At 52.6% G+C, this 288,358-nt stretch overlaps 6 protein-coding genes across 12 annotated transcripts in view; 2 read left to right on the forward strand and 4 right to left on the reverse strand.

The window, feature by feature from the left end:
* The first annotated feature begins 6,558 nt into the window (after nucleotides 1-6,558).
* LOC116953196 (DENN domain-containing protein 1B-like) lies at nucleotides 6,559-120,137 on the forward strand. Of its 4 annotated transcripts, XM_076074797.1 has the most exons (29): nucleotides 6,559-6,701; nucleotides 10,047-10,165; nucleotides 21,932-22,007; nucleotides 23,151-23,236; nucleotides 30,556-31,015; nucleotides 31,080-32,293; nucleotides 34,663-34,727; nucleotides 60,717-60,760; nucleotides 66,675-66,724; nucleotides 68,556-68,675; nucleotides 76,237-76,306; nucleotides 76,474-76,554; nucleotides 78,110-78,163; nucleotides 78,493-78,603; nucleotides 86,967-87,067; nucleotides 87,611-87,656; nucleotides 88,381-88,482; nucleotides 91,331-91,456; nucleotides 91,883-91,984; nucleotides 96,339-96,429; nucleotides 97,074-97,114; nucleotides 97,515-97,583; nucleotides 102,184-102,237; nucleotides 104,426-104,533; nucleotides 110,062-110,135; nucleotides 112,017-112,218; nucleotides 114,440-114,584; nucleotides 114,998-115,088; nucleotides 116,565-120,137. In XM_076074797.1, the coding sequence occupies exons 6-29, from the start codon at nucleotides 32,277-32,279 to the stop codon at nucleotides 116,977-116,979; spliced, it is 2,379 nt and encodes a 792-aa protein (XP_075930912.1). In that variant the 5' UTR covers nucleotides 6,559-6,701; nucleotides 10,047-10,165; nucleotides 21,932-22,007; nucleotides 23,151-23,236; nucleotides 30,556-31,015; nucleotides 31,080-32,276; the 3' UTR covers nucleotides 116,980-120,137. The 4 variants fall into 4 exon arrangements, with proteins under 4 accessions (XP_075930912.1, XP_075930911.1, XP_032829043.2 ...); XM_076074796.1 differs by lacking the exons at nucleotides 6,559-6,701; nucleotides 10,047-10,165 and adding an exon at nucleotides 10,431-10,810 and having other exon boundaries at nucleotides 30,556-32,293; XM_032973152.2 differs by lacking the exons at nucleotides 6,559-6,701; nucleotides 10,047-10,165; nucleotides 21,932-22,007; nucleotides 23,151-23,236 and having other exon boundaries at nucleotides 28,247-32,293.
* A 151-nt stretch (nucleotides 120,138-120,288) lies between these two features.
* MRPL37 (mitochondrial ribosomal protein L37) lies at nucleotides 120,289-130,871 on the reverse strand. The gene is made up of 7 exons (XM_032973160.2): nucleotides 130,200-130,871; nucleotides 128,748-128,937; nucleotides 126,124-126,239; nucleotides 123,914-124,099; nucleotides 123,403-123,557; nucleotides 121,786-121,992; nucleotides 120,289-120,696 (listed from the first exon to the last, which is right to left on the reverse strand). The coding sequence occupies exons 1-7, from the start codon at nucleotides 130,576-130,578 to the stop codon at nucleotides 120,619-120,621; spliced, it is 1,311 nt and encodes a 436-aa protein (XP_032829051.2). The 5' UTR covers nucleotides 130,579-130,871; the 3' UTR covers nucleotides 120,289-120,618.
* Nucleotides 130,872-137,290: 6,419 nt separating this feature from the next.
* On the reverse strand, nucleotides 137,291-159,134 carry LOC116953211 (ankyrin repeat domain-containing protein 22-like). The gene is made up of 6 exons (XM_032973178.2): nucleotides 158,748-159,134; nucleotides 142,583-142,771; nucleotides 141,130-141,234; nucleotides 140,176-140,253; nucleotides 139,882-139,980; nucleotides 137,291-139,216 (listed from the first exon to the last, which is right to left on the reverse strand). The coding sequence occupies exons 1-6, from the start codon at nucleotides 158,766-158,768 to the stop codon at nucleotides 138,971-138,973; spliced, it is 738 nt and encodes a 245-aa protein (XP_032829069.2). The 5' UTR covers nucleotides 158,769-159,134; the 3' UTR covers nucleotides 137,291-138,970.
* A 3,100-nt stretch (nucleotides 159,135-162,234) lies between these two features.
* PPP6C (protein phosphatase 6 catalytic subunit) lies at nucleotides 162,235-173,161 on the reverse strand. Its single transcript, XM_032973172.2, has 7 exons — nucleotides 173,012-173,161; nucleotides 170,827-170,922; nucleotides 170,301-170,366; nucleotides 167,745-167,886; nucleotides 166,516-166,595; nucleotides 165,243-165,452; nucleotides 162,235-164,703 (listed from the first exon to the last, which is right to left on the reverse strand). Exons 1-7 carry the CDS (start codon nucleotides 173,084-173,086, stop codon nucleotides 164,455-164,457), a joined length of 918 nt encoding a protein of 305 aa, XP_032829063.1. The 5' UTR covers nucleotides 173,087-173,161; the 3' UTR covers nucleotides 162,235-164,454.
* Nucleotides 173,162-214,427: 41,266 nt separating this feature from the next.
* Nucleotides 214,428-252,199, forward strand: LOC116953205 (N-acetyllactosaminide alpha-1,3-galactosyltransferase-like). The gene is made up of 7 exons (XM_032973168.2): nucleotides 214,428-214,551; nucleotides 239,859-239,990; nucleotides 244,270-244,356; nucleotides 245,188-245,229; nucleotides 245,817-245,954; nucleotides 246,148-246,301; nucleotides 251,623-252,199. The coding sequence occupies exons 2-7, from the start codon at nucleotides 239,899-239,901 to the stop codon at nucleotides 252,166-252,168; spliced, it is 1,059 nt and encodes a 352-aa protein (XP_032829059.1). The 5' UTR covers nucleotides 214,428-214,551; nucleotides 239,859-239,898; the 3' UTR covers nucleotides 252,169-252,199.
* A 6,405-nt stretch (nucleotides 252,200-258,604) lies between these two features.
* LOC116953190 (rab GTPase-activating protein 1-like) overlaps nucleotides 258,605-288,358 on the reverse strand; it is a 182,053-nt gene continuing 152,299 nt past the window's right edge. For all 4 annotated transcript variants that reach the window (XM_076074800.1, XM_076074802.1, XM_076074801.1 and 1 more), the window contains exons 17-26: nucleotides 287,029-287,172; nucleotides 285,890-285,931; nucleotides 276,250-276,378; nucleotides 272,031-272,123; nucleotides 271,341-271,451; nucleotides 270,175-270,279; nucleotides 268,185-268,268; nucleotides 267,805-267,876; nucleotides 264,432-264,716; nucleotides 258,605-264,048 (exon numbers count right to left, since the gene is read on the reverse strand). In XM_076074800.1, the coding sequence (XP_075930915.1) occupies nucleotides 263,923-264,048; nucleotides 264,432-264,716; nucleotides 267,805-267,876; nucleotides 268,185-268,268; nucleotides 270,175-270,279; nucleotides 271,341-271,451; nucleotides 272,031-272,123; nucleotides 276,250-276,378; nucleotides 285,890-285,931; nucleotides 287,029-287,172 (1,191 nt within the window). In that variant the 3' untranslated portion in view covers nucleotides 258,605-263,922. The remainder of the gene's footprint in view (nucleotides 264,049-264,431; nucleotides 264,717-267,804; nucleotides 267,877-268,184; nucleotides 268,269-270,174; nucleotides 270,280-271,340; nucleotides 271,452-272,030; nucleotides 272,124-276,249; nucleotides 276,379-285,889; nucleotides 285,932-287,028; nucleotides 287,173-288,358) is intronic.

The raw sequence follows: 288,358 nt of genomic DNA on the forward strand, positions 1-288,358 counted from the left end.
CAGCTGGTTAATTTTAAATCGCTACAACATTAGAGCGTGGGCTCCTATCAATGCAATTCCTTCGCAAAAGTATCCTTAAAATTATATAGAGTATATATATATGTTAACCCTCACAATACGCACGCGTGTTGAACTTCTTTCGCACCGTACGTAGCCACTCGGCATTTCATATAGTACAGGGGCATCGTGAGTGCGCACACGATAACAGCCGTCTCTTTGTAGAGCGATCACCGTGTACATATATATGTGGGATGTGTAGTTGTTGTGAATAGATCATGTGCATGGTACACGTGTGTTATGTGTGTGCGTATGTATATATGGCGGGGAGCGGTGGTGTAGCAGCTAGTGCACCGCGCTACGAACCCGGCTACCCGAGTTCGATTCCCGCTCACGGCCACCAACAGTAACCATTATCTGAACCGGTCATGGGCCTCCCCTAGGTCGACTTAGCCTCGAATGTGTACCTGGTCCGGTGTGTAAACATCGCCACTGGGGAGACAAAGGCGGCCCCAACAGTCTGTTGAGGCTGTACGGGGCATTTTTGTCTTTTGTGTGTACACGTGCCTGTGTCTTTGTCAAATGCAATGCTGAATGAGAGTTTCCTCAACGCTTAATTGACCATACTTCACCACCCCGGGTCACTTGTATTGTACGGATTGTGTATAATATTCCTGCAATGTGCCTGTTAGACTAGCACGTGTGCTGTTGTTATTATTGTACGCATCATGTATCACACCGTAAAGCACTTATGACGATATATCAAAGGTAATATTTGTATTTAGCGCGTGTGTGTATATCTTTGTACTTTAATACACATACAGGGGGAGCAGTGGCGCTGGAGTTAGCGCCGCGGGGATGATGGTGGGGATGATGGTGGTGGTGATGTTGGTGGTAATGATGGTGGTGGTGATGATGGTGGTGATAATAGTGGTGATGGTGATAATTAATGGTGGTGATGGTGGTGACAATTAATGGTGATGATGGTGGTGATGGTGGTGATCGTGATGATGTCGCAGTGGTTGGTCTCCAGACTCAAACACGAACTCGCCCCATTGACCAGCGTGATGAAGTATGGTCAAACACCCCACACCCCCTACCGTTAATTCATCCAGCAGTGGATAATTGTGTAATAATGCATTCCAATTCTGATTAGCTTATCGGAATAATCCAATATGTAATATATAGTAAACAATTCTATCAGTTAATATACCGCACGTATAATATATTAGTTAATATGAACGAAATACCTACTGATCTCATATATACACTCGTACTAAATACACACACATATATATACACATACTAAATACACACACATATACACTCATACTAAATACACACATATATACACTCATACTAAATACACACACATATACACCACGTTCCGCGTTATATCTTACACAATGCACAGGCAATAACGAATAAAATATGATATTCGGGCTAATTGTGTTGTTCATTCGCTAATGTCGTGCGGTGCATAACGCCACAAATCATACATGCAATGAATTGTGTACAATACACAACACATATACGGCACCCATATAATCGTGTACATGTAACACAGATCATACAGTACATACAATACGCATCGGATATACTGTATATGTATATTACCTTTGTGTACATATCACACAAATAATACATAACGTATAACACGTGCACCATACAATATTGTGTATGGACGTAACATACGTTACATATCGCGTGAAATTAGATTCCACGTGCGCAATGTTGTACATATCAAGGCATTTTGGACAATACAATAAAATAAGTAACAACAATAATCGAATTAATGACACACAATTCACGACTACATATTTATAAAACAATGTATATCGACCATTAATTGCACGATGCATGCACGTGGCGCGACACATACAGCACAAAGCACGCACGCACGCACGCGTACACAAGACGGACGCACGTGTACACAAGACGGACGCACGTGTACACAAGACGGACGCACGTGTACACAAGACGGACGCACGTGTACACAAGACGAACGCACCACGACGACATAAACGCACCACAATCACACAAGGACACACAATGGATGGATGTCACACGCACGATACGGACAACGCACACGCGTACAGCGGATGAACAAGCGTCACGGAGTAAACACGCACAGCACCGAACACGAATGCACAACACGGAACTCGCACGGGACGCGTAAGAATTCGTTTGCGCACAATAAGAGCTAAGGGCAAAGGTCCCCCGTGTAGCCTCGACAGACTGTCGGGGCAAGTGCCGTGAGCGAGTAGCGGGAAACTGTGGCACGCCAGGGGGTGGGTTGGCAAGCAACCACCACGCCCGGCCGCCTTTGTCTTTCCAGTGGTGTTGTTGGTGGTGGTGATGTTGGTGGTGTTGATGGTGTTGTTTGTGTTGTTGTTCATGGTGTTGTTGGTGATGGTGTTGTTGATGTTGTTGGTGTTGTTGTTGGTGGTGGTGTTGATGGTGTTGTTGATGGTGTTGTTGTTGATGGTGTTGTTAGTTGGTGGTGTTGTGGCGTGGTGCTGACCACCCACCCCCTCGTGCACCCTGCCGGCCTTCATACAGCACTTGCCCCAACAGTCTGTCGAGGCTACACGGGGGGTCTGTGTCTGTGTTGTTGTTGACACGAAACGCGTTGGGCTGTGTTTATTGGTTGTGCTTTTGCACCGCTGCCACCAGCATACTGTACGTACAGTAATTCAAAACGTATCGTTGGGGGGGGGGGGGTGCTGAACCGGTAACCGTTTCCAGATTCGATTTGACGGTTCAGAAAGAGTCCCCGAATAACGGATTCCGTTGGGATTTGTCTCTGTTGAAGTCCAGCGCCCCGGGGTTGAACGCAACGTGCGTCAACCCTGCCGCTCCAACAGATCGAATCCGACTATGAAACCATCAATCGCTCCAGGCGCTTCCTTTATCAGTAAAAACAAAAATATTAATGTATATTTATTAATTGTAATCGCGCTATGGTTTGTGGTATTTCTCCCCGTTTCGAGAGACACGACTGTTTTAAGTTACGCCAAATAAAACAATCATTTGAGTAGTATCGTGATTGTTAACATACGCGGAAAAAACGGTTACTTAACCGGTTTTTTAAACTCCTTTTCGGTTATGGGGAACGCTAAATGAAATCGGTTTTAATCGCCCACATGTCTCTTACAAAGATCCCATCCCCGTCCCGTGTAGCCTTAACAGAGTGTTGGGGCAAGTGCTGTTAGCGAGAAGCAGCAGCGCCTGTGAAGGCCACCGGCACGGCACGCAAGGGTAGTGCGGTGGTCAGCACCACGCCCGGCCGCCTTTGTCTCCCCAGCGGTGATGTTCACACACAGACACCGCACCAGGTACTCGTTTGAGGCTGAGTCGACCTAGCGGAGCATTGGATGCAGACAATCACCTGTTCCAGGTGGCCGTGAGCGGGAAGCGAACTCGGGTCGCCGGGTTCGTAGCGCAGTGCAGCGCTAACCACCGCGCCACCGCTGCCCGCTCTACACAAAGACAAAGATCCCCCGTGTAGCCTTAACAGCCTTGTTGGGGAAAGGGCTGTTAGCGAGCGCCTATTAAGGCCGACGAGGCACACGCGGGGGGGGGGGGGGTGGCCAGCAACCATGCCAGACCGCCTTTGTCTCCATAACGTATAACACACACACAATACCAAATGCTTGGAATACATGAAGATGTATATATAAGATAGACGATACATCGCCTGTACCACACGTAACGTAGTAACTGTGTTAATAACACGAATAGGCCTCGATGTGTAATCCCGCTACGCTACACAATGTGAGACGCGATAGCGTTCCGTACCGTGTGAAAATGCGGGTGATCGTTAAACACCTACATGGCTCGTAAGGTAGAGAGGGTAAGTGCCCGAAACGTAGCCTGTTTATATATATGTTGCGTTGGCTGTGTCATTAACGAGCGGCGTATATTATTGATGCTTTTTCTTTTTGATCTTATATAGCAACCCGTGCATTAGGGACCACGGACTCAGAATAAACGCGTGTCCTGTCTCCCGGTTTGATGCGTTTACTGGTTTAGAGATAATCGCTCAAATAGGTACGGGGTGAGTGTGTGAGTGGGTGGGTAGGTGAGTGAGTGGGTGGGTAGGTGAGTGAGTGGATGGGTAGGTGCGTGGGTGGGTGAGTGAGTTGGTAGGTGAGTGAGTTGGTAGGTGAGTGGGTTGGTAGGTGAGTGGGTGGGTAGGTGAGTGAGTGGGTGGATAGGTGAGTGAGTGGGTGGGTAGGTGGGTGAGTGGGTGGGTAGGTGAGTGAGTGGATGGGTAGGTGAGTGAGTGAGTTGGTAGGTGAGTGAGTTGGTAGGTGAGTGAGTGCGTGGGTAGGTGAGTAAGTGAGTAGATGAGTGAGTGGGAGGGTGGGTAGGTAAGCGAGTGGGTGGGTAGGTGAGTGAGTGGGTAGGTGAGTGAATTGGTAGGTGAGTGAGTGGGTGGGTGGGTAGGTGAGTGAGTGGGTGGGTAGGTGAGTGAGTGGGTAGGTGAATGAGTGGGTTATGTGAGTAGATGGTGAGGTGAGCGAGTAGGGGGTGAGTATATGTGAGTTTCGACACAACCACTCAATATTCACTGTGTGAGTCGGTGAGTGAGTGGGCGGGTGAGTAAGTAGGTGAGTGAATGGATAGGTGACAAAGGTATAGGTGAGTGGATGAGGAGGTGAGTGAGTGGGTAGGTAGGTGAGTGAATGGGTAGGTGAGTGGTAGGGTGCCACAGTGCAGAGAGTCACAGTGCAGAGGCGTCGAGGCAAGGTTTCCCAAACGCCAATCCTCGCGACGCACCACACCCCACGCGCCCGATGATTGTTAAACACCATCCCGCGTGACGCGCTAAGCAATTCACGCTGTCAGCGTCACGTGGAACACGTGCATACGACAAACACGTGCACACAGAACAAACACGTGCACACACACGTGAACACACACACACACACGTGTGTGTACACACACACACGTGAACTCACACACACGTGTACACACACACGTGTACACACACACGTGTATACACACACGTGTATACACACGCGCGCGCATACTGAGACCTCAATCTTAATGCGAGTCGGTTCTCTAATAAGGCGGACAGCGTTAATTGCTTAGCGCGTCACGTGGGACGGTGTTGAACAATCATCGGGCGCGTGCAGCGCGGAACGAGTTAACGTGTATTTTGAATGGGGGGGGGAGGGTAGTAAATTGGTGTGAGGTCTGGAGTTGGGTTAACGCCGGGGTAGAGAACGTGATTCATGAATGCCAACCAGAAACAAATACAATATATGAATATATTCAGTATATATTCAGGATATACAAAAATGTATTAACTATATTTATACGATTAACTCGTACGATCTCGCAACCCACGTTCTTCACGGTGAAGGGTTTTTGTTGTTGATGATAGCCGTTAAAGATAGTGTCAATGTGAATGTGTCCCTACGCCTCTGCATCATTCAACACATCGTCACGTCGTGTTCACGTGACGAACATGACAACTCAGTCGCTGTATCGGGTGGAGGAAGGGTGTACGACACATTCACGCGATCTCTAACCCCCAACAGCAACACACGTTATGACTGCATATATATACTGTATGTCGCGTGTAATATATTAGGACACGTGCATATATATGTACACACACGCGCATTGTAATACATAAGAAAATAAGTAACACGTTGTAAGATAACGCGGTGATAACATCACACACTGTAACATCACACACTAATATAACGCGCAGCATATCACGCAAATACACCCCATATATACACACACACAATTCTGTATATATACACCCACACACAGAAACACAAGACAAAGCTCCTCCGTGTGGCTCACACAGACTGTAGGGGCAAGTGCTGCTAGCGAGCACCTATGAAGGCCGGCCACGGCACACGAGGGGGTGGGTGGCCAGCAACACGCTCGGCCGCCTTTGTCTCCCCAGTGGCGATGTTTATACACCCACCGCACCAGATACGGATTTGAGTCTGAGTCGACCTAGGGGAGGGGGGCCCAGGTACCGGTTCAGATAATCGTCAGCGGTGTTGGCCGTGAGCGGGAATCGAACTCGGGAAGCTTGGTTCGTAGCGCAGCGCGCTAACCGCTACACTACCGCTCCCTCACAATATACGCGCGTGTGTGTATGTATATACACACAATATATTATAAAGACAATACATATACGTACTATTTATATACACGTACAGCTCTAAAGCACGTAATACGGGTGAGGGGTGGCACACTGATTAGTGTACCTCCGCTGGGTACGTGGCTAGGCAAGGTTCGAATCCTAGCCACGGCTAACGCCAGTGACACGGAGTGATAAATGTGACACAACCATTGCGCCACCGCTCCCTCCCTACACGCATATAGAGTACGTGTAATAGGTGTGATGAAAAAAAATCATCGTCACTCATCGGCCGTGGTCTATCCACTGCTGGATGAAGACCCCCCCTCCTGGCATCCTGCCTCTGCAGAGCAAACTGACGAGGAGCCGCTGATTCCATTCCAGCTCTGTCTTGTCCCGTGTGAGACCAGACAAAGATCCCCCGTGTAGCCCTGACAGACTGTTGGGGCAAGTGCTGTTCGCGAGTAGCAGCAGCAGCAGCACCCTTTGAAGGCCGGCACGGAACACGAAGGGGGTGCGAGTGGGCCAGCACCGCGCCCGACCGCCTTTGTCTCCCTCGTGACGATGTTTACACACCCCGGGTCGCCAGGTTCGTAGCGCAGCGTAGCGCTAACCACCGCGCCACCGCTCCTCACACAATGCACGCGCGCGCGCGCTATCCGTGACACACGACATCGAGACACATGCGTACGACTGCATATAATAATAATAACAACACTCATAACCAACAACGTAATAATAACCACGACTACCCAGATCGCGGTTAAGCACAATCATATGTTCGATGGGTATATCGCCGTAGGATATTATGACTTATTAACCCCATAATTGTAAATGTTGCGGATTTACTCTTCAACACACCAGTGATCTGGAGCAGTAAACTAATTGGCGTTTTTTGGTTACGTGACAAATCCCTTCACTAATTGGCTGTGTCGGGTGGCGGAGGGTTACGACACATTCATACTTACGCGATCTAACGAAAGGCTACTGCGCGAGAGACACGATTAGCCCCCATCAACTTGTTAATAGTCTTCATCTGGAGTGCACAATCTCGACTAATATCATCCATAATACAGGTTGTTGTTATTGTTGTTTTTTGGGGGGGAGCGAGAAGGGGGGAGGTTTAGATCGCGTAAATATATAAAGCCCACAACATTTACAACATTTACAAATGTTGTGGCTTTGCTCTGCAACGCAAACGGTGTTGCTGTACTATAGTCACGAATTGGCCACGTTCTGTTTACGCGACAAACCCTCTTACTAATTGGCTGTGTCGGGTGGTGGCGGGTTTAACGACACAACAAAAAACAAACCACCTCGCCATCCCTGCTCGCACCCCGACAGTCACGCGCGGGCCACACCGTCCGCGTGACCGTCTGCGTCTTTGTGCGCGCGCGCGTGCGTGTCCGTGTCTGTGTCTTGCATGTTGATGTCTGTGTCTTTGTCCGATTGTGCCGCTTGGAGCGCGTCTCTTCACTCTGCGCGTGTACGCTTAATGAGAGCGGGGAGCGCTGCGCTTCGAAGCCAAGCGATCCGCGTTCGATTCCCGGCTCACGGCCAACACCGGTGACGAGTATCTGAACCGGTGCTGGGCCTCCCCCTAGGTCGACTCAGCCTCAAATGAGTACCTGGTGCGGTGTGTAAAAACATCGCCACTGGGGAGACGAAGGCGGCCGGGCGTGGTGCTGGCCACCCACCCCCCTCGTGCGCCGTGCCGGCCTTCATAGGTGCTCGCTAACAGCACTTGCCCCAACAGTCTGTTAAGGCTATACGGGGGATCTTTGTCTTTGACGTCTATCTCCAGTTTGGCTCTTGCAGTCTCACTGTGCAGTTTGTGAGTACGTCTCGTAAACAGAATGTTGAATTCGAGAAGAAAACTCATTAATATTATAACAACCACGTGCTACTACTATTACAATATAGTGATTATGCATTGCGAATAACTCGTACATCGCAAGCCTCACAGCAGCGCAGCCACTTAAAATACGACACCAAATCAGAATTCGGCTCTCCATCCCAGAGCACGCCAGGTCCACGCTCGTGTTGAATAGCAAAGATTAGAACATCTACAAGCATCCAATATTGCTACTGCCCCCCAATACCCCCAGTTCATATTGTGGGAGGCCACCGATGAATCTGTATGTTTGGTTTTCAGATTTTGAAAACAATTGCCATGGACTCAACCACGCGTTTGTAAAAACTCAGCTCTCTACCCCTTCTAGAACATCACTAGAATTCACATCACCCACTCAGCTCTCTACCCCTTCCAGAACATCACTAGAATTCACATCACTCACTCAGCTCTCTAGCCCTACCAGAACATCACTAGAATTCACATCACCCACTCAGCTCTCTACCCCTACCAGAACATCACTAGAATTCACATCACTCACTCAGCTCTCTACCCCCTCCAGAACATCACTAGAATTCACATCACTCACTCAGCTCTCTAGCCCTACCAGAACATCGCTAGAATTCACATCACTCACTCAGCTCTCTAGCCCTACCAGAACATCACTAGAATTCACATCACTCACTCAGCTCTCTATCCCTTCTAGAACATCACTAGAATTCACATCACCCACTCAGCTCTCTATCCCTTCTAGAACATCACCAGAATTAACATCACTCACTCAGCTCTCTATCCCTTCCAGAACATCACTAGAATTCACACTCGCCACTCAGTTATTACCATATATATGTTTGTATTACTGTACTATGTATTACTGTACTATGTATTACTGTACTATGTATGTGCGTCTCACTCTGTATATTGAGTATTACCCCGCTTTACGTCGGGGATGCGATCCTCAAAGGTGATGCGATGCGTCTCGAAACGACGTCAACCGAAGGAGCGATTTACAGGGTTGGTGGTGGGGGTCGTGTGTGGTGGGGGGTGGTGGTGTTGGTAGTGGGTGGTGGTGGTGATGGTAGTGGGAGTTGGTGGTGGGAGTGGGTGGTGGAGGTGGTAGTGGGTGGTGGTAGTGGGAGTTGGTGGTGGTAGTGGGTGGTGGTGGTGGTGATGGTAGTGGGAGTTGGTAGTGGGTGGTGGTGGTGGTGATGGTAGTAGGAGTTGGTGGTGGGAGTGGGTGGTGGAGGTGGTGGTGGTGATGGTAGTGGGTGGTGGAGGTGGTAGTGGGTGGTGGTGGTAGTGGGTGCTGGTGGTGGTAGTGGGTGGTGGAGGTGGTAGTGGGTGGTGGAGGTGGTAGTGAGTGGTGGTAGTGAGTTGTGGTGGTGATGGTAGTGGGAGTTGGTTGTGGTAGTGGGTGGTGGAGGTGGTAGTTGGTGGTGGGAGTGGGTGGTGGTGATGGTAGTGGGTGGTGGTCGTGATGGTAGTGGGAGTTGGTTGTGGTAGTGGGTGGTGGAGGTGGTAGTGGGTGGTGATGGTGGTGGTGATGGTAGTGGGAGTTGGTGGTGGTAGTGGGTGGTGGAGGTGGTGGTAGTGGGTGGTGGAGGTGGTAGTGGGTGGTGGTGGTGGTGGTGGTAGTAGTGGGTGGTGGTAGTGGGTGGTGGTAGTGGGTGGTGGTAGTGGGTGGTAGAGGTGGTAGTGGGTGGTGGTAGTGGGTGGTGGAGGTGGTAGTGGGTGGTGGTAGTGGGTGGTGGTAGTGGGTGGTGGTAGTGGGTGGTGGAGGTGGTAGTGGGTGGTGGAGGTGGTAGTGGGTGGTGGTAGTGGGTGGTGGTGGAGGTGGTAGTGGGTGGTGGTAGTGGGTGGTGGTGGAGGCGAAGCCTGAGAAGCGACGTATAACGAGAATGACAGCACGACGTTGCTGTTGCCAGCGACCTAAGTGTGGGTGGGTCTAGGCGACGCAAATCGGTTCTCGCGGTGTTAATAACAAAGTGACGACGTAATTTGCGAAACGACGTTAAACTGCGGTGACGTATATCGAGGTATACTGTACAATCAGCAAACCCAACTATTGTTTTTTTTTACCAGGTAAAACCGGAGCACCTGGAGAAAAATCTACGCGACCACGGAGAGAGAGAAAGAGACGCAAACTCCAAATATACAGCAGCAGGCTTCTCGAACCCACGACCTCCTGTATACCAGGCGAGGTAGTTAACATCTCCTAGCCACCGTGATGATGATGATGAGAGAGACACGCAAACTACAAATATACAGCAGCAGGCGTCAGGGTCGGGATCGAACCCACGACCTCCTGTATACCGGGCGAGGTAGTTAACATCTCCTAGCCACCGTGATGATGATGATGAGAGAGACACGCAAACTACGAATATACAGCAGCAGGCTTCAGGGTCGGGATCGAACCCACGACCTCCTGTATACCGAGCGAGGTAGTTAACATCTCCTAGCCACCGTGATGATGATGATGAGAGAGACACGCAAACTACAAATATAAAGCAGGTGTCAGGGTCGGGATTGAACCCACGACCTCCTGTATACCGGGCGAGGTAGTTAACATCTCCTAGCCACCGCGTACGCCAGGCGAGAGACATCATGGCAGATGAGTCGGGTCTGCGGGACAGGGAGCGTCGCGGGCCAAGGTGAAGGCGACGAGGGTCGAGGCTGCTTAAGGAGCGGCAGTCAAGGGGAGATGGAACGCGACCAGAGATAGAGAGAAAGAGGGAGTTGATGGAGCGATGGTGCAATTAGCTGGCGGGATCGTGTGGACGTGGCGGATTGAGGAAGACAAGGAGGAGGAGGAGATCATACAGCAGTAGATAGACCACGACTCCATCGTGAGCTGTCCCAGATATGTGATTCAATTGCAGGGATCAGGATGGTGTGATAATATCGTCATTATTATTATGGCTGTTGTGGTCTATAGTTTGTTGTGTAATCGCGTTGTTGTTTGGGCTTCGTGTTGTGTATTGTGTTGTGTATGGGTGTCGTGGTTGTGTGTGTGTGTGGTGTGTCGTGCGTGCTGTACAAGATGCGTCTTGTGTAACGCGATTTGTGTTGTATAATATGTGGGTTGTGCTCTTGCTGTGTTGTGTGTGTCGTGTAATTTGTTTGTTGGGCGGTGCGTTGTGCTGTTGTGTCTATTGTCATTTGTGATGCTATTGGTGTTCCCTATATATGTAGTTTTGGGTGTTGCTATAGGGTATACCTATGGGTGTAGCTATGGATTTAGTTTTGAGTGTTGCTACGTGTGTTGCTATAGTGTGTAGCTATGGGTGTTGCTATGAGTGTTGCTATGGGTGTAGCTATGGGTGGTGCTATGGGTGTTGTTTTGAGTATTGCTATAGGGTGTAGCTATGGGTGTTGCTACGTGTGTTGCTACAGGGTGTAGCTATGGGTGTTGCTATAGGGTGTAGCTATGGGTGGTGCTATGGGTGTTGCTATGGGTGTTGTTAAGAGTATTGCTATAGGGTGTAGCTATGGGTGTTGCTACGTGTGTTGCTATAGGGTGTAGCTATGGGTGTTGTTTGAGTGAAACGATGAATCTTGCTTTGGATGTATCTGTTGGTGTCGCGATAAGTGTAGCTATGGGTGTTGTCGTAGGAGTGTGGTTATGGGGGTAGCTATGAGTGTAGCTATGGGTGTTGTAGTTGGAGTGTGGCTATGGGGGTAACTATGAAGTGTTGTAGTATGAGCATGGCTATGGGTGTCGCTTTGGGTGTAGCTATGGGTGTTGTAGTAGGAGTGTGGCTATGGGTGTCGCTATGGGTGTAGCTATGGGTGTTGTAGTATGAGCATGGCTATGGGTGTCGCTTTGGGTGTAGCTATGGGTGTTGTAGTAGGAGTGTGGCTATGGGGGTAGCTATGAATTGTTGTAGTATGAGCGTGGCTATGGGTGTCGCTTGGGTGTAGCTATGGGTGTTGTAGTAGGAGTGTGGCTATGGGTGTCGCTTTGGGTGTAGCTATGGGTGTTGTAGTAGGAGTGTGGCTATGGGTGTAGCTATGGGTGTTGTAGTATGAGCGTGGCTATGGGTGTAGCTATGGGTGTTGTAGTAGGAGTGTGGCTATGGGTGTAGCTATGGGTGTTGTAGTATGAGCGTGGCTATGGGTGTAGCTATGGGTGTTGTAGTATGAGCGTGGCTATGGGTGTAGCTATGGGTGTTGTAGTAGGAGTGTGGCTATGGGTGTAGCTATGTGTGTTGTAGTATGAGCGTGGCTATGGGTGTAGCTATGGGTGTTGTAGTAGGAGTGTGGCTATGGGTGTAGCTATGGAGTCGGGGAGTGAAGAGAGAGAAAAGAGTGGCCGAGGAACGTGGAGAGAGTGCGAGAGGGGCGAATTCTTGTGAGAGAGGAGAGAGGAGAGGGAGTACGCGGGGAGAGAGAAGAGAGAGAGGGGTAAGGAAGGGTGAGTCGCGGGGGGAGTGGTGTGGTGAGTGGCGGGGTGAGTGGCGTGGCGAGTCGCGGGGTGAGTCGTGGGGTGAGTGACGTGGTGAGTGGCGTGGTGTGTCGCGGGGTGAGTGGCGGGGTGAGTGGCGGGGTGAGTGACGTGGTGAGTGGCGGGGTGAGTCGTGGGGTGAGTGACGTGGTGAGTGGCGTGGTGTGTCGCGGGGTGAGTGGCGGGGTGAGTGTCGTGGTCAGTGACGTGGTGAGTGGCGGGGTGAGTGGCGGGGTGAGTGGCGTGGTGAGTGACGTGGCGAGTGGCGTGGTGAGTGGCGTGGTGAGTCGTGGGGTGAGTGGCGTGGTGAGTGTCGTGGTGAGTGACGTGGTGAGTGACGTGGTACGTGTCGCGGGGCTACTCACTGCGTCCCCGTCGGGTTCGGGTTTGACTCCGCAGCCGGGCCCCGCGCGCCCCGAGGGCCCCGTCTCGATCCGGGGCACCAGCATCACGAACCCCGGGGCCCGGAATCGGGGGTTTAGGGGTCCCGGGGGGCGCGGAGGGCCCGGGAAGGGGGTCCGCGCGGGGCCCAGTCTCGCCAAGGCGGCGAGGGGGTCTACAGGGGTTGCTCCTGCGGGGGTCTCCTTCCTGTTCTTCTTGGGAGCGAACCCCCGTGGCGGGGTTGCGAACCGGGGCGGTGGTGGCTCGGGGGCGATGGTGGTTCCGATTGGTCCACACGCCACCGCACCTCACACCACACCACACACCCCACACCGCACCGCACACCACACACAGCACACCACACAGCACACCGCACCTCACACCACACCACACACCCCACACCGCACCGCTCCTCACACCGCACTTCACGCCACACCACACCACGCGCGCACACCTTTCGCAACTATGTACACTCGCACCCTTCCACAAACGCACATTCAGCCACAAACTCACCCCTCCTCAAACACACACACACACACGCGCACGCACACACGCACGCACACACACACACGCACACGTGCACACACACGCGCGCACACACACGCGCACACACACACGTACACGCAAACACGTACACGCGCACACACACACGTGCACACACACACGTGCACACACACACGTGCACACACACACACGTGCACACACACACGTGCACACACACACGCGCACACACGCACACGCACACGTGCACACACACGCGCGCACACACACGCGCACACACACACGTACACACACGTACACACACACACGTACACACACACGTACACACACACACGTACACACACACACGCACACCCACCACGCCTCGAGGTAGCGAACCGCCCCGCTCACACCAACCACAACCACCAACCACAGGCACACCCTCGGTCACCTCCCGCAGTCGCACACCACCACCAGAACCACCACCAGGACCACCACCACCAGCACCACAACAACCACCACCACCACCAGCACCACCACCACCACAACCACCACCACCACCACCACAACCACCACCACCACCACCACCTCCTCCACCTCCTCCCCGCTCGCACGCGGGGTTCGTGGCTGATGCCGTAGCCGTTCCCCCTCTGAGTCCCCGCGCTCTGCGCTCCCTCGCTATAACTCACGGGGGCGGGGCGGGTGGGGAGGGAGGGAGGAGGAGGGGGGGAGGAGAAGGGGGAGGAGGGGGGGGATCGGGGGGGGGTAGCGCAGACGCGGGGGGTTCGGGGTTGGCGCGGGCGTGGTGGTGGGGGGGGGGGCAGGCGGATGCGGGGCCCACCCTGGACCCCTGCGAGGGGATAAGGCGGTCACCCCCTAACCCCCAGTACGGGGCCTGTGGGCACGGGCGGTGGTGCCGCCTCGATGGGGTCTGGTTATTGTCTGGGTCTAGACTGGTCTGTTATAGACTTGTCTGTTATACCACTCTGGTATAGACTGGTCTGTTATACCACTCTGTTATAGACTGGTCTGTTATACCACTCTGGTATAGACTGGTCTCTTATACCACTCTGTTATAGACTGGTCTCTTATACCACTCTGTTATAGACTGGTCTGTTATACCACTCTGGTATAGACTGGTCTCTTATACCACTCTGTTATAGACTGGTCTGTTATACCACTCTGGTATAGACTGGTCTCTTATACCACTCTGTTATAGACTGGTCTCTTATACCACTCTGTTATAGACTGGTCTGTTATACCACTCTGGTATAGACTGGTCTCTTATACCACTCTGTTATAGACTGGTCTGTTATACCACTCTGGTATAGACTGGTCTCTTATACCACTCTGGTATAGACTGGTCTCTTATACCACTCTGTTATAGACTGGTCTCTTATACTACTCTGATATAGACTGGTCTCTTATACCACTCTGTTATAGACTGGTCTGTTATACCACTCTGGTATAGACTGGTCTCTTATACCACTCTGTTATAGACTGGTCTGTAATACCACTGTGGTATAGACTGATCTCTTATACCACTCTGTTATAGACTGGTCTCTTATACTACTCTGGTATAGACTGGTCTCTTATACCACTCTGTTATAGACTGGTCTGTTATACCACTCTGGTATAGACTGGTCTCTTATACCACTCTGTTATAGACTGGTCTGTAATACCACTGTGGTATAGACTGATCTCTTATACCACTCTGTTATAGACTGGTCTCTTATACTACTCTGGTATAGACTGGTCTCTTATACCACTCTGTTATAGACTGGTCTGTTATACCACTCTGGTATAGACTGGTCTCTTATACCACTCTGGTATAGACTGGTCTCTTATACCACTCTGTTATAGACTGGTCTCTTATACTACTCTGGTATAGACTGGTCTCTTATACCACTCTGTTATAGACTGGTCTGTTATACCACTCTGGTATAGACTGGTCTCTTATACCACTCTGTTATAGACTGGTCTGTAATACCACTGTGGTATAGACTGATCTCTTATACCACTCTGTTATAGACTGGTCTCTTATTCCACTCTGTTATAGACTGGTCTGTAATACCACTCTGTTATAGACTGGTCTCTTATACCACTCTGTTATAGACTGGTCTCTTATACCACTCTGTTATAGACTGGTCTCTTATATCACTCTGTCATAGACTGGTCTCTTATACCACTCTGTTATAGACTGGTCTGTTATACCACTCTGGTATAGACTGGTCTCTTATACCACTCTGGTATAGACTGGTCTCTTATACCACTCTGTTATAGACTGGTCTCTTATACCACTCTGTCATAGACTGGTCTCTTATACCATTCTGTTATAGACTGGTCTCTTATACCACTCTGGTATAGACTGGTCTCTTATACCACTCTGGTATAGACTGGTCTCTTATACCACTCTGGTATAGACTGGTCTGTTATACCACTCTGGTATAGACTGGTCTCTTATACCACTCTGGTATAGACTGGTCTCTTATACCACTCTGGTATAGACTGGTCTCTTATACCACTCTGTTTTAGACTGGTCTCTTATACTACTCTGTTATAGACTGGTCTCTTATACCACTCTGGTATAGACTGGTCTCTTATACCACTCTGGTATAGACTGGTCTGTTATACCACTCTGGTATAGACTGGTCTCTTATACCACTCTGTTATAGACTGGTCTCTTATACCACTCTGTTATAGACTGGTCTCTTATACCACTCTGGTATAGACTGGTCTGTTATACCACTCTGGTATAGACTGGTCTCTTATACCACTCTGGTATAGACTGATCTGTTATAGACTGGTCTGTTAGACTTGTCTGTTATAGACTGGTCAACTTGTACCACTCTGTTATAGACTGGTCTCTTATACCACTCTGTTATAGACTGGTCTTTTATACCACTCTGTTATAGACTGATCTCTTGTACCACTCTGGTATAGCCTGGTCTCTTAGACTGATGTGTTATAGACTGGTCTGTTATAGACTGGTCTGTTATAGACTGATCTGTTAGACTGGTCTGTTAGACTGATCTGTTATAGACTGGTCTGTTAGACTGATCTGGTATAGACTGGTCTGTTAGACTGGTCGGTTAGACTGGTTTCTTGTAGACTGGTCTCTTATAGACTGGTCTGTTAGACTGGTCCGTTATACCACTCTGTTATAGACTGGTCTGTTATAGACTGGTTTGTTATAGACTGGTCTGTTAGACTGGTCTGTTATAGACTGGTTTGTTATATTGTCCCTCTGCTATACCGGTGTGCTGTGTCTGTTATAACAGCATGTAATAACGGTGTGCTGTGTCTGTTATAACAGCATGTAGTAACGGTGTGCTGTGTCTGTTATAACAGCATGTAATAACGATCTGCTGTGTCTGTTATAACAGCATGTAATAACTGTGTGCTGTGTCTGTTATAACAGCATGTAATAACTGTGTGCTGTGTCTGTTATAACAGCATGTAGTAACGGTGTGCTGTGTCTGTTATAACAGCATGTAATAACGATGTGCTGTGTCTGTTATAACAGCATGTAGTAACGGTGTGCTGTGTCTGTTATAACAGCATGTAGTAACGGTGTGCTGTGTCTGTTATAACAGCATGTAATAACGGTGTGCTGTGTTTGTTATAACAGCATGTAGTAACGGTGTGCTGTGTCTGTTATAACAGCATGTAGTAACGGTGTGCTGTGTCTGTTATAACAGCATGTAGTAACGGTGTGCTGTGTCTGTTATAACAGCATGTAGTAACGATCTGCTGTGTCTGTTATAACAGCATGTAGTAACGGTGTGCTGTGTCTGTTATAACAGCATGTAGTAACGATCTGCTGTGTCTGTTATAACAGCATGTAGTAACGGTGTGCTGTGTCTGTTATAACAGCATGTAGTAACGGTGTGCTGTGTCTGTTATAACAGCATGTAGTAACGATCTGCTGTGTCTGTTATAACAGCATGTAATAACGATATGCTGTGTCTGTTATAACAGCATGTAATAACTGTGTACTGTGTCCGTTATAACAGCATGTAATAACGGTGTGCTGTGTCTGTTATAACAGCATGTAGTAACGATGTGCTGTGTCTGTTATAACAGCATGTAGTAACGGTGTGCTGTGTCTGTTATAACAGCATGTAGTAACGGTGTGCTGTGTTTGTTATAACAGCATGTAATAACGAGCTGCTGTGTCTGTTATAACAGCATGTAGTAACGGTGTGCTGTGTTTGTTATAACAGCATGCAATAACGGTGTGCTGTGTCTGTTATAACAGCATGTAGTAACGGTGTACTGTGTCCGTTATAACAGCATGTAATAACGGTGTGCTGTGTCTGTTATAACAGCATGTAGTAACGATGTGCTGTGTCTGTTATAACAGCATGTAGTAACGATGTGCTGTGTCTGTTATAACAGCATGTAGTAACTGTGTGCTGTGTCTGTTATAACAGCATGTAATAACGGTGTGCTGTGTCTGTTATAACAGCATGTAGTAACGGTGTGCTGTGTCTGTTATAACAGCATGTAGTAACGGTGTGCTGTGTCTGTTATAACAGCATGTAGTAACGGTGTGCTGTGTCTGTTATAACAGCATGTAATAACGGTGTGCTGTGTCTGTTATAACAGCATGTAGTAACGGTGTGCTGTGTCTGTTATAACAGCATGTAGTAACGGTGTGCTGTGTTTGTTATAACAGCATGTAGTAACGATGTGCTGTGTCTGTTATAACAGCATGTAGTAACGGTGTGCTGTGTCTGTTATAACAGCATGTAGTAACGGTGTGCTGTGTCTGTTATAACAGCATGTAGTAACGGTGTGCTGTGTCTGTTATAACAGCATGTAGTAACGGTGTGCTGTGTCTGTTATAACAGCATGTAGTAACGGTGTGCTGTGTCTGTTATAACAGCATGTAATAACGATCTGCTGTGTCTGTTATAACAGCATGTAATAACGGTGTACTGTGTCTGTTATAACAGCATGTAGTAACGATTTGCTGTCTGTTATAACAGCATGTAATAACGATCTGCTGTGTCTGTTATAACAGCATGTAATAACTGTGTGCTGTGTCTGTTATAACAGCATGTAGTAACGGTGTGCTGTGTCTGTTATAACAGCATGTAGTAACGGTGTGCTGTGTCTGTTATAACAGCATGTAGTAACGGTGTGCTGTGTTTGTTATAACAGCATGTAGTAACGATGTGCTGTGTCTGTTATAACAGCATGTAATAACGGTGTGCTGTGTTTGTTATAACAGCATGTAGTAACGGTGTGCTGTGTCTGTTATAACAGCATGTAGTAACGGTGTGCTGTGTCTGTTATGACAGCATGTAATAACGGTGTGCTGTGTCTGTTATAACAGCATGTAATAACGGTGTGCTGTGTCTGTTATAACAGCATGTAGTAACGGTGTGCTGTGTCTGTTATAACAGCATGTAGTAACGGTGTGCTGTGTCTGTTATAACAGCATGTAGTAACGGTGTGCTGTGTCTGTTATAACAGCATGTAGTAACGATGTGCTGTGTCTGTTATAACAGCATGTAGTAACTGTGTGCTGTGTCTGTTATAACAGCATGTAATAACGGTGTGCTGTGTCTGTTATAACAGCATGTAGTAACGGTGTGCTGTGTCTGTTATAACAGCATGTAGTAACGGTGTGCTGTGTCTGTTATAACAGCATGTAATAACTGTGTCCTGTGTCTGTTATAACAGCATGTAGTAACTGTGTGCTGTGTCTGTTGTAACAGCATGTAGTAACGGTGTGCTGTGTCTGTTATAACAGCATGTAGTAACGGTGTGCTGTGTCTGTTATAACAGCATGTAATAACTGTGTGCTGTGTCTGTTATAACAGCATGTAATAACGATCTGCTGTGTCTGTTATAACAGCATGTAATAACGGTGTGCTGTGTCTGTTATAACAGCATGTAATAACGATCTGCTGTGTCTGTTATAACAGCATGTAATAACGATCTGCTGTGTCTGTTATAACAGCATGTAATAACTGTGTGCTGTGTCTGTTATAACAGCATGTAGTAACGGTGTGCTGTGTCTGTTATAACATGAGTAGCCATCTCTCTGTCTCTCGAGATCCTCCGAGATGTCTGGCGACCATCTCCTCTGTCTCTCTCCCCCCCTACTCTGTCTCTAATCTCGACCATCAGTAGTCATCCTCCTCGCCGTTTTCTCTCCTCCTGGAGCCGCCCGTCACTCGCCCGGACCCAAATCCACGCGAAGTCGCGAGCGCCTTTCACTTGACACGCGTAGTAACATCATCTAATCCACGTGTTCCTCTCTCTGTCTATCCCTCTCTGTCTCTCTCCATCGGCCTCTCCCTCTCCACGTAAATCCTCTGGATGGTGATGCATGGGGGGGAGGAGGAGCGGTGGCGCAGCGGTTAGCGTCACCGCGCTACCGACAAACCCCGGCCACCACAGTTCGATTCGCGCTCACGGCCACCACCAACACCGGTGACGATGATCTGAACCGGTCCTGGGCCTCCTCCTCTAGGTCGGCTCAGCCTCAAATGAGTACAGCACCTGGTGCGGTTGTGTAAGCATCGTCACTGGGGAGACAAAGGCGGCCGGGCGTGGTGCTGGCCGCCCACCCCCTCGTGCGCCGTGCCTGCCGTCACAGGTGCCACTCGCTAACAGCACTTGCCCCTACAGTCTGTCAAGGCTACACGGGGGAGCTTTGTCTTGGAGCTCTGCACTCCCACGAACCCGGCCAGCTGAGTTTGATCCCCCGGCCAACATCAGTGGCGAAGCGGGGGGGAGGGGCGGGGGTGGGGGAGTCTTCACCAACCCGCATTGACCAGGGTGGTGAAGTATGGTCAAACAACCAAACCCCTCCTTGAACGAGACACGCCCTGTGTGGACGGAGGCAATCATCCAGCAGTGGATGTAACGAAGGTGTCACACGTCAATCATGTTTTATTAATTTATTTTTTTGCATCGCATATGAATCGCATAGCGTACAGATAGCACGCGTCATACACACAGCGTGCACATAACGCGTACACGTACGCACAACGTGTGTTGTGTGTGTTGTGTGTGTGGTACATAACAGGGACACACAGTGACGCCTCTTTGTGTTAAATCCCAGTGCACACGTTGAGATGATATGCACGCCGTGTGTGGGTGTGTGGGGGAGCGGTGGCGCGGTGGTTAGCGCGCTGCGCTTACGAACCCGGCGACCCAAACCCCGACATATATCTACACCGGCCCTGTGGCCCACCCTAGGTCGACTCAGCCTCAAATGAGTACCTGGTGCGGTGTGCAATGAACATCGCCACTAGAGAGACAAAGGCGGCCGGGCGTGGTGCTGACCACCCACCCCCTCGTGTGCCGTGCCGGCCTTCATAGGTTCTGCTCGCCGATAGCTCTTGCCCCAACACTCTGTGAAAGGCTACACGGGGGATCTTTGTCTTTGTACCTATTTGTATCAAAGCATATGTTTGTTCTGTCATTGTTTTGCGAATATTACATAGTAAACAGATGTTTGCATCTGTTTACTAGTGTACAGTTACATAAAACACACACACACACACGTGTGTCAAAATAAGTGTACACACACACGCGAAGTGTACAATAAAAAATACGTGACGTAACAAGGTTACACAATGCTCATAATGATTACAGACACGATGCATGTGCATGTGTGTGAGCAGTGTGTGTGTTGTTTGTGTATATCTCAGTGTGTGTGTTGTTTGTGTATATCTCAGTGTGTGTGTGTGTTGTTTGTGTATATCTCAGTGTGTGTGTGTTGTTTGTGTATATCTCAGTGTGTGTGTGTGTTGTTTGTGTATATCTCAGTGTGTGTGTTGTTTGTGTATATCTCAGTGTGTGTGTGTTGTGTATATCTCAGTGTGTGTTGTTTGTGTATATCTCAGTGTGTGTGTGTTGTTTGTGTATATCTCAGTGTGTGTGTGTGTTGTTTGTGTATATCTCAGTGTGTGTGTGTTGTTTGTGTATATCTCAGTGTGTGTGTGTGTTGTTTGTGTATATCTCAGTATGTGTGTGTTGTTTGTGTATATCTCAGTGTGTGTGTGTCTTGTTTGTGTATATCTCAGTGTGTGTGTGTGTTGTTTGTGTATATCTCAGTATGTGTGTTGTTTGTGTATATCTCAGTGTGTGTGTGTCTTGTTTGTGTATATCTCAGTGTGTGTGTGTCTTGTTTGTGTATATCTCAGTATGTGTGTTGTTTGTGTATATCTCAGTGTGTGTGTGTGTTGTTTGTGTATATCTCAGTGTGTGTGTGTGTTGTTTGTGTATATCTCAGTGTGTGTGTGTGTTGTTTGTGTATATCTCAGTGTGTGTGTGTGTTGTTTGTGTATATCTCAGTGTGTGTGTTGTTTGTGTATATCTCAGTGTGTGTGTTGTTTGTGTATATCTCAGTATGTGTCTTGTTTGTGTATATCTCAGTGTGTGTGTCTTGTTTGTGTATATCTCAGTATGTGTGTGTTGTTTGTGTATATCTCAGTGTGTGTGTTGTTTGTGTATATATCAGTGTGTGTGTGTTGTTTGTGTATATCTCAGTGTGTGTGTTGTTTGTGTATATCTCAGTGTGTGTGTGTGTTGTTTGTGTATATCTCAGTGTGTGTGTGTTGTTTGTGTATATCTCAGTGTGTGTGTGTGTTGTTTGTGTATATCTCAGTGTGTGTGTTGTTTGTGTATATCTCAGTCAGTCGACCCGTGGGACCTGGATCTGCCCCGTGACCTCCTGCCAGCGGGCGTTCGACACTTCACGTGGCCTCAAGGTGCACATGGCCTGGCACAAGCGTCGTGGTGACGTCACCGCCACTTAGTGGCGAATGGCGGTTGTTGTTGTATATGGACGTTGTTTTGCAGGTGTTAGACATATTTAGTTGGTTTTGTGGGTGTCCGTTGTGGTTGTGCTGTGTGTATACATATTGTGTGGTATGTTATGTGTATAGTGTGTGCATTCAGTGTGTTTGTGCGGTGTATGTATACATTGTGTTTGTGTATATCGTCTGTATATACATATTGTGTGTTGTGTTATTTGTGTATTGTATGTGTATACATTGTATACGTTGTGTATATTTGGTATGTATACATTGTGTTATGTGTATAGTGTGTATATTGTGTATACACAGTGTGTACATGATGTGTGTAGTGCATGTATAGACTGTTTGTATTATGCATATTGTGTGCATATGTTGTGTTTGAGATATTCATGTCTGTGTTGTGTATATATCGGTTGTATATCTGTTATTTGGCCTCTCACCCTTATTGTATTATAAATATAGTATATGAAACGCGTGTGTGTGTGTCTATGCGTATGAACTGTGTGTGTATGTGTTGTGGTGAGCGGTGGTAGCTGCACTAAGAACCCAGCGACCAGAGTTCGATTCTCGCTCACGGCCAACACCGGTGGCGATTATGTTTGAATCGGTCCTGGGCCTCGCCTAGGTCGACTCAGCCTCAAATAAGTGCGGTGTGTAAAGATCGCCACTGGCGAGACAAAGGCGGCCGGGCGTGCTTCCTGGCCACCCACCCCCTCGTGTGCCGTGCCGGCCTTCATAGGTGCTACTCGCTAACAGCACTTGCCCCAAACAACAGTATATTAAAGCTATCCGGGTGATCTCTCTCCTTGTATATATATAAAAGTGTATTGGGAGAGCGGTGATGCTCGCTAACAGCACTTGCCCTGGGACAGACTTCTAAGGCTATAGGGGTTACCTTTGTCTTTATTTTGGAGCGGTGACTCAGCGGTTAGCGCACTGCGCTACGAACCCGCCGATCTGACTTTCAATTCCCGGCCTATAAACGTCAGTGCGCGAGTGATGATTGTCGATCTGAACCGGTCCTGGGTCGCCTCTTGGTCGACGCAAACCTTAAATCAGTACACCTGGTACGCGCGTGTGTGTGTGTGCGCGTAGGCATCAGCAGTGGAGAGACAAAGGCGTCCGGGCGTTGTGTTTGCCACGCAACCTCGCTCATGGGTCCCCCGTGCCGGCCTTTATAGGTGCTCGCCAACAGCACTTGCCCCACCAGCCTGTGAGCCTACAAGGGGCATCTTTGTCTTTTTACATCTCTGTGTGAATGTGTGTGTGTGTGCGCGCATATATATGCGTGTATATGTATATAGGTGTGGAGCGGTGGCGCATTGGTTAGCGCACTGCGCTACGAACCCGACGACCCGAGTCCCGAAATGTGTGAACCATGACCTGGGTTTCCCTTCGGTCGACTCGGCCTCAAATGGGTCACCCGTCACTGGAGAGACAAAGGCGGCCGGGAATGGTTCTGGCTTACCCCACCCACGCCCCCTCCTCGTGCACCGTGGCGGCCTTCATGGGTGGTGCTTCTTGCGAACAGCACTTGCCCCTGCAGTCTGTTACGCCTATACGGGTGATCTTTGTATATGTGCACTGTGTGTATTGGGAGAGCGGTGATGCTCGCGAACAGCACTTGCCCCAACAGTCTGCCAAAGGCTACCCGGGGGGATCTTTACCTTTGTGTGCATATAATGTGTACCATGCGTGACAGTGCATGCCACATGCAAACATGCATCGCAGGACACAACAATATACACAACGCACATGTCACAAACAACATACACAACACAAACACACAATACAACACGTAAACATCATACAACACCTAAACAACATACACAACACACGCGCGCGTTAAGATCACCACGAACTGTGCTGTGAAGGCAAATACAAAGGTCCCCCGTGTAGTCTTAACAGACTGTTGGGGCAAGCAGCATCTATGAAGGCCAGCACGGCACACGAGGGGGTGGGTGGCCACAGCATCACGCCAGACCGCCTTTGTCTCCCCAGTGGCGATGTTGTTTACACACCGCACCAGGTACTCATTTGAGGCTGAGCCGAGCTAGAGGAGGCCCAGGACCACCACCGGTGTTGGTAGCCGTGGGCTGGAATCGAACTCGGGTAGCTGGGTTCGTAGCGCAGCTCGCTACCTGCTACACTACCGCTGTGCCAGGCTACAGCAGACTCACGGCCATTCTGTTCAACACGTGGACTTTCGCGACCCGGGGGGGGGGGGGTTATCTCGTTATCTCGCGTAAATATGAACGTCTCGTTAACCTACCAACAGGTATTTTTTTTTGTTCCACGTGAGATAATTGTGACAAAGCGCCTGATGAAGTTGGTTGTATGCACCAGAACGAAGCGTCGCGGTCCTCGACTTGTCAACGTTGTGGGTTCACTCTCCAGAAGACCGGTGGTGCTGAAGTAGCAACCACTTGGCACGTGTTGCTTACGCGACAACCGCTTTATAATTGGCTTGCGTCGGGCGCGCTTTAACGGCGCATTTATATCCAGGCGATCCAACACAACCAACCAACAATAACCCAAAAAAAATATTGATGATGAATCGCAGCGATTATATCGTCTTGCCCATGCACGATAGCAACAACAACAACAGCGGCAGTAGCAGCAGCAGTTGTTGTTATTGTCGTTCAGGAGATCAATGCGACTGTGGTGGTGCCGCCGCTTCTCGCCACGACGAGAAGGATTCAGCAGCGAGAGGGAGAGAGGGAGAGAGTTTGTGTCGCTGTCCCTTCCTCCTCCTCCTCCGTCGAAGGAGCGCAGACCGCACCGGTTGTTACATTTGCGGTCCATGGGATGGGTTTGTATGGCCGCAGTCGCATTGCTGTGGCTTGCATCTCTGTATTTCTATGAATGTCTGCATATCCCTGTGTGTCTGTGCATCTCTATGAGTCGCTTCTACGTATCGCTGTGGGTCTCTGTGTATCTCCGTGTGTCTCTATGGGTTTACTGTGTGGTCCATATAGTGTGGGCTTCATGGCCCACAGCCGCACGACTGCGGCTTGTCCTCAATGCATCTCCGTATCTCTATGGGTCTCTATCTCCCGTGGTTATCTGAGTCTCTGCGTATCCATGTGTGTTTGTTGTGCATCTTTATGAGTCGCTCTACGTATCGCTGTGGGTCTCTGTCTATCTCGGTGCGTCTCTATTTATTTCTACGTGTCTGTGTATATATGTGGGTCTTTATCGCTATGCATCTCCACGTGTCTGTTTATCTCTGTGTGTCTCTATGGGTGTGCTGTGTGGTCCATATAGTTTCAGCTGCGCCCATCATCGGTCTGGTATTGATGATGTTCCGATTCGGTTGATCGTTACACCACCAGTGTCTTCTAAGAGGAGGTGGTGGTTGAGGAGGAGGGGGTAGGTGGAGGGAGGTGTTAACTACCTCGTCCTGGTATGCAGGAGATTGTGGGTTCGAACCCGGCCCCTGACGCCTGCTGCTGTATATTCGGAGTTTGCGTCTCTCTCTCTCCGCGGTCGCGTGGATTTTTCTCCGGGTCCTCCCGTTTTCCCCCCCTCCACATTTAGACTCAAGGTCACGCGTTTAGAGTATTTGGCTCCTGCAAATGTCCACGCGATGATGATGATGATGATGAGCGAGTCCACTTCGTCGAGGCTCTAATTTGTGATGGCCAGGTCACTTCCGAAAAAGAACTGCGTAGCTCAGTGGGCCTTACCTGGCAGAATTCAAAGACATTTTTAAAAATAATTTATAAAGACAAAGCCGGGAGGAGGTGCGATGATCTTGTTGGGGTCTCGACTGAGGATGCGCTATTCTGGACGTCCGCTGTTGTTCAACTCTGTTCGCCACGCAGCGCTCTTCCGGATCTTCTGGGTTGAGAGTAGATGTCTCGAGGAGGATGGGTGACCACCAGCAGCAGCAGCAGCGCGATCCCAGAAGGAATGGGATGATCGGGGACTCGAGTGGGAGGTTATTAGGGGGTGGTCACATCGTGGAGGTACTGGTTGACAATCGGTGGTAGGTGGATGGGTTGGTGAGTGGGTGGGTGGGTTTATGGGTGGGTTGGTGGGTGGGTTGGTGAGTGGGTTGATGGGTGGGTTGGTGGGTGAGTTGGTGGGTGGGTTGGTGGGTGGGTGGATGGGTGGGTGGGTAGGTGGGTTGATGGGTGTGTAGGTGGGTGGGTTGGTAGGTGGGTTGATGGGTGGGTAGGTGGGTGGGTTGGTAAGTGGGTTGGTGGGTGGGTTGGTGGATGGGTTGGTGGGTGGGTGGGTAGGTGGGTTGATGGGTGGGTAGGTGGGTGGGTTGGTGGGTGGGTTGATGGGTGGGTTGGTGGATGGGTTGGTGGATGGGTTGGTGGGTGGGTGGGTAGGTGGGTTGATGGGTGGGTAGGTGGGTGGGTTGGTGGGTGGGTTGGTGGATGGGTTGGTGGGTGGTTAGGTGGGTGGGTTGGTGGGTGGTTGTCGTATGAAAATAGATCTCTCGAACTCTTCTGCAACCCGCGAAAGTTTGGATATCACAGAGCAGACCAACTCGCATGCCTTTCCCACAGCATCATCATCATCATCACGATCCATGTGGGCCGATAGCCCCGTTGGTGTCCCCAGCACATTCCATCGTTTGTTTCCACTTTCCTCTCTGTCTTGTCGTGCCAATTGGCTCAAGTAGTGGCAACATCATTCTGGCACCAAGCTCGTATGTCGTCAAGCCATTCTCTGTTATGCAAATGCATATACAAGTATTATATTGTTTTACACATCCCATCAGCGACGCAGCCTGCCTTCTGAGGATGCATGTCATCGGTAGTGTTGGCTCATCAGAAGCAAAACTCTGCACCGGTGTTTTGACTTTCAGTTTCTCATCAGCAGAGTCAGGCTCGCTTGAAGCGGTGCCGGTGACCTGCTCAGATGTTTATCATCAAGGGTTGGTTTCGACAGTCAGTGTCTCATCAGCAGAGTCGGGCTCGCTTGCTTGACCGAAACGCTAGTGAAACTCCAAGGTAATACAACAATACGGGGTCACGCATTCGTAATGTTAATGCAGCATCGTGTCGCGAATGAATAATTGAACGGCTGAATTAATAAATGAGTAATGGAAACATTGAATTATTATCGGAATGAGCGGACAGGCAGGACTTTTTCCCGTTTCACTGATGAAACGAATCGATTATTTGTTTCATCATTGAACGCTCACGCTTACAGAACGATGTATTGGCTCGAAGCCTAAACGAGTGGATGATTGTGATATCAAATGAGTGAGTCTATGGCGTATGTTTCTCTATGATATATGGGTGAATGAATGAGTTTAAGGTGTGTCTCTTTGGTGCATGGATGAATAAGTCTTGTGATGTATGTGTCTCTGTGGTGTACGAATGAATGCGTTAATCTATGGTGTATGTGTCTCTGTGGTGCATGGATGAATGAGTGAACGAGTGAGTGAATCTGTGGTGTATGTGTCTCTGTGGTGTATGAATGAAAGAATGCGTATATGGTGTATGTATCTGTAGTGTATGAAGGAATGAGTGAGTCTATGGCGTATGTTTCTCTGTGATATATGGGTGAATGAATGAGTTTATGGTGTGTCTCTTTGATGCATGGATGAATACGTCTTGTGATGTATGTGTCTCTGTGGTGTACGAATGAATGAGTTGATCTATGGTGTATGTGGCTCTGTGGTGCATGGATGAATGAGTGAACGAGTGAGTGAATCTGTGGTGTATGTGTCTCTGGTGTATTAATGAAAGAGTGAGTATATGGTGTATGTATCTGTAGTGTATGAAGGAATGAGTGAATCTATGGTGTATGTTTCTTTGTGATATATGGGTGAATGAATGAGTTTATGGTGTGTGTCTCTTTGGTGCCTGGATGAATAAGTCTTGTGATGTATGTGTCTCTGTGGTGTACGAATGAATGCGTTAATCTATGGTGTATGTGTCTCTGTAGTGCATGGATGAATGAGTGAATGAGTGAGTGAATCTGTGGTGTATGTATCTGTAGTGTATGAAGGAATGAGTTAATCTATAGTGTACGTGTCTCTGTGGTGTATGGATGAATGAGTCTATGGTGTACGTGTCTATGTGGTACGTAAATGAATGAGTGAGTGAATGAGTGAGTCTATGTCAGTGCATCTGGTCAGCGATGGGAGTTCATCATTGCGGGGGGGGGGGGGGGGGAGTGGATGGGGGAGGAGGAAAGGGGGATGAATTCTGATTTCAGGCAACATAGGGGATGTGTGTCTGTGTGTGTGTCTGTGTGTGTGTCTGTGTGGAGAGCGGTGGTGTAGCGGTTAGCGCTACGCTACACTACGAACCCAGCGACCCGAGTTCGATTACACGCTCACGGCCAACACCGGCGACGATTGCCAGAACCGATCCCTGGGCCTCCTCTAGGTCGACTCAGTCTCAAATGAGTACCTGGTGCTGTGTGCAAGCATCGCCACTGGGGAGACAAAGGCGGCCGGGCGAGGTGCTGGCCACCCACTCCCTCGTGTTCAGTGACGGCCTTCATTTGTGCTCGCGAACAGCACTTGCCCCAACAATCTGTTGAGGCTATACGGGGGATCTTTTTTGTTTGGTGTGTGTAAAGCATGGGTGTTTTGTGTGGTGTAGTGTGAGTGTGATGCGTGATGTGTGTGTGCTTCGATGTCTCCGTGTGGGGAGCGGTGGCGCAGTGGTGGGCGCACTGCTCACGGCCAACATCGGCGACGAACATTCTGAACCGGTCTTGGGCCTCTCCGAGGTCGACTCAACCTTAAGTGAGTAACCTCGTGCTGTGTAATAAACATGAGCACTGGGGGAGACAAAGGCGGCCGGGAATGGTGCTGGCCACCCACCCCCTCGTGTACCGTGCCGGGCTTCATAGGTGCTGCTCGCTAAAAGCACTTGCCCCAGCAGTCTATATGGGGGACCTTTGTCTTTGTCCACGTGTGTCGACACACGTGTGTACACACGTGTGTACAAACGTCCTCCCAGAGAGTTCACGCGCATTGATCCAACCCGGCCCACACAGAGACCAATTAGTCTTTGATTGACAGCCTGCCTGCTCACGTGATCGCGGTGATGTCGCGTAGTGATGGGTGTGGTGGATGATGATGTTGTTGGTTGGTGACGGTGGTGATGTTGGTGGTGATGTTGATGTTGGATGATGATAGTGATGTTGGTGATGGTGGTGATGTTGGTGGTGATGTTGGTGGTGATGTTGGGTGATGATAGTGATGTTGGGTGATGATGGTGATGGTGATGATAGTGATGTTGGGTGATGTTGGGTGATGATGGTGATGTTGGGTGATAATGGTGATGTTGGTGATGATGGTGATGTTGGTGATGTTGGTTATTGATGATGTTGCTTAATGATGATGTTGGTTGGTGACGGTGGTGATGTTGGTGGTGATGTTGGTGGTGATGTTGGTTGGTGACGGTGGTGATGTTGGTGGTGATGGTGATGTTGGTGATGGTGGTGATGTTGGTGATGATGGTGATGTTGGTGATGTTGGTTAATGATGATGTTGGTGGTGATGTTGGGTGATGATAGTGATGTTGGGTGATGATGGTGATGGTGATGTTGGTGATGTTGGGTGATGATGGTGATGTTGGTGATGTTGGTGATGTTGGTTATTGATGATGTTGCTTAATGATGTTGTTGGTTGGTGACGGTGGTGATGTTGGTGGTGATGTTGGGTGATGATAGTGATGTTGGGTGATGATGGTGATGTTGGTGATGATGGTGATGGTGATGTTGGTGATGTTGGGTGATGATGGTGATGTTGGTGATGGTGATGATGGTGATGTTGGGTGATGATGGTGATGTTGGTGATGGTGATGTTAGTGATGTTGGTGATGATGGTGATGTTGATGTTGGGTGATGATGGTGATGTTGGGTGATGATGGTGATGTTGGTGATGGTGGTGATGTCGGTGATGTTGGTTATTGATGATGTTGCTTAATGATGATGTTGGTTGGTGACGGTGATGTTGTGGGTGATGTTGGTTGGCTATGTCAGTAAGTGATGGTGATGATGATTATGCCGGTGACGTTCATTGATTTGTGATGGTGGCTGATGATGTTGGGGGAGCGGTAGTGTAGCGGTTAGCGCGCTGCGCTATGAACCTGGAGACCCGGGTTCTGATTCCCGCTCACGGCCAACACAAGTGACGATTATCTGAACCGGTCCTAGGTCACCCCTAGGTCGACTCAGCCTGAAATTAGTGCCTGGTGCGGTGTGTAAACATCGCCACTGGGGAGACAAAGGTGGCCGCGCGTGGTGCTGGCCCTGCTACCCCCTCATTTGACGTGCCGGCCTTCTTTAGTGCTACTTGCTAACAGCACTTGCCCCTATAGTCTGTTAAGACTATACGGGGGATCTTTGTCTGTGTTACAGTGTCTCTCCAAACATCGTACAGGCGTCAGCACCCCGCCCCTCACCTCTCTTTCTCCCTCCCTCCCATCCCCCTCACCTCGAACTACTCACCCCCCCCATCCCACACTCACCACCCACCACTCACCACCCACTCACCCCTCTCCTACACCCCCAGGCACCCAACATCACATCACATGCCAAGCTACAGTGTGCAGATGAGTGTACAGGTGAGTGAGTGTACAGGTGAGTGTGCCAGTGAGTGAGTGTAACGGTGAGTGTACCGGTGAGTGTACAGGTGCGTGAGTGTGCAGGTGAGTGTACAGGTGAGTGAGTGTACAGGTGAGTCTACAGGTGAGTCTACAGGTGAGTGTACAGGTGCGTGAGTGTGCAGGTGAGTCTACAGGCGAGTGAGTGTACAGGTGAGTGCACAGGTGAGTCTACAGGCGAGTGAGTCTGCAGGCGAGTGAGTGTACAGGTGAGTGCACAGGTGAGTCTACAGGCGAGTGAGTGTACAGGTGAGTGCACAGGTGAGTCTACAGGTGAGTGAGTGTACAGGTGAGTACACAGGTGAGTCTCCAGGCGAGTGAGTGTAACGGTGAGTGAGTGTAACGGTGAGTGCGCAGGTGAGTGTACAGGTGAGTGAGTGTACAGGTGAGTGAGTGTACAGGTGAGTGAGTGTACAGGTGAGTGAGTGTACAGGTGAGTGAGTGTACAGGTGAGTGCACAGGTGAGTCTACAGGTGAGTGGGCGTAGTCCTCCGTGACGTCACCCACGTACCGCCCACACTCGCGTCACTGCTTCCTGCCTGGGCCTCGCGCCTCGCTCGGGACCCGCGGGGTGCCTCTGAGACCCCTCACCTCGAGAACCAAGGACCCCTGGGACTCGGGACTTCAAGACCTTGGGACCTCAAGACCCCTACAACCTTGGACCCCCCCCCCCAGGACCTATGGACCTCAAGACCCCCTGAGACTCCGGGAACCCAAGACCCAGGGTCATCAAGACCCCCCCCCCCCCCCCCGAGACTCGGGACCCCAAGACTTAGGGACCTCCCCCCCCCGAGACTCGGGACCCCAAGACTTAGGGACCCCCCCGTCCCGAGACTCGGGACCCCAAGACTTAGGGACCCCCCCCCCCTCCGAGTCGCTCGAACCCCAGTGACCTCAAGAACCTAGAGAGAGAGAGGGGAGAGATCCTCTCATCATCATCAACAACAGCAGCAGTAGTCGCCGTCAGGATCGATCCACTGCTGAATGAGGCCCCGGTTCCCCAGCCGGACGTCGTCCCAGCGCTCCGTCTGATTGATCATTCCGTCGCTCCGTCTCCGCGTTAGGACGCCTCGCCCGCGGGGCCCCCTTACATCGGACTCGCTAGTTTAAGTCTCGGCCGCTGACGTCTCTAGAGACTTCACCTCGTCAAGGTATCCCCCAAGATAACTCCCAAGACCCCCGTGAGACCACCCCCGGTAGCTACGTGAGGCGTTGGCTAAATGCTTCCTGGACTCCGCACGCCGCCGCCGCCAAAGATGATTTAGATCCCTTGACTGTGGCACCCCTTGACACCCCCAACCCATCCACCCCCCCAAGCATCGGGAACCCCAGTTCAACCCCGAACCCCCTCGATAGAACCTTAGATTCGGACCTCCAACTCAACCCCTTGAACACCTCCCCACCACTCCACGCACCATCGATCCTTGACGGACAAACTTACTTTCACTCTGTGATACAAGCAGGGATCCCTCCATCCGAGGGGGTCTCAAACCCCCTTCGATCGGGGCAGTACACCCCGAAGCTACCGTGTTCACAAGGGGGGCTTACTGCCTCCACCACCCCCCCCCCAAACCCATCTCCTTAATTGAAGACCCCCAAAACTGGACCCCCCCCCACTTTGATCTCCGCGATGGATTCAAGGCTGAGGTGAGTCTATGGGGGGATCTTTAAGTTGTCTTCGGGGTGTGTTTAGGGGTTATTTAAGTTGGGGGTGGGGGGGGGGGGGGGTCTGTGTGTCCCTTGGGGGGGTGAGGGTGTTTACCGGGCAGGGTGTTCAGGCAAAGCCGAGGCTATACGGGACGCCAAAGGCCGCAACTGGCGGGGATTGTTAACGGGGTTAAAGGGGGATCAGAGGGGGTAGTTGGGGGGGTGTGGGGGATTTGAGACCCCTGAAGACCCCCCTAAGACCCCCCTCCCCTCTCCTCCCGTGGTTTATTGTTTGAACTGCGGTGCTCCAAAGTTTATCTGGGGGTTGGAGGGGCATGAAATAGTTGTACAGTACCTCTGGCTCCTTCCTATGCCTCCCGCCTATACTGCACGCCGACACCGCGCACCGATGACCAGCGTGGTGAAGTATGGTCAAACTCTTGACTCCCGTGTTTGATTTGAGGTCACTGCCCGCGTTGGCCTTTCGCTGTGGCAGTGCAGAAAGTGGGTTTTGCTGGTCTGCCTCGTGCGCAGAGGTTTCAAGTAGTTGGTTAGCCCCCCTCTCGTAATAATGCAGTGCGATTAGGGGGGGGCCCATCCTAACCCAAACAAACTGGATCATATGGAAAACCCATAGGCTCATAGAGATACACAGAGACCCGTGGATACACAGAGACCCGTGGATACACAGAGACGCATAGAGATACATAGAGACACAGAGTGATATCCCCTCGTAATAATGCAGTGCGATTAGGGGGGGCCCATCCTAACCCAAACAAACTGGATCATATGGAAAACCCATAGGCTCATAGAGATACACAGAGACCCGTGGATACACAGAGACCCATAGAGATACATAGAGACACACAGAGTAATATCCCCTCGTAATAATGCAGTGCGATTAGGGGGGGCCATCCCAACCCAAACAAACTGGATCATATGGAAAACCCATAGGCTCATAGAGATACACAGAGACCCGTGGATATACAGAGACCCATAGAGATACACAGAGACCCGTGGATATACAGAGACCCATAGAGATACATAGAGACACACAGAGTGATATCCCCTTCGTAATAATGCAGTGTGATTAGGGGGGGGGGCCCATCCTAACCCAAACAAACTGTGGATCATATGGAAAACCCATAGGCTCATAGAGATAGACAGAGACCCGTGGATACACAGAGACTCATAGAGATACATAGAGACACAGAGTAATATCCCCTCGTAATAATGCAGTGCGATTAGGGGGGGGCATCCCAACCCAAACAAACTGGATCATATGGAAAACCCATAGGCTCATAGAGATACACAGAGACCCGTGGATATACAGAGACCCACAGAGATACACAGAGACCCGTGGATATACAGAGACCCATAGAGATACATAGAGACACACAGAGTGATATCCCATTTCGTAATAATGCAGTGTGATTAGGGGGGGGCCCATCCTAACCCAAACAAACTGTGGATCATATGGAAAACCCATAGGCTCATAGAGATAGACAGAGACCCGTGGGATACACAGAGACTCATAGAGATACATAGAGACACAGAGTAATATCCCCTCGTAATAATGCAGTGCGATTAGGGGGGGCCATCCCAACCCAAACAAACTGGATCATATGGAAAACCCATAGGCTCATAGAGATACACAGAGACCCGTGGATATACAGAGACCCACAGAGATACACAGAGACCCGTGGATATACAGAGACCCATAGAGATACATAGAGACACACAGAGTGATATCCCCTTCGTAATAATGCAGTGTGATTAGGGGGGGGCCCATCCTAACCCAAACAAACTGGATCATATGGAAAACCCATAGGCTCATAGAGATAGACAGAGACCCGTGGATACACAGATACCCATAGAGATACATAGAGACACACAGAGTAATATCCCCTCGTAATAATGCAGTGCGATTAGGGGGGACCCATCCTAACCCAAACAAACTGGATCATATGGAAAACCCATAGGCTCATAGAGATACACAGAGACCCGTGGATATACAGAGACCCATAGAGATACATTGAGACCCGTGGATATACAGAGACCCATAGAGATACATAGAGACACACAGAGTGATATCCCCTTCGTAATAATGCAGTGTGATTAGGGGGGGGCCCATCCTAACCCAAACAAACTGTGGATCATATGGAAAACCCATAGGCTCATAGAGATAGACAGAGACCCGTGGATACACAGAGACCCATAGAGATACATAGAGACACACAGAGTGATATCCCCTCGTAACAATGCAGTGTGTTTAGGGGGGGCCATCCCAACCCAAACAAACTGTAGATCATATGGACCCGCATGTTGCCTACCCGTGCTATAGGGGAATTTCTTTGTCTTTGGTGAAGGTCCAATCCGGAGAGGCTGATGGAAGTGTTTGTGGAGGTGGCCAGTCCCAAGGGGAACACGGCCGGTGAGTTACCGCACCGCTCACCCTCACCTCTCCTCCTCACCCTCACCTCCTCACCCTCACCTCTCCTCCTCACCCTCACCTCTCCTCCTCACCCTCACCTCTCCTCCTCACCCTCACCTCTCCTCCTCACCCTCACCTCTCCTCCTCACCCTCACCTCTCCTCCTCACCCTCACCTCTCCTCCTCACCCTCACCTCTCCTCCTCACCCTCACCTCTCCTCCTCACCCTCACCTCTCCTCCTCACCCCTCACCTGTCTGGCGTAGAGCCCCTCACGGTACCGGTGGGTTTCAAAAAAAATATTTCCACTGGCTCGATTGTGGTGCCGAGCCAGAACCAAACCCGTGCAACGCTGGCCTCACCAGACGTCCAAATTTGGGCCAGGGCCTCGCCTCTTCGATACAGACAAGTGGGACAGATAGATGGAGGGTAGACGGACATTTAGACGGACAGAGACAATGCAATATAGGGCCGGTTCCTGATAGCAAGGCGACTTGGTAAGAGATTAATTGGTCGCACAGGATGACGGGCATGTATATAGTCACATGGATGGACAAGACATGCAGACAGACACATGTAGAGTCGTCAGACAGAAATATAGACACAGAGAGACAGACATATAGATACACGGGTAGACATGTAGACACGCATATTATATATAGACACGCAGACATATACACAGACATATAAATAGACAGATGTTGAGAGACAGGCATACGTATAAACACAGACATGTAGAGAGACACACCACAGACAGACGTGTAGACACACAGACAGACTTGTAGACACACAGACAGACAGACGTGTAGACACACAGACATGTAAAGAGACACACCACAGACAGACGTGTAGACACACAGACAGACGTGTAGACACACAGACATGTAAAGAGACACAGCACAGACAGACGTGTAGACACACACAGACGTGTAGACACACAGACATGTAAAGAGACACAGCACAGACAGACGTGTAGACACACACAGACGTGTAGACACACAGACATGTAAAGAGACAGACCACAGACAGACGTGTAGACACACAGACAGACGTGTAGACACACAGACATGTAGAGAGACACACCACAGATAGACGTGTAGACACACACAGGCGTGTAGACACACAGACAGACGTGTAGGCACACAGACATGTAGATAGACACACCACACACAGACGTGTAGACACACAGACAGACGTGTAGACAGACATGTAGAGAGACACACCACAGACAGACGTGTAGACACACAGATATGTAGAGAGACACACCACAGACAGACGTGTAGACACACAGACAGACGTGTAGACACACAGACAGACTTGTAGAGAGACACACCACAGACAGACGTGTAGACACACAGACAGACGTGTAGACACAGACAGACGTGTAAACACACAGACAGACGTGTAGACACACACACAGACGTGTAGACACACAGACATGTAGAGAGACACACCACACACAAACGTGTAGACACACAGACAGACGTGTAGACAGACATGTAGAGAGACACACCACAGACAGACATGTAGACACACACACAGACGTGTAGACACACACATGTAGAGACACACCACACACAGACGTGTAGACACACACACAGACGTGTAGACACACAGACATGTAGAGACACACCACAGACAGACGTGTAGAGACACACCACAGACAGACGTGTAGACACACAGACAGACATGTAGACACACAGACAGACGTGTAGAGACACACACCACAGACGGACGTGTAGACACACAGACACGTGTAGACACACAGACATACGTGTAGACACACAGCCATGTAGAGACACACCACAGACAGACGTGTAGACACACAGACGGACGTGTAGACACACAGACAGACGTGTAGACACACACACAGACGTGTAGACACACAGACATGTAGAGACACACCACAGACAGACGTGCAGACACACAGACAGACGTGTAGACAGACAGACGTGTAGACACACACACAGACGTGTAGACACACACACAGAGACATACAGACAGACACGGGCAGTGGACGGACAGGGCTAAATCCATGAGGGTTGCCGCGGGTCCAGGGGCAGTGGCGCGCGTGCTGGACTGATTAAACCTCCACCACCACCACCAACGCCACCACCACCACCAACTACCTTGTACCCCGGGGCGAGTTCCAGCCCAGCAAAGAGGACGCGAGACTCCCCCCGACTTTAGTTTTTTACTGTGTGGCACTTAAACCCAAAATCATAAAGAGCGGCTCGGAGAGGAGGGGGAGAGAGGGGGCGGGAGGGGGCGGTAGAGGAGGGGGAGGGAGAGGAGGGGGAGGGAGGGAGGGGAGGGGGAGAGGAGAGGAGAGGGAGGGGAGGGGGAGAGGAGGGGGAGGGAGAGGAGGGGGTGGGAGGGGAGGGGAGAGGAGGGGGAGAGGAGAGGGAGGGGAGGGGGAGAGGAGAGGGAGGGAGAGAGGGAGGGGGAGGGAGAGAGGGAGGGAGAGGAGGGGGAGGGAGAGGAGGGGGAGGGAGAGGAGGGGGAGGGAGGGAAGGGGAGGGAGAGGAGGGGGAGGGAGAGGAGGGGAGGGGGAAGAGGAGGGGGAGAGGAGGGGGAGGGAGGGGAGGGGGAGGGAGAGGAGGGGGAGAGGAGGGGAGAGGGAGAGGAGGGGGAGGGAGAGGAGGGGGAGAGGAGGGGGAGGGGAGGGGGAGGGAGAGGAGGGGGAGAGGAGGGGGAGGGAGGGGAGGGGGAGGGGAGAGGAGGGGGAGAGGAGGGGGAGGGAGAGGAGGGGGAGAGGAGGGGGAGGGAGGGGAGGGGGAGGGGGAGGGAGGGGGAGGGGAGAGGAGGGGGAGAGGAGGGGGAGAGGAGGGGGGGAGAGGAGGGGAGGGGAGGGGAGGGGAGAGGAGGGGGAGGGAGGGAGGGGAGGGAGGAGGGAGAGGAGGGGGAGGGAGGGGGAGGGAGGAGAGGAGGAGGGGAGGGGAGGGGAGGGGGAGGGAGGGGGAGGGGAGAGGAGGGAGAGGAGGAGGGGGAGGGAGGGGAGGGGGAGGGAGGGGGGAGAGGAGGGGGAGGGGAGGGGGAGAGAGGGAGGGGAGAGGAGGGGGAGGGAGGGAGGGGAGGGAGGAGGGAGGGGGAGGGGAGGGAGGGAGGGAGGGAGGAGGAGGGGGAGGGAGGGGAGGGGGGGAGGGGAGGGGAGGGAGGAGGAGGGGAGGGGGAGGGAGAGGAGGGGGGAGGGGAGGGGGAGAGGGGGGGAGGGGGGAGGGAGAGGAGGGGAGGGAGGGAGGGAGGAGGGGAGGGAGAGGAGGAGGGAGGGGAGGGGAGGGGGAGGGAGGAGGAGGGGGAGGGAGGAGGAGGGGAGAGGAGGGGAGGGAGAGGAGGGGGGGAGAGGAGGGGAGGGAGAGGAGGGGGAGGGGAGAGGAGGGGGGGAGGGGGAGGGGAGGGGAGGGAGGGAGGGGGAGAGGAGGGAGGGGAGGGGGAGGGAGGGAGAGGGAGAGAGGAGAGGAGGAGGAGGGAGAGGAAATGCAATAGTGAGTGATTTAGTGAGCTGTGCGGTTTAACGGGGCCAGAGTGTTGCGGTAGGCATGCTGAGAGACGGTGGGGGCTTGGGTATTGGTGGACTCGGAGGGGGGGGGGGCAAAGGATGGGGGGCACAGTGGGGGGCGGAGGGGAGGGGAGAGCTGTGAGCCTGAGTCATTAATTTTAGACTCCTTGTGGTGCATGCTTATTTATGGGTTTGTATGTATAGTGCGTGTATGTGTGTGTATATATAAGATGTGTGTATATAAGGTGTGTGTGTGTGCGTAAGATGTTTGTTTTGTAAATGTTCTGTTTGTAGATGTGCGTGCGTAGTTAGTGTGTGTGTATGTCGACTCGGCCTCACATGAGTACCTGGTGTGATGCGTAAACATCGCTATTGGGGAAACAAAGGCGGCCGGGTGTGGTGCTGGCCACCCACCCCACCCCCTGGTGTGCAGTATCGGCCTCTATAGCACTTGCCCCAACAGTCTGGTAAGGCTTTACCGGGAGATCGTTGTCTTTGTATATTAAAGGCGCGTGTGAGTGTGCGTACTTGTATTTTGTGAATGTGGGGTGTGTACTTGTGTTTGTAGGTGTGTTGGTGTTGTGTGAATGTGCTGTGTGTACACGTGTGTTTATAGGTGTGTAGGTGTTGTGTGAATGTGGTGTGTGTTTACATGTGTGTGTTTATAGGTGTGTAGGTGTTGTGTGAATGTGGTGTGTGTATACATGCGTGTAGGTGTTGTGTGAATGTGGTGTGTGTTTACATGTGTGTGTTTGTAGGTGTTGTATGAATGTGGTGTGTGTACATGTGTGTGTTTGTAGTTGTGTAGATATGTGAATGTGAATGCAGTGTGTACACGTGTGTTTATAGGTGTGTAGGTGTTGTGTGAATGTGGTGTGTGTATACATGTGTGTTTATAGGTGTGTAGGTGTTGTGTGAATGTGGTGTGTGTTTACGTGTGTGTATTTGTAGGTGTGTAGGTGTTGTGTGAATGTGGTGTGTGTACATGTGTGTGTTTGTGGTTGTGTAGATATGTGAATGTGAATGCAGTGTGTACATGTGTGTAGGTGTTGTGTTAATGTGCTGTGTGTGTACATGTGTGTGTTTCTAGGTGTGTAGGTGTTGTGTTATGGTGAGTGGTGGCGTCCCGAGTTCGATACCTGCTCACGTCCAACACCAGTGACGATTATTTGAGCCGGTTCTGGGCTTCCCCTAGGTCTACTGAGCCTCAAATTAGTATCTGTCTCCCACTTGGGAGACAAAGGCGGCCGGGTCTTGTGCTGGCCACCCACCCCCTCGTGTGCCTTATCGGCCTTCATAGGTGCTCGCTAACAGCACTTGCCCCTACAGTCTGTTATGGCTATACTGAAGTCTTTGTATTTGTAGGTGTGTAGGTGTTGGGTGTATGCGGGGTGTGTTCGTGTGTATTTGTAGTTGTGTAGGTGTTGTGTGAAGGCGGTGTGTGCGTGAATGTCTGTATGTGTGTGACGATTATCTGTGTGTAATTTGAACTTCTTTTGTACCGTACGTAGCCAACCGCACTAATCGGAGGTGCGGGGGAAGGACAAACTTTGGGTCCCTGTGTGATGAGTCTATAGGTCTCTGTGTGGTGAGTCTATGGGTCTCTGTGTGATAAGTCGTCTATGGGTCTCTGTTGTGAGTCTATGGGTCTCTGTGTGATGAGTCTATGGGTATCTGTTGTGAGTCTATGGGTATCTGTGTGATGAGTCTATGGGTCTCTGTTGTGAGTCTATGGGTCTCTGTGTGACAAGCCGTCTATGGGTCTCTCTGTGATGAGTCTATGGGTATCTGTGTGATGAGTCTATGGGTCTCTGTGTGATGGGTCTATGGGTCTCTGTGTGAGTCTATAGGTATCTGTGTGATGAGTCTATGGGTCTCTGTGTGATGGGTCTATGGGTCTCTGTGTGAGTCTATAGGTATCTGTGTGATGAGTCGTCTATGGGTCTCTGTGTGATGGGTCTATGGGTCTCCGTGCGAGTCTATGTATGTACGTTGAACTTATTTCGCACCGTGCGTAGCCAACCGACTCGGGGGGGGGGGGGGGCCCATGTCGCAGGATCACGAAAGCTGTGTTGGTGGCTTGGGTGGAGGCCTTCCTTCCGGCAGTGGATAGATCATGGCTGACGATGGTTAATAAGGAGGATTGGAAGGGTTTGAGGGAGCGCAGGAGGAAGAGGGGGGATCCCGTTATGAGCAGGAATAGAGGCGGGTTATAGGAAGCGGGAATGTGAGAGGGGAAGCTGCGTGTGAGTGAGAGTGTACGCGAGCTACAGTGTGGGAGGAGGGGGCGGTTCGCATGCTGCGCTCCGAACCCGATTATCTGAACTGGTCGTGGGCCACCCTCAAGTCGACTCGGCCTCAAATGAGTACCTGGTGCGATTAATACATCGCCGCGAGGGGAGACAAAAAGGCGGTCGGGTGCGGCGCTCACCACCCACCCTTTGTGTGCCGTGCCGGCCTTCAGAGGTGCTCGCGAACTGCACTTGAAGGCTGGCACGGTATACGAGGGGGCGGGTGGCCAGAACCCGGGTCGCCAGTTTTGTAGCGCAGCGCGCTGACTGCTACGCTACCGCTTCCCACACTATATACACACACACGCAGACACACACAATAGACACACTCATACACAAATACCTCCAAACTCATATGAACACACTCTCACGTAAAAAACACTTAAATAAACATGCACTCTTACATAAACACACGCATACAGATAAAGATACCCCGTGTAGCCTTGACAGACTATTGGGGCAAGTGCTGTTAGCGAGCACCTGTGAAGGCCGGAACGGCACACGAGGGGGTGGGTGGCCAGCACCACGTCTGGCCGCCTTTGTCTCCCCAGTGGCGATGTTTACACATCGCACCAGGTACTAATTTGAGGCTGAGTCGACCTAGGGGAGGCCCAGGATCGGTTTAGATAATCGTCACTCGTGGTGGCCGTGAGCGGGAATCGAACTCGGTTCGCCAGGTTCGTAGCGCAGCGCGCTAACCGCTACAATACCGCTCCCCACTCACACACACAGACACGCAGGCAGACACACACAGAAACTCTCACATACACAGACCCACACACACTCTCACACACACACAGACACACAACAACAACAAACGCCATTCGCCACATAGTGGCGGTGACGTCACCACGATGCTTGTGCCAGGCTATGTGCACGTTGAGGCCACGTGAAGTGTTGGACGCCCGCTGGCACGAGGTCACGGGACAGACCCAGGTGCCATGGGTCGACTGACTGAGATGACTGGCTGATGCACCACATGTACCCCCTATTGTGATAACTTGCTGTGCTTTAGCCACCCGACGCTCCGCTCGTTGTTATGAGTGTCACTCCTCCGCCCTCCGTTGTTGTTGGAGGGCGACTGCCTCCATCTGCCCAGTAGCGTCCTTCACGAGCCTCCTCCACAGAGGCCGATCTTGACACCGCTGGTACCAATCATCGGCAAGTCCACTCAGCTCCACATCCTCCTGTACCACGTCACTCCGTCTCTTCTCTAGCCCGTGGCGCGCCCGTTTAGCTCACCAATGGGACTTTGTCCAGATCTTTCAAGGATTTGTGAGCTCACACAATCCAGCCCGGTTAAACGCAGGATGGATCGTAGGCAGGCTAGCCTAAATGTTTTTAACCAGCGAAGATGTTCCATTAGGGGCGTCCACGTTTCGCAAGTGTAAAGAAGGGAGGGAATGACCGTGGCCGAGAAGACCTGAAGCTTCATGCGGAGCGACAGACCAGGTAGCTTCCACACAGTGTTACGCAATCGATGAAAAGATATTGCTGCTCGATTGATTCGGAGTGAGATCTCTGCTGTCAAACCGGAGCCGGTCACGAGCACACTGCCCAGGTATGGGAAACTCTCCACTCTCTCCACAACTGCCCTGTCACCAATTGGGAGTTGTGGGGGTGGAGTGTCCGATGGTACAAAATACCCAAGCAGGTGCTTAGTTTTGTTGGGGCTGATGGTAAGGCCCCACCTCTTAGTGGCACGCTCCAGGTTCAGCAGCAGCGCCTCCAACTCCTCCTCTGAGTGAGCAGCAATTACCAGATCATCGGCATACATAGCATGGTTGAGCAATAGGGAGCCATCCCTTCACCGTACCCGGGCATCGATCAGCCTCCCATTGTATCTGTACCAGATAGAAATTCCTTTGGTACAGCTATTGAAGGATTCATGAACTACGTGGTCAAAATAGATGTTAAATAATGTGGGAGGCCAGAGACATCCCTGTTGCACCCCAAGGTGAACGGGGAATGGCTCCGATGCCCGGCCACGTAGTTTTACCCATGCACGCTCACCATCATGAAGGTCCTTAATGATCATGAGCAGAGGGTCAGGGACTCCGAAAGCACGAAGAACAACCCAGAGCCCAGGCCCTACTGATGGTATCATAGGCCTTGACCAAGTCAATAAAGCAGAGATGTAGGTCTTGTTGGAATTCCCTACACCTCTGCTGTAACAGACGGACAGAGAATATGGCATCTGTGCAGGACCGCCCTTTCCTGAAACCGCATTGGGGCTCCGCAAGCCTCTCCTCAGCGTGCCTGGCAAGGCGATGTTGAGTAATCCTTGTTAGGACCTTTCCCAGCACACTGAGTGAGATGCCCCTGTCGTTGTTACAGTCTGTGCAGTCCCCCTTCTTAAAGAGGGGACCACCAGGGCATCCTTCCAATCCTGCGGAACCCGTCCAGTGGTCCAGACTGTTGTTATGATGTCATGTAGGGCAGTCTGTGTGCAAACGCCACCCTCCCTCAGCATTTCGCTTGGGAGATCATCTCTGCGCGTTGCCTTTCCTGGTCTCAGACTTCGGATCGCCTTCAGTACTTCCTCAACAGATGGCACCTCACCCAGCCACTCACAGGGGTGACTTCTTCTTCCAATATTTGAGGCACCGCAGCCTCAACAGGGTCATCCCCACTTTGTCCCATGATATTTTCCAGACTGAGGGATTTCCTCTCCCCCAGGACCTCACAGAAATGCTCAGCAAATCTGCAAACCTGTTCCTGGGGGTCGGAGATTGGATCACTGTTCTTTCCCCTAATGATGGTAATAGGGTGGGCGGCTTCAGGTCACTTCTTTGATGGAGTTAAATAGAGATTTGTGATCGCGGGCCACTGAGGCAGACTCCTCTCCTCAGCAACCACGACCACCACCCACCCTTGGACCCGGCATGCATCCATGATGTTGTGATGATGTGCCGATGCCTGAACAGGGTGTTGGTGATTACAAGCTGCACAAAAGTTGCGCAGCCTCCTACCGTTGTTATTGAGCTGATCTGGCCCATGCCTTCCAATCACTCCAGACCAGGTGCCAGCATCATGACCAACTCGGGCAACACCTCACCGCCACACTCCCACGCCCCCTTCTTTCTTTTGTTCAGAAGAAGAGCCACTCCCTGTTGTTTGGCAGTCTGCTGCCCCGAGTAGAGGACTGTCCACCCCTCATGGTGGCAGGAGCCAGAGCCGGGTCCACCGGACCTCCTGAATGCCACAGAGATCCAGGCGGTACCGGCCCAGCTCCCGACAGAGGAGTGGCAGCCTTTCCTCCGCAGTGAGCATTCGAACATTCCACGTGGCCACCCGCAGTGGCTTTTTGTTGTTTTTGGAGGAGCCCCGAGGGTAAGGATTCAGTCTCCCTGGCTCCGCCAAATGGGGTTTGGCCAGGAGACGTCATAGACGCCTGTCCCCCCGAGGCCTCCGGCACAAGCTTAATACATTTTTTCAATCGTAGTTTGTGGTTAGTTAATTCAAGGTGGAGGGGTTACCAGCCCTCACACCCATCCAGAGCCCCATTTGACCGCTGTGGTGGTTACAATCGCCATTAAGGGAATGGCCAATCTACATTGGCCTTCCCCCCACGGCACTCCTACCACAGCGTTGCCGTTCGGCACCACGAGGAGGTAGGCGTTGTTTTTGCCGGACACACACACAGACACTCTCACACACACAGATAAAGACAAAGATCCCCCCTATAGCCTTAACAGACTGTAGGGGCAAGTGCTGTTAGCGAGCACCTAGAAGGCCAGAACGGTACACGAGGGGGTGGGTGGCCAGCACCACGCCCGACCGCCTTTGTCTCCCTAGTGGCAATGTTTACACACCGCACCAGGTACTCATTTGAGGCTGAGTCGACCTAGGGGAGGCCCGGGACCGTTTCAGATAATCGTCACTGCTGTTGGCCGTGAGCGGAAATCGAACCCGGGTCGCCAGGTTCATAGCGCAGCGCGCTAACCGCTACACTATCGCTCCCCACACACACAGACACACACAGACACACACACGAACACTCTTACACACACGGACACTCTCACGCACACAGACACACACAGACACTCTTACTCACACACACGCACACTCTTACTCACACACACGCACACTCTCACACACACAGACACAGACACTCTCACACACTGGCCACCGCCCAGCCCCCGCGTCCGCTGCTGAGTGAATGCCTCCCTCACAGCACCTGTATCATGGTAACGGAAGACACCATGGTAACCGGAGGTATTGTGGTACTTAATATCACCAGGGTTACTACACCAGGGTAACTGCTGATGACCAGTTGAGCCTGTAGGGCATGCATTGTTGGGGCAAGTGCTGTTAGCGAGTAGCAGCACCTATGACGGCCAGAACCACGCTGAGTGGACCTAGGGGAGGCCCATGGGCGATTCAGATAAAAGTCACTTTTGTTGACCGTAAGCGAGAATCGAACTCGTGCCGCCGGGTTTGTAGCGTCGCGCGCTAACCGCGGCGCCACCGCTCCCCACATCCAGGCACTCTCACACGAACAGACTCGCATACACGTACACAAAACACACCCTCTCACACTCGGACACAGCAACACACTTAACACATACACTCGCACGCAGTAGCACACACGGTAACGGACATACACAAAACAAAGACAAAGATTCCCCCTATAGGCTTAACAGACTGTAGGGGCAAGTGCTGTTAGCGAGCACCTATAAAGGCCGGCACGGCACACGAGGGGGTGGGTGGCCAGCAACCACGCCCGGGCGCCTTTGTCTCCCCAGTGGCGATGTTTACACATCGCACCAGGTACTAATTTGAGGCTGAGTCGACCTAGGGGAGGCCCAGGATCGGTTTAGATAATCGTCACTCGTGGTGGCCGTGAGCGGGAATCGAACTCGGTTCGCCAGGTTCGTAGCGTAGCGCGCTAACCGCTACACTACCGCTCCCCACACACACTCACACAGTATCACGCTAACACACACACACACAGTAACACACTAACACGCACAGTAGCACACTTTCACACACACTCACACACAGTAACACACACACAGGAACACACGAACACACACACACTCACACAGTAACACATTAACACACACACTCACACACAGTAACACACACACATGAACACTAACACACACTCACACTTACTCTCACTCAGTAACACACACACACACAGTAACACACACACTCACACACAGTAACACACACAATAACACACACAGAAATACACACACACAGTAACACACACAGTAACACATTAATACACAGAGTAACACACTAACACACACAGTAACACATTAACACACAGGAACACACTCACACATAGTAACATACTAACACACACACAGTAAAACATTAACACACACAGTAACACACTAACACACTCACACAAGTAACAGACACTCACACAAACACACTAACACACATACAGTAACACATTAACACACACACTCACACACAGTAACACACACAGTAACACATTAACACACACACTCACACACACACTCACACACAGTAACACACTAACACACTAACAAACACAGTAACACATTAACACACACTCTCACACACAGTAACACACTAACAGTAACACATTAACTCACACACAGTAACACACTAACACACAAACACACAGTAACACATTAACACACACACAGTAACACATTAACACACACTCACACACAGTAACACACACAGTAACACATTAACACACTAACACACACTAACACACACACTCACACACAGTAACACACTAACACACACAGTAACACATTAATACACACTCACTCACAGTAACGCACTAACACACACACTAACACACTAACACACACACAGTAACACACTAACACACAGTAACACACTAACACACACACAGTAACACACTAACACACACACTAACAGACACACTAACACACACACTAACACACTAACACACACAGTAACACACTAACACACACTAACACACTAACACACACACAGTAACACACTAACACACACACAGTAACACACTAACACACACACAGTAACACACTAACACACAGAGTAACACACTAACACACAGTAACGCACTAACGCACACACACTAACACACTAACACACAGTAACACACTAACACACACACAGTAACACACACTCACATACAGTAACACACTAACACACACACTCACACACAGTAACACACTAACACACACACAGTAACACACTAACACACACACTAACACACTAACACACACACAGTAACACACTAACACACACACAGTAACACACTAACACACACACAGTAACACACTAACACACACACTAACACACTAACACACACACAGTAACACACTAACACACACACTAACACACTAACACACACACACAGTAACGCACTAACACACACACAGTAACACACTAACACACACACAGTAACACACTAACACACACACAGTAACACACTCACACACACAGTAACACACTAACACACACACAGTAACACACTAACACACACACTAACACACACACAGTAACACACTAACACACACACTAACACACACACTAACACACACACAGTAACACACTAACACACACATTAACACACACACAGTAAAACACTAACACACACACAGTAACACACTAACACACACACAGTAACACACTAACACACACACTAACACACTAACACACACACAGTAACACACTAACACACACACAGTAACACACTAACACACACACAGTAACACACTAACACACACACAGTAACACACTAACACACACACAGTAACACACTAACACACACACTAACACACTAACACACACACAGTAACACACTAACACACACACAGTAACACACTAACACACACACAGTAACACACTAACACACACACACTAACACACACAGTAACACACACAGTAACACACTAACACACACACTAACACACACACTCACACACACCCACGCGTGCCCCCCCCCCCTCCCCACGTAGACTCGTTATACTAATTAAAGGCAGCCCAAGCTACCCGGGATAATTGGCACCGGGTCCGGCCATGGGGGGCCGGGGGGGTGGTAGGTGGGGGGTTGGGGGGAGAAGGGGGCGAGGGTGGTGGGGGAGAACACACGATTCCCCGGCCGTCTTTGTATCCCCCCCACCCACCCCACCACCCAATCGGGAACCACACAGATTTCCAGGCAACCAAGTTGTAGGAGCTCCTCAAGTTGTGTTAGTGCAGCGTGGACAAGGCCTCTTCTCCGCTGGCGGTCCCGAGCTAAAGTAGTGGAAATTACACATTGCTATGACGGGGGCTCACGGGTGACACACCTCAAAGTGGTACCGGTTTTGTATCGTCCACGTGTGCGCGTGTGTGCGTGCGTGCGTGTGTGCGTGTGTGTGTGTGCGTGCGTGTGTGCGTGCGTGTGTGCGCGTGTGTGCGTGCATGCGTGCCTGTGTGTGCGTGTGTAAGCGTGTGTGCGCGCGTGTGTGTGTGTGCGTGCGTGTGTAAGCGTGTGTGTGTGCGTGTGTGTGTGCGTGTGTGTGTGCGTGCGTGTGTGTGTGCGTGTGTGTGTGTGTGCGTGTGTGTGCGTGTGTGTGTGTGCGCGTGTGTGTGCGTGTGTTTGTCTTTGCGTGCCACTGAAGCGGTCAGCGCGCTGCTTTATGAACCCAGCAACCCGAGTTTGAGTCCCGCCCACGGCCAACGCCAGCGACGATTCTCTGAATCGGTCCTGGAACTCCCCTAGGTCGGCTCTGCCTCAAATGAGTATCTGGTGCGGTGTGTAAACATCACCACTAGAGAGACAAAGGCGGCCGGGCGTGGTGCTGGCCACCCCGACCCCCTCGTGTGCCGTGCCGGCCTTCAAAAGTGCTGCTACTCGCTAACAGCACTTGCCCCAACAGTCTGTTCAGGCTATAAGGGTGGTCTTTGTTTTTTGTGTCACTGGGACTCGAGTCGGACGCCAGACTCTGAGCCTCGACTCTAGACTTTCGTGTCGTGCGCCGTGCCGGCCTTCACAGGTGCTGCTCGCTCGACAGCACTTAGCCCCAACAGTCTGTTCAGGCTTTTGTGTCGCCGGGACTCGAGTCGGATACCAGACTCGCACTCTGGACTCTGAGACTCGACTCTAGACTTTGGTGTCGTAGTCTAGAGCGGTGGCTCTTCTTCACCTGGGGGTGCACGCTGCACCTCCTGGGGTGTGCGAGATGACCTTTCACGGGGGGTGCGAGACATGGCCAGATTTTTGTTTCGAAAGCACAAATTCAGCACGGGCACGTAAGTTACAACGTACTTTGTTTCATCAAAACCTCTACGTTCTACTTTTTTAACGATTGAGTAATAGTTACACTACGATCTTTCTCACTCTGGACTCAGAATGCCCTCTAGACTATCGCATTCTAGACTACCACTGATTCTATTTGGCTGCGAGACTCGTCAATCTGCACGTCTCACTGTAGACTCGCATCTCTGACTATCCATAGACTGTCAGGTTATGAAAATCTAGCGTCGTCCGTCTGTACGCCGATTCCTGGGAGACTGTCAAAATTATTCGACTCAAGACTGTTATTTTTAATAGCTAAACTGCACGCTCGACTCACACTCTCTATTCTTGCTCTAAACTCCAATCTTCGTAGATATAGATTATCATCTCGGACTAACGTCTGTAACTCTAGACTCTCCAGCATGGTGCTTTAGATAAGTCTAGACCAGCAGTTAACGAGCACAAGGGATAATGATGGTGGTGGTGGTGATGATGATGATAACGATGTTATGATGATGGTGGTGATGACATGATCCTGATGATGGTGCTAATATGACGTTGATATTGGTGGGGATGATGCTATGATGGTAATGACGGTTGTGATGTGGTAATGTTGTTATGACGATGGTAGCGGTGATGATTTTATGATGCCGATGGTCGTGTTGGTAATGGCTGTGATGTTGTGATGGTGATGATAATGACGATGGTGGTGGTAGTGATGATCGTTTTATGATGATGATGATGGTGAAGATGATGGCGACGATGTTGTGACGATTGTATCGTGGTGATGATGGCGGTGGCGATCGTTATTGCCGTCATCTTTGCTGATGACGGACCACGTGACATCGCCGGGCAGGCGCGCGCCCAATTAATTAATTAATAACCAATCAATTAGCAAAATCAATTAAACACAACTTAATAATTTGGAAGGGGGGTGGTTGTGGGGGAAAAGAAGGAGGGGGGGCGGGGTGGTGGGGGGGGGACAGTAATTGGCCCCCCACATTGGCGTGCGTGGCGGGACACGCGACCTCATTAATTACCTGAGATCCGAGCGTTAATCAGCGCCCTCGCTGTGGGGGGTGGGGACGATGGGGGGGGGGGGGTCATCACCCCTTCCCCCTCCCCTCTCACCCTCCCAACTCAGTGGGAAGAATTGTGGGAAGGGTTGGGACTTGTACCCAGACCCAACACCCCCACACCTCATACCGCCCCCCCCCCCCCCTCCTTCAAAGTGGATAGGTGTGTACAGATGCACCTAGCCTGGCACGAGTGCGATGGTGAAGGAGCATGACACTTAGTGCCGAGTGGCGGCTGCGGCTGCTGCTGCTGTTGTTTGTGTAATGTTGACCACCCACCCCCTCGTGTGCCGTGCCCGGCCATCATAGGTGCTGCTCGCTAACAGCACTTGCCCCAACAGTCTGTTGAAGGCTACACACGGGGGGGGGGGGGGGTGGTGGTCTTCGTCTTTGTTAGTGGAGAGCGGTGGCGCAGCGGTTAGTGCGCTGCGCCACGAGCCCAGCGACCCCGAGTTCGACTCCCAACCATCGGTGACGAATTTTTGAACCGGTCCTAGGCCTCTGCCATGGTCAGGGGTCGTCGACCAAAATAACAAGAAAGCTGACAAATGAATGTCGTTCGAATTCAGTAAACAGAAAAACCCTCGGTATTGCAAGAGCCGCAATGCACGCGGTGAATACGAGACCGCGGCGGTCCTGAATAAATAATGAAGCAGCAGTTCCCTTGAAGGGCCGCACGCTTCGACGGAGCCGCAGGTTGCCGATCCCTGCTTCTCGGTCGACGCCGGGGAGCCAAAGGCGGCCGGAGCGTGGTGCTGGCCACGCCGCCCTCTCGTGCGCCGTGCCGGCCTTCATATAGGTGCTGCTCGCTTAACAGCACTTGCCCCTACGGTCTGTTCAGGCTATAAGGGTGGTCTTTGTTTTTTGTGTCGCCGGGACTCGAGTCGGATGCCAGACTCTGAGCCTCGACTCTAGACTTTCGTGTCGTCCGCCGTGCCGGCCGGGACTCGAGTCGGATACCAGACTCGCACTCTGGACTCTGAGACTCGACTCTAGACTTTGGTGTCGTAGTCTAGAGCGGTGGCTCTTCTTCACCTGGGGGTGCACGCTGCACCCACTGGGCGTGCGACATGCCCTTTCACGGGGGGTGCTAGACATGGCCAGATTTCGTTAGAGGGTAAATCATCAAAAAACACAGAATAACCACAGGCATGTATCTTTGTTTTCGTGTGTATGAGTCACCTCAAGTCAGACAACCTTTGACCGCCTGGAGTCTGTCCTGTGACCTGTCAGCAGCGAGCCACCCACACTTAACGTGATGGTCTCAAAGTGCACCTAGCCTGGCACGAGCGGTGTGGTGACATCACCGACCACTTTGCGGAGAAAGGCGGCTGTTGTTGTTGTGTGCGTTATATACGTGTGTGTAGAGGTGTGTATATACTACTATATGTGTCTGTGTGTACAAGTGTGTTTGGTGTGGACATGTGTTTGAATATGTGTACGCACTACAATAGCACATCGGCTAGCGCGCTGCGCTCTGAACCCGTTGACCCGAGTACCTGCTGCAATTTGTAAACGTCACCACTTGGGAGACAAAGGCGGCCGGGCGTGGTGGTGGCCACCCACCCCCTCGTGTGCCATGCCATGCTAGTGTTCATAGGTGCTCGCTAACAGCACTTGCCCCAACATTCATTCAAGGCCATACGGGGGACCTTTGCCTTTGTGTACGCGTGTGTCTATACGTGCGCATCGTGGATCGTGCGTGTACACGTACACGTGTAAACACATGTACACACACGCGTGTACTTACACTTGTATACTTACACGTGTGCGTACATGCATGTGTGTCCTCGCTGTTCTTACAGAGCTATGCATAAGTAAAGGGATCGGTCTAATTAATTTATCATTCGTCGAAAATTATTTAACATTTAATGAATGAAACAATGTCCTTACACGCGTAGGGCCTGTTCAACACAGCGAGGGGAGAACACGGGGGGAGAGAGAGGGGGAGAGAGAGAGAGGAGGAGGAGAGAGTGTGGGAGAGAGATGGATTGACACGGAGAGAGAGAGAGTGGAGGAAGACGGAGGGTAATTGTGTGGAAAGTAGGAGATACGAGGAAGAGAGAGGAGAGGGGAGAGGAATAGGGAAGAGATAGGAAAGAGGAGCATAGGCGAGGGGAGAGCGCAGGGAGAGAGACAGAGGGGAGAGAGAGATGGACGTGAACGTGGAGAGAGTGGAGGAAGAGAGAGGATACAGATAGGGGAATGATAATCGGAAGGTTGGAGAGAGAAGCGCGATACAGATATTGCAGAGAAAGAGGTGGATAGCAGGAAGAGCTAACAGAGATAGGACGGTGGAGAGAGAGAGAGAGATGGGAGAGATAGGAGATAGAGGGGAGAGAGAGAGAGCAAGAGAGGCATAGGGAGAGACAGATGGGAGATATTGAAGGGAGAGGTTGGAGAGAGAAGGGAGAGGGGTAAGGAGCGAAGGGAGATGGATGGGATGTGATATGAAGAAAGAGGGGAATGTGTGAGGTTCAGGACTGTGGCTCATGCAGCTGCTGTGGCTGCACCGAGTACCCAGCCCAGACCCCCCAGAGACCATTCCCTGACGTAGGCGGTGTAACGGCGAGCTGAGGGCAGGCCCACTCCCACCGTCTATATCAGTGTTCTTTACTACTTTTCAGAGGGCGGCCACTTTCGCCGATAAGACATCATCAGTGTGAGGGCCGCCACGCATTTGAAACCATTGGGGATTTGACAGCAGCACGATGGGGGGGGGGGGGGGGGGGGCGGGGGGGTGTTTTCACTTGTTGTGTATTGTCGGGGCCTGCACATCAGGGGCCGCACATAATGCCACAAGGGGCCGCACTAAAGGCCACAAGGGGCCGCACTAAAGGTCAACAGGGGCCACACTAAAGGCCACAAGGGGCCACACTAAAGGCCACAAGGGGCCGCACTAAAGGCCACAAGGGGCCGCACTAAAGGCCAACAGGGGCCACACTAAAGGCCAACAGGGACCACACTAAAGGCCACAAGGGGCCGCACTAAAGGCCACAAGGGGCCGCACTAAAGGCCAACAAGGACCACACTAAAGGCCACAAGGGGCCGCACTAAAGGCTACAAGGGGCCGCACTAAAGGCCACCAGTGGCTGCACTAAAGGCCACAAGGGGCCGCACTAAAGGCCACAAGGGGCCACACTATTGGCCACAAGGGGCCACACTAAAGGCCGCACTAAAGGCCACAAGGGGCCGCACTAAAGGCCACAAGGGGCCGCACTAAAGGCCACAAGGGGCCGCACTAAAGGCCACCAGTGGCCGCACTAAAGGCCACAAGGGGCCACACTAAAGGCCACAAGGGGCCGCACTAAAGGCCACCAGTGGCCACACTAAAGGCCACCAGTGGCCGCACTAAAGGCCACAAGGGGCCGCACTAAAGGCCACAAGGGGCCGCCAGTTGCCCGCGGGCCTTGCAACGAAGAACGATGGTCGACAAGGTCACACGTCCATGATTGAGGAGGTTCGGAGAGCCGAGCGGCGCTGCGAGCATGGGTGGCGGTCGTGGGTTGCTGAGGAGGTGGAAACAGCTTTAGCAGCACAGGTTCCGCTATAATTCCATCGGGAACGTAACCTGCAGCGCCACACCCATAACCGTCCTTGGGGGAAAATGAGCGGTGATCCGATCTCTTGACCCGCACGTCTAATGAGTATTTTTTTCCCCCCGTGATATCTTGGGGGAGCGGAATCCCCTGAGCTCAGGGAACAACGTCATGGGGCCAAGGGTGGGGTTGACCTCGCTAGGGCTGCAGAGCCTTAAATATTGGAGGAAGTATCCCACCCTCTGTGAGTGGCTGGCTGATGTGCCTTTAGCAAAATTGTTGAGCGGAGGGGGGCAGCGGGGATTGCGTGCAGGCTGCCCTACATTGCAATGTACGTATAAACTGAACGATTTTTGTTATTTTACCAGGTAAGGCCTACTGAGCTGCATAGTTATTTTTTCAGAAGCGACCCGGCGATCACAAGTGACAGCTCAATGAAGAGGGCTTATTATCATTACGTGGAAATATTTCACAGCCACATACTCTAAAACGCGTAGAGATGTTGATTCTAAATGTGGAGGGAAAAACCGGAGGACCCGGAGTAAAAATCCACGTGACCACCACGGGGAGAGAGAGAGACACGCCAAATATACGGCAGGCGTCAGGGTCGGGATCGAACCCACGGCGACCTCCTGCATACCGGGCGAGGTAGTTAACATCTCCTCGCTACCTTGATGATGATGATGATGAGAGAGAGAGAGACACGCAAACTCCAAATATACAGCAGGCGTCAAGGTCGGGATCAAACCCACGGCGATCTCCTGCATACCGGGCGAGGTGGTTAACATCTCGCTATTTTGATGACGATGATGAGAGAGAGAGACAGGTAAACTACAAATATACAGCAGGCGTCAAGGTCAGGATCGAACCCACGGCGACCGCCTGCATACCGGGCGAGGTAGTTAACATCTCCTCGCTACCTTGATGACGATGAGAGAGAGAGACACGCAAACTACAAATATACAGCAGGCGTCAAGGTCGGGATCAAACCCACGGCGATCTCCTGCATACCGGGCGAGGTAGTTAACATCTCCTCGCTATTTTGATGACGATGATGAGAGAGAGAGACAGGTAAACTAACTCCAAATATACAGCAGGCGTCAAGGTCAGGATCGAACCCACGGCGACCTCCTGCATACCGGGCGAGGTAGTTAACATCTCCCAGCCACCGTGATGATGATGAGAGAGAGAGAGACACGCAAACTACAAATATACAGCAGGCGTCAGGGTCGGATCAAACTCACGGCGACCTCCTGCATACCGGGCGAGGTGGTTAACATCTCCTCGCTACCTTGATGATGATGATGAGAGAGAGAGAGACACGCAAACTCCAAATATACAGCAGGCATCAAGGTCGGGATCAAACCCACGGCGACCTCCTGCATATCGGGCGAGGTAGTTAACATCTCCCAGCCACCGCGGCGCCCCTGTGCGTACGTTGAACTTCTTCCGCACCGTAAGGAGCCCACCGCGCCGATCGTTACCGCGCTGCGTAAACCGCTCAACGCGGAGTGGTAGGCTGACCAATTCCGATCCACTGTAGGACCACAGAGCTTGGGGCAACCGCTGGTTTCTGGCTGCCTTTCCGGGCGCTCGTCTGAGATTTCTTTTCTCCCCGCGTCTCATGGGGGGGGGGGGCGGTTGGGGGGGGGGCGAAAACTACGCTGGGTACAAATTCCACGGCGGCATTTTGGTCCGCAATTAGAAATAAAACGACTCCGCTTTGTGTACCCTATGCCTGTACACAAATAGCTCGGCGTCATAAATTGCCGTTATGACGACTGCCCGCTTGGACACTAGGAAGGTCGCGTGAGTTTGAAAAGATGGGTTTGCCGTGCTTCTTGTGACTGATGGCATGGAGAAGTTTCCATAGCTGGGCCAGTGTGCGTGCTTATGACTGCTTCCGGTTTGGCATCGGAGGTCTCGCTCCCGAATCAGTCGAGCGGCATTGTCTTTGCATCTGCCGCGTAGGTGATGTGACAGTATGCAGACTACCTTGGCCTGTCGTTCCACACGACGCTCTGGGTCTATCTTGGGCCAGAGTAATGCGAAACGTGGGGACCCCCCTTTAAAGAAACATCTGCGCCGGTTAGAAATATTCTGGCCGGCCTGCCTGTACAATCCATCCCTGGGTTTAACCAGTTTGGATCACAGTGTGAGGAGCTCACAAATCTTTGAAAGGTCTGGACACAGTCCCAAACAGTGAGCTCCTCTGGCAGGCGAGCTTGCGTTGGCTGGGTCACGTAGCCCGCATGCCCAGCCACCGCGTGCTGCCCAAGCAGCTTCTGTTTGGAAGGATAGAGGGGGCTAAACGGGCGCAGCACGGGGGTGGTCAAGAGCGATGTGTATCTGTGCATCTCTTTGTGTAAGTGTGCATATCGATTTCTGTGTGTATGTGTATATATGTGCGCGATAGTGGAGCAGTTAGCGCGCTGCGCTATGAACCCAGCGACACGGGTTCGATTCCCGCTCACGGCCAACACCAGTGACGATTATCTGAACCGGTCACGGGCCTCCCCAAGGTCGACTCAGCCTCAAATGAGTACCCGGCGCGGCATGTAAACATCGCCACTGGGGAGACAAAGGCGGTCTGGCGTGGTTGCTGGCCATCCACCCCCTCTCGTGTGCCGTGCGGGCCTTCATTGCTTGCTCGCTAACAGCACTTGCCCCGACAGTCTGTTCGGGCTATACGGGGGATCTTTGTCTGCTTGTCTCTTGGAGTCTTGAGCTACGTTCGTCTGTCTCTCCATCGTTGTTCCTCCTCATCCCTTATCTCTCTCTCTCTCCCGGGCTCTCTCTCACTCCCGCGCTCTCTCCCCCCGCTCTCTCCCGAATGGTACATGCACCCGCACATTCCAATTCTCACTTAGCCCGCTCCACAAAGAGGCGTTAAATTGCACCCAGCACGATGCTCCAATGGGGTTACACACACAATAAACACATCTCCTGGCCCGTCATCATAGCCACTTCACACTCGCACACAACAAAGGCAAATGCAAAGATACCCCCCCGATAGCCTTCACAGACTGTTGGGGCAAGTGCTGTTCGTGAGCAGCGCCTGTCTATGAAGGCCGGCACGGCACGCGAGGGAGATGTGGTGGCGAGCGCCATGCCTGGCCGCCTTTGTCTCCCGAGTGACGATGTTTACACACAGCACCAGGTACTCATTCGAGGCTGAGTCGACCTAGGGGAGGCCCAGGACCGGTGCAGGGTTCGTAGCACAGCGCAGCGCTAAGCTGCTACACTTCTGTTCCCCACAACACTCGCGCGCGCGCACACACGCACACGTACACATCACACGTACAGAGACACAGGTCCCCCCGTGTAGCCTACACAGGCCGTCGGGGCAAGTTCCGTTAGTGAAGCAAAGTGCGATGAAGGTCGGCACGTCACACAGCTCCCTCACCCGTCCGTTTTTGTCTTCCCCGTACTGCACTGATGCTTATTGCACACCGCAGCAGGTGCTGATTTGAGGCCGAGTCGACCTACGTGATGTGCGGGGGAGTGGTGCAGATATTCGTCGCCAATGTTGGCCGTGAGCGGGAATTGAACTCGGGTTGCCGGAGTTTGTAGCGCAGTGCGCCAAGCACAGCGCTGGCGTTCCCCCATGTAAATATGTGCACACACACACACGAGCACATACGAAAAGATCCCCCGTAGAGCCTTAACAGACTGTTTGGGCAAGTGCTGTCAGCTAGCACCTATGAAGACCACGCCCGGCCGCCTTTGTCTCCCCAGTGGCGATGTTCACACACCACACCAGGTACTCATTTGAGGCTAAGTCGACCTAGGGGAGGCCCAGGACCGGTTTAGATGAACCTCACTGATGTTGGCCGTGAGTGGGAATCGAACTCGGGTCTCCAGGTTTGCAGCGCAGCGTAGCGCTAACCACTGCACTACCACTCTCCACTATACATACACACACATATGCACACACACATGAGCACACATACACACACACACGCGCACACAGTCACCTCGTCTCTTGGCCTGTCATATCCATTCACAGTCGCTTATACACGCACACGCACGCGTTTTTTTTATTTACATGCATGTACTTGTACAGTGGAAAAGAGGTTAATTTAAGATTGTGCATACGTGTCTGTATCTGTACACCCGTGTGTTTATATGTGTGTGTGTCTGTACATGCATGTGTCTATGTACGTGTGCCTGTCTATCGATGTACGTGTGTCTATACGTGTGTGTGTGTGTCTCTCTAGGGTAGTGGTTAGCGCTACGCTGCGCTACGAACCCGGCGACCCGAGTTCGATTCCCGCTCGCGGCCATCACCAGTGACGATTATCTGAACCGGTCCTGGGCCTCCCCTAGGTCGACTCAGCCTCAAATGAATACCTGGTGCGGTGTGTAAACATCTCCACTGGGGAGACAAAGGCGGCCGGGCGTGGTTGCTGGCCACCCCCCCCCCCCTGGTGTGCCGTGCTGGCCTTCGTAGGATTTCGCTAAAAGCACTTGCCCCAAAAGTATGTTAAGGCTATCCGGGGGATCTTTGTCTTGTGTCTATATACGTGCGTGTACGTGTGTCTATATACGTGTGTGTACGTGTGTCTATACACGTGTGTGTACGTGTGTTTATATACGTGTGTGTACGTGTGTCTATATACGTGTGTGTACGTGTGTCTATACGTGTGTGCGTCTGCTGCCATCCTCTGAGTGAAGTGTTCACAGAGGTAATTGGCTAAGAAATTCGCTCTGCACCCGACAACACAGAGGGGGGGGGGAGGGGAGGAGTGGGGGGGGGTTGCTCCCCCCCCAACACCCCCCCCCTCACTCCTCGTCAGGCGCCATGGCTCTATAATCTCATTTTCGGCTTTAACTCGGTGAGGGAGCAGGGGGTGGGAGCAGGAGGGAGAGCAGTGGGGAGCAGGAGTATCTGTGTTATACCCTTGGTCTTCTTCGGTCTGTGTGAGTCTGTGGGTCTCTATGTGAGTCTGTGGGTATCTGTGTGAGTCTGTGGGTCTCTGTGTGAGTCTGTGGGTCTCTGTGTGGGTCTATGGGTGTCTGTGTGAGTCTGTGGGTTTCTATGTGAGTTTGGGTCTCTGTGTGAGTCTGTGGGTCTCTATGTGAGTCTGTGGGTCTCTGTGTGAGTTTGTGGGTCTCTGTGTGGGTCTGTGGGTGTCTGTGTGAGTCTGTGGGTTTCTATGTGAGTTTGGGTCTCTGTGTGAGTCTGTGGGTCTCTGTGTGAGTCTATGGGTCTCTGTGTGGGTCTATGGGTGTCTGTGTGAGTCTGTGGGTCTCTATGTGAGTCTAGGTCTCTGTGTGAGTCTGGGTTTCTGTGTGAGTCTGTGGATCTCTATGTAAGTCTGGGTCTCTGTGTGAGTCTGTGTGTGGGTCTCTATGTGAGTCTGGGTCTCTGTGTGAGTCTGTGGGTCTTTGTGTGAGCCTGGGTTTCTGTTAATCTGTGGGTCGCTATGTGAGTCTGTAATACTCTGTGTGGGTCTATGGGTCTCTATGTTAGTCTACGATACTCTGTGTGAATCTGTGGGTCCTGTATTAGTCTATGGATTCTATGCGAGTCAATGGGTCTCAATGTGAGTCGGTGGGTCTCTATGTGAGCCTATGTGAGAGTCTGTAGGTGTCCGTGTGACTGTGAGTCTGTATGTTCGTCCATGTATTTTATGTGAGTATGCGGGTCTCGTTGAGAGTCGGTGGGTGTTTGCATCAAGGCATTGGTGACGAGGTTGAGACCATCAACTCATTGAACTTTCTGTACCACAATAGCCCACTTCCTCTCTAGCTCGTGCCACTCGCCTACTCTTCCATCTACTCACCCACCCACTTATCCCCCCACCCATCCCCCCACCCATCCACTCATCCACCCACTCGCCCACTCACCCACCCACCTATCCACCCACCTAACCATCCACCCATCTACCCACCCACCCACTCATCCACCCACTGATCCACTCCCCCCGTCCATCTCTTCTCCTGCCCGTGCTGCCCCGTTTCGTCCCCTCTATCCGGCCAAACAGAAGCTGGTTGGGCAGCACGCGGTGGCTGGGCATGCGGGCTACGTGACCCAGCCAATGCAGCCTCGCCTGCCGGAGGAGCTCACTGATTTGGGACTGTGTGGAGATCTTTCAAGGGGCTGTGAGCTTCTCACACAACCCAGCCTGGTTATACCCAGGATGGATCGTATTGGCAGGCCCAGCCTGAATGTTTCTGACCGGCGCAGATGTTCCTTTTGAGGAGAAGGGAGGGCATGACTGTGGCCGAGAAGGCCCAGAGCTTCATGTGGAGCGACAGGGCCAGGTAGCTTATTGTGTAACAAAGACAAAGATCCCCCGTAGAGCATTTTGCAGACCGTTTGGGGCAAGTGCTGTTCGCGAGCACCTGTGAAGGCTCGGCACGAGGGAGGTTGCCAGCTCCCCCATGCCCGGCCGCCTTTGTGTCCCGCAGTGCCGGGTACTTATTTACGGCCGAGTCGACCTGCACGTTGCACACAGACGCAGGCACACCTCTCGTTAGGATAGCTGTGTCGCCGTGGGGGGTTCCGGGGAGGGGCTGAGGGGCGGGGGGTTCAGTGGGAGCCCAAATGAGGCTAAAAATAGACGTGTCACGTGACTCGCAGCACCGTCTCGTGCTGGGGGGCGGGGCTGAAGGGGGGATTTTGGGGGGGACGGAGGGGAGGGGCTAAGGTAGGTGTGGGTACGTGTGGGGTGTGTACAGTGTGGAGAGCGGTGGTGCAGTGGTTAGCGCACTGCGCTACGAACCTGGCGACCCGAGTTCGTTTCCCGCTCACGGCGATCAACACCGGTGACGGTTATCTGAACCGGTCCTGGGCCTCCCCTAGGTCGACTCGGCCTCAAATGAGTACCCGGTGCGGTGCGTAAACATTGCCACTGGGGTAGGCAAAGGGCGAGCGGGAGTGGTGCCGGCCACCCACCCCCTCGTGTGCCGTGCCGGCCTGGTTAGCGCACTGAGCTGCGAACCCGGCCACCTGAATTGGAATCCGACTCACGACCAGGAACAATGACGGGCGAATGTCTGACGCCCGAGGCATCCCCCAAGGTGGGCACGACCTTCAAATGAGTACCTGGTGCGGCGTGTAAACATCACCGCCGGGGGAGACGAAGGCGGTCTGGCGTGGTGTTGGCCACCCCACCCTCTCGCGTGCCGTGTCGGCCTTTATGGGTGCCACTCCCCCAAACAGCCTGTGGGACTTTATGGGGGAGCTTTGTCTGTGTACACGCGTGGACGTGTAATTGTACCTGTGTGGGTGCTTCGGAGGGATAACAGCAGTGTTCAACCTTCAGCCCAGCCTTTGCTGTGTGCAGCAGCACTAATCGTGGTGTCTGTATGTGTGCGTGTCATTGCTGTGCGTGTTGTGTGTCTTTTGTCTTTGGTTGTTTGTCTGTGCAGACCCAGAGGTGATTCGGACATATCCACAAGATTACCCCGACCAGGTGAGACATCGTCAACAATATCAACATCATCGCTCATCCATCGTCATGAACATCGCCAGTTCTTCATAATCATCATCCTACAATACAACGTGGATTGATATATGTTCTAAATACGACTATCTCCTGGAAGTCATTATTAGGTCCTTGTGGGTCTCTGTGTGAGTGTGTGGGGCTCTGTGTGAGTCAATGGGTCTCTGTATGAGTCTGTGAGTCTGTGGGTCTGTGTGAGTCTGTGGGTCTCTGTGTGAATTTGTGGGTCTCTGTGTGAGTCTGTGAGTCTGTGTGAGGCTGTGGGTCTCTGTGTGAGTATGTGGGTCTCTGTGTGAGTCTTTGGGTCTCTGCGTGAGCCTGTGGGTCTCTGCGTGAGTCAATGGGTCTCTGTATGAGTATGTGGGCCTCTGTGTGAGTCTATGGATCTCTGCGTGAGTCTTACTAGGTAAGGACCACTGAGCTACGTAGCTCTTTTTCAAAAGCGACCTGGCCACAACGAAGTGGCTTATTGAGTGGAAATTTATAGCAGCAGCCAAATCCTCTAAACGCGTGATGTGGATTCTAAATGTGAAAGGGAAAAACCGGAGGACCCGGAGGAAAAATCCACGCGACCACGGGGAGAGAGAGAGACATGCAAACTCCAAATAGACAGCAGGCGTCAAGGTCGGCATCAAACCCACGACCACCTGTATACCAGGCAAGGTAGTTAACATCTCCTCGCCACCGTAATGATGATGAGAGAGACACGCAAACTCCAAATATACAGCAGGCGTCAGGGTTGGGATCGAACCCACGACATCCTGTATACCAGGCGAGGTAGTTAACATCTCCTAGCCACCTTAGTGCTCTCTCTCAGCGCTTTGCGTTCCCTCTCCCCCGCGTCACCCTCCCCCCCCCCCTCCAGCCACACCCGCCCCCCCCCCCACAATTTAAACCTAGCCAGCGGCCGCAGAAATCTGTCAATCAATTAATTATTTAAAAATTAATAAATTAGCTGGCCACTTTTCACGTCCGCATAAAGCCAAACTCTTGACGAGTAATGCGGTTCACCGCCCAAGCATCGGAGTGTAGCAGCACCCTCCTGCACAGTAGCATCCTGAGACTCGGTGAGGCCTACCCCAGGTGACTAATTGGCGACATCAGCATCCTCAATTTATCATCGCCGCCTGTATTTTCCACGAGCACCATCATCGTCATCATTGTCATCATCAAAAGACTGCTTGTTTATTTTAACATGGATATGGCAGGAGGATATTCCTGAATTAACGACAGTGTTAAGATTTAGCTTAGGCTTGCCTGGCTAAAGAGAGGGTAGTCATCATCATCATCATCAGCGCTTGCTCATTATTTAAACGGGAATTGGATTTCTCGTGTAAATTGATTACATCATCATCGTCATCATCACAACCGCCATCATCATCATCATCGTTCCATTTTGTCACTGTTGTGTAAGCCTCGTTAAGCGCCTTGAGTGAAAGTGCTCCGATATAAATATAAATTTAGATTAGGTTTAAAAAGAGATCCTGTTTTGCCAGCCAGAGCCTTATTGAAAACGAGTCTGGAGACTCGACAAGGCCTTGTAAAAATAATTGGCGTCCTAATCGTAACGACCACCACCGCCCCACCATCGTCATCGTGATCGTCATCGTGATCGTCATCGTGATCGTCATCGTGATCGTCATCGTTGTCACAATCCGAACATTGATCTCCTTTTTGTTTCAAACGGGACCGGCAAAGTATCCCACTGTGGCAGGACCCTCCCGTGCAAATTGTGCCTTGAGACTCGGCGAGGCTACCACGCTGGGTAAATCACATTACTGAGTGGACTACACAATTATAATCTTTTGGGGTGGGTGCGGTTCTTGGCGTAAGGTTGGGGGATCGGGGGGTGGGGGCTAGCGGGCTATTTATCCAGCGAGCGTGTCACCAATTAATGTGCGTGGAGCACCCGCAGCAGCAGCAGGCAAGCACGGGGGTTAGGGTTCAACTTCCTCCCAGGAGACCCGACGCTACCGCCACCACCACACCCATGCCTCCATCACAACACCATTGCCACCATCATGCTACCACCACCACCACCAAACCACCACCACCACCACAGCACCACCGTCACCTCTACCACGAAACCACCGTAACACCACCACAGCCACCCCGCCACCGCCACCACCACCACCAAACCACTATAACACCACCGTCACCACCAAACTGCCACCACCACCACCAAACCACTATAACACCACTGCCACCACCACGCCACTGCATGGCGTGGCGCCGGCCTTCATAGGTGCTCGCTCACAGCACTTGCCCCAAGAGCCTGCTGCAGGCTCTGGGATCTTTGTACGTGAACACTGCGCTGCAAACCCGCTCACGGCCAACACCGGAGACAAATATCAGGTCCACTCGGCCTGCCAATAGCACTTGCCCCACCAGAACAGCTTGTGTAGACTGCACAGGGCATCTTTGTTATTGTCTTTGATTTTTGGGGGTGGGTGGAGGGGGGTGGCGGGGAGAGACTGCGGTGGATATGCGGGAGTTGTGGCTGGTGGGGGTTCAACGGGGGGGAGGGAGTTTGGGGAGGGGTGGGGGAAGGGGGGGCAGGGGATTTGGATCAAGGCTTTAACTGGGGGTAGCCCTCTCTGAGCCCCAAGGGGGATCAGCGCTACCGCTCCACGTCTGTGCTCCGAGGGGACCCTGGAAGGGTTCGGAGTTGCTGCTGTTGGGGTTGGGTAGGTGGTGGAGCGGGTGGGGGGTTGGGGGGGGAGGTGGGGGGTTTGGGGGGGGGTCACAGACCCCCCACTGGCGTCTCGTGGCTTTTGTTGAGAAGACGGAGAGAAGTGACAGATCAGGGGTGGTGCGAGTGAGCGTGAGATTGAGCGAGTGCATGGGTGTGCGAATGTGTGTGCGAGTGCGTGAGCGGGTGTGTAAATGTGTGTCTGTGAGCTAGTGAGTGTGCGAATGTGTGAGTGAGTGTGTGAGCTAGTGAGTGTGTGAGTGTGTGAATGTGTGTCTGTGACCGAGTGAGCGTGTGAATGTGTGAGTGTAAGATTGTAGAATCGGATACTTGAATAGTGTGTGGTTTGTGTGAGTGCGAGTATGTGTGTGAGCTAGTGAGTGTGTGAATGTGTGTCTGTGACCGAGTGAGCGTGTGAATGTGTGAGTTGAGATTGTAGAATCGGATACTTGAATAGTGTGTGGTTTGTGTGAGTGTGTATGTGTGAGTGTGTGAGCTAGTGAGTGTGTGAATGTGTGTGTAACCGAGTAAGCTGTGAATGTGTGAGTGTAAGATTGTAGAATTGGATGCTTGCATAGTGTGTGATTTGTGTGAGTGCGAGTGTGTATGTGTGAGTGTGAGATTGTAGAATTGGATACTTGCATAGTGTGTGGTTTGTGTGAGTGCGAGTGAGTGTGTGTGAGCTAGTGAGTGTATGAATGTGTGTCTGTGACCGAGTGAGCGTGTGAATGTGTGAGTGTGAGATTGTAGAATCGGATACTTGCATAGTGTGTGGTTTGTGTGAGTGCGAGTGAGTGTGTGACAAAGGCGTGGTCCTGGCCACCCACCTCCTCGAGTGCCGTGCCCGGCCATCGTAGGTGCTCGCTAACAGCACTTGCCCCAACAGTCTGTTAAAGGCTATACGGGCGGCGGGGGGGGGGGGTATCTTTGTCTTTGTTGCACGATGTTGTGTGCATGAGCGTGTGTGTATGTGTGTGCGTGAATGACACGTTTAAATCATTTGTGCACTGCCAGACGACAGGCGGAGAGGCGTTCGTGTCATCTGCGCGTTGTACGGGCGATTGTGTAAGGGTGTGTGGGTGTGTGCGTATGTGCGCTCGTTTGGGGGGAGCGGTGGTGCAGCGGTCAGTGCGCTGCACTACGAACCTGGCGACCCGAGTTCAATTCCCACTCACGACCGACGACAGTGATGGCTGGTTTCTGAACTCTCGTCCTGAGCGTCTGCTCGATCGCCTCGGCCAGAAGCGTGAGCGTGTGAGTTCGCATGTGTGCGAGTGTGCGAGCGCGAGCGTTACACGTGCGCGGGTGTAAACATCAGCACTGGGGAGACAAAGGCGGCCGGGCGTGGTGCTGGACACCCACCCTCTCGTGTGCCGTGCCTGCCGTCGTGGGTGCTCGCCAACAGCACTTGCCCCGGCAGTCTGTTAGAGGCTACACGGGGGATCTTTGTCTTTTACTAGTGCGCGTAAGACTTGATGTGTGAGCGTGCGAGGTATGAACCCGTGGCACCTGAGCGTGTCCCCGTGACCTGTCAGCGGGCCTTCGACACTTCACGTGGCCTCAAAGTGCACCTGGCCTGGCACGGGCGGTGTGGTCACCGCCAATTAGTGGCGAATGATGGATGCTGTTGTTATGAACCTGCCGGACATGGCAATTATGAACCCCCACATCTCAGTATCTATAGCCACGGCCCGCTTGGCCGTTATGAACCTGGCATGGCGATCGTGAACCTCGACACGGAGGTGGCTGAGAGACAGCCAGTCCAGGACTCAAACCCCGAAACCTCGGCAAATGCCAGAATCGGAATCATGGTATTTACCTACACTGGAGGAATCCGATTAGCTATAAAGCTCTTTCTCAGCGTCTCTGACACGGCCATTATGAACTCACCGAGCAGTCCCCACAACACGCAGTCCCCCCCCCCCACCGCGATTAGCCATCGGTGCCAGGCTAGGTTCATGAGAGGAGGGGTAGCCCTAGCCTCCGGGTGTTGAGATTTGTTAAAAACTTGAGACCTTGGGGCCCGTGGGAGTTTGGCTCGGGGGGGGGGGTGATGGTGGTGGGGGGCTGGCGGGGGGTTGGGGGGAGGGGCCCGGGTATCAGAGTGGATTAAGGAGATGCCTTGGGGGGGAGGGGGGAGGAGGGGGTGACGTGGGGGGTGGGTGACGATTACAGCTCCCAGCTGCTAACTCCCTCAAGGAGGAGAGAGACGGGGAGAGGCAAGGAAGAGGAGAGGCAGAGAGAGAGAGAGAGAGGTAAGGAGAGAGGACGGGATAGGAGAGGAAAGAGAGAGAGAGAGAGACGAGGAGAGAACAAGGGAGAGACAATGAGTCTAAGGGCAGAGGAAAGGAAAATGCAAGGGGCGATTAAGAGAGAGGGAAGAAGAGCAAAGGATGTTAGGGGAGAGGGGCAAGAGAGGAGGGGAAAGGCAAGAGTAAGCAAGGGGAGAGGCAAGGGGAGAGGCAAGGAGAGAGGCAAGGAGAGAGGGAAAGGAGAGGAAAGGGGGAGGAGTAAAGGAGAGGAGGGGAGAGTAAGGAGCGAGGAGAGGCAAGAGAGAGAGAGAGAGACAGGGATATGATCTGGGTTTTGCTGGGAGGAAAGGAGCGGGAGGGAGCTGTAGGCAAGAGGGAGGAGGAGAAGGAGGAGGAGGGAGAGTGGAGGCTGAGAGACTTTCTGCCTCTTGGGACTCAATTAGGACGAGCCCGGGAGAGAGAGCGGGGAGAGAGCGGGGAGAGAGCGGGGGAGAGAGCGGGGGAGAGAGCGGGGAGAGAGCGGGGGAGAGAGCGGGGGAGAAGGGGTGCGAGAGAAGTGGGGAGTAGGAGAGAGATCAATGACATTGAGGGAGTAGGGAGGGGAGATGGTGGGGAGGGGGGGGGCAGGGAAGGGGAGCTGGGAGGTTGGAGCAGGGAGGGGGGAGCTGGGAGGTTGGAGCAGGGAGGGGGGAGCTGGGAGGTGGGGATCAGGGAGGTGGGGATCAGGGAGGGGGGAGCGGGGTGGTGGGAGCAGGAGGTGGGATCTATGTTCTTGTTGCTGCTTTAATACCGAATTCGTATTGCATAGGCAAGATGGGGTGTGGGTCTTTGTCTGACGGTGGTGGTGGTGGTGGTGATGATGATGTTGGTGATAGTGGTGATTGTGATGATGTTGGTCATGGTGGTGATGGCAGTGATGGTGGTGATGTGTGTGACGCAGGACGTCGTGAAAACGATTGCCAAGTTCTGCTTCCCATTTGATGTGGAAAGGTACGAATAACCCCGCTAACCACTAACCCTAACCGCTCACCACTAACCACTAACCCTAACCGCTCACCACTAACCCTAAGCACTAATCCTAACCACTAAACCTAACCCCTAACACTAATCATAGCCCGAAACCTAACATCACTTCCAACCCGGACTCGAACTCTCCCTGCATCTCCCCCCATCTCCCCGTGTGTTCCCTCATCTCCCCACGTCTCCCCGTACCTCCCCTTGTTACTCCGCATCCCCTCGCGTCACCCCGTGTCACCCTGCATCTCCCCGCGTCTCCCCGCGTCTCCCCGCGTCTCCCCGTGTTACCCAGCGTCACCCCGTGTTCCCCGTCCACTGCCGGACAAATAAATCGCAGGATATCATTTCCTATCGCTTCTCAACGACTTCCTGGGGTCATGACCCCTGCTTGTAACCCTGTCATGTGATGGCTCCTTCAAACACACCCTCCGCCAACACCAGCACCAGCATCGCCAACATCACCAGCATCAACATTGGTATCTCCCAACATCACCAACATCACCGTCGGTATCACCAACATCGCTGTTGGTATCTCAACATCACCGTAGGTATCACCAACATCACTTTCGGTATTCCAACATCACCAACATCACCGTAGGTATCACCAACATCACTTTCGGTATTCCAACATCACCAACATCACCGTAGGTATCACCAACAACACTGTTGGTATTCCAACATCACCAACATCACCGTAGGTATCACCAACAACAATGTCGGTATCCCAACATCACCAACATCACCGTAGGTATCACCAACAACAATGTCGGTATTCCAACATCACCAACATCACCGTAGGTATCACCAACAACACTGTCGGTATCCCAACACCAACATCACCATAGGTATCACCAACAACGCTGTCGGTATCCCAACATCACCAACATCAACGTCGGTATCACCAACAACACTGTCGGTATTCCAACATCACCAACATCACCAACAAGACCGTAGGTATCACCAATAACACTGTCGGTATCCCAACATCACCAACATCAACGTCGGTATCACTAACAACACTGTCGGTATCCCAACACCAACATCACCGTAGGTATCACCAACAACGCTGTCGGTATCCCAACATCACCAACATCACCGTCGTCATCGACCCACATCACCGATCTTTCCAAGTTGCGTAGCTCCACCGCACGCTACTCAGCTGGAATTGTAGTCACAGGGGCAGCGATCATCGCCCCAGGTCACTCGCAGCATCGTCGCTCACTCCTTCACTCATTCACTCACTCATTCGTTAACTCATTCACTCACTCATTCGTTAACTCATTCGTTAACTCATTCACTCATTCGTTAACTCATTCACTCACTCGTTGACTCCTGCAAATGGGACTCATCCTGGTGGTCTCCTGAGTTCTCACGTGGTTCAACAAAATAAAACTGAAGTTCGATTCCCGTTCACGGTCAATGTCCATGAAAAAAAAAATCGGAAATGGTTCTGGGCCTCCCTAAATCCACTCAGCCTTAAATGAGTAACTGGTGTGGTGTGTAAACATGAGCACTGGGGAGAAAAAGGCGGCTGGTGTCTGTGTTGGCCATCCACCCCCTCGTGTATCATGCCGGCCTTCATAGGTGGTACTCGCTAACAGCACTTTCCGCAAGTCTGTTAAGGCTGTACGGGGGGGTCATTGTCTTTGTATGTACGTGTGTATCTATGTTTCACCATGGTAATGGCTGTTCATTTTATATGTGCCTATGTGTGTGTCTTTGTTTTGTATGTGTGTGTGTCTGTGTCTTTTTCTCTGTGTCTTTGCTTGTGTCTCTGTGTGTGTGTCTCTGTGTGTGTCTCCAGGGTGAAACACGGACACATTGGACAGAACTTCACGTTTGTGCTCACGGACGCCGAAGGGAAGCACAGTTTCGGGTTCTGCCGTCTGTCTTCTGGCTCCCGCTCCTGTGTGTGCTTACTCAGGTACAGCTCACCTGTGCACCTCACCTGTGCATCCAACATGTATAGCTCATAATACAGGCGTTAAACTAATGTATAGCTCACCTGTGTACCTCACCTGTGCACCTCACCTTTGCACCTCACCTTTGCATCTCACTTGTACATCTCACATGCACAGCTCACCTGCACTGCTCACCTGCACTATTCAACTTAGGCCACCACACTCTCGGTTTGGCCAGGACAATCTGGAATTTGTCGCCGGTTTCAAATGTTCTGCCATCGTGCTCAACTCATGATGTGGGCGGAGGCTGGGCTGCCTGAGCAGTGGGCAGTTTTCACTTGAACAGTTGGTGGGGTACCTGAGGAGTGGGCTGGGCCACTTTAACAGTGGGCTAGGTTACCTTTAACAGTAGGCGGAGTTACCTTTAACAGTAGGCGGGGCTATCTGAGCTGTGGGCTGGGCAACCAGACCAGTGGGCGGGGCTTATTTAACAATGGGCGGGGCTACCTGAGCAGTGGGCTGGGCGACTTTAACAGTGGGCTGGGTTACCTTTAACAGTAGGCGGAGTTACCTTTAACAGTAGGCGGGGCTATCTGAGCTGCGGGTGGGGATACTTGAACGGTGTGTGGCGCTACCTGAGCAGTGGGCGGGGGTAGCAGAGCAGTGGGCGGGGCTACCAGAGCAGTGGGCGGGGCTAATTAACAAATGGGCATGGGCTACCTGAGGTGTGGGCGGGGCTGATTTAACAGTGGACGGGGATGCTTTAACAGTGGGCGGGGTTACCTGAGCAGTGGGCGTGGCTAGCTGCCTCTCATAGCTAGTTGATTAATCAACCAACTCCAAACTGCATTTCGGGTTCGGTTCATCATCATGGCCGGTTGGGGAGATGCTACAGCTGGGACTCATCACAGTTCACTGCCCCCTCCATCCTTGATCCCCCCTACCCCCCACTTCAACCCCCCACCAACGACAACTGATTGGGAGTTTATCTCTGAGTGGGCGACGTCTTAAACAAACAGTGGCTGCCCAAACCCCTCCCTCTGATCCCCCCCTCACTACTCCCCTAACTGTCAATCACCCTCCCCTCCACACCCCCCTAACCCCTCCCCTCCACACCCCCCTAACCCCTCCCCTCCACATCCCCCTAACCCCGCCCCTCTACAACCCCCTAACCCCGCCCCTCTACAACCCCCAAACCCCTCCCCAACCCCCTAACCCCTCCCTTCCACACCCCTCTAACCCCACCCCTCTACAACCCCCGAACCCCTCCACATCCCCCTAACCCCTCCCCTTCACACCCCCCTAACCCCTCCCCTTCACACCCCCCTAACCCCTCCCCTTCACACCCCCCCAACCCCGCCCCACTGCAACCCCCCTAACCCCTCCCCTCCACAACCTCCTAACCCCTCCACATCCCCCTAACCCCTCCCCTCCACATCCCCCTAAGCCCCCCCCTGTTAATCAAGTAGGACAGAACGCCCACCTGAGTTCGAATCCCGTTCGTGCCCACGTGGCGTGATAATTCGCCCTGCGGTCTTGGGCCTCCCCTAGCTCTACTCGGCCTCAAATGAGCACCTGGTGCGGTGTGTCAAAACATCGTCGCTGGGGAGACGAAAGCGGCCGTGTGCGGTGCTGGACACCCGCCCCCTTAGTGTACCGTGCTGGCCTCCATAGGTGCTGCTACTCGCTAACGGCACTTAGCCCAACAAAGTTTGTTAAGGCTACACGGCGGAGGGGGGGGGGGGGGCGATCTTTCTCTCTGTGCGTGCGTGTGTGTACGGGATCATAACGTGCATCTTACCGCTCATCTGAGTCGGCCGACCCATGGCACCTGCTGGGTCTGTCCCGAGACCTCCTCCTGTCGGCGAGCCTTCGACACTTCACGCGGCCTCAAAGTGCACGTGGCCTCGAACGGGCGCCGTGGTGACGTCACCGTCACCTAGTGGCGTTGGTATTGGTGCTGTGGATCATAACGCAGAATTAAGGGTTTGTCAGCTACCTCAGGAAGCATTCAAACGCCTGTTTACAACAGTGGTTCATCGGGGAACGCGTGTAATTCTTATCATCAGCACCTCCTCTCCCGCCCTCTTCACCCACCACGGTGCAGACAGGGGCAGCCCCCATCTCGTCCACCCACGCCGCCCCCTCCACTGCATCCTCTCTCTGTCGGTGTTCTCTAAAGAAGGCCCATTGCCCGAAACGCCGTGGATCACGGCAGCAGAGATGGAGAGAGAGTGGGGAGTTTAGGGGGGGTCGGGGGGGGGGGGGACATGGTGATGATAATAATTCATTCATTCATCATGCACGGTGATGATGATAACAATTCATTCGTCACGCACGGTGATGATAATAACAATTCATTCATTCCACATGCACGGTGATGATGATCATTCGTTCATCACGCACGGTGATGATAATAATTCATTCATCACGCACGGTGATGATGATAACAATTCATTCATCATGCACGGTGATGATAAAAAATAATTCATCACGCACGGTGATGATAATAATTCATTCATTACGCACGGTGATGATGATAATTAATCCACACGTATGGTGATGATAAAAATTCATTCATTACACACGCATAGTGATAATAATAATAATGAATTCGTTCATTCATCGTGCCCGGTCAGCGAAGGAACCGTTGCGCCAAACGGTGTGACCTCTTGACCAGGGCGTTTGCATTTGGACCACTTCCTGCCGCCATACACCGGCGTCTCGAGCGATTCATTTGGGGTCCCCCGATTGATTAATATACAGCGTATCACTTATAAACAAGCAAAGAAAAATTAAACCCCAACTATGTTTGTTTGTTTGATTATCTCGTGTCACGTTTACGAAGCGCCTTCATCCAAGGCGCTCTGCAAGAGCTGTGAGTGGTACTATGAGGGTAGCTAAAGGGGATGTTGTGAATAGGGCTGGGATATGGGGATGGAGGTGAGTACGGGAATTACTGTGGGGTGGGTGGGGAGGGGGGTACCTAGGGTAAGGCCTGGCTGGTCATTACACCATCGCTGGGAACGCTGTTGCTGCTGTGGCCCATGTTGATGGGGGGGATGAGGGGTGGGGGGAGGGAGTGGAGGGGAGGGGCTGATTCACACCAGACACTGCTGACAATGATCAGGGTCCATAAAACCACGGGGGGAGGGAGGGCTGTGTGGGGAAGTTGCGGTGATGAACCCCCCCCACCCACTCCCCCCTACCCGAGTACTTGGCTTTGTAGTTTGACCCCAGAGACCCCTAACACTATCCCTGCTCCCCCCTCTCTGCTCTCTTTCCTCCTGCTCCCTCAACTCTCTGCTCCCTCCATCTCGCTGCTCCCCCCACTTCCTGCTCCCCCCTCTCTGCTCCCCTTTTGCCTGCTCCTCCCACTCCCCTCTCTGCTCCTATTCCCCCTGCTCCCCCACTCTCTGTTCCCCCATCTCCCTGCTCCCCCACCTTCCTACTATGCCCACACTCTACTCCCCTTCCTCTCCCTGCTCCCCCATCTCCCTCCTCCCCCCACTCTCTGCTCCTCATCTCCCTGATCCCCCCTTTCCCTGCTTCCCTTCTGCCCCTTTCTCTCCTTCTCCCCTCGCCGCCCCTCTAACGTATCTCCTTTCCCCCCTCTCCCTGCTCCCCCCAACCCTCTCCCTGCTCCCTCCTCTCGCTGATCCCTCTCTCGCGATGCTCTCCATTCTCCCCCTCTCCTACTGCTTGCTCATCTTCAACGTGCCCCCCCCCCCCCTCTCCCTGCTCCCCCCTCTCCCTCCTGCCTGTGTTCGATTCCCATTCACGGGCAACATCGGCGGCGAATATCTGAGCCGGCGTTGATCCTCGGCTAGGTAAGCTCAGCCTGAAGTGAGTGTCTGGTGCGGTGTACTGTACCTGGTGCGGTGTACTGTACCCGGAGCGGTGTACTGTATTAAACATCAGCACTCAGAATCAGAATATTTATTCATCCTGGAGGAATCCGATGAGCTATAAAGCTCTTTTTTCCAAAGATGTCCAGTAGCACTGGCGAGACAAAGACGGTCGGGCGTTGCTGCTGGCCACCCACCCCCACGTGCGCCGTGCCGGTGTGCCAGTGTGTGTGTCTCTGCGGTAGTGGGGAGCGGTGGGGCAGCGGTTGGCGCGATTCGGTACGAACCCGGAGACCCCAGTTCGATTCCCGGGGACCGGCTTTCGAATCGGTCCTGGGCCTTCTCTAGGTCGACTCAGCCTCAAGTGGAGTAACTGGTGCGGTGTGTAAACATCGCCACCGGGAAGACAAATACGGCTGTGCATGGTACTGGCCACCCACCACCCTCTTGGTGTGCCGTTCCGGCCCTCGTAGGCACTGCTGCTCACTACAAACAGCACTTGCCCCAACGGTCTTCTGAAGGCTACACGGGGGATCTTTGTCTTCGTCTTCATAGCAGGGTGTGAGTGCCGTGTGTGGGAGCTGTGTGGGAGTGCAGCGCCGCTGCTGTCTGTGAGCTGTGTTTACACCAGACAGAGGCATCTTATCTCTCACAAGCCCTTCAACTCGCACAGCCTTCTCGCCTCCCCACAACGACAAAGGTCCCCCGCGTAGCCTTCAGGCGAATGTCGGGGCAAGGGCTGTTGGCGAGTGGCGCCTACGATGAGCGGGTGGCGTGGTCGGTGCCACGCCTCTCTCTCCCCAGTGCTGATGTGTTTTGCACACTGCACTGGGTGCTTATTTAAAGCTGAGTGGACTTAAAGGAAAGCCAGGTTCAAATATTCGCCGCCCTTGTCGGCTGCGAGCGGGAATCGAACTCGGGTCACTGGGTTCGTCGCACAGTGCGCTAACCGCTGCGCCACCACTCTCAACTATAACACACACACCACATGCAGACCCACACACACGCCCTAGACACACCCAAACACCCCCACAAAGACAAAGAGCCCCCGTATAGCCTGTAACAGACTGCTGGGGCAAGTGCTGTTAGCGGGCAGCAGCTATGAAAGCCGGAACGGCACGTGAAGGGGGTCGGTGGCCAGCACCAGGCCCAGTTGCCTTTGTCTCCCCCAGTAGGTACTCAAGTGTGAGTACCCAGCTCAGACACTCACTCACACGTACACACGCACACACGCACACAAACCCACACACCCCACACATGCACTTACACCCCACACACACGCGCACACACACACACGCACCTACACACGCGCACCTACACACGCACCTACTCACCCCACACACAGATCCCGGCCCTGTTTGACCACTGACCCTCATCCATCCTCACAGTAGCCATGACCCTGGCGCTGCCATTAACCCCAGTGGCAGCCTTGAGACACTCACAGCCTGATACACGCACAGACTATACACACACACACACACAGATACACGCGCGTACAGACTATATACACACAGGCACGTGCGCACGCAGATACACAAACACAGACGCACGCACGCAATTACGCACAGAGAAATGCACGCACACAGATACACACAGAAAAAGATCCCCCGTGTAGCCTTTAACAGACTGCGTTGGGGCAAGCGCTGTTAGCGAGCACCTTCGAAGGCCGGCATGGCACACGAGGGGGTGGGCGGCCAGCAGCACGCCCGGGCGCCTTTGCATCCCCAGTGACGATGTTTACACACCGCAACCAGGTACTCTTTTGAGGCTGAGCCGACCTAGGGGAGGCCCAGGACCGGTTCGGATAATCGTCACGACTGTTGGTGGCCGTGAGCGGGAAAATCGAACTCGGGTCACCGGGGGTTCGTAGCGCGGCGTGTCAACCGCAGGGGCCACCGGACACACGCACGGACACACGCACGGACACACGCACAGTCACTCACACGGACGCACGCACGGACACACGCACAGTCACTCACACGGACACACGCACGGACACACGCACGGACACACGCACAGTCACTCACACGGTCACTCGCACGGACACACGCACGGACACATGCACAGTCACTCACACGGACACACGCACGGACACACGCACAGTCACTCACACGGACACACGCACGGACACACGCACGGACAAACGCACAGTCACTCACACGGACACACGCACGGACACACGCACGGACACACGCACAGTCACTCACACGGACACACGCACGGACACACGCACAGACACACGCACAGTCACTCACACGGACACACGCACGGACACACGCACGGACACACGCGCGGACAAACGCACAGTCACTCACACGGACACACGCACGGACAAACGCACAGTCACTCACACGGACACACGCACAGTCACTCACACGGACACACGCACGGACAAACGCACAGTCACTCACACGGACACACGCACGGACACACGCACAGTCACTCACACGGACACACGCACAGTCACTCACACGGACACACGCACGGACACACGCGCGCACGCGGCCCCTGCTCTGCGCTCGTTATTTTTAATTCCTTTATTTTCTCTCTCGCGGTGATGAATGCGCGATGCGTTAAGAGAAAAATGAGTGGGGGGAGGAGGAGGAGGTGGTGGGGGCGGGTGTGGGGGCCTTGGCTGTGAATGCATCACACCTTACGAATGTTACACATTCAAATAACACACACACACACAGACGTGTACAAAATACAAAGATCCCCCGTATAGCCTTAACAGAATGTTGGGGCGGGTGCTGTTAGCGAGCACCTATGAAGGCCGGCACGGCACACGAGGGGGTGGGTGGTCAGCACCACGTCCGGCCGCCTTTGTCTCTCCATTTGAGGCTGAGTCGACCTCGGTGAAGCCCAGGACCAGTTCAGATTATCGCCACTGGAATCGAACTCGGCCTGCCGGGTTCATTGCCATGACACGTGTACACACAAACGTACACACGTGTAGACACAGGCGGCTGGGCGTGGTACTGGCCATCCGCCCCCTCGTGTACCCTTGCCCCTTCAGTCTGCTAAGGCTATACGGGGGGTCTTTGTCTTTGTTGCTTGTGTATTTACACATGTACACACACGTGAGTGTAAATAGCCACGTGAGTCTGCGCATCTGTGTGAGTCGATGGGTCTCTATGTAAGTCTGTGGGTCTCTTTGTGAGTCTATGGATCTCTGTGTGAGTCTAAGGGTCTCTGTGTCAGTCTATGGGTCTTTTTGTGAGTGTATGGGTCTCTATGTAAGTCTGTGGGTCTCTATGGGAGTCTATTGATCTCTGTGTGAGTCTAAGGGTCTCTGTGTCAGTCTGTGGGTCTCTTTGTGAGTGTATGGGTCTCTATGTAAGTCTGTGGGTCTCTATGGGAGTCGGTGGATCTCTGTGTGAGTCTAAGGGTCTCTGTGTCAGTTTGTGGGTCTCTTTGTGAGTGTATGGGTCTCTATGTAAGTCTGTGGGTCTCTATGGGAGTCTATGAATCTCTGTGTGAGTCTAAGGCTCTCTGTGTCAGTCTATGGGTCTCTATGTGAGTCAGTTCGTCTCTATGCGAGTCTGTGTCTCGATGTAATTCATTAGCTGAGACCACCAACTCACTAGACCTGAGATCCCAGTGTCGCCACTGTGGTTGGGGCTGAACCCAAGGCTCTCGGCGTCTCTGACCTCCGAGCCTCCTCGTGCGTGATGTGCGTTTGATTGCGAGTGGTGAGTGCCGAGCAGTGAGCGAAGGTCGTGTGCTCTCTCCGCAGCTACCTGCCCTGGTTTGAGGTGTTTTACAAGCTGCTCAATCTCCTGGCAGAGTACAGCACCAAGGGCAATGCAAGTTGCACCACCGCACCGGCACCGCACCGACACCCGTACTTCACCGCACCCTCACGACTACACCACACTCACACGACGGTGTAAGACTGCACTGCACTGCACCACACTACTGCACTACACTACTGCACCATACTCACACCACAGTGTCATGTGTCGCGAACCAGGAGAGCGACTCCCAAGAACTCCTCGAGTCTCTCCACAAGCACCCAGTTCCAGAGCCGGAATCCACCGTGCACCTCACTGTGGTGGGTAGCCAGCATGTCTCACTCTACCCAGCATGCCTCACTCTACCCAGCATGCCTCACTCTACCCAGCATGCCTCACTCTACCCAGCATGCCTCACTCTACCCAGCATGCCTCACTCTACCCAGCATGCCTCACTCTACCCAGCATGCCTTACTCTACCCAGCATGCCTCACTCTACCCAGCATGCCTCACTCTACCCAGCATGCCTCACTCTACCCAGCATGCCTTGCTCTACCCTACCCAGCATGCTCACTCTACCTACCATGCCTCCCACTACCCAGCATGGCTCACTCTGCTCTACCAAGCATGCTTTACTCTACCCAGCATGCCTCACACTACCCAGCATGGCTCACTCTGCTCTACCAAGCATGCCGCACTCTGCCCACCATGCCTCACTATGCCCAGTACGGCTCACTCTGCTCTACCCAGCATGCCTCACTACCCACCATGCCTCACTATGCCCAGCACGGCTCACTCTGCTCTGCCCAGCATGCCTCACTCTACCCATCACACCTTACTCTACCCAGCATGCATCACTCTACTTTACCCAGCATGCCTCACTCTACTTTACCCAGCATGCTTCACTCTACTCTACCCAGCATGCCTCACTCTACTCAGCATGCCTCATTCTGCTCCGAGCATGTCTCATTCATGCACACACACACACATCTCTCACACTCACACAAAGAACCCCCTGGTAGTCTTAACAGACTGTTGGGGCAAGCGCTGATAGCGTGCACCTATGAAGGCCGGCACGGCACACGAGGGGGTGGGTGGCCAGCATCAAGCCCGACCACCTTTGTCTCCCCACCGCAAGCAGGTACTCATTTAAGGCCGAGTCAACCTAGGGGAGGTACCGAACCAGTTCATATATATTGGCCGTGAGTGGGAATTGAACATGGCCCGCTGGATTTGTAACGCGGTGCGCTAACCACTATGCCGCCGCTCCCCACTATCACACGCACACATCGCTACCCAGCATGCACCAGGGCTTTTCCCAGCATGCATTAAGCATTCCCCAGCATGCAGCATGGATTACCCAGCATGCACTTGGGATTACCCAGCGTGCTTTAGGGATTACGGAGCGATTCGGAGGACATGGCAGTGATGTGGCTGCTGATGACTGCCGTTGACGCTTCTGATAATGCTGCTGATGCCGTTCATGTTCCTGATGATGATGTTGCTGATGCCGTTCATGTTCCTGATGATGTTGTTGCTGATGATGTTGCTTTTGACAATGTTAGTGATGCTGCTGCTATTGCTCATGCTGATGATGGCGATGATGATGTTGATGTTCCTGATGATTATTTTAATGTTCCTGATGATGTTGCTGTTTACAATGTCAGTGATCCTGAAGCTGCTGGTGATGATGCTGCTGCTGCTATTGCTGATGATGATGATGATGTAGCAGTTGACAATGTCAGTAATGCTGGTGCTGATGATGACGATGATGGTTTTTGATGTTCCTGATGATGATGTTGCTGATGATGATGTTGACAACGTCAGTGATCTTGATGATGATGTTGCTGATGACGCTGCTGTCTGTCGTTGCAGCATGCCTACTTCATAGCTCCCGACTGCAGGCGTCTACCCAGCATTCCTGAGAGTGTGAGCAGCTGAACTCCTCACCACGCTCACCACTCGCCAAGCTCACCGCCCCTTACCACGCTCACCACGCCTGCCATCCTCACCGCACTCACCGCACTTCGGCGCACCACGCTCGCCACGCTCACCGCGCTGACCACACTCGTCAAACCTTGCTCACCACAGAGGGAACCCGTCGGGAGTGCCTTGTGGAGGTGGCCGTATCGTGGCGCTGTGTTGATGACGTTGTGGCGACGCGGTGTTGTGGTGAAGTGGTTACGTTGCGGCGACGTTGCGGCGACGTTGTGGCGACGTGACGCTGCGGGGAACGTTGTGGTTGCGTGTCTCCACAGAGGAACCTGACGGAGTTCCTGGTGGCCGTGGACCCGCTCAGCATGGTGCACCTCTACGCCAGCCTGCTGTGGGAGCGCCGCATCATCGTCACCTCCAACAAGCTCAGCACGGTAGGGCCGCGGGGTACCGGGGCACCGGGTCATGGAATCAATGGGTCACTAGGGCATGGGGTCACACGGTCAATGGGTCACTGGGGCACCAGGTCATCGGGGCATTGGGTCATGGGGACACCGGGCCACAGTTACCGGGTCACTGGGTCACAGTCACCGGGTCACTAGGACACGGGATCACACAGTCAATGGGTCACCGGTTCACAGGGACAGCGAGGCACTAGGACACGGGGTCACACAGTCAATGGGTCACTGGGGCACCAGGTAATCGGGGCATTGGGTCATGGGGACACCGGGCCACGGTTACTGGGTCACGGGGCACCGGGTCACAGAGTCACTGGGTCACTAGGGCACGGGGTCACACAGTCAATGGATCACCGGTTCACGGGGACAGTGAGGCACTAGGGCATGGGGTCACTGGGTCATGGGGACACTGAGAGTCACTGGGGCATGGGGGTACCAGGTCAATAGATCATGGGTTACCGAGTTTCAAGATCACTGGGTTACAGGGTTATTGGAGTGACACTTTTACCGGGTTACAAGATCACTGGGTCACAAGGTCACTCACTAGGTGTTTCAGTGTTGGGCTGCGATACATTTCCACATCATAAGCCACTTCGTTGAGCTGTCATTTGTGGCCAGGTCACTTAAGAAAGGAAGCTAATAGGTCAGTGGACTTTACCTGGAAAAAAATGGTTTCGAGTTTAGTTTATAGTTTTCAAATGACAAGATCACTGGGTTACAAGGCCATCGGAGTGACGCTTTTACTGGGTCGTCAGGTTACAGGGTCACGGGGTCACAGGTTACGAGGCGAAGAGGTCGCTGGGTCACGGTCAGTGTGCCAGAGATCGCCGGGCTCACAGGGGGTACAGGCTTACTCGGTGACAGAGCGACGAGACCGCTGGGATACAGGCCTAATGGATGGACTGTCACTGGCTTACAGAGTTTCTGGGTTAAGGGGTCACTGGGTTACGGGTTACAAGGTCAAGCGGTGGCTGAGTTGCGATGCCACTGGGATCAGTGTGCCGGAGGTTGTGGAGTAAACACGACGGAGCTGCTGCAGATACCCCCGCCCACCCCGCGTTAGAACTAAAACTATTTTTTACTTTACCAGGTTAAGGCCTCACTGAGCAGCTCTTTGTCAGAAGCGACCTGGCAATCAGAAATGATAGCTCAACGAAGTGGGCTTATCATCATCATCATCATCACGTGGAAATTAATTGCAGCCAAATACTCTCAATGCGTCACCTTCATTCTAAATGTGGGGGGGGGGGGAAGCCGGAGGCCCCGTAGAAAAATCCACACGACCATGGAGAGAGAGAGAGACACGCAAACTCCAAATATACAGCAGGCGCCAGGGTCGGGATCGAACTCACGACCTCCTGCATACCAGGCGAGGTCGTTAACATCTCCTAGCCACCGTGATGATGATGATGAGAGAGAGAGAGACACGCAAACTCCAAATATACAGCAGGCGTCGGGATCGAACCCACGACCTCCTGTATACCCTCCCCAGCCCCCTACCCCCCAAGATCCCCCCTCCCCTGCCCCCACCTCTCCCTCCCCCTCCCTCGTTAAGGGCTCACCTGGTCGCTATGGATACGCGTGCTGCTTCTGCCTTCTCCCCTGGGGATTGAGTCACGGAGGGGAGGGAGGGGAGGGAGGTGGGGGGAAGGTTGGAGAGGTGAGAGACGGCACAGGTGTGTGCGTGGCTCCAGGTCTGTGTGTGTGTGTGTGACTGGAGGTGTTTGCTCGCTAACAGTGTAGCGGTTAGCGCTACGCTGCGCTACGAAACCCAGCGACTCCGAGTTCGATTCCCGCTCACGGCCACCACCAGTGACGGTTATCTGAACCACTCCTGGGCCTCCCCTAGGTCGACTCAGCCTCAATTGAGCACCTAGTCCGATGTGTAAAACCATTTCCACTTGGGAGACAAAGGCGGCCGGGCGTGGTGCTGGCCACCCCACCCCCTCATGTGCCGTGCCGGCCTTCGTAGGTGCTCGCTAACAGCACTTGCCCCACTAGTCTATACGGAGGATCTTTGTCTTTGTTTTCTATGTGTCCAGTTGTGTGTGTGAGCAGGTGTATCCATGTCCAAGTGTGTGTATCCAGGTGTGCAGGTCTGTGTGTGTCCAGGTGGGTGTGTGTTCAAGCATGTGTGTCCAGGGGGGTGTGTGTGTCTTCAGGTGTGTGTGTGAGCAGGTGTTTACAGGTGTGCATGTGTGTGAGCAGGCACGTGTCCAGGCATGTGTGTCCAGGTGTGTGTGTGTGTGAGCAGGTGTTTACAGGTGTGTATGTGTGTGAGCAGGCACGTGTACAGGCATGTGTGTCCAGGTGTGTGTGTGTGTGTCCAGGTGTGTGTGTGTGTCCAGGTGCGTGTGCGAGCAGGTCTGCGTGTCCAAACGTGTATGTGTGTGAAAGAGAGCAGGTGTGCGTCCAAGTGTGTGTGTGAGACCATCTGTAATGCTCAACAACCAGCTGTGTGTGAGCGAGTGTGTTTGTGCGCGCGTAGGTGTGTGTGTGTGTGTTTCATAGCAACCAGGTGCGTTTGACAGTCGTGTGAGTATTGTGGTTGTGTGTGGGGTGGTGGTTCCATGGTGGGGGGGGGGATAGGGAAGCCGGCTCCCCCCTTGACCCCTCCCCAACCACCCCACCCCCCACTCCTCGTCTCCCCACTAATTGGTCTCTATACGCCTTGGGCCCCAATTAAGGGAGACACGAGGCCGCATTTTGCTTTGATGTCTATGGGAGGGCATTGTCCTGCTCGCTGCTGCTGCTACTGCTGCTCCTGCTGCTGCTATTATCACTGTTCCTCTTCCTTGTACTCGTATTATTATTATTACCATCGCCGGGGCATTATATATATGTGTGTGTATGTACGCGTCTTAATTCCATCTCGCTCGTTTTTCGCTGATTATAATCTCTCTCTGATGATCTCTCTCGCTATCTCTTGCCCACGTCTCTAATCTCATCTCTCCTCGCTCCTCTCTCTCACACTCGGTGTCTTGATTCCCTATAACCCGTGTCTCTCTCTTTCTCTCAATCATCTCTCGTATATCTCCAGCTTCTTCCCCTGTGCTTTCTCTCTCGCCTCTCACCTCCGCCTCACTCCCCTCACCTGTCACTCCACCTCTCCCCACCCATCTCTCTCTACCCTCACCTCTGTCTGTAGCTCTCTCTCTCTCTCTGCAATTCTCACCGCCGTCTGAATCTCCCTCTTCAGTCTCCCCTCCCTTCCACACTCTCTTATCCCCCCCCCCCCCTTCTCCCCCACTCTCCCCCGCTCTCCCTCACTCTCTCCCCTGCTCATCATTCCCCCCCCCCCCCCGCTTTCTCCCACTGCTCTCTCCCTGTATCTTTCCCCCACTCTCCCCCACTCTACCCCACTCTCTCCCCGCGCTCTCTCTCTCTCAGAGACACAAAGCTTTGCTCTGCCTTTGTAGTTGTTATTGCCTTGGAGGAGCTGTGCCACCTGCAGACCCTTCACTCATGCCACCCATCACCCCCATCACCACCATCAACAACATTAACACCACCATCAAAAACATCACCACCATCACCACCTGCAGACCCTTCACTCACGACCCCCATCACCATCTGCAGACCCCTCACTCACCCCCATCACCAACATCACCACCGCCACCTGCAGACCAGACCCTTCATTCACCACCATCACCAACATCACCCCCAACACCACCATCACCCCCATCACGATCAGCACCACCATCACCATCTGCAGACCCTTCACTCACCTCCACTACATCACCCCCATCACCACCATCAACTCTATAACCACCATCATCACCATCGTCCCCCATCACTGCCATCACCACCACCATCCACAGCAGCAGCTTCAAGTGAACATCGACACCCTCCCCACCCTCAGCCCCCCCCCTCTACCCCCTCCCCTCTACCCCCTCCCCTCTGCACCTCTCCCACCTTCATCTCAAATACCTCCCCATTCACAGCAGCATAGCTGGGATACGGGGGGCGGCGGCGGGGGGGAGGAGGAGGGAGGGAGGAGGTGGGAGTTGGGGGGGGAAGTGAGGGATTTGAAGGATTTGGTGGAAAGGAGGGATTGGAGGTAGGGAGGGATTGGAAGGAGGGAAGAGGTGGAAGGTAGGGAGGGATTGGAGGGAGGGAGGGATTGGAGGGAGGGACGGATTTGAGATGGGAGGGATTAGAGGGAGAGATGGGAGGGAGGGATTGTAGGCAGCGAGGGATTGGAGGGAGGGATTGTAGGGAGGGAGGGATTGGAGGGATTGGAGGGAGGGATTGGAGGGAGGGAGGGATTTGAGATGGGAGGGATTGGAGGGAGAGATGGGAGGGAGGGATTGTAGGCAAGGAGGGATTGGAGGGAGGGAGGGATTGGTGGGAGGGATTGGAGATAGGGAGGGATTGGAGGTAGCGAGGGATTGGAGGGAGGGATTGGAAGGAGGGAAGAGGTGGGAGGGAGGGATTGGAGGGAGGGATTGGAAGGAGGGAAGAGGTGGGAGGGAGGGATTGGAGGGAGGGATTGGAGGTGGGAGTCATATAGGGAGTGGGCAATGGATTGAAGGGGGAGGGGGTAGGGAGTGAGTTACGGGAGTGTAGGATGAGGGGGAGGGGGGGATGGGGGGTGTGGAGGAGGAGGAGGAACTGAAACTGTCTGCGGGCGGTATTATTTAATTATTTAAAATAATTGGCTGTTTTACATATTTTAAGATCTTTTCAGTGTGAGCGTTACTTACACGTGTAACCAGTGTGTGCGTGCGCGTGTGTTTGTGTACACACACAGTCACACACCATGATATATATGTGTAAAGGCAAAGGTCCCCCATATAGCCTTAACGCACTGTTGGGCCAAGTGCTGTTCGTGAGCAGCACCTATGAAGGTCGGCATGGCACGCGGGGGAATGGGTGGCCAGCACCACGCCCGACCGCCTTTGTCTCCCCAGTGGCGATGTTTACTACACACCCCACCGGGTGCTCATTTAAGGCCGAGTTGACCTAGTGGAGGCCCAGGACCAGTTCAGATAATCCTAACTGGTGTTGGTGGTGGCCGTGAGTGGGAATCGAATTCGGGTCGCCGGGTTCGTAGCGCAGTGTGCTAACCGCTGGGCTTCCACTCCTCACATAAACACTGATGCACATACACGTAAATATACACATACACATAAATATACACACGCACATACACGTAAATATACACACGTAAATATACACACACACATCCACGTAAATATACACACACACATACACACACAACAACAACCGCCATTCGCCACTAAATGGCGGTGACGTCACCACGACGCTTGTGCCAGGCCATGTGCACCTTGAGGCCACGTGAAGTGTCGAACGCCCGCTGGCAGGAGGTCACGGGGCAGACCCAGGTGCCACGGGTCGACTGACTGAGATGACTGGCTGATGCACCACCTGTGCCCCCTACTGTGCCAACCTGCTGTGCTTTAGCCACCCGGCGCTCCGCTCGTTGTTGGGAGCGTCGCTCCTCCACCCTCCGTTGTTGTTGGAGGGCGACTGCCTCCAACTGCCCAGTAGCGTCCTTCACGAGCCTCCTCCACAGAGGCCGATCTTGACACCGCTGGTACCAGTCATCGGCAAGTCCACTCAGCTCCACGTCCTCCTGTACCACATCACTCCATCTCTTCTCTAGCCCGTGCCGCGCCCGTTTAGCCCCCTCGATCCGGCCGAACAAAAGCTGTTTCGGCATGCGGTGGCTGGGCATGTGGGCTACATGACCCAGCCAACGCAGCCTTGCCTGCCGGAGGAGCTCACCGATGGGACCTTGCCCAGATCTTTCAAGGATTTGTGAGCTCCTCACACAATCCAGCCTGGTTAAACCCAGGATGGATCGTAGGCAGGCTAGCCTAAATGTTTCTAACCGGCGAATATGTTCCATTAAGGGAGTCCACGTTTCGCAAGCGTAGAGAAGGGAGGGAATGATCGTGGCCGAGAAGACCTGAAGCTTAGTGCGGAGCGACAGACCAGGTAGCTTCCACACAGCGTTACGCAACCGATGAAAATATATTGCCGCTCGACTGATTCGGAGTGAGACCTCTGCTACACATACACATAAATATACACATACACAAATATATACACACATACACATAAATATACACACACACGTAAATATACACACACGTAAATATACACACACATCGCACATATGCATGTACATATGCGCACATGAACACACTGACAATGTAGCTTTGCGGATGTTTGTGTGATTGTGTGTGTGATTAGTGCAGCCATTCGTCATTACACATCAGTATTGGGGAGACAAAGGTGGCCCGGGCTTGGTGATGGCCACCCACACCTTCATGTGGCCCCTGTTGACCTTCATAGGTGCTCGCTAACAGCACTTGCCACGACTGGCTTTTAAAGGCTCTACGGGGGATCTTTGTCTCTGTATCCGTACGTGTGCGTGTGAGTAGCTGTGTAGTTTATCAGTGTATGTGTATATATCTGTATGTATGCGCCCGGCGTGGTGCTGGCCACCCACCCCCTCGTGTGCCGTGCCAGCCTTCATAGGTGCTCGATAACAGCACTTGCCCCAACAGCCTGTTAAAGCTACACGGGGGATCTTTGTCTTTGGTGGCTCAGCGGTCGAGTGAGCGGTTCTCCATCTGAAGGGGTTGCGAGTTCGCATCCTGGTTGGGGGTTTGTCTCAGCCTATCATCCCTACGGGGGGGGGGGGGGGGTGGGGGGTTAATAGAATGAGTACCAATTTGTGGGGAAGTCAACAATCTTCACCCTACGGATAAACTCCTCCCCCCCCCCCCAAACAAAAGCATTGTGGAATTTCCACCGCTGGCTCAGGGCTGAACAACCGCAGATGTGCGAGTAACCTAAGGGCGAGCTGGCACACGCGCGTGTGCGAGTATGTGTCTACCTACGTTTGAGTGTTGCCTCTATCTTGCATTGAGATGAGATGGGTGAATGAGAGAGAGGTGGTGGTGCTGGTGGCGGGGTTGGGGGTGAGGAGCTTCCGAGGATTTTCTCTGACCACGTTCCTCCTCAAAGCGCCGCCACCACCACCACCACCTCCATGCTCACGGGCCAACAATGGGAACAGGTGCGTGGCCAGGGGAGTGTGGGGGGGGGAGAGAGGGGGGTGCACGAAGGAACCCTCCACCCCCACATCTCCTCGCCCCCCCCCCTCTACTCGCCCCCCCCTCTCCTCCACCCCCACATCTCCTCCACCCCCACATCTCCTCGCCCCCCCCCCTCCTCCACCCCCCTCTCCTCCACCCCCACATCTCCTCGCCCCCCCCCTCTCCTCGCCCCCCCCTCTCTTCCACCCCCACATCTCCTCGCCCCCCCCTCTCTTCGCCCCCCCCCCACTTTTCCTCGCCCCCCCCCACCTCTTCTCGACCCCCCACCTCTCCTCCCCCTGAAGGTGGGGAGCGGCGGGGCTATGGATCCCCTGACTGATGGGTTCAGTGGTGCGAGGCCGTTGGGTTGGTGCTGTATATGATGATGATGGTGGTGATGATGGGGTGGGTGGGGGGGGTTTAGCGGTGGTGATGTTTGTGGGGGGGGGGGGGGGGGGGGGGGAGCGAACTGGGCCCGCCGGCCTTCTCGGCGAGCCAGTCGCCACGAAGGCCGGCGGTGCCCCGGGCTGTTCGATTCCCGCTCACGGCCACCACCAACACCGGTGCCGATTGTCTGAACCGGGTCCTGGGCCTCCTCCCCTAGAGTCGGACTCGGCCTCAAATTAGCATCTTGTGCGGTGTGCAAGCATCGACACCGGGGAGACAAAGACGGCCGGGCGTGGTGTTGGCCACCCACCCCCTCGTTTGCCGTGCCGGCCTTCATAGGCGCTGCTACTCGCTAACAGCACTTGCCCCGACAGTCTGTAAAAAGCTAATACATGATGATGATGATTAGATAATGATGGTGGTCACTAGATAGCGATAATTAGATGTTAGAGGTGATAATGATTTTTTTATGATGGTGATGATGATCCTGCTGTTGATGGTATTGATGTTTATGAAGGTGTTGATGGTGATGATACTGATGTAGACAGTATCGATGATGGTGTTGTTGATGCTGCTGATGATGATGATGCTGTTGTTGTTGATGCTGATGTTGTTGTTGATGCTGATGATGCTGATGATGATGCTGTTGTTGTTGATGCTGATGTTGTTGTTGATGCTGATGATGCTGATGATGGTGGTGGTGGTGATGATGGTGGTGATGATGCTGATGATGGTGGTGGTGATGATGCTGATGATGGTGGTGGTGATGATGCTGATGATGGTGGTGGTGATGATGCTGATGATGGTGGTGGTGATGATGCTGATGATGATGCTGATGATGATGCTGATGATGGCGGTGGCGATGGCGGCGACCTACAGCTCACGGCGTGCGTGCACGGGGCTGCCGCGCTGCTCTACCCCACCTACTGGCAGCATGTGTTCATCCCCGTGCTGCCTCCACACCTACTGGACTACTGCGGGTGAGTCCACGCTCACCCACTCGCTCGCTCACCCGCTCACTCGCTCACCCAGTCGCTCGCTCACCCAGTCGCTCGCTTGCTCGCTCACCCACTCACTCGCTCACCCAGTCGCTCACTTACTCACCCACTCACTCGCTCACTCATCCACTCATCCGCTCACTCGCTCACGCACCCTCTCACTCACCCACCCACTCACTCCCTCACCCACTCACTCGCTCACCCAGTCGCTCGCTTGCTCGCTCACCCACTCACTCGCTCACCCAGTCGCTCACTCACTCACTCACCCACTCACTCGCTCACTCATCCACTCATCCGCTCACTCGCTCACGCACTCTCTCACTCACCCACCCACTCACTCCCTCACCCACTCACTCCCTCACCCACTCACTCACTAACCCACTCATTCATCCACTCACTCACTCACTCATCCACTTACTCACCTACGTATACATTCACTCACACACTTGCTCACTCATCTTGAGTACACGCACTCACCTGTGAGTACACACACACTCAATCACCTGTGTGTGTGTGTGTGTGCAGGGCTCCCATGCCGTACCTCATAGGTGTTCATTCCACACTGATGGAGGTACATTGTTCATGTACGCGTGTACCTGTGTGCGTCTACCTGTGTGTGTCTACATGTGTGTGTGTGTGTGTCTGCCTGTGTGTGTGTCTACATGAGTGTGTGTGTGTCTACATGAGTGTGTGTGTGTGTATCTACCTGTGTGTGTGTGTGTGTGTCTACCTGTGTGTGTGTGTCTACCTGTGTGTGTGTCTACCTGTGTGTGTGTCTACATGAGTGTGTGTGTGGGTCTACATGAGTGTGTGTGTGGGTCTACATGAGTGTGTGTGTGTGTCTACATGTGTGTGTGTGTGTGTCTACCTGTGTGTGTGTGTCTACCTGTGTGTGTGTGTCTACCTGTGAGTGTGTGTCTACCTGTGTGTGTGTGTCTACCTGTGAGTGTGTGTCTACCTGTGTGTGTATCTCTAGACGTGTGGGGAGCGGCAGCGGTGTGGTTAGCGTGCCGCGCTACGAACTCGGCAATCTGAGTTCGATTCCTGCACACGGCTAACGCCAGTGACGATTATCTGAATCGGTCCTGAGCCTCCCCTTGGTCGACTTAGCCTCAAGTGAGTACCTGGTGCGGTGTTTAAACATCACCACAAGGGAGACAAAGGCGGCCGGGCGTTGTGCTGGCCACCCACCCCCTCGTGTGCCGTGCCAACCTTCATAGGTGTAGCTCGCTAACAGCACTTGCCCCAACAGTCTGTGTGGACTACACGGGGGACCTTTGTCTTTCTGTGTGCAGAGTGTGCGTGCGCTCGGCCTGGAAGAGGCCGTGGTGTTGAACGTCGATGCAAATCAGTTGGAGACTCCGTTCAATGACCTCCTGTCTCTCCCCAACGACCTGGTACCTCACCACCACTCACCGCCACACTCACCACAATACTTACCACCACTCACCACAATACTTACCACCACTCACCTCCACACAAACCGCCACACTCACCACCATCACTCACCTTCACATTCACCACCGCACTCACCATCACACTCACCGCCACACACACTACCATACTCACCACCACACTCACCTCCACACTCACCACAATACCTACCACCACTCACCTCCACACAAACCGCCACACTCACCACCATCACTCACCTTCACATTCACCACCGCACTCACCATCACACTCACTACCACCACTCACCACCACACTCAACGCCACACTCACTACAACACTCACCACCACACTCACCAGACTCACTGCCACACTCACCACCACACTCACCTCTACACTCAGCACCACACTCACCTCTACACTCAGCACCACTCTCCACACTCACAGCGTTACAGACTCAGCACGCTCACCACACTCACTTGACCCCTGACCTGACCCCTCACCATGAGAGTTTGTACTTACTGCACCCACTGCTTTGAGTGCGGTGCTGATGCTACTGCTGCTGCTACTGTTACTGATACTACTGCTGTTGCGGATGCTATTTCTGTTGCTGATGCTACTTCTGTTGCTGCTACTGATGCTACTGCTGATGCTGCTGATGCTACTGTTACTGATACTGCTGTTGTCGCTGATGTTGCTGCTGATGCTGATACTGCTGCTGATGCTGCTGCTGATGCTGTTGTGGATGCTACTGCTGTTGCTGGTGCTACCGCTGTTGCTGCTCCTGATGCTGCTGATACTACTGCTGTTGCTGCTGCTGATGCTACTGCTGTAGCTGCTAGTGCTGATGCTACTGTTACTGATACTACTGTTGTCGTTGATGTTGCTGCTGATGCTGCTGCTGATGCTGTTGCTGATGCTCACAATGTTGTTGTTGTTGTGATTTGATTCCCCATTCCTGAAGGGGTTCAGTTTACTAGGGGGGTGGAAGGGAGGGAGTGGGGGAGGGATGTGAGAGATTTCCCTCGGGATTCGTACAAAAACAACAATAGCGTCATCAGCATCATCAGCATCATCAGCATCAGCATGTGTGCATTACTCACTTGGCGCTGTACAGCAGGAGCACCATCAGCAGCAGCCAGAATGATAATATGTATTTATTTATAGTTTAGTAATCCGATGAGTTTTTAAGCTCTTTTTTGTCACACACGTCCAGTTAGGGGGGCACGGGGTCAGAACGCTCCAACAACAACAACAACAAACACAGTACAAAAAACACGAGAGGAGTGCAAAGCATTAAGAAAGGTAAACAAATCACTTTAAACGCATACACAAAATAAACTAAATTACAACTTTATAAAACTTACCAGGTGAATCGCACCGAGGTATGAACTTCCTGGTGGTCACTCGTACTCGCAAAGCGAGGACTCGTCCTGGTCACTTGAGTTCTCGCCGAGTCACTCGGAATCAACTCAACTCACCGTGCGCAGCAGCATCGCTCGCTCATTCACTCGCTCGCTCATTCACGCGCTCGCTCATTCACTCATTCTTTTTTTCGTTCACTCGCTCATTTTTTCCACTCACGATTTTCATCCGCTAAATCCCACACCAATTCACTCGCTCATTACATTCACTCACTGAATGATTCACTCGTACTTTTTTCATTCACTCACTCAATATTTCGCTCGCACTTTTAATTCGCTCACCTCCACACAAATGCACTCATTCATTCACTCCACTTATTCATTCACTCACCCACTCATTCACTCTCTTTTCGTTCACTCGCACGCAAACTCCAAATATGCAGCAGGCATCAGGGTCGGGATCGAACCCACGGCGACCTCCTGCATACCGGGCGAGGTAGTTAACATCTCCAAGCCACCGTAGAGCCCTAAGAATAATAATAACAAGAGCAATTATATTTATTTAGCCGGGAAAGCCTCGACGGAGAGTCTCAGGGCTTGTTTTCAGGAGGGGTCCCGCTACATTGGGATGTTTGGCCGACTCCTTGTGAGCAAAAATAAATAAGCGGGGTTTGGGAGGAAACTGGAGAACCCCAGAGAAAACCCGGGGGGGGGGGGTTGGGGGGTTGGGGGGGTGAGAGTGGGGACGGGAGGGACGCAAAGCTCCACATGGATGGCTTTTAAAAGACGAGCCTGCTTGCTGTACTGCCCAACGCGTTCCTCGTACAGAGAACAGCGTTGCATCTCTCTCTCCGTGTCCCCGTGTCCCCCTGCCCCTCCATGTTCCCGTGCCCCCGTGTCTCCTTATCTCCGTCTCCCCGTGTCCCCCTGTATCCATGTCTCCGTCTTCCCGTGACCCTGTGAACCCCTGTCCCCATGTCTCTGTGTATCAGTGTCTCCGTCTCCCCGTGTCCCCCTGTATCCATGTCTCCGTCTTCCCGTGACCCTGTGTACCCCTGTCCCCATGTCTCTGTGTATCAGTGTCTCCGTCTCCCCGTGTCCCCCTGTATCCATGTCTCCGTCTCCCCGTGTCCCCCTGTATCCATGTCTCCGTCTTCCCGTGACCCTGTGAACCCCTGTCCCCATGTCTCTGTGTATCAGTGTCTCCGTCTCCCCGTGCCCCCCTGTATCCATGTCTCCGTCTTCCCGTGACCCTGTGTACCCCTGTCCCCATGTCTCTGTGTATCAGTGTCTCCGTCTCCCCGTGTCCCCCTGTATCCATGTCTCCGTCTTCCCGTGACCCTGTGTACCCCTGTCCCCATGTCTCCGTGTCTCCGTGTCTCCGTCTCCCCGTGTCCCCCTGTATCCATGTCTCCGTCTTCCCGTGACCCTGTGTACCCCTGTCCCCATGTCTCCGTGTCTCCGTGTCTCCGTGTCCCCCGTGTCCCAGGCGTCCACTCTGAAGTCGCGCATCAAGAAACAGTCGGCCGTAACGGGTACGGGGCTGGCGCATGCGTTCCTGAGGGCCCAAGTCCAGCTGTTCGGGACCTACAGAGAGGCCCTGAGATTCCGGCCGGTGAGTGGCACGTGACGCGGCATCACACGACGTCACGTGATGTCATGCGACGTAACACCACGCAACCACCACGTGCTCGCTAACAGCACTTGCCCCAACAGTGTGTTAAGGCTGTATGGGGGGGGGGGGGGGGTCTTTGTCTTTGGTGCAACATCAGTGGCAAATATTTGAACTGGTCCTGGGCGTCCCCTGAGGACATCTCATATGTTGAGACAGCGCATCGCCGACGCAGTGTGGAACTCGCTGACACTAAATCACCGACAGGGTGTGCCACTCACACAACACTGACACGCGTGTCACCGGCGACGCTCTTGTCACACGATGATGGACCGTGCCACCCCGGTTACTGACAACGCCGTGCCACCACGGCACTGACACGCCGTGCTTTCCCGGTTACTGACGTGCCGGCGCGCCGTGCCACTGCAGGGAGAGGCGATCACGTTCAGCGAGGAGGCGTTTGTGGAGAGCAAGTCCAGCTCGGTGCGCTCCTTCCTCAAGCACGCCACGCAGCTGCAGCTCTTCAAGCAGGTAACACGCGTGAACACCAGCCTGTATGTCTCTGTGCGAGTCTGTGGGTCTCCGGTTTGAGTCTCCCCGCGTTTCCACAAACGCCTCCCCCGCGTGTCTCCGCGACTTGCCGTGTGTCTCTCCCCGCACGTCTCTCGCCGTGGGTCTCCACGCGTGTCCTTGCGTGTCTCCGCCCCCCCCCCCCCGCGACTCTCTGCGTGTCTCACTCCGCGTGTCCTCGCTTGTATCCCCCCCCCCCCCCCACCCGCCCGCGTCTCTCTGCTCGTCTGTCCCCGTGAGAGTTGCTCGCTCTGCGTGGGAGCGGAGACTCCGCCAGATGCGGCGGAGTCTCCGGTTTCACAACAAACTCCGCGCGGCCTCGCGGAGTCGTCGCTGAGTCGCCGCGGAGTCGCGCATTCCCCAGCGCGGATCCCGGGGAGCGCAGGTGGCTTCTCCCCGACTCTCCCCACTCCCCTCCCATTCACTCCTCCCTCACTCTCACACTCATTCCTCACTCTCTCAACTGCTCCCCGACTCATCCAGCTGCTCCCTCACTCTCCCAGAATGTTGCTACTCCTCCCTGACTCTCCCAACTGCTCCCCAACTCTCCCAACTGCTCCCCAACTCTCCCAACTCCTCCCCAACTCCTCCCCAACTCTCCCAACTCCTCCCCAACTCTCCCGACTCCTCCCCAACTCTCCCAACTCCTCGCCAACTCTCCCAACTGCTCCCCAACTCTCCCAACTGCTCCCCAACTCTCCCAATTCCTCCCCAACTCTCCCGACTCCTCCCCAACTCTCCCAACTCCTCGCCAACTCTCCCAACTGCTCCCTAACCCTCCCAACTGCTCCCTAACTCTCCCAACTGCTCCCCAACTCTCCCAACTGCTCCCCAACTCTCCCAACTCCTCCCCAACTCTCACAACTGCTCCCCAACTCTCCCAACTGCTCCCCAACTCTCCCAACTGCTCCCCAACTCTCCCAACTGCTCCCCAACTCTCCCAACTTCTCCCAAACTCTCACAACTGCTCCCCAACTCTGCCCACTTGCTTCCCCATCTTTCCCTGATCATCTTCCCCTCTCTCCACTCATCCCAGACTCTCCCACCCCTCCCTCGCTCTTCCCCGTTCCTCTCTGCACAGCTGCTTGTGTGCGTGCGTGTGTATGTATCTGTGCTGGGGAGCCCGGCGACCCGAGTTCGATTCCTGCTCACGGTCAACACCCAGTGACGATATTTATCTGAACCGGTGCTAGGTCGACTCAGCCTCAATTGAGTACCTGGTGCGATGTTTAAACATCACCACTGGGGAGACAAAGGCGGCCGGGCGTGGTGCTGGCCACCCACCCCCTCGTGTGCCGTACCGGCCTTTATAGGTGCTCGCTAACAGCACTTGCCCCAACAGTCTGTTAAAGGCTACACGGGAAATCTTTGTCTGTGCATGTGGGGAGCGGTAGTGTAGTAGCAGTTAGCGCTATGCTGCTCTACGAACCCGGCAGAGACCCGAGGTCAATTCCCACTCATGGCCACCAACACCGGTCATGATTATCTGAACTGGTCATGGGCCTCCCCCTAGGTAGACTCAGCCTCAAATGAGTACCTGGTGCGGTGTGTAAACACAGCCAACTCGCGTGGTGCTGGCCACCCACCCTCTCGTGCGCCGTTCCGGCCTTCATAGCTGCTACTCGCTAATAGCACTTGCCCCAGTAGTCTGTTAAGGTCATATATGGGATCTTTGGCTTTGTAATACGTGTGTATATTTGCATGTATATAATTATTTATGTACGCGTGTGATCTCTGAAGGCTGGCCAACGGTTACGTCACCTTGTTTAATTTAATTTTGTCGAGAGAAAGAGAGGGCAAGAGTGAGAGGGACAGGGGGAAGAGAGGCACACACAGAGAGAGAGAGAGAGGGTGAGTGTGAGAGAGAGGGAGAAAGAGAGGGCAGGGGAGCGATAGAGTGAGCGGTGAGAGTGGGTGAGAGAGATGGTGGGAGGGTGCGGGACAGAGAGCGAGCGAGAAGACCGATGCCTATTTTGTTTATCATTCTCGCGCGATGAAAGTGCGGAGTTGGTTGCCCGTTGGCAGATAACGCCGATGACTGAATGTGTGAGACATTCTGCCGTGTGTTTTTTTTCTCTTCGGTAGAAATTGCGCGGAGGATGAGTCAGGGCGAGAAGCTGCGGTGACGGAGAGAGAGATATACATAGAGAGAGAAAGGGATTTGAGAGAGAGAGGGGGACAGAGCTAGCGAGAGAGACGGAGAGAGAGAGAGGGATTGAGAAAGCGAGGGACGGAGAGAGAGAGAGAGAATGTCATCGCTGCTGGCTTCCTTGCGACAAACGCACGAGAGGCGGGAGGGGAGACACGGTGAGGAGTGTCGTCAGCCTACCAAGCTAGTCGCCCTCCAAGCCGCTCGCTCGGCTAGTCACTCGCCCAGCCACTCACCCAGCCAACCACTCGCCCAGCAACTCACCCAGCCAGCAACTCACCCAGCCAACCACTCACCCAGCCAACCACTCACCCAGCCAATCAATCACCCAGCCAACCACTCACCCAGCCACTCACCCAGCCAACCACTCACCCAGCCAACCACTCGCTCAGCCAACCACTCGCCCAGCCACTCACCCAGCCAACTACTCACCCAGCCACTCACCCAGCCAACCACTCACCCAGCCAATCAATCACCCAGCCAACCACTCACCCAGCCACTCACCCAGCCAACCACTCACCCAGCCAACCACTCACCCAGCCAACCACTTACCCAGCCAACCACTCACCCAGCCAATCAATCACCCAGCCAACCACTCATCCAGCCAACCATGCACCCAGCCAACCACTCACCCAGCCAACCACTCACCCAGCCACTCACCCAGCCAACCACTCACCCAGCCAACCACTCACCCAGCCAATCAATCACCCAGCCACTCACCCAGCCAACCACTCACCCAGCCACTCACCCAGCCAACCAGTCACCCAGCCAACCACTCACCCAGCCAACCACTCACCCAGCCAGCCACTCACCCAGCCAACAACTCACCCAGCCAATCAATCACCCAGCCAACCACTCACCCAGCCAACAACTCACCCAGCCAATCAATCACCCAGCCAACCACTCACCCAGCCAACCACTCACTCACCCAACCAGCAAACTACTCACCCAACCAGCCAACCACTCTCTTACCCATGCACTCACCCACGCACACTCACCCATGCACACTCACCCATGCACACTCAACCATGCACACTCACCCAGGCAGACTCACCCACGCACACTCACCCACGCACAATGCAAGCGAGACAGACAATACAGGCCCCTGAAGACACCGCCAGACTCCCACCCAGCAGGTGTCATGTCCCCCCCACCCCCCTCTGCCCCCCCCCTCCCTGAGTGGGGTGTTCCGAGGGGGTGATGAGAGACACGGACCGACTGGTCACCCGTGGACTCTACCATCGTATACCGGGGGGAAGGGGATTAAGTCCAAATATCATCATGATGATCATCGTCATCAGCATTATGTTCAGCACTTGTCAGCATCACCGTGATCATCGTCATTGCCATCATCAACGTGATAATCGTTTTGATCATCATCAAAATCGTCATCAACGTGATCATCAGCAAGCTGCTCACCATCGTCATCAACGTCGTATTCATCAGCATGATCATCATGAATATCGGCAGTTATCCTTCGCCTCCCAATTAGCACGGTCGGCTACGCACGGTGCGAAAGAAGTTCTACACACACACACGTGCATCGCCATCTTAATCGTGAGCGTCTGCACACTATGGAAACACAGCCTCACACTCTCCTACCACACCCCGCCCTCAACCTTGGAACTCCATGGTACATTCCATGTGGGACCCCCTAGCTGGGGGTGGGTCTCTAGGGGGTCTCACGAGGTGTTGACAGGGGTTGGGCCGGAGGCTGCGAGGGACACAGGAGGGGGGAGCCGAGGAGGGGGGGGGGGAGACGAGGGTCTTGGAGTTCCCAGGCATCTCCCAACGCAGTGTGGAGGGCCCACGGCGGAGGGCCCATGACGGAGGGCCTATCGTGGAGGGCCCACAGTGCAGAGTCAGTCTCAGGCGGCCCATAGTGGAGGTTCCATAGTGCCGCACATAATCGTTGTTTTGCTTTTACACAACTTGTCCCAACAGTCAGTGTGAGCTATATGGGGGGGGGGGAGGTGGATCTTTTATCTTTGTATGTATCTTACGTATCACCAACAGCCGTGGTCGATCCACTGCTGGATGAAGTGTATCGTGCGTGCGTCTGCCCCCCCGCCGGCCTTCATAGGCGCCAGCTCCCTGCCCGCACTTGCCCCCGAGCGGTGTGCACGTGCGGGCTACATGGGGGATCTTTGCCTGTGTCGTCCCCAGTTCATCGACGGGAGGCTGGAGCTGCTCAACGCCGGAGTGGGCTTCACCGACCTCTTTGAGGAAGAGATCAACCTGGACGGATACTCCAAGGGTGACGACTTCCGTTCCAGGGCCCACCGCCCCCCCCCCCCCAGCCCTTTGGGCCCCCCGCTGACTCTCCAGGGCCTACTGCCCCCACCCCCCCACCCCCAGGCCCCACTGTCCTCCCAGGGCCCACTGATCCCTGCAGTGCCCACCGACCCCCCCTCCATGAGCTCTCCCTTCACTCCGGGGCCCAACGACCCTCCAGGGCCTGAGGCCCACCCCCATCTCCCCCCACCTCCCCCATGATTGTGCTCAAGCCTAGCAGTCCACCCACGTGCCATGCGTGCAGAGGGGAGACAGTGGTGCGTGTGTGTTTTTGTCTTTGTGTGCGTGTGCGTGTGGGGAGCGGCGGTGTTCGCGGTTAGTGCGCTGCGCTACGAACCCGGTAACCCGGGTTCGATTCCCACTCACGCCCAACACCAGTGGTGATTATCTGAATCGGTCGTGGGCCTCCCCTAGGTCGACTCAGCATCAAGTGAGTACCTGGTGCGGTGTGTAAACATCGCCACTGGGGAGACAAAAGCGGCCGGGCGTGGTTCTGGCCACCCACCCCCTCGTGTGCCGTGCCGGCCTTCATAGGTGCTTGCTAACAGCACTTGCCCCAACATTCTGTTGAAGGCTATACGGGGGATATTTGTCTTTGTGTCACAGGGAGTGCCAAGTCGTACCAGCAGTGGCTCCTCACTGTCAAGGTGAGTGACACTCGTGGTGACATTCTGTGTCAATCACCACCATCACCCCCTTTGACCCCCACAGGGATCAACACCGTCTCTCCGTGTCTCACCGTCTCCCCGTGTCTCACCGTCTCCCCGTGTCTCACCGTCTCCCCGTGTCTCACCGTCTCCCCTTGTCTCACCGTCTTCCCGTGTCTTTCCGTGTCTCCCCGTGTCTCACCGTGTCTCCCCGTGTCTCACCGCCCCCCCGTGTCTCACCATGTCCCCGTGTCTCACCGTGTCCCCTTGTCTCACCGTCTCCGCGTGTCTCCCCGTCTCCCCGTGTCTCACCATCACCCCGCGTCTCACCGTCTCCCCATGTCCTCGCGTTTCACCGTCTCTCCCCGTGTCCCCCCATGTCTCACCATGTCCCCTATAGAAAGGTGGGGGCGCTTTCATCTCCTTGATGACCAAGGCCAACCCAGCCATGAAGTCCATGTACCGATTTGTGAGCCTGTCACCAGCACTCATTCACTCACTCATTCATTCACCAAACTCATTCACCCGTGCATTAATGCATTCGTGCATTCACTTATGGATTCACTATTTCAGCATTGGCGCCCTCATTCTTTCAGACATTTTATAATTTATTATCTCATTAAAGTATTAATTCATGCACGATTGTGTTGACGAATTTATCATTTAACTCATGAACGTGTATTCACACATTCACTCATTGTCATTCATTCACTCATTGTCATCAACTAATTCGAATATTAATCACCTCGGTCACCCATTATTTCATTAATTTACTCTCTCATTCACCCATTCGTGAACCCATGTATTCGCACACACGCCTGCTCGCTCATTCACTCACAAACTCATTCACCTGTGCATTCATGTATTCATGCATTCACTCATGGATTCACGATTTCAGCATTGACTTTTTCATTGATTCTTGTAATTTATTCTTTCAGACTTTCTATCATTCGTTATCTCATTCACATATTCAATCATTAATGTATTGACTCATTTATTAATAAACCCATTCAGTCATTCACGCACGAGTGAACGTGTGTTATTCACACATTCACTCGTCCTTCATTCACTCGTTGCCATCAACTCATTCGCTCATCAATTACCTCGCTCGCTCGTTCTTTCATTCATTCACTCTCTCATTCACCCACTCGTTAACCCCTTAGCACGCGCGCCCGCCCGCCCGCTCATTCCTCGCGGCCATCTCACGCTTGTCACCGCGTCGCCGGATTAATTTCCCCCGCGTGAACTTCACTCGCCGTCGTTGCTCCGCGCAACGGGACGAGCCGACAGCCCCCCCGCCCCCCCCCGGGCCGCTCTCCTCCTAATGTGCGGCTGCGCAAGGGCACGCGGCCACCCTTTGAGCGCCGTCGCGCGGCGCGGCTGCCGCCTGGTGGCCGAGCGTGGAAGCGGTTCCGCCTCGCGCGTCACGACACGAGGGTCCCCCACCGCCGCCCCCAACCTAGTTTGCTCCGTCTGTGCGACGTTGCCCCCTCGCACGCACCCACGCACGCACGCACGGACCCACGCACGCACCCACGCACCTACGCACCCACGCACGCACCCACGCACGTACACACCCACGCACCCACGCACCCACGCGTGGGTGTTCTTCGTGGCGCTCCGGTTTCCTCCCGCGCGTTCATTTGGCCGATGAATGCATTCAAATATATCGAGGACGGTCGAGCAGCCATCGTGTGGCTGCTGCTGCTGCTGCTGCCTTCCCGCTCCTCGTCTGTGGTTCTTCCTCCTGGCGCCTCCTAGTCGTCCTCTCTCTCTCTCTGAGTCGTCCTCTCTCTCTCTCTGAGTCGTCCTCTCTCTCTCTCTGAGTCGTCCTCTCTCTCTCTCTCTCTGAGTCGTCCTCTCTCTCTCTGAGTCATCCTTTCTCTCTGAGTCGTCCTCTCTCTCTGAGTCGTCCTCTCTCTCTCTCTGAGTCGTCCTCTCTCTGAGTCGTCCCCTCTCTCCCTGAGTCGTCCTCTCTCTCTGAGTCGTCCCCTCTCTCCCTGAGTCGTCCTCTCTCTCTGAGTCGTCCTCTCTCTCTAAGTCGTCCTCTCTCTCTGAGTGTTTCTCTCTCTACTCTCTGAGTCGTCCTCTCTCTCTCTCTGAGTCGTCCTCTCTCTCTGAGTCGTCCTCTCTCTCTGAGTCGTCCTCTCTCTCTCTGAGTCGTCCTCTCTCTCTGAGTCGTCCTCTCTCTCTCTGAGTCGTCCTCTCTCTCTGAGTCGTCCTCTCTCTCTCTGAGTCGTCCTCTCTCTCTGAGTCGTCCCTTTTCTCTGAGTCGTCCTCTCTCTCTGAGTCGTCCTCTCTCTCTCTGAGTCGTCCTCTCTCTCTGAGTCGTCCTCTCTCTCTCTGAGTCGTCCTCTCTCTCTGAGTCGTCCTCTCTCTCTCTGAGTCGTCCTCTCTCTCTGAGTCGTCCCTTTTCTCTGAGTCGTCCTCTCTCTCTGAGTCGTCCTCTCTCTCTCTGAGTCGTCCTCTCTCTCTGAGTCGTCCTCTCTCTCTGAGTCGTCCCTTCTCTCTCTGAGTCGTCCTCTCTCTCTCTGAGTCGTCCTCTCTCCCTGAGTGGTCCCCTGTCTCCGACTCGTTCCCTCTCTCTACGAGAGCGATGAGCGGATGCAGTGCGGCGGTGGTGGCTCAGCGTTACAAGTTGACATCGTTGCTACGGTGTCCGTGTGTGTTTCTCTGTGTGTGAGAGTGTGTGTGTCTGTTTCTCTGTGTGTGAGTGTGTGTGTTTCTCTGTGTGTGAGAGTGTGTGTGTTTCTCTGTGTGTGAGTGTGTGTGTGTGTTTATCTGTGTGTGAGAGAGTGTGTGTGTGTGTGTTTCTCTGTGTGTGAGTGTGTGTGTTTCTCTGTGTGTGAGAGTGTGTGTGTCTGTTTCTCTGTGTGAGTGTGTGTGTGTTTCTCTGTGTGTGAGAGTGTGTGTGTTTCTCTGTGTGTGAGAGTGTGTGTGTGTTTCTCTGTGTGTGAGAGTGTGTGTGTTTCTCTGTGTGTGAGAGTGTGTGTGTTTCTCTGTGTGTGAGAGTGTGTGTTTCTGTGTGTGAGATTGTGTATGTGTTTCTCTGTGTGTGAGAGTGTATGTGTTTCTCTGTGTGTGAGAGTGTGTGTGTGTTTCTCTGTGTGTGAGAGTATGTATGTGTGTGTTTCTCTGTGTGCGAGAGTGTGTGCGTGTTTCTCTGTGTGAGAGTGTGTGTGTGTGTTTCTCTGTGTGTGAGAGTGTGTGTGTCTGTTTCTCTGTGTGAGAGTGTGTGTGTGTTTCTCTGTGTGTGTGTGTTTCTCTGTGTGTGAGAGTGTGTGTGTCTGTTTCTCTGTGTGAGAGTGTGTGTGTGTTTCTGTGTGTGTGAGAGTGTGTGTTTCTGTGTGTGAGAGTGTGTATGTGTTTCTCTGTGTGTGAGAGTGTATGTGTTTCTCTGTGTGTGAGAGTGTGTGTGTGTTTCTCTGTGTGTGAGAGTATGTATGTGTGTGTTTCTCTGTGTGCGAGAGTGTGTGCGTGTTTCTCTGTGTGAGAGTGTGTGTGTGTTTCTCTGTGTGTGAGAGTGTGTGTGTCTGTTTCTCTGTGTGAGAGTGTGTGTGTGTTTCTCTGTGTGTGTGTGTTTCTCTGTGTGTGAGAGTGTGTGTGTCTGTTTCTCTGTGTGAGAGTGTGTGCGTGTTTCTCTGTGTGTGAGAGTGTGTGTGTGTGTCTGTGTGTGTGAGAGTGTGTGTGTGTGTCTATGTATGTGAGAGTGTGTGTGTCTGTTTCTCTGTGTGAGAGTGTGTGTGTGTTTCTCTGTGTGTGAGAGTGTGTGTGTGTGTGTCTGTGTGTGTGAGAGTGTGTGTGTGTTTCTCTGTGTGTGAGAGTGTGTGTGTGTTTCTCTGTGTGTGAGAGTGTGTGTGTGTTTCTCTGTGTGTGAGAGTGTGTGTGTGTGTCTGTGTGTGTGAGAGTGTGTGTGTGTCTATGTATGTGAGAGTGTGTGTGTGTGTGTGTGTGTCTGTGTGTGTGAGAGTGTGTGTGTGTCTATGTATGTGAGAGTGTGTGTGTGTGTTTCTCTGTGTGTGAGAGTGTGTGTGTTTCTCTGTGTGTGAGAGTGTGTGTTTCTGTGTGTGAGAGTGTGTATGTGTTTCTCTGTGTGTGAGAGTGTATGTGTTTCTCTGTGTGTGAGAGTGTGTGTGTGTTTCTCTGTGTGTGAGAGTGTGTGTGTGTGTCTGTGTGTGTGAGAGTGTGTGTGTTTCTCTGTGTGAGAGTGTGTGTGTGTTTCTCTGTGTGTGAGAGTGTGTGTGTGTTTCTCTGTGTGTGAGAGTGTGTGTGTGTGTCTGTGTGTGTGAGAGTGTGTGTGTGTGTCTATGTATGTGAGAGTGTGTGTGTGTGTGTGTTTCTCTGTGTGTGAGAGTGTGTGTGTGTTTCTGTGTGTGTGAGAGTGTGTGTGTGTTTCTCTGTGTGTGAGAGTGTGTGTGTGTGTGTTTCTCTGTGTGAGAGTGTGTGTGTGTTTCTCTGTGTGTGTGTGTTTCTCTGTGTGTGAGAGTGTGTGTGTTTCTCTGTGTGTGAGAGTGTGTGTGTGTCTATGTATGTGAGAGTGTGTGTGTGTGTTTCTCTGTGTGTGAGTGTGTGTGTGTGTTTCTCTGTGTGTGAGGAGCGGCAGCATAGCGGTTAGCGCCTCTACACTAGCAACCCGGCAGCTTCAATTCCCGCTGACGGCCAACACCAGTGGCGATAATTATCTGAACCGGTCCTGGGCCTCCCCTAGGTCGACTCGGCCTCAAATCAGTACCTGGTGCGGTGTGTAGTAAACATCGCCACTGGGAAGACAAAGGCTGTCGGGCGTGGTGCTGGCCACCCACGCCCTCGTGTACCGTTCCGGCCTGCCAAGGTGCTCGCTGACAGCACTTGCCCCACAATGCATAGCACGCGCGCTCCACTGCGCTCCACGGACCTGGTGACACAAGTTCGATTCCTGGCCCCGGCGATAACGTCAGTGGCGAGTGATGGTCAGAGGCAGTCCTACTCGCTTAACAGCCCTTGGGCCCAACAGCCTCCATGGGCTATCCGGGGGACCTTTACCTCTGTTTGTACGTCTGTGTGTGTGTCTGCGTGTGTCACCCGCAAAGATGGCAAAGGGACGCTTTGGGTTCAAAGAGGTCAAGTCAGCACACAAGCACAAGGTGAGTGTGTGTGCGTCTTTGTACGTGTCCAGGGAGACAAAGGCGGCCGGGCGTGGTATATATGTATGTTGAACTTATTTGGCACCGCACAGTGAGGGAAAAAAGTATTTGAGCCCCTGCTGATTTTGTACGTTTGCCCACTGACAAAGAAATGATCAGTCTATAATTTTAATGGTAGGTTTATTGGAACAGTGAGAGACAGAAAAACAACAAAAAAATCCAGAAAAACGCATGTGTAAAATGTTATAAATTGATCTGCATTTTAATGAGGGAAATAAGTATTTGACCCCCACTCAATCAAAAAGATTTCGGGCTCCCAGGTGTCTTTTATACGGGTAACGAGCTGAGATTAGGAGCACAGTCTTGAAGGGAGTGCTCCTAATCTCAGCTTGTTACCCGTATAAAAGACACCTGTCCACAGAAGCAATCAATCAATCAGATTCCAAACTCTCCACCATGGCCAAGACCAAAGAGCTCTCCAAGGATGTCAGGGACAAGATTGTAGACCTACACAAGGCTGGAATGGGCTACAAGACCATTGCCAAGCAGCTTGGTGAGAAGGTGACAACAGTTGGTGTGATTATTCGCAAATGGAAGAAACACAAAAGAACTGTCACTCTCCCTCGGCCTGGGGCTCCATGCAAGATCTCACCTCGTGGAGTTGCAATGATCATGAGAACGGTGAGGAATCAGCCCAGAACTACACAGGAGGATCTTGTCAATGATCTCAAGGCAGCTGGGACCATAGTCACCAAGAAAACAATTGGTAACACACTACGCCGTGAAGGACTGAAATCCTGCAGCGCCCGCAAGGTCCCCCTGCTCAAGAAAGCACATATACATGCCCGTTTGAAGTTTGCCAATGAACATCTGAATGATTCAGAGGACAACTGGGTGAAAGTGTTGTGGTCAGATGAGACCAAAATGGAGCTCTTTGGCATAAACTCAACTCGCCGTGTTTGGAGGAGGAGGAATGCTGCCGATGACCCCAAGAACACCATCCCCACCGTCAAACATGGAGGTGGAAACATTATGCTTTGGGGGTGTTTTTTTGCTAAGGGGACAGGACAACTTCACCGCATCAAAGGGACGATGGACGGGGCCATGTACCGTCAAATCTTGGGTGAGAACCTCCTTCCCTCAGCCAGGGCATTGAAAATGGGTCTTGGATGGGTATTCCAGCATGACAATGACCCAAAACACACAGCCAAGGCAACAAAGGAGTGGCTCAAGAAGAAGCACATTAAGGTCCTGGAGTGGCCTAGCCAGTCTCCAGACCTTAATCCCATAGAAAATCTGTGGAGGGAGCTGAAGGTTCGAGTTGCCAAACGTCAGCCTCGAAACCTTAATGACTTGGAGAAGATCTGCAAAGAGGAGTGGGACAAAATCCCTCCTGAGATGTGTGCAAACCTGGTGGCCAACTACAAGAAACGTCTGACCTCTGTGATTGCCAACAAGGGTTTTGCCACCAAGTACTAAGTCATGTTTTGCAGAGGGGTCAAATACTTATTTCCTTCATTTAAATGCAAATCAATTCATAACATTTTTGACATGCGTTTTTCTGGATTTTTTTCTTGTTATTATGTCTCTGACTGTTCAAATGAACCTACCATTAAAATTATAGACTGATCATTTCTTTGTCAGTGGGCCAACGTACAAAATCAGCAGGGGATCAAATACTTTTTTCCCTCACTGTACGTAGCCAACCGTGCTAATCGGAGGTGTGGTGCTGGCCACCCACCGCCTCGTGTGCCATGCCGGCTTTCATAGGTGCCGCTTGCTAACAGCACTTGCCCCAACAGTCTGTGAAGGCTGTATTGGGGGGGATCTTTGTGTTGTCTGCGTCTTTGTGTCTGTCGGTGTGTGCCCGTGTCCCTGTCTCATGTGCCTCCAAGTCCCTGCCTCGTATCTCACGTGTCCTCGTGTCTGCGTCCTGCACTGTTTGTAAAATCCTATTCCTCCTCCATCTCCTCCTCCATCTCCTATTTCACCTCCTTCTTCACCACCTCCTCCTCCATGTCCTCCTCCATCTCCTACTTCACCACCTCCTCCACCACCTCCTCCATCATCTCCTCCACCACCTGCTTCACCACCACCACCACCTCCTCCATCTCCTCCTCCACTTCCTCCTCCACCTCCTTCTCCACTTCCTCCTCCACCACCTCCTCCACCACCTCCTCCGCCGTAGGACGTGGTGAGCGATGACGAGGGCGACGATGTGGAGTCGGCTCACCGGGTGAGGAGACACGTGTCCGACGTGGACGCCCGCAGAGACGACACGGACACGGCTCACGCGGTGAGGAGACACGGGGAGACGGCGTGGGCGAGCGGGCGAGAGGGCGAGCGGGCGAGAGGGCGAGCGGGCGAGAGGGCGAGCGGGTCAGCGTGTGACGCGTCCGAGTCGTGATGAGACATTGCCATCATCCTCGGTGGGAGGGATGGGGGGGGAGACTAGAGCAGAGAGTAACACAGAGACATGCACGCTGACGCCTGTAACAGACTGTCGGGGCCAGTGCTGTTAGCGAGTAGCAGCACCTAGGAAGGCGGGCACGGCACACGAAGGGGGTGGGAGGACAACACCACGCACAGCCGCCTTTGTCTCCCCAGTGGCGATGTTTACTACACACCGTGCCAGGTACTCATTTGAGGCCGAGTCGACCTAGGGGAGGCCCAGGACCTGCTCAAATAATCGCCACCGGTGTTGACCGTGAGCGGGAATCGAACTCGGGTCGCCGGGTTCGTAGCGCAGCGTAGCGCTATCCACTACACTCCCGCTTCCACGCGCACACACACAACACGCTCGCAAACATCTCCGGCCCGCCGAACTGCACATCGCTCTGACCTCAGCAGGGCAACCAGGGGTCACCACGGGGCGTGCGCTTGTTTTTCCTATTAGCCACAGCCCGCACGGCGCCGGCGGCGGCGGCGGCGGCGCTCTCTCTCTCTCTCGTCGTCACCACGGCAGCGGCAGAGAATAAAATGGGACAATTTTTTTGTTCCATCTTTCTGCGAGCTAACGAGGTGGGGGCAGGCGGTGGTGGGAGGGGGGGTGGAGGTGTGAGACAAATCTGGAATCCCTCCTCCCTGCCCTTCCGTCTCACCTACTACAGCCATTCATCTGGAGCCCGTTCCTGGAGCTCACTAATGAAGGCCCTCAGAGACCTGCGGGGAAGCTCCCTCAACCACCACTGCCACACAGACGCACACTACCACCGGCACCCTGACACACACCACCACCGCACTGATACACATAGACACACACTACCACCAGCACACTGACACACCACCACTGCACTGATACACATAGACACACACTACCACCAGCACCCAGACACACACCACCACTGCACTGATACACACAGACACACACTAACACCAGCACACTGACACACACCACCACCGCACTGATACACACAGACACACACTACCACCAGCACCCTGACACACACCACCACCGCACTGATACACATAGACACACACTACCACCAGCACACTGACACACCACCACCGCACTGATACACACAGACACACACTACTACCAGCACCCTGACACACACCACCACCGCACTGATACACACAGACACACACTAACACCAGCACACTGACACACACCACCACCGCACTGATACACACAGACACACACTACTACCAGCACCCTGACACACACCACCACCGCACTGATACACACAGACACACACTAACACCAGCACACTGACACACACCACCACCGCACTGATACACTCAGACACACACTACCACCAGCACACTGACACACACCACCACCGCCGCACTGATACACACAGACACACACTACCACCAGCACCCAGACACACACCACCACCGCACTGATACACACAGACGCACACCACCACCAGCACCCTAACACACACCACCACCGCACTGATACACACAGACACACACTACCACCAGCACACTGACACACACCACCACCGCACTGATACACACAGACACACACTACCACCAGCACCCTGACACACCACCACCGCACTGATACACACAGACACACACTACCACGAGCACCCTGACACACACCACCACCGCACTGATACACACAGACACACACTACCACCAGCACACTGACACACACAGATGCACACTACCACCAGCACCCTGACACACACCACCACCGCCGCACTGATACACACAGACACACACTACCACCAGCACCCTGACACACCACCACCGCACTGATACACACAGACACAAACTACCACCAGCACCCTGACACACACCACCACCGCACTGATAAAGACAAAGATCCCCCGTATAGCCTTAACAGACTGTAGGGGCAAGTTCTGTTAGCGAGCACCTATGAAGGCCGGAACGGTACACGAGGGGGTGGGTGGCCAGCACCACGCCCGACCGCCTTAGTCTCCCCAGTGGCAATGTTTTTATCCACCGCACCAGGTACTCATTTGAGGCTGAGTCGACCTAGGGGAGGCCCAGGACAGGTTCAGATAATCGTCACTGGTGTTGGCCGTGAGCGGGAATCGAACCCGGTTCGCCAGGTTCATAGCGCAGCGCGCTAACCGCTACACTACCGCTCCCCACTGATACACACAGACACACACTACCACCAGCACACTGACACACCACCACCGCACTGATACACACAGACACACACTACCACTAGCACCCTGACACACACCACCACCGCACTGATACACACAGACACACACTACCATCAGCACCCAGACACACATCACCGCCACCACATTGATACACACACTACCACCATCACCCTGACACACCACTAGCACACTGATACACACAGACACACACTACCACCAGCACACTGACACACACCACCACCACCACACTGATACACACAGACACACACTATTACCAGCACACTGATATACACCACCACCGCACTGATACACACAGACACACACTACCACCAGCACCCTGACACACCACCACCACACTGATACACACAGACACACACTACCACCAGCACCCTGACACACCACCACCACACTGATACACACAGACATACAATACCACCAGCACCTTGACACACCACCACCACACTGATACACACAGACACACACTACCACCAGCACACTGACACACACCACCACCACACTGATACACACAGACACACACTACCACCATCACCCTGACACACCACTACCACACTGATACACACAGACACACACTACCACCAGCACACTGACACACCCCACCACCACACTGATACACACAGACACACACTACCACCATCACCCTGACACACCACTACCACACTGATACACACAGACACACACTACCACCAGCACACAGACACACACTACCACCAGCACACAGACACACACTACCACCACACTGATACACACAGACACAGTACCACCAGCACCCTGACACACACCACCACCACACTGATACACACAGACACACACTACCACCAGCACACTGACACACACCACCACCACACTGATACACACAGACACACACTACCACCATCACCCTGACACACCACTACCACACTGATACACACAGACACACACTACCACCAGCACACAGACACACACTACCACCACACTGATACACACAGACACAGTACCACCAGCACCCTGACACACACCACCACCACACTGATACACACAGACACACACTACCATCAGCACCCAGACACACATCACCGCCACCACATTGAAACACACACTACCACCATCACCCTGACACACCACTACCACACTGATACACACATACACACACTACCACCGTCACCCTGACACACCCCACTACCGCACTGATACACACAGACACACACACTACCACCAGCACCCTGACACACCACCACCACACTGATACACCCAGACACACACCACCATCAGCACCCAGACACACATCACCGCCACCACATTGATACACACAGACACACACTACCACCAGTACACTGATATACACCACCACCACACTGATATACACTGACGCACACCACCACCACACTGATACACACAGACACACACTACCACCACACTGATATACACAGACACACACCACCAACCATCACCACCGTGACACACACCGCCATCACCACCACCATCACCACCACCGCCAACCACCACCACCACCCAACATTTCCCCCACACACACAGCGCCCCTCCGGACCCCGTCCGGATCAGGGCCCACCCACTAATTGGTCCCTTGGTATCTCCCACAGCACACGGGCCCGGGGTGGAGGAGCAGTCCATTGTGCCCTCTAGGGGGTTACGGGCCCGGGGTGGAGGAGCAGTCCATTGTGCCCTCTAGGGGGTTACGTGGCAGAAGTGGGGGTGGGTGGTGGGTGTGTTGGTGGGTGGGGGGGTGAGGGTTAGGGGGTCACGGATTAACGGAGGATGGGTGGGTGCACGATTGACGCGCGCACTTGGCGTTTAAGCCAGATTAGGGGATAATCCCCGATCCACGATTTCCCAGTTCATGAAAGTGACGACGACCCCCCTGCCCCCCCCCCCACCACCTCACTTTGTCTTGTTCCGTCTTTCTCTGCTCTCCGACGCGGTCTGTCGTTTTAAACGCTGCCTTGTTGTGTTCAGAGACAGCGTTTAGTGACAATGGCGGTGGTGTGTCCGTGTGTGTGTGTCCGTGTGTGTCCATGTGTGTCCGTGTGTGCTGTATAGCGGGGATCTTTGTCTTTGTGTGTGTCGGGTGAGTGATGAATGTGCGTGTCTGTCATGATGTCGTGTGTGTGTCCGTGTGTGTGTGTTCGTGTGTATGTGTCTGTCTATATGTGTCTGTGTGTGTGTCCGTGTGTGCTATATAGCGGGGATCTTTGTCTTTGTGTGTGTCGAGTGAGTGGTGAATGTTTGTGTCTATCATGGTGCCATCGTGTGTGTGTGTCCGTGTGTGCGTACGGGTGGGGAGCAGTGGTGTAGCGGTTAGCGCTCTGCGCTACGAACCTGGCGACCCGGTTTCAATTCCCGCTCAGGGCCTCCACTAGGTGCTGGCCACCCATCCCCTCGTGTGCCGTGCCGGCCTTTATAGGTGCTCGCTAACAGCACTTGCTCCAACAGTCTGTTGAGACTATACGGGGGAGGGTGGGGGATCTTTGTCTTCGTGGCTGTGTGGAGTTGGGTGTGAGTCAAGCTCAGTGGGGAGTTGAATCCGTGGACCCTGTGATCCCCCAATGCTCTCCTCCCACTGCATCTCCCATCTGCTGCCCTCTCCTCCCACCCATCGCTCAACCCAAACCCTAACTTTAACCCTAACCCCAGAATAGGAACCTCTAACTCTATCTATAACCATAACCACAGCATTCATTATAATCATAACCTCAAACCTAACCCCAACACTAACCCTAACTTTAACCCTATAATCCCCAATAGTAATCTGGAACACGTAACCCTAACTTTAACCCTAACCCCCGATACGAACCTGCAACACTAACCTCTGACACTATCCTCTAACCCTATCTCTAACCATAAACCCATCATTCATTTTAACCATAACCTCAAACTCTCAACCCAAACCTTAACCCCAACCCTAACCCCAACCCTATCCTCAATCCCATCTCTAACCCTAAACTCAACCCCAACTAAAACTATAACCCCAGCCCTAATGTCTAACCCCCGAACTCTAACCCCTATCTCTGACCCCTGACCCAGACTGTGACCTTGCCCGCACCACCCTGCCTGCTCCGTGTGTCCGTGTGCCCCGGGATTGCTGAATGGCCACGCTCACTTGACGAGCCTTAACGCACGCTACGCACGCTAATGATCGCTAATGATCGCTAATGACCACTAACGAGCCTTAATGAGCATTAATTACTCCCCCCCCCTTCCTGCATCACCACCGCAGGAGGTGGCACTGCTCAGCTCCTCGTACGGGGGGAGCTCCGCCGTAGGGAGGGGCCTCTCTCAGCGCAGGACGAGGTGAGTCGATTGGACGTCTGTGAAAGAAGAGCTTTATAGCTCATCGGATTCCCTCCGGGATGAATACAAGATTCTGATTGTGAGACTCTCCCCCCCCCCCTTCACCCCCACCGAAATAAATTTACCCTGGGCGCCCCCCCCCCCCACCCCACCACTTTCCCCTCCCCGCTGCCCCCCCCCTTAAGTAACAACACGGCACTGACAGTCCCCCACCCCCCGAACACGTGATGCTGGAATCGGCTCGTTGTGTGGATCGTGGCGATCGCGAGAGGCGGTGGCGGTGGTGTTGGCGGCAGCGGCAGCGGCATCGCGGTTAGCGCTACGAATCCGGCGGCCCGAGTTCGATTCCCGCTCATGGCCAACACCGGTGACGGTTATCTGAGCCGGTCCTGGGCCTCCTCTAGGTCGACTCAGCCTCAAATGAATACCTGGTGAAGCGGTGTGTAAAACATCGCCACGAGAGAGACACAGGCAGTCGGCGTGGTGATGGCCACACACCCCTCGTGTGCCGTGCCGGCCTCCATAGGCGCTTGCTAACAGCGCTTGCCCCAACAGTCTGTTCAGGCTACACGGATAAATCTTTGTCTTTGGTGCTGGTGGTAGTTGTGGTGTTGGTGGCAGTGGCGGTTTGGAGAAGAGGAGGAGGCGTTCATCCAGCAGGGGATAGGGCATGGCTCATAGTGACAGTGGTGTTGATGGTGGCTGTAGCACTGCTATAGCCACGAAGCTAGGCCCTGCTGCTGCTGCTGCTGTCAGGCAGACGCACACAGCCTGCTGTAGTCTCACAGCGGGCGGGAGATGATGCTGCTGCTGTCAGACAGACGCACATAGCCTGCTGTAGTTTCACAGTGGGCGGGAGATGATGCTGCTGCTGCTGTCAGACAGACGCACACAGCCTGCTGTAGTTTCACAGCGGGCGGGCCATGCTGCTGCTGCTGCTGCCGTGGCTTTACCCGTCAATTTATTTGCGGTGTCATTTTCAAATACGGCGACGAAAATAGTCTGCTGTGGGCTGCGATAACTGAAGATGATTGAATGGCCATTGATGTTCATTGATGATGATGATCATCAGAAGAAGAAGTGGCTTTCCTGAGTAAACGCCATTTTGAACAATTAACCTCTTTTTCAAAGGTGCAGTGTTAACCAGGGCGGCCGCTGAGTTCCAAGCCGCGATGGGTGACGGCACCCCCACCACCCCCACCTGGGGAGGAGGGGGTGGTGGGGGGGGGGGGTCACGTAAGGGGGCCCTCTCGTGGGGGGTGGGCGGTGTTACGTGACGGGGTGGGTCTCCACTCACGCCCTGTGTGGCAGATGGGGAGGGGAGCGCCGCGTTGGACTGACGGTTCAACCCTCGCTCTCCGCTTTCACTAATCACTGTAATCACCTCGCCGGGCTCCGATCCACCACTCGCCCCCCCCCCCCCACCCCCACAACTCCGGCCCCCACCCCCACGGACTAACGACCACGCCTGTCGCCGTGGTAACGGCCGCTCGCATCCCCAGGTGTCTCCGATCTCCCCCCCCCCCCCCCACCCAGGTAGAGAGGGGGTGGTAGGGATGATGCGGCGCTAACGAGCGTGTGGCTCGTTAGTGCTGCATGACGCACGTCCGCGTCGTGCGTGTGTGCGAGTGAGAGGGGAGCGGTGGCGCAGCGGTTAGCGCAGCGGAGAACGACCCAAGTTCGATTCCCGCTCGCGGCCACCATCACCGACGCCGGTGGCGGCGATTATCCGAACCGGTCCGACTCGGCCTCGTAACGGGCGCCTGGCATAAAGAGCGTAAACGTCACCACTGCTCCTCGCTAACGAACGACATCACCGGTGACCTCTGACCTCCCCCCCTTTGCCCCCACCCCCCCCCCCCCACGCCGACTCGCGGTCAGCTCGCGGAGGCCCTTGGCGTCCGAGGTGGTCGAGGGGGGCCCCGGGAGCCCCCCGCTGAGCGCGGGCCCCCAGCAGGAGATGGATCTCCTGTCGGAGATCCTCGCCTCGCTGGACGCGGCGCTGGAGCCACGCTCCTTGACGGCCTCCCGCAGCCTCGACGACCTCCTCGGGGCCGGGGGGGAGGAGTGGAGGAGTTCGCAGGTGAGTGGGGGTGCGGGGAGCGGCGGTGCAGCGGTTAGCGCTACGAACCCCGGCGACCCGGGGTTCTATTGCCGCTCACGGCCAACGACGGTGATTTGAACCGGTTCTGGGCCTCCACTTTGGGTCTGCTCGGCCTTGAATGAGCACCTGGTGCGGTGTGTAAAAACATCGCCGCTGGGGAGACAAAGGCGGCCGGGCGTGGTGCTGGCCTCCCCAACCGTCTTCGTGTGCCGTGCCGGCCTTCATACAGTGAGGGAAAAAAGTATTTGATCCCCTGCTGATTTTGTACGTTTTGCCCACTGACAAAGAAATGATCAGTCTATAATTTTAATGGTAGGTTTATTTGAACAGTGAGAGACAGAATAACAACAACAACAAAATCCAGAAAAACGCATGTCAAAAATGTTATAATTTGATTTGCATTTTAATGAGGGAAATAAGTATTTGACCCCTCTGCAAAACATGACTTAGTACTCGGTGACAAAACCCTTGTTGGCAAACACAGAGGTCAGACGTTTCTTGTAGTTGGCCACCAGGTTTGCACACATTTCAGGAGGGATTTTGTCCCACTCCGCTTTGCAGATCTTCTCCAAGTCATTAAGGTTTCGAGGCTGACGTTTGGCAACTCGAACCTTCAGCTCCATCCACACATTTTCTATGGGATTAAGGTCTGGAGACTGGCTAGGCCACTCCAGGACCTTAATGTTCTTCTTCTTGAGCCATTCCTTTGTTGCCTTGGCCGTGTGTTTTGGGTCATTGTCATGCTGAAATACCCATCCACGACCCATTTTCAATGCCCTGGCTGAGGGAAGGAGGTTCTCACCCAAGATTTGACGGTACATGGCCCCGTCCATCGTCCCTTTGATGCGGTGAAGTTGTCCTGTCCCCTTAGCAGAAAAACACCCCCAAAGCATAATGTTTCCACCTCCATGTTTTACGGTGGGGATGGTGTTCTTAGGGTCATAGCCAGCATTCCTCCTCCACCAAACACGGCGAGTTGAGTTGATGCCAAAGAGCTACATTTTGGTCTCATCTGACCACAACACTTTCACCCAGTTGTCCTCTGAATCATTCAGATGTTCATTGGCAAACTTCAGACGGGCATGTATATGTGCTTTCTTGAGCAGGGGGACCTTGCGGGCGCTGCAGGATTTCAGTCCTTCACGGCGTAGTGTGTTACCAATTGTTTTCTTGGTGACTTTGGTCCCAGCTGCCTTGAGATCATTGACAAGATCCTCCCGTGTAGTTCTGGGCTGATTCCTCACCGTTCTCATGATCATTGCAACTCCACGAGGTGAGATCTTGCATGGAGCCCCAGGCCGAGGGAGATTGACAGTTCTTTTGTGTTTCTTCCATTTGCGAATAATCGCACCAACTGTTGTCACCTTCTCACCAAGCTGCTTGGCAATGGTCTTGTAGCCCATTCCAGCCTTGTGTAGGTCTACAATCTTGTCCCTGACATCCTTGGAGAGCTCTTTGGTCTTGGTCATGGTGGAGAGTTTGGAATCTGATTGATTGATTGCTTCTGTGGACAGGTGCCTTATATACAGGTAACAGGCTGAGATTAGGAGCACTCCCTTTAAGAGTGTGCTCCTAATCTCAGCTCGTTACCTGTATAAAATACACCTGGGAGCCAGAAATCTTTCTGATTGAGAGGGGGTCAAATACTTATTTCCCTCATTAAAATGCAAATCAATTTATAACATTTTTGACATGCGTTTTTTCTGGATTTTGTTGTTGTTATTCTGTCTCTCACTGTTTAAATAAACCTACCATTAAAATTATAGACTGATCATTTCTTTGTCAGTGAGCAAACGTACAAAATCAGCAGGGGATCGAATACTTTTTTTCCCCTCACTGTAGGAGCTCGCTAACAGCACTTGCCCCAACAGTCTGTTAAGGCTACACGGGGGATCTTTGTCTTCGTGAGTGGGGGTCGTCTATATTTGGGGGGGGGGGCGGGGGGGGGTATGACGGGCGTGGTTCAGTGCTTTGGATGCGAGGGTTGGTGGGTCGTGATTTGATCCAAGGAATTATCGGCTGTCATTGGCGTGTCATTCATGTCATCATCACCATCAACCATCACCGCCATCACCATTGTGCAATCGGCATGACAATCGTCATAATCGTTTTAATTATCTCACGTTCCAGAACCTTACCTGAACCCTCACCTTTTCCGTTTCTGGTGTCTCCTTCCCCCCCCGCCTCACCACCCCCGTAGACGTCCCTCTGTGGTGGCCATGACGATATGGCGGTGCTGGGGATCTGCCTCCCGTCGTCGCCACCGCAACCGGGCCCCGGCAACGGCCACTTCTTCCGCTCGGCAACACCGCCGCCCCCCTCAGAGATGCGTGGGGGACAAGGAGGTGAGACTGTGTCCAGGTTGAACCACCCAGAAACGGCAGGGGGGGGGGGGGGGGGTGGCGGCTTTATCGGTGCCGGGCGACTTGTGTGTACGTGGAAATTATTTGCCCACCGTACGTAGACGACCGTGCTAGTTCTAAACGAATGAGTTTTCAATCTCGATGATTTAAAAGGAAAGAGCATTCCAGACGGCTGCAGAAGCGCATCTGAAAACGCGCGACGATGCGGTGACCACCGTCTTTGAGGAGGGGGACGAGGTGGGAGACGCGGGGGGGGATGAGGAGGTGGACGAGGTGGGAGACGCAGGGGACCCCATGGTGACTTGTGTTGCCCAGTCGACGCGACGGAGTAGCGGCGCGCGTCGTTCCCGAGTGTAGCCATGGACATCCCCGTGCGTGTGTGCGTCACCGTCCAGGTGAGCACGGTGAGGAGGTGAGGGGTGGAGGAGCCCTGCAGAGCGAGGACGAGGAGGAGGAAGAAGAAGAGGTGGACACCTCACATCTCAGGTGGAAGCCTACGACACCGACCGAAGCTCACAACTCGCCTCGCCCGGACTGCGCTCGTATAGTCGGACTACAGCCGTACAATCAGACAACGCACAATCTAACAACACACACGCGCAACTGAGATGTTAACTACCTCGCCTGGTATACAGGTCGTTGGATTCGATGCCGACCCTACCGCCTGTATATTTGGAGTTTGCATTTTTCTCTCCCCGTGGTCACGTGGATTTTTCTCTAGGTCCTCCGTTTTTGAGTATTTGGCCGATTTTAATTTCTACATGATCAGCCACTTTGTTGAGCTACCGCTTGTGGCCAGGTCACTTCTGACGAAGAGCAATATAGCTCAGTAGGCCTTACCTGGACAACACAGCGCTGGTGAACAACACACACAACACGCACAACACACACAACACACACAACACGCACAACATGCACAACACACACAACACGCACATCACACACAACACACACAACACGCACAACACGCATCACGCACAACACGCACAACGCACATAACAACACGCACAACACACACAACACGCACAACACACACAACACGCACAACACGCACAACACGCACAACCGGACAACACACACAACATGCACAACATGCACAACACACACAACACACATCACACACACAACACACATCACACACATCACACACAACACGCACAACACGCACAACACGCACAACACGCACAACACACACAACACGCACAACACACTCAACACACATCACACACACAACACATCACACACAACACGCACATCACACACAACACGCACATCACACACAACACGCACATCACACACAACACACACATCACACACAACACGCACAACACGCACAACACACACAACACACAACACGCATCACGCACAACACACACATCACACACAACACACATCACACACAACACACACAACACACATCACACACATCACACACAACACGCACAACACGCACAACACACACATCACACACAACACACATCACGCACAACACACACATCACACACAACACGCACAACACACACAACACGCACAACACACATCACACACAACACACACATCACACACAACACGCACAACACACACAACACGCACAACACACATCACACACACATCACACACAACACGCACAACACACACATCACACACAACACACATCACACACAACACACACAACACACATCACACACATCACACACAACACGCACAACACGCACAACACACACAACACGCACATCACACACAACACACATCACACACATCACACACAACACACATCACACACATCACACCCAACACACACATCACACACAACACACACAACACACAACACGCACAACACGCACAACACGCACAACACACACACAACCGGACAACACCTTTAGCCAGACGCCAGAATAGTCTCTCCGATGTCCACCGGCCCCGTGACCTCTCCGCTCTCTCCCCCCACCCCCGTCTCCATAGCTCCACCTCCTCCTCCTCGTCGTCCACCTCGTCTCCCTCCCCGCGGCGCCGGGCGGCAGCGATGGCGGGGGTGTCGGGCGGCAACCACCACGGCGGCTCGCTGCCGTCGCTCCTCACCGACGTCGCCGCGGCAACGGCGGCATCCGAGGCGACTCCTCCGCCCTCGCCGCTGCTGCTCGTTCGGGGGGACGCGGTGCGGCTCAGCTGCCCCCCCCCGGCGCGCTCGACGCTCCCGGCGCTCCCGGCGCGCTCGGCGCGCTCGGCACGCCTGGCACGCCCGGCATCCCAGCCCGGCGGGCCCCTCCGCTCCGCATCCCCCTCGGCACAGCCCGGCACGGCCGCCCTGGGGCAAGGGCGAGTCGGGGAGCTGCGCCGGCGCTACGAGCTGCTGGACCGAGAGGCCAGCGGGCAGTGATGGCAGTGGCTGTGGCGGCGGCGGCGGTGATGATGGTGGTGGTGGTGATGGCGAATTGCCGGTGGAGGAGACATGACGTTTACAGCGCGTTCATCGATCAAACGATCAGCACTTCGATCAAACGACGATCAAAATATCGCCGAGTGGCGTCGACGAGGGAGCACACGCAAGCCCCCCTCCTACCCCCCCCCACCGCCCACCTGCCCTCGCAAGCTAAGCAGGTCTGAGCCCGCTGAACGCTGTACTCGGATGGGTGACCACCACCACCAGGTGTTTCGTGAGCGTGTTGCTGCGAGGTGTGAATTCTTGAATCCATCCGTGCAGAGCTTAGAGCATCGTCCGCCACCACCGCCCTCGCTCTCTCCAGTCTCCTTCCCATGCGCAGCTAAAAAAAAACCTCACCGCGAACGGAAATTCACGGACGGACGCTGCGGTGTAGCAGGGACCCCTCGTCAACAGCGTGCACGCCGCCCTCACCCCTACCGAGCCTGCAGGTCTGTGTCGCCAAGACCCTCCACCACCCGTCGCACGGAGCCAATCACATCCGCGGGTTGGGGGTGAAGAGCGGAGGGATGGCCGGACCCGGTGTCACCTTGAGCAAAGCACGATACCGGTGCGCGTGTGGTGTTGTGTTGTTGTGTTGTTGTGGTGTTGTGTTGTTGTGTTGTTGTCGTCCTGGTGTTGTTCTTGTTTTTACAACACGGTTGGCCAAAGCACAAAAGGGTCCGGGAATTTTTTTTTTTTCAAACGTCAAGCGGCCAGCGACAATCGGCACCGCAATCAACATGACGAGAGGTTGACGCCATCGCTTGGACGGAGCGATGGGGTGACGACGTTGTTGGGGTGACGTTGTTGGGGGCGACGTTGTCGGGGGCGACGTTGTCGGGGGGGCGTTGTCGTCGGGGGGGGGACGACGTTGGGGCAACGTTGTTGTGGGCGACGTTGTTGGGGGCGACGTTGTCGGGGGCGACGTTGTTGGGGCGACGTTGGGGGCGACGTTGTCGGGGGCGACGTTGTCGGCGGGGCGTTGTCGTCGGGGGGGGGACGACGTTGTTGTGGGCGACGTTGTTGGGGGCGACGTTGACGTTGTCAGTGGGCGACGTTGTCGGGGGCGACGTCGGAGGCGACGTTGTCGGGGGCGACGTTGTCGGGGGTGGCGTCGTGGCGTCTCGCAACGGCTCGTTAACGTTCGTTGTCGCCAAGTTAAGTCGGAACGTGTCGAGACGCGACATCGTTCGGTACGGACGCGGCAGGCGCGCGTTCGGTCTGCGGCCCTCGTACCGCGCCCCCCGCTCGCGGCGCTCGCTCCCACCCGCGGCGCTCGCTCCCACCCGCGGCGGAGGTCACCGGTTCGGCTTCGAGCGCGGCAACTTGGGCGGTTCGCGTCAAGCCGATCGACGCCGCGGGGTTCATTGAGGCTCGCGTCGCCGGGGTTTCGTGAGAGCGACTCCCTCCCAAATCGCAGCACATACCGGATAGCAGTACACACCATTCGCACCAGTGCCGGATTAAGCTAGCGTGGGCCTGTAGCATATGTTATAAAGGGGCCCTGCATTTTTTTTTTAAAACACGTAAATATTAAAAGACATAAATGTTTAACTTGCATAGTGAAGTAATTGTATTTTTACATTTGCTATCCAGCCGGATAATACGACAAATCGCTAAGCTTAAACACCCAGTCGTTCACAGAAGTTGAAGGCGGTATAGTACTATAGTAATAGAGCAAGTGCAGAGTCACTGAACCAGAATTGATAGCTTGAAAGCGTATTAGCGCGGGGCCCTTGAAAGTGCGGGGCCCCGTCGTATATGCTCCTTGTGCTACTAGGATAATCCGGCACTGATTCGCACACAAAGACACGGTGTTGTAGCCACGGTGATGTAGCCACGGTGCCTGTGTGAGGACAGTCGCACTGTGAGGACGTACACACCGGCGGGCACTGTTAGCGAGTGCCACACGAGGCGAGGGGGTGGGTGGCCGGCTCCACGCCCGGCCGCCTTTGTCTCCCAAGTGGCGATGTTTTTACCCACAGCACTTGGGCAACTCGTTTTGAAGCCGAGTCGACCTAGGGGGGAGGGGCCCAGTACCGGTTCAGATAATCGTCACCGGTGTTGGCCGTGAGCGGGAGTCCAACTCGGGGTGGCCAGGTTCGTCGCGTGGCACGCTAGCCACAACGCCAGCGATCCCCTCTCATACTCTCCCACGTGATCAAGACAACTCGACTGCTCTGTCTCGCCTACACCGCTGCACGCACGGCACCACTACCAAATTAGCAGGCGCACCCTCAACACACGGGGGCAGGGGGGGTGGTTGTCTGTTTATAACGTTGTTGACCTATCGTATAGTTTACTAGGGCTGACCAGAGTGGTGAAGTATGGTCAAAGGCCTAGATCTGATGGATTTTCGTGCACTTTAACTGGGCCGAGACCATCAATTAATCACCACCACTACTAACAAGCACCACCATCAACACCAACCCACCACCAATTATCAACATCAACCACCGCCCACCCACCACCACCACCAACCAATAACACCAGCTCCAAGCGCCACCAAACCAGCGATGTTTCGGCAACGACCACGATTCCGCGCTCGCCCGGTCCAACACCGATCGACGGACGCCGCTGCCTGGGGGCGTCGATCGACACGCGGGCGCCGCGCTCGCTTGGAGCCTGGGGCGCGAGTCGCCCTCTCGCGGCCACCGCCAGGGATCGCGCCTTCGGGGTCGGCGGGGACCGGGTCACTTCAACGTAAACGATGTTTAAAGACAAAATCTGAGCAGGTAAGGCTCGCTGAGCTAATGCAGCTTATTTCTGCCCAGAAACGAAGCTGGGCCACGAATGACGGCTCAACGAAAGTGGGGCTCATCGTCGTGCGGAAATTTGCAGCGGCGGCGGCGGCTGCCAAATACTCTGAAGACGCGTGGCGATGTTTGATTCTAAATGTGGAAGGGAAAAATCGGAGGACCCGGAGGGAAAAAAATCCACGCGACCACCACGGGGAGAGAGACACGCAAACTCCGAATATACAGCAGGCGCCGGGGTCGAACCCACGATCTGTTTTCAAGGCGAGGTAGTTAACATCTCACCACGGAAACCGAGAACCTGGGTTCCAATCCGGGTTTCGGTCACTGCCCGCGATTAAAGTGGGTTAAAGTTGGCAGTACTCATTTGAGGCTGAGTCGACCTTGGGGATGCCCAGGCCGCGGGTCATCCCCTCTCCATGGCACGGACGCACGCTCACACAGTGTACACAAGGAGTGCAGGGGGCAAGCCTAGAGGGGAAGCAGAGGCACACGCGGCTTCACTGGGCAAGGTTGCATGCGTGTACGTATCCTTTATTTAGCCAGGAGATGGAATAAACTCAAGCAGGCACGGTACACAACGCTGCCTCGCTCGCACGGGAGGGCCTAGGAGGGACTGGGTGGGGGTGTTGAAGAGACGCTGGGAAGGGCCCCTGCAGAGGCAGGGTGGTGCAAGAAGCTGGAATCACAGCGGCCAAAACCGGAGGTCTACAAGTGGGATGAGTGGTGTGAGTGAGTTGGTGAGTGGGTGGGTGAGTGGGTGAGTGGTTGTGCGGAGTGAGTGAGTTGGTGGGTGGGTGAGTTGGTGAGTGGTTGTGCGAGTGAGTGAGTTGGTCTGTCACAGGGCTCCGTTGAGGAAGAAGGCAAGGAAGGTGTAGAAGGTGCTGGAGTTGAAACCTGAGACCCCCACTGGGACCTGGGGGGTGGGAGCGGTGGAGAGAAGGGACATCAGCCAAAGCACCACAACACTCAAGAACCCCCTCCTACTCTTCCTACTCCCACCCCCTCCTACTCTCCCCCCCCCCCTCCTACTCTCCCCCCCCTCCTACTCTCCCCCCCCTTCTTACTCTCCCCCCCCTCCTACTCTCCCCCCCCCCCTCCTACTCTTCCCCCCCCCTCCTACTCTTCCCCCCCCCCTCCTACTCTTCCCCCCCCCTCCTACTCTTCCCCCCCCCTCCTACTCTTCCCCCCCCCTTCCTACTCTTCCCCCCCCCTTCTCTCCCCCCCTTCCTACTCTTCCCCCCCCCCTCCTACTCTCCCCCCCCCCTTCTACTCTCCCCCCCCCTTCCTACTCTCCCCCCCCCCTTCCTACTCTCCCCCCCCCTCCCCACTCTCCCCCCCCTTCCTACTCTCCCCCCCCCTTCCTACTCTCCCCCCCCTTCCTACTCTCCCCCCCCCTTCCTACTCTTCCCCCCCCCCTTCCTACTCTCCCCCCCCCTTCTACTCCCCCCCCCCCTTCTACTCCCCCCCCCCCTTCTACTCCCCCCCCCCTTCTACTCCCCCCCCCCCCTCCTACTCTCCCCCCCCCTTCCTACTCTCCCCCCCCTTCCTACTCTCCCCCCCCCTTCCTACTCTTCCCCCCCCCCCCTCCTACTCTCCCCCCCCCCTCCTACTCTTCCCCCCCCTCCTACTCTTCCCCCCCCCTCCTACTCTTTCCCCCCCTCCTACTCTTTCCCCCCCTCCTACTCTCCCCCCCCCCTTCCTACTCTCCCCCCCCCCTTCCTACTCTCCCCCCCCCCTTCCTACTCTTCCCCCCCCCCCCTTCCTACTCTTCCCCCCCCCCCTTCCTACTCTTCCCCCCCCCCTTCCTACTCTTCCCCCCCCCCCTTCCTACTCTTCCCCCCCCCCTTCCTACTCTTCCCCCCCCCCCTTCCTACTCTTCCCCCCCCTTCCTACTCTCCCCCCCCTTCCTACTCTTCCCCCCCCTTCCTACTCTTCCCCCCCCCCTTCCCCCCCCTTCCTACTCTTCCCCCCCCTTCCTACTCTTCCCCCCCCTTCCCCCCACCTGCACGATGCGCTTGTGCACGAGTGGCTGCGTCTTGGCGAAGTCGTAGAGCGGCTGGTCTCCCAGCGTCCACGCCACGTTGCGTGGCCCGTCGTCGCCCGGCAGCTCCGTGGTGTTCAGCTGCAGCGCGGAGAAGTGGAAGACTCGCCCGTCGGTGGCCACGCTCTGCACCACCACGGGCACGGGCAACAACCGCACGGGCGCCTCCTGGCCAAGGGGGGAGAGAATGAGACCCATGGGAAAGCGGTTACATTTGTGGTTACGAAATGGTTAATGACACGCTGACATACAAAGGACAGACTGTTGGGGGCAAGTGCTGTTAGCGAGCACGGCAGACAAGGGGGTGGGTGGCCAGCACCACGCCCGGCCGCCTTTGTCTCCCCAGTGTTTACCACACCAGGTATTAAGTTGAGGCTGAGTTGACCTAGGGGAGGCCCAGGACCGGGTCAAATAATCGTCACCGGTGTTGGCCGCGAACTGGAATTGAACCTGGGTAGCCAAGTTCATAGCGCTAACTGCTACACTACCGCTACCCACGTACACACACACGTGTGTACGTCTAGGGGGCAGTACAAAATAACAATTAGGATTTTTTTCATCAGCTACAAAAGTAAGGTCTTTTTTCAACCCATAACTAACCCCAGGTGATCAATTAATTCATTAAAAGCTAAGCTTAATTTCTGATAATTATAATTCCCGCGTCTTGTCCTTAAAGGCAGCTGCAGGAATTTAAACATTGGTTATTCAAAACTAAAGCAGCAGGTTAGATTCCTTTCTCAAAATGCCACTTACCATTGATGACGGAGGAAAACATTACAACGGTTTTATAAATCAATGTTTTTCAATTGCGTGTTTTTGAATAAAAACATTTCTTTCTGTCATTTGGGCAACAACAAAACCTGTTGAGGAATATTTCTAAAGAGCTTTTACTTTACAAAAAATATAGTAAACTATTTTACAAGCTGTCATTTTATCCCTTATTTGGTAAGCGTTTCTGCTGAGGTACGAAATGGCAGTATACATTTTTTCTGATCCAAAAAAAAAAATTCCGTACTGCCACCCTTTGTGTACACACGTGTACAAGACAAAGATCCCCCGTATAGCCTTGACAGACTGTAGGGGCAAGTGCTGTTAGCAAGCACCTATGAAGGCCGGAACGGTACACGAGGGGGTGGATGGCCAGCACCACGCCCTCCCCAGTGGCGATGTTTACACACCACACCAGGCACTCATTTGGGGCTGAGTCGACCTAGGGGAGGCTCAGGACCGGTTCAGATAATCGTCACTGGTGTTGGCATGAGCAGGAATTCAAACCAGATCGCCGGGTTCATAGCGCAGCGCGCTAACTACACTATCGCTCCCCACACACACACGCGTACACACACACGCGTACACACACACGCGTACACACACACACACGTACACACACACGTACACACACACACACGTACACACACACACACGTACACACACACGCGTACACACACACGCGTACACACACACGCGTACACACACACGCGTACACACACACGCGTACACACACACGTGTACACACACACGCGTACACACACACACACACGTGTACACACACACGTGTACACACACACGCGTACGTACCCCGTAGAGCGTGCGTGCCTGGGCCAGCGCGTGCGCGAAGCTGAAGACGAGCATCTTGGCGCGGAGCTGCGTTGCGGAGAGACGGCAGCATTCATCCAGTCCCTCGAGGAGGAATAGCGTGTGAGCGTGGGGATACGGGAACCCCTCTCGTATCCCTACACGGGGGGGTACGCGCACACACGGCGGGTACACGCACACACGGGGTACACACACAGCGGGTACACACACACACGGCGGGTACACACACGCACACCCGGGTGAGCGGCGGGGGCGAGTGGCTGGCTCCCCGTAATGACGAGCGAGCATCGGGCGAGCGGGTGAGCGAGCAGGCGGGTGAGTGGCTGTCCGTTCTAGCGAGAGAGCAAGCGGGTGAGTGACTGGTAAGTGACTGGTTAGTGAGCGGCTATCTGTGCGGGTGAGCGGCTGCCCATGTTGGTGGGCGAGCGGGCGAGCGACTGGGTGAGTGAGCGACTGGGTGAGTGAGCGAGCGACTGGGTGAGTGAGCGGCTACCCGTGGTGGTGGCCGTGTGGGTGACGCGGACGCGCTGCAGGTCGATGAGCGGGGAGATGGGGGAGAAGTCGGGCAGCGGCTCGGCGCTCGCCGACTCCGTCTCCTCCGGAGACGCGATGCGGCCCAGCGGCGCCCGGCCTGCTAGCACCGCGCCGTGGGGGCCCCGCGCGTGGACGCGTTCAGGCCCTGCGCACGCGGCACAGGCAACGTCAACAACAACGTCAACAACAACGTCAACAACAACGTTAACAACAACGTCAACAACAACGTCGGCAACATCGTCAACATCGTCAATACCTCAAGAGACGTCTTCAACACGACCTTAACATCAACAAAATACGAGTCTGAGTGTACGTGACAGGGAGTCTGAGCCATTCCCTGTACACCTTGAGGTGCGACAGGGATGTCCTCTGGCTCCCACATTATTTAACATCTATTTTGACCACGTAGTTCGTGAAGCCTTCAATAGCTGTACCGGGGGAATCTCCATATGGTACAGATATAATGGGAGGCTGATCGATGCCCGGGTGCGGTCAAGGGGTGGCTCCCTATTGCTCAACCACGTTATGTATGCCGACGACCTGGTAATTGCAGCTCACTCAGAGGAGTTGGAGGCGCTGCTGCTGAAACTGGAGCGTGACACTAAGAGGTGGGGCCTTACCATCAGCCCCACCAAAACGAAGCACCTGCCTGGGTATTTTGTACCATCGGACACTCCACCCCCACAACTCCCAATCGGTGATGGGGCAGTTGTGGAGAGAGTAGAGAGTTTCCCATACCCCGGCAGTGTGCTTATGACTGGCTCCAGTTTAACAGCAGAGGTCTCACTCCGAATCAGTCGAGCGGCAATATCTTTTCATCGGTTGCGTAACGCTGTGTGGAAGCTACCTGGTCTGTCGCTCCGCACTAAGCTTCAGGTCTTCTCGGCCACGGTTATTCCCTCCCTTCTCTACGCTTGCGAAACATGGATCCCCCTAATGGAACATCTTTGCTGGTTAGAAACATTTAGGCTAGCCTGCCTACGAGCCATCCTGGGTTTAACCAGGCTGGATTGTGTGAGGAGCTCACAAATCTTTGAAAGATCTGGGCAAGGTCCCATCGGTGAGCTCCGGCAGGCAAGGCTGTGCTGGCTGGGTCATGTAGCATGCATGCCCAGCCACCGCATGCCGAAACAGCTTTTGTTCGGCCGGATTGAGGGGGCTAAACGGGCGCGGCACGGGCTAGAGAAGAGATGGAGTGATGTGGTACAGGAGGACGTGGAGCTGAGTGGACTTGCCGATGACAGGTACCAGCGGTGTCAAGATCGGCCTCTGTGGAGGAGGCTCGTGAAGGACGCTACTGGGCAGTTGGAGGCAGTTGCCCTCCAACAACAACGGAGGGCGGAGGAGCGACGCTCACAACGAGCGGAGTGCCGTATGGCTAAAGCACAGCAGGTTGGCACAGCAGGTTGGCACAGTAGGGGGCACAGGTGGTGCATCAGCCAGTCATCTCAGTCATCTTAGTCGACCCATGGCACTTGGGTCTGCCCCATGACCTCCTGCCAGCGGGCGTTCGACACTTCACGTGGCCTCAAGGTGCACATAGCCTGGCACAAGCGTCGTGGCGACGTCACCGCCACTTAGTGGCGAATGGCAGTTGTTGTACGTGAGAGTGTGTGTGTATGTGAGAGTGTGTGCGTGTGAGTCAGTGTGTGTACGTGTGAGCATATGTACGTGTGAGTGTGTATGTACGTGTGAGTGTGTGTATGTACGTGTGAGTGTGTGTATGTACGTGTGTGTACGTGTGAGTCAGTGTGTGTACGTGTGAGTGTATGTGTGAGTGTGTGTGTGTACGTGTGAGTGTACATGTGAGTGTGTGTGTGTACGTGTGAGTCAGTGTGTGTACATGTGAGTGTGTGTACGTGTGTGTACGTGTGTTGGCACAGTAGGGGGCACAGGTGGTGCATCAGGCAGTCATCTCAGTCAGTCGACCCGTGGCACCTGGGTCTGCCCCGTGACCTCCTGCCAGCGGGCGTTCGACACTTCACGTGGCCTCAGCGTGCACATAGCCTGGCACAAGCGTCGTGGTGACGTCACCGCCACTTAGTGGCGAATGGCGGTTGTTGTTGTACGTGTGAGTAAGTGTGAGTCAGTGTGTGTACGTGTGTGTGAGTGTGTGTACGTGTGAGTGCGTGTATGTACGTGCGAGTGTGTGTGTGTGAGTGTGCGCACCCCTCTGCCAGGACACGCCGATCTTGGCTCCCTCCACCAGACTCCGCTCCAGGATCCCCGGGTAGCGTGGAGCCAGGGAGTGGCACACGGTCATGAGGTCTCGCCACAACACCTCGCTGCGCCACGCCAAAGACAAAGATACCCCGTGTAGCCTCAACAGACTGTTGGGGCAAGTGCTGTTAGCGAGCACCTATGAAGGCCGGCATGGCACACGAGGGGATGGGTTGCAGGCACCACGCCCGGCCGCCTTTGTCTTCCAAGCGGTGATGTTTACACACCGCACCACTCATGCACAACAAACACAGCACAGTGTTAGTCTATGGGTTGGTCCACAGTGTTAGTCTACAGTCAACCCCTGTGGTCTACACAACTTCAACGGAGGAGGAGATACAGCGACACGAACTCTCTCCGCTGAAGTAGACCTCCACAATGGAGTCGAGCTCCTGAACATCGAGGCCCTGAACATTAATCTCTTGAACGTCTTGCTACCGAACGTCTTGTTACTGAACATCGAGCTGCTGAACATATATTTAATGAACATGAATCACCTGAACATCGAGTTACTAAGTGTCTAGCTCCTGAATATCGAGCTGCTGAACATCGAGCTGCTGAACATCGAGCTCCTGAACGTCTATTTCTTGAACGTCTTACAGTGAGGGAAAAAAGTATTTGATCCCCTGCTGATTTTGTACGTTTGCCCACTGACAAAGAAATGATCAGTCTATAATTTTAATGGTAGGTTTATTTGAACAGTGAGAGACAGAATAACAACAACAAAATCCAGAAAAAACGCATGTCAAAAATGTTATAAATTGACTTGCATTTTAATGAGGGAAATAAGTATTTGACCCCCTCTCAATCAGAAAGATTTCTGGCTCCCAGATGTCTTTTATACAGGTAACGAGCTGAGATTAGGAGCAAACTCTTAAAGGGAGTGCTCCTAATCTCAGCTTGTTACCTGTATAAAAGGCACCTGTCCACAGAAGCAATCAATCAGATTCCAAACTCTCCACCATGGCCAAGACCAAAGAGCTCTCCAAGGATATCAGGGACAAGATTGTAGACCTACACAAAGCTGGAATGGGCTACAAGACCATTGCCAAGCAGCTTGGTGAGAAGGTGCCAACAGTTGGTGCGATTATTCGCAAATGGAAGAAACACTAAAGAACTGTCAATCTCCCTTGGCCTGGGGCTCCATGCAAGATCTCGCCTCGTGGAGTTGCAATGATCATGAGAACGGTGAGGAATCAGCCCAGAACTACACGGGAGGATCTTGTCAATGATCTCAAGGCAGCTGGGACCATAGTCACCAAGAAAACAATTGGTAACACACTACGCCGTGAAGGACTGAAATGCTGCAGCGGCCGCAAGGTCCCCCTGCTCAAGAAAGCACATATACATGCCCGTCTGAAGTTTGCCAATGAACATCTGAATGATTCAGAGGACAACTGGGTGAAAGTGTTGTAGTCAGATGAGACCAGAATGGAGCTCTTTGGCATCAACTCAACTCGCCGTGTTTGGAGGAGGAATGCTGCCTATGACCCTAAGAACACCATCCCCACCGTCAAACATGGAGGTGGAAACATTATGCTTTGAGGGTGTTTTTCTGCTAAGGGGACAGGACAACTTCACCGCATCAAAGGTACGATGGACGGGGCCATGTACCGTCAAATCTTGGGTGAGAACTTCCTTCCCTCAGCCAGGGCATTGAAAATGGGTCGTGGATGGGTATTTCAGCATGACAATGACCAAAAACACGGCCAAGGCAACAAAGGAGTGGCTCAAGAAGAAGCACATTAAGGTCCTGGAGTGGCCTAGCCAGTCTCCAGACCTTAATCCCATAGAAAATCTGTGGAGGGAGCTGAAGGTTCGAGTTGCCAAACGTCAGCCTCGAAACCTTAATGACTTGGAGAAGATCTGCAAAGAGGAGTGGGACAAAATCCCTCCTGAGATGTGTGCAAACCTGGTGGCCAACTACAAGAAACGTCTGACCTCCGTGATTACCAACAAGGGTTTTGCCACCAAGTACTAAGTCATGTTTTGCAGAGGGGTCAAATACTTATTTCCCTCATTAAAATGCAAATCAATTTATAACATTTTTGACATGCCTTTTTCTGGATTTTTGTTGTTATTCTGTCTCTCACTGTACAAATAAAACTACCATTAAAATTTAGGAATAGGTTTTACCCTTTTAACTGGCACAAAAACTGACACCTTTATTCAAGGCATCATGTTTGCAATGACCACAACACAAGCAGTCAAAATGCAAACAAAAAAGACAACTCTGATAATAGTGCATATAATAGTGCATATTATTATCAGAGTTGTCTTTTTTGTTTGCATTTTGACTGCTTGTGTTGTGGTCATTGCAAACATGATGCCTTGAATAAAGGTGTCAGTTTTTGTGCCAGTTAAAAGGGTAAAACCTATTCCTATATCTTGTTTCTGGCAAAGGAGGTCTCATAATACCATTAAAATTATAGACTGATCATTTCTTTGTCAGTGGGCAAACGTACACAATCAGCAGGGGATCAAATTACATTTTTTCCCCTCACTGTAGCTCCTGAACATCGAGGCCCTGAACATCGCGCTGCTGAACACAACACCGGGGTTGGCACACTGACCAAAAGCGGTGGCGAGGCGGCCGCGTTTCCCCGAGGTCCCACATGCGAGCGTGCTCCACGGCCCGCAGGACCCGGGCCGAGAGGTCCCCGGCTTCGGCCTCGGCCGTGGCGACCGGGACCAGGGCCTGGAGGGACGGGGGCAGGCCCGGCCTCAACACCGTCTTGGTGAGCCACAGCGCCTGACGCTCGCCTGCAACACAAAGACAAAGGAGCGCCACCCCCCCCACCCACCCCCGCGTGTGGCCTTAAAGAGACTTCTGGGGCAAGTGCTGTTAGCGAGCATCGCGAATGAAGTCCGGCACGACGCACGGGGTGGATGGTGTGGCCAGCAGCATGATGATCGCACATATGGAGGCAGGAGATAACATCTCGCAGCGTTTGCTCATCACGTGGCAACTTAACAAATTGTCTGTGTCGGATGGGACTCCGGAGGGTTTTACGACAACGCACAATGTTGTTTTTTTTTTTTAAACTTGCGCTGGCGATGCGACAAGCGGCAACTAAGATGCAATGAAGGCTCGAAGTAGCAGCAGTCGAACTCTGCGAGCTCCCACCGACGGCAGGAGGAGGAGGAGGTGGTGGTGGTGGACCACTCACGGGGACAGGGCCCTCTACCTTCACGTGCCATGGCTTTAACTGACGTGAAGTCACGGGGCGTCGTATGCCGACGGGTTCTGATCGGTGCTTGCAATATACAAGGCGTACAATGTACAGGGGGTGGCTTTTTTTAACACTCATACGGGACTATCGTTTTGAATGGGAAAAGAACGGCTAAGACACTGCAACGTGATAACAAATGTAATGTTGATAGCCGAGTCCCCGCTCGTTCGCCATCATTGTCAACACATTGCCTGGAGTCTTCTCCAGGTGCTCTGCAGAGGCACACTTCTCGTGGAATAGTTGCAAAATCTCATTTTTTGAAGCACCCTGTACAGATATCCCTCTACGTGCAATGATCAGCTGCTGCTCCTCGCTCGGTGAGGATCCGTGGCTCACATTGGCCCACTTGACCCGCTGGCAAGTCGGCCAAGTCACTATGTTGTCTTCACTTCGTGACAACGAATACAAATGTGCGACGTGACACGCTCAAGCACTGTACAATTTACACCACACACCACTGTACAACTACACCACCACTGTACAACTACACCACCACTGTACACTACACCACCACTGTACACTACACACCACTGTACACTACACCACCACTATACAACTACACCACCACTGTACACTACACCACCACTATACAACTACACAACCACTACACACCACTATACACTACACACCACTATACACTACACACCACTCTATACACTACACACCATTATACACCACTTTACACTACACACCACTATACACTATAAACCACTTTACACTACACACTATACACTACCCCACCACTACACACTATACTCTACACCACCGCTACACACCAAGTGGTTAACTCACCCTCCACCGCCTGCGTCCTCTGGTGGAACACGAACGCCTGCTCCCCCTCGTCCGACGTTGGGAGCCTCCTCCCTTGGTAAGGGGCGAGCCAGCCCCGGTCCCAGCTCTCCCTGGGCGGGTGAGCGAGGCCCGGCACGAAGTGGCCGCGGTCGCGGTACGAGACCCGCTCCACGCCGGGGATTTCGGGCGCCGGAGGGAGCCAGCGCCGGGTGATTTCGGCGCGGCGGCCGCGAGAGGCGGGCGACGCCGACAAGAGGCGAGCGGACACCGCGGGGTGACGGGTGAGGGGGAGAGGAGGAGGAGGAGTGGCGCTGGGAGAGAGACAGGATGATGGGCGGCTGGCCAGGGCTGAGCCCGGACGGGTGAGGGATCGGAGCATTTTGGGGGTGGTGGTGGGGGGCGAGCACCAAGGGTGTTGGGGAGAGAGGGGGGCAGGTGGAGGACGGCCTCGAGGGTGGAGACACGGGTCCAGGTACGAGGGGGTATCTCTGCTATAAAGGGGGGGGGAGCTCTGTCAGGGAGAGAGATACAAAGGCGGACAGGGCGCTCCCGTGTCTCCGCTGACTCGGCCGCCTCGCTCGCGGGAGACGCTCCGCGTGGCTTCCGGCGAGCCGGGACCCTCGCCGCTGCTGCCGCTGGAGGGCAGCGGAGGTCGGAGAGTTCGTCCGGCGGCCATGTTGGGTAGGGGAAGGGCGGCCATGTTGGGTAGGCGACAATATTGTGTAGGTGGCCATGTTGGGTAGGTGGCCACGTTGGGTAAGCGGGCATGTTGGGTAGGGGAAAGGCGGCCGCGGTTGTGAATCGACTGGGGGAGGGGCCGGGCGGGGGGGGGGTGCGCGTCGACGTCACCGAGCGGCGACGAGCGGGGGGCGAGGCGGCGCTTCACGCGCTCCCCCCCCCTGACCAATATGGCTGCGGGTTTGCACGACGCGCTCGGGAAGTGACGCGAGGCAGGGCTGTCACCAAGGCGACCGTCGCTGGCTGAGTGCGGGGAGCGGTGGCGCTGCGGTTAGCGCCGCGGCTGCGAGCCCCGAAGCGACCCGAGTTCGATTCCCGCTCACGGCCAACAGCGGCGGCGATTGTCTGAGCCGGTCCTGGGCCTCCGCCCCCCCTAGGTCGACTCGGCCTCAAATGAGTACCTCGTGCGGTGTGTAGTAAACATCGCCACTTGGGGAGACAAAGGCGGCCGGGGTTGGTGTTTGGCCACACACCCCCTCGTGTGCGACAGTGCCGGTAGCCTTCATAGATTCGACTCGCTAACAGCACTTGCCCCTGCAGTCTGTTGCAGGCTATACGGGGGATCTTCTTCTTTGGGGAGCGGTGGCGCAGCGGTTAGCGCCGCGGCTGCGCTACGAACCAGGCAAGCCGAGTTCGATTCCCGTTCACGGCCACCGCTGGTTCTTTGTAATTGTTAGTTTGTATGTGGAGTTGTCGTAATAGTACAACTATGGGACGCATTAGTCAGTACAGTAGCAATACATTGAATAAACATGAGGCTGGCTGGCTCTGTTGCAGGCCAACCAGTTTGGGGTTTAAACATCTCCCCATTCGAGACCCAAAGACCGAACGATCCCCCATCAAATCACCCACTCACCCGCCCATACACACGCACAAACTCACGCTCTCACACACCAACATGCTCACTCATTAACCTAACCACCCACTCACCCACTCTCTCACTCGCTCGTTCATTAACCTAATGACCCACTCACATGCTCACTCAGTCACTCATTAACCTAACCACCCACCCACTAACACGCTCACTAACCCACTCGTTCATTCACTTACACAACCACCCACTCACACGCTCACTAACCCACTCGTTCATTCACTTACACAACCACCCACTCACACGCTCACTAACACACTCGTTCATTCACTTACACAACCACCCACTCGCTCACTAACCCACTCGTTCATTCACTTACACAACCACCCACTCACTGGCTCACTAACCCACTCATTAATTCACTTACACAACCACCCACTCACACGCTCACTAACCCACTCATTAATTCACTTACACAACCACCCACTCACTCGCTCACTAACCCACTCGTTAATTTACTTACACAGCCACCCACTCACACGCTCACTAACCCACTCGTTATTTCACTTACACAACCACCCAATCATACGCTCACTAACCCACTCGTTAATTCACTTACACAACCACCCAGTTTAACACGTAGGCTTTCGCGACCAATATTATTCATAATAAAGGTTTTTGGGTTAGATCGCGTTTATTTATAAATGTGTCGTAACCCTCCAGCACCCGACACGGCCAATCAGCAAAAAAAGTGTCACGTTGACAAAAGACAAATAATTCACTACTTCAGCCCACCGGTGTGTTGAAGAGTTAATCCACATTTACAGTTTGAGTACGACGTTTCGCTGGTAAATACATCCAGCATCATCGGGCAATTCGCCAGAATGGTAAAGCCCTCGCTTGCTCCCGGTTTTATATAGAGCAGCAGGGTGACGTCATCACTTAACTCATATCAGGTGCAGTGATTAGAGGCGGAGGGGGGGGGGTATTGTAATTATATAATCGATTAGTAATCAGTCATTGGTTATGATTAGTAATGAGTTGTAGATTAGTAATTCTTTAAATAAAAAATAAGGACACTCAATTGATTTTGACAATGTTGCAGTGGTGTGTAAAACTAATTATTACTGGCAAAGACTAATTAGAGAATCCATTGAAATTGAGAGGAACAAGAATAACTTTAATCGCTCTGACAGCTACCGGCTTAGTGCGGCCTGGAAGCGTATTATCAAATAATACACATTACATTTTGATTTAAAGAATTACTAATCTACAACTCATTACTAATCATAACCAATGACTGATTACTAATCGATTATATAATTACAATACCCCCCCCTTCGCCTCTAATCACTGCACCTGATATGAGTTAAGTGATGACGTCACCCTGCTGCTCTATATAAAACCGGGAGCAAGCGAGGGCTTTACCATTACCATTCTGGCGAATTGCCCGATGACGCTGGATGTATTTACCAGCGAAACGTCGTACTCAAACTGTAAATGTGGATTAACTCTTCAACACACCGGTGGGCTGAAGTAGTGAATTATTTGTCTTTTGTCAACGTGACACTTTTTTGCTGATTGGCCGTGTCGGGTGGTGGAGGGTTACGACACAACCACCCACTCACACGCTCCCTAACCCACTCGTTCATTCATCTACACAACAATAAACCGCCATTCGCCAATAAGTGGTGGTGAAGTCACCACGACGCTTGTGCCAGGCTATGTGCACCTTCAGGCCACGTGAAGTGTCGAACGGCCGCTGGCAGGAGGTCACGGGGCAGACCCAGGTGCCACGGGTCGACTGACTGAGATGACTGAGATGACTGGCTGATGCACCACCTGTGCCCCCTACTGTGCCAACCTGCTGTGCTTTAGCCACCCGGCGCTCCGCTCGTTGTTCTGAGCGTCGCTCCTCCGCCCTCCGTTGTTGTTGGAGGGCGACTGCCTCCAACTGCCCAGTAGCATCCTTCACGAGCCTCCTCCACAGAGGCCGATCTTGACACCGCTGGTACCAGTCATCAGCAAGTCCACTCAGCTCCACGTCCTCCTGTACCACATCACTCCATCTCTTCTCTAGCCCGTGCCGCGCCCGCTTAGCCCCCTCAATCCGGCCAAACAAAAGCTGTTTCGGCATGCGGTGGCTGGGCATGCGGGCTACATGACCCATCCATCGCAGCCTTGCCCGCCGGAGGAGCTCACCGATGGGACCCTGCCCAGATCTTTCAAGGATTTGTGAGCTCCTCACGCAATCCAGTCTGGTTAAACCCAGGATGGATCGTAGGCAGGCCAGCCTAAATGTTTCTAACCGGCGAAGATGTTCCATTAGTGGGGTCCACGTTTCGCAAGCGTAGAGAAGGGAGGGAATGACCGTGGCCGAGAAGACCTGAAGCTTAGTGCGGAGCGACAGACCAGGTAGCTTCCATACAGCGTTACGCAACCGATGAAAAGATATTGCCGCTCGACTGATTCGGAGTGAGACCTCTGCTGTTAAACTGGAACCAGTCATAAGCCCAGGTATGGGAAACTCTCCACTCCACAACTGCCCCATCACCGATTGGGAGTTGTGGGGGTGGAGTGTCCGATGGTACAAAATACCCAGGCAGGTGCTTAGTTTTGGTGGGGCTGATGGTAAGGCCCCACCTCTTAGTGGCACGCTCCAGTCTCAGCAGCAGCGTCTTCAACTCCTCTATTACCAAATCATCAGCATACATAACGTGGTTCAGCAATAGGGAGCCATCCCTTGACCGCACCCGGGCATCGATCAGCCTCCCATTATATCTGTACCATATGGAGATTCCACCGGTACAGCTATTGAAGGCTTCACGAACTACGTGGTCAAAATAGATGTTAAATAATGTGGGAGCCAGAGGACATCCCTGTCGCACCCCAAGGTGTACAGGGAATGGCTCTGACTCCCGGCCACGTAGTTTTACCCGGGCCCACTCACCATCATGAAGGTCCTTAATGATCGTGAGCAGAGGGTCAGGTACTCCAAAAGCACGAAGAACGACCCAGAGCCCAGGCCTACTGATGGTATCATAGGCCTTAACCAGGTCAATAAAGCAGAGATGTAGGTCTAGTTGGAATTCCCTACACCTCTGCTGTAGCAGACGGACAGAAAATATGGCATCTGTGCAGGACCGCCCTTTCCTGAAACCGCATTGGGGCTCCGCAAGCCTCTCCTCAGCGTGCCTGGCAAGGCGATGTTGAATAATCCTTGCCAGGACCTTTCCCGGCACACTGAGGAGTGAGATGCCCCTGTAGTTGTTACAGTCTGTGTGGTCCCCCTTCTTAAAGAGGGGGACCACCAGGGCATCCTTCCAATCCTGCGGAACCCGTCCAGTGGTCCAGACCGTTGTTATGATGTCATATAGGGCAGTCTGTGCACAAACGCCACCTTCCCTCAGCATTTCGCTTGGTAGATCATCCCTGCCCGCTGCCTTTCCTGGTCTCAGACTCCGGATCGCCCTCAGTACTTCCTCAACAGATGGCACCTCAGCCAGCCACTCACAGGAGGTGACTTCTTCATCTACACAGCCACCCACTCACGCTCACTAACCCACTCGCTCACCACGTGGTCACCGCGAGGCGGCGCTGTCCACCAGTGGCTGGTGCTGGACACTCGAACCCGGCGACTTCTGCGTCGGCGTTGTGAACGACGCCGACGCAGAAGATCCCTTGGCGTGTGATCTCATGGTCCACAAACCATGGCAGCGGATGCGGATACCTGATGATTCACAAATGAAAAATAAATCAAATAAAACTCTCCAGCAGTGCGCGACTGTGCTCATCCAGAACGGACCGTGCGTCGCATAACGGACGCGATTCCCCCAATCCGCCAATACGAAGGAGAGACATCACAGCGATGCACTCCGCTGCTGCTCCTGCCGCGGTGGTCTGGCCTGACCACCTGAATGTGAAATTGTAATTGTTGGTCTACATCTACATCACCCACACAACAAGTAGATTGGTGTTCATCGGGTTCATCGCGACAATTCCTCCTGCTCCTGGTTGTCTCTCCTCCCCCCTCCTCCCTCCCCCTCCACCCCTCCTTCCATCAACCGCGTCAGAACGTCAGCAGCAAGCCGATGTGCTCCATTAATGTAATATTAAAGTTACCAGCCACAGTACAGCGGTGTGATTGTGGCCACGCAGACCGCACTATTGGCCGAACAATAAACCCGTAGAGACGCACAGAGACCCAGAGAGATACGTAGAAACCCAGAGAGATACTCGGAGACCCACAGAGACTCATAGAGACACGTAGAGACCCAGAGAGATACGTAGAGACGCACAGAGACTCATAGAGACACGTAGAGACCCAGAGAGATACTCGGAGACCCACAGAGATACGTAGAGACCCACAGAGACTCATAGAGACACGTAGAGACCCAGAGAGATACGTAGAGACCCAGAGAGATACGTAGAGACGCACATAGACTCATAGAGACACGTAGAGACCCAGAGAGACACGTAGAGACCCAGAGAGATACGCAGAGACCCACATATATACTTAGAGACCCACAGAGACTCAGAGACCCATAGAGATGCATAGACACCCATATAGATACAGAGAGACCCGTAGAGACACACAGATACCCATATACAGAGATTCATTATAAACAAGCCACATCACAGCAGTGCGATTGGGGCCACGCAGCCCACACTCTAGGCCGAGAAGTAAACCCATAGAGATGCGTAGATACTCGTAAGGCTACAGAGACCCGTACAGATACTTAGAGACCCACAGAGACTCATAGAGATGCAGCAAAGACAAGCCACAGTGCGATTATGGCCATGAAACCCACAACATGGACCGCACAGTAAACCCACTACATACATGTCAACCCCTTATCAGTGCCTACCTCATTACAGACCAATTCAGACCTTTATTGGTCACCCCGTGCCCTTATAAATCTCAACGTCCATCCTACAAAGTCCCATTACAAGGGAGAAACACAAACAAATAGACATTTTTTTTTTTTAAACTCAATTTCCCTGTTCAAGAACACGTGGTAAACCGCGCGGGTTGACACGGTGTGACACTGTGGCCTGCGCTCCTTCAGTGGAGGGGGTCGAGGGAACAGCGACGCGGCACGAAAATCTCTCTCCGCTGATGCCCTCTCGTCGTGGCCAGCAGCAGACCTCTGCGTTGGCATCGGGCTCCCTGCACGGACGGAGGCGTCACCTGCTCGTCCGTCCAGCCACATCGCTGCCTTTCAAATAACTTCAACTTCAGAGTAGGCCAAATACAACTATAGAAGCCCCCCCCCTAAGGAGGTCCTTCTGCCGACAGTTTGGCAAGCAGGAAACTGCAGGGCCGACGGAGAAGGTGGAATTGATGATCTTCAACTGCTTCCCTGTCTCCGCGTGTGTTGGTGAGCAAAGTGTCCGCTAAAATTCTACAATTCCAATGCCCTGCAGCTGTCTCCGCGTAGCGGTACAGGATGTACGCGACGCCCGTCTGTCCATCAGCCTCCCTCGGTGTGCGATCATCAGAGTTGCATCTTGTACCTTTCAACCACGGCGTGAGAGCACGAAATTTGTCTCTTTTTTATTTCAAAGTGGGAGGGAAAAAACAATATATTTAACGAGACAATAATTTAACGCAAAGAGTGGCCCGTATCCAAAGGCAAAGATCCCCCGCCTTGCAGCCTTAACAGACTGTTGGGGGAAGTGCTGTTAGCGAGCACCTACGAAGGCCGACACGGCAACACGAGGGGGTGGGTGGCCAACACCACGCCCGGCCGCCTTCGTCTCCCTCGTGGTCGGAGTTGACATCGCACCAGATACTCATTTGAGGCCGAGTCGACCTAGGGGAGACCAAGGACCGGTTCAGATAATCGTGGGCGAGAATCGAACCCGGGGTCGCCAGGTTCGCAGCGCAGCGTAGCGCTTACCACTACGAGTACCGCGCGGATCGCACCACCACCCCCGTTGCTTTGGCACGAGCGAAGTGGACGAGGCTTCGGGCACAAGGAAAATACGTGGCGCTGTGACACGATCAAATCGTACACCCGACGAAATCACCGATCAGAGAGATTGGCCCATATGCGGTTCCTGTTGTATCGTTAAGCAAGATGGGATTGTATCGATTCCCGCTCAGTCCATCCACAATAACCAAACATTAAAAAAATACCACCGGGTTAATCGCAATTTTGCGGGTTAATCGCCTGTGTCCGAGTGATTGCCAATCGAGCGATGGATCGAGTTATGATGTGACACGCCCGCTCCTCCTCCTTTCATTTGATTGGCTAATATCAGCAAGATCGGAGATTCCGTCGCAGTCCGCTCTCGTTGCTGAACAGCGCCAACCGAGGTGGCGATGAAGGTCTATTTATGTATTTATCATAAAAAAAAACATTTTTAAGCCGCTCATTTGACACTGTGTCATGATGTCCTATCGTCTCAAGCGGGATAGCTGCTCGGGGTCTCGGTGGCTGTGGCCAAGGCCGCAAATCATCGCCGTTCGGCCGGGGGTCGTGGCTTCACGCAATCGGTCCCCCGGTGTCCTGTGGTCTCTCTGGGGGGCTGTGCTGACCCGGCACGCCACGTCCACCATCAACCTTCCCTCTTGCTGCGACCCCGTGCCCTGCTCGTAGTCGCCACGTCCGCCTTGCAACACCCCGCAAGGATATTACCACACCCGGCACACCACGTCCACGGTACCGTGCCGTGGCTACTCGGTGACGTGACCCAGTCCACGGTGGCTAGGAGATGTTAACTACCTCGCCTGGTACACAGGAGGTCGTGAGTTCGATCCCGACCCTGACGCCTGCTGCTGTATATTTGGAGTTTGTGTCTCTCTCTCTTTCTCCCTGTGGTCGCGTGGATGTTCCTCCGGGTCCCCCGGTTTCTCCCCTCCACATTTAGAATCGACGTCGCGCGTTTCGAGTGTTGATATGTCCACACGATGATGATGATGATGATGAGCCCACTTCGTTTGGAGCTATCGTTTGTGATTGCCAGGTCGCGTCTCAAAAAGAGCGACTGCAGCTCAGCTGGACCCTTACCTGCTAAAGACATAATCAGCGGAGATCTTTAAAGTTTCTGTTACTGTTTCATCGCCCCAGGCTAGCGACGGCGAATGTCGCGGCGAGAATTTCAACCTTGCACCCGAATCACCCCCAGCGCGTTGTGCCCCCCTCCCCCTGCACACCCCCCCCCCCCCCCCACTGTGACTATCCCCCCCTGGCGCCGTCCAACTCTCCTCCACCCCTCACTCGCCCCGCCTCCGCTCGACCCCCTCCTCGTCGCCGCCGTCGTCGCCGTCATCGCCGTCGCGGTGGAGCGACGAGGTGGAGGAGGTGGTGGAGGAGGAGGCGGTGGAGTCGGAGCGCCGGGCGCGCAGGCCGGCGCTCGCCGCCAGCTTCTCGGTGCGCTGCCGCTCCTGGTGCTGGCGCAGCAGCGGGAGGAGCTTCTTGAAGTGGCCAGCGGCCGCCAGGTCGACCGCGGTGAGGCCCTCCTGCACGGAGAAGCGGCGTGACGGAGCTGTCGGCGTGGGGACGCGTCCAGCGGCTGAGGCCGTGCGTCGCCTTCGTCACGTGGTGATGGTGGTGATGGTGGTGACGATGATGGCGGTAGTGATGACGATGATGGTGATGCTGGTGATGGTGATGCTGGTGATGGTGGTGGTGATGCTGCTGCTGCTGATGATGATCGCGGTGGTGATGATGATGATGGTGGCGGCGGTGATGCTCAGAGATGATGGTGGTGGTGATGGTGGGAGATGATGGTGGTGGTGGCAGTGATGATGACGATGGTGGTGGTGGTGATGACGATGGTGGTGGTATTTCGATTTAAAGCTTTCGTGACTGCAATGATTCATCTTCTTTGGTTCTTTCGGTAAAGTCACGTAGAATGAGAATAAAATAATAAATTGATAAAATAAAATAACACAATAATATTCTCACGACGTTTCGGCCACAACACAAGCGGCCTTCATCAGGTGAAGGGACGAGACTGTGAAGGACGAGACAGTCTCGTCCCTTCACCTGACGAAGGCCGCTTGTGTTGTGGCCGAAACGTCGTGAGAATATTATTGTGTTATTTTATTTGATCAATTTATTATTTTATTCTCATTCTACGTGACTTTACCGAAAGAACCAAAGAAGATGGTGGTGGTGTCACCTTGTTCTGGATGGAGACGCTGGCGTTGGCCATGAGCAGCAGTTTCCCCACTCCGTGGTTGTGCAACGAGCAGGCGTAGTGCAACGCAGTGTTGCCACTCTAGCGGGGGGCGGGAGGGGGAGGAGGGGAGGGGGGGAGGAGAGGGGAGGTGGGAGGGGTGGTGAGAGTGGTGAGTGATGGTGGTGAGTAAGCAGTGCCGAGGAGTAGGTACGTTGAACGTCTTTCGCACCGTACGTAGCCAACCGTGCGGGTAGTGAGTGAGGGGTGGCGAGCGAGGGAGTGGCGAGTGCTCACTTTGTCCACTGCGTTGACGTCACTTCCGGCCTCCAGGAGCAGCTTCACGAGGTCCTCGTTGAAGCGGCGCTTCTGTACCTGCACACCACGGAGACGCAGCGCTCACCCGCTCGCTCACCCGCTCGCTCACCCGCTCGCTCACCCGCTCGCTCACCCGCTCGCTCGCTCAGCCACCCACCCAACCGCTCGCTCACCCGCTCGCTCAGCCACCCACCCAACCGCTCACTTGCTCGCTCACCCACCTACTCGCTCACCCGCTCGCTCACCCGCTCGCTCACCCGCTCGCTCACCCGCTCGCTCACCCGCTCGCTCAGCCACCCACCCAACCGCTCGCTCACTCGCTCACCCACCTACTCGCTCACCCACTCGCTCACCCACCCGCTCGCTCACCCGCTCCCCCACCTGCCCACTCGCTCGCCCACCCACTCGCTCACCCATTGACCGGGGTTTCAAAGGGATCCCATAGGTGTCCCACCAGGATCCCATTAGGGGTTTCATTGGGATCCCATAGAGAGTCCCGCGGGAGTTCCATAGCGGTCCGAAATGGCCCTGTAGAGATCCCATAGGCGTCCCATACATATCCCATTGGGGTCTGATATGATGGTCCCGTAGGGAATCCCATGGGGAGATCTCCATGGGGGTGCTATGGGAGCCCAGTGAGGGTCCCAACGGGGTCCACAGGGGTCGCACGGGGGTCCTATTGGGATCCCACGGGGGTCCTCCTATATGATGGTCCCATAGGGAATCCCATGGGGGGGGGTCTCCATGGGGGTGCTATGGGAGCCCCGTGGGGGTCCCAACGGGGTCTACAGGGGTCCCACGGGGGTCCTATATGATGGTCCCGTAGGGAATCCCATGGGGGGGGGGGTCTCCATGGGGGTGCTATGGGAGCCCCGTGGGGGTCCCAACGGGGGTCCTGTAGGGGTCCCAGGGGGGGGGGGGGGGGGTCGTCACCATGATCCAGTAGCCGATGAGCACGGGCATGAGCAGCACGATGAGCAGCGCGTCCAGCCACGAGAATCTCCGCCGCACCGCCACGTGGAGACACGAGCGGCCACTCTACACCACGCACAGACAGCAAAGGTCCCCCGTGTAGCCTCCACGGACTGCTGGGGCAAGTGCTGCTAGCGAGCAGCGGCGGACGAAGGGGTGGGTGGGTGGCCTGCGCCACGCCCGGCCGCCTTTGTCTCCCCGGTGGCGATGTTTACACACCGCACCGGCTACTCAGTTGAGGCTGAGTAGACCTAGGGGAGGCCCTGGATCGGTTCAGATAATCGTCCGCGGTGTTGGCCGTGAGCGGGAATCGAACTCGGGTCGCCAGGTTCGTAGCGCGGCGTAGCGCTAACCGTTACACCACCGCTCCCCACAATGAGAGAGATGATGATGGTGATGATTGTGTCGATGTAGATGATGAAGAGCGTGGTGGTGATAATGATGATGATCTCAATGTAGAGGTTGATAATGATGATGATGGAGGTGATTATGATGGTGTCAATGTAGAGGTTAATGATGACGATTGTGATGATGGTGTCGATGTAGATAATGATGATGGTGATGATGGTGATGATGGTGGTGATGGTGCCGATGTAGATGATGGTGATGATGTAAACGATCTTGATGATCGTGGTGGTGGTGATGATGATGCTGGTATCGATGTAGATGATGAAGATGCTGGTGATGATGACAATGATGATGACGATGGTGATGACGATGGTGATGATAACGATGGTGATGATAACGATGGTGATGACGATGATGTTGACGATGGTGGCAATGACGATGATATTGACAATGGTGATGATAACGATGATGTTGACGATGATGTTGACGATGACGTTGAAGATGGTGACGATGTTGACGATGATGGTGATGATGATGTCTACGACGGTGATGACGACGGTGATGACAACGGTGACGACGACGACGATGTTGACGATGATGTTGACGATGTTGACGATGATGATGACGATGATGACGATGATGATAACGATGGTGATGACGATGATGATGATGTTGACGATGGTGGCGATGACGATGATATTGACAATGGTGATGATGACGATGATGTTGACGATGACGTTGAAGATGGTGACGATGTTGACGATGATGGTGAAGATGGTGACGATGTTGACGATGATGGTGATGATGTCGTCGACGGTGATGACGACGGTGATGACGGCGGTGATGACGACGATGATGTTTACCACGACGTTGACGATGACGTTGAAGATGGTGACGATGTTGACGGTGATGGTGAAGATGGTGACGATGTTGACGATGATGGTGATGACGACGGTGACGACGACGACGATGTTGACGACGACGTTGACGATGACGTTGAAGATGGTGACGATGTTGACGATGTTGACGATGTTGACGGTGACGACGGTGACGACGGGCACGTTACCTTGGTGGTGGCTCCGACGTCCCCGCCGCGCTTCAGGAGGAGGCGGGCGATGGAGGGGTGGCCCCCGCGGCACGCGGCCAGCAGCGCCGAGTCGCCGTTGGAGTCGCGGCCGTGGAGCCGCGAGGAGTCGCGGTCCAGCAGCCATGACACGAGCAGCTCGTCGCCCTTGTAGGCCGCCTCGCACAGCGGCTACAACATCATCAACATCAACATCGTCACCATCATCATCAACATCGTCATCAACATTAACATCAACGTCATCACCATCAACATTAACATCACCGTCATCGTCATCGTCACAACCGTCATCATCGACATCACCATCGCCATTGGCAACATTGTCATCGTCAAGAAAGATTTACGGCGTTCAAAGGGTACGGCGGGAACTCTCCGCACACTGCCCCATCACGCACGCACGGATGGACGGGGAGCCATGGGGCATGGTGGCGCAATTATCCACGCAGGTTCCTTATTTGTAGCGGGGCTAATAGCAGCAGCGACGTTAATTTGACATTTTTTTGTTAAGGCCCCACTGATCTGCAACGTAGCTCTTTTTCAGAAGCGATTATCGCAAACAAGAGCTGAGCAGAGTGGAATTATGGTCATCGCGTGGACATTCATAGCGGCCAAATACTCGAAAGGCGTGACGTCGATTACTAAATGTGGAGAGGGGATAAAAAAACAATCGGAGGAGCCGGAGGAGAAATCCACGCGGCCACGGAGAGAGAGAGAGACACGCAAAGTTCAAATATACAGCAGCAGCAGCAGGTGTCAGGGTCGGGATCGAACCCACGACCTCCTGTATACCAGGTGAGGTAGTTAACATCTCCTAGCCACCGGGGTGATGATGAGAGAGAGAGAGAGAAACGCAAAGTTCAAATATACAGCAGCAGCAGGCGTCAGGGTCGGGATCAAACCCACGACCTCCTGTATACCACGCGAGGTAGTTAACATCTCCTAGCCACCGTGGTGATGATGAGAGAGAAACACCGTAAACTTCAAATATACAACAGGTGTCAGGGTCGGGATCAAACCCACGACCTCCTGTATGCCAGGCGAGGTAGTCAACATCTCCTAGCCACCGTGATGATGATGAGAGAGAAACACCGTAAACTTCAAATATACAACAGGTGTCAGGGTCGGGATCAAACCCACGACCTCCTGTATACCAGGCGAGGTAGTCAACATCTCCTAGCCACCGTGATGATGATGAGAGAGAAACACCGTAAACTTCAAATATACAGCAGCAGGTGTCAGGGTAATGGATCGAACCCACGACCTGCGGCACACCAGGCGAGGTAGTCAACATCTCGCCAGCCAAATGAATCGCCTGTGATCGGCAGGTCGAGTGCGGCGGGGTAAAGCGTGGCTATCGTCTCTGCCCTGCGCAGTGTGGGAAGAGTAGGCCAAACTCCACGGCACCCCGCGGGGCTCTCCACAGCTCCCTCCGGTGGTGCACCCCTCCGGCCAGCAGTGGCCTCGAGGAAGTCACTTGCAGGGGCTGCGCCTGCACCTCTCCGTACCTTGAATAGTTTACGCGAGTCGATGCATTCCTGCGTGGTTTTAAACCCCCCACGGCCCACCTCGATGTGTGTGATGCGCCGCTGATGGAGAGGGCGAGAGATAGTGGGGGGGGGGGGGGTGGTGGTGGTATGTGCTTGTGCCTGTTTCCTTGGCACTGGTAACGAGAGATACAAAGACGGGTCGGAATGTGGCTGAACCAGACGGAAGGGAACCCCGCCTTGGGGTGGAGCGGGTGCCCCTGGTGAGTCCACGGAGAGAGAGACAGAGGGGGAGAGAGACTCGAAGATTTGCCACGGCGGATGAGCAAGCGTTACGCGACGATTCACCTTATCACCACCATTATCACCATCATTATCATCATCATCATCGGCGGCGGCGTGGTCATAAGCGGCAGCATCGTCATCATACGTACCGACATTATTGCATATCGTGATATAATACATTATGTAACGACGCAACGCGTGTTATAATGCAATGATGCATCGCATAATACGACACTGTATCATAATATAATATTAGCATCCCATTATCACCCGTTACAATGACGTCACAAGGCCATGCGTTGCAATTGTATTGTGACGTCATTGTGCCTGCTCCATCCGCCACTGCAGGGACTACGCCACTGATCAGAGACGATCGCAGCTCCAGTTCACCTCTTCCACGACACCTCCTCCACCCCCTGACCCCGTCCACCTCTTTACAATAAAAAAAACGTAACATTGGTATATTGTTGTTAAGGGTCCCCGGGTGTGCAATCAGAGCAGGGTGCCCACCGGTTATCGATCGTGAGTTTGCCGGCTAGCCTGCAGCTACAACTGCAAGCCGAGCGATCACCGGCGGGATGACTCGCCGAGTCGTTGAACGAGTGGGTAGGTCGGTAGGTGAGTGGGTAGATAAGTGGGTAGGTGAGTGAGGAAACAGATGAATGAGTGGGTAGGTGAGTCAGGCAGGCAAGTAGGTGCATGAGTAGGTGAGTGGGTAGGTGAGTGAGTAGGTGAGTGGGTAGGTGAGTGAGTAGGTGAGTGAGTAGGTAAGTGGGTAGGTGAGTTGGTAGGTGAGTGGGTAGGTGAGTGAGTAGGTGAGTGGGTAGGTGAGTGAGTAGGTGAGTGGGTAGGTGAGTGAGTAGGTGAGTGGGTAGGTGAGTGAGTAGGTGAGTGGGTAGGTGAGTAGGTGAATGAGTAGGTGAGTGGGTAGGTGAGTGAGTATGTGAGTAAGTAGGTGAGTGGGTAGGTGAGTGAGTAGGTGAGTGGGTAGGTGAGTGAGTAGGTGAGTGGGTAGGTGAGTGAGTAGGTGAATGAGTAGGTGAGTGGGTAGGTGAGTGAGTATTTGAGTGAGTAGGTGAGTGGGTAGGTGAGCGAGTAGGTGAGTGGGTAGGTGAGTGAGTAGGTGAGTGGGTAGGTGAGTAGATAGGTGAGTGAGTAGGTGAGTGAGTATGTGAGTGGGTAGGTGAGTAGGTGAGTGAGTAGGTGAGTGAGTAGGTGAGTGGGTAGGTGAGTGAGTAGGTGAGTGGGTAGGTGAGTGAGTAGGTGAGTGGGTAGGTGAGTGGGTAGGTGAGTGGGTAGGTGAGTGGGTAGGTGAGTGGGTAGGTGAGTGGGAAGCAGGGTGTCACTCAATCCACAACAGAGTCACAGTACAGAGGCGTAGAGGCAGACAGGAGGAGGCCCTGAGGTGCCGTGAGCGTGGACAGAGTGGAGTCAGACTCTCAGCTGTCGCCACGGTGGCTAGGAGATGTGAACGACCTCGCCCTTTGCAGGACTGGTTCAAACATTTGCCACTATTCTCGCTCGTAACCGGGAAATGAACTCGCGTTGCAGAGTTCCTTGGACAGCGAGCTTAACGGCTGCATTCCCGTAAACACAACAACAACCGCCATTCGCCACTAAGTGGCGGTGACGTCACCACGACGCTTGTGCCAGGCCATGTGCACCTTGAGGCCACGTGAAGTGTCGAACGCCCGCTGGCAGGAGGTCACGGGGCAGGCCCAAGTGCCACGGGTCGACTGACTGAGATGACTGAGATGACTGGCTGATACACCACCTGTGCCGCCTACTGTGCCAACCTGCTGTGCTTTAGCCACCCGGCGCTCCGCTCGTTGTTGTGAGCGTCGCTCCTCCGCCCTCCGTTGTTGTTGGAGGGCGACTGCCTCCAACTGCCCAGTAGCGTCCTTCACGAGCCTCCTCCGCAGAGGCCGATCTTGACACCGCTGGTACCAGTCATTGGCAAGTCCACTCAGCTCCACGTTCTACTGTACCACATCACTCCATCTCTTTTCTAGCCCGTGCCGTGCCCGTTTAGCCCCCTCGATCCGGCCGAACAAAAGCTGTTTCGGCATGCGGTTATTGGGCATGCGGGCTACATGACCCAGCCAACGCAGCCTTGCCTGCCGGAGGAGCTCGCCGATGGGACCTTGCCCACATTTTTTAAGGATTTGTGAGCTCCTCACACAATCCAGCCTGGTTAAACCCAGGATGGATCGTAGGAAGGCTAGCCTCAATGTTTCTAACCGGTGAAGATGTTCCATTAAGGGGGTCCACGTTTTGCAAGCGTAGAGAAGGGAGGGAATAACCGTGGCTGAGAAGACCTGAAGCTTAGTGCGGAGCGACAGTCCAGGTAGCTTCCACACAGCGTTACGCAACCAATGAAAAGATATGCCGCTCGACTGATTCGGAGTGAGACCTCTGCTGTTAAACTGGAGCTGGTCATAAGCACACTGCCCAGGTATGGGAAACCTTCCACTCTCTCCACAACTGCCCCATTACCGATTGGGAGTTGTGGGGGTGGAGTGTCCGATGGTACAAAATACCCAGGCAGGTGCTTCGTTTTGGTGGGGCTGATGGTAAGGCCCCATCTCTTAGTGGCACGCTCCAGTCTCAGCAGCAGCATCTCCAACTCCTCCTCTGAATGAGCAGCTATTACCAAATCATCGGCATACATAACGTGGTTGAGCAATAGGGAGCCATCCCTTGACCGCACCCGGGCATCGATCAGCCTCCCATTATATCTGTACCAAATGGAGATTCCCCCAGTACAGCTATTGAAGGCTTCACGAACTACGTGGTCAAAATAAATGTTAAATAATGTGGGAGCCAGAGGACATCCCTGTCGCACCCCAAGGTGTACAGGGAATGGCTCTGACTCCCAGCCACGTAGTTTTACCCGGGCCCGCTCACCATCATGAAGGTCCTTAATGATCGTGAGCAGAGAGTCAGGGCCTCCAAAAGCACGAAGAACAACCCAGAGCCCAGGCCGACTGATGGTATCATAGGCCTTGACCAGGTCAATAAAGCAGAGATGTAGGTCTTGTTGGAATTCTCTACACCTCTGCTGTAGCAGACGGACAGAAAATATGGCATCTGTGCAGGACCGCCCTTTCCTGAAACCGCATTGGGGCTCTGCAAGCCTCTCCTCAGCATGCCTGGCAAGGCGATGTTGAATAATCCTTGCCAGGACCTTTCCCGGCACAATGAGGAGTGAGATACCCCTGTAGTTGTTACAGTCTGTGCGGTCCCCCTTCTTAAAGAGGGGGACCACCAGGGCATCCTTCCAATCCTGCGGAACCCGTCCAGTGGTCCAGACTGTTGTTATGATGTCATATAGGGCAGTCTGCACAAACGCCACCCTCCCTCAGCATTTCGCTTGAGAGATCATCTCTGCCCGGTGCCTTTCCTGGTCTCAGACTCCGGATCGCCTTCAGTATTTCCTCAATAGATGGCACCTCAGCCAGCCACTCACAGGGGGTGACTTCCAATATTTGAGGCACCACAGCCTCAGCAGGGTCATCCCCACTTTGTGCCACGATGTTTTCCTGGCTGAGGGATTTCCCCTCCCCCAGGACCTCACAGAAATGCTCAGCAAATCTACAAACCTGTCCCTGGGGGTCGGAGATTGGATCACCGTTTTTTCCCCTAATGATGGTAATAGGTGTGGCGCTGCAGGTTACTTTTTTGATGGAGTTAAATAGAGATTTGTGATCGTGGGCCACTGAGGCAGACTCCATCTCCTCAACAACCCGTGACCACCACCCGTGACCACCACCCATCCTTGCAGCGCCTCACGGCTCTCCGAACCTCCGAGCGAAGGCTGCGGTAAGCCTCATTCACTGACGTGGGATTCTGTAGCCGATGAGAGTGGGCCTGTCGCTTTTTCTCAACTATCCTGAACACCTCCTCTGTCAGCCAGGGTCTCTGGGGAGGTCTGGACCGCGTACCCAAAGCAGCCAATGCAGCTGCATGAGTGACAGTCCTAAACCTCGCCCATTTACCCTCGACATCCGGAGGAGTGGGGGACGATGCCAACCCCAGCCGCAAGCGATGATGAAATTCTCACTTGCAACTTTCATCAGATAACTGAGACCAGGCCACTTTAGGTTGGAATGGGGTCCTGGGTGTACACCCACCACTGGAGTGGAAGAATGGCAGGCGCATCTTACAGATGACAAGTCGATGGTCAGAGGGCAGATCAGCTCCACGGTAGGTCCTGGTGTCAAGGACATGAGCTCGCATCCGCTGGTCCGTCACTATGTAGTCCAGCAGATGTTCTTGCTTGGTCCCGGCATGCATCCATGATGTTGTGTGGATGCGCTGATGCCGGAAAAGCGTGTTGGTAATTACAAGCCCATGGGCTGCACAAAAATCTAGCAGCCTCCTACTGTTGTTATTTAGCTGATCTGGCCCATGCCCTCCAATCACTCCAGACCAAGTGCCAGCATCATGACCAACTCGGGCATTGAAGTCACCCAACAAGATGACTCTATCCCGAGGGGCCACTTTAGCCAGCACCTGTGACAGGAGGTCATAGAAGGCATCTGACTCATCGGCTTTGCCTGCATCCCTCCACGGATGTTCGTCTTCGGTGGGGGCATAAGTAACCACGACCACCACTCCTCGCCTCCGGTTGATGGGAAGGCAAGCCCAAAGTAGCCTGGGGTTTACAGCTTCCCACACCTCACCGCCACACTCCCACGCCCCCTTCATTCTTTTGTTCAAAAGAAGAGCCACACCCTCTTGTTTGGCAGTCTGCTGCCCCGAGTAGAGGACTGTCCACCCCTCATGGTGGCAGGAGCCAGAAACGGTCTACCGGACCTCCTGAATGCCATAGAGATCCAGGCGGTACCGGTCCAGCTCCCGGCAGAGGAGTGGCAGCCTCTCCTCCGCAGTGAGCGTTAGAACATTCCACGTGGCCACACGAAGTGGCTTTTCGTTGTTTCTGGACGAGCCCCGAGGGTAGAGATTCAATCTCCTGGCTCCACCAATTGGGGTTTGGCCAGGAGACGTCATAGACGCCTGTCCCCCCGGGGCCTCCGGCAGAAGTTTATTTGTTACACGCGTACACAAACACACGTACACACACACGCGTACACACACACACACGCGTACACACGCGTACACACACACGTACACACACACAAATACATCCTCCGTGTAGCCTCAACACCACCGCCATCACCACCACTGTGAACACCACCACCACTGCCACCACCACTACCACTGCTAACACCACCACCACTGCCAACACCACCACCACTGCCAACACCACCACCACCACCACTGCCAATGCCACCACTACTGCCAACACCACTACCACTGCCAACACCACCATCACCACTGCCAACACCACCACCACTGCCAACACCACCACCAATACCACTACCAACACCACCACTGCCAACACCACCACCACCACTACCACCACCACCACTGCCAACACTACCACTACCAACACCACCACTGCCAACACCACCACCACTACCACCACCACCACTGCCAACACTACCACCACTGCCAACACTACCACCACTGCCAACACCACCACCACTACCACCACCATCACTACCAACACCACCCCCACTACTGCCAACGCCACCACCACAGCCACCACCACCACCACCACAGCCACCACCACCACCACTACCAACACCCCCCGGCTAAATCACGAATGCAGGGAACCCCAGAGACGTCTCTCCATCTCTCAACAACAACAATCTCTCAACAACAACAAACTCTCAACAACAACAACAATCTCTCAACAACAACAACAAACTGGCCGCGGGCAGCGCTGCTTCTAGCGGCTGGTGCGAGGCGAGGCGAGATGGACGAGTGGTGGAGAGGAGAGAGAAAGGCACACGTGGTGTGTAATGACAGGGCGAGATGGACGAGTGGTGGAGAGGAGAGAGAAAGCCACACGTGCTGTGTAATGACAGGGCAAGATGGACGAGTGGTGGAGAGGAGAGAGAAAGGCACACGTGCTGTGTAATGGCATGGCGAGCTGGACGAGTGGTGGAGAGGAGAGAGAAAGGCACACGTGCTGTGTAATGACAGGGCGAGATGGACGAGTGGTGGAGAGGAGAGAGAAAGGCACACGTGCTGTGTAACGACAGGGCGAGATGGACGAGTGGTGGAGAGGAGAGAGAAAGGCACACGTGCTGTGTAATGACAGGGCGATCTGGGCGAGTGGTGGAGAGGAGAGAGAAAGGCACACGTGCTGTGTAACGACAGGGCGAGATGGACGAGTGGTGGAGAGGAGAGAGAAAGGCACGTGCTGTGTAATGACAGGGCGAGCTGGACGAGTGGTGGAGAGGGGAGAGAAAGGCACACGTGCTGTGTAATGACAGGGCGAGATGGACGAGTGGTGGAGAGGGGAGAGAAAGGCACACGTGCTGTGTAATGACAGGGCGAGCTTGGCGAGTGGTGGAGAGGAGAGAGAAAGGCACACGTGCTGTGTAATGACAGGGCGAGATGGACGAGTGGTGGAGAGGGGAGAGAAAGGCACACGTGCTGTGTAACGACAGGGCGAGATGGACGAGTGGTGGAGAGGGGAGAGAAAGGCACACGTGCTGTGTAATGGCATGGCGAGCTGGACGAGTGGTGGAGAGGAGAGAGAAAGGCACACGTGCTGTGTAATGACAGGGCGAGATGGACGAGTGGTGGAGAGGAGAGAGAAAGGCACACGTGCTGTGTAACGACAGGGCGAGATGGACGAGTGGTGGAGAGGAGAGAGAAAGGCACGTGCTGTGTAATGACAGGGCGAGATGGACGAGTGGTGGAGAGGAGAGAGAAAGGCACACGTGCTGTGTAATGACAGGGCGAGATGGACGAGTGGTGGAGAGGGGAGAGAAAGGCACACGTGCTGTGTAATGACAGGGCGAGCTGGACGAGTGGTGGAGAGAGAAAGCCACACGTGCTGTGTAATGACAGGGCGAGCTGGACGAGTGGTGGAGAGGGGAGAGAAAGGCACACGTGCTGTGTAATGACAGGGCAAGCTTGGCGAGTGGTGGAGAGGGGAGAGAAAGGCACACGTGCTGTGTAATGACAGGGCGAGATGGACGAGTGGTGGAGAGGGGAGAGAAAGGCACACGTGCTGTGTAATGACAGGGCGAGATGGACGAGTGGTGGAGAGGAGAGAGAAAGGCACACGTGCTGTGTAACGACAGGGCGAGATGGACGAGTGGTGGAGAGGGGAGAGAAAGGCACGTGCTGTGTAATGACAGGGCGAGCTGGACGAGTGGTGGAGAGAGAAAGCCACACGTGCTGTGTAATGACAGGGCGAGCCGGTGACATCCACAATCTAGGTCAGCCACGTCGCGAGGAATCTGGCGGCGGCGGCGTGTGGTTGGGGGAGAAGATGAGAGAGCCGTGGCGACATCGGCTAAGAGAACACTGTAATATAAATACAATATCTCTCATGTGGTGGTGATACATTGTGGTGTAAATAGTGCACGGGCTTCCTTGTCGATGCACTGCCCTCCCTGTCTACCCTCCTGTTCCTGTCACACCCGAGATCTCCCCGTCCTGTCCCATGGCTCACGGTGTCTCCCCGCGTCTCCCCGTGTCTTCCCACGTCTCCCAGTTACTCCCCGTGTTTCCCAGTGTCTCCCCGCGTCTCCCCACATCTTCCCCGTGTCTCTCCACGTCTCCCCGTGTCTCCCAGTGTCTTCCCGCGTCTCCCAGTGTCTGCCCACGTCTCCCAGTGTCTCCCCACGTCTCCCAGTGTCTCCCCACGTCTCCCCACGTCTCCCAGTGTCTCCCAGTGTCTCCCCATGTCTCCCAGTGTCTCCCCACGTCTCCCCGTGTCTCCCAGTGTCTCCCCACGTCTCCCCGTGTCTCCCAGTGTCTCCCAGTGTCTCCCCACGTCTCCCAGTGTCTCCCAGTGTCTCCCAGTGTCTCCCCACGTCTCCCAGTGTCTCCCAGTGTCTCCCAGTGTCTCCCCACGTCTCCCAGTGTCTCCCCACGTCTCCCAGTGTCTCCCAGTGTCTCCCCACGTCTCCCCACGTCTCCCAGTGTCTCCCAGTGTCTCCCAGTGTCTCCCCACGTCTCCCAGTGTCTCCCCACGTCTCCCAGTGTCTCCCAGTGTCTCCCAGTGTCTCCCCACGTCTCCCAGTGTCTCCCAGTGTCTCCCAGTGTCTCCAAGTGTCTCCCCACGTCTCCCAGTGTCTCCCAGTGTCTCCCCGTGTCTCCCCACGTCTCCCAGTATCTCCCCGTGTCTCCCAGTGTCTCCCAGTGTCTCCCCGTGTCTCCCAGTGTCTCCCCACGTCTCCCAGTGTCTCCCCACGTCTCCCAGTGTCTCCCAGTGTCTCCAAGTGTCTCCCAGTGTCTCCCCGTGTCTCCCCACGTCTCCCAGTGTCTCCCGTGTCTCCCAGTGTCTCCCAGTGTCTCCCCGTGTCTCCCAGTGTCTCCCAGTGTCTCCCCACGTCTCCCCGTGTCTCCCAGTGTCTCCCAGTGTCTCCCCACGTCTCCCCGTGTCTCCCAGTGTCTCCCAGTGTCTCCCCACATCTTCCCCATGTCTCGTCCGCCCTCCTCGCTGTGTTGCAATTTCCCGAACACCACAAACAGCCTCACTCCACCAGGAGAGTGGGGGGGGCGAGGGGGGGGGCGAGTGGGGGGGGGCGAGGGGGGGGGCGAGTGGGGGGGGGCGAGTGGGGGGGGCGAGTGGGGGGGGGCGAGTGGGGGGGGGGACGAGTGGGGGGGGGGCGAGTGGGGGCGGTGAGATGTTGACAGCGAGTTTGTGAGTCCCAATGATGAAATCACAACGGGGGTTGTGGTTGGGGTGACTCAGGGGGTCCATAATGGCCGTGCCACATTGAGGACACAGCCCAAGCACAGCGATTATCACGCAGAGAGCCACAGACTCACAACACAGAGAGCCACAGACTCACCACACAGATACCCATAGACTCATCACACAGAGACCCATAGACTCATCACACAGAGACCCATAGACTCATCACACAGAGACCCATAGACTCATCACACAGAGACCCATAGACTCACCATACAGAGACCCATAGACTCACCACACAGATACCTATAGACTCACACACAGAACCATAAAACTCACCACACACATACCCATAGACTCACCACACACATACCCATAGACTCATCACACAGAGACCCATAGACTCACAACAGAGACCCATAGACTCATCACACAGAGACCCATATACTCATCACACAGAGACCCATAGACTCATCACACAGAGACCCATAGACTCACAACAGAGACCCATAGACTCATCACACAGAGACCCATATACTCATCACACAGAGACCCATAGACTCATCACACAGAGACCCATAGACTCATCACACAGAGACCCATAGACTCACCATACAGAGACCCATAGACTCATCACACAGAGACCCAAAGACTCACCACACAGATACCTATAGACTCACACAGAGAACCATAGACTCACCACACACATACCCATAGACTCACCACACACATACCCATAGACTCATCACACAGAGACCCATAGACTCATCACACAGATCCATATAGACTCACCACACAGAGACCCATAGACTCATCACACAGAGACCCATAGACTCACAACAGAGACCCATAGACTCACCACACAGAGACCCATAGACTAATCACACAGAGACCCATAGACTCATCACACAGATACCTACAGACTCACACAGAGACCCATAGACTCATCACACAGAGACCCATAGACTCACAACAGAGACCCATAGACTCATCACACAGAACCCCATAGACTCATCACACAGAGACCCATAGACTCATCACACAGAGACCCATAGACTCATCACACAGAGACCCATAGACTCACCACACAGATACCGATAGACTAATCACACAGAGACCGATAGACTCACCACACAGAGACCCATAGACTCATCACACAGATACCTACAGACTCACACAGAGACCCACAGACTCACAACAGAGACCCATAGACTCATCACACAGAGACCCATAGACTCACCACACAGATACCCATAGACTCATAGACTCACCACACAGATACCGATAGACTCATCACACAGAGACCGATAGACTCACCACACAGAGACCCATAGACTCATCACACAGATACCTATAGACTCACACAGAGACCCACAGACTCACAACAGAGACCCATACACTCATCACACAGAGACCCATAGACTCACCACACAGAGACCCATAGACTCACCACACAGATACCCATAGACTCACCTCACAGAGACCCATAGACTCATCACACAGAGACCCATAGACTCACCACACAGAGACCCATAGACTCACCTCGCAGAGACCCATAGACTCATCACACAGAGACCCACAGACTCACCAAACAGAGACCCATAGACTCACCACACAGAGACCCACAAACTCGCTACACAGAGACCCACAGACTCACCACACAGAGACCTATAGACTCACCTCACAGAGACCCATAGACTCATCACACAGAGACCCATAGACTCACCACACAGAGACCCATAGACTCACCACACAGAGACCCATAGACTCACCACACAGAGACCCATAGACTCACCTCACAGAGACCCAGACTCATCACACAGAGACCCACAGACTCACCACACAGAGACCCATAGACTCACCACACAGAGACCCATAGACTCATCACACAGAGACCCATAGACTCATCATAGAGAGACCCATATACTCATCACACAGAGACCCATAGACTCACCACACAGAGACCCACAGACTCACCACACAGAGACCCATAGACTCACCACACAGAGACCCATAGACTCACCTCACAGAGACCCATAGACTCATCACACAGAGACCCACAGACTCACCACACAGAGACCCATAGACTCACCACACAGAGACCCATAGACTCACCACATAGAGACCCATAGACTCATCACACAGAGACCCACAAACTCGCTACACAGAGACCCACAGACTCACCACACAGAGACCCACAGACTCACCACACAGAGACCCATAGACTCATCACACAGAGATATCGATGTTTTTGTTATTTACCCTTCATAGCCCAATGCCTGTGGGCTCTGATGGTGTGGAGGAGGGGATCTCACGCTGGTACCCAGAGTTGACTCGCGATAAGGGAGAGTGCCGCCGAGAAAGAGGTGGCCGGTGGGGGTGGTGGCGGAGAGATTCGAATGAAGAGAGAGAGAGAGATTGCAGCACCATTTGAACAACTAAACTATGGTTGTGTTTTTTTATTGATTTGAAGCTTTCGTGACTGCAACAATCCATTCTCTTTGATTCTTTCGGTAAAGTGGCGTGGGTAGAAATAAATGAAAATAAATCACGACGTTTCGAACGCAACGCACGCGCCCTTCTTCAGGTGAATATCGCAGCAGACATCGCAGCAGACATCGCTGCTGTCGCGATGTTCACCTGAAGAAGGGCCCTTGTGTTGCGTTCGAAACGTCGTGATTTATTTTCATTTATTTCTACCCACGTGACTTTACCGAAAGAACCAAAGAGTATTTATTTTGTTTTACCAAACAAGGCCCGCTGAGGTGATCTGTAGCTCTTTTTCAGAAGCAGCCTGGGCCATCGATGATAGCTCAACGAAAGTGGCTCATCGCGTGGAAATGTTTAGCGGCAGCCAAATAGTCTAAACGCGCGACGTTGATTCTAAATGTGGAGGGAAATCCGGACAACCCCGAGAAACATCCACGCGACCACGGGGAGAGAGAGACAGAGAGAGAGACACGCAAACTCCAAATATACAGCAGCAGCAGGCGTTGTCAGGGTCGGGATTGAACCCACGACCTCCTGCATACCAGGCGAGGTAGTTAACATCTCATAGCCACCGTGATGATGAGAGAGAGACACGCAAACTCCAAATATACAGCAGCAGCAGGTGTCAGGGTCGGGATCGAACCCACGACCTCCTCCATACCACGCGAGGTAGTTAACATCTCATAGCCACCGTGATGATGAGAGAGACACGCAAACTCCAAATATACAGCAGCAGGCGTTGTCAGGGTCGGGATTGAACCCACGACCTCCTGTATACCAGGCGAGGTAGTTAACATCTCCTAGTCACCGTGATGATGGTGAGAGAGACAGACACGCAAACTCCAAATATACAGCAGCAGCAGGCGTTGTCAGGGTCGGGATTGAACCCACGACCTCCTGTATACCAGGCGAGGTAGTTAACATCTCCTAGCCACCGTGATGATGATGAGAGAGAGACACGCAAACTCTAAATATACAGCAGCAGGCGTAGTCAGGGTCGGGATTGAACCCATGACCTCCTGTATACCAGGAGAGGTAGTTAACATCGCGCCGTACGTCGCTAAACGGAGGTGAGGGGAACCCGAGTCAAACCCTTACCCCTGACGCTAACCCTCGCCTCTTCAGGTGACCAATACTCCGTGCGGTCTGCATATTTTATACTGATGGAGCTATATACAGTGAGGGGAAAAAGTATTTGATCCCCTGCTGATTTTGTACGTTTGCCCACTGGCAAAGAAATGATCAGTTTATAATTTAATGGTAGGTTTGTTTGAACAGTGTGAGACAGAGTAACAACAAGAAAATCCAGAAAAACGCATGTCAAAAATGTTATCAATTGATTTGCATTTTAATGAGGGAAATAAGCATTTGACCCCCTCTCAATCAGAAAGATTTATGGCTCCCCGGTGTCTTTTATACAGGTAACGAGCTGAGATTAGGAGCACACTCTTAAAGGGAGTGCTCCTAATCTCAGCTTGTTACCTATATAAAAGGCACCTGTCCACAAGCAATCAATCAATCAGATTCCAAACTCTCCACCATGGCCAAGACCAAAGAGCTCTCCAAGGATGTCAGGGACAAGATTGTAGACCTACACAAGGCTGGAATGGGCTACAAGACCATTGCCAAGCAGCTTGGTGAGAAGGTGACAACAGTTGGTGCGATTATTCGCAAATGTAAGAAACACAAAAGAACTGTCAATCTCCCTCGGCCTGGGGCTCCATGCAAGATCTCACCTCGTGGAGTTGCAATGATTATGAGAACGGTGAGGAATCAGCCCAGAACTACACGGGAGGATCTTGTCAATGATCTCAAGGCAGCTGGGACCATAGTCACCAAGAAAACAATTGGTAACACACTACACCGTGAAGGACTGAAATCTTGCAGCGCCCGCAAGGTCCTCCTGCTTAAGAAAGCACATATACATGCCCGTCTGAAGTTTGCCAATGAACATCTGAATGATTCAGAGGACAACTGGGTGAAAGTGTTGTGGTCAGATGAGACCAAAATGGAGCTCTTTGGCATCAACTCAACTCGCCGTGTTTGGAGGAGGAGGAATGCTGCCTATGACCCCAAGAACACCATCCCCACCGTCAAACATGGAGGTGGAAACATTATGCTTTGGGGGTATTTTCTGCTAAGGGGACAGGACAACTTCACCACATCAAAGGGACGATGGACGGGGCCATGTACCGTCAAATCTTGGGTGAGAACCTCCTTCCCTCAGCCAGGGCATTGAAAATGGGTCGTGGACGGGTATTCCAGCATGACAATGACCCAAAACACACGGCCAAGGCAACAAAGGAGTGGCTCAAGAAGAAGCACATTAAGGTCCTGGAGTGGCCTATCCAGTCTCCAGACCTTAATCCCATAGAAAATCTGTGGAGGGAGCTGAAGGTTCGAGTTGCCAAACGTCAGCCTCGAAACCTTAATGACTTGGAGAAGATCTGCAAAGAGGAGTGGGACAAAATCCCTCCTGAGATGTGTGCAAACCTGGTGGCCAACTACAAGAAACGTCTGACCTCTATGATTGCCAAGAAGGGTTTTGCCACCAAGTACTAAGTCATGTTTTGCAGAGGGGTCAAATACTTATTTCCCTCATTAAAATGCAAAAAAAATTATAACATTTTTGACATGCGTTTTTCTGGATTTTTGTTGTTGTTATTCTGTCTCTCACTGTTCAAATAAACCTACCATTAAAATTATAGACTGATCATTTCTTTGTCAGTGGGCAAACGTACAAAATCAGCAGGGGATCAAATACTTTTTTACCTCACTGTACCTGTGTGTGTATAATGTGATGTGCCCGTGCATAAAACCACAGAATATGATTTGTGAAACCAGAACCCATAACAAAAAACCGCGTAACCGCACCTCCGATATGCACGGTTGGCTACGTACGGTGCGAAAGTGAAGTTCAACATGCATTCAACATGCATACAACATACACGCGTACCAAAAGCTCATCGCATTTGCTAATAACACTTCTTCCTTAAAGGGGGGAGGGGGGGGGGGTAAAGCATAAGTCGACGTTTCGGGCAATAGCCCTTGTTCATGGCACACAGCTGACGTGATCCCACAGGTAACGCCGCGACATCACCAACTACACCCCCTCCCCCATCGCGCCAGTCCCCTCCATCACCATCACCATCCATACCTCTGAGTATCGTATTCCCATCACGGTGGTGGCGATGGTTGTCGGTGGTGGTGGTGATGTTGGTGGTGTTGGTGATGGTTGTCGGTGGTGTCGGTGGTGGTGGTGTTGATGATGGTTGTTGGTGATGTTGGTGGTGGTGTTGGTGGTGATGATGGTTGTTGGTGATGTTGGTGGTGGTGTTGGTGGTGATGATGGTTGTTGATGATGGTTGCTGGTGATGATGATGGTTGTTGATGATGGTTGCTGGTGATGTTGGTGGTGTTGGTGATGGTTGCTGGTGATGATGATGGTTGTTGATGATGATGGTTGTTGATGATGGTTGCTGGTTGCTGGTGATGTTAACAGCAGCGACGGTGCCCACAGAATGACTGACGACTCGCTCCCGCATCCACCCATCCCCCCCCGGCCCCTCCCCCCATCCCCCCCGGCCCCTCCCCCCGGCCCCTCCCCCCATCCCCCCCATCCCCCCGGCCCCTCCCCCATCCCCCCGGCCCCTCCCCCAACCCCCCCCGGCCCCTCCCCCCATCCCGCCCGGCCCCTCCCCCCATCCCCCCCGGCCCCTCCCCCCACTCCCCCCGGCCCCTCCCCACCACTACTCCCCCCAGCCCCATTCCCCCCAGCCCCTCCCCCTATCACCGCGGCCCCGCCCCATCCGCCGCCCCCGCCCACCCATCATCGCGGCCCCGCCTACAGCAGCCACACGAACCAACCAGCAGCCGCCGGGCCACGCAAGCGCCACACCTGTGTGACGTCACGCAGGTGAGTTATCTGTTTTTCTTTGACATCTGGTCGAGGCAAGTCGCCCGCCCTCCACTTCCCTTCCGCTTGCCAAACGTGGGAGCCCTCTGGCGCAGCGGCCCTGAACCTGGGGCAGGGGGAGATGCCCTTTGTGGGTGTAGCGAGACACGGACACACTTTTTTTTTCGAAGGCAAATAATCGAAAACACAAATTAGGGGCCGTCCATAAATGACGTCACGCGATTTTGGACGATTTTTGACCCCCCCCCCTCGTCACACGGCGTCACAAAAAGTCAGACCCCCCCCCCTCAAATATGACGTCAGAAAGCTCTGCCCCCCCCCAAAAAAAACTATTTCCATTTTGAAAATAAAACATGCTTCAAATCGCTTTAAACTATTGTCATTGTAGTGCGTATTTAATGTGGCGCTGCACTCTGATGCTGTATGAGAAAACATTTATTAAAACGTCTATTTAATTAAGTAGAACGTGTTGTCTATATTTAATTAAAGTTGCGCATTTTGATATGGCGTCACATATGTCAGCCCTCCCCCCCCTCGTCACACATCGTCACAAATATCTGACCCCCCCCCCTCCCTAGATACGTGACGTCATTTATGGACGACCCCTTAAGCACGGCCACGTCAGTTACAACTTACATTGTTCCATCAAACCCCTGTGTACGATAATGGAACATCTGGGTCCGTTTGAAACGTTCAGGCTGTGCCTGGCCTACGATCGATCCTGGGTGCAAACCACGGCTGGATTGTGAGGAGCTCACAGATCCTTGAAAGATCTGGACGCAATATTACGAATCTTTGTCTCTTTGAGTTAGTATGAGTGTGTGAGAGAGTGTGTGTGAACGTGTGTGCATGTGTTGGCGGTGGTGTAGCGGTTAGCGCTACACTGCGCGATGAACCCGGCGACCCGGGTTCGATTCCCGCTCACGGCCAACACCAGTGACGATTATCTGAACCGGTCCCGGGCCTCCCCTAGGTCGACTCAGCCTCAAATGAGTACCTGGTGCAGTCTGTAAACATCGCCACTGGGGAGACAAAGGTGGCCGGGCGTGGCGCTGGCCACCCACCCCCTCGTGCACCATTCCGGCCTTTATAGTTTGCTAACAGCACTTGCCCCTACAGTCTGTTCAGGCTATACGGGGGATCTTTGTCTTTGCATGTGTTGGCAACACAGGTGGTGCATCTGCCATCCCAGTCAACCCATGGCACCTGGGTCTGTCCTGCCAGCGAGCCATCTACACTTCATGCGACGGGCTCAAAGTGTACCTAGCCTGGCACAATCACCGTGGTGACGAGAGGCTGTCACTCCTTTGTCGGGAGCTGGAGCGGAGCGGTATTACCAGGATCATTCTGGCATACGGAACTGGTTCTGGCACCAGTCATCACGAGGGGGTGGACAGTCCTCCACTCGTGGCAGGAAACCGTCAGACAGGGAGTGGCTCTCCTTCTGAACTAAATGACAGGGGGGCGTGGGGGCTTGGTGGTGAGATACAGGAAGCCGCGAGTCCCAGGCTACCGTGGGCTCGCCTCCCCATCAACAGGAGGCGAAGGACGGTGGTGGGGGTGGTGACTCACACAATAACCAAAGATGAACATCAGTGGAGGGACGCAGGCGAGGCTGATGAGTCAGATGGCCTTCGAATGACCTCCCGTCACAGGTGCTTGCTACAGCGGCACTTCGGGATAAAATCGCCCCGTTAGGTGACTTTTAATGCCCGAGTGGATCATGGCACGGAAGACGTGGGGCCCGGAGTGATTGAATCAGCTCAATGACGGTAGTAGGAGGGCTGCGAGACTTCTGCTGCGTGGCCCATGGGCTTGTCATCACCAGCACGCTGTTCCGGTATCGAAAGTGCATCGTCACCGGGTCACAAGAGAGATAAATCAGTGGCACGGAGACCTTTACAACGTATAACGACGCATTGCCCCAACCACAAACACGCAGGAGACATCGCGGCGGGTGAAGCTAGTGCTGGGCCTGTAGCATATGTTGTAATAATGGGGCCCTAAATAAAAAAAAACTAATATTAAACACACACATTTTAACTTGCATAGTAAATTGTATTTTTTCATTTGCTATACAGCCCGGTAATACGACAAATCGCTAACCTTGAACACCCAGTCGTTCATAAAAGTTGAAGGCGGTATAGTACTATGGTAATAGAGCAAGTGCAGAATCACTGAACCGGAATTGATTGCTTGAAAGTGCAGGGCCTGTAGCATATGTAGCTACTTGTGCTACTAGGCTAATCCGGCACTGTACCCGCCCCCCTACTGTGAAAGAGCTTCATCGCTCATCGGATTCCTCCAGGATTAAACATTCTGAGACGCACACGGAGGTGAAACACTCCACTCTCGTTCACTCAGAGACAAATGTCTCTCCCGACAGACTGTGGGGTCACGTGCCCTTGGGAGCGAGCGGCGAGCGCCTACGAAGGCCCGGCGCTGTGGGGCACACCACGTGCTGGCTGGCCAGCATCGCGCCGGGCCGCCTTTGTCTCCCCAGTGGCGACGTTTCCTGCACATCGCACCGCATAGGAGACATCACGGCGGCATGATGGCGATGGACTCCCCCCACAGGGTCTCCTGACGCGGTGATCTGGCTTGACCTCCTCAATGTGAAATTGTCGTCGAAGCCTCCTGCATGGACACGAGCGGCAGCCCGTACGACAACACGACGCTGCCAGTCGGGTTCCCACGTAACTCCCCGGCGACAGCACGACCCCGAGCGTAATTTAAATATGGTCTTTATTTTCGTTTTAATTAACAAAAGGTTTAAAACATGTGCTGGGTGGGTGGGGGGGGGGACAAGAACCACAAAGCTCGTTGTCGACGACCAGTTAGCATTACCGACGACGAGTTACCATCAATGACATTATCATCGACGAGGAGTTATCATCAATGACATTATCATCGACGATGAGTTATCGCAGAGTTGTCATCATCGACGAGGAGTTGCCATCGACGGGCTATCATCGACGATGACGACCGAACCCACAGATCGATCGTGGGCCAAACGTCACTTCTCGACGACCCGTGTCCACAACCACATTTGACCCGGAAACACTGTTTATAAATTTGTATTTTCTTCCAATCTTTACCCCCCCACCACCACCGCCGCCACCACCAAAAATCTCCCCAAGTTCATTACAATTTGCGCTAAGCAGCGTTACGTCAAAACAGCGCGTAGGAGGAATCCTCGATTTGAAGTTTTCGTGACTGCAACGATCCATACTCTTTGGTTCTTTCGGTAAAGTCACGTAGGTGAAAAATAAAAGAAAATAAATAAAAAATTTATTTCATATTTTATTTTTACCTACGTGACTTTACCGGAAGAACCAAATAGTGAGGAGGAATCCGTTCGGAATTCTGGTGCACGGCTGCCCGGCCGGCCCCCCCCACTCCCTCCATCCTCCGTGGTGTCAGGCGACGTCTTGGAGGCAAGCGGATATCACGGAGCTGCCCCCGAGATCCCTCGATTATTCCTAGCGACGCTCTGGTTGGTCCACACACGCACACACGCACGAGTAGGGGGGGGGGGTGCCAGAGGTCCTTCCCCACCACGCCGTGGCACCGAGAGTGGGCCTCGTCACGTCACGAAGTCGCCGAACGGGCAAGGTTTGAATTCTCAAGAGCTGAGATTTTCGCATTAAATCAGGCACGGAACTAAATACAATGTCAAGAGGATTCTTGTGGCGTCACTGGTGACCGGGTTGAGGCCACCACCCACTTGCACGACACTTGATAACCCGGTGTAATTACAGCCCAGTTAATGCCAGTCAACGAGTCTGTGTGTTTGTGTATCTCTGCTAACGTGGGTCTCTATGCGAGTTTGCGAGTCCGTGTCTCTGTGCGAGTCTACGGGTCTCTGTGAAGGCCGGAGCGGAACCCAGGCCTCCTCGGCGTCTCCGACCTCCGAGCCACCCGGCCACCGACACCAAGCGTTTCCCATTTAATTAGCCGTCGGGTCAATTTCCGCTCCCCCCCCCCCTACCTCAGCGGAGCAGCGACGATCGGCAGGGAAGCGCACGGCACGCGGGACGGTGGTGGGGGGGGGGGGTCATGGAGAACGCCGGTGGACGGACGGAGGCGTGGGTCACACAGCGAGAGGAGAGAGAGAAGCCACGGGGAAGTCACGGCCGGAGCGGGGGGGGGGGGGGACGTTACGGAGAGTTGGACGTCGTCGGCAGAGAGTGGCGTGGAATACATCGGTGTGGAGCTCGCGCAGCCGATTGGTGCGCTGTTTAGCAGGGTGCTGTGGTGCTGATGGTGCGGTGTTGAGCAAGGTGCTGTGGTGCTGATGGTGCGGTGTTGAGCAAGGTGGTGTGGTGGTGTGGTGCTGATGGTGCGGTGTTGAGCAAGGTGCTGTGGTGCTGATGGTGAGCAAGGTGCTGTGGTGCTGATGGTGCGGTGTTGAGCAGGGTGCTGTGGTGCTGATGGTGCGATGTTGAGCAGGGTGCTGTGGTGCTGATGGTGCGGTGTTGAGCAAGGTGGTGTGGTGGTGTGGTGCTGATGGTGCGCTGTTTAGCAGGGTGCTGTGGTGCTGATGGTGCGGTGTTGAGCAAGGTGCTGTGGTGCTGATGGTGAGCAAGGTGCTGTGGTGCTGATGGTGCGGTGTTGAGCAGGGTGCTGTGGTGCTCTGGTGCTGATGGTGCGGTGTTGAGCAAGGTGCTGTGGTGCTGATGGTGCGGTGTTGAGCAGGCTGGCATTAAATAGTGGGCGCAGCGTGGAAGAGATAGCGAGGTGTGGACTAGAGAGTGGTGTGCCTTGTGTGGCTAGGCTCGGTGTGGTACAACTTAAAACACGGTGCGACATTGTGGTGGTTGTGGCCAGGCAAGCACCGCCACCTTCGTCATCACCACATCAACACCATCACCCATCCTCCACCACCAACAAAACCACCACCATCGCCATCAATATCACGCTCCGCCACCGCCGCCGCCGCGATCGATCACAGGAAGTACGGCGTGGTGGTGCGGGGCGGGATAACGCGCTCGGAGTCCGGCACGGCGCGGAACAGCCGCGGCTCCCGCGTGCTGGCGTCCGGGAACACCATGATGGAGGCGATGTTGCCGCAGCGGTAGCAGTAGTTGGGCGCCGACCAGACGGTGACGAGCTTCTCGTCGAACATGAACTTGTAGCCCTCGTGCACCAGCTGGTGGGCCCGGCAGATGAGCTTCAGGTTGTTGATGTGAACGAACTGTGGGCGGGTGGGGGCAAGGGTGGGCGCGGGTGGAGGTGTGGGCGGGTGGGGGCGTGCGTGGGTGGGGGCGTGCGTGGGTGGGGGCGAGCGTGGGTGGGCGCGTGCGTGGGTGGGCGCGTGCGTGGGTGGGTTGTTGGTGGTTTGTGGGTGGGCGGATACATTGGTGGGTGGGTGGGTTGGAGCAGACACAAAGACAAAGGTCACCCACCCGTGTAGCCTCTAACAAGAGTGCTGTGGCCAGTGCTGTCAGCGAGCACGGCAAACAAGGGGTAGGGTGGCTGGGACCGATTCAGATCATCGTTACTGGACGGGTTCGTAGCGTGGCGCTCGCTACCCGCTACACTACCTCTCTGTGAGACGCGAGGAGTGGATAGCGTACAGCACAGGCTCGGGTAGATTCCCTTTTACAGCGAGTCGCCCGCTCCACCTCCACACACTCCCCTCCCTCCTCCTCGACTCCCCTCCTCCTACCCCCTCTACCTCCTCCTGACTCCTCCCTCCTCGACTCACCACCACCCCCCCCTTCCTCGACTCACCTCGTTGGTGACCTTGGCCCCGAACAGCCAGCCGGCGCCGCGGGGGCTGATGGCCCACGTGTCCACGTCCTCGGGGTCGGACCAGACGAGGTCGCAGAAGGCGCCCTTGTGCGGGATCTCGATGTTGCGCTCGATGGTGCGGATCTGGTCCAGGGTCTTGATGTCGGGCGAGAGGCCCCCGTGAACGCACAGCACCTGCTCGTCGATGAGCTGCGGTCGGCACACGCGCGCACAAGCAAAGGTTCACCACCACCACCACCCACCGCCACCACCCACCGCCACCACCCACCGCCGCCGGCGCTGCCGGGGCAGCCTCTGACAACGGACTGGTCGGGGGGTGCATGGGTCGGTAGGCGAGGGGGTGGGTAGGCGAGTGGGTGGGTAGGTGAGTGGGTCAGTAGGTGCGTGGCTCGGTAGGTGAGTGGGTGGGTGAGTGGATGGGTAGGCGAGTGGGTGGGTCGGTAGGTGAGTGGGTCGGTAGGCGAGTCGGTCGGTAGGCGAGTCGGTCGGTAGGTGCATGGATCGGTAGGTGCGTGGTTAGGTGCGTGGGTCGGTCGGTGCGTGGGTCGGTAGACGAGTGGGTCGGTAGGCGAGTGGGTCGGTAGGCGAGTCGGTCGGTAGGTGCGTGGGTAGGTGCGTGGGTAGGTGCGTGGGTAGGTACGTGGGTAGGTACGTGGGTAGGTGCGTGGGTAGGTACGTGGGTAGGTGCGTGGGTCGGTCGGTGCGTGGGTCGGTAGGTGCGTGGTTCGGTAGGCGAGTGGGTCGGTAGGCGAGTGGGTCGGAAGGCGAGTGGGTTGGAAGGCGAGTGGGTCGGAAGGCGAGTGGGTCGGTAGGTGCGTGGGTCGGAAGGTGAGTGGGTCGGTAGGTGAGTGGGTCGGTAGGTGCGTGGGTCGGAAGGTAAGTGGATCGGAAGGTGAGTGGGTCGGTAGGTGAGTGGGTCGGAAGGTGAGTGGGTCGGTAGGCGAGTGGGTCGGAAGGTGAGTGGGTGGGTAGGTGAGTGGGTGGGTAGGTGCGTGGGTCGGTAGGTGCGTGGGTCGGAAGGTGCGTGGGTCGGTAGGTGAGTGGGTCGGTAGGTGCGTGGGTCGGTAGGTGAGTGGGTCGGAAGGTGAGTGGGTGGGTAGGTGCGTGGGTCGGAAGGTGAGTGGGTGGGTAGGTGAGTGGGTGGGTAGGTGAGTGGGTGGGTAGGTGAGTGGGTGGGTAGGTGAGTGGGTGGGTAGGTGAGTGGGTGGGTAGGTGAGTAGGCGAGTGGGTGGGTGGGTGGCGGGGCACTCACCGCGGCCACCGTGAGCATGTCGAACACCTTGGTGCAGTACCGCCACGCGTTGGCGTTGCCGTACTTGGTGAGACACTCGTCTGCGTGGAGGCACGGGGATCACGCACAGACAAAGGTTCCCCGTGTAGCCTACACAGGCTGCTGGGGCAAGTGCCGTTAGCGCGGAGAAGGCCGGCGCGGTGCACGAGGTGGTGGGGTGGCCAGCACCGCGGCACATGCCGATGTTCACACAAAGATCCCCCGCGTAGCCTTGCAAAGACTGTGGGGCAAGTGCTGTTAGCGAGTAGTAGCGCCGTTTAAGGTCGGCACGGATATTTAAAACGGTCCTGGTGGCCCTCCCCTAGGTAGGCCGTGTGTGTGTTAGTGGGGTGCCGTGTGTGTGCTAGTGGGGTGCCGTGTGTGTGCTAGTGGGGTGCCGTGTGTGTGCTAGTGGGGTGCCGTGTGTGTGCTAGTGGGGTGCCGTGTGTGTGCTAGTGGGGTGCCGTGTGTGTGCTAGTGGGGCGCCGTGTGTTTGTGTTAGTGGGGGGCCGTGTGTTTGTGTTAGTGGGGGGCCGTGTGTTTGTGTTAGTGGGGGGCTGTGTGTGTTGGTGGGGGGCCGTGTGTGTGTGTGTTAGTGGGGCGCCGTGTGTGTGTTAGTGGGGCGCCGTGTGTGTGTTAGTGGGGGGCCGTGTGTGTGTTAGTGGGGGGCCGTGTGTTTGGGGCGCCGTCAGTATGGAGCACCGTGTGTGTCAGTGGGGGGCCGTGTTTGTTAGTGGGGGGGCGTTTATGTTAGTGGGGGGCCGTGTGTGGAGCGCCGTGTGTGTTAGTGGGGGGCCGTGTGTGTGTGTTGGTGGGGGGCCGTGTGTGTGTGTTGGTGGGGGGCCGTGTGTGTGTTGGTGGGGGGCCGTGTGTGTGTGTGTTGGTGGGGGGCAGTGTGTGTGTGTGTCGGTGGGGGGCCGTGTGTGTGTGTCGGTGGGGGGCTGTGTGTGTGTCGGTGGGGGGCCGTGTGTGTGTGTGTTGGTGGGGGGCCGTGTGTGTTGGTGGGGGGCAGTGTGTGTGTGTGTCGGTGGGGGGCAGTGTGTGTGTGTGTCGGTGGGGGTCCGTGTGTGTGTGTGTTGGTGGGGGGCCGTGTGTGTGTGTTGGCGAGGGGCCGTGTGTGTGTTAGTGGGGGGCCGCGTGTGTGTGTCGGTGGGGGGCCGTGTGTGTGTGTGTGTCGGTGGGGGTCCGTGTGTGTGTGTGTCTACACTGACCGTAGAATCCGTAGACCTGCGTGATCTGCCTGGACTCGTGGTTTCCACGCAGCAGGGTGATGCGGTCGGGCCAGCGCGCCTTGAGCGCCAGCAGGAACGTGAACGTCTCCAGACTGTAGTAGCCTCGGTCCACAAAGTCTCCCTGCAGATACAAGGACAAAGACCCCCCGTGTAACCTCAACAGACTGTAGGGGCAAGTGCTGTTAGCGAGCGCCTACGAAGGCCGGCACGGCACACGAGGGGGCGGGTGGCCAACACCGCGCCCGGCCGCCTTTGTCTCCCCAGTGGCGATGTTTACACACCGCACCGGGTACTCATTTGATGCCGGGTCGACCTAGGGGAGGCCCGGGACCGGTTCAGATAATCGTCAGCGGTGTTGGCCATGAGCGGGAATCCAGCTCGGGTGGCAGGGTTCGTAGTGTAGCGGTTAGCGCGCTGCGCTATGAACCCTGCGACCCGAGTTGGATTCACACAGCAGATACACACACGCGCAAACGCGGATATACAGTGAGGGAAAAAAGTATTTGATCCCCTGCTGATTTTGTACGTTTGCCCACTGACAAAGAAATGATCAGTCTATAATTTTAATGGTAGGTTTATTTGAACAGTGAGAGACAGAATAACAACAAAAAAATCCAGAAAAACGCATGTCAAAAATGTTATAAATTGATTTGCATTTTAATGAGGGAAAAAAGTATTTGACCCCCTCTCAATCAGAAAGATTTCTGGCTCCCAGGTGTCTTTTATACAGGTAACGAGCTGAGATTAGGAGCACACTCTTAAAGGGAGTGCTCCTAATCTCAGCTTGTTACCTGTATAAAAGGCACCTGTCCACAGAAGCAATCAATCAGATTCCAAACTCTCTACCATGGCCAAGACCAAAGAGCTCTCCAAGGATGTCAGGGACAAGATTGTAGACCTACACAAGGCTGGAATGGGCTACAAGACCATTGCCAAGCAGCTTGGTGAGAAGGTGACAACAGTTGGTGCGATTACTCGCAAATGGAAGAAACAGAAAAGAACTGTCAATCTCCCTCGGTCTGGGGCTCCATGCAAGATCTCACCTCGTGATGTTGCAATGATTATGAGAACAGTGAGGAATCAGCCCACAACTACACGGGAGGATCTTGTCAATGATCTCAAGGCAGCTGTGACCATAGTCACCAAGAAAACAATTGGTAACAAACTATGCCGTGAAGGACTGAAATCCTGCAGCGCCCGCAAGGTCCCCCTGCTCAAGAAAGCACATACACATGCCCGTCTGAAGTTTGCCAATGAACATCTGAATGATTCGGAGGACAACTGGGTAAAAGTGTTGTGGTCAGATGAGACCAAAATGGAGCTCTTTGGCATCAAATCAACTCGCCGTGTTTGGAGGAGGAAGAATGCTGCCTATGACCCCAAGAACATCATCCCCACTGTCAAACATGGAGGTGGAAACATTATGCTTTGGGGGTGTTTTTCTGCAAAGGGGACAGGACAACTTCACCGCATCAAAGGGACGATGGACGGGGCATGTACCGTCAAATCTTGGGTGAGAACCTCCTTCCCTCAGCCAGGGCATTGAAAATGGGTCGTGGATGGGTATTCCAGCATGGCAATGACCCAAAACACACGGCCAAGGCAACAAAGGAGTGGCTCAAGAAGAAGCACATTAAGGTCCTGGAGTGGCCTAGCCAGTCTCCAGACCTTAATCCCATAGAAAATCTGTGGAGGGAGCTGAAGGTTCGAGTTGCCAAACATCAGCCTCGAAACCTCAATGACTTGAAGATCTGCAAAAAGGAGTGGGACAAAATCCCTCCTGAGATGTGTGCAAACCTGGTGGCCAATTACAAGAAACGTCTGACCCCTGTGATTGCCAACAAGGGTTTTACCACCAAGTGCTAAGTCATGTTTTGCAGAGGGGTCAAATACTTATTTCCCTCATTAAAATGCAAATAAATTAATAACATTTTTGACATGCGTTTTTCTGGATTTTGTTGTTGTTATTCTGTCTCTCACTGTTCAAATAAACCTACCATTAAAATTATAGACTATCATTTCTTTGTCAGTGGGCAAACGTACAAAATCAGCAGGGGATCAAATCCTTTTTTCCCTCACTGTACATGCAAATACGTATGCAGATACACACAGAAGACAAAGATCTACCCCCCTCCCCCCCCCAGTATAGCCTTAACAGACTGTTGGAGCAAGGTGCTGCAACGGAGCTCCAGACACACGAGTTAAGACTTCTGCACGGCCAAAATGCTGCGTTGCAGACGTGGGTTTTGAAGGCTTTGCGCGACCAATATCGTGTAAATGTCTCCGTTAATATTTACGCAATACAACCCCAAAAAAATGTATTCTCGACGCGGCTTTGCGGGACTGCTGCCCGTCCGCCTGGCCGTTCCCTTACGACGGAAAAAGAGTCCCGGCGAGCTCCGTGGGCCGAGTCCGCGAGCCCCGGCTGTGGGCACTGCCCACGTTGGGCGGCGGGTGTGGGCACGGCGAGGTGGGGGTTGGGGGAAGGAGGGGGGCAGGGTGGTCTGGGCTGGTTCCCCCCCGCGATTGACTCACCATGAAGATGTAGTTGGTGTCGGGAACCTCACCCCCTGTCCGGAACAGCTCCTTCAGGTCGTAAAACTACACGGGGGAGGGGAGAGGGGACGTACACACACAGAGATCCTCCTCCGCTATAGCCTCAGCAGACTATCGGGGCAAGTTGCTGTTCGCGATAAGTGCCTATGAAGAGACCGGCACGGCCAGCACAACACCCGGCCGCCTTTGTCTCGCCGGTGGCGATGCTCACACATTACACCAGGTACTCATTTGAGGCCGAGTCGACCTAGGGGAGGGCCCAGGACCGGGACGGATAAACGTCACTGGTGGTGGCCGTGAGCGGGAATCGAACTCGGGTCGCCAGGTTCGTAGCGTGGCGTAGCGCTAACCGCGACACCACCGCTCCCCCCACCAACACAGCCACAGTCACACACACACACACAGCGCGCGGGTTCGACGCGAGAGACCCCTCACACTGCGAATGAGTGTGCACACGGGGTGTGGTGTGACGCGCGTCGTGACGAGCGTTGTGACGTGCGGGCACCTGTCCATGGATGTCCCCGCACACCGTGACGGGAGTGGACACGGGCTGCACGTTGGACTCCTCCAGCAAGAGGTCGCACACATAGTCACAGAGGCGCTGCGTAACACACACACAGTGTCATACACACAAAGAAGACAAAGATCCCCCCTATAGCCTTAACAGACTGTGGGGGCAATTTCTGTTAGCGAGCACCTATGAAGGCCGGCACGGTACACGAGGGGGTGGGTGGCCAGCACCACGCCCGACCGGCTTTGTCTCCCCAGTGGCGATGTTTACCCACCGCACCAGGTACTGATTTGAGGCTGAGTCGACCTAGGGAAGGCCCATGACTGGTTCAGATAATCGTCACTGGTGTTGGCCGTGAGCGGGAATCGAACCCGGGTCGCCGGATTCGTAGCGCAGCGTCGCGCTAACCGCTACACCACCGCTCCCCACACACCATCACACACACGGCATCATGCACACACACACTGAGATAGCATCACAAGGCAGTATTAAACACACAGACCACTGCACAGACAGATAAATACAGCTCTACACACACACACAAGACAAAGATCCCCTGTACAGCCTTAACAGACTTTTGGAGAAAGTAGCGAGTAGCAGCACTTATTAAGGCCGGCACGGCACACGAGGGGGTGGGTGGCCAGCACCACGCCCGGCCGCCTTTGTCTCCCCAGCGGCGATGTTTACACATTGCACCAGGTACTCATTTGAGGTCGGCCCCGGATCGATTGAGATAATCCGTCACGGGTGGTGGTGGTGGTGTTGGCCGCGAGCGGGAACCGAACTCGGGTGGCCGGGTTCGTACCGGTCTGCCTACCAAACCCTACCGGTCTGCCTACCAAACCCTACCGGTCTGCCTACCAAACCCTACCGGTCTGCCTACCAAACCCTACCGGTCTGCCTATCAAACCCTACCGGTCTGCCTACCAAACCCTACCGGTCTGCCTACCAAACCCTACCGGTCTACCTACTGAACCCTACCGGTCTACCTACTGAACCCTACCGGTCTGCCTACCAAACCCTACCGGTCTGCCTACCAAACCCTACCGGTCTACCTACCAAACCCTACCGGTCTGCCTACTGAACCCTACCGGTCTGCCTACTGAACCCTACCGGTCTACCTACCAAACCCTACCGGTCTGCCTACCAAACCCTACCGGTCTACCTACTGAACCCTACCGGTCTGCCTACTGAACCCTACCGGTCTGCCTACCAAACCCTACCGGTCTGCCTACTGAACCCTACCGGTCTGCCTACCAAACCCTACCGGTCTACCTACTGAACCCTACCGGTCTGCCTACCAAACCCTACCGGTCTGCCTACCAAACCCTACCGGTCTACCTACCAAACCCTACCGGTCTACCTACCAAACCCTACCGGTCTGCCTACCAAACCCTACCGAACCCTACCGGTCTGCCTACTGAACCCTACCGGCCGCCTTGATCTCCGCCAGTGATTACAGTATATTTATCTCTCACACGTAAAGACAAAGACCCCCCATGTAGCCCGCAGACTGTCGGGGCAAGTGCTGTTAGCGAGCAGCAGCACCTGTGAAGGCCGGCACTGTGGCACACGAGAGGGGGGGGGGTGGGGGGCCAGCACCACGCCCGGCCACCTTTGTCTTCCCTCCCCCCCCACAGCGGCGATGTTTACACACCGCAACCAGGTACTTATTTGAGGCCGAGTCGACCTAGGGGAGGCCCAGGACCGCTTCAAGATAATCGTCACTCGAACTCGGCTCGCCGGGTTCGTAGCGCGGTTCGCTTCCCGCTACAGCACACAAAGACAAAGACCCCCCGTGTAGCCTGTGACAGGCTGTCGGGGCAAGTGCTGTTGGCGAGCAGCAGCAACTACGAAGGCCGGCAATGTGGCACGCGAGGGGGTGGGTGGCCAGCAACCACGCCCGGCCGCCTTTGTCTCCCCCCAGCGGCGAATGTTTACACACCGCACCGGGTACTCATTTGAGGCCGAGTAAACCTAGGGGAGGGGGCCCGGACCGTCACCGGTGTTGGCCGTGAGCGGGAATCGAACTCCAACTCGCGGGGTTTCGTAACGCGGCGCGCTAACCACTACACCACCTCTCCCCACAACACAGAGAGAGAGGGGACACGGAGCCCCTCGCTCGCGACTAAATGTCCGCTCCGCGTGTTCTCTCTGTGCCCCACCCACCGCCTCTCACCTTGAGGTCGTTCTCCGGGAGGTACTTGCACTGCTTGGCGATGTCAATGTACTTATCCAGGTCCAGAGGCGCCATCTTCACTCCTCCTCCTCCTACAGGCCGCGGCTGCCGGGTTGCATTCCCTAATGCGGATAAGAGTGCGTGGTTTATATTCCCCAGTGCGGATAGGATTAGCGATTTATATTACCTAGTCCGGATAGGAATATGGGGTTATATTACCTAGTGCGGATAGGAGCAATGGTTGGATTCCATAATGCACATAGGATTATGAGGTTATATTCCCCAATGCGGATAAGAGGAGATTATATTCCCCAATGCGGATAAGAGTAACGTTTCTATTCCCCAATGCGGATAGGAGTTGGAGGTATATATTATCTAGTGCGGATAGGCGCAATGGTTAGATTCCATAGTGCACATAGGAGTATGTGGATTATATTCCACAATGCGGATAAGAGGGGATTATATTCCCCAATGCCGATAAGAGTAACGTTTCTATTCCACAGTGCGGATAGGAGTGGGGGGTTTATATTACCTAGTTCGGATGAGTATGGGGGTTTATATTACCTAGTGCGGATAGGCGCAGAGGACTGCATTCCATAATGCACATAGGAGTATGGGGTTATATTTATTAGTGCGGATAGGAGTGGGGTTTATATTACCTAGTGCGGAAATAAATAGGTTATATTCCATAGTGCACATAGGCGTATGTGTTTGTATTACATAGTGCGGATGGGAGTTGGGATTTATATTCCCTAGTGCGGATATGAGTAGGGGGTTTTATATTACCTAGTGCGGATAGGAGAAGAGGGGGTTACATTCCCTAGTGCACATAGGCGTATGGGTTTATATTACCTAGAGCAGATGGGAGTTGGGTTAATATTCCCGAGTGCGGATATTAGTGGGAGTTTATATTAACTAGTGCGGATAGAAGCAGAGGGTTACATTCCATAATGCAGATCGGAGTGGGGTTTATATTACTTGCTGCGGATAGGAGTGGGGTTTATATTCCCTAGTGCGATTAGGAGGTGGTTTTATGTCCCTTAATATGGATCAGAGTAATCTAGGATTGAAGCTTTCGTGACTGCACGAATTACTATACTTATTGATTATTTCGGTAAAGTGACGTATGTAGAAATAAAATATACATTTTTATTTTTTTTATAAAAAAAGTAGTTTTTCTTTTATTTCTACATACGTGACTTTACTGAAAGAACGAATGGGTATGGATCAGTGTCGTGATAGATTTTCTACAGCAGATAATGCAATGGTTTTGTACATCTCAGAATTTTTATTTAGACTGTAGGAGTCCGATGAGCTATGAAGCTATTTTTCGGGTCAGAAAGTTACAATAACAAACAATAGCAAGTCACTATTAATAAAGTACTCAATATAAGTACGAATTGCATAAGTACATCCCTGCCCATTTTTTTAAAACACTAAATGCAAGCTTGGACAAGACCACATGTGCGCATAAGAAACAAGCAGTATAAACCACAATACATTTAAATAGAGATATAATCGGTGACGTTTCTGGCAATGGCCCTTCTGCAGAGCACGTACAATGCTCGGCACACACACACGGCAGGGGGCAGTGCAGCACCACGCGTGAGTGCGTCGTCGGGAGCGGTGGTGCAGCAGTTAGCGCTACGCTGCGCTACGAACCTGGCGTCGCGAGTTCGATTCCCGCTCACGGCCAACACCCAGTAACGATTGTCTGAACCGGTCCTGGGCCTCCCCTAGGTCGACTCAGCCTCAAATGAGTACCTGGTGCGGTGTGTAAACATCGCCACTGGGGAGACAAAGGCAGCCGGGCGTGGTGCTGGTGGCCGATCACCCCCTCGTGTGCCGTGCCGGTAGCCTTTATTAGGTGCTACTCGCTCACAGCACTTGCCCCAACAGTCCGTCAAAGGCTATCTGGGGGATATTTGTCTTTGGCGTCGCATCGATTAGCGCACCGCGATATACGAACCCGGCGACTCCGATCTTGAGTGTCGCTCACGGCCAACATCAGTGGCGAGTGATGTCCGAACCGGTCCCTGGGACTGCCCCTAGGTCCACTCGACCTTAATTCGAGTGACTGGGAGATTCAAGGACGACGTTGACATTACCAAAGCATATTTGTTTGCACGTTTTACCACAACTATGTAATATATGTTACAGGATATCGGTACGGTTCAATGTCAAAGTCTCTCAGGGTTCAATGTTAAATTATCCCGTAGCGTTCCATAGGGTTTAGTGATACAGGATATCATAAATTTTGATTTAAAGCTTTCGTGACTGCAGGGATTCATATTCTTGGTTCTTTCGGTAAAGTCACGTAGAAAGGAAACAAAATTTCAAATTTTCTTGTTGTGGTTTTCACACCTGATGATGATTGCTTGTGTTGCAGTCGAAACGTCGTGAGAATTTTATTGTTTTATTATTTTATTATTTCCCTTCTACGTGACTTTACCGAAAGAACCAAGAATATGAATAGGATATCATAGGGTTCAGTGGTATAGTTTCCCATAGCGTTCAATGCTGCAGGATATCATAGGGTTCAATGTGAAATACCTCCATAGCGTCCAATGTTGCAGGATATCACAGGGCTCAATGTTACAGTCTGTCACGGGGTTCAATATTTCATTTCATTTATTTGGTATAGCCCTGTGAGCCATTCGGCTCTTGAATCGGGTGCAACCGCAACAAACAAAAACATGAACAAGAAAACATCTTAAAGTGACTACGCACAACAGAAAAATCCAGGAAAAAACAGCAAAATTCTTCCAGAAAAAGCACCGCATATCAACGCTGTGCGCAAAAAATCCCAGTGGGATGCAAGTCAAACAATAACAAGCATGAGACAATTTAGATGAAAGTTATCAGTCTAACTCTGTACTACAACAATCAAATATGGCTAATCCAATATTAAAGTCTCCCATAGCGTTCAATGTTACAGGATATCATCGGGTTCAACGTCAAAGTCTCCCGTAGGAGTTTCACAGCCCCCATCTGCGTGTGATCGACCAATCCTCGCTGCTGCTGTCACCACCCAGAGCGGTAGACCACCACCACCACGTGGTCACACAACGTGCCCAGACTTCATAAGCTGCTCGCTGACATCATTGGGCGATTTACAAAATGTAGCTGCTCACCACTGTGCCCTCTATTCTCCTCCGTGAATCCTTTCGAGGTGGTGGTGGCGGTGGGGGAGGTGGAGTCGTCGGCTAACTAGACAACAACAACAACGAACGATAAGAATAACAATCAAGTTCATAGACGGCGAGCAGTCGTGTTGACTGTGCGCTGTGTGCGGGCGTGCGACTCGACGTCGGCTCAGCACCACGGCAGACTTTGACTCCAAGAGACTTCTTCAGAAGGGGGCAACTTGCTGCGTCTGCAACGTCGATCGCAGCGAATGCTCGCTTGTAGTCACAACACCGCAGTTCAGTTCCCCTGGGCGAGTGACATAACGCAACAGAAATAAACTTTACTATCAAAGGCTCAACTGAGCGTGTTTTTTCATTCCAACCAATAACTCGACCGACGGGAAATTCGGGGGAATTTCCCGTCGGTCGATGCGCGTTCAAAGTCATGTCGATTTGTGTTACACACGTACATTATCGGGGCATCGTTGAATGCAGCTGACTGGTCGAGACGTTATTCACAAATCTCAATGCGTGGCGTGTTCCAACAATCTCTGGTCTTAAATAGCAGTCCAACTCACCTGTCTCTGCGTAGCGACTAGCAGAGTGAGCGCATAGAATACACGTACGATTCACCACGTGTCAGCTCACACCGGTTACATTATAATCATACGATGATCTCACGTCGTCTTGCTGTGCGGAGTGCTGCGTTGAATTGGTGCCCGTATCGGCGTTTATATTGCGGGAAGGAATCCAATGAGCTGTAAAGCTCTTTTATTTCACGGATGTCCAGTTAGGGGGCACGTGGTCAGAACGTGACAACAGCAGCAAACAATACCAAGAAAAAAAACACGATGGAATTGCAAAACATAGGAAAGGTAAGCATATCATTTGAAAAATATATACAAATAAAACTAAACATTTTTTTTTTAAATCTTACCAGGTAAGGTCCCACAGAGATATTAGCTTCTTTGCTTCTTTGGTAAAAAGATACAAATTGATTTTCTGTATCGACACAAGCACTGCTTCCCCCCAATGTTCCGTTTGGAATTGATAAAAGCTACCATACTGCCTCTACTTGACTACTGTGACATCGTGTATAAATCAGCCCCAAGTACTGTGCTGAAGAAGCTTGATTCCATCTATCACTCGGCCTTAAGATTTGCATTGAGCTGCCCATATAGGACTCACCACTGTGGTCTCTACATTGAGTCAAACTTAACATCTCTTAATGTTCGACGGTTTGTGCACCAGATCTTATTTATTCGCGATTTACAAAAAAATCCGCAGACTACCTGCTGGATCTCCTTTCTGTTTAAAAGAAGAAATTTGACCTCAGGTCTTCGCTCATTTATCAGCTTCACATTCCCTATTGCCGTACAAAAACTGGAGGAAGGGCCTTTGCTATTGATGCCCCCAGAGTCTGGAATACTATTGCCAATAAACTGCAACTTGAATCGCTACCAATGAGATCTTCTCTCAAAACTGCTCTAGAGGAGTTGTACACCCCTAGCTGCCACTGCTATTCATTGGCGTAAAATAAAATAAAATGTTTCGCTCCGGATGACGCTGCAAAGTATTATCTGTATTTTGATTTAGCGTGCTGATCTTAAAGGTGCATTGAAAAATGTGATACTCCGACCGATGCTTCTGTTGTTGTGGAGTAACTCATGCAGCCAGCTATGGCTCTAGGATTTGGTGTTATATGTTATTTATGTAGTTTATTGTAAAAATTCGGTCACAGTCCTTGTGATCACTGTTACGTTGCAATTATGGCTTTATTTTTTGGTGATTTGGAAAAGTTTTTTGGTTTGGACATGTTTGTTTTGTTGTAGTACGGAGTTAGACTGATGGCCTTAATCTAAGTTTTTGTGGTTGTTGTTGTTTGACTTGCATCCCACTGGGATTTTTTGCACACAGCGTTGGTGTACGGTGCTTTTTTCAGGAATATATTTGCTGTTTTTTTTTCCATGGATTTTCTGTTTGCACAGTCACATAGTCACTTTAAGATGTTTTTCTTGTTCGTGTTTTAGTTTTTTGTTTGTTGTGGTTGCACCCGATTCAAGAGCCGAATGGCTCACAGAGCTATACCAAAATAAATAAACTGAACTAAAACTGAACTGGACTGATCTGGCCACAAATGACAACACAGCCAAAGTGGCTTTTCACCGTGTGGAAATGTTCTAGGGGGCCGTCGATGAATGACGTCACGCGCCTGGGGGGGGGGGGGGGTCAGACATTTGTGACGATGTGTGACGAGGCGGGGGGGGGGGGTTTGAGAAATGTGACGTCACATCAAAATGCGCAACTTTAATTAAATATAGACAACACGTTCTACTTAATTAAATAGACTTTTTAATAAATGTTTTCTCCTACAACATCAGAGTGCAGCGCCACATTAAATACGCACTACAATGACAATAGTTTAAAGCGATTTGAAGCATGTTTTATTTTCAAAATTTAATTATGGTTTGGGGGGGGGGGGGGCAGAGCTTCGTGACGTCACACTTGAGGGGGGGTCTGACTTTTTGTGACGCCGTGTGACGAGGAGGGGGGGGGTCAAAAATCGCGTGACGTCATTTATGGACGGCCCCCGAGCAGGAAAAATACTCTAAATGATCTTAAACGCAAGTTCATTCATCAGTGTGGGTGGGGGGGGGGGCATAACAAGCGATCCACGGGACCACGGGGAGAACGAGCGCCCAACTCGGAATGTCCTCCAGCAGGCGTCAGGGACAGGATCTGGGATGTTCACCAGCATGAGTTCAAGCGAGCCTGACTCTGCTGATAAGACACTGTACGTGACAACTGGCCGTGGCTATTGTGTTGAACTTATATCGCACCATACGTATCCAACCGTGCTAATCGTCGGTGCTATTTAAAAAAAAAAACATACATTGTCTATTGAAACCGGTTCCAGATTTGTTCGCAATGCACGGTCGCAGAAAGAAAGGGGTGTCGTGTGTGCGTGCGCGCGTGTCGCCAAGTGTGGCACTTGCCCCAACAGACTATTCAGGCTATACGGGGGACCTTTGCCTGTGTGGCCAATGCGGGGAGGGGTGGTGCAGTGGTTGGCTCGCGGCCAACAACACCAGCGACGATGATCTGAACAACAACAACAGCAACAACAACAGCAGCAGCAACAACAACAGCGGCAGCAGCAGCAACAACAACAGCAACAACAGCAACAACAACAGCAACAACAGCAACAACAACAGAAACAACAGCAGCAACAACAGCAGCAGCATCGACAACAATAACAGCAACAGGAACAACAACAACAGCGGCAGCAGCAGCAACAACAGCAACAACAGCAACAGCAACAACAGCAACAGGAACAACAACAACAGCAACAACAGCAGCAGCATCGACAACAACAACCGCCATTCGCCGCTAAGTGTCGGTGACGTCACCACGGCGCCTGTGCCAGGCTGGGTGCACTTTGAGGCCGCGTAAAGTGTCGACGGTCCGCTGACAGAGCCAGTGCCGGGTTAAGCTACAGTGCGGGTTCTGTAGCGATGTTATAAAGGGGCCCTAACTTAAAAAAAACACGTAAATATTAAAACACAATTTTTAATTTGCATAGTGAAGTAATTGTATTTTTTAATTTGTTATACGGCCAGATAATACGACAAATCGCTAACCTTAAACACCCAGTCGTTCATAAAAGTTGAAGGCGGTATAGTACTATAGTGATAGAGCAAGTGCAGAGTCACTGAAGCGGAATTGATAGCTTGAAAGCATTTAGCGCGGGTCCCTTAGCATTATGGGGCCGTCCATAAATGACGTCACGCGATTTTGGAAGATTTTTGACCCCCCCCCCCTTTAGTCACACGGCGTCACAAAAAGCCAGACCCCCCCTCAAATATGACGTCACAAAGCCCTGCCCCCTCCCCCCCCAAAACCATATTTCCAATTTGAAAATTAAACATGCTTCAAATAGCTTTAAACTATTGTCATTGTAGTGCGTATTTAATGTGGCGCTGCACTCTGATGTTGTGGGAGAAAACATTTATTTAAAAAAAGTCTATTTAGTTAAGTAGAACGTGTTACACTATATTTACTAAAAGTTGCGCATTTTGATGTGACGTCACATTTCTCAAACCCCCCCTCCACCCCCACCTTCGTCACACATCGTCACAAATGTCTGACCCCTCCCCCCCACCCCCTAAGTGCGTGACGTCATTTATGGACGGCCCCTATGATCCTTCTGCTACTAGGATAATCCGGCACTGGTCAGACCCAGCAGGTGCAACATGGGTCGACTCGAGTGAGATGACTTGCAAAGATGCACCGTGTGTGTGTGAGTGTACACGTGTGTGTGTGTGAGTGTACACGTGTGTGTGTGTGAGTGTACACGTGTGTGTGTGTACACGTGTGTGTGTGTACACGTGTGAGTGTACACGTGTGTGTGAGTGTACACGTGTGTGTGAGTGTACACGTGTGTGTGTGTGTGTCCAACTATGCAACCTCGCCGTGTTTTAGTCGCACGGGAGCTCTGCTCGTTGTTGTGAGCGTCGCCTCATCCGCCCTCTGCTATTGCCAGAGGGCGACTGCCTCCAACTGTCAGGAGCGTCCTTCACAAGCCTCTTCCTCCTACTCCTCACACACACAAAGATACCCCGGGTAGCCTGAACAGACTGTTGGGGCAAGTGCTGTCAGCGAGCATACCGTGCACACACACGTGTACACTCACACACACGTGTACTCTCACACACACACGTGTACACTCACACACACACGTGTACACTCACACACACGTGTACCCTCACACACACACACGTGTACACTCACACACGTGTACACACACACACGTGTACACACACGTGTACACTCACACACACGTGTACACACACGTGTACACTCACACACACGTGTACACACACACGTGTACACACACACGTGTACACACACACGTGTACACACACACGTGTACACACACGTGTACACACACGTGTACACACACGTGTACACTCACACACACACGTGTACACACACACGTGTACACTCACACACACACGTGTACACACACACGAGTACACTCACACACACACGTGTACACACACGTGTACACTCACACACACACACGTGTACACACACTCCAACAACAACACACCGCTACAGGTCGCGAAGGGGTGGTGACGACACCACGGCGGCTCGTGCCAGGCTACGTGCACGTTGAGACCGCCACGTGAAGGTGTAGAACGCCCGCGGGCCGCATGAGATCACGGGTGCAGGCCGAGCGGATGTCACCCGCTCCTTCCTGCCTCTCCCCGCCTACCACTATCAGCGCAATCATCATCATGTGCGTAACGCGCACACACACGCACCTGTATCGCCTGACAACATTCGCCAAGGCGCTTGCGTACGCGTGTATGTACGTACGTGTATGGGGCCGTCCATAAATGACGTCACGTGATTTTGGACGATTTTTGACGTCACAAAGCTCTGCCCCCCCCCCACCCAAATATAAAACATGCTTTAAAACGCTTTAAACTATTGTCATTGTAGTGCGTATTTAATATGGCGCTGCACTCTGATGTTGTAGGAGAAAACATTTATTAAAAAAGTCTGTTTAATTAAGTAGCACGTGTTGTCTATATTTATTTAAAGTTGCGCATTATGATGTGACGTCACATTTCTCACCCCCCCCCTCGTCACAAATGTCTGACCCCCCCCCCCTAGGTGCGTGACGTCATTTACGGACGGCCCCTATGTAGTACGTGTATGTACATGTATGTACGTACGTGTATGTATGTACGTGTATGTACGTACGTGTATGTATGTACGTGTATGTACGTACGTGTATGTATGTACGTGTGTGTATGTACGTGTATGTACGTACGTGTGTGTATGTACGTGTATGTACGTACGTGTATGTATGTACGTGTGTGTATGTACGTGTATGTACGTACGTGTGTATATGTACGGCATGTCGAACACTTTTTGGCACCGTTCGTAGCCAAACGCGCTGTGTCGGAGGTGCCCGGCTGGGCGCACCTCGAGGCCGTCACGTGATGTGTCCAAGGCTCCGCTGTTGGCAGGAGGACACGGGACCGACCCAGGTGCCACGAGCCGACTGACCGAGATGCCTGGCAGAGGGCGCTTGCTATGCGCTCCTTACTGCGCCAGCTCACTGCATTTTAGCCGCCCGGCGCTCCGCTCGTTGTTGTGAGCGTCGCTCCTCTGCACTCCGCTGTTGCTGGAGGGGGACTGCCTCCAATTGCCCAGTAGCGGCAGGGTCCTTCACGAGCCTCCTCCACAGAGGCCGATCTTGACACCGCTGGTACCGGTCATCGGCAAGTCCACTCAGCTCCACATCCTCCTGTACCACATCACTCCATCTCTTCTCTAGCCCGTGCCGCACCCGTTTAGCCCCCTCGATCCGGCCGAACAAAAGTTTAACACGTGGGCTTTCGCGACCAATATCATCCATAATAGAGGTTTTTTTTGGGGTTAGATCGCGTAAATATATGTGTCGTTTAAACCGCCACCACCCGACACAGCCAACTAGTAAGGTTTGTCACGTAAACAGAACGTTCATAATAAAGGTGTTTGGGTTAGATCGCGTTTTTTTTATAAATGTGTCGTAACCCTCCACCACCTGACATGGCCAAACAGTAAAAAATGTGTCACGTTTACAAAGGACAAATAGTTCACTACTTTAGCCCACCGGCGTGTTGAAGAGTGAATGGTAATTACATCCAGCATCATCGGGCAATTCGCCAGAATGGTAAAGCCCTCACTTGCTCCCGGTCTTAAATAGAGCAGCAGGGTGACGTCATCATTTAACTCATTCAGGTGCAGTGATTTGAGGCGGAGGGGTGGGTATTGTAATTATATAATCGATTGGTAATCAGTCAATGGTTATGATTAGTAATGAGTTGTACATTAGTAATTAGTTGTAATGTGTGATATTGTGATTATATGCTACGTTAGTTTAACACGTAGGCTTTTATTATGAATATGCTACGTTAGTAATCCGTTAATTAGTATGTGTTTCCCCTATATAAATAACGCGATCTAACCCAAAAACCTTTACTCTTTGATTCTATTTGGTAAAGTCACGTAGGTAAAAATAAAACAACAAAAATCACGACGTTTTGGCCACAACACAAGCGGCCTTCATCAGGTGAAGGGACCAGACTGTCTCGAAGGACCAGACTGTCTTCGAGACAGTCTGGTTCCTTCACCTGATGAAGGCCGCTTGTGTTGTGGCCGAAACGTCGTGATTTTTATTGTTTTTTACATACGTGACTTTACCGAATAGAACCAAAGAGTATGGATCCTTGCAGTCACGAAAGCTTCAAATCTAGAACCAAAAAACCTTCATTATGAATATTGGTCGCGAAAGCCTACGTGTTAAACTAAACAGAACGTGCCAATTCGTTACTAGTACAGCACACCCGTGTGTTGGACAGCTGTCGCCTGACGAAGCTGGTTGTAATTATTGACGAAACGTCGTGCTCAGATTGTAAATGTTGTGGCTTTGCTCTCCAACACATCGTGACGAATTGGCATGCTTTGTTTATGCGACAAACCTCACTTGTTGCCTGTGTCGGGTAGTATCGGGTTTAAAGACATTTAAATATTTAAGCGATCTAACCCAAAAAACCTGTATGACGAACAAAAGCTGTTGAGGCATGCGGTGGCTGGGCATGCGGGCTACACGACTCAGCCAACGCAGCCTTGCCTGCCGGAGGAGCTCACTGATTTGTGAGCTCCTCCACTGATTTGTGAGCTCCTCACACAATCCAGCCTGGTTAAATCCAGGCTGAACCGTAGGCAGGCTAGCCTAAATGTTTCTAACCGACGAGAAGACCCGAACCTTCGTGTGTGTGGATCGACAGACCAGGTAGCTTCCACACAGCGTTACACAACCGATGAAAAGATAATGCCGCTCAACTGATTCAGTGAGACCTCTGTTGTCAAACCGGAGCCAGTCATGAGCACACTGCCCAGGAATGGAAACTCTCCACTCTCTCCACAACTGTGCCATCAACCAATTGGGAGTTGTGGGAGTGGAGTATCTGATGGTACAGAATACCTAGTCAGGTTCTTAGTTTTGGTGGGGTTGATGGTAAGGCCCCACCTCTCAGTGGCACGCTCCAGGTTCAGCAACAGCACCCCCAACTCTTCCTCTGAGTGAGAGCAATCACCAGATGATCGGCATATGGTTGACCAATAGGGAGCCATCCCTTGACCGCAACCGGGCATCGATCAGCCTCCCATTGTATCTGTACCAGATGGAAATTTCTCCAGTACAACCATCGAAGGCTTCACGAACTACGTGGTCGACATAGATATTTAATAATATGGTAGCTTAAGGACATCCCTGTCGCACCTCAAGGTGAACAGGGAATGGCTCTGATTCCTGGCCACGTAGTTTTACCCGGGCCTGCCCACCATCATGAAGGTCCTTAATGATTGTGAACAGAGAGTCAGGGACTCCGAAAGCAGATATGTAAATCTTGTTGGAATTCCCTACACCTCTGCTGTAGCAAACGGACAGAAAATATTAAACCACATTGGGGCTCCACAAGCCTCTCGTCAGCGTGCCTAGTAAGGCGATGTTGAATAATCCTTGCCAAGACCGTTCCTGGCACACTGAGGAGGGAGATGACCCTGTAGTTGTTACAGTCTGTACGGTCCCCCTTCTTAAAGAAGGGGAGACCACCAGGGCATCCTTCCAATCCTGCAGAATCCATTCAGTGGTCCAGACTGTTATCATGATGTCATGTAGGGCAGTCTGCACACAAACGCCACCCTCAGTATTTTGATTGGGAGATCATCTCTGCCCGCTGCCTTTCCTGGTCTCAGACTCCGTATCGCCTTCAGTACTTCCTCAACAGATGGCACCTCAGCCAGCCACTCACAGGGGGTGACTTCTTCTTTCAATATTTGAAGCACCGCAGCCTCAGCAGGGTCATCTGCACTTTGCCCCACGATGTTTTCCAGGCTGAGGGATTTCCCCTCCCCCAGGACCTCACAGAAATGCTCAGCAAATCTCTTGGGTCGGAGATTGGATCACATTTCTTTCCCCTGTTGATGGTGATGTGTGTTGCGCTGAAAGTTACTTCTTTGATGGAGTTAAGCAATGATCTGTGATCGCGGGTCACTGAGGCAGACTTAATCTCCTCAGCAACCCACGACCATCACCCATCCTTGCACTGCGGGTTTGAATGGGGTCCTGCGTGTACACCCACCACCAGAGTGGAAGAATGGCAGGCGCATCTTACAGATGACAAGAAGTGCCTCACAGCTCTCCGAACCTCCGAAGGAAGGCTGTGGGAAACCTCATTCTCTGTCATGGGATGCTATAGACGGTGAGAGTGGGCCTGTCGCTTTTTTTTTAGCCAGCCTGAACCAGGGCATCTGGGGAAGTTTGGGCCGTGTATCCAAAGCAGCCATTGCAATTGCATGAACCACAGTCCTAAACCTCGCCCATTTCCCCTCGGCATCAGGAGTGCGGGGCGATGCCAACCCCAGTTGCAAGCGATGATACAATTCTCGCTTGCAACATTCATCAGCTAGCTGTGACCAGGCCACTGCGGGTTTGAATGGGGTCCTGGGTGTACACCCACCACCAGAGTGGAAGAATGGCAGGCGCATTTTACAGATGACAAGCCGATGGTCAGTGGCCAGATCAGCTCCACAGTCGGTCCTGGTGTCAAGTATATGGGCCCAGCATCCGCTGTTCCGTCACTATATAGTTCAGCAGATGTTCTTACTTGGACCCGGCGTGCATCCATGATATGCCGGAACTCACACACACACTCACACACACACAGACACCGTGCACATACGTGCACACACACGCACAGACACCGTGCACACACGTGCACACACACGCACAGACACCGTGCACACACGTGCACACACGTGCACACACACAGACACCGTGCACACACACACAGACACCGTGCCCACACGTGCACACACGTGCACACACACAGACACCGTGCCCACACGTGCGCACACACACTCACACGCTCACACCACAACGTAATCACGAGCAGCGTCGTTATGCGGACGATTTAGTACCAAAGGTTTAGAACCAATATTTAGTAACAAGATTTAGTACCAACATTTAGTACCAAGATGTAGCACGAAGATTTTTAGCCCCAACATTTAGCACCACGATTTAGCACCAAGATTTAGAACCAAACATTTAGTAGCAAGTCCCAAGGGAAATGGAGTTCTGGACCGCCACGACTGAACTTGACACCGCAACGACCCTCACGAGGACGGGCGGACTGAGAAACGAGCGTGCGACATTGCCCCCTTTTCACGTACAAATAAATCATCGAACGTACTGAAACCTTTCGGAGCACCCGATAATTTTGGAGATTTTCCATTTACCCAGCCACGTCGTGGCTGTTTAGGTGACTCGGCAAACGCCGATGGCACCACGGCGTTTTGTTCAACGTGGAAATATATCCGTCAGAGGTAAGGCGGTTAAAGAGGCACGGCGATTAATAAGGAAGCACCACAAATGGGGTGTTTTTTCTTGTTTGTTGAGAAAGTACCCTTCAAGTCTGGCTTCTGTTCAATGACCGGCTTTAAGGCGCCCTGATTAGTCTGCATTGGTGCACGTGCAGTGACTGGGTATGTCACGATGTGGTGCCGGGCCTGCGAGGCCACGGCGGATAGCATATTGCCATTATGTGTAGCCCGGTTGCAGGCCGTAGTGGCAGCCCTAGCGGGGCTTGGGTGAGCGCTGGTCAGCGCAGGGACACCGTGTACGGTGTGCGGTGCGGGCTCCCGTCGAGGGAGCAACAGAGAATGTTTGCCAGCCAGGGTTACTTTGGGGCATGATACTCCGGGTGACCTGCTGACACGTGACCGGATGATATTGGTGGGGGGGGGGGCACCGGTGGACGGGGGCCGCTGGGGGGGTCACGTGGTATAGAGGTGCTTGTGACGCCACGGCATCGAAGCCGCTTTGATGCCGCAGCAGCGAGGCCGTTCTGCTGCTGACCCAGTGGCCGCGAGGCCGCCACCTCCGAGCGACGGGGCCGACGTTGCTAGTCCCTCACCACCCCCCCTACCTGAACACACGAATACCCCCCACGTAGAGCCCCTACCTGAACACACGCATACCCCTACGCAGAGCCCTCACCTGAACACACGCATACCCTCCACATAGAGCCCCCACATGAACACACGCATACCCTCCACATAGAGCCCCCACCTGAACACACGCACACCCCCCACGTAGAGCGCTCACCTGAACACACACACACAGAGCCCACACATGAACACACACACACACAGAGCCCCCACATGAACACACGCATACCCCCCACGTAGAGCGCTCACCTGAACACACACACACAGAGCCCACACATGAACACACACACACAGAGCCCCCACATGAACACACGCATACCCCCCACGTAGAGCGCTCACCTGAACACACACACACAGAGCCCACACATGAACACACACACACAGAGCCCCCACATGAACACACGCATACCCCCCACGTAGAGCTCCGAGGGGAGGTCACGTGGCCGGCAGGTTTTCACCCAGAAGCCCTCTCATGGGACCAAACTTCACGGTTTCCTGCGACCAGGGAATTGGGCGACCTCCCCCGAGGCTAACTCGCACCGCGGCTCCGTGACCGGGATTGTAATTAAACAGCACATAGTGTGCTGATGTTTAAAGGTGCATTGAACATTTTTGATACTCCTACTGATATTCCTGCAGTAATGGAGTGACTCATGCTGCCAGCTATGGCTGCAAAGTTTGGTCGTACATGTAATGTATATCGTTTATTGTTAAATTTGAATCACAGTTCCTATGATCTTTGTTACATTTTTTTATAGCTTTATTTAGTTGATTTCGAAAACGTTTTGGTTTAGCCATATTTGTTTGTTGTAGTACAGAGTTAAACTGATAACTTTAATCTAAATTGTATTATGGTTTTTATTGTTTGACTTGCATCCCACTGGAATTTTTGCACACAGCGTTGACATACGGTGCTTTTTCTGGAAAACTTTGCTGTTTTTTCCTGGATTTTTCTGTTTGCGCGTAGTCACCTTAAGACGTTCTTTGTTCACGTTTTTGTTTGTTGCGGTTGCACCCGAGTCAAGAACCGCATGGCACACAGGGCTATACCTAAAAATGAACTGAACTGAACGTTGTTGTGTTGAGTTGATGTAATAAAACGTGTTGCTCCCAAGACAACGTCTGTGACTCAGTTGGACTCACTACACAGGTACTCAGCTTAGACGCTGGTTCACCCCACCAATCCCCAGGGAACTCGGGAGTCCGGATTCGAAGCGCCGTGCGCTACCGCTCCCCGTACACACACCACACCCACACGCACGTACATATACACACAAAGACCAAGATCCCCCGTATAGCCATTACGGACTGTTGGGGCAAGTGCGGTTAGCGAGCAGCTGTGAACGCTGGCGCGGTGCACGAGGGAGTGGGTGGCCAGCAACCACACCCGAGCCGCCTTTGTCTCCCTAGTGGCGATATGGACTACACACCGCACCAGGTAGTAATTTGAGGCTGAGTCGACCTAGGAGCACTCACAAAGACAAAGATTCCCCATATCGCCTTAGCAGACTGCTGGGGCAAGTGATGTTAGTAGCGAGTAGCGGCAGCACCTCTGAATGCCGGCACGGTGCACGAGTGGGTGGGTGGGTGGCCAGCACCACGCCCGGGCCGCCTTTGTCTCTCCCTAGTGCTGATGCGTAACTTCACACACGCGACCGGGTCGTCATTTGAAGGCCGTGTGAACTTTGTGGGAGGGCGCGGACTGGTTCAAATATTTGCCACTGTTCTTGCTGGTGATCGGGAAATGAACAAGTGCGCGAACCGCTGCATTACCGCACACAAAGACAAAGATCCCCCGTACAGTCTCAACAGACTGTTGGGGGCAAGGGCTGTTAGCGAGTAGCACCTATTAAGGCCGGCACGGCACGCGAGGGGGTGGGTGTCCAGCACCACGCCTCGACCGCCTTTGTCTCCCCAGTGGCGATGTTTGCTACACACCGCAGCGGGTGCTTACAACCAACTCACGCAGTGAACCATTGTTACCGAGATAAGCATCTGCAGCGCGTGGCTTGGTGGCATGCGGGCACCCTGGGTAATGAGATGGCGATGTCGAGACGCGCCGTACGCCGGTTAACCCGGACAGCCAAGGCCGTAATTATAATATATATTGGGAGGGACACATGAATATTGGGGGGGACACATCCCCCCTATATTCAAATATGCTCAAAATCTCCCCCCCCCACAATATATTGCTATAAAATAGATTTATGTTTATATGATTGTGGTTATGGTTGTACTTTATTAATCCCTAATCTCTGTCATTACATACAATGAAACAAGAAAAGGTAAAAAATAAAAAAAACAGAGCAATGTCATACAATACACTATTAAAAAAAGTCCATCCTATGTGTTAGTGAATTTTTTTAATATTTTAGACAGGAAATTCGTTTTCAAATTTAGATTTTTTTTTCTGGGGGGGGGGGCAGATCCCCTGGAAGTTTTTGGTCCCCCACAATGTTGACTCCATGGCTACGGCCTTGGGGTCAGCCGATGTCGCGTGTGGGTTGGCCGGGGCGGCGGGGGGCGGCTGGGAGTGGTAAGGGGGAAGGGGGAGCGGGCGGGGGTTGTTTGACCATACTTCACCACGCTGGTCTATTGCGGGCTGCTGTTGGTGGGTGGGCAAACTCCCGGTCGAGGTTTCGTTCCGCCACTGATGTTGGCCGTGGCTGTCGGCGTCGAACTCAGGTGGCCGACCAGGTCTATCCACTGCTCGATGGTCTCCCTATGCCGTCATCGTGAGCCATGGTCTATCCACTGATAGATAGAGGCTATGCTGTCATTATGAATCGAACTGGGCGACCCGAGTTCGATTCTCGCTCACGGTCGACTCAGCCTCAAATTAGTCTTTGGTGCGGTGCGTACACATCGCCACTGGGGAGACAAAGGCGGCCGGGCGTGGTATTGGCCACCCACCCCATCGTCTGCTGTGCCGGCCTTCATAGGTGTTCGCTAACAGCTCTTGCCCCAACAGTCTGTTAAGACTATACGGGGATCTTTGTCTTTATCTTTGTCTTTGTATGTGGCACTTCGAGTCCCGTACATTGATTGCGCGCTTAGCAGGGCGCCAGTACACAACAATAAATAAACACCAATTATATTTCCACGAATTCAGGCTCGGACTGAGCAGGTGAGATCCCGAACAGGTGAGATCCTGGACAGGTGAGGTCCTGGAGAGGTGAGAAAGCAGGTGAGAGCCTGAACCAGGTGAGATCCTGGACAGGTGAGATCCTGGACAAGTGAGATCTTGAACCAGGTGAGATCCTGGACAGGTGAGATCCTGGACAGGTGAGATCCTGGACAGGTGAGAGCCTGGACAGGTGAGAGCCTGGACAGGTGAGTGCCTGGACAGGTGAGTGCCTGGACAGATGAGAGCCTGGAAAAGTGAGTGCCTGGAAAGGTGAGATCCTGGACAGGTGAGATCCTGGACAGGGGAGAGCCTAGATATGTGAGATCCTGGTCAGGTGAGATCCTGGTCAGGTGAGATCCCGGACAGGTGAGATCCTGGACAAGTGAGATCCTGAACCAGGTGAGATCATGGACAGGTGAGAGCCTGGACAGGTGAGAGCCTGGACAGGTGAGTGCCTGTACAGGTGAGTGCCTGGCTGCTGCTGGTGGTGAAGCTCCGGAGAAATCCACCGCTCAGGGCAGGCAGGCGGGTGGCCCTGGTTCTGGGTACGACGAGAAACGTCGTCTTCGTCGCCGTTGTTCTGGACTCTCTGTAACAGGATTAAATGAATCGGTGACAGAATGAACGATGCATTTCTGTTCATGCGGAAAGAAGCCAACCAGCGTCAAGGGGCGGCCGAATGTGTTTTGTTTTTTAAAATCCACGAATCGTCTCTTTAGATCCAGAAATGGTGTGCGGTCCACAAATCGTCAGTTTCCATCCGGAAACCATGTGACAGGAATCACTTAAACCAGGGTTCCTGTTAGGAACCGGGCCGCACAGCAGGAGGTGAGCGGTGGGCGAGTGAGCGAAGCTTCATCATCTGTATTGACAGATGAAGCTTCATCATCTGCATTGACAGATGAAGCTTCATCATCTGTATTGACAGATGAAGCTTCATCATCTGTATTGACAGATGAAGCTTCATCTGTATTGACAGATGAAGCTTCATCATCACCTGTATTGACAGATGAAGCTTCATCATCATCTGTATTGACAGATGAAGCTTCATCATCTGTATTGACAGATGAAGCTTCATCATCATCTGTATTGACAGATGAAGCTTCATCATCATCATCTGTATTGACAGATGAAGCTTCATCATCTGTATTGACAGATGAAGCTTCATCATGTTATTGACAGATGAAGCTTCATCATCTGTATTGACAGATGAAGCTTCATCATCTGTATTGACAGATGAAGCTTCATCATCTTTATTGACAGATGAAGCTTCATCATCTGTATTGACAGATGAAGCTTCATCATCTTTATTGACAGATGAAGCTTCATCATCTGTATTGACAGATGAAGCTTCATCATCTTTATTGACAGATGAAGCTTCATCATCTGTATTGACAGATGAAGCTTCATCATCTTTATTGACAGATGAAGCTTCATCATCTGTATTGACAGATGAAGCTTCATCATCTGTATTGACAGATGAAGCTTCATCATCTGTATTGACAGATGAAGCTTCATCATCTGTATTGACAGATGAAGCTTCATCATCTGTATTGACAGATGAAGCTTCATCATCTTTATTGACAGATGAAGCTTCGTCATCTGTATTGACAGATGAAGCTTCATCATCTGTATTGACAGATGAAGCTTCATCATCTGTTATGACAGATGAAGCTTCATCATCATCTGTATTGACAGATGAAGCTTCATCATCTGTTATGACAGATGAAGCTTCATCATCATCTGTATTGACAGATGAAGCTTCATCATCTGTTATGACAGATGAAGCTTCATCATCATCTGTATTGACAGATGAAGCTTCATCATCTGTTATGACAGATGAAGCTTCATCATCATCTGTATTGACAGATGAAGCTTCATCATCATCTGTTATGACAGATGAAGCTTCATCATCATCTGTATTGACAGATGAAGCTTCATCATCATCTGTATTGACAGATGAAGCTTCATCATCATCTGTATTGACAGATGAAGCTTCATCATCATCTGTATTGACAGATGAAGCTTCATCATCATCTGTATTGACAGATGAAGCTTCATCATCATCTGTATTGACAGATGAAGCTTCATCATCATCTGTATTGACAGATGAAGCTTCATCATCATCTGTATTGACAGATGAAGCTTCATCATCATCTGTATTGACAGATGAAGCTTCATCATCATCTGTATTGACAGATGAAGCTTCATCATCATCTGTATTGACAGATGAAGCTTCATCATCATCTGTATTGACAGATGAAGCTTCATCATCATCTGTATTGACAGATGAAGCTTCATCATCATCTGTATTGACAGATGAAGCTTCATCATCATCTGTATTGACAGATGAAGCTTCATCATCATCTGTATTGACAGATGAAGCTTCATCATCATCTGTATTGACAGATGAAGCTTCATCATCATCTGTATTGACAGATGAAGCTTCATCATCATCTGTATTGACAGATGAAGCTTCATCATCATCTGTATTGACAGATGAAGCTTCATCATCATCTGTATTGACAGATGAAGCTTCATCATCATCTGTATTGACAGATGAAGCTTCATCATCATCTGTATTGACAGATGAAGCTTCATCATCATCTGTATTGACAGATGAAGCTTCATCATCATCTGTATTGACAGATGAAGCTTCATCATCATCTGTATTGACAGATGAAGCTTCATCATCATCTGTATTGACAGATGAAGCTTCATCATCATCTGTATTGACAGATGAAGCTTCATCATCATCTGTATTGACAGATGAAGCTTCATCATCATCTGTATTGACAGATGAAGCTTCATCATCATCTGTATTGACAGATGAAGCTTCATCATCATCTGTATTGACAGATGAAGCTTCATCATCATCTGTATTGACAGATGAAGCTTCATCATCATCTGTATTGACAGATGAAGCTTCATCATCATCTGTATTGACAGATGAAGCTTCATCATCATCTGTATTGACAGATGAAGCTTCATCATCATCTGTATTGACAGATGAAGCTTCATCATCATCTGTATTGACAGATGAAGCTTCATCATCATCTGTATTGACAGATGAAGCTTCATCATCATCTGTATTGACAGATGAAGCTTCATCATCATCTGTATTGACAGATGAAGCTTCATCATCATCTGTATTGACAGATGAAGCTTCATCATCATCTGTATTGACAGATGAAGCTTCATCATCATCTGTATTGACAGATGAAGCTTCATCATCATCTGTATTGACAGATGAAGCTTCATCATCATCTGTATTGACAGATGAAGCTTCATCATCATCTGTATTGACAGATGAAGCTTCATCATCATCTGTATTGACAGATGAAGCTTCATCATCATCTGTATTGACAGATGAAGCTTCATCATCATCTGTATTGACAGATGAAGCTTCATCATCATCTGTATTGACAGATGAAGCTTCATCATCATCTGTATTGACAGATGAAGCTTCATCATCATCATCTGTATTGACAGATGAAGCTTCATCATCATCTGTATTGACAGATGAAGCTTCATCATCATCTGTATTGACAGATGAAGCTTCATCATCATCTGTATTGACAGATGAAGCTTCATCATCATCTGTATTGACAGATGAAGCTTCATCATCATCTGTATTGACAGATGAAGCTTCATCATCATCTGTATTGACAGATGAAGCTTCATCATCATCTGTATTGACAGATGAAGCTTCATCATCATCTGTATTGACAGATGAAGCTTCATCATCATCTGTATTGACAGATGAAGCTTCATCATCTTTATTGACAGATGAAGCTTCATCATCATCTGTATTGACAGATGAAGCTTCATCATCTTTATTGACAGATGAAGCTTCATCATCATCTGTATTGACAGATGAAGCTTCATCATCTTTATTGACAGATGAAGCTTCATCATCATCTGTATTGACAGATGAAGCTTCATCATCTTTATTGACAGATGAAGCTTCATCATCATCTGTATTGACAGATGAAGCTTCATCATCTTTATTGACAGATGAAGCTTCATCATCATCTGTATTGACAGATGAAGCTTCATCATCATTGTATTGACAGATGAAGCTTCATCATCATCTGTATTGACAGATGAAGCTTCATCATCATCTGTATTGACAGATGAAGCTTCATCATCATCTGTATTGACAGATGAAGCTTCATCATCATCTGTATTGACAGATGAAGCTTCATCATCATCTGTATTGACAGATGAAGCTTCATCATCATCTGTATTGACAGATGAAGCTTCATCATCATCTGTATTGACAGATGAAGCTTCATCATCATCTGTATTGACAGATGAAGCTTCATCATCATCTGTATTGACAGATGAAGCTTCATCATCATCTGTATTGACAGATGAAGCTTCATCATCATCTGTATTGACAGATGAAGCTTCATCATCATCTGTATTGACAGATGAAGCTTCATCATCATCTGTATTGACAGATGAAGCTTCATCATCATCTGTATTGACAGATGAAGCTTCATCATCATCTGTATTGACAGATGAAGCTTCATCATCATCTGTATTGACAGATGAAGCTTCATCATCATCTGTATTGACAGATGAAGCTTCATCATCATCTGTATTGACAGATGAAGCTTCATCATCATCTGTATTGACAGATGAAGCTTCATCATCATCTGTATTGACAGATGAAGCTTCATCATCATCTGTATTGACAGATGAAGCTTCATCATCATCTGTATTGACAGATGAAGCTTCATCATCATCTGTATTGACAGATGAAGCTTCATCATCATCTGTATTGACAGATGAAGCTTCATCATCATCTGTATTGACAGATGAAGCTTCATCATCATCTGTATTGACAGATGAAGCTTCATCATCATCTGTATTGACAGATGAAGCTTCATCATCATCTGTATTGACAGATGAAGCTTCATCATCATCTGTATTGACAGATGAAGCTTCATCATCATCTGTATTGACAGATGAAGCTTCATCATCATCTGTATTGACAGATGAAGCTTCATCATCATCTGTATTGACAGATGAAGCTTCATCATCATCTGTATTGACAGATGAAGCTTCATCATCATCTGTATTGACAGATGAAGCTTCATCATCATCTGTATTGACAGATGAAGCTTCATCATCATCTGTATTGACAGATGAAGCTTCATCATCATCTGTATTGACAGATGAAGCTTCATCATCATCTGTATTGACAGATGAAGCTTCATCATCATCTGTATTGACAGATGAAGCTTCATCATCATCTGTATTGACAGATGAAGCTTCATCATCATCTGTATTGACAGATGAAGCTTCATCATCATCTGTATTGACAGATGAAGCTTCATCATCATCTGTATTGACAGATGAAGCTTCATCATCATCTGTATTGACAGATGAAGCTTCATCATCATCTGTATTGACAGATGAAGCTTCATCATCATCTGTATTGACAGATGAAGCTTCATCATCATCTGTATTGACAGATGAAGCTTCATCATCATCTGTATTGACAGATGAAGCTTCATCATCATCTGTATTGACAGATGAAGCTTCATCATCATCTGTATTGACAGATGAAGCTTCATCATCATCTGTATTGACAGATGAAGCTTCATCATCATCTGTATTGACAGATGAAGCTTCATCATCATCTGTATTGACAGATGAAGCTTCATCATCATCTGTATTGACAGATGAAGCTTCATCATCATCTGTATTGACAGATGAAGCTTCATCATCATCTGTATTGACAGATGAAGCTTCATCATCATCTGTATTGACAGATGAAGCTTCATCATCATCTGTATTGACAGATGAAGCTTCATCATCATCTGTATTGACAGATGAAGCTTCATCATCATCTGTATTGACAGATGAAGCTTCATCATCATCTGTATTGACAGATGAAGCTTCATCATCATCTGTATTGACAGATGAAGCTTCATCATCATCTGTATTGACAGATGAAGCTTCATCATCATCTGTATTGACAGATGAAGCTTCATCATCATCTGTATTGACAGATGAAGCTTCATCATCATCTGTATTGACAGATGAAGCTTCATCATCATCTGTATTGACAGATGAAGCTTCATCATCATCTGTATTGACAGATGAAGCTTCATCATCATCTGTATTGACAGATGAAGCTTCATCATCATCTGTATTGACAGATGAAGCTTCATCATCATCTGTATTGACAGATGAAGCTTCATCATCATCTGTATTGACAGATGAAGCTTCATCATCATCTGTATTGACAGATGAAGCTTCATCATCATCTGTATTGACAGATGAAGCTTCATCATCATCTGTATTGACAGATGAAGCTTCATCATCATCTGTATTGACAGATGAAGCTTCATCATCATCTGTATTGACAGATGAAGCTTCATCATCATCTGTATTGACAGATGAAGCTTCATCATCATCTGTATTGACAGATGAAGCTTCATCATCATCTGTATTGACAGATGAAGCTTCATCATCATCTGTATTGACAGATGAAGCTTCATCATCATCTGTATTGACAGATGAAGCTTCATCATCATCTGTATTGACAGATGAAGCTTCATCATCATCTGTATTGACAGATGAAGCTTCATCATCATCTGTATTGACAGATGAAGCTTCATCATCATCTGTATTGACAGATGAAGCTTCATCATCATCTGTATTGACAGATGAAGCTTCATCATCATCTGTATTGACAGATGAAGCTTCATCATCATCTGTATTGACAGATGAAGCTTCATCATCATCTGTATTGACAGATGAAGCTTCATCATCATCTGTATTGACAGATGAAGCTTCATCATCATCTGTATTGACAGATGAAGCTTCATCATCATCTGTATTGACAGATGAAGCTTCATCATCATCTGTATTGACAGATGAAGCTTCATCATCATCTGTATTGACAGATGAAGCTTCATCATCATCTGTATTGACAGATGAAGCTTCATCATCATCTGTATTGACAGATGAAGCTTCATCATCATCTGTATTGACAGATGAAGCTTCATCATCATCTGTATTGACAGATGAAGCTTCATCATCATCTGTATTGACAGATGAAGCTTCATCATCATCTGTATTGACAGATGAAGCTTCATCATCATCTGTATTGACAGATGAAGCTTCATCATCATCTGTATTGACAGATGAAGCTTCATCATCATCTGTATTGACAGATGAAGCTTCATCATCATCTGTATTGACAGATGAAGCTTCATCATCATCTGTATTGACAGATGAAGCTTCATCATCATCTGTATTGACAGATGAAGCTTCATCATCATCTGTATTGACAGATGAAGCTTCATCATCATCTGTATTGACAGATGAAGCTTCATCATCATCTGTATTGACAGATGAAGCTTCATCATCATCTGTATTGACAGATGAAGCTTCATCATCATCTGTATTGACAGATGAAGCTTCATCATCATCTGTATTGACAGATGAAGCTTCATCATCATCTGTATTGACAGATGAAGCTTCATCATCATCTGTATTGACAGATGAAGCTTCATCATCATCTGTATTGACAGATGAAGCTTCATCATCATCTGTATTGACAGATGAAGCTTCATCATCATCTGTATTGACAGATGAAGCTTCATCATCATCTGTATTGACAGATGAAGCTTCATCATCATCTGTATTGACAGATGAAGCTTCATCATCATCTGTATTGACAGATGAAGCTTCATCATCATCTGTATTGACAGATGAAGCTTCATCATCATCTGTATTGACAGATGAAGCTTCATCATCATCTGTATTGACAGATGAAGCTTCATCATCATCTGTATTGACAGATGAAGCTTCATCATCATCTGTATTGACAGATGAAGCTTCATCATCATCTGTATTGACAGATGAAGCTTCATCATCATCTGTATTGACAGATGAAGCTTCATCATCATCTGTATTGACAGATGAAGCTTCATCATCATCTGTATTGACAGATGAAGCTTCATCATCATCTGTATTGACAGATGAAGCTTCATCATCATCTGTATTGACAGATGAAGCTTCATCATCATCTGTATTGACAGATGAAGCTTCATCATCATCTGTATTGACAGATGAAGCTTCATCATCATCTGTATTGACAGATGAAGCTTCATCATCATCTGTATTGACAGATGAAGCTTCATCATCATCTGTATTGACAGATGAAGCTTCATCATCATCTGTATTGACAGATGAAGCTTCATCATCATCTGTATTGACAGATGAAGCTTCATCATCATCTGTATTGACAGATGATGAAGCTTCATCATCATCTGTATTGACAGATGAAGCTTCATCATCATCTGTATTGACAGATGATGAAGCTTCATCATCATCTGTATTGACAGATGAAGCTTCATCATCATCTGTATTGACAGATGATGAAGCTTCATCATCATCTGTATTGACAGATGAAGCTTCATCATCATCTGTATTGACAGATGATGAAGCTTCATCATCATCTGTATTGACAGATGAAGCTTCATCATCATCTGTATTGACAGATGATGAAGCTTCATCATCATCTGTATTGACAGATGAAGCTTCATCATCATCTGTATTGACAGATGATGAAGCTTCATCATCATCTGTATTGACAGATGAAGCTTCATCATCATCTGTATTGACAGATGATGAAGCTTCATCATCATCTGTATTGACAGATGAAGCTTCATCATCATCTGTATTGACAGATGATGAAGCTTCATCATCATCTGTATTGACAGATGAAGCTTCATCATCATCTGTATTGACAGATGATGAAGCTTCATCATCATCTGTATTGACAGATGAAGCTTCATCATCATCTGTATTGACAGATGATGAAGCTTCATCATCATCTGTATTGACAGATGAAGCTTCATCATCATCTGTATTGACAGATGATGAAGCTTCATCATCATCTGTATTGACAGATGAAGCTTCATCATCATCTGTATTGACAGATGATGAAGCTTCATCATCATCTGTATTGACAGATGAAGCTTCATCATCATCTGTATTGACAGATGATGAAGCTTCATCATCATCTGTATTGACAGATGAAGCTTCATCATCATCTGTATTGACAGATGATGAAGCTTCATCATCATCTGTATTGACAGATGAAGCTTCATCATCATCTGTATTGACAGATGATGAAGCTTCATCATCATCTGTATTGACAGATGAAGCTTCATCATCATCTGTATTGACAGATGATGAAGCTTCATCATCATCTGTATTGACAGATGAAGCTTCATCATCATCTGTATTGACAGATGAAGCTTCATCATCATCTGTATTGACAGATGAAGCTTCATCATCATCTGTATTGACAGATGAAGCTTCATCATCATCTGTATTGACAGATGAAGCTTCATCATCATCTGTATTGACAGATGAAGCTTCATCATCATCTGTATTGACAGATGAAGCTTCATCATCATCTGTATTGACAGATGAAGCTTCATCATCATCTGTATTGACAGATGAAGCTTCATCATCATCTGTATTGACAGATGAAGCTTCATCATCATCTGTATTGACAGATGAAGCTTCATCATCATCTGTATTGACAGATGAAGCTTCATCATCATCTGTATTGACAGATGAAGCTTCATCATCATCTGTATTGACAGATGAAGCTTCATCATCATCTGTATTGACAGATGAAGCTTCATCATCATCTGTATTGACAGATGAAGCTTCATCATCATCTGTATTGACAGATGAAGCTTCATCATCATCTGTATTGACAGATGAAGCTTCATCATCATCTGTATTGACAGATGAAGCTTCATCATCATCTGTATTGACAGATGAAGCTTCATCATCATCTGTATTGACAGATGAAGCTTCATCATCATCTGTATTGACAGATGAAGCTTCATCATCATCTGTATTGACAGATGAAGCTTCATCATCATCTGTATTGACAGATGAAGCTTCATCATCATCTGTATTGACAGATGAAGCTTCATCATCATCTGTATTGACAGATGAAGCTTCATCATCATCTGTATTGACAGATGAAGCTTCATCATCATCTGTATTGACAGATGAAGCTTCATCATCATCTGTATTGACAGATGAAGCTTCATCATCATCTGTATTGACAGATGAAGCTTCATCATCATCTGTATTGACAGATGAAGCTTCATCATCATCTGTATTGACAGATGAAGCTTCATCATCATCTGTATTGACAGATGAAGCTTCATCATCATCTGTATTGACAGATGAAGCTTCATCATCATCTGTATTGACAGATGAAGCTTCATCATCATCTGTATTGACAGATGAAGCTTCATCATCATCTGTATTGACAGATGAAGCTTCATCATCATCTGTATTGACAGATGAAGCTTCATCATCATCTGTATTGACAGATGAAGCTTCATCATCATCTGTATTGACAGATGAAGCTTCATCATCATCTGTATTGACAGATGAAGCTTCATCATCATCTGTATTGACAGATGAAGCTTCATCATCATCTGTATTGACAGATGAAGCTTCATCATCATCTGTATTGACAGATGAAGCTTCATCATCATCTGTATTGACAGATGAAGCTTCATCATCATCTGTATTGACAGATGAAGCTTCATCATCATCTGTATTGACAGATGAAGCTTCATCATCATCTGTATTGACAGATGAAGCTTCATCATCATCTGTATTGACAGATGAAGCTTCATCATCATCTGTATTGACAGATGAAGCTTCATCATCATCTGTATTGACAGATGAAGCTTCATCATCATCTGTATTGACAGATGAAGCTTCATCATCATCTGTATTGACAGATGAAGCTTCATCATCATCTGTATTGACAGATGAAGCTTCATCATCATCTGTATTGACAGATGAAGCTTCATCATCATCTGTATTGACAGATGAAGCTTCATCATCATCTGTATTGACAGATGAAGCTTCATCATCATCTGTATTGACAGATGAAGCTTCATCATCATCTGTATTGACAGATGAAGCTTCATCATCATCTGTATTGACAGATGAAGCTTCATCATCATCTGTATTGACAGATGAAGCTTCATCATCATCTGTATTGACAGATGAAGCTTCATCATCATCTGTATTGACAGATGAAGCTTCATCATCATCTGTATTGACAGATGAAGCTTCATCATCATCTGTATTGACAGATGAAGCTTCATCATCATCTGTATTGACAGATGAAGCTTCATCATCATCTGTATTGACAGATGAAGCTTCATCATCATCTGTATTGACAGATGAAGCTTCATCATCATCTGTATTGACAGATGAAGCTTCATCATCATCTGTATTGACAGATGAAGCTTCATCATCATCTGTATTGACAGATGAAGCTTCATCATCATCTGTATTGACAGATGAAGCTTCATCATCATCTGTATTGACAGATGAAGCTTCATCATCATCTGTATTGACAGATGAAGCTTCATCATCATCTGTATTGACAGATGAAGCTTCATCATCATCTGTATTGACAGATGAAGCTTCATCATCATCTGTATTGACAGATGAAGCTTCATCATCATCTGTATTGACAGATGAAGCTTCATCATCATCTGTATTGACAGATGAAGCTTCATCATCATCTGTATTGACAGATGAAGCTTCATCATCATCTGTATTGACAGATGAAGCTTCATCATCATCTGTATTGACAGATGAAGCTTCATCATCATCTGTATTGACAGATGAAGCTTCATCATCATCTGTATTGACAGATGAAGCTTCATCATCATCTGTATTGACAGATGAAGCTTCATCATCATCTGTATTGACAGATGAAGCTTCATCATCATCTGTATTGACAGATGAAGCTTCATCATCATCTGTATTGACAGATGAAGCTTCATCATCATCTGTATTGACAGATGAAGCTTCATCATCATCTGTATTGACAGATGAAGCTTCATCATCATCTGTATTGACAGATGAAGCTTCATCATCATCTGTATTGACAGATGAAGCTTCATCATCATCTGTATTGACAGATGAAGCTTCATCATCATCTGTATTGGATGAAGCTTCATCATCATCTGTATTGACAGATGAAGCTTCATCATCATCTGTATTGACAGATGAAGCTTCATCATCATCTGTATTGACAGATGAAGCTTCATCATCATCTGTATTGACAGATGAAGCTTCATCATCATCTGTATTGACAGATGAAGCTTCATCATCATCTGTATTGACAGATGAAGCTTCATCATCATCTGTATTGACAGATGAAGCTTCATCATCATCTGTATTGACAGATGAAGCTTCATCATCATCTGTATTGACAGATGAAGCTTCATCATCATCTGTATTGACAGATGAAGCTTCATCATCATCTGTATTGACAGATGAAGCTTCATCATCATCTGTATTGACAGATGAAGCTTCATCATCATCTGTATTGACAGATGAAGCTTCATCATCATCTGTATTGACAGATGAAGCTTCATCATCATCTGTATTGACAGATGAAGCTTCATCATCATCTGTATTGACAGATGAAGCTTCATCATCATCTGTATTGACAGATGAAGCTTCATCATCATCTGTATTGACAGATGAAGCTTCATCATCATCTGTATTGACAGATGAAGCTTCATCATCATCTGTATTGACAGATGAAGCTTCATCATCATCTGTATTGACAGATGAAGCTTCATCATCATCTGTATTGACAGATGAAGCTTCATCATCATCTGTATTGACAGATGAAGCTTCATCATCATCTGTATTGACAGATGAAGCTTCATCATCATCTGTATTGACAGATGAAGCTTCATCATCATCTGTATTGACAGATGAAGCTTCATCATCATCTGTATTGACAGATGAAGCTTCATCATCATCTGTATTGACAGATGAAGCTTCATCATCATCTGTATTGACAGATGAAGCTTCATCATCATCTGTATTGACAGATGAAGCTTCATCATCATCTGTATTGACAGATGAAGCTTCATCATCATCTGTATTGACAGATGAAGCTTCATCATCATCTGTATTGACAGATGAAGCTTCATCATCATCTGTATTGACAGATGAAGCTTCATCATCATCTGTATTGACAGATGAAGCTTCATCATCATCTGTATTGACAGATGAAGCTTCATCATCATCTGTATTGACAGATGAAGCTTCATCATCATCTGTATTGACAGATGAAGCTTCATCATCATCTGTATTGACAGATGAAGCTTCATCATCATCTGTATTGACAGATGAAGCTTCATCATCATCTGTATTGACAGATGAAGCTTCATCATCATCTGTATTGACAGATGAAGCTTCATCATCATCTGTATTGACAGATGAAGCTTCATCATCATCTGTATTGACAGATGAAGCTTCATCATCATCTGTATTGACAGATGAAGCTTCATCATCATCTGTATTGACAGATGAAGCTTCATCATCATCTGTATTGACAGATGAAGCTTCATCATCATCTGTATTGACAGATGAAGCTTCATCATCATCTGTATTGACAGATGAAGCTTCATCATCATCTGTATTGACAGATGAAGCTTCATCATCATCTGTATTGACAGATGAAGCTTCATCATCATCTGTATTGACAGATGAAGCTTCATCATCATCTGTATTGACAGATGAAGCTTCATCATCATCTGTATTGACAGATGAAGCTTCATCATCATCTGTATTGACAGATGAAGCTTCATCATCATCTGTATTGACAGATGAAGCTTCATCATCATCTGTATTGACAGATGAAGCTTCATCATCATCTGTATTGACAGATGAAGCTTCATCATCATCTGTATTGACAGATGAAGCTTCATCATCATCTGTATTGACAGATGAAGCTTCATCATCATCTGTATTGACAGATGAAGCTTCATCATCATCTGTATTGACAGATGAAGCTTCATCATCATCTGTATTGACAGATGAAGCTTCATCATCATCTGTATTGACAGATGAAGCTTCATCATCATCTGTATTGACAGATGAAGCTTCATCATCATCTGTATTGACAGATGAAGCTTCATCATCATCTGTATTGACAGATGAAGCTTCATCATCATCTGTATTGACAGATGAAGCTTCATCATCATCTGTATTGACAGATGAAGCTTCATCATCATCTGTATTGACAGATGAAGCTTCATCATCATCTGTATTGACAGATGAAGCTTCATCATCATCTGTATTGACAGATGAAGCTTCATCATCATCTGTATTGACAGATGAAGCTTCATCATCATCTGTATTGACAGATGAAGCTTCATCATCATCTGTATTGACAGATGAAGCTTCATCATCATCTGTATTGACAGATGAAGCTTCATCATCATCTGTATTGACAGATGAAGCTTCATCATCATCTGTATTGACAGATGAAGCTTCATCATCATCTGTATTGACAGATGAAGCTTCATCATCATCTGTATTGACAGATGAAGCTTCATCATCATCTGTATTGACAGATGAAGCTTCATCATCATCTGTATTGACAGATGAAGCTTCATCATCATCTGTATTGACAGATGAAGCTTCATCATCATCTGTATTGACAGATGAAGCTTCATCATCATCTGTATTGACAGATGAAGCTTCATCATCATCTGTATTGACAGATGAAGCTTCATCATCATCTGTATTGACAGATGAAGCTTCATCATCATCTGTATTGACAGATGAAGCTTCATCATCATCTGTATTGACAGATGAAGCTTCATCATCATCTGTATTGACAGATGAAGCTTCATCATCATCTGTATTGACAGATGAAGCTTCATCATCATCTGTATTGACAGATGAAGCTTCATCATCATCTGTATTGACAGATGAAGCTTCATCATCATCTGTATTGACAGATGAAGCTTCATCATCATCTGTATTGACAGATGAAGCTTCATCATCATCTGTATTGACAGATGAAGCTTCATCATCATCTGTATTGACAGATGAAGCTTCATCATCATCTGTATTGACAGATGAAGCTTCATCATCATCTGTATTGACAGATGAAGCTTCATCATCATCTGTATTGACAGATGAAGCTTCATCATCATCTGTATTGACAGATGAAGCTTCATCATCATCTGTATTGACAGATGAAGCTTCATCATCATCTGTATTGACAGATGAAGCTTCATCATCATCTGTATTGACAGATGAAGCTTCATCATCATCTGTATTGACAGATGAAGCTTCATCATCATCTGTATTGACAGATGAAGCTTCATCATCATCTGTATTGACAGATGAAGCTTCATCATCATCTGTATTGACAGATGAAGCTTCATCATCATCTGTATTGACAGATGAAGCTTCATCATCATCTGTATTGACAGATGAAGCTTCATCATCATCTGTATTGACAGATGAAGCTTCATCATCATCTGTATTGACAGATGAAGCTTCATCATCATCTGTATTGACAGATGAAGCTTCATCATCATCTGTATTGACAGATGAAGCTTCATCATCATCTGTATTGACAGATGAAGCTTCATCATCATCTGTATTGACAGATGAAGCTTCATCATCATCTGTATTGACAGATGAAGCTTCATCATCATCTGTATTGACAGATGAAGCTTCATCATCATCTGTATTGACAGATGAAGCTTCATCATCATCTGTATTGACAGATGAAGCTTCATCATCATCTGTATTGACAGATGAAGCTTCATCATCATCTGTATTGACAGATGAAGCTTCATCATCATCTGTATTGACAGATGAAGCTTCATCATCATCTGTATTGACAGATGAAGCTTCATCATCATCTGTATTGACAGATGAAGCTTCATCATCATCTGTATTGACAGATGAAGCTTCATCATCATCTGTATTGACAGATGAAGCTTCATCATCATCTGTATTGACAGATGAAGCTTCATCATCATCTGTATTGACAGATGAAGCTTCATCATCATCTGTATTGACAGATGAAGCTTCATCATCATCTGTATTGACAGATGAAGCTTCATCATCATCTGTATTGACAGATGAAGCTTCATCATCATCTGTATTGACAGATGAAGCTTCATCATCATCTGTATTGACAGATGAAGCTTCATCATCATCTGTATTGACAGATGAAGCTTCATCATCATCTGTATTGACAGATGAAGCTTCATCATCATCTGTATTGACAGATGAAGCTTCATCATCATCTGTATTGACAGATGAAGCTTCATCATCATCTGTATTGACAGATGAAGCTTCATCATCATCTGTATTGACAGATGAAGCTTCATCATCATCTGTATTGACAGATGAAGCTTCATCATCATCTGTATTGACAGATGAAGCTTCATCATCATCTGTATTGACAGATGAAGCTTCATCTGTCAATACAGATGATGATGAAGCTTCATCTGTCAATACAGATGATGATGAATCTGTATTGACAGATGAAGCTTCATCATCATCTGTATTGACAGATGAAGCTTCATCATCATCTGTATTGACAGATGAAGCTTCATCATCATCTGTATTGACAGATGAAGCTTCATCATCATCTGTATTGACAGATGAAGCTTCATCATCATCTGTATTGACAGATGAAGCTTCATCATCATCTGTATTGACAGATGAAGCTTCATCATCATCTGTATTGACAGATGAAGCTTCATCATCATCTGTATTGACAGATGAAGCTTCATCATCATCTGTATTGACAGCCTCTCCCCATCGCTCGCATTGCCGTCTGAGCTCCGCCTCCTGGCAGATCAGCGGCGGCATTAGATTATCATAGGAGTGCGAACCCTCGTGTCAACTGCGCATGCGAGGGGTCTCGGTTGCGCGCTCCTTATGAGAAGTCAGAATCCTGTTGTATATGCCGGGTATGAAAATTTGAATGAAAATAATAAAAATTAATTGAAATTTTTAAAAATGCGGAATTATCCGAAATTATGTTTTTAGTGAAGTAATTATGCGCCTAAATTATGCTAATTCTAGAGATAAGCGTATTAATTTATGCGAATGTATGCGATTATGCCAATGTACGCAGTTATGATAATTAGGCCCCGCCTCGCTGACGAGGGTAGTATTATCAATCGGGATCACACAATTAATTGTATGAGGTTATGCAGGTGTGCTGTAAGTATGCTAGATTAAACTCGGCTTCGTTGTCTAGGGTTGTATTATCAATCGGTAGAAGACAATTATTCTCGATTTAACATTTACTGATTATGTCTTAGTGTGTTTATGTCAGGTCTCCAAATTCAAATCTCACCGCAGGATACAGTTCTTATAATTAAGATTATTATGCATGAACTTAGGAAAGAAACACTCAAAGACTTCTGTGTTAAGCAATTTTAATTTCTAAACAAGAACATAACACTCTAATATGCAAACTCTTATGCTTCGAATTGTCAACACAGTACTTCTGGAGATGTTCTCCTCATCGATCCATACATGTAACCCTCAATGATCACGTTGTTAAACTGGGTAACCGAATAGTTGATTAATTCCTTAGAGTAACGCGAGCATATATGGTGATAGGAAAAAGTCCTTAAAAATTCATGCAACGATATTCATACGAAGGGCAATAAAGAAACATGTCCCGAAGGCAAAGGTATACGGCAATTAATTAATTGGGAAGATTATGTAATTACGAAATGTCTTGGAACAATGGTGTGCGACAGTGTGCCTGCTTCAGCAAATGCTTATCAGTTCTAGATTTGAAGCTTTCGTGACTGCAAGGATTCATACTCTTTGGTTTTATTCGGTAAAATGACATAGAAAAAATTAAACGTCGCGATTTAATTGTTTTATTTTGTTTTATTTTATCTACGTGACTTTACCGAATAAAACCAAAGAGTATGCTTATCAATTGGCTGAAGCTTCAATTAATTCGCGGGCAAGATTCTGTGATCAAAAGAACGATTTCAACCCAATATTCTCCCTGTGAGTGTGAGGATTCGTAACGTAGGTTTCTAAACGTTTAATTTCATCAATGAATTCATTGGTTATAGTTATGCAATTAAAAAGAAAGAGAAACATTTTTACGACTAAAATACTTCTAAATGACTGTATCCACGTAACTCAATGGGCCGCGATGTTCTTCATTATCAGCTAATAGTGTGAGTGTTGTTGATCTTCTTGCGTTAAGCAAACGCCGAGGTTGGGCATCCCTCATATCAAAAATTGTGTTTGTCCCCTGCGGAGCGGTGAGGGTGTGAGGGTGGGCGTGTCTTACAACGGTGGGCGTGACTTACAACGGTGGGTGTGTCTTACAACGGTGGGCGTGTCTTACAATGGCCTCGTTGCTTTTTCTTGCTCGGGGCGTAGGCTTAGCTGCCCGTCCGCTGGCAGCTGCAGGCTCTGTCCACTGCTGGAGGAGCCTTGTTGCATGTGCTCCCTCCTGCCCCCGTGCTCTTTGTCGATGCCCGATTGCACGTGCAGTTCATTCGCTGGCGGCAGACACCCTTGCTCGGTGGAGCTGCTGGTGGGAGCTGGCACTCAGGATAGAATGACTTTGAGCGATACCTCCTCTGTCAGCTCTAAACTCGTGCTCGGTGACACGTCGCTACGCGGCAAGTCTCCCCATCCCTGGTTGATTTCAGAGTCTCACCCCGGAGCTTGCCGCTCGCCGCCCTCTTCTGTCGCTTGCCGAGCTGTCCCTTGCCGAGCTGAATTGTCGAGCTGAATTGTGTGTCGTGTTGCTGTTTATATCCGAAAAATCTCCCCTCTGCGCGTCACTTGCGAAAGAAAACAGAAACAGATGCTTACTCCGTCATGCTCTCCCCCCGCGGCCGCGCCTGATTGCCTCGCTCCCCTCTTGGTGACCCTGGGCGGCTGTTTTACATCAAATTGATGTTTGTTTGCACTCCCAACCCCTCTCTTCGTGGTTTCTCCTATTAGGGAGGGGATGCACTCTCCCTTCCTATGTATTTTATGGCTACCATGTGTTTGTGTCAAATTGTTGGAAGACAAAGGCGGCCCGGGAGGCACTGATTTCATGGAATACAGTGAGCGAAAAAAGTATTTGATCCCCTGCTGATTTTGTACGTTTTCCCACTGACAATGAAATGATCAGTCTATAATTTTAATGGTAGGTCTATTTGGACAGTAAGAGACAGAATAACAACAACAAAATCCATAAAAACGCATGTCAAAAATGTTATAAATTGATTTGCATTTTAATGAGGGAAATCAGTATTTGACCCCCTCTCAATCAGAAAGATTTCTGGCTCCCAGGTGTCTTTTATACAGGTAATGAGCTGAGATTAGGAGCACACTCTTAAACGGAGTGCTCATCTCGTGGAGTTGCAATGATCATGATAACGGTGATGAATCAGCCCAGAACTACACAAGAGGATCTTGTCAATGATCTCAAGGCAGCTGGGACCATAGTCACCAAGAAAACAATTGGTAACACACTACGCCGTGGACTGAAATCCTGCAGCGCCCGCAAGGTCCCCCTGCTCAAGAAAGTACATATACATGCCCGTCTGAAGTTTGCCAATGAACATCTGAATGATTCAGAGGACAACTGGGTGAAAGTGTTGTGGTCAGATGAGACCAAAATGGAGCTCTTTGGCATCAACTCAACTCGCCGTGTTTGGAGGAGGAGGAATGCCTATGACCCCAAGAACACCATCCCCACCGTCAGCATGACAATAACCCAAAACACACGGCCAAGGCAACAAAGGAGTGGCTCAAGAAGAAGCACATTAAGGTCCTGGAGTGGCCTAGCCAGTCTCTAGACCTTAATCCCATAGAAAATCTGTGGAGGGAGCTGAAGGTTCGAGTTGCCAAACGTCAGCCTCGAAACCTTAATTACTTGGAGAAGATCTGCAAAGAGGAGTGGGACAAAATCCCTCCTGAGATGTGTGCAAACCTGGTGGCAAACTACAAGAAACACCTGACCTCTGTAGTTGCCAACAAGGGTTTTGCCACCGAGTACTAAGTCATGTTTTGCAGAGGGGTCAAATACTTGTTTCCCTCATTAAAATGCAAATCAATTCATAACATTTTTGACATGCGTTTTTCTGGATTTTTTGTTGTTATTCTGTCTCTCAATGTTCAAAAAAACCTACCATTAAAATTATAGACTGATCATTTCTTTGTCAGTGGGCAAACGTACAAAATCAACAGGGGATTAAATACTTTTTTCCCTCACTGTATCTGGTCTTTGTGTGTTTGACCTATTTCTTGTACCTCTAATGAATTACCCCAGGTCTAATCTCTCGTGATTATTATTTGGTTTCTGTTTAACCAAGATTTGTAATGTACCATTTAGATGTTTCCACGACGATCCCTGACTTTGCGAAGCTTTGTTCTCAGTCAGTGTCGCCATGGGTTGGTGTTTACGCGAGTTATTTCTGATACCCAGAGGTTAGATATATAGCTTAGTACATTAGTACATGAGCTCCTGCTTTCGTGATTGCAGGAGCTCATGTACTTTGGCTTATTTGGTGAAGTCACACAGATAGAAAGAGGCAAAGCAAATATAGGAGTCATCTGTTTTGGGTCGCTCTCCATCCTTCTCCTTTCTGTGACCCCGGGCGGCTGCTTTACATCAAATTGATGTTTGTTTGCCCTCTAAACCCCTCTCTTCGCGGTGTCCGCTAAGGGAGGGGACGCACCTTTCATACGTTTTATGGCTACCATGTGTTTGTGTCAAATTGTTGGAAGACAAAGGCGACCGGGGAGGCTCTAATTTCATGGAATACATTTATCTGGTCTTTGTGTGTTTGACCTATTTTGCCTCATCCCCTCTCGATAACCCTCGGTTTAATACTGCAGAAATATTATTTTGGTTTATGTTTCCCAAGATTTGTGATTCAACATTGTCATCATTAGATGTTGCCTCCGGTATTTCAAGGGTTTTATTAACTTTTGCTCCCTGTCTGTATCCAGGAATCCGTGCTTTTTATTCTCGAGGTCAGAGATATCCCGAGGCTGGAGATATAACCAAGCCCTCACTTTCTTGACTGCCAGAATTCAAATTCCTTGGTTCTCTTCAAGTTACATAGATAGAAATATACAATAAGAAACAATATGTAAGTTGAATAAGGGTGAAAAAAATAAGTAATAATAAAGCGACTAATATAGACTGCTGTCTATCATGTCGACTTATTCATATAGCCAAGCTTTAACTTTTTCTGTAAAAAACTAAAAATATCAGTTATAATGTCCATTTGCCCAGTGCTCTGTGATTCTGGATATTTGTTTGTGAATTGTCCTTTGGCAATCTGGAGATTTTGCAGATAGTTGTTAACCTCCCTTTGCCCCGGAGTTTATTATTTAATGGCCTTTTATGACCTCCAGATGTTTGGTGCTTGTGAGAGGTAGCGGGTTTGAGGGTGTTTTATTTATTTATTTGATCGATTATATATTTTTTAAATGGCAGAATTTTTTTTCATATTAATTTTTGGAAAAAGGCTTATATATACAACATTCCGCCCTTTTTAAATGATCAGTGGTCAAATGTCCACGGGTTATTTTTGAACAAAATAAATGCCTTTTTCCATCATGAACCATTGACTGTCCTCAAGTTTCGGCTGCTATTTCCTTACAACGCACGCGTACGTGTCACAAACTTAGCATGGTTACATTTGAAATAAGAAAAGAAAGGAAAAAAAATATTAAGGCAACATGTTACATCAGTTCTTATCAATTATTTTTACTGTGATTTTGTTTTAGTTCCTGGGAAACGCTAGGCAGCGGTTTCGAACACGGTTGTACACTGTTTTCCTTATGCTACCTCTTTGCCACATGTTTACCAAGTTATGGGTAACCTCACTGACACTTTTGGTCAAGAGTGTATCATCAGTTTTCTCATGGCCAGGTATTTTAGAGTAACCTATGACCTTTTCACGCAACATCACAACATCATCCTCCTGGTTCATCGTCGTTATGGCTTTGGCCAAATGACATCCCTGTCGCACCCCAAGGTGTACAGGGAATGGCTCTGACTCCCGGCCACGTAGTTTTACCCGGGCCCGCTCACCATCATGAAGGTCCTTAATGATCGTGAGCAGAGGGTCAGGGACTCCAAAAGCATGAACAACCCAGAGGCCAGGTCTACTGATGGTATCATAGGCCTTGACCAAGTCAATAAAGCAGAGATGTAGGTCTTGCCAGGACCTTTCCCGGCGCACTGAGGCGTGAGATGCCCCTGTAGTTGTTACAGTCTGTGCGGTTGCCCTTCTTAAAGAGCGGGACCAACAGGGCATCCTACTAATCCTGCGGAACCCGTCCAGTGGTCCAGACTGTTGTTATGATGTCATATAGGACAGTCCGTGCACAAACGCCACCCTCCCTCAGCATTTCGCTTGGGAGATCATCTCTACCCGGTGCCTTTCCTGGTCTCAGACTCCGGATCGCTCTCAGTACTTCCTCAACAGATGGCACCTCAGCCAGCCACTCACAGGGGGTGACTTTTTCCAATATTTGAGGCACCACAGCCTCAGCAGGGTCATCCCCACTTTGTGCCACGATGTTTTCCTGGCTGAGGAATTTCCCCTACCCCAGAATCTCATAAAAATGCTCAGCAAATCTGCAAACCTGTTCCTGGGGGTCAGAGATTGGATCGTTGTTTTTCACCCTAATGATGGTAATTGGTGTGGCTCTGCAGATTACTTTTTTTGATGGAGTTAAATAGAGATTTGTGATCGCGGGCCACTGAGGCAGACTCCATCTCCTCAGCAACCCGCGACCACCACCCATCCTTGCAGCGCCTCACGCCTCTCCGAACCTCCGAGCGAAGGCTGCGGTAAGCCTCCTCATTCTCTGACGTGGGATTCTGTAGCCGATGACAGTGGGCCTGTCGCTTTTTTCTCAACCATCCTGAACACCTCCTCTGTCAGCCAGGGTCTCTGGGGAGGTCTGGACCGCGTACCCAAAGCAGCCATTGCAGCTGCATGAGTCACAGTCCTAAACCTCGCCCATTTACCCTCGACATCAGGAGGCGTGGGGGACGATGCCAACCCCAGCCGCACGCGATGATGAAATTCTCGCTTGCAACTTTCATCAGATAACTGAGACCAGACCACTTTAGGTTGGAATGGGGTCCTGGGTGTACACCCACCACCGGAGTAGAAGAATGGCAGGCGCATCTTACAGATGACTGGTCGATGGTCAGAGGGCAGATCAGCTCCACGGTAGGTCCTGGTGTCAAGGACATGGGCTCGCATCCGCTGGTCCGTCACTATGTAGTCCAGAAGATGTTCTTGCTTGGACCCGGCATGCATCCATGATGTTGTGTGGATGCGCTGATGCCGGAACAGCGTGTTGGTAATTACAAGCCCATGGGCTGCACAAAAATCTAGCAGCCTCCTACCGTTGTTATTGAGCTGATCTGGCCCATGCCCTCCAATCACTCCAGACCAGGTGCCAGCATCATGACCAACATACATACACGTTCGTACATACACGTACGTACATACACGTGCGTACATACACGTACATACATACACGTACGTACATACACGCGTACACAAGTGCCGTGGTAATGTCACCTCCACTTGGTGGCGAATGTCGACAGGCGATACGGGTGCGTGCGTGCGAGTGTGCTACTGCGCACTGCACACAGGTGATGATTGCGCTGATACAGGTAGGCAGGGAGAGGGAGAAAGGGGAGGGTGGAAAGAGAGGGAGGGATGTGGGGGGGGGGTAAAGAAGGAGGGTTGAGGAGGAGGGGGGGCTAGAGGGAGGGAGATATGTGGGGGCGGGGCTAGAGGGAGGGGGGGAGAGGGATGTGGGTGGGGGGGCTAGAGGGAGGGGGGGATGTTGGGGGTGGGGTGGGGGTGGAGGAACAGGGAGGGATGTGAGGAGATGGCTCTCGAGACGGGGAGGGGGGGGGGTTGTTTTGGGAGGAGGGCAAAAGGGAGTGTGGGGGGGGGCTAGAGGGAGGGATGGGGGGAGGGAGAGATGATGCTGGGTGGAGGGAGAGAGAAGCGGGGGATGGCTGATGCAGGTAAGAGGAGGCGATGCCAGAGATGGACAAAGAAAATTCGGGGGGTGGGGGGGGGGTGTGAAGAAGCTGCAGCGGTGGCGGCGGTGTTGAAGGTGGGGGGAGGAGGATGAGGAGGAGGATGAGGAGGAGGAGGTGTCTGGTTCAGGTGCAAGGGAGGAGGGAGGCACACACACGGGCAGGCGCTCAGTGGGGCAGCGAGCAACGCTCCCGCGATCGACTGAGACGCGGGCGAACCGCACGGAACCTCACGCGAGACCTCTCAGGTCGCGCCAAGCCCCGAGCGCGAGAGGTAAGGAGTGAGGAGTGAGGGGTGAGAGGTAAGGAGTGAGGAGTGAGGGGTGAGGGGTAAGGAGTGAGGAGTGAGGGGTGAGGGGTAAGGAGTGAGGAGTGAGGGGTGAGGAGTGAGGAGTGAGGGGTGAGGGGTAAGGAGTGAGGAGTGAGGGGTGAGGGGTAAGGAGTGAGGAGTGAGGGGTAAGGAGTGAGGGGTGAGGAGTGAGGGGTGAGGAGTGAGGAGTGAGGGGTGAGGGGTAAGGAGTGAGGAGTGAGGGGTAAGGAGTGAGGGGTGAGGAGTGAGGGGTGAGGAGTGAGGAGTGAGGGGTGAGGAGTGAGGGGTGAGGAGTGAGGAGTGAGGGGTGAGGAGTGAGGGGTGAGGAGTGAGGGGTGAGGAGTGAGGGGTGAGGGGTGAGGAGTGAGGGGTGAGGAGTGAGGGTGAGGAGTGAGGAGTGAGGGGTAAAGAGTGAGGGCGAGGAGTGAGGGTGAGGAGTGAGGAGTGAGGGTGAGGAGTGAGGAGTGAGGGGTAAGGAGTGAGGGTGAGGAGTGAGGAGTGAGGGTGAGGAGTGAGGGGTGAGGGGTGAGGAGTGAGGGGTAAAGAGTGAGGAGTGAGGAGTGAGGGGTAAAGAGTGAGGAGTGAGGGTGAGGAGTGAGGAGTGAAGGTGAGGAGTGAGGGGTGAGGGGTGAGGAGTGAGGAGTGAGGGGTAAAGAGTGAGGGCGAGGAGTGAGGGTGAGGAGTGAGGAGTGAGGGTGAGGAGTGAGGAGTGAGGGGTAAGGAGTGAGGGTGAGGAGTGAGGAGTGAGGGTGAGGAGTGAGGGGTGAGGGGTGAGGAGTGAGGGGTAAAGAGTGAGGAGTGAGGAGTGAGGGGTAAAGAGTGAGGGTGAGGAGTGAGGAGTGAAGGTGAGGAGTGAGGGGTGAGGGGTGAGGAGTGAGGAGTGAGGGGTAAAGAGTGAGGAGTGAGGAGTGAGGGGTGAAGAGTGAGGGGTCAGGAGTGAGGAGTGAGGAGGAAGTAGTAAGGAGGAAGTAGTCAGGAGGAAGGAGTGAGGAGTGAGAGGTAAAGAGTGAGGAGTGAGGAAGGAGTGAGGAGGAAGGAGTGAGGAGTGAGGAAGGAGTGAGGAGTGAGGGGTGAGGAGTGAGTGAGGAGGTAGGAGTGAGGAGTGAGGGGTGAGGAGTGAGGAAGGAGTGAGGAGGTAGGAGTGAGGAGGTAGGAGTGAGGAGTGAGAGGTAAAGAGTGAGGAGGAAGTAGTAAGGAGTGAGGAGGTAGGAGTGAGGAGTGAGGAGGTAGGAGTGAGGAGTGAGGTAGGAGTAAAGAGTGAGGAGGTAGGAGTGAGGAGGTAGGAGTGAGGAGGTAGGAGTGAGGTAGGAGTAAGGAGTGAGGAAGGAGTGAGGAGTGAGAGGTAAAGAGTAAAGAGTGAGGAGGTAGGAGTGAGGAGGTAGGAGGTAGGAGTGAGGGGTTCGACTCGCCTCTCCGGTGACCTCCATCACAGCCTCCTCTCTGCGCGGAGACTCCGAGGTCCGGATGCGTCTTAAATTGTTGTTTTGTGTCGTCGTCGTCATTGTCGTTGTTGTCGTTGTTGGTGCGAGACTGCGTTGGCAGTGGTGCACGCGTAATAGACAACAACAACAGCCAACAACAACCACAACCAACAACAACATCCGATAATGTGTTGAGTGCTAACAACGACGGAGGAGACGGAGCGATGAATTGAGCTCGCGGTGTGTTCGAGGCAGGCGGGCTGACGGCTGGATCGCGTCCCGCGGCTGTTATGATGGGTGGGCGGATGCTTTCAATACAGCAGTGGATCGATCAAAGCCCATTATAACGACGACGATGACGACGACAGGGGAATGAGACATTGCTGGCCATGTTATAGACGAGCCTCCTGGGGTACTGCGAATAGGCACGGCGCCCGAAACGTCGCCCTCGCGCGCCTAAGTGCGTGTTTGTGAAGCTCGCAACGCGCTCGGTGGCACAAGGGATGAGACGACGACAGAGGCGACGTTTGGGGAAGAAGAAGGAGCAGGAGGGCCATTGACCGAAACGTCGGCTGCTGCATTGTGTTGCATCGCGGATTCCGCGTTTTGCCCACCCGATCACCTCCCGCGGCCGTCTGTGGCCTGATAATAACAACAACAACAACAAACAGCAATGGTAGCGACTCGAGCGGTGAGCTCCTCTTAAAAGCGCCCGCTCAAAAATTTCGGAGGACTCAAAACGGTGACAGCGGAAGAGTCGGCGGGTCCGAGTTCGATTCCCGCTCACGGCCCAATAACGACGCTCATCGATCTGTTTTGAACCGCTCCTGGGGCGGACAACCCGGCCCTCCCTCACCTCCACACCTAGGTCGACTGGGCCTTAAATGAGTAAGTAAACATCGTGAGACAAAGGCGGCCCGGTGTGGTGCTGGCGACCCCACTCACCTGTCGCCGTGTCGGCGCTGGCTACCCGCACTTGCCCCAGCTGTTAGCCAAAGGCTACACGGGCGATCTTTATCTCTGCGCTTAGGTGGGGCTTTTCTCTCCTCGCCCTCTCTCTCCTCTCTCGCTCTATGTCAGCATTTGCGCTCTTTTGTTGTAGTTTGGCCATACTTCACCACGCCGGTCAAGTGCCGAGGTCCTCTTCGGGTACAACTCGCAGGCGGCGTCCGACGTGATGGGGCCGACCCTGCTTGGGTCGTGCGGTTCACAGCCGCAGTGCGCTAACCATTGCGCCACCGCTCCGGCGTGAGTGCACGCATGTGCGTTTTAACTTCTTTCGCACTGTATGTGGCCAAACCGTGCTCATCGGAGGTGCGGGGGAAGGACAACAAACTACGGGTCTCTGTGTGGGTCTATGTGTCTCTGTGTGAGTCTATGGGCCTCTGTGTGAGTCTATGGGTCTCTGTGTGGATCGATGGGTCTCTGTGTGAGTCTAGGGGTCTCTGTGTGGGTCTCTGTGTCTCTGTGTGAGTCTATGTGTCTCTGTGTGAGTCTGTGTATCTGTGTGGGTCTATGTGTCTCTGTGTGAGTCTATGTGTCTCTGTGTGAGTCTGTGTCTCTGTGAGTCTATGGGTTTTTGTGTGAGTCTACGGGCCTCTGTGTGAGTCTATGGGTTTTTGTGTGAGTCTACGGGCCTCTGTGTGAGTCTATGGGTCTCTGTGTGAGTCTATGGGCCTCTGTGTGAGTCGATGGGTCTCTGTGTGAGGCTACGGGTCTCTGTGTGGGTCTATGTGTCTCTGTGTGAGTCTGTGGGTCTCTGTGTGAGTCGATGGGTCTTTGTGTGACTCAATAGGTCTCTGTGTGAGTCTATGTGTTTCTGTGTGAGTCTATGGGTTTCTGTGTGAGTCGATGGGTCTCTGTGTGAGACTACGGGTCTCTGTGTGAGTCTATGGGTCTTTGTGTGAGTCAATGCGTTTCTGTGTGAGTCTGTGTCTCTGTGTGAGTCTATGGGTCTCTGTGTGAGTCTATGTGTCTCTGTGTGAGTCTATGTGTCTATGTGTGAGTCTATGTGTCTCTGTGTGAGTCAATGTGTCTCTGTGTGAGTCGATGGGTCTCTGTGTGAGACTAGGGGTCTCTGTGTGGGTCTATGTGTCTCTGTGTGAGTCTATGTGTCTTTGTGTGAGTCTATGTGTCTCTGTGTGAGTCTGTGTCTCTGTGTGAGTCTGTGTCTCTGTGTGAGTCTATAGGTCTCTGTGTGGGTCGATGGGTCTCTGTGTGAGTCAATGGGTCTCTGTGTGAGTCAATGGGTCTATGTGTGAGTCTTTGGGTCTCTGTGTGAGTCTACGGGTCTCTGTGTGAGACTACGGGTCTCTGTGTGAGTCTGTGCCTCTGTGTGACTCAATAGGTCTCTGTGTGAGTCTCTGTGTCTCTGTGTGAGTCTATGGGTCTCTGTGTGAATCTATGGGTCTTTGTGTGAGTCTATGGGTCTCTGTGTGAGTCTATGGGTCTTTGTGTGAGTCTATGGGTCTCTGTGTGAGTCGATGGGTCTTTGTGTGAGTCTATGGGTCTCTGTGTGAGTCGATGGGTCTTTGTGTGAGTCTATGGGTCTCTGTGTGAGTCTATGGGTCTTTGTGTGAGTCTATGTGTCTCTGTGTGAGTCTATGGGTCTCTGTGTGAGTCAATGGGTCTCTGTTTGAATCGATGGGTCTCTGTGTGAGTCGATGGGTCTTTGTGTGAGTCTATGGGTCTCTGTGTGAGTCTGTGTCTCTGTGTGAGTAAATGGTTCTCTGTGTGAGTCTATGGGTCTTTGTGTGAGTCTATGGGTCTCTGTGTGAATCTATGGGTCTTTGTGTGAGTCGATGGGTTTTTGTGTGAGTCTATGGGTCTCTGTGTGAATCTATGGGTCTTTGTGTGAATCTATGGGTCTTTGTGTGAGTCTATGTGTCTCTGTGTGAGTCTATATGTCTTTGTGTGAGTCTATGGGTCTCTGTGTGAGTCAATGGGTCTCTGTTTGAGTCGATGGGTCTCTGTGTGAGTCTATGTGTCTCTGTGTGAATCTATGGGTTTTTGTGTGAGTCTATGGGTCTCTGTGTGAGTCGATGGCTCTTTGTGTGAGTCGATGGGTCTTTGTGTGAGTCGATGGGTCTTTGTGTGAGTCTATGGGTCTCTGTGTGAATCTATGGGTCTTTGTGTGAGTCTATGGGTCTTTGTGTGAGTCGATGGGTCTTTGTGTGAGTCGATGGGTCTTTGTGTGAGTCTATGGGTCTCTGTGTGAGTCAATGGGTGTCTGTTTGAGTCGATGGGTCTCTGTGTGAGTCTGTGTCGCTGTGTGAGTCTATGGGTTTTTGTGTGAGTCTATGGGTCTTTGTGTGAGTCTTTGGGTCTATGTGTGAGACTACGGGTCTCTGTGTGAGTCTGTGTCTCTGTGTGAGTCAACGGTTCTCTGTGTGAGACTACGGGTCTCTGTGTGAGTCTGTGTCTCTGTGTGAGTCAATGGTTCTCTGTGTGAGTCTATGGGTCTCTGTGTGAATCTATGGGTCTCTGTGTGAGTCTATGGGTCTTTGTGTGAGTCGATGGGTCTCTGTGTGAGTCTATATAGTGATTGTGAAGATACGAGTCTTATACGCCCATCGCATTGCACATACGTAGTCTACAGTCTTTGTGAATGCTTACATGCACAGACGTGTAATTTTGTTTCATTAATTAGACTTGTATTTGCATGCACGCGTCTGCATTGTGTGTACGTAGCGGGGAGCGGTGGTGCAGTGGTTAGCGCTACGCTGCGCTACGAACGCAGCAACCCGAGTTCGATTCCCGCTCACGGCCACCACCGGTAACCGATTGTCGGAACCGATCACTGGGCCTCCCCTAGGTCGACTCAGCCTCAAACGAGTACCTGGTGCGGTGTGTAAAAACTTCGCCACTGGGGAGACAAAGGCGGCCGGGCGTGGTGCTGGCCACCCACCCCCCTCGTGTGCAGCGCCGGCCTTCATAGGTGCTGCTTGCGAACAGCACTTGCCCCTACAGTCTGTTGAAGGCTACTCGGAGGATCTTTGTCTTTGACAATTTGCTCAGAGAAGTAGCCCTCCCACCACGCCCGCTCCCCATCCATCAAAGGCCCGAATCGTAACAGCGGCCAGCCACAAACAGCACCGTCGATATTGTAATAATAGCTAAGGGTGTTGTGCATCACGGTCCCTGTATGCTGTTGTTGTTTGTTGTTGTTAGTGGTGGTGGTGGGGGTGTAAGAGATGATGGTGGTGGTGGTGGTAATGAGAGGAGGAGGAGGAGGGGAATACAGGCAACTGGAGACGCGTTCTGACCTGCAGAACGCCTCTCCGTGCCCATACCAGCGACGATTATCTGAATGGGCGGCTGGGCTTCCCCTAGGTCGACTCGGCCTCAAATGAGTCACCCTGCTACAGTGCAAACAAAGCTGGTATCCCGTGGACAGAACTGCTCGACCCGAGCCGTAGGTGTTCTGATACTGGCGTTGTCTTTGTCGGGGTCGCCTTTTGGTGTTGTTCTGTCGTCTAACACCGGTGGGGGAACGAGGCGACGAAGAAGGCCGCCCCTGGTGTAGGCCAATCAGTTTCAAAGACGACGAGAATTATTATGATCAGAGCATCTCCCCTCTCTGTGACGTCGTCTCCCCTCTCTGTGACGTCGTCTCCCCTCTTTGTGACGTCGTCTCCCCTCTCTGTGACGTCTCCCACCTCTGTGACGTCTCCCCTCTCTGTGACGTCTCCCCTCGCTGTGACGACGTCACCCCTCGCTGTGACGACGTCTCCCCTCTCTGTGACGTCTCCCCCCTCTGTGACGTCTCCCCTCGCTGTGACGTCTCCCCTCGCTGTGACGTCTCTCCTCTCTGTGATGACGTCTTCCCTCTCTGTGACGACGTCTCCCCTCTCTGTGACGTCTCTCCTCTCTGTGACGTCTCCCCTCGCTGTGACGTTTCCCCTCGTTGTGACGTCTCTCCTCTCTGTGATGACGTCTCCCCTCTCTGTGACGACGTCTCCCCTCTCTGTGACGTCTCCCCTCGCTGTGACGTCGTCTCCCCTCTCTGTGATGACGTCACCCCTCTCTGTGACGACATCTCCCCTCTCTGTGACGTCTCCCCTTTCCGTGACGTCTCCCCTCTCTGTGATGACGTCTCCCATCACTGTGACGTCGTCTCCTCTCTCTGTGACGTCTCCCCTCTCTGTGACTTCGTCTCCCCTCTCTGTGACATCTCCCCTCTCTGTGACGTCTCTCCTCTCTGTGATGACGTCTCCCCTCTCTGTGACGACGTCTCTCCTCTCTGTGACGACGTCTCCCCTCTGTGACGACGTCTCCCCTCGCTGTGACGACATCTCCCCTCTCTGTGACGTCTCCCCTTTCCGTGACGTCTCCCCTCTCTGTGATGACGTCTCCCATCGCTGTGACGTCGTCTCCTCTCTCTGTGACGTCTCCCCTCTCTGTGACTTCGTCTCCCTTCTCTGTGACATCTCCCCTCTCTGTGACGTCTCTCCTCTCTGTGATGACGTCTCCCCTCTCTGTGACGACGTCTCTCCTCTCTGTGACGACGTCTCCCCTCTCTGTGACGACGTCTCCCCTCTCTGTGACGTCTCTCCTCTCTGTGACGTCTCCCCTCGCTGTGACGATGTCCAGTAGCAGTGAAATCACTGCTACTGGACAGAGGTGGCCGGTCGTGGCCTTCATAGCTTGCTTCTTGCTTCCAAAGAGCACTTGCCCCAGCAGTCCGTCATAGGCTACACGTGGGATTTGTGTGTGTGTGCATCAAGGCCGTAATCATAATATATATTGGGGGGGGGACATATCCCCCCCCCCCAATATACACATCCCCCCCCAATATTAAAATATGCTCAAAATGTCCCCCCCAATATATTGCTATCAAATAGATTTCTGTTTATGTGATTGTGGTTGTACTTTATGAATCACTAATCTCTGCCATTACATACAATGAACCAAGAAAAGGTAAAAAGAAAAAACAGAGCAATGTAATACAATACCACTATTAGACATTATTGTAAACAATAAAAATAAATGTTGATTTAAAGCTTTCGTGACTGCAGGGATTCATATTCTTGGTTCTTTCGGTAAAGTCACGTAAAAGAGAAACAATAAAATAATAAAAATATAAAACAATAAAATCCTCACGACATGTCTCGGACCGCATCCGTGAACACAAAGCAGACCTAAAACACGGTAGGACCAACACCTCGGCCGTGGCAGATCACTGTTATAATTCAGTCGGCTCGCATGACATTGACTTCTCCAAGATAGAGGTTCTCTGCAAGCCATCGTTCATGAGGCTATGCACATATACGAACACAGAGACGATTTCAACCGAGAAGATGGATTCTGGCTTAGCAATCATTGGAAGGATTTGATAAACCATTTCGAGTCTTAATTGATTGTTCACGCTTACGGTGGCTTTCAGACCGCATCCATTATTTTCGCCTCCTCTTTTCCGAACATAGATAGACTCGTCCATCTGAAAAACTGCCAAATCGCTCTCCGTGGTGCTAACGTTAAAAAAACCCGCCACTTTTTTCAAATTTTCTTGCTGTGGTTTTCACACCTGATGATGATTGCTTGTGTTGCAGTCGAAACGTCGTGAGAATTTTATTGCTTTATATTTTAATTATTTTATTGTTTCCCTTCTACGTGACTTTATCGAAAGAACCAAGAATAACAAATATAAAGTCCATCCTATGTGTTAGTTATTGTTTTTATATTTTAGGCAGGAAATGGCAGGAAATTCGTTTTCAAATTTAGATTATTTTTTTCTGGGTGGGGGACCCCCAGACCCCCTGGAAGATTTGGTCCCCCCCAATGTTGACTCCATGGCTACGGCCTTGGTGTGCATGTGGTGTGCGTGATAAGAGCATTCGGAGTCAGTTTTAATTTCGCCTTCCAAGCTGCTCACCGCAGCAGCAGCAGAGCGCTACTCGGGTTACTAAAACCACAATGCCACATCCTCCGCCAAATTTGCCTCCTGCGACAAGATGTCGAACACGATAAGATGGAAATAAATTGGCGCAAACAACCCCACATTACCACCACCATCATCTCTTACACCCCCCCCCCCCACCACCACCACCAAGCTCTTATACGACAATAACAACAACAAACAACAACAGCATACAGGAACCGTGATGCACAACACCCTTAGCTATTATAATAATATCGACGGTGCTGTTTGTGGCTGGCCGCTGTTACGATTCGGGCCTTTGGTGGATGGGGAGCGGGCGTGGCGGGGGTGGGGGGGGCACTACTGCTCTGAGAAATTGTCAAAGACAAAGATCCCCCGTGTAGCCTTCAACAGAAGTGGTGGTGATGTCACCACGAGGGAGAATCTGGCGTTCGTGCAAGACCGTCCCTGGTCTGAACCCACATCGGGGCTCCGCGAGCCTCTCCTGGGCGTGCTGACTAGCAAGGGGACGATGTTGAATCATCCGTTCCAGGACCTTTCCCGGCACACTAAGGAGGGAGATTCCCCGGCAGTTAATGCAATCAGTGCGGTCCCCGTTTTAAAACATGGGGGCGACCTTCGAATCCAGCGGAACCCGTCCTACGGATCTGACAGTCGTAATGATTTAACATAGGGCAGTCTGCACACAAACGCCACCATTCCATCGGCAGTTCCATTGAGAGGTCATCTCCACTGGGCGCTCCACCTGAATTCAAGCTCCGAATCGCCCATTTCCTCAACAGATGGCACATCATCATTAGACCTCCTTTGCCAGTACCAAAATGTAATAATAGGGTTTCCCCCTTTTTTCTGGCAACAAAACTGAAACCTTTTTACAAGGATTCATGTTTGCATTAACCACAATACCGGCAGTCAAAATGCCGTCCCTTGGTGTGGACCAATCAGTTTCAAGGACAATGCATATATCATCATAGTATGTTTTTTGTTTGCATTTTGACTGCAGGTATTGTGGTTAATGCAGACATGAATCCTTGTAAAAAAAAGTTTCAGTGTTGTTGCCCAAAAAAAGTGGAAAAACCCTATTATTAGATGGCACATCAGTCAACCGCTCGCGAGCAGCGGCTCCTTCCTCCAACATATCGAGGTGAAGCAGCACCAACAGGGTCAAACTCCACCATCGCCCCGCGATATTTGTTTGAGCGTAAGGGGTTTCCCCGACTGCAAGAATTTGCAGAAATGCTCGGCAAAAACTGGGGAAGGGGGTAGGGATCGAAGACCGGATCAGCGTTCTTTCCCTTCAGGGACGTAGTGAGTTGTGGCGCTTCAAGTTGCCTCTTGGCGATGGGGTGTTCAGAGTGATTTCCTTTTCGCGTGCTACCCGAGACAGCTCAGCAACTCGCTTACCACGGGCCGGGCCGCTCACCCTCGCTGCTCCCCCACGGCCTTCCCAAACAAAACAAAAACCTCCGGGAGCGACGGGAGGGCTGGCGTGGGGTTAGGCCTCAACGTTCTCGGACGTGAGAAAGGTTTGTTGACGGTGCGAGTGGGCCTGTCCGATTCAATTTTTAAAAACCTGGGCAGAAGCAACCTCCGGCCGTTAGCGAGCAGGTGGGGGGGGGGGGGGGGAGCGGTCTGGATCGCTGCTCCAGCTGACGTCCTGAAACTCGCCCGCTTCCCCTGGGCATCACGACAAGTGAGGGGGGATGAGGGTGGGGAGGGGGGGTGGCGATGCCAACCTCAGTTGCGAAGCGATGATGAGAGTCTCGCTTGCAAGAGGCTCATCGGCGAGCCGAGACCAGGCCACTGTGGGATTGGGCGGGGTCATGACAAGCCAGTGGTCAGTGGGAAGCTCTGCTCCATGGTCGCGGGTTTCTGCACCAACTGTTCCAGTAATGAATACTTTATTTTCTTGAAGAACAATGCTCTTCGTAAATACATTTGATTGAACAATTCTCGTTATTATCTTTTGAGGGTGGGGGTGGGTGGGGGAGGGTACGAGGTAGTGGATGGCTTCACGACGATACGTTGTACGTGGCCTACAAACCAAATCGCTTAATTGTGAGTGGTACGAACGTAATTCGAAGGTGGAGACTGGGCACTGCGAGGCCGTCACGTGATGTGTCAAAGGCCCGCTGGCCGGAGATCACGGGACAGACCCAGCGAGGTGCCATGGGTTGACTGCCTGAGATGACTGGCCGATGCACAAAGCTGTGCCCCCCCCCCCTACCGTGCCAACTTGCTGTATTTTAGCCACCCACTGCTCCGCTCGCTGTTGTGAGCGTTGCTCCTCTGCCCTCTGTTGTTGTTGATGGAGGGCGACTGCCTCCAACTGCCCAGCAGCAGCGTCCTTCACGAGCCTCCTCCACAGAGGCCGATCTTGACACCGCTGGTACCGGTCATTGGTACCAGGGGATCGATCCCCAACTATTCAAGACTCACCCGTTCCACATTGATTTGTTCAACTCTAACCTATTCCAGACTCACCTGGTCCACTCTTTACCGATTTGAAGACTCACCTGGTGAGGGCCTGGGGGCTCAAACTGTGATTTGAATAACTCATGTACAGTGGTGGAAGCACAGGTGTGTGTGTGTGTGTGGAGACGACAACTCAGGTGTGTCTGGTGTGCCGCGGGCAATACAGAATGCAAGCAATTCACATATTCGTCAACGCAATTAGCATAGCAAACTCAGACAAAGATCCCCCGTGTAGCCTTTCACTGGCCGTTGGGGGCAAGTGCCTCTTAGCCGGGTGGTGGTGGAGGGTGAGGACGCTGCTGTTGGGCAGTTGGAGGCAGTTGCCCTCCAGCAACAACGGAAGGCAGGGGAGCGACGCTCACAACAACGAGCGGAGCGCCGGGCGGATAAAATACAGCGAGTTGGCAGAGTAGGGGGGTAACAGCCGGTGGTGCATCTATCGGTCATCTGAGTCAGCCGACCCATGGCACCTGCAGGGTCTGTCCCTCCTGCACCTAGCTTGGCACAGTAGGGGGGTACAGCTGGTGGTTCATCTACCAGTCATCTGAGTCAGCCGACCCATGGCACCTGCAGGGTCTGTCCCTCCTGCACCTAGCTTGGCACAGTAGGGGGTAGAGCTGGTGGTGCATCTATCGGTCATCTGAGTCAGCCGACCCATGGCACCTGCTGGGTCTGTCCTCCTGTCGGCGAGCCTTCAACACTTCACGTGGCCTCAAGTGCACGTGGCCTTGGCACAGGCCCCGTTGTGACGTCACCGTCACTTCGTGACGAATGGCGGGTGTTGGTATTGGTGGGTGAGCGGTGGTGCAGCGGTTAGCGCTACGCTGCTCTACAAACCCGGCGACCCGAGGTTCGATTCCCGCTCACGGCCAACACCGGTGACGATTATCTGAACCGGTCTTGGGCCTCCTCCCCTAAGTTGACTCAGCCTCAAACGAGTACCTGATGCGATGTCTAAAACATCGCCACTGGGGAGACAAAGGCGGCCGGGCGTGCTGCTGGCCACCCAACCCCTCGTGTTGCGTTCCGGCCTTCGTACGTGCTGCTTGCTAACAGCACTTGCCCCAACAGTCTGTTAAGGCTATACGGGGGATCTTTGTCTTTGCTACTCGCTAACAGCACTTGTCCCTACAGTCTGTGGAGGATATACGGGGAAGGGGGGGGGGCTTTGTCTTTGGTGGTGGCTATGCATGTGGGTTGCCTGTGCAGGCAGCAGCAGCAGTGAGAGTTGGTGGATCACACACAGATGGGTAGGCATCGAGGAGGGTTCCAGGAGGGGACGGGTACACAACTCGTGGACACATCGCCGTCCGATTTAAACAGTGGCAGTAAAAATCCCCCCCCCCCAACCCCCGCTTTGAGGAGACTATCACAATGGAGCCTTACCTGTGCACATCCACTCGCACACTAACACACACACACCTGGTCACGCCACGACTGTCAAGGGAGATTAGAGGGAGAGAGAGAGGAGGAGGAGGACAATGCCACCGTGTCGCTTGCCCGCACCACCGCAAAGTGGTTACTCGATCAGAACGTTTCTGCAGGCTGCAGGAGAGCGATCGGCTGTGCGTGTCGCCGCTGGAGGTGTTACTGCCTAGAGTTATAGTCGGGTGTGAGGATGAACCAGTGCTGGCCTGTGTTGTGCCAAGCGTGGCCCGCCCATTATTTTATTATTCACCGCTTCCATCCGCGCCTCTTTCCCGCACTGCGCACTTGTCTCAGTCACGTGGTGTTGGTAAGCCCACAAGTTCTAACCCCCTAGCAGCCAAAATGAGTAAAAAAAAAACGTCGCTGGAGAGCTTCTTTGAAAAGGGGGAAAGACCTAATGATGAACCCCCACGAAACCGGTACCTGGTGCCAAAAAGTTTGGGGACCACTGCTCTATCCGACGTCTAGTGCAAGTCGCTCATTGCACAATGTAAGCCACCCCAACTGAGTTGCAGAGCGACCTGGCCGTCGCAAATGACAGGCCAAACGCAGCGGCTTATCGTGTCGAAATCTATGAACAGTAGGCAAATTCTCTAGACGCGTGACGCGATCACGTGCAGAGAGAGAGACACGCAAACTCCAAATATACAGCAGCAGGCGTCAGGGTTGGGGATCGAACCCACGACCTCCTGCATACCAGGCGATGATGATGACAGAGAGAGAGACACGCAAATTCCAAACCACGGCCTCCTGTATACTAGGTGAGGTAGTTAACATCTTCTCGCCACCGTGATGATGATGACAGAGAGAGAGAGAGAAACTCAAACTCCAAATATACAGCAGGCGTCAGGGTCGAGATCGATCCCACGACCTCCTGTATACCTAGAGAGGTAGTTAACATCTCCTCGCCACCGTGATGATGACAGAGAGAGAGACACGCAAACTCCAAATATACAGCAGGCGTCAGGGTCGAGATCGATCGCACGGCCTCCTGTATACCAGGAGAGGTAGTTAACATCTCCTCGCCACCGTGATGATGACAGAGAGAGAGACACGCAAACTCCAAATATACAGCAGCAGGCGTCAGGGTCGAGATCGATCGCACGGCCTCCTGTATACCAGGAGAGGTAGTTAACATCTCCTAGCCACCGTGGCGCCCCGGCCAGCCACATGGCCGTGGTGCGCCCCAAATGTTGACGATCGCGGCCACCAGAACTGCCGGCACCGAAGACCTAAAAGCCGCCACGCGTCCAGGGATAAGCATCACTGCTCATTCTTAGTTGTCGCAAGAGGCGAGAGCGGAGAACGCGTTTGATGGTGTTGGTGGTGATGATAGTGGCGATTGTGATCATGGTGATGGTGACAGTCAGGATGGTGACGATCGTGCTGATGATTGTGATGATGATAGTCATGGTGGTGACGATCGTGATGATGATTGTGATGATGATAGTCATGATGGTGACGATCGTGATGATGATAATTTAAATTAAAAGCGCCCTTAAACAATCATGCATGGGAAGGAGGAAAAGAGTTAAACGTCGACCATGGAGAGGGGTGAGGAAGACGTTTGAAACGAAGGCGAGAGAGGAAGCCATTTTCAGCGGAGACGTTTTTCGTCGAGATTCAAAGATCCGTGTCTCGGATGTCCTCGACCTGGAAGGGGCAGCGAGTTGCAGAGTTGCAGAGTTCAGCTGTCGCAATTGCAAAGGTGCCGTCACCACCTAAGACGGTGACGACAGTGAGCAGTGCACTGTCTGAGGATCGTAATGATCTTGGTGGAACGTACGTGGCCGACGGAGGGCATGCACGTAGGGAGGAGCAAGTCCGTGATGGTGATGATGGGAGGAGGGGATTCCACGGTGGAGCGATGCGAGGGAAGAGGCAGAGCGAGCAGTGAGGGTGGCCTGCGGTGTGGTGAGCGGGTGGGTGGGTGAGTAGGAGAATGAGTGGATTGGGTGGGTGAGTTATCGGACGGGCGGGTGAGGTGTGTGAGTGAGTGGCCGAATGAGTGGATGTGGTTGCTGGGTGGGTGAGTGAGTGGATGGATGAGTGAGAGAATGATTGGGTGAGTTACTGGGTGGGTGAGTAAGTGGCTGTGTGAGTGGGTGAATGAGTGGGCGAGGTACTGAGTGGGTGAGTGAGTGGATGGACGAGTGAGTGAATGAGTGGGTGAGTAAGTGGGTGGGTGACTAAGTCGATGGATGGGTGAGTGGGTGGGTGAGTGAGAGAATGAGAAAGTGGGTGGGTGAATGAGGCACAGTCTGTTGAATGGGTTAAAGTGCACGGCCGTCCCTCCAGAGCAAACAGTGGGGCGCGCATTTCGAATGCGGAGTAGCGTGACGCCTGTCAGACGGCCAACAGTCAATTGAAGAACGCAGCCTGGGTGGATAGTGATGGACAGAGGTGAGAGGAAGGGGAGGATGTGGGGAGGGGGGACAATTACTGAGCCTACGTACAAACCGCACGGCGGCAATGGGCCACCACGTGGTTATGTTGGCAAGGTAGAGGCTGGCCAAGCTGCGATGTCGAACACGACACGGCGTGGCTTCTCAACCCCGCCCCCCCCCCCCTTGTGCCACGGGAACATTTCCCAATTCGGATTCAGGGTTCCGATTCGGGGGCACCTCAGCAGCATCGCTGATTCAAGCGAGGCACCGCCTCTGCCGATGAGACGCTGCAACGTCGAAGCCGGGGTCCGGAGTGTGCTCGTTCTGAGCCAAATGTTTGCGCAACCTCTGTGCTTACGGACGAGACACTGCGTGTTGGAACCAGTTCAGAACGGTTGCTGTTATTATTGACCCCGATGCTTGCTGATTTGAGGCACTACCCAGATGGCTGTGTGGCTGATGGAATGTGCAACAAAATAAAAATATGTTTTTTTTAAACATGTTTCCATGGACACAAACATGGGAAGTAGGTGTTGTTTATTTATTGTTCGCATAGTTTGTTTGGATAATAAATCCAAGCGGCGGCTTCACCCGAGGTTCTATCCGCCACGGGACCAATCCCAGCTGTTCGGATGTCCTAACGCTCAAACGGACTCCGATCGCGAGGAGTCGCTAAACCACGTCGCCGCTGCTCCCATCGCCTCCCCTCGCCACCCCGTGCCACCTCTCCAACCCCCCCACCCCCACCCCCTCGACCACGAACAAAACTGCATCGCCAGCAGCGACCTTGAGTTATGCAAAGACGGCGGACGGCCTTCTGCGATGCGGTACGGACGCGAGAATGCCGGTTTGTAGGAACAGGTTTTTATTTCCCTTCTAATTCCACCCAACGCCACGTCACGCTTGGCGCGATTACTCGCGCCTCGTCTCTCTCTCTCGCGCGCGCGCTCTCCGCTTCACCGCGAAGGGGGAGGTTGTCCACATGCCTATGGGGACCTTTGCCCCCCAACAACAAAATTAACGCATGCGGGCGACGAGGAAGAAGCCGACATATCCCTAGCCGCCACGGTGGCTAGGGATATGTTGACTACCTCGCTTGGTATACAGGAGGTCGTGGGTTCGAACCCGACCCTGACGCCTGCTGCTGCTGTATATTTGGAGTTTGCGTGTCTCTCTCTCATCATCATCATCACGGTGGCTAGGAGATGTTAACTACCTCGCCTGATATGCAGGAGGTCGTGGGTTCGATCCCGACCCTGACAGCGCCTGCTGCTGTATATTTGGAGTTTGTATCTCTCTCTCTCTCATCATCATCATCACGGTGGCTAGGAGATGTTAACTACCTCGCCTGGTATACAGGAGGTCGTGGGTTCGATCCCGACCCTGACGCCTGCTGCTCTGTATTTGGAGTTTGCGTGTCTCTCTCTCATCATCATCACGGTGGCTAGGAGATGTTAACTACCTCGCCTGGTATACAGGAGGTCGTGGGTTCGATCCCGACCCTGACGCCTGCTGCTCTATATTTGGAGTACGCGGTGTCTCTCTCGCTTCCCGTGGTCGCGTGGATTTTCTTTTCAGGTCCTCCGGGTTTCCCCCCCCCCCCATCCACATCAAGAATCAACATCGCCACGCGGTGTCGAATTTTTGGCTGCTGCTGTAGCTTTCCACGCGACGACGATGATCACCACTCTCGTTGAGCTGCCGTTTGTGATGCCCAAGTAGGTCGCTTCCGAAAAAGAGCCACGTGACGCTCAGTGGGGGGGGGGGGGGGGCCTTAACCTGCTGGACAACCGTGCGGACGAGAGGTGAGCGGACACTGTAGCAGATGTTGCTCCAGCGGGTGTTTTTTTTTTAATTGACCGATTAATCACGCCGGACTTGCAAATGCGGGCGACGACGATCCTCCAATTATTGTCCGTCTTCCCAGCGTGGCGGTTCAAACGAGGCTGGCAAGTTTCTTAAATCCTCCACCCACGCCGCCTTTCGTCCACCCGGCGGTCTACAACAAGATCAACCACAGCCGCGTCCGCACGTAGCCAACCGTGCTAATCGGAGGTGGAGGGAAGGCGAACAATCGAAGCACGCACGAGGAGTTTCAAAGAGATGCGACTTCAGTTTTATCAGATTGAAAGTTGCATCGCTCCAGTGACTTTGGCAGATTGGTCTCTGTTCCTGGTCACGTGAGTTCCCATTTGGTTGAACAATGCAGCCTTCAACCTTTAATCCAATCATCATTTCGCGCAATAATTTACCCATTCGTTAAATCACCCATCCACCCACCATCATTCTCCGCCGCCCCTTCCCCCCCCCCTACGAGTTTACACCAGCCCATCAGCGCCGGATTATCCTCGTAGCAACATTAGCTACATAATGCTACGGGCCCTGCACTTTAAAGGGCCCCGCGCCAAATACTTTCAAGCTATCAATTCCGGTTGCGTGACTCTGCACTTGCTCTATTACTATAGTACTATGCCGCCTTCAACTTTTACGAACGACTGGGTGTTTAAGGTTCGCGATTTGTCGTATTATCTGGCTGCATTGCAAATGAAAAAAGCACAATTACTTTCCTACGCAAGTTAAACATGTGTGTGTTTAATCTGTTTTTTTTTTAAAATTCAGGCCCCCTTTCTAACACACGCCGCAGGCACTGCTGCCCACCCACCTCGCTCACTCACGCACTGTTCCAACTCTCGCTTCAGACACTCGTCTTGGTGTCCTCAATTGCTTACTTTTATTTCAACAAGCAACATTTGACTGAAACGCCCGAGGCGCGTTGTCGTCGTGCGAACATTCGTGTCGCACGATCAAGCCTCGTCGTCGGTGGAAACTGAGCGGGAGGAATTTGAGCGCAGCCCAAAGACGTTGCTCGTCTTGTGAGAACGCCCATTCAGAGGCGCACGCTCGTAAGGTGACGGTGCTGGTTGCTTTGTCGTGAACATCTCCAAGCCACCGTGAGCGCCCACGGTGGCTAGAGGGGATGTTAACTACCTCGCCTGGTATACAGGAGATCGTGGGTTCGATCGCGACCCTGACGCCTGCTGTATATTTGGAGTTTTGCGCGTCTCTCTCTCCCTCTCATCATCATCACGGTGGCTAGGAGATGTTAACTACCTCGCCCGGTATACAGGATGTCGTGGGTTCGATACCGACGCTGACGCCTGCTGTGTATATTTGAAGTTTCCATGTTCTCTCTCTCTCCCTCTCATCATCATCATCGCGGTAGCTAGGAAATGTTACCTACCTCGTCTGGTATACAGGAGATCGTGGGTTCGATCGCGACCCTAACGCCTGCTGTATTATTTGGAGTTTGCGTGTTTCTCTCTCGCCGTGGCCGCGTGGATTACTCCGGGTCCTCCGCGTTTCTCCCCCCCCTCCCTCCACATTTAGAATCAACGTCACGCGTTCAGAGTATTTGGCTGCTCGAAATTTCCACGAGATGATAATGAGCTGCCTCTTCGTTGAGCCATCATTTGTGATGGCCAGTTCACTTCTTAAAAACAGAGCTTTGAAGCAGCTCAGTCGGTTTTACCTGGGAAATAAAAAAAATAGTTTAGTTTGTATTCTTTGGTTCTTTTGGTTGAAGTCACGTTGAAAGAAAATAAATTGAATAATAGAGTACGACGTTTCGATTGCAACACAAGCAACCGTCATCAGGTAGAATTAAATTTGAGAGAGAGACAACACACAGACACGGAGACACACAGAGAGACACACACGCAGAGAGAGACAACACAGACACAGAGAGAGACACACAACATAGACACACAGACAGACACACAATCAGAGAGAGACAACACAGAGACACAGAGAGAGAGACAACACAGACACACAGACAGACACACAAGCAGAGAGAGAAAACACAGAGACACACCGAGAGAGACACACAACATAGACACACAGACAGACACACAAGCAGAGAGAGACAACACAGAGACACAGAGAGAGAGAGACACACAACATAGACACACAGACAGACACACAAGCAGAGAGAGACAACACAGACACACAGAGAGAGACTCACACAGGCACACAAGCTGAGAGAGAGACACAGACAGACACACACGCAGAGAGAGACAACACAGAGACACACAGAGAGAGAGACACACAACATAGACACACAGACAGACACACAAGCAGAGAGAGACAACACAGACACACAGAGAGAGACTCACACAGGCACACAAGCTGAGAGAGACACACAGACAGACACACACGCAGAGAGAGACAACACAGAGACACACAGAGAGAGAGACAACACAGACACACATAGAGAGACGCTCTGCTTGTGTGTCTGTCTATTTAATTTGTTTTCTTTCCACGTGACTTTACCGAAAGAACCAAAGAGTAATTCCTGCAGTCGCGAAAGCTTCAAAAATAGTGTAGTTTGTTTTAAGTAGTTTAGTTCTCGCTGCCGCTATGGGTCACGGCTAACAATTTGACTTGACTTCAAAAAGGAATAAATTATCATCGTGGAATAATTAACTCCCAATAGCCGATGGATTCGACGTTTACCAGCCACGCGGAAGAAGGACAAAGTCCTCAGGAGAGAGGGGATGGCCTCAAATGTGGATGCTGTCTAAAATCGCGCATCTGCCGGGCATTGCTGTGAGCTTAGCTGGTATCATCATAGAGAGGGCAGTCGTCTCAGCTGGTGAATTATGTTAGATACTCGTAGACTCAATATAGATACTGGTGGACTTGACATAGATACTCGTAGACTTAATATACATACTGGTGGACTTGGCATAGAGGCTCGTAGACTTATCATAGAGACTCGTAGACTTATCATAGAGACTCGTAGACTTATCATAGAGACTCGTAGACTTAACATGGACTGAGTTGTGATGGTTAAATCGGGTTCTCAAGGGCAGTGAGTTAACGCTCTCGACCCGGCCACCAGTGACGCATATATAGACCCACAGACGTATATAGAGACCCATAGACTCACATAGAGACCCGTAGACTTAAATAGAGACCCATAGACTCACACAGAGACCCATAGACTCACATAAAGACTCAAAGACTCACATAGAGACCCATAGACTTACACAGACTGAGTTGTGATGATTAAACCGGGTTCTCAAGTGCAGTGGGTTTATGATCTCGACCCGGTCACCTTTTTTACCGCACGTAAATAAATAAAAACAAACAAACCCCTAAAACAACTCCGGTTCAGTTGTTGGGCAAACTTCCGTCTCTGGGAATGTCAACGAAGCGACTCTCGCGCTGCACGCTGTCCCTGGACGCTCGGAGCGTCACGTGAACGAGAAGCGATCCGAGAAGTAACTCTGCAGCTTCCGCTTCTGTGGGCCCGCGTCTAGTAAGTAGCGCTTTTTTTTATTCTCGGAAGCGAGCTGGCCATCGCAAATGATAGCCCAGTTTAAACTCCAAATATACAGCAGCAGGCGTCAGGGTCGGGTTCGAACCCACGACCTCCTGCATACCAGGCGAGGTAGTTAACATCTGCTAGCCACCGTGATGATGATGAGAGAGAGACACGCAAACCCCAAACATACAGCAGCAGGCGTCAGGGTCGGGTTCGAACTCACGACCTCCTGCACACTAGGCGAGGTAGCTAACATCTCCTAGCCACCGTGATGATGATAAGAGAGAGACACCGCAAACTCCAAATATACAGCAGGCGTCAGGGTCGGGATCGAATCCACGACCTCCTGCGGACCAGGCGAGGTAGTTAACATCTCCTAGCCACCGCGGCGCCCAATGCGCAGGGTCTTAAATACATCCACGTTTTCAAAAAGTTGTCAAACTGCATTAGCGACCCTCAAGACTCCCCTTCACGAGGCCTCATCATGCAAGCACCCCCCCCCCCCCTACCCTGCTCGCGTTAACTCCGATCGCATCGGTGAACTTTGCACAGAAATCTTCTCTCGGCTCTCGACTCAGGACGACTCGCAACGACTCGCAGCGGGGAAGTCGTTGACACAGTGCGTTGTTTCGTCTCTTTTTCTCTCTGGTTCTTGTCCAGAGCCGAGATCAAAGTGTCGCGGAATTCGACCCAGACCGGTGGTGCCCGGCCAAATGTCGTATTCGTGGAACCCCTCGGTTTGTTCACGCCCATCGTTACCCGCTCTGAGTGTCGTGACCGGACTACCCAGCCAAGTCCCCTTTGGCGGTGCCCTTTTAATAAATCATCGAGATTCGCAACAACTCATTCCTTTAGTATCGCTTTCTCGTGTTTGGGTTGTTGTGCTGCCGCCCAATCGTCGCCTCCGATTGATGGCGCGGTTGCCTACACACGGCGGCGAAAGACGTTCGGCACGCGCACAGCACACGCAACGTACGGACAGCGTACAGGCATGCGTGTGCGTGTTGCGCGCGCCGCCTGGGAATCAGCACGGTTCCTCAATTTGAGGAGCGGCGCACAGGAGCGGTGGTGGCACGGGATGGCGAGTTGTGGTTTAGCGACGCCTCGTGATCGGAGTCCGTTTGAGCGTTCGGACACCGGAACACTTGGGTATTGATCGCGTGACGGAGAGAACCTCGGGTGAAGCCGCCGCTTGCATTTAATATCTAATCGAAACAACGTTTAAAAATCAAATCATAGTCTCCACCTTAAAAATGATAAACAATGGGGTTTATTTTACGTCCCATCAGCCACACAACCTTCTGGGAGCGTCAAATTGGAACGGATTGGTTCAACACAAGCAACTCTCTGGACTGATTCCGACATGCGGCGTCTTTTAAGCAAACGGATTTGCTTTTATTTTTCAAATCGTGGACCGGTTTCAACATCCGGTGTCTCATCAGCAGAGCTGGGCTCGCAGGAGCCAATGCCGCTGGACTGCTTGGTGTTCATAGGCTAAGACTGGTTTTGACTTTCGGTGTCTCATCAGCAGAGCCGGGCTCACAGGAGCCAATGCCGCTGGACTCTTGGTCTTCATAGGCTAAGACTGGCTTTGACTTTCGGTGTCTCATCAGCAGAGACGGGCTCGCTGGAACCAATGCCACTGGACTGCCCGATGTTCATAGGCTAGGACTGGCTTTGACTTCCGGTGTCTCATCAGCAGAGCCGGGCTCGCTTGAACCAATGCCACTGGACTGCCCGATGTTCATAGGCTAGGACTGGCTTTGACTTTCGGTGTCTCATCAGCAGAGACGGGCTCGCTTGAACCAATGCCACTGGACTGCCCGATGTTCATAGGCTAGGACTGGCTTTGACTTTCGGTGTCTCATCAGCAGAGACGGGCTCGCTTGAACCAATGCCACTGGACTGCCCGATGTTTATAGGCTAGGACTGGCTTTGACTTTCGGAGTCTCATCAGCAACAATGCCACTGGACTGCCACCAAATCGGAGCCCTGAATCTGAAACCTTCACCCCGAGTCTCCGGGCACTGGGGGAGGGGAGTGGGGGTGGGGGAAGTCGTAACGATGGCGTTGTTGAATCAATTTGCAGTGAAAATAGTTTATCGAGTCCCGCCTCGACTTCAAGCTTTCGTGACTGCAGGAATTCATATTCTTTGGGTCTTTCGGTAAAGCCACGTAGAAAGGTTAAAAGAAAATGGGTTTTTTTTCCCCCTGACGACGACCGCTTGTGTTGTGATCGAAACGTCGTAGTTTTTTTTGTTATTTTATTTGAACCTATCTCCGTGACTTTACTGAAAGACCCAAAGATTATGCGTCCCCCCCCCCCCGCCGCCGCCTCCACCAGTGAATGAATAACGAACCCGGAACGTAACCCGTCACCTATTCATGAATGGTGCGGGGCTGGGTCAGAGTTAATGGTCACACGACCGCCCTTGACGCACCGCACGCAGGAGCAGCGACACTCAATTTCAGGAGGGTTCTGCCGCAACGTCGGGGGGCATGGTGGCTAGGAGATGTTAACTACCTCGCCTGGTATGCAGGAGGTCGTGGGGTTCGATCCCCCGACCCTGACGCCTGCTGTATTATTTGGAGTTTGCGGTGTCTCTCTCTCATCATCATCACGGTGGCTTAGGAGATGTTAACTACCTCGCCTGGTGTGCAGGAGGTCGTGGGTTCGATCCCCGACCCTGACGCCTGCTTTATATTTGGAGTTTGCGGTGTCTCCCTCTCTCTAGCCGTGGCCGCGTGGATTTTTTCTCGGTGTCCTCCGGTTTCTCCCTCCACGTTTAGAATCAACGTCACGCGTGTTTTAGAGGATTTTGCTGCTAAACAATTTCCGCGAGATGATGAGCCACTTCGTTCAGCTCTCATTTTCGACAGCCAGGGTCGCTTCTGAAAAAAAGAGCGGTCCCTTACCGAGTAGAATATGAAACAAAACACTTGTTTAGTAGTTAAGCATGACACTGAGCTCGGATGCAGCAAGACAAAGTTCAGGAGCGATTGTCTACCGCTGCGATGAACACCGATGACAAGCACTGCTTCTCAACTCCTCTGGAGTATAGGTCAGTGGGGCTTACCTGGTAAAATAAAATAAAAGTATTTATAGCTTTACAAGTTTAGAACCCCCCACCACCTTGAAGACCGCCACTTAGAAATGGGCATCAATCGCGGTGACGTTTTCTCCGTCGCTGCTGCAAGGAATTTAAACTCGCTCATCGCATTCCGCTAGAACTAAATGCATCTTTCGACGCCGAAGGCGTTTCCACGGCTCTCACAACTTTTTTTTTTCAGTTCAACACGCAAACCGGTTTTCGCGACCGACATTATTCGCGGTGAAGGACTTTTTTTTGGGTCAGATCGCGCGAAGTATAAATGCGTCGTAACCCTCCACCACCCGACGCAGCCACAATTAGTAAGGGATTTGCCACGTAAACAACGCGCCAATGAGTTACTACTTGAGCCCACCGGTGTGTTGGAGAGTAAATCCACAACATTTACAATTTAAGTTGTACGACGTTTCGCTGGTCATTACATCCCCAGCATCATCGGGCGATTTTTGCCAGAATGTTTATTTTTGTACTCTTTAGTTAATTCGGTAAAGTCACGTAGGTATAAAATAAAATAAATTGAATCACACAATTATACCCACGTGACTTTACCGTTCAGAACCAAAGAGTATGGATCCCTGCAGTCACAAAAACTTAAAATCGAGATTGTTTATTTGTTTAAATGTTTTTTTTTGTGTGTGTCGGGCCGTGACCAGATGCCCTCGGGGTGTGTGTGTGTGCGCCAGTGTTTTGTAAGAGACTTTCGAGTCCCTTTCAAAAGGAAAAGGCTCGAGAGGTTGTTTTTTTGTCACCAAGGGAAGGAGCATTAGTGGCCGGGGTAGGGTGACACAGGAGGAGCGCGTTGCGGCTTCGCGTGCAGTGGCGGAAACAGAATTTTGATGAATCTCTCGAGCTGTGAAACTCGTCGTTTATTTTATGTTTTCACTTATGTCCAGTAAGGGGCACGCGGGGGTCTGAAAGTTACAACAGCCAACAATAATAATACAAAAAACGACGATGATAGGAGTGTGAAAGTATAAGAAAGGTTAACAAATAACGTCAACTAAAAACGTAATTAGTGCGATGGGGAGCGGTGGCGCATCGGTTAGCGCGCCGCGCTACGAACCCGGCGACCTGAGTTCGGTTGCCGCTCACGACCATCAACACCTGTGGTGATGTCTGAACCGGTCACGGGCCTCGCCAAGGTGGGCTCAGCCTCAAATTAGTACCTGGTGCAGTGTATAAACATCGCTACTGGGGAGACAAAGGCGGTAATTCGGCGGTTCAGTTTGCAAGTGCGAGTTCGCGTTTTAAGTCGATGTTACATTTTTTTACATTTCACGGACGCTGGTTCGTAAGTAGAGGCGTTCGTAAGTCTGGAGTTCGCAAGTCGAGGACTGCCTGCACTCTTTATTTGACCAGGAAGGCCCACTGAGCTCTATAGCTCTTTTATCAGAAGCGACCTGGCCACAAATTATCGCACAACGCAAAGTGGCTTCTCATCATCATCATGTGGATATTTGTAGCAGCCAAATACTCTAAACACGTGGTGTTGATTCTAAATGTGGAGGGGAAAACTGGAGAACCCGGAGAAAAATCTACGCGACCACGGGGAGAGAGACACGCCAACTACAAATATACAGCAGCAGGCGTCAGAGTCGGGATCGAACCCACGACCTCCTGCAAACCAGGCGAGGTAGTTAACATCTCCTAGCCATCGTGATGATGATGAGAGAGAGAGACGCAAAGTTCAAATATACAGCAGCAGGCGTCAGGGTCGGGATTCAACCCACGACCTCCTGCACACCTGGCGAGGGAGTTAACATCTCCTAGCCACTGTGATGATGATGAGAGAGAGACACGCAAACTCCAAATATACTGCAGGCGTCAGGGTCGGGTTCGAACCCACGACCTCCTGCATACCTGGCGAGGGAGTCAACATCTCCTAGCCACCATGGCACCCTCGGTGGCGAGATGTTGGTGTCGCAAGACGCGAATCCTCACCCTGTACGGAATGCAGGCCCTGCCCCTCGAAGCGGAATTGGCGTGCGGAGTTTTGGCTGCGAGTCAGAATTCACAGCGCAACCGAAGTTTTATATATTTATATAAACACAAAATACAACGATACATATCCGATATAATACGTAGAAAACCTCTGCCAGACGGGTCGGAATCGAACCCACAACCTCCTCCATGGCCGCTTCACGCCGTGGCCACGGGGGCCCAACCCGTGTCCCATCGTCGCCCGTCGCCCCGTCTCTGTCCGTGTCTTCACGTTGCCCGTCTGTGCCCGTGATGAACCCCCAGGCAGGGCCGCGAGCCGCGCCAGCGAGCGAGCGAGCGAGCGATGGCCATGAGTGGAACGTTGCAGCGCATGCTGATCCTGCTGATGCTGATCATCGGCAGCTTCACGTTCGGATTCATCATGCACGCGGCAAGGCATGTCGCTCGCTCGCTCACTCACTCGCTCGCTAACTCGCAAATTCGCTCACTCGGTCCGTCACTCGTTTACTCACTCGCTCACTCCGTCACTCACTCGCTCGCTTGCTCACTCACTCGCTCACTCCATCACTCACTCGCTCGCTTACTCACTCACTCACTCGCTTACTCCGTCACTCGCTCGCTTACTCACTCACTCGGTCACTCCGTCGCTCACTCGCTCGCTTACTCACTCACTCGGTCACTCCGTCGCTCACTCACTCGCTCGCTCACTCGGCCACTCATACACGCACCCGACCCAGTACCGCACTCAACTCACAAACCCACTCACCCACCCGGTAACTCACCCACTCGCACACCGAGTAACTTACCCACTCATTCGCTCACTCACACATCCAACAACAACAACAACCGTCATTTGCCACTAAGTGGAGGTGACGGCACCACAACGCTTGTGCCAGGCCATGTGCACCTTGAGGCCACGTGAAGTGTCGAACGCCCGCTGGCAGGAGGTCACAGGGCAGACCCAGGTGCCACGGGTCGACTGAGATGACTGGCTGATGCACCACCTGTGCCCCCTACTGTGCCAACCTGCTGTGCTTTATCCACCCGGCGCTCCGCTCGTTGTTGTGAATGTCGCTCCTCCGCCCTTCGTTGTTGTTGGAGGACGAATGCCTCCAACTGCCCAGTAGCGTCCTGCACGAGCCTCCTCCACAGAGGCCGATCTTGACACCGCTGGTACCAGTCATCGGCAAGTTCACTCAGCTCCACGTCCTCCTATACCACATCACTCCATCTCTTCTCTAGCCCGTGCCGCGCCCGCTTAGCCCCCTCGATCCGGCCGAACAAAAGCTGTTTCGGCATGCGGTGGCTGGTCATGCGGGCTACATGACCCAGCCAACGCAGCCTTGCCTGCCGGAGGAGCTCACCGATGGGACCGTGCCCAGATCTTTCAAGGATTTGTGAGCTCCTCACACAATCCAGCCTGGTTAAACCCAGGATGGATCGTAGGCAGGCCAGCCTAAATGTTTCTAACCGGTGAAGATGTTCCATTAGGGGGGTCCACGTTTCGCAAGCGTAGAGAAGGGAGGGAATGACCGTGGCCGAGAAGACCTGAAGCTTAGTGCGGAGCGACAGACCAGGTAGTTTCCACACAGCATTACGCAACCGATGAAAAGATATTGCCGCTCGACTGATTCGGAGTGAGACCTCTGCTGTTAAACTGGAGCCAGTCATAAGCATACTGCCCAGGTATGGGAAACTCTCCACTCTCTCCACAACTGCCCCATCACCGATTGGGAGTTGTGGGGGTGGAGTGTCCGATGGTACAAAATACCCAGGCCCCATCTCTTAGTGGCACGCTCCAGTCTCAACAGCAGCGTCTCCAACTCCTCCTCTGAATGAGCAGCTATTACCAAATCATCGGCATACATAACGTGGTTGAGCAATAGGGAGCCATCCCTTGACCACACCCAGGCATCGATCAGCCTCCCAATTATATCTGTCCCATATGGAGATTCTCCCGGTACAGCTATTGAAGGCTTCACGAACTACGTGGTCAAATTAGATGTTAAATAATGTGGGAGCCAGAGGACATCCCTGTCGCACCCCAAGGTGTACAGGGAATGGCTCTAACTCCCGGCCACGTAGTTTTACCCGGGCCCACTCACCATCATGAAGGTCCTTAATGATCGTGAGCAGAGGGTCAGGTACTCCAAAAGCACGAAGAACAACCCAGAGCCCAGGCCTACTGATGGTATCATAGGCCTTGACCAGGTCAATAAAGCAGAGATGTAGGTCTTGCTGGAATTCCCTACACCTCTGCTGTAGCAGACGGACAGAAAATATGGCATCTGTGCAGGACCGCCCTTTCCTGAAACCGCATTGGGGCTCCGCAAGCCTCTCCTCAGCGTGCCTGGCAAGGCGATGTTGAATAATCCTTGCCAGGACCTTTCCCGGCACACTGAGGAGTGAGATGCTCCTGTAGTTGTTGCAGTCTGTGCGGTCCCCCTTCTTAAAGAGGGGGACCACCAGGGCATCCTTCCAATCCTGCGGAACCCGTCCAGTGGTCCAGACTGTTGTTATGATGTCATATAGGGCAGTCTGTGCACAAACGCCACACTCCTTCAGCATTTCGCTTGGGAGATCGTCTCTACCCGGTGCCTTTCCTGGTCTCAGACTCCGGATCGCCTTCAGTACTTCCTCAACAGATGGCACCTCAGCCAGCCACTCACAGGGGGTGACTTCTTCCAATATTTGAGGCACCACAGCCTCAGGAGGGTCATCCTCACTTTGTGCCACGATGTTTTCCTGGCTGAGGGATTTTCCCTCCCCCAGGACCTTACAGAAATGCTCACCAAATCTGCAAACCTGTTCCTGGGGGTCGCAGATTGGATCACCGTTTTTTCCCCTAATGATGGTAATAGGTATGGCGCTGCAGGTTACTTTTTGATGGAGTTAAATAGAGATTTGTGATCGTGGGCCACTGAGGCAGACTCCATCTCTTCAGCAACCCGTGACCACCACCCAGCCTTGCAGCGCCTCACGGCTCTCCGAACCTCCGAGCGAAGGCTGCGGTAAGCCTCCTCATTCTCTGACGTGGGATTCTGTAGCCGATGACAGTGGGCCTGTCGCTTTTTCTCAACTATCCCGAACACCTCCTCTGTCAGCCAGGGTCCCTGGGAGGCCTGGACCGCGTACCCAAAGCAGGCAATGCAGCTGCATGAGTGACAGTCCTAAACCTCGCCCATTTACCCTCGACATCCAGAGGAGTGGAGGACGATGCCAACCCCAGCCGCAGGCGATGATGGAATTCTCGCTTACAACTTTCATCAGATAACTGAGACCAGGCCACTTTAGGTTGGAATGGGGTCCTGGGTGTACACCCACCACCGGAGCGGAAGAATGGCAGGCGCATCTTACAGATGACAAGTCTATGGTCAGAGGGCAGATCAGCTCCACGGTAGGTCCTGGTGTCAAGGACATGGGCTCGCATCTGCTGGTTCGTCACTATGTAGTCCAGCAGATGTTCTTGCTTGGATCCGGCATGCATCCATGATGTTGTGTGGATGCGCCGATGCTGGAACAGCGTGTTGGTAATTACAAGCCCATGGGCTGCACAAAAATCTAGCAGCCTCCTACCGTTGTTATTGAGCTGATCTGGCCCATGCCCTCCAATCACTCCAGACCAGGTGCCAGCATCATGACCCACTCGGGCATTGAAGTCACCCAACAAGATGACTCTATCCCGAGGGGCCACTTTAGCCAGCACCTGTGACAGGAGGTCATAGAAGGCATCTGACTCATCGGCTTTGCCTGCATCCCTCCACGGATGTTCGTCTTCGGTGGGGGCATATGTAACCACGACCACCACTCCTCGCCTCCGATTGATGGGAAGGCGAGCCCAAAGTAGCCTGGGGCTTACAGCTTCCCACACCTCACCGCCACGCTCCCACGCCCCCTTCATTCTTTTGTTCATAAGAAGAGCCACACCCTGTTGTTTGACAGTCTGCTGCCCCAAGTAGAGGACTGTCCACCCCTCATGATGGCAGGAACCAGAACCGGTCCACCGGACCTCCTGAATGCCACAGAGATCCAGGCGGTATCGGTCCAGCTCCTGACAGAGGAGTGGCAGCCTCTCCTCCGCAGTGAGCGTTCGAACATTCCACGTGGCCACACGTAGTGGCTTTTCGTTGTTTCTGGAGGAGCCCCGAGGCTAGAGATTCAATCTCCTGGCTCCGCCAATTGGCGTTTGGTCAGGAGACGTCATAGACGCCTGTCCCCCCGGGGCCTCCGGCACAAGCTTATTAGTTAGATATTTTATACGTGGTTTAGTGGTAAATTTTTGAAGGTGGAGGGGTTACCAGCCCCTCGCACCCGTTCAGAGCCCCTGTTTAGCCACTGTGGTGGTCACAGTCGCCATGAGGGGAGGAGCCAATCGGAATTGGACCTCCCCCCACAACACTGTCCACGACAGAGTTGCCCGTCCGACACCACGAGGAGGTAGGGGGTTGTTTTGCCCGACCGACATCCACTCACTCACCCACCCACCCTCTCACTCACCCACACATCCACCCACCCACACATCCACCCACTTACACATCCACCCACTCACACATCCACCCACTCACACATCCACCCACTCACACATCCACCCACTCACACATCCACCCATCCACTCTCTCACCCATCTACTCACTCACTCACTCACCCATCCACTCACTCACGTAGCCAGCAAGTCACCCACTCACCCATCCGTGTGGAACGTGTGTCTTTGCAGGACTGGGAACTTCTACATGGAGGCTATAACCATAGCCTTGCAGTCTCCATTTCATACCCCCAGAATAGAAACCAACATTGACAACAGGTAAATGTGCACATTGACAGGTAAATGTGCCCAAGGGCTTGCAGGCAAACCTCAGAAGCCTAAGGTGGGCTGAGCCTGCTTATGAGCACTTCGATGGGGGCGGGGAAGAGGGGGGAGAGACTGTCTGGCAATATCAGCATCAAGGTAGCAGGATAAGAGTCTCATTTGCAAGAGCAACAATCGTCACGACGTTAGGGAATAACAACAACAGCAGCAAGTACGACAACGAAGCCGAGATGATCATCGGACACAAAAAAAGAATACCACGAGAGAATAGAAATCCGAGCAGAAATAGCCACGTTGCAGAAGAAATCTCAAACATATCGACAATCTTGATCAGTCGGAAGCTTTTCTTTGAGTTAGACGCGACATGACGTTGGACTGCGCTTGTCACAGGTTTTGCAGACTGCGGCGAGGCAGGAACAGCATGTGCTGCGGAATCTATTGTGCGTGACTGTCTTACTGTATTTACATGCTCACACGTTGCACCTAGCCAAGAAATAACGAACTCACTCGCCCACTCACTCGCTCGCTTACCAACTCGCCCAATGACTCACGCACTCACTCATGCACTCACGCACTCACTCATGCACTCACCCACTCACGCAATCACTCACGCGATCACTCACCCATTCACGCAATCACTCACCCACTCGCTCACTCACCTACCCAAAAACTCACCCACTCGCCCGCCAACTTACCTACTCGCTCAACAATCTACTCGTCTTACAAAGTCGCTCACGAACTAATTTGGTTAGTTTCATCGAAACTCACTCACCAACTCACCCCACACCTACGAACTCACCAAATCGCTTGCTCTCTCCGTTTTAGGGACCATCCCGTGAGCGTTCCAGATTCGATGTTCAACCCCAGGTGAGGCTTGCCACCATGAACCCGACACGCAGGGTCCGACATGCACGAGGAATTATACAGGGTGTTTAAAAAGATTAACCCAATTTCAAAGCAGTATATTTCACGATGGCAACACGTTACAATTACACAAAAAGTTACAAACGGTTTAATGAGTTGTCAAGTTTCACTAACCATTTTATAAATGCTCTATGTGCCTTCCACATGCTGTACGGACAACATCGAGACGATAGTTGAATTCGTCCCAAACGCCTCTCAAATTGTCTTCTTCCACTGAAGTCACCGCTGCTGTGATTCTGTTTTTGAGGTCATCCAGATTAGTCGCTAACGTTGGCACAAAAACACCACGGTCTTTGACGTATCCCCACAAGAAAAAGTCGCAGGGTGTGGTGGGTCTCTGTGCGAGTCTATGGTCTCTGTGTGAGTCTATGGGTCTCTGTGTGAGTGTATATGTCTCCGTGAGAGTCTATGGGTCTCTGAATACACACAACCATTGACGATATACACAACACACACACACACCACACCACACTTACACACAACGTGTTGACACACACGACGCGTGGTCACCCTGACGCCACCAAACCCAGGGCCCGCGAGGACGTGAGGACGGAGGCGCCGTGGGGGGCCCCCATCGTGTGGGACGGAACCTTCCAGCCGGACCGCGTGGACCGCCTCTTCGAGAAGAGGAAGGCGCGGGTGGCGCTCACCGTGTTCGCGCTCGGCCGGTGAGACGCTCGCTCGCTCGCCCGCTCGCCCGCCCCGCTCGCCGGAATCCCGTCGAGCCGCCCAAGATGTTCAGGTCGAATGTCAGCCCGAGAGCCCCGCAGCTATCCAACCACCCCTCACTTGCACGTGCTCCGTGACCACCAACACCCCCCGCCCCCCCCTGCCCCCCTCCCCCTTCCTCCGTGCCCCCAGGTACCTGGACAAATACCTGGCCAGATTCCTGACGACGGCCGAGAAGCACTTCATGGTGGGACACAACGTGACCTACTACGCCTTCGTGGAGAACGCCAGCCGCGTGCCGAACATCGAGCCGCTGGCTCCGGGGCGCTCGCTCGCCATAGTGGAGGTGAGCCAGGAGTGGTGGGGGGGGGGGTGAACCAGGCGTGGTGGGGGGGGGGGTGAACCAGGCGTGGTGGGGGGGGGCAGGGCTCTACATAAAGATAATCAAGGTTGAGATAATAAAGAGTAGTGGGGTTGTTGTTGTTTTAAAGTGGTGGTGGTGGTGGTGTAGTTGTGGTGGCAAAACCGGCGAGGGTGGTTAAGGAGGGGTAGGGGTGGTGATATGATAGGGATAGTGATAAAGTAGGGACAGTGATCGGGGTGGTGATAGGGGTAGTGGTAGTGTAGTGCTAGGGTAGGGGAAGTGGTAGGGGGTTGTGGTAGATCTGGTCCTAGCTGGTGGTGGGCGAGGGAGTATCAGTATGAGGATGATGATTCTGGGCTAGGGGACAAGAGACGGGGATTGTGGTCATGGAGGAACGGAAGCTGCAGCTTGTTAGCAAATATTTATATTAAAGGTTTTTGGGTTAGTATAAATGCGTCGTAACCCTCCACCCCCCGACACAGCCAATAAGTTTACTACTTCAGCCCACCGGTGTGTTGGAGAGTTAATCCACATTTACAATTTGAGTAGTACAACGTTTCGCTGGTAATTACATGCAGCATCACCGGGCGATTTGACAGAATAGTAGTGATTAATTGGCGTTTTGTTAACGTGGCAAATCTCCAAAACCTTCATTTTCAATAATATTGGTCGCGAAAGCCTACGTGTTAAACTGGTCGTAATGATGGTTGTTTCCATGTGCAGTGGGGGTTTCCGCTGCTAACGGTAGCGGAGGCACCGGTGCAGAGCGGCCAACATCGCGCGACCGCTTGATAAACGTTGGTTTGTAAATAGGAATAGGTTTTACCCTGACACCTTTATTCAAGGCATCATGATGCCTTGAATAAAGGTGTCAGTTTTTGTTCCAGTTAAAAAGGGTAAAACCTATTCCTATATCTTGTTACTGGCAAAGGAGGTCTCATAATGTAAATGCTCACCCCGAGCCCTCAATACTCTGATGGTGCGCTGTTTTTGAGTTGTACGCCTTTTGGCGTCTTCTGGTCCAACACCAGTGGAGACTAGGCTCTAAGAAAAGCCGTCTCGGGTGTGAACCAATTAAATTCAAGGACAGTGCATATTATTATCAGAGTTGTCTCTTTTGTTTGCATTTTGACTACTTGTGTTGTGGTTATTGCAAACATGATGCCTTGAATAAAGGTGTCAGTTTTTGTGGCAGTTAAAAAGGGTAAAACCTATTCCTATGTCTTGTTACTGGCAAAGGAGGTCTCATAATGTTGGTTTATAAAGTTTTTGTTGATAATAGTTTGGAACAAACGACGACGTTTTTTTTAATTTGCCGGAGAACGATCCGAGCCCGCCGTTTAGCGACTGTGTGCGGCCGTATCGCCGGCATCATTTGTCTTCAGCATCGTCATCAGCATCATCAGCGTCGTCATCAGCATCGTCATCAGCATCATCAGCATCGTCATTAGCATCGTCATCAACGTGAGCATGAATCGCATCCGCACAAACCATGGCAGCAGCAGATGTGGATACCTGATACAGAAATGGAAAATGAAAGACAATCCAGTAGCGTCCGATTGTGATCATCCAGAACAGAACATGCGTCCTCCACAAACACGAAGGAGACACCACAGCGATAACATCTGCTTGCTTCTGATGCGGTTGTCTGGCTTGAGCACCTGGATGTGAAATTGTAGCTGTTGTTCTGCATCTACATCAGCAGCCTTATAAAAGAAAGGCGATCAGCATGATCATCGGGCGGTTGTCAGAAATCTGTAAATGGATGCCAAGGTAGCGAGATGTTAACTACCTCGCCTGGTATGCATGAGGTCGTGGGTTCGATCCCGACCCTAACGCCTGCTGTGTATTTGGAGTTTGCGTGTCTCTCTCTCTCATCATCATCACGGTGGCTAGGAGATGTTAACTACCTCGCCTGGTATACAGGAGGTCGTGGGTTCAACGTCCAGTATATCCTGGTGGGAGCGCTCGCCTTGCTCCTCCGAGTACGCTCCCATGTTCTCCTTGAATTTATCAACATCAGCGTCAAGGTTATGGACTTTGAGGGACATCCGTAGATCTTCACCAGAGTCTCAACCAGCTCCACATAGTTTTGACCTTGTGATTGCCCAGGAAGCCACGAACCACTGTGACAAAGCTGTTCCAAGCCGCTTTCTCCTTACTAGTGGAGCTTCTTGGGGAATTCATTGCACTCCAGGATCTTCTTTATCTGTGGTCTGACGAAGACACCGGCTTTGACCTTTGCCTCAGACAGCTTAGGGAAGAAGTCTTGAAGGTACTTGAAAGCTGCCGACTCCTTATCTACAGCTCTGACAAATTGTTTCATAAGGCCCAATTTTAGGTGCAGCGGTGGCATCAACACCTTCCGGGGGTCCACCAGTGGCTCCCACTTGAGGTTGTTCCTCCCCACAGAGAACTCGGTCCGCTGTGACCCAGTCCCACCAGTGGTCGTGCGCCTTGGTGTCCCTGCTGTCTCAAAGGCAAAGATAGCAAGGACACTTGGTATAACCGCCTTGGAGATCCATCAGGAATGCCACAATTTTTAAGTCTCCGATGACCTCCCAGCCATACTCATCATACTTCAAGGCGTCCAGCAAGGTCTTGATGCTGTTGTAATCCTCTTTGAGGTGCACCGTGTGAGCCAGGGGAAGAGACGGGTACTTGTTACCATTATGGAGCAGCACGGCATTGAGGCTCCTAAATGAGCTGTCAATGAAGAGGCGCCACTCATTCTGGTTACAGGCGATTCCGATTGCCTCGAACAGACTGGTCACGTTGTGGCAGAAGCAGAGCCCATCTTGACGGGTGAAGAAGCTGCAAAAATGTTGGTGACGCTACCTCTGATCTGCAACTTGCACACTTTCATCCAACAAGTTCCACTGCTTGAGGCTAGACGTCAAAAGCTCGACATTGGACTTGGTGAGACCAATATCTCTGATCAAGTCGTTGAGGTCTTTTTGGTTGGGGTAGTATGGGTTTCTCTCCTCAGCTCCACCTCTGAAATTGTCATCTGTATCTACAACTTCTTCCTCGCTCTCTGACTTGCTGCTCTCTTCTAAAGACGGCTGCTCTCTCTCCGGAGGAGTGGGTATGGGGAGCTCATGGCAGTGTGGCACCGGGGCGATGGATGAAGGAAGGTCCGGACACGTGATGGCAGGTGCATTCTTGCCAGTCCGACGTTTGGAAGGGTCCACCATGCAGAAGTAGCAGTTGCTTGAGTGGTCAGTGAGTTCCTGCCAAATTCGTGGGATAGTGAACTTCATGGCTCTCTTTTCATCTCTGTAACATTCTACAAAAATAAATGTATTTCACCCATGACTAATGTGTAAGAGATTCTCACAACACTTTTCATATATTATATACTTTTCAAGAACATTGAAAATTGTAAAACATTTTAAAATTATAAACTTTTACAATTTTAGATTTTTTAAAACAAATTTGATAACATAAAATTCCGAGCAACAATTGTCCATCTTACCTTCCAGAGTTTTTTGGCATTGCTCGCAGGTGAAATGAGGTACCCAGGGTTTGTCTTGATCCCCGGCAGGCATGCCGATAGATGCCTTGTAGGCCTCACACATCCTAGCAGATACTTCCACAGAGTACTTTTCCGCGCTTGTCTTGATAAATTTGCCGCAGACAAAGCAAAATGCGTCTGCCGGATGCTTGGAGCCTCTTGATGCCATCTCAGAAAAATGCAGATATGTGTCCACTTAGGCAGCTGGAACTAAACTGAACTGGTGGTATTAAGGCCCCTGTATTTATACTCCTATCTCAATTACTGGAAAGTTCTGGAATGTTCTAGAAGTTACTCCAAGTTTACTCAGCACTGAATCTATCTGGAATGTTCTGGAAAATAGGATAAATTTCAAAATATCACTGTCGTGGTCACAAAAGCTAAATTTGGGTGGAATAATAGGAATTTTCTGTACTTTTGGAGGCATAAGCAATTAGGAAATAACACTTACTACTCAGGAACAAAAAAAGGTGTTACACAGTGTAATAATCACGGTGGCTAGGAGATGTTAACTACCTCGCCTGGTATACAGGAGGTCGTGGGTTCGATCCCAACCCTAATGCCTGCTGCTGTATATTTGGAGTTTGCGTGTCTCTCTCTCTCTCATCATCATCACAGTGGCTAGGAGATGTTAACTACCTCGCATGGTATACAGGAGGTCGTGGGTTCGATCCCGACCCTAATGCCTGGTGCTGTATATTTGGAGTTTGCGTGTCTCTCTCTTTCATCATCATCACGGTGGCTAGGAGATGTTAACTACCTCGCCTGGTCTACAGGAGGTCGTGGCTTCGATCCCGACCCTAATGCCTGCTGCTGTATATTTGGAGTTTGCGTGTCTCTCTCTCTCATCATCATCACGGTGGCTAGGAGATGTTAACTACCTCGCCTGGTATACAGGAGGTCGTGGGTTCGATCCCGACCCTGACGCCTGCTGCTGCTGTATATTTGGAGTTTGCGTGTCCCCCCGTGGATTTTTGTCCGGGTCCTCCGGTTTCCCCCCTCCGCGTTTAGAATCGACGTCACGTGTTTAGAGGACTTGGCTGCGACGCATTTCCACGTGATGGCGATTGGCCAACTTTGTTTGCGCGATCATTTGTGATGGCCAGGGTGGTCACTTCTGAAAAAAAAGCCACACAGTAGCTCAATGGGGCCTTACCCTCGACAAATAAAATAAAAGTAAAGTTTATAACTTAGTTTTTTTAGAGTTGGGCGGTGTCAGAGCACCGATCTGTTGGATGCCGCGCGGTCAGCCCTGAAGCAGCGATGACGACTTTTGTCGATGATGTTGGCTGATAGTAAATTCCCCGGAACAATTACACCGGGTGGGGCTTCGTCGTGGCACACGGTCGCGCGCAGTGCCACGCCAACAGGCCTCTGGCGATTAGTCAAATGTTGTTTGGTTAGACCCGGTGAGAACTCAACAGGCCTGGATGACTCTCATTTATGTGAGTGAGTCAATGGGGGCGGGGGGGGGGGAAATCCTTGCATTCATGGGGTAATCATATGATCTAACATGGAGGGTGTTCCCGCCACACTTCCATCACCCACCACCATTGCCACCACCTACCCACCACCTGCCCACCACCACCACCACCACCATCGGCACCACCTACCCACCATTGCCACCACCGCCACCACTGCCCACCGCCACCCAACCACCACCCACCACCCACCACCGCCACCATTGGCACCACCCTACCACCGCTACAATCGCCACCGCCACCCACCACTGTCATCATCGCCACCACCCACCCACCACCGCCGCCCGCTGCCCACCCACCACCAGGTGGAGAAGCGGGCCCGCTGGCAGGACATCTCAATGGACCGTATGAAGATGATCGGCGACCTGATCGAGAGCACCGCGGCGCGCTCGCACGACTACATCTTCTGCTTCGACGTCGACCAGCACTTCACGGCGCGCTGGGGCGCCGAGGCGCTGGGCGACACGGTGGCGCTCATCCAGGCGTGGTTCTTCGACCAGCCGCCCGAGGCCTTCACGTACGAGCGGCGGCCCGAGTCGGTGGCCTACATCGCGCCGGGCGCCGGCGACTTCTACTACCACGCGGCGGTGTTCGGCGGCCGATGCGCCGGGGTGCTGAACGCGACGCGCGGCATCTACGCGGGCATCACGCGGGACCGCGACGCGGGCGTCGAGGCCCTGTGGCACGACGAGAGCCACCTGAACCGCTACTTCATGGACCACAGGCCCAGCAAGCTGCTGTCGCCCGAGTACTGTTGGGACCCCAAGATCGGCATGTCGCAGGCCATCAGGCTCGTGCGCCTCGAGTGGGCGCCCAAGGAGTACAACGCGCTGCGCGAGAACGAGGACTGAGCGGCGGCGGCGGTGGTGGCGGCGGTGGTGGCGGCGGTGGCGGCGGTGGTGGCGGTGGTGGCGGTGCCGCGCGAAGGGTGGGCGGGGGGGGGGGCGGCAGGAGGAGGGGGGGGTCTTGAACGGTTGCGTCGAGCGAAGAGCCGTTGTAGCCCCGGTTAACTCGCTCCGAACGCACGGTGTTATAACCCGGGGTGAACTCGCTCCTAACCCACACCCCACACACACACACCGCTATAACCGGGGTTAACTCACTCCTTACCCAGCCTTCATAGGCGCTCGATGACAGCACTTGCACCAGTAGTATGTTGATGCTATACGGTGTGGAGAGGGGTGGTGAATCTTTGTCTTTGTGTCTCAGCGTGGTTGGATGGCGTGCGACGGTTCTGCTCATGCGTATTTATATGCGCGCAACGTTGCCTATTGATGGCGTTGTGTTTTTTGGTTCAATCTAATATAATATATTTTTTTATCTCCCCTATTTTAAATCTAAACGGTTACGTTGTTTTGTGATTCGTGGTGGCAGGGATTGGGGGGAGGGGGGTGCAGGCTTCAGATTTTATTTATTATTTATTTTGTACAGCTTGGCGAGGGGCTAATTGTCCACGTGGTCTTCGCACTTGGAAATGTTTGATTCGGGGTCACAGCACATGTATTTTTCTACATTTATAAATTATCTATATGTACATAGTGACGATTAAAGATATATAATAATAACGATCATTTTCCTTTTTAAACAATACAAAAGCAGGCGCGGCCCGTGCTCAAACTAGCCGGGCCTTACTGCGTTGAATTGTCGCACCAACGCGTGGCAATCCTCTTGGGCAACCCAAGCGCGACGCGTTGCTCCCAACTTGTCACCGCGTAAACTTTCGATTCGGCTTCGCGGCAGTGTTCGAGTCCGGGCGAAAAACCGGGGGAACGGCAAAAGAAAAAAATATATATCTGATAACGGACAGGCGGAATTAATTCAGCCGGGCCATCACGTACAAAACGGTCTCTCCATGATGAATATAATAATTATGAAAAACCATCTTTGTTAGGTATCCAACATCCACCTCTCATGGTCTGCAGCGCCGCTGATTTCAAGACGAGCCAAAGTCCGGACCGGTTTCTTCAACTCTGGCGTCCGGTGGACCGCAAAGGGGAATTCGGTCGATGCTGTCCCCAGCACCTTCTCCGCTCTTACTCCACCCAAGCGGTTCTTTCGGCCCACGGCAAATACCGTACACGGCCCAGTTCTCCTCTAGCGTGGTGGTGGTTGCGTTGCCGAGGATCGCCGCGTTATGGAAGAATTCGCGTTGTAATAAGTCGCACGTAACACAGGTGGTAACGCGCAGCCCGCGAGAACGCGCGAGGTACGTACGCAGGACGGAGAAAAGACCGGGGCGCGCATGCGTGCGGCGTCCAGGAGCATCCAGCAGCATCCCAAACGCCTCGCGCCACGAGAGACGCTCCGCCGAAGCGGCCGCGACGCGACCGCTCGTTCCCGCTCGCGCTGCCGATGTGGTTCCGCTCGCTCGCTCGCTCGGTCGCGTCGCGTCGCGTCCAAATCCGCGTCGTGAGAACGGTCCGCACTGCACGGGGAAAAAGATTTACCAATTGCGCTCGTGACTTCGCAAGTGGGGAAAGGTGCTGGCTGAGGAAATAGATGATGCCCTGCACCGTAAGCGGCACAATATATTTTGAGATGATGGAGTTGGGGTTCTTGGTTATCGGCCGGCCGCGACAACGTTCACCGAACATTGGGCCAACGTTGAGGCAACGTTGAGTCAAATGTTGGCCCAAAGTTGGGTGAACGTTGGCGCCAACGTTGGGTGAACGTTGACGCCAACGTTGTCGCAACGTCGCCTCAACGTTGTCACGCAACGTTGAGGTCCACGCGGGGGCCCCCTCTGTGCACTCAGCGTTCGCCCGTTCAGCGACGCTGCCTTTGGAGACCTTGGGTTGGGCGCTGCGACGTTGTTCAAGTTCCGGCGGTGTTGTTCCCCGTCTACCCCGGGTGTTCACACGGTCAGCACCCCCCCCCCCCCCCCCCCCCCGCCTACTCCCAGCGACTTCCTCCACTGATCGGTTTGTCGAATAAAAAACAAAAAGCCCCCACTCGCAACACTCCACATGGCATTGCGAGTGACATCGGTGGTGTGCGTGTGTGGTGTCGCAGAGGGGAATGGAGTGGGATGGCTAAGGGGAAAGTAGGAGAGTGAGATGGGAGGGGAGAGGTAGGAGAGTGAGATGGGTGGGGAGAGGTAGGAGAGTGAGATGGGAGGGGTAGGAGAGTGAGATGGGAGAGGTAGGAGAGTGAGATGGGAGGGGAGAGGTAGGAGAGTGAGATGGGAGGGGTAGGAGAGTGAGATGGGAGAGGTAGGAGAGTGAGATGGGAGGGGTAGGAGAGTGAGTTGGGAGGGGAGAGGTAGGAGAGTGAGATGGGAGGGGTAGGAGAGTGAGTTGGGAGGGGTAGGAGAGTGAGATGGGAGGGGAGAGGTAGGAGAGTGAGATGGGAGGGGAGAGGTAGGAGAGTGAGAGGGGAGGGGGGAGGGATAGGAGAGTGAGATGGGAGGGGAGAGGTAGGAGAGTGAGATGGGAGGGGTAGGAGAGTGAGTTGGGAGGGGAGAGGTAGGAGAGTGAGATGGGAGGGGAGAGGTAGGAGAGTGAGATGGGAGGGGTAGGAGAGTGAGTTGGGAGGGGGGAGGGGTAAGAGAGTGAGATGGGAGGGGTAGGAGAGTGAGTTGGGAGGGGGGAGGGGTAGGAGAGTGAGATGGGAGGGGAGAGGTAGGAGAGTGAGATGGGAGGGGTAGGAGAGTGAGATGGGAGGGGGGAGGGGTAGGAGAGTGAGATGGGAGAGGTAGGAGAGTGAGATGGGAGAGGTAGGAGAGTGAGATGGGAGAGTTAGGAGAGTGAGATGGCAGAGGTAGGAGAGTGAGATGAGAGGAGAGTGAGATGGGAGGGGGAGGAGAGTAGAGTGAGTTGAGAGGGGAGTAGAGTGAGATGGGTAGGAATTTAATAAAGGTGTGAAAGCTGACACGAGTAAAGGGCGAGGGAGGTGCGTTCGGAGTTTCCTCACCGCTCAACCTACCGTATCCTCATTACGCGGCTATTTTCAGCACGGTAAACCTGTACACAAAAGCAAAGGTCCCCCGTGTAACCTTCAACAGACTGTCGGGACACGTGCCGTGAAAATCAGCCCCAAGTACTGTACTGAAGAAGCTTGATTCCATCCATCACTCGGCCTTAAGATTTACATTGAACTGCCCATATAGGACTCACCACTGTGATCTCTACATTGGGTCAAACTTAACATATCTTAATGTTCGACGGCTTGTGCACCAGATCTTATTCATTCACGATGTACTTACAAAAAAATCCGCAGACTGGATCTCCTCTCTGTTTCAAAGAACAAATTTGACCTAAGGTCTTTGCTCATTTACCAGCTTCACATTCCCTATTGCCGTACAAAAACTGGAGGAAGGGCCTTTGCTATTGACGTCCCCATGGTCTGGAATGCTATTGCCAATAAACTGCAACTTGAATCGCTACCAATGAGATCTTCTCTCAAAACTGCTCTAGAGGAGTTGTACACCCCTAGCTGCCACTGCTATTCAGTGGCGTAAAATAAAATAAAATGTTTCGCTCCGGATGACGCTGCCAAGTATTATCTGTATTTTGATTTAGCGTGCTGATCTTAAAGGTGCATTGAAAAATGTGATACTCCGACTGATGCTTCTGTTGTTGTGGAGCAACTCATGCAGCCAGCTATGGCTTTAGGATTTGATGTTACATGTTATTTATATAGGTTATTGTAAAAATTCGATCACAGTCCCTATGATCACTGTTACGTTGCAATTATGGCTTTATGTTTTGGTGATTTCGAAAAGTTTTTTGGTTTGGACATGTTTGCTTTGTTGTAGTACGGAGTTAGACTGATGGCCTTAATCTAAGTTTTCTTGTGGTTGTTGTTTGACTTGCATCCCACTGGGATTTTTTGCACACAGCGTTGGTGTACGGTGCTTTTTTCAGGAATATTTTGCTGTTTTTTTTCATGGATTTTCTGTTTGCACAGTCACATAGTCACTTTAAGATGTTTTCTTGTTCGTGTTTTAGTGTTTTTTGTTTGTTGTGGTTGCACCCGATTCAAGAGCCGAATGGCTCACAGGGCTATACCAAAGTAAATCAACAGAAAATAAATAAATAAATACCGAAGAGAGTAGCAGCGCCTACGAAGGCCGGCACGGCACACGAGGGCGTGGGTGTCCACAGCACCACGCCCGGCCGCCTTTGTCTCCCCAGTGGCGATGTTTACACTCCGCTACACCAGGTACTCATTTGAGGCCGAGTCGACCTAGGGGATGCCCAGGACCGGTTCGGTGTTGGCCGTGAGCGGGAATCGAACCCGGGGACGCCGGGTTTGGAGCGCCGCGCCCTGAATCGATGCGTCCACCGCATCGCCACCGGAGAGACAAAGGCGGCCGGGCGTGGTGCTGGCCACCCCCCTCCCTCCCCTCGTGTGCCACAGTGTCGGTCTTAATAGGTGCTACTCGCTAACAGCACTTGCCCCAACAATCTGTTCAAGACTATACGGGGGATCTTTGTCTTTTTTGTGTGTGTGGGGCGTGGGGGGAGGGGCTGGGGGATACCAGGGATCCTGTCACCTAATGGCGACACGAACCGGTGACTAAGCGAAGCTTAAATTACAAACAACGCCGTAGGTGTTGTTAGGTGAGATTACATTCAGCACGACCACCACCACCACCACCACCCACTCATCTTAGTGCCTCTTCAGTGAGCCGGGTCCCAGTGGAGGCCCCGTGAGTAGTAATAATCACCACCATCATCATCACCATCATCACCGTCATCATTAACATCATCACCATCATCTTCAACATCATTATGACCATCATCATCATCGTCATCACCACCATCATCATCAACATCATCACCATCATCATCAACCTAATCAATACCATCGTTATCATAATCATCACCATCATCGTCACCATCATCACCACCATCATCACCATCATCTTCAACATCATTATGACCATCATCATCAACGTCATCACCATAATCATCACCGTCATCATCACGTTAGCTTGTCCGCTCATCGCTCTCGTAGACAGAGAGGACGACTCAGAGAGAGAGAGGGGACGACTCAGAGAGAGAGAGAGAGTGGGGACGACTCAGAGAGAGAGGACGACTCAGAGAGAGAGAGGACGACTCAGAGAGAGAGGACGACTCAGAGAGAGAGGACGACTCAGAGAGAGAGGACGACTCAGAGAGAGAGAGGACGACTCAGAGGTGCCAGGAGGCGGAACCAACGAATGACGCAGTGTTTACGTGCTGTGAGGAAAGCGGAGCCACCCGGAGTAACCCCCACGTCTGTGAGCGAGCGAGGGCGAAACACTCGATCCCATACAGACGGAACACGCGGGATAGGCTTTCCTGACCAACATCTTGTGGGGGGGGGGGGGTAATCACGTGAATGTAAATGTGTCGTTAAACCCACCACCACCCGACACGATCTAATCCCCCAAAAAATAACCCCCCCGCCCCGACTCTATGATAGCCAGAAGACGTTTGCCGTCTACAGTAAGGTGTTGCCTGCTCCTGGCAGAGCCGGGGCCCACCCACACTGAGCCCCGCTGCAGCTCCCACGTCGCCTCGGACAATACCACACCTGGCCATCACAGAGGTAACAAACGCCACCTGTCCCACACCTCTCCCCTCCTCCACCACGCCCCTCCAACCCCCCTCACATCGCCTGATTTTCTTCTCTCGCCTCCGGTGGCTCAGGGCGACGTTCGCGTTGTCGGCTTCACGTTACCCGGGCGTGTCTCGTGACCCATTGTTCATCTGTCGGGACAATCCCTGCGCTCACCTTTGTTCGTAACCTCCACCACCCCCCCCCCCCCCCCTTTGAGGGGCGACTTAGAGGCGGCGGGTTTGGGGTGATCGCCTGGAACCTGCTTGCCTCTAGCCCAAGCAGAAGTCATTATAATAATTATTATAATTATAATCATTACCAACAAACGCGGCTCTCCGTTGTGGGGAGTAACACCACTGAGTTTCCCAACAGGCTTGTGGTGCTACATGTGGAAGTGTTGCCAACTCCACTCATTCTAATCATCATCATCATAATAATCATGAGTGTTCACGCATATGGGCAGAAACCGGAGTGCCCGGAGAAAGCCTGCACGCTTGTGGAGGGTGGTTAACACTCAATCTCCAACGACTGCCTCCGAGCTCTGTAGTCCTACATTTGGATGTTTGGCCAACGCCACTGCCGAGCTAACAATCGACGTGGAGACAGAGCGGAGCACCCGGTGCAGGAAACCTCACGCGCCCGAGGAAGAAGGCGGCGGTGGTGGTGGTGGTGGTGCGGGTTTAACACTCAGACAGTCCCCGTTCCAGATGGACACCTGTGAAACTACTGGACGTCTCGTAACAACAACAAAATAGCTTTATAGCTCGTTGGATTCCTCCAGTGAACCCGCTTGCTGTACTGCCCGCGAGCCGGACGGACGCCTCCGTGCATGCGTCAGAGCAGCCAGGAAACAACAACAAACAACAACAACACAAAACCATTCACGAAGACCGCGGGCGCTCGTTGGCCAATTATAATTCCCACGTGTGTGGCCACTGTGGGCATCGCGCGCCGCTTTCTTTATCCAGGTAAACCCTGCTGAACCGCGAGACTCATTTCCAACAGGGTCCTGCCGAGTGTTTGCTGGACGAGGGATGGGGGGGGGCGATGTTTGCTGCTCTGTGTGCGATTGTCCCATCTGAGTAATGTTGCAGCGTCATATTTCGGCAGTGGCAATGTGGGGTTTGTGGCCCCATACCAGCTCCATTGTCTCTCTCTCTCTCTGTGCGTGTGCCTGTGTGTCTGTGCGTGTGTCTCTGTGTGTGTCTCTGTGTGTGTCTCTGTGTGTGTCTGTCTATGTGTGTGCCTGTGTCTCTGTGTGTCTCTGTGTGTGTCTCTGTGTGTCTGTGCGTGTGTGTCTGTCTGTGTGCCTGTGTCTCTGTGTGTGTCTCTGTGTGTGTGCCTCTGTGTGTCTGTGCGTATGTGTCTGTCTGTGTGTGTGCCTGTGTCTGTGTGGGGAGCGATAGCGTGCTCCTCTATGAACCTGGCGACCCGGGTTCGATTCCCGCTCACCGCCAATACCAGTGCCTATTGTCTGAACCGGTGCTGCGCCTCCCCTAGGTCGACTCAGCCTCAAATTAATACCTGGTGCGGTGTGTAAACATCGTCACTAGGGAGACAAAGGCGGTCGGGCGTGGTGCTGGCCACCCACCCCCTCGTGTGCCGTGCCGGCCTTCATAGGTGCTCGCTAACAGCACTTGCCCCAACAGTCTGTTAAGGCTACACGGGGGGATCTTTGTCTTTGTTTGTTTGTTTAGCTATGGGAGGAGGAAACCACTCACACTCTCACGCAAAGATAACCCCCCCCCCATATAGCCTTGTAGCACACGAGAGGGGGGGGGGCGACACCACGCCCAGCCGCCTGTGACCCCCCCCCTCCCCGGTGGTGACGTTACGGCACACCGCGCCAGATACTCGTTTTGAGGCCGAGTCGACCTAGGGGATGGAGGCCCAGGTGCCGGTTTGGACGATCGTCACCGGCGTTGGTTGAGGCCGTCTGTCACCCGCTCGCCCTCGCTCTGGCAGACAAGGGGGTCGCGACAGGGCAAGGGAGTCGAACCCAGGCCTCCCACGAGAGCCAGCGACTCTCATCTCTCCAGAGCTGTTGTCACCTGCTCGCACGCACGTGGAACTCAAGATGCGGCCATCGGCTGTTACTCACGACGCCACCGAAGGATAAATATTGTTTTGATTTATTTTGCCGGTTATTGTTTGGATATTTGTTTACCACCCGCCACCCCCCCCGTCACTCACCCTCCCCCATCGATAGCAAGCAAGATGTGAAAAGATCTGCGACCCAGCATCGACTTGAACCCATCACAGTGTCGAGCGCCAAACGATAACGCGACACACAAGCCGCACACAGCAAAAAAACCAAATACACAAACGGCGGGCCGAGTTGTATGGGGGCTCCTCTACTGATGGACACTCGGCTTACGAACTTTCAGAGAAACGAACAAACCTGTCCCGATGTCATGAAGATGCCATGTGAAGCACCAGTGGTGGCACCTACATCTGCAGAACGTGAAGAACTAGTGGCATCTACATGTGCAGAACGTGAAGAACCAGTGGCATCTACATTTACAGAACATTAAGAACCAGTGGCATCTACATGTGCAAAACGTGAAGAACCAGTGGCATCTACATCTGCAGAACGTGAAGAACCCGTGGCATCTACATCTGTAGAACGTGAAGAACCAGTGGCATCTACATCTGCAGAACGTGAATAACCAGTGGAATCTACATCTGTAGAACGTGAAGAACCAGTGGCATCTACATCTACAGAACGTGAAGAACCAGTGGCATCTACATCTGCAGAACGTGAAGAACCAGTGGCATCTACATCTACAGAATGTGAAGAACCAGTGGCATCTACATCTGCAGAACGTGAAGAACCAGTGGCATCTACATCTGCAGAACGTGAATAACCAGTGGAATCTACATCTGTAGAACGTGAAGAACCAGTGGCAGCTACATCTGCAGAACGTGAAGAACCAGTGGCATCTACATCTGCAGAACGTGAAGAACCAGTGGCATCTACATCTGCAGAATGTGAATAACCAGTGGAATCTACATCTGTAGAACGTGAAGAACCAGTGGCATCTACATCTGCAGAACGTGAAGAACTAGTGGCATCTACATCTGCAGAACGTGAAGAACCAGTGGCATCTACATCTACAGAATGTGAAGAACCAGTGGCATCTACATCTGCAGAACGTGAAGAACCAGTGGCATCTACATCTGCAGAACGTGAATAACCAGTGGAATCTACATCTGTAGAACGTGAAGAACCAGTGGCATCTACATCTGCAGAACGTGAAGAACCAGTGGCATCTACATCTGCAGAACGTGAAGAACCAGTGGCATCTACATCTGCAGAACGTGAATAACCAGTGGAATCTACATCTGTAGAACGTGAAGAACCAGTGGCATCTACATCTGCAGAACGTGAAGAACCAGTGGCATCTACATCTGCAGAACGTGAAGAACCAGTGGCATCTACATCTGCAGAACGTGAATAACCAGTGGAATCTACATCTGTAGAACGTGAAGAACCAGTGGCATCTACATCTGCAGAACGTGAAGAACCAGTGGCATCTACATCTGCAGAACGTGAAGAACCAGTGGCATCTACATCTGCAGAACGTGAATAACCAGTGGAATCTACATCTGTAGAACGTGAAGAACCAGTGGCATCTACATCTGCAGAACGTGAAGAACCAGTGGCATCTACATCTGCAGAACGTGAGGAACCAGTGGCATCTATATCTACAGGAGATGCTACAACTTGTAAAGCCATTCCCCGTGTTTAGTGTACACGCCGTACAATGCGTTTGGAATGGACGGGAGTAAATTTGGACGAACAAATCGACTTACCAACTGACCTCTGGAACCTAACTCGTTCGTAAGTAGAGGAGCCCCTGTACAACATGGCAAAGGCCCGTACGAAACAGGGCGCGTGTTGTAACAATATACAGTGACCCGAGTCTTAGCAACCGGTACAGCAACATCGGGTGATCATAATAACAACAAAACCTATAATAAACTACAAGTGCAAACTCATATAAAATGGAACACATGGGAGATTCATTCTGACCTTTACTGTGCAATAGCCACATTCTCCTGGCTCGGTCGTTCAAGCGCCGTGTGGCGGTGGAAGGTGACAGATTGGCGTTCTTCGCCGACTCAATGTTGGAGATGATCTCCTGATGGCAACCACCACCAGCACCACCAACTTCGCCTTGTTGTTTGTTACTGTTTGTTATTCCGTGCCAGAAATGTAATAAAACCACAGTGGTCAACGAATGGCCCTGCCAATCCCCTCTACCCCACCCCCCCCACACACACACAGCAACCACAGCAACAAGGCGATTCACAAATAATTTACAATCGGTGTATATTAAAAATTTGTGTCATTTAAAAAAAAAGTTAAAATAATACGTATTCTTTTCGGCAAGAGACTAAAATAAATAACGTGAACATTATGACTGCCATGAGTGTCCAAGAGCACCTCACCCCCCCCCCCCCAGCCCAATTACCAACACCCACCACTCGCCACTCAGTGACGGTGACGTCACCACGGCGCCTGTGCCAAGCTAGGTGCACTACGAGGCCACGTGAAGCTGTCGAAGGCTCCGCTGGCAGGAGGAGGTCACGGGACAGACCCCCAGCAGGTGGTGCCATGGGTTGGCCGACTGAGACGACCGGCAGATGCACCCCCAACCGCACCCCAACCCCCACGCCAACCCCAGCACCACCCCGCTGCGTAGGGCGGGTGCAGGCGCAGCCCCTCGCAAGCGCTCGCAGCCCCTCGCAGCCCCTCGCAAGCGCTCGCAGCCGCTGGTGGAAAAAGCTGGCGACCGCCGCCACGGCCGGGGAGCGAACTCGAGAGCGATGGAGGGAGGGGAAGGGGGTAGGGAGTCACTTTGGCTCTGCTCTTCCACGCTGAGCCCGGACGACGTGGAAGAAGTGGGAGCACCCCCCGTCCCCACCCACCTGCTGCCCCAGCCCCCCCCTACAGGCAGACCGATGCGCCTGACTTGTAGGCCACGTGCCTTGTGCTGCACAGGGACAGCTGCCACTGGGGGGGGGGGGGGTTGTCCCGTGAAAGCGATAAGACGCCTGCGACGTCGAAGCTACCGGGCGGAGTGAGCGGCCGAGCTGCTTCGAGCGAGCGCAAATGGTAAATGTCGGACGCCTCTCGCCGGACAAAGATGATGAAGAATTGTCGGTAACCGCGCGTCGGCGCGTCGGGCAATGTCACGTCAATTGTACGGGCGGGAGGAAAACTTTTTCGGGGGGGGGGGGGGGGGGAAATATTTCGCTTACAATGTTTTCTCTGAAAACGTCTGCGGTGCGTTTCGTGAGCCGAGTGGTGAGTTTAGTGCCGCTGGTGGTGAGCCGTGTGGTGAGTTTAGTGACAGTGGTGGTGAGCCGTGTGGTGAGTTTAGTGACGGTGGTGGTGAGCCGCGTGGTGAGTTTAGTGCCGGTGGTGGTGAGCCGCGTGGTGAGTTTGGTGCCGCTGGTGGTGAGCCGCGTGGTGAGTTTAGTGCCGGTGGTGGTGAGCCGCGTGGTGAGTTTAGTGATGGTGGTGGTGAGCCGTGTGGTGAGTTTAGTGACAGTGGTGGTGAGCCGCGTGGTGAGTTTAGTGCCGCTGGTGGTGAGCCGCGTGGTGAGTTTAGTGATGGTGGTGGTGAGCCGCGTGGTGAGTTTAGTGCCGCTGGTGGTGAGCCGCGTGGTGAGTTTAGTGCCGCTGGTGGTGAGCCGCGTGGTGAGTTTAGTGCCGCTGGTGGTGAGCCGTGTGGTGAGTTTAGTGCCGATTTGGAGGGTCCAAAGTGAGGGGTGAGGAGATTGTTGGGCTAAAGATTGAGGAGGTGAGGGCGTGAGGAGGTGAGGGGGTAACAGGTGAGGGGGTGAGGGATGAGAGGTGTTGACAGGTGAGGAGGTGAGCGGTGTAGGGGGCTGTGGGGGCTGAGTTGGTGAGGAACCAAGAGGTGAGAGGTGCGGGGAGGTGAGGGCAGCTGAGGGGGTGAGGAGGAGAGGGTGGTGAGGCGGGGTGAGGGGGGTGAGGGGGGTGAGGGTGGTGAGGGGGGTGAGGGGGGTGAGGGGGTGAGGTGTCACACGGGCTCCTTGGCCTGGCTCCCCGTGGTGGTGGTCTTGAGGGAGCTGAGTGTGCGGTTGAGCCACGTGCGCCGTGAGGCCTGCACCTCGTTCAGGGCGCCATTCAGCTCGTGCTCCAGGTCCTGTGCCACAACAATAACAACAACAACAACAACCACGATCAGAACAACAACAACAACAACAATGGTAACCACAACGATCACAACCGCCACAACACCCATTGGCCCGCCATCTCGCCCCTCCCATTGGGATCCACCCATCGCAGGATCACATTGACGGCGGTGGTCATGGTGACGGCGGCGGTGGTCATGGTGACGGTGGCGGTGGTCATGGTGACGGCGGCGGTGGTCATGGTGACGGCGGCGGTGGTCATGGTGACGGCGGCGGTGGTCATGGTGACGGCGGCGGTGGTCATGGTGACGGCGGCGGTGGTCATGGTGACGGCGGCGGTGGTCAGGATGGCGATGGCGGCGGTGACGATGACGATGGCAGCGTCCACCCTCGCCTGAATTCGGCACTCGGCCTCCACCAGCTTCAGCTTGGTCTGCGCCAACTCCAGCTCCATCTCCCGGAGGTGGCTCTGGATTCCCTCCGCCGGCACCGGCGCCACCGCGGCCGCGGCCGCCAGGAGACCGGCGGCGGCGGAGGCCCCCGCTGCGGCGGGCCCGTCGCTCGTCACCACCCCCGCCTCCTCCCCGGCCTCCGCGCCCATCGCGGCGGCGCCACTCCCCCGCACGCCCCCGTCCTCGTGGAACGCCCCCGAGCAGTGGCCGCAGGCCCGCAGCTTGGCCTGCGGAGATCGCGGGGATCGCGGGGATCGCGGGGATCGCGGAGATCGCGGGGATCGCGGAGATCGCGGGGATCGCGGGGATCGCGGGGATCGTGGGGATCGCGGAGATCACGGGGATCGCGGGGATCGCGGAGATCGCGGGGATCGCGGGGATCGCGGGGATCGCGGAGATCGCGGGGATCGCGGGGATCGCGGGGCTCGCGGAGATCGCGGGGATCGCGGGGATCGCGGGGCTCGCGGAGATCGCGGGGATCGCGGGGATCGCGGGGATCGCGGGGATCGCTTCGAGGTTCCGACTCAGCGGGCCGCCCCCCCCCCCCCGGTAAAACATCGCGCCACGGTGACTAGGAGATGTTAACTCCCTCGCCTGGTACGCAGGAGGCCGTGGGTTCTATCCCGACCCTGACGCCTGCTGCTGTATATTTGGAGTTTGAGGTGTCTCTCTCTCCACGTGATCGCGTCTAGAGATTTTTCTCCGGGTCCTCCGATTTTCCCCTCCACATTTAGGATCAACGTCGCGCGTTTTTGAGTGTTTCGCTGCCGTAAATTTCCACGCGACGGGAAGCCACTTCCGTTGAGCCATCGTTTGCGATGGCCTGGGTCGCTTCCTAAGAAGAGCTACGCAGCTCAAGCGGGCCCTTACCTGGCAAAATAAAACGTCAGAAAAATTGTCTTAAAATTGTTCCGTTTGAAAACCCGCCGTACGAGCTCGAACCGCGGCACCGGCAAGTTGCGATCGTCACCGTCCCAACCCCCCCCTGCTCACTACGCTGTGTGCATGGCGCACCACCACCACGCGCCTCCCTCCCTCCCCCCTTCCCTCCCTCCGTCTGTCCCTCACTCCCTCCCTCCCCCCTTCCCTCCCTCCGTCTGTCCCTCACTCCCTCCCTCCCTCCTCCCTCCCTCCGTCTGTCACTCCCTCCGTCACTCCCTCCCTCTTCCCCTCCCTCCCTCCCTCACTCCCTCCCTCACTCCCTCCCTCCCTCCTCCTCGCTCATGAGCTCTCAGATCCTCCCACCGTGAGATGGGAATGAAAACGTTAAACAGTTCTCGTTTGGCAAGATGCACAAAAACTCGTCGCTCGCGCTGAGAATTTTTTTTGACGCTCGCGCTGAGAATTTTTTTTGACGCTCGCGCTGAGAATTTTTCCCAAGGATGCCGTCAACGTCCCACGTGTCGCTTAGCCACCTCTCCGTCTTGACCCCCAACGTCGGCCCGACGTCGCCCCGGCGACGTTAGACCGACCTCGTCCCGACGTTCCGTGGGTGGAGCGACGAAGCTTTGTTGGGCTGGTTTCTTATTTCACTCTTTGTAAAGTTTTCAACCCCTCCCCCCCCTCCGCTGCGCTGCCCTCCCCCCCCTCTCCGGGCCCTCCCCCCCACACACCGTGCACCGCCAACCCCACACCCCCCCCCCCCCCACTCTGTTTTGACAGCACGAAGCTTTGAGCGGAGACAAAGCGACACGGGAGTGGCGAGGTGACGCACGGCGCTCTGCGTCGACTCGCACGGATGAAAGCCAAGACGGTAATCGGGCGAGCGGAGAATAGAACCCTGACCTTCCCACCTCGCCCCACCAGCCCCCACAGCGCTGACCGCCCCCCGACACTCCCCCCCACCCCCCCCTCCACCCCACACTGGAGGACACGTGTGGGGGTCCAGGTCGTGGGTAGGGGTGGGACTAATTTCCTTATTTGCGCCAAGAGCCATGACAACCACAACTAAGCTAAAACCACAAAACTAAACGATTTTTTTTTATTTGACCAGGTAAGGTCCACTGAGTTGTGTCGCTCTTTCTCCAGAAGCGAGCCGGCCGTCACAGATGAGAGCTCAACGGAATTTACAGCAGCAGTCGAATCCTCTGAACGCGTGCTGATGTTGATTCTAAATGTGGAGGGCCTGGAGAAAAATCCACGCGACCAACGGGGAGAGAGAGACACGCAAACTCCAAATATACAGCAGCAGCAGCAGGCGTCAGGGTCGGGATCGAACCCACGACCTCCTGTATACCAGGCGAGGTAGTTAACATCTCCTAGCCACCGTGATGATGATGAGAGAGAGAGAGACACCGCAAATTCCAAATATATAGCAGCAGGCGTCAGGGTCGGGATCGAACCCACGACCTTCTGTATACCAGGCGAGGTAGTTAACATCTCCTAGCCACCGTGATGATGATGAGAGAGAGAGACACGCAAACTCCAAATATGCAGCAGGCGTAGTGGTGAGTGTGATGTGGTGGTGAGCGTGGTGTGGTGGTGAGCGTGGTGTGGTGGTGAGCGGATGTGGTGGTGAGCGTGGTGTGGTGGTGAGCGTGATGTGGTGGTGAGCGTGATGTGGTGGTGAGCGTGGTGTGGTGGTGAGCGGATGTGGTGGTGAGCGTGGTGTGGTGGTGAGCGTGATGTGGTGGTGAGCGTGGTGTGGTGGTGAGCGTGATGTGATGGTGAGCGTGGTGTGGTGGTGAGCGTGATGTGGTGGTGAGCGTGGTGTGGTGGTGAGCGTGGTGTGGTGGTGAGCGTGGTGTGGTGGTGAGCGTGGTGTGGTGGTGAGCTTGATGTGGTGGTGAGCGTGGTGTGGTGGTGAGTGTGGTGGTGAGCGTGGTGTGGTGGTGAGCGTGGTGTGGTGGTGAGCGTGATGTGGTGGTGAGCGTGGTGTGGTGGTGAGCGTGGTGTGGTGGTGAGCGTGATGTGGTGGTGAGCGTGGTATGGTGGTGAGCGTGGTGTGGTGGTGAGCGTGGTGTGGTGGTGAGCGTGGTGTGGTGGTGAGCGTGATGTGGTGGTGAGCGTGGTGTGGTGGTGAGCGTGGTGTGGTGGTGAGCGTAGTGTGGTGGTGAGCGTGGTGTGGTGGTGAGCGTGGTGTGGTGGTGAGCGTGGTGTGGTGGTGAGCGTGATGTGGTGGTGAGCGTGGTGTGGTGGTGAGCTTGATGTGGTGGTGAGCGTGGTGTGGTGGTGAGCGTGGTGTGGTGGTGAGCGTGGTGTGGTGGTGAGCTTGATGTGGTGGTGAGCGTGGTGTGGTGGTGAGCGTGATGTAGTGGTGAGTGTGGTGTGGTGGTGAGCGAGCTGTGGATGGTGAGTGTGGTGATGCTCACTCACCCTTATAACGTCCATCTCTGCTCGGCTCGATGCCTGCTTCTGTTCGAGCCGTATGCTGAGTTGAGAGCAAATCTGTAAACGTTGAAAACCAACAACAACAACAACAACATCATCATCATCAACCATGCTCTATCAACTGCTGGCATCCCAATCTCCCCACCACAGTGGCGGCGCACATCGGAACCGGTCCTGGGCCATCACGTAGGTCGACTCAGCCTAAACACGAGTCTTCACCGCGGTGTTGTACTAAACATCGGCGCTGGGGAGGCAAAAGGGCGTAGTGCTGTCCTTCACGGTGCCGCTCGCACAACGGGCACTTGCCCCGGCGGTCCGTGCGGGCTATACGGTAGGGGAACCTTTGTCTTTGTGCGGCGTCACACCTGCTTGTACTCGCCGATGATGGAGCTGCTCTTGCTCATATCCCGCCCGGCTTTCTCCATCTCGCGACGGCACAGCTCCTTCAGCTGGGGGGGGGGGGGGAGGCGGGGTCAAGGATCCAGGCCAGGGGTGGGGTGAAGACAAAGACGACAGAGAAACGGGGGGGGGGGGGGGGGTGGCAACACGACGGTGAGATGACGTGGTGTGTCTCTCCGTTCACTTCTCTTTTCCACTGCCACATCCGAGCCGTGCTGGGGCCGTTTTCCCGAGCCGGCCCGGCTTTGCTCAGGAAGCGCCGCGGTCCGTGAAGGCTAAACGGGGGAGATATCTGTCTCCTGGTGAGTGAGTGTGATTGAGTGTGAGTGGGTGAGTGTGGGTGTGAGTGGGTGAGTGTCAATGAGTGAGTGAGAGTGAGTGAGAGTGAGTGTGAATGAGTGTGAGTGAGTGTGAGTGGGTGAGGGTGAGTGGGTTTAGAGTGAGTGAGTGAGAGTGAGTGTGAGTGAATGAGTGAGTGTGAGTGAGAGTGAGTGAGATTGAGTGAGTGTGAGTGAGTTTGAGTGAGAGTGAGTGAGAGTGAGTGTGAATGAGTGAGAGTGAGTGAGTGAGTGTGAGTGAGTGAGTGTGAGTGAGTGAGAGTGAGTGAGTGTGAGTGAGTGAGTGGGTGAGTGTGAGTGAGTGGGTGAGTGTGAGTGGGTGTCAATGAGTGTGAGTGAGTGAGTGTGAATGAGTGTGAGTGAGTGAGTGAGAGAGAGTGAGTGAGTGAGAGTGAGTGAGTGTGAGTGAGTGAGTAAGAGTGAGTGAGTGAGAGTGAGTGTGAATGAGTGAGTGTGAGTGACTGTGAGTGAGTGTGAGTGAGTGAGTGTGAGTGAGAGTGAGTGAGTGTGAATGAGTGAGTGTGAGTGAGTGAGTGTGAGTGAGTTTGAGTGAGTTTGAGTGAGAGTGAGTGAGTGAGAGTGAGTGAGTGAGAGTGAGTGAGTGAGTGTGAGTGAGTGAGTGAGAGTGAGTGAGAGTGAGTGAGAGTGAGTGTGAGTGAGAGGGAGTGAGTGAGTGTGAGTGAGTGAGTGGGTGAGTGTGAGTGAGTGGGTGAGTGTGAGTGGGTGTCAATGAGTGTGAGTGAGTGAGAGTGAGTGTGAATGAGTGTGAGTGAGTGAGTGAGAGAGAGTGAGTGAGTGAGAGTGAATGAGTGAGTGTGAGTGAGTGAGTAAGAGTGAGTGAGTGAGAGTGAGTGTGAATGAGTGAGTGTGAGTGACTGTGAGTGAGTGTGAGTGAGTGAGTGAGTGTGAGTGAGAGTGAGTGAGTGTGAATGAGTGAGTGTGAGTGAGTGAGTGTGAGTGAGTTTGAGTGAGTTTGAGTGAGAGAGTGAGAGTGAGTGAGAGTGAGTGAGTGTGAGTGAGTGTGAGTGAGTGAGTGAGTGTGAGTGAGAGGGAGTGAGTGAGTGTGAATGAATGAGTGTGAGTGAGTGTGAGTGGATGAGAGTGAGTGTGAGTGAGTGTGTGAGAGTGAGTGTGAATGAGTGAGCGGTGTGCTCATCTGGGGGAGCGGTGGTGTTGCGGTTAGTGAGCCACGCTACGAACTTGGCGTCCCGGGTTCGATTCCCGCTCACGGTCAACGCCAGTGACGATTATCTGAACCGGTCCTGGGCCTCCCCTAGTTCGACTCAGCCTCAAATGAGTACCTGGTGCGGTGTGTAGTAAACATCGCCACTGGGGAGACAAAGGCGGTCGGGCGTGGTGCTGGACACCCACCCCCTCGTGCGCCATGCCGGCCTTCATAGGTGCTCGCTAACAGCACTTGCCCCTACAGTCTGTGGCAGGCTGTACGGGGGGGGGGGGGGGGTGCTCATCTCAGAGTCCCCATGGCACCTGGGTCCGTCCAGTTACCTTGCTGCCAGCGGGCGTCCGAAACGTCACTTAGAGTGCACATGGCCTGGCACGGGCGCCTTGGTGAGGTCACCGCCACTCAGCGGCCAGGAGTGGTCGCCGGCGTGCTCACCTTGACCGCCTCCTCCTCCATTCTCCTCTTGTCCCCCTCCGTCTCCAGCAGCCTCTGCTTGGTGAGCAGCAGCTCCTTGGTGAGCACGTCAACTTTGTCCTCGGCCTGGTGAGCACGGGTGAGCGGGGTGAGCGGGGTGAGTGGGTGAGTGGGGTGGGTCGGGGGAGCGGGGTGAGCGGGGTGAGTAGGGGGAGCGGGGTGAGCGGGGTGAGCGGGGTGAGCGGGGTGAGCGGGGTGAGTAGGGGTGAGTAGGGGGAGTGGGGTGAGTGGGGTGAGTGGGTGAGCGGGGTGAGTAGGGTGAGTGGGGTGAGTAGGGTGAGTGGGGTGAGTGGGGTGAGTGGGGTGAGTGGGTGAGCGGGGTGAGTGGGGTGAGTGGGGTGAGTGGGGTGAGTGGGTGAGCGGGGTGAGTGGATGAGCGGGGTGAGCGGGGTGAGCGGGGTGAGTAGGGGGAGTGGGGTGAGCGGGGTGAGTGGGTGAGTAGGGTGAGTGGGGTGAGTGGGTGAGTGGGGTGAGCGGGGTGAGTGGGTGAGCGGGGTGAGTGGGGTGAGTAGGGTGAGTGGAGTGAGGGGGTGGGGTGAGTGAGGCGTGCATGTGTGTGGTGTCTATGAGGAATGGTGGCGCAGTGGTTAGCGCCACTGAGCGACGCACCCACCGACCTAAGTTTGACTCCCACTCATGGCCAATAACAGTGTTGAATATCCGGACCGGTGCTGGGCATCCCCTAGGTTAACTCAGCCTGAAATCAGTACCTGGTGCGGCGTGTAACCATCAGCAGTCGGGGCACAAAGGTGGCGCCGCTGCTCGCTAACGGCACTTGCCCCTACGGTCTGTGAAGGCTACACGGTGGGGTCAGGGGGAGCTTTGTCTTTGTGCATCCAGTCGTCCGTCTCTCCAACCGGACCCGAAAGCCCCTCCCCCCACCCCCCGCCCTCCCCCCTCCCCCTCCGCTCCCCCCCCCCCGCCCCCCGATCCCACATCACTTTTGACGTTGAGAGGGACGTGACCCGCCCCAGCCGAACCTTTATGTACATGCAATGACCTTTGCCCCGGAGCTCGTGGGCCCCCCCCCCACACCACGCCCCCCCCACACCACGCCCCCCCCCCCACACCCCCCCCACACCCCGCCCCCCCCACACCCCGCCCCCCCCCACCCCCCCCCGGCTGACCTTGTCGAGGTCACCCCGCAGGGCGATCTTGCTGGTGACCAGCTCGTGCGCCAGGTCGTCGTTCTCCTGCTCCAGCCGCAGGTTCGCCTCCTGCAGGCGGCGGCCCTCGCGCTGACCGCAGCGACGCGCCCGGGGGTCACGGGCGTGGGGGGGGGGGTGGGGGGGGAGAGGGGCGGGGGCAAGGAGGTGGGAGCAGGGATCAGGAGCGTGTGCGGCGATCAGGAGCGCGTGCAGCGATCAGGAGCACGTGCAGCGATCAGGAGCGTGTGCAGCGATCAGGAGCGTGTGCAGCGATCAGGAGCACGTGCAGCGATCAGGAGCGTGTGCAGCGATCAGGAGCACGTGCAGCGATCAGGAGCACGTGCAGCGATCAGGAGCGTGTGCAGCGATCAGGAGCGTGTGCAGCGATCAGGAGCACGTGCTGCGCTGTCGCTTCACCCCAAAGCCTCCACGCGTGCGAGCGGTGTGGACGACGAACGGCGCGAGGCGGAGTGCAGCGTGGAAACGGCGATGACGACGCTGGTGACCATGAGTACGATCTGGATGCAAGGTGACATTTGGCGGACTCCACCCCCGCCCCCCTGCCCGATTCATCCATGGACTCTGGTGGGGGGGGGGGAGGGGGGGCGAGCTGCCCGGGGCCTCGGGAGCCTCGGCACGACGTGGCTGCTCCCGGAGCGGCGAGCTCACCTTGAGCCTCTCCACTGGGTCCTCCTCCTGCGCCATCTGCTCCCTCATGGTGAGGAATTCTCGCTCAAACTTCTTCAGCCGCCGCTGGCTCACCTGTGGCTCGCGCGGGGGTGAGGGGGTTGGGGGGAGGAGCACGCGGGGGGCACGTGAGGAGCACGCGTGGAGCACGTGAGGAGCACGTGAGGAGCACGTGAGGAGCACGCGTGGAGCACGTGAGGAGCACACGGGGGGCACGTGAGGAGCACGCGGGGGGCACGTGAGGAGCACGCGTGGAGCACGTGAGGAGCACGCGTGGAGCACGTGAGGAGCACGCGGGGGGCACGTGAGGAGCACACGTGGAGCAGGGCTCTGACCTCCATTGTTTCCCAGGCCCAGCACCCCAAAGCGAGCACACTTCAGGGAGGCTCAACCAGGACACGTGGTGGAGCTGACAGCTCCCTCCCTCCCTCATTCAGCCCTGCATAATCGGTGACAACATCTCAGTTTCTGACGAAGAGCTTTAGAAACTAAACTAAAACTTTTTATTTTTTTATTTCGCCAGGTAAGGTCTCACAGAGCTGCTACGTGGCCCAGGTCAGAAGCGACCTGGGCCACAAATGACAGCTCAACGGAAGTGGCTTCTTCTATCATCGTGTGGCGCACAAATAGTCTACATTTAGAATGTTGATTCTAAATGTAGAGGTGAAAACCCCGTAGGACCCGGAGAAAAATCCACGTGACCACGGCGAGAGAGAGAGAGAGACACGCAAACTCCAAATATACAGCAGCAGGCATCTGGGTCAGGATTGAACCCACGACCTCCTGTATACCGGGCGAGGTAGTTAACATATCCTAGCCACCGTGATGATGATGAGAGAGAGAGAGAGACACGCAAACTCCAAATATACAGCAGCAGGCATCTGGGTCGGGATTGAACCCACGACCTCCTGTATACCAGGCGAGGTAGTTAACATCTCATAGCCACCGTGGCACCCAAATTAGCGGCGGCTGTCACGCGGTTGCCGTCGTTAGGAGCCACCATGTCCATCTGAGAGAGAGAGCGGTGGGAGTCTCGTAGAAATTGTCTGCTATAGTTACCCAAGAATGTCAGTGTGTAACGCGCGTGACGTCACTCCACATCGACCAGTCCCCCTCATTAATCATGAACAGGTTACGTCTTCCACATGGACCTGCCCCTCATGAATAATCATCAGCGGGTGACGTTACTCCGCATGGAGAACCCTCCCCCCCCTATAGTAATAGGTTTTACCCTTTCAACTAGCACAAAAACTGACACCTTTATTCAAGGCATCATGTTTGCAATAACCACAACACAAGCAGTCAAAATGCAAACAAAAGAGACAACTCTGATAATAATATTGGCACTGTCCTTGAATTTGATTGGTCCACACCCGAGACGGCTTTTCTTAGAGCCTAGTCTCCACTGGTGTTGGACCAGAAGACGCCAAAAGGTGTACAACTCAAAAACAGCGCACTATCAGAAAACGCCCCCCCCCTCTCATTCATAATCACGAGCGGGTGACGTCACTCCACATGGGGGGGGGGCGAGGCGCCTCCTCCCCCATCCTCAGCGTCAACTCACAACCCTTCACTCTCCGAGCGCCCACCTTGTTGGCTAGGAGATGTTCACTAGGGGGCGGCCATTACGAACCACCCAACCCGGGACTGTTTGCGGCCCAACCGGGACACCGCGGTGGTGGCTTGGAGGCGCCGTGTGACCTCCCCCCTCCCCCCTCCCCCCCCGGGTTTGTGGTGTCGTTAGTAACGGGGTCGTGGAGACACGCGGTGGCGGGGGTCCACCGGGAGAGATAGAGGACTAAACAAAGATCCCCCGTGCAGCCTACACAGCCAGTCGGGGCAAGTGCCGTGAGTAGCGGCAGCACCTACGAAGGCCGGCACGGCACACGGAGGGGCTGGGGTGGCCGGCACCGCGCCCGGCCACCTTTGTCTCCCCAGTGGCGATGTTTACTACACACCGCACCGGGTACTCATTTGAGGCTGAGTCGACCTAGAGGAGGCCCAGGACCGGTTCAGATAATCGTCACCGGTGTTGGCCGTGAGCGGGAATCAAACCTCCGGTCGCCGGGTTCGTGGAGCAGCGTAGCGCTAACCGCTGCACCACCGCTCACCCACCAATACCAACACCCGCCATTCGTCACGAAGTGACGGTGACGTCACAACGGGGCCTGTGCCAGGCCACGTGCACTTTGAGGCCACGTGAAGTGTCGAAGGCTCGCCGACAGGAGGAGGTCTCGGGACAGACCCAGCAGGTGCCATGGGTTGCCTGACTCAGATGACCGGTAGATGCACCACCAGCTGTACCCCCCTACTGTGCCAGGCTAGGTGCAGGGGGGACAGACCCAGCAGGTGCCATGGGTAGACTGACTTAGATGACCGATAGATGCACCACCAGCTGTACCCCCTACTGTGCCAGGCTAGGTGCAGGAGGGACAGACCCTGCAGATCCCATGGGTCGGCTGACTGAGATGACCGGTAGATGCACCACCAGCTGTACCCCCCTACTGTGCCAGGGCTAGGTGCAGGAGGGACAGACCCTGCAGATGCCATGGGTCAGCTGACTCAGATGACCGATAGATGCACCACCGGCTGTTACCCCCCTACTCTGCCAACTCACTGTATTTTATCCGCCCGGCGCTCCGCTCGTTGTTGTGAGCGTCGCTCCCCTGCCTTCCGTTGTTGCTGGAGGGCGACTGCCTCCAACTGCCCAGCAGCAGCGTCCTCACCATCCACTTGCCCCCACCGGCCAGTGAAAGACTACACGGGGGATCTTCGCCTTAGTTCGATAACGCATCACGTAATTACATTATCAGAGCGTGTTTTTTTTCGTTTGCACGTTCACCACAAGGCGCCGCGTGCGGTCGATGCTCACGGGATTCCTCGCAGGACATTTCTGCTTGGTATTTTAACATCTTAAACACCCCCGGTGTTAAGTGAGAGTGATTTATCATTCTGTCACGGATTCATTTAAGTCTGTTACAGCGCGGTTTACCATCTCGGTTTAATCTCCCCCCCCCCCATCCCTCCCACACACTGAGCTATCAGAGACACTGAGCTATCAGAGACACTGAGCTATCAGACACACTGAGCTATCAGAGACACTGAGCTATCAGACACACTGAGCTATCAGACACACTGAGCTATCAGACACACTGAGCTATCAGAGACACTGAGCTATCAGACACAATGAGCTATCAGAGACACTGAGCTATCAGAGACACTGAGCTATGACAGACACTGAGCTATCAGACACACTGAGCTATCAGAGACACTGAGCTATCAGACACACTGAGCTATCAGAGACACTGAGCTATCAGACACACTGAGCTATCAGACACACTGAGCTATCAGAGACACTGAGCTATCAGAGACACTGAGCTATCAGACACACTGAGCTATCAGAGACACTGAGCTATCAAACACAATGAGCTATCAGAGACACTGAGCTATCAGACACACTGAGCTATCAGACACACTGAGCTATCAGAGACACTGAGCAATCAGACACACTGAGCTATCAGACACACTGAGCTATCAGAGACAATGAGCTATCAGACACACTGAGCTATCAGAGACACTGAGCTATCAGACACACTGAGCCATCAGAGACACTGAGCTATCAGACACACTGAGCTATCAGACACACTGAGCTATCAGACACACTGAGCTATCAGACAAACTGAGCTATCAGAGACACTGAGCTATCAGACACACTGAGCTATCAGACACACTGAGCTATCAGACACACTGAGCTATCAGAGACACTGAGCTATCAAAGACACTGAGCTAACAGACACACTGAGCTATCAGACACACTGAGCTATAAGAGACACTGAGCTATCAGACACACTGAGCTATCAGACACACTGAGCTATCAGACACACTGAGCTATCAGAGACACTGAGCTATCAGAGACACTGAGCTATCAGAGACACTGAGCTATCAGACACACTGAGCTATCAGACACACTGAGCTATCAGAGACACTGAGCTATCATACACACTGAGCTATCAGAGACACTGAGCTATCAGACACACTGAGCTATCAGACACACTGAGCTATCAGAGACACTGAGCTATCAGACACACTGAGCTATCAGACACCCAGAGACACTGAACCCGTATGAACCCGTCACCGACCCCCCACCCCCGTAATACGCCCCCTCCCCCCACCGTGACCTCCCCGTGACCCTGGGGCACACCTTGACCCCGCAGGCGACCTCCATGAGGCGCCGCGCGCTCTCCTCGGCGCGGTACCGCTTGGGCAGCTGCACGCGGAAGAATTTGAGCGCTCCCTCGAAGTCGGCCTGCAGAAGGTCCTCCCGGGACGTCTACACACCGTGAGGGGCGGTGGGGAGGGGGCGGACAGGTGAGTGACAGGTGAGTGACAGGTGAGCGCGGAGTACTTGGACGGCTGAGATCACCCACTCGCTCGACCAGTTCAACCACATCCCGGCCTACGTGAGTCTCTCAGTCTCTGGATGTGAGGGTATGTGAGTCTGTGCGTCTCTGTGTGAGTCTGTGGGTCTCTGTGTGAGTATACGGGCGTTTGTGTGAGTCTATGGGTCTCTGTACGAGTCTATGGGTCTCTGTGCAAGTCTATGGGTCTCTGTGTGAGTCTACGGGTCTCTGTGAGTCTATGGGTCTCTGTGTGAGTATATGGGCGTTTGAGTGAGTCTATGGGTCTCTGTGCAAGTCTATGGGTCTCTGTGTGAGTCTACGGGTCTCTTTGTGAGTCTATGGGTCTCTGTGTGAGTATATGGGTGTTTGTGTGAGTCTATGGGTCTCTGTGCGAGTCTACGGGTCTCTATGTGAGTCTATGGGTCTCTATGCAAGTCTATGGGTCTCTGTGTGAGTATATGGGTCTCTATGTGAGTATATCGGTCTCTGTGCGAGTCTACGGGTCTCTGTGCGAGTCTATGGGTCTCTATGTGAGTATATGGGCGTTTGTGTGAGTCTATGGGTCTCTGTACGAGTCTATGGGTCTCTGTGCAAGTCTATGGGTCTCTGTGTGAGTATATGGGTCTCTATGTGAGTCTATGGGTCTCTGTGTGAGTATATGGGCGTTTGTGTGAGTCTATGGGTCTCTGTGCAAGTCTATGGGTCTCTGTGTGAGTCTACGGGTCTATTTGTGAGTCTATGGGTCTATGTGTGAGTATATGGGTGTTTGTGTGAGTCTATGGGTCTCTGTGCGAGTCTATGGGTCTCTATGTGAGTATATGAGTCTCTGTGCAAGTCTATGGGTCTCTGTGTGAGTCTACGGGTCTCTATTTGAGTCTATGGGTCTCTGTGTGAGTATATGGGGGCTTGTGTGAGTCTATGGGTCTCTGTGCAAGTCTATGGGTCTCTGTGTGAGTCTACGGGTCTATATGTGAGTATATGGGTCTCTGTGTGAGTATATGGGTGTTGGTGTGAGTCTATGGGTCTCTGTGTGAGTCTACAGATCTCTATGTGAGTCTATGGGTCTCTGTGTGAGTATATGGGTCTCTATGTGAATATATGGGTGTTTGTGTGAGTCTATGGGTCTCTGTGCGAGTCTACGGGTCTCTATGTGAGTATATGGGTCTCTGTGCAAGTCTATGGGTCTCTGTGTGAGTCTACGGGTCTCTATGTGAGTCTATGGGTCTCTGTGCAAGTCTATGGGTCTCTGTGTGAGTCTACGGGTCTCTATTTGAGTCTATGGGTCTCTGTGTGAGTATATGGGGGCTTGTGTGAGTCTATGGGTCTCTGTGCAAGTCTATGGGTCTCTGTGTGAGTCTACGGGTCTCTATGTGAGTATATGGGTCTCTGTGTGAGTATATGGGTGTTGGTGTGAGTCTATGGGTCTCTGTGTGAGTCTACAGATCTCTATGTGAGTCTATGGGTCTCTGTGTGAGTATATGGGTCTCTATGTGAATATATGGGTGTTTGTGTGAGTCTATGGGTCTCTGTGCGAGTCTACGGGTCTCTATGTGAGTATATGGGTCTCTGTGCAAGTCTATGGGTCTCTGTGTGAGTCTACGGGTCTCTATGTGAGTCTATGGGTCTCTGTGCAAGTCTATGGGTATCTGTGTGAGTCTACGGGTCTCTATGTGAGTCTATGGGTCTCTGTGTGAGTATATGGGTGTTTGTGTGAGTCTATGGGTCTCTGTGTGAGTCTACGGATCTCTATGTGAGTCTATGGGTCTCTGTGTGAGTATATGGGTCTCTATGTGAATATATGGGTGTTTGTGTGAGTCTATGGGTCTCTGTGCAAGTCTATGGGTCTCTGTGTGAGTCTCACTCTGTGGAACAGGGGGAGATCATACACACTCCACTCACTTACTTTCACTCTGTGGAACAGGGGGGGATCATACAATCTCCACTCACTCTCACTCTGTGGAACAGGGTAAGATCATACAAACTCCACTCACTCTCACTCTGTGGAACAGGGGGAGATCATAAAAAACTCCACCCTCTCACTCTGTGGAACAGGGTGAGATCATACAAACTCCACTCACTCTCACTGTGGAACAGGGGGAGATCGTACAATCTCCACTCACTCTCACTGTGGAACAGGGGGAGATCATACAAACTCCACTCACTCATTGTAGAACAGGGGGAGATCATACAAACTCCACACACTCACTCTGTGGAACAGGGGGCTATCATACAAACTCCACACACTCTCACTCTGTGGAACAGGGGGAGATCATACAAACTCCACTCACTCACTCTCACTCTGTGGAACAGGGGGAGATCATACAAACTCCACACACTTACTCTCACTCTGTGGAACAGGGGGAGATCATACAAACTCCACACACAAATAGCGGTTCCCGAAACGGGGATCAAACCCAGGTCGCCTTCTTCTTTTTGCCGTGCAGTACAAGCAGTTCAGTTCACCACTGTGCCACCACCACCACCACCACTGCCACCACCACCACCGCCGCCACCGCCACCACCACCATCACCGCCACCGCCACCACCAGCACCACCACCGCCACCACCGCCACCACCGCCACCCACCGCCACCACCACCATCGCCACCACCACCGCTACCGCCACCACCACCACCACCGCCACCAGCACCACCACCACCACCGCCACCGCCGCCGCCACCACCACCACCACCAGCACCACCGGCACCACCGGCACCACCACCATCGCCACCCGCCACCAAAACCGCCACCACCACCACCACCGCCACCCCAACCACCACCACCACCACCACCAACGCCACCACCACCACCGTCACCACCACCACCGCCAACGCCACCACCGCCACCACCACCACCGCCACCACTACCACAGCCACCACCACCACCGCCACCACCGCCACCACCACCACCACCCACCCGCCCACAAATCAGCCGAGCAGCGGTGGTGCCGGCGGACGCCACCCATCTCACGGGAATACCGTGGAGATTCAGCACCATGGCTACGGACATCCATGTCGTGAGGACGTTTAGGGTTTACACAGCAGTGTATACACACGGCGTGCATTATTAGAGTCTGTATCGTATGGCAGTCGAAACAACAAAGGAGTGATCTGCACGTTGGTCAATAACGCCGCCTTTGAAGGGGATGCACAAAATGTGGCTTAAGAAAAATAACGGTAACATTGACGATCCAAATAGCCAACGGATCGCATTTGAGACGAGTGGTTTTTTTGCTCGTGAGACGTTCTGGCAGTCGGAAACACCGAACAAAGATTCTCACCCCCCCCCCCCCCCCACAAGTAGCCTTAACAGACTGTTGGGGCAAGTGCTGTTAGCGAGCAGCACCTACGAAGGCCGGCACGGCACACGAAGGGGTGGGTGGCCAGCAAACCACGCCCGGCCGCCTTTGTCTCCCCAGTGGCGATGTTTTACACACCGCACACCAGGAACTAATTTGAGGCTGAGTCGACCTCGGGGAGGCCCAGGACCGGTTCGGATAATCGTCACCGGCGTTGGCCGTGGGCGGGAATCGAACTCGGATCGCCGGGGTTCGTGGCGCAGCGTAGCGCTAACCGCTGCACCACCGCTCACGTTCAGGGTTTACACGGCAGTGTACACAGTGTGCTCTCTAGTGCGTATCGTATGACAGTCTAAACAGTTGGAAACACACACACACGCACGCACACACACACGGTCGGTCGGTCACACCGCGATTACCTATTAAGGCCGGCACGGCGCACGAGGGCACTGCGGTGGCCAGCACCACGTCCCGGCCGCCTTTGTCTCTCGAGCGGAGATGTTTATTACACACCGCACCATTGGGTCATGTGCTCGTTTGAGGCCGAGTCGACCGTTTCAGATATTCGCCGCTGTTATTGGCCGCCCGCGGGAATGGAACTCGGCTCGCAGAGCGAACCACCGCGCCACCGCTCCCCACACAATTTGTGCACACATCTACACACACACAAGCACACAAGGTGCATATCTGGGACGAAGATCTAACAGGTCGGGTCTGTGCAAATAAACATCTGGGCAGTTCGCCAGCATTGGTTCAAGCGAGCCTGACAACTGCTGATGAGACACTGACTGCCAAAGCCGGTACAGAGTTTTGCTTGTTCTTGAAGTCAACGCCGCGGAAATGATGCACTCCTAGAAGGCTGCGTGGCTGATGGAACGTGTCCAAAAAAGCCCCAACAATTTCGTTGTTCCATCACAGCGCTCTTCATCGCAAGGTCCCCTGATTGCCTTCAGTGCGGCCCCGGCCAATACACAAAGAGTGAAAACACCAACCCCACCCCCAACTATGCCGTGAAACCCAAAAGTGGTTTCAAACGAGTGTGGAGGCCTTTCCTCAGGCCGACGATGTCCGCCCGCCACCGACCCCTCTGAACGTTCGTGAAGAACGCCGCTCTCTTGCGGACGGACGGACAGATTGGTAATGTCCACCGACTTGCTCTCAGACTCAATCGTCCATCCCCTGTCGAACAGAAACGGGATCCATTCGGGATGAACCGCGGGGCTCAGATGGGCCGGTTTTTGAGTTATGGGCTCTGTGAAGCTCGTCGTGATTACCGGGCGAAACGTCGTACCCGGATTGTAAATGTTGTGGCTTTGTTCAGATTGTAAATGTTGTGGCTTTGTTTAGATTGTAAATGTTGTGGATTTGTTCAGATTGTAAATGTTGTGGCTTTGTTCAGATTGTAAATGTTGTGGCTTTGTTCAGATTGTAAATGTTGTGGCTTTGCTCTGCAACACGCCGGCGTGCTGCTCTCGTAACCAATTGGCACGTTCCGCGTTACGTGACAAACCTTACCAATTGGCTGTGCCGGGTGGTGGCAGCCTTAACAACACAACATTCATATATTTATGCGATCTAACCCCCGAAATAAAACCTGAATCACGGATGACATTGCTCGTGAAAGCCTCCTCCTCCTCCCACTCCTACTCCCTGTCAAGCCGGCCAATGAAATTAAGTTTGTGTCACGCCGCTGGACATCGATCCGCACCGCACACGCACGCAATGTTTACCCGTCGCGTGCTCGGAGCGGCGGGGTTTGAGAGCCCGGGGCAAACCGCACTGTGTGGACCCACCGGCGACGCCACACATCTGACACCGTAATGTCGAAGCGGGGTGAACACGAATCGGAGCGACCGCCCCCCCCCGCCCCCCCAAAGCGCGGGCCCAGGGCGGTCGCTCCGATTCGCGGTCACCCCAGGGGACGGTTTCTGCGGACGGGTGATTTCGAACGCCCGTGGGGTGACCCGATGGGCCCCGCTTGGCGGAATGGAGACTCACTGCATCAGAGCGCCATCTGGTGGCTCTCGGCAGTTAGGCATTGAACACGATAATAACATGATAATCGTATAATATAATAGTAATATTAAATTATATTATATAATTGTTATAATAATATATTAAAAATATTACGTGATGATCTAATTATTACAATCTAATTATTATAATCTAATTATTATAATCTATTATAATCTAATTATTATAATCTAATTCTGAAAATATTTCATGGTTTAGACCGGAGAAATCCGATGAGCTACGAAGCTCTTCTCCACAGACGTCTGGCAGGGGCACGGGGTCAGCAAAGCCACGGCAACAACAGGCGACACAAACACACAGAGCCGACAGAGGTGCAGGAGAGAGAAAAGGGTTAATAATAAAGTCACAGAACGGGGATAAATGTGTAGAAATGAAGCAGTGCATGCGAGCGCAAATCGCACACGTACAGAAAATCCTGCCGATTTGTCAACGCTAGATGCAAGCTACGGAACAGGGCATCAAAACAACAATAACAGTCCCATACCACGCCGACACAACACGCAGCCGTTCACGTAAAACGGCACGTTAAAATGTAAACTATCGTTGCAAACGGGTAAAACGTATCGATACGCGGGTGTCGATAGTTTATGCAGGGGAGCCAGGCTGCTGGCACTCCTGTACACCAGGCGAGGTAGTAAACATCTCCTAGCCACCGGCTCTCCTGTAGACCAGGCGAGGTAGTAAACATCTCCTAGCCACTGGCTCTCCTGTACACCAGGCGAGGTAGTAAACATCTCCTAGCCACCGGCTCTCCTGTACGCCAGGCGAGGTAGTAAACATCTCCTAGCCAGCGGCTCTCCTGTACACCAGGCGAGGTAGTAAACATCTCCTAGCCACCGGCTCTCCTGTACACCAGGCGAGGTAGTAAACATCTCCTAGCCACCGGCTCTCCTGTACACCAGGCGAGGTAGTAAACATCTCCTAGCCAGCGGCTCTCCTGTACACCAGGCGAGGTAGTAAACATCTCCTATCCACCGGCTCTCCTGTACGCCAGGCGAGGTAGTAAACATCTCCTAGCCACCGGCTCTCCTGTACACCAGGCGAGGTAGCAAACATCTCCTAGCCAGCGGCTCTCCTGTACATCAGGCGAGGTAGTAAACATCTCCTAGCCACCGGCTCTCCTGTACGCCAGGCGAGGTAGTAAACATCTCCTAGCCACCGGCTCTCCTGTACACCAGGCGAGGTAGTAAACATCTCCTAGCCACCGGCTCTCCTGTACGCCAGGCGAGGTAGTAAACATCTCCTAGCCAGCGGCTCTCCTGTACACCAGGCGAGGTAGTAAACATCTCCTAGCCACCGGCTCTCCTGTACACCAGGCGAGGTAGTAAACATCTCCTAGCCACCGGCTCTCCTGTACACCAGGCGAGGTAGTAAACATCTCCTAGCCAGCGGCTCTCCTGTACACCAGGCGAGGTAGTAAACATCTCCTATCCACCGGCTCTCCTGTACGCCAGGCGAGGTAGTAAACATCTCCTAGCCACCGGCTCTCCTGTACACCAGGCGAGGTAGCAAACATCTCCTAGCCAGCGGCTCTCCTGTACATCAGGCGAGGTAGTAAACATCTCCTAGCCACCGGCTCTCCTGTACGCCAGGCGAGGTAGTAAACATCTCCTAGCCAGCGGCTCTCCTGTACACCAGGCGAGGTAGTAAACATCTCCTAGCCACCGGCTCTCCTGTACACCAGGCGAGGTAGTAAACATCTCCTAGCCACCGGCTCTTCTGTACACCAGGCAAGGTAGTAAACATCTCCTAGCCACCGGCTCTCCTGTACGCCAGGCGAGGTAGTAAACATCTCCTAGCCACCGGCTCTCCTGTACACCAGGCGAGGTAGTAAACATCTCCTAGCCAGCGGCTCTCCTGTACACCAGGCGAGGTAGTAAACATCTCCTAGCCAGCGGCTCTCCTGTACACCAAGCGAGGTAGTAAACATCTCCTAGCCAGCGGCTCTCCTGTACACCAGGCGAGGTAGTAAACATCTCCTATCCACCGGCTCTCCTGTATGCCAGGCGAGGTAGTAAACATCTCCTAGCCACCGGCTCTCCTGTACATCAGGCGAGGTAGCAAACATCTCCTAGCCAGCGGCTCTCCTGTACATCAGGCGAGGTAGTAAACATCTCCTAGCCACCGGCTCTCCTGTACGCCAGGCGAGGTAGTAAACATCTCCTAGCCACCGGCTCTCCTGTACACCAGGCGAGGTAGTAAACATCTCCTAGCCACCGGCTCTCCTGTACGCCAGGCGAGGTAGTAAACATCTCCTAGCCACCGGCTCTCCTGTACACCAGGCGAGGTAGTAAACATCTCCTAGCCAGCGGCTCTCCTGTACACCAGGCGAGGTAGTAAACATCTCCTAGCCAGCGGCTCTCCTGTACACCAGGCGAGGTAGTAAACATCTCCTAGCCAGCGGCTCTCCTGTACACCAGGCAAGGTAGTAAACATCTCCTAGCCACCGGCTCTCCTGTATGTCAGGCGAGGTAGTAAACATCTCCTAGCCACCGGCTCTCCTGTACGCCAGGCGAGGTAGTAAACATCTCCTAGCCAGCGGCTCTCCTGTACACCAGGCGAGGTAGTAAACATCTCCTAGCCAGCGGCTCTCCTGTACACCAGGCGAGGTAGTAAACATCTCCTAGCCAGCGGCTCTCCTGTACACCAGGCGAGGTAGTAAACATCTCCTAGCCACCGGCTCTCCTGTACACCAGGCGAGGTAGTAAACATCTCCTAGCCACCGGCTCTCCTGTACACCAGGCAAGGTAGTAAACATCTCCTAGCCACCGGCTCTCCTGTACACCAGGCGAGGTAGTAAACATCTCCTAGCCACCGGCTCTCCTGTACACCAGGCGAGGTAGTAAACATCTCCTAGCCACCGGCTCTCCTGTACACCAGGCGAGGTAGTAAACATCTCCTAGCCACCGGCTCTCCTGTACACCAGGCGAGGTAGTAAGCATCTCCTAGCCAGCGGCTCTCCTGTACACCAGGCGAGGTAGTAAACATCTCCTAGCCAGCGGCTCTCCTGTACACCAGGCGAGGTAGTAAACATCTCCTAGCCACCGGCTCTCCTGTACACCAGGCGAGGTAGTAAACATCTCCTAGCCAGCGGCTCTCCTGTACTCCAGGCAAGGTAGTAAACATCTCCTAGCCACCGGCTCTCCTGTACACCAGGCGAGGTAGTAAACATCTCCTAGCCAGCGGCTCTCCTGTACACCAGGCGAGGTAGTAAACATCTCCTAGCCACCGGCTCTCCTGTATGCCAGGCGAGGTAGTAAACATCTCCTAGCCACCGGCTCTCCTGTACACCAGGCGAGGTAGTAAACATCTCCTAGCCACCGGCTCTCCTGTAGACCAGGCGAGGTAGTAAACATCTCCTAGCCACCGGCTCTCCTGTACACCAGGCGAGGTAGTAAACATCTCCTAGCCACCGGCTGTCCTGTAGACCAGGCGAGGTAGTAAACATCTCCTAGCCACCAGCTCTCCTGTACACCAGGCGAGGTAGTAAACATCTCCTAGCCACCGGCTCTCCTGTACGCCAGGCGAGGTAGTAAACATCTCCCAGCCACCGGCTCTCCTGTACACCAGGCGAGGTAGTAAACATCTCCTAGCCACCGGCTCTCCTGTATGCCAGGCGAGGTAGTAAACATCTCCTAGCCAGCGGCTCTCCTGTACACCAGGCGAGGTAGTAAACATCTCCTAGCCACCGGCTCTCCTGTATGCCAGGCGAGGTAGTAAACATCTCCTAGCCAGCGGCTCTCCTGTACACCAGGCGAGGTAGTAAACATCTCCTAGCCACCGGCTCTCCTGTACACCAGGCGAGGTAGTAAACATCTCCCAGCCAGCGGCTCTCCTGTACACCGGGCGAGGTAGTAAACATCTCCTAGCCACCGGCTCTCCTGTACACCAGGCGAGGTAGTAAACATCTCCTAGCCAGCGGCAGGACGGCGGTGACCACTAACGGAGGTGACAATACCCAGGGAGGGAGGTCGGTGGGGGGGAGGGAGGGGGATGGGAGGGAGGAGGTGGGTGGGAGGGAGGGAGGGGGTGGGTGGGAGGGAGGGAGGAGGTGGGTGGGAGGGAGGGGGGGGGTGGGAGGGAGGGGGGGTAGGCGTGGGGGCCACTTGCCTTGAGTAGAGCCAGAGCGACGTTGAAGATGACGCTGAGACCCTGCGTGGGACGTGGTGGGGGGGGGGGAGACACGGAGCCAACGTCAGGAAGGTCAGCGTGGAGCATAAACCAGCATCACGCAAACTCCCGGCGTGCTCGCAGCAGCGGCGGCGGCGGCGGCAGCGGCGGCGGCAGCGGCGGCAGCGGCGGCGGCTTTTTGGCGAAGCCGTCGAACCGCATCGCGCGGAACTTTCAGACGCGCTTCTGCGGCCGTCTGGAACGCTCTTCCGTCCGATACCAGGAAGCCACCGGGAGTTATGAACTTTTACATCACCTCCATGGAAAACGAGTTTCTCAGGAACAGTTTGTTTGCGTTTAGTCTGTTGTCCTTCTCCCACGGTGCGAAACAAGTCCAATGCACAAAGATCAAAGATCCCCCGTATAGCCTTAACTGACTGTAGGGGCAAGTGCTGTTAGCGAGCACCTGTGAAGGCCGGAACGGTACACGAGGGGGTGGGTGGCCAGCACCACGCCCGACCGCCTTTGTCTCCCTAGTGGCGATGTGTACACACCGCACCAGGTACTCATTTGAGGCTGAGTCGACCTAGGGGAGGCCCGGGACCGGTTCAGATAATCGTCACTGGTGTTGGCCGTGAGCGGGAATCGAACCCGGGTCGCCAGGTTCATAGCGCAGCGCGCTAACCGCTACACTATCGCTCCCCACAACAACAACAACAACCGCCATTCGCCACTAAGTGGCGGTGACGTCACCACGACGCTTGTGCCAGGCTATGTGCACCCTGAGGCCACGTGAAGTGTCGAACGCCCGCTGGCAGGAGGTCACGGGGCAGACCCAGGTGCCACGGGTCGACTGACTGAGATGACTGGCTGATGCACCACCTGTGCCCCCTACTGTGCCAACCTGCTGTGCTTTAGCCACACGGCGCTCCGCTCGTTGTTCTGAGCGTCGCTCCCCACAACGCACACACACACAAGCGTACGACATACATGCAACACACGTACGTAACGTGACGACACGGGCATGCGCGATTCTTTTAACACGGCGCGCGACCGCTGAACTTCACGAAGAGAGCGGGGGGGCAATAAGACTACAACGACTACGACGTCGTCGACGATGGGTCGATGGCATCCCGCACCTCCGAGAGGAGGAGGTCGATGATGTGGAACACCATGTAGAGGGGGAACTTGGCGGTGAAGAGGGTGAGGAACCACTGGGATGCGTACATGTGGGCCTCCAGGCCTAGGCCCAGGAAGTGAGCGTACAGCTCGGGCACGTGCTCCTGTGGAAGGCAAAGAGAGAGAGAGACAAACCACGAATTCTATTTCACATCATTAGACCTCCTTTGCCAGTACCAAAATGTAATAATAGGGTTTTTCCCCTTTTTTTTGGCAATAAAACTGAAACCTTTTTTTACAAGGATTCATGTCTGCATTAACCACAATACCTGCAGTTAAAATGCAAACAAAAAAACATACTACGATAATATATGCATTGTCCTTGAAACTGATTGGTCCACACCAAGGGACGGCTTTTGGCGTCATCTGGTCGAGCACCAATCGGGTCGAGGCTCAAAAGAAAGCCGTCCCTTGGTGTGGACCAATCAGTTTCAAGGACAATGCATATATCATCATAGTATGTTTTTTTGTTTGCATTTTGACTGCAGGTATTGTGGTTAATGCAGTAGTATGAATCCTTGCAAAAAGGTTTCAGTTTTGTTGCCAGAAAAAAGGGGAAAACCCCTGTTATTATAACGAATTCTATTGTCGCAGGTTAATGCCCCACGGAGCTTCGTAAGGCCCCTTTCAGGAGCGGCCCGGCCATCACAAATGATTGCTCGGCGACGCGGCTTGCCATCATCGCGTGGACAATTGAATCATTTGGCGGGACCCCGGGGTCCCACAAAAATCGGGTCAATAATTATTATTTTGCAGTCCGCCCCACTACGTGACCCCACCAGCAACGCGCCGCCCACCCAGACTCAAAGCCAACAAGCGCCAGCAGCAGCAGCAGGCGGCGATCGACACGATGGGCGCCACCCCACCGGCCAAACCCGAGCCCCGGGGGGGGGCGTCCGCCGCGGTCGCGCGCGGCGACGACGCCCTCCGGTCAGCCATCGATCCTCGGCTTCTTTGCCAAGGCGAGCCCCCCCACCGCCCCCCCCCCCCCCAGGCAGTGAATTTAACGTGTTTATGTAAATCTAGAATTTATGTAATTTTTCAACTTTTTACGAAACTTAGTGCCCCGAGTAGCTCTCGACGAGGCCAATCGATTGACGCTAGTTTTGTTGTCGGTAAGGCCTTAACAAGACTCGTGTCGCTACGCGGTTTTTCCCACCCCGGGGCAGTGATGGGACCCCGGGGTCCCGCCAATTGCTTCATTTATCGCAGCCAAATGCTCTGAAGCGCAGGATGTTGATTGTGAACGTGGAGGGAAAAAGCGGAGGATCCAGGGAAAAATTCACGCGA

Source organism: Petromyzon marinus, chromosome 50 (genome assembly GCF_048934315.1).
Source record: "Petromyzon marinus isolate PM22_M1 ecotype Great Lakes invasive population chromosome 50, UKy_Petmar_22M1.pri1.0, whole genome shotgun sequence".
NCBI lineage: Eukaryota > Metazoa > Chordata > Hyperoartia > Petromyzontiformes > Petromyzontidae > Petromyzon > Petromyzon marinus.

Excerpts from the sequence above, each read along its gene's own strand:
- PPP6C (XM_032973172.2), bottom strand. The coding sequence starts at position 173,086 with ATGGCGCCTCTGGACCTGGATAAGTACATTGACATCGCCAAGCAGTGC. Across the intron at positions 167,887-170,300 it reads ACACCAACTACATCTTCATG|GGAGACTTTGTGGACCGAGG; the intron begins GTGAGTCAATCG and ends TTGTATCTGCAG. Across the intron at positions 166,596-167,744 it reads GCAGGTCTACGGATTCTACG|ACGAGTGTCTCACCAAGTAC; the intron begins GTCAGTGTAGAC and ends GCCTCCACGCAG.
- MRPL37 (XM_032973160.2), bottom strand. The coding sequence starts at position 130,578 with ATGCTCCGATCCCTCACCCGTCCGGGCTCAGCCCTGGCCAGCCGCCCA. Across the intron at positions 128,938-130,199 it reads GAGGACGCAGGCGGTGGAGG|GCGAGCGTCAGGCGCTGTGG; the intron begins GTGAGTTAACCA and ends TTTGTGTTGCAG. Across the intron at positions 123,558-123,913 it reads CCACACGGCCACCACCACGG|GGATACGAGAGGGGTTCCCG; the intron begins GTAGCCGCTCAC and ends CCCCCCGTGTAG.
- LOC116953211 (XM_032973178.2), bottom strand. The coding sequence starts at position 158,768 with ATGGGAATACGATACTCAGAG. Across the intron at positions 140,254-141,129 it reads TCATCGGCTACTGGATCATG|GTACAGAAGCGCCGCTTCAA; the intron begins GTGACGACCCCC and ends CGTGGTGTGCAG. Across the intron at positions 139,981-140,175 it reads ACGTCAACGCAGTGGACAAA|AGTGGCAACACTGCGTTGCA; the intron begins GTGAGCACTCGC and ends GCCCCCCGCTAG.
- LOC116953205 (XM_032973168.2), top strand. The coding sequence starts at position 239,899 with ATGGCCATGAGTGGAACGTTGCAGCGCATGCTGATCCTGCTGATGCTG. Across the intron at positions 239,991-244,269 it reads TTCATCATGCACGCGGCAAG|GACTGGGAACTTCTACATGG; the intron begins GCATGTCGCTCG and ends GTGTCTTTGCAG. Across the intron at positions 246,302-251,622 it reads GCTCGCTCGCCATAGTGGAG|GTGGAGAAGCGGGCCCGCTG; the intron begins GTGAGCCAGGAG and ends ACCCACCACCAG.
- LOC116953196 (XM_076074797.1), top strand. Across the intron at positions 76,555-78,109 it reads CCACCGTGCACCTCACTGTG|CATGCCTACTTCATAGCTCC; the intron begins GTGGGTAGCCAG and ends CTGTCGTTGCAG. Across the intron at positions 96,430-97,073 it reads CCTGGACGGATACTCCAAGG|GGAGTGCCAAGTCGTACCAG; the intron begins GTGACGACTTCC and ends TTTGTGTCACAG.